Raw genomic sequence first — 288358 nt, 5'->3', positions numbered from 1 at the left:
TTTAAAGGAAAAAATAAGTTAATGTAAAAATCGATTATAAGTGCCTAATTTTGGAACAATTCTTCCTTGTAGAATAATTTAACCTTAAGAGGCTATTATAATTCTTACTAACGTAGAATATACATCAAAAGATGAGTTTTTTTTCAACAAAATTAATTGTTTTTTCGTATATTTATGATTATTGTCATATCCCTCAATACTAAAATAAATAATTTAATAAGAAATAAAATATGTTGATTTCATTTCTTATATTTATGAAAATTACACTCTAATTACTCTCGGTTTGACAGACAGACATAAATCCAGGGATCCAAAGGGATAAGACAATGGCCGATAAATTTATGTACATTCCCAATGATGATACACAAAATTATCCCTCCTGTAATTTACAATTAGTGGTTAAAACGTTTGGACACTCAAATTAATGAACCAACCAATCAAATTTAATAAAAGCCCCCAAAGTTGCTGAGCCAACGAATGAAAAAACTTATTATACAACTTTTGGAACTAGTGTAATAAACAGTCCAATGACCCCTCCCTCCCTGCAAAAATAACAGATAAAAAGAGACAGAATCAATTAACTCTGTGAAAAAAGCGTAAAATTGTTTGTCCCCAAATATGAGGCCTTTTTCCGATGATATGTAGATTATCAAATCTAAAATAATTTTTTTAAAGCTTAGAAAAGTGTTTAAAAAATCCATCCGCTCTTTGTCAGTAAGGTGATAGATTCGAATCTCGGCATCGACGTCCAACCCTAAAATATTTATGGGCGAGTAAAGGTAAATAAAATATTCTGTACACTTTACCAACCATATTGTACCACTCCACCCAACAAAATATATGACGTTTTTGATTAATGGAGGAATGGAGGGGTTTAATTTCTAGAAGTAGACTCAGTATTGGATGTAATGTCGATTTAAAGCTTAGCAGATAAGACCAGCATGTAATAGATACAAAATTAACAATTACATAAGCAAATTTCGGCTAGCGAACCCTGGTAATGATAGAGTAAAAGGTATCCTTAAAGCGCGTGTTAGAAAATTTGTAAGCTTATATAACTCCGATACGCCTAACACTCTCTTTTATAAAATGATATAGTACATTAAGAATTATTTTCTGCCTCCTATTTTGATATGATTCAAAAACTTGAATAATTATAATCTTTTTAGATATTACTTAGTGTATAATGATGTTCAAAAAATAATTCCATAACCTTTTTTGCTTCTTTTTCCATATTTTTCCTGGTTCAACCGATTAAATCATTCAATGATCTATACAAAGCTTCTCTGAAAAGCCCACAGGGAACCACAACCCGGTATAGACGAGAGTCTCTTTCTCATGCAAGGATGATAAACAAAATTACCCGTAATGTAAATTAAAAATTATCGATTAAAAAGTTTGAACACTGTTATTTTTTACCATCAATTCATGATTTAATGAAAGCCCCCAGAGGTGGGTTCTTAAAAAACATTTACCCCACTAAAATCAGTTTGGAACATTATAACCAGTGGGGAAAAGTACAAAATTTGGTTATATTGATTCTTAAAAAACTTTTAACCCACTGGTTATAATGTTCCAAAATGATTTTTTGAGTGAGGATAATTTATCCTCATTGGACCACTTTTTTGGGACAAAAAATTACTTGACAAAAAATCCCACAGCTTCACATTGTAATTTTTTTTTAAATTAAAACTAATAAATCAAAGTAAAAGGAATTATCTGCTTACAATTGACTCCAAAAAAATCGCTCTTAAAAAAGGGAACAAATTGCTGAGAAAAATTGTCTTCTCATTTTATATAAGCCTATACAAAATGGCAACAAAATGGGGTGCCAAGTTTTATTTGAATTAAAATTAAAATTTTTTTTGTCTTTGTTGGTATTTGTTTTTTTAGACATGTTTTTATGCTTAATTTAGATATTTGAAAATTTGAAAAATCTCTGAATTAAAAAAAAATATTCCAAATTTAATTATGGCTACCCAACTTAATCCACTGAACTAGGGAACACACTTTGGAACATATTATTGCCCCACTTTTTTTCTCAATTGATTTTTTTTTAAGAATGAGAATCACATTTCTCGTATTCATTTGAATCTGGTGGATAGGAACCGGTTCTCATCCATACAAAAAAACTATGTCTAGCATCGTATTATATCCAGTTTTCTACGAATATAGAAATGAACAATCATAAGATTAAAACCAGTTTTTTTAGCCGGTGCCTCCGGCACCTCGGGGCTAAAAAAACTAGTTTTAATCTTATAATTGTACATTCTATATCCGCGGAAAGCCGTTTATAATACAATACGAGAAATAACTATTACCGCATTTGATGTTCCAAAAAAATGGGAAAACAAGGGAGCAATTGAGTGTTCCAAAGTTCAGTGGGGTAAGGTTTTTTAAGAACCCACCTCTGATCTATTGAGTCAAAATATGCAAGAGGGCATATTTTATAAAACTTTGAGTTCTAATACACTTTACTATCCAAGGTCCCTTCCCTCCCAAATTTCATGACACCATTCTTTTAATAGGGTAAACAGTTCTTAAAGATTATATAGAAGTTTTACTTTTTAAGTTTTTGGAAATTAGAAATTAGAAAGTGCAGTGAAACGTTTAAACAAAAGTACGCCTTAAAAAGACCAAATTTTAGAGTATATAAACGTGTTTTTCAAAAGCTTTTTTGTCGTATCCTTAAACCAAGATGAAAAATACCCTCAATACATTTCAATTGTTATGTATAATTGAATTAATCATTATGAATTTTAAATGCTTTTTTTCATAATAATCTTTGAAATAGGCTAAAATAACATTATTATGCAATTTTAAACTGGAATTAAGATTTTATCTTAAATCTACTAATTTTGTTTTTACTTTAATTCTTATTCACATTTATTCTATTTTTTGACCGTTATCCAATGGATTTATTATTACTGGATCTTAATGTAGTGTAGATCATATACTCCACTTGCAGCTGGCTAAAATAACGATCCTCCCAATCCATCACCTTTACCCCATCCCCTACCCTCCTAATGGATGAACGAACTAACCTATAAGTGATTTCCGTATTAACATTATAAATTGAAGACATTTTCCTGTATCAAAATATCCATGTATGTCACTCTAGTCTTAAGAATAGAGTCTAAGCGACGATTGATGCCAAAACACAACAATTTACAAACACTAACTATTAAACTGCAAGCATTTTTGCAGCATAGAAACCATTTATATACTGAAATTATAGCCAGGCTAATTAAGATACATAATTTAATCTAATACAAAATGAAACTATATAGAAAATTATTTAAATCTATAAGAGAAATTATTCAAAACAACTAAGCACATATATAACTACAGACTTAGTGAGGGAATCTAAGCTTTGTAAAACATGCTTTGCTTATACATAAAAATGCTTTTTTACGTAAAAATAAGATTATAATGACAGATTACCTATAAACATATCTTATTTAAAATCAGAAAATTGTCATTACTCATGATGCGTGTCCTTTGATAAAGCATGGTAACTCCAAATTTAACTGGTTTTGTCCGTTGGCATGTCTTTGTTTACTTAAGTTCTGACACTAGTACAAAATATCTTATTTTTCCAAAAGTTATGAAAAGTAATGGGAAAAATTTTTTGAGGGGGGGGGGTGGTTACGACGGGGATATATATAGGGTGATAGTTACGAGTTCCAATGGAACCAACCCAAAGTAAGAAATCATTATTTTAACGATTTTAACAAACCAGATGAATTTTAGTCATTTTACATTAAAAATGTGGATTTTTACCTTTAAAAAATCACTAAATTTTCTTTAATTGGCTTTATTGTTCAAACTTTTAAACAAATAATTTTAACTTACATTTAAGGGGCCTGCAATTTTGTTTTTATCATCATTGGGTGTGTATAATAATTTATCGTTCATTGACTTATTCCTAATAATCCATGACAGTTGATATACAGCTGCGCTTTTTACAAGGTTTTTTGTTCTTGTCTACTTTTCCTTCCCCTCGGTAACAGATTAACCAAAAATTGTGACTTATATAAGTTTTAGTTTTATAACATAGATGCCTCAATTTATATAAGTAAACACGCAAATCATTCAACCATGCACATTTCAGGGGTTAATTTTATTTTTAAATGATAAAATTTTTAGAAAATATTATAAAATGTAACAAAAGATGCAGTTTCTTATGTAATAATAAATATTATTTAATATTATTATTATTTATAAAAAATTTAGTAAAGAATATATTTGTATATAAGAAGGAAAGTTTTCAGAAAATTCATCAGTTGATTTTAAACCATCATGAAGGTTGGTTGTTATATACATTTAATTTGGAAACATTTTAATACGTTTTTTATAGTTTTTTACTTTTTATTTAGATTAACATGGGAATTATATGTAGAACTAATCATTTTTACAAATTAAATTATCATTTTTGTCTATTGATTGCAGAGATAATTGATTGATTTTTAAAATATACTGATAATACGTTTTAACAAATTTTAGTAAAAATATCAATTTAATTCATATAATCAATATGTTTTACAAATTTCCTAAATTGTAGGTATTTATTTTGTTATCTGTTGTGGCACTTTCAAGCGCTGCGCCCCAGTTTGAGGGAGTCAAAAATTTCTTCAAGTAAGTTTTACTTTATTTTAATAAACTACTACAATGGATAATTAATTTGATGGATATTATGACAGGAGAAAATTTGTCGTCAATTTAAGTTGCTAATATAGTGTTCATTTATTAGTCAGTAGGTTCCTCCAGCTTGAGAAGAGTTGATTGGGTAAAGGGAATTGATGGGGGTTATCGTTATATTAAGCTTTAAGTACTTTTTATTAGAGTAGACGGAACACAGTAAAAGTGTCTGACTGATTATGACGTAACAAAAAAAATAGCCAATGAGAGGCCACGATAAATTTTACCATTGGTCAATAATGGCCTTTCATTGGCTATTTTTTTTGTTACGTCATAATCAGCCAGACACTTTTACTGTGTTCGAGTATACGAAAATTTGTTGCAATATCCAAGTAATTATAAATCCATTTCTACAACTAGGTGTCACCGGCATGTCCGTCCGGTTTTTCGTCGTTTTAGTATAATTACACAAAGAAAAATAAACGTTACTGAATCCATCTTTATTCGTACTGTATCATAGTTTAATGTTTTTTCTTTCTTATTTCATACACTTTGTTTTAATCAATGATCTTAAGGGACATGACAATGGACGATGAATTATTAATTTTACCAAATTATTTAGGCAATTTTCTGATAGTGAATCTGATACAGAATATGTTAGCGAATATGTTCCTTACAAAACCCTGAACAAAACTATTGATGTAAGTATAATAATAAAACTTTGGGTACCAGTCCAATGTCTCAAACATCCGTGGATTTTATTGTTATAGAGAAACAAAAAGAAATACATTTCGATACCTTATAATCTGGATTTACATGTAATAGTTGTAGTTAAAAAAAAAATTAAATCCTTCTTGTGTATTCTAGGGAGATCTTGCTTTCGAGGTTCGTGAGTACGCCCCCATGAAGTGGGTCTGCACAGATATGACTTACGACATGGTAAGTTATTTTCAATTATTTACTTTAGCTAAATTTTTGGAGCGCTTCGCGTATGCATACCTTATAACTATTGCTTTAGAGAGACTTCCAACCATCTGATTTCTAACAAGCACAATTCCCCTAATGTATAAGCCTTTTTTAAATTTTTTAAAATTAGTTGTAAATTTCTGTCTGTGTTAAGAGATCTCGCTAACTGCTTGAACGATAAGGTTCCTTTTCCTTGGCAGGTTGGTACCTATATTTTGGAAGGATAGTTTCAAGAGAAATGACAACAAGAATTATCGCATCGTATTATCAGCAGTCCGTGAATATTAAATTAAAATAAAAGATTAAACCCAGTATTGTTAGCCCAGAGGCGCCGAAGACCCGTGCTAACAAAACTGTTATTAATTTTAGGATTTTTGTTTTAATATTCGTTAAAATCAATACTGTATGGCTGAGAACCAGTTCTAATCCAGCGGCTATTAAACGGGTTCAAATCCATACTGGAAAAAAAATTGTTTAGGATTTTGCTGCAATTGAGAAGTCAGAGAATGAGGATGAGAGTGAGTTTGGAATCCTGAACAACTTTAGACAGGCATTCAGCGGGGGCAAGAAGAAGCCTTCATCTGTCATGTTCATGAGGCTTTTCAGGTAAGTTACCATTGGTTGTGGGTAATTAGAGAGAAATACATCCCCCTTAAAAAATAGTAAAAGATTTTCCTGTTAAGAGCAAAAAATACACAATTTTTAATTTGAGGGGAAAAATGTTATTTTAGTTTGTTTCTTCTGAAAAATCCCTGATTTATCAAGCATATTCTAATCAATAGTAAAAAGTAGTAAGATTTTTTGTCTGAAGCTAAATAGTTCAAAACAGACAGGTCCTATTTGGTTGTACTTTTCAGGAAAGCTTTTTAAATGTCATGGATTGGTTTAAGGCTATATTCCTGACCTTTCTTACGTTTACCTAGAGTCTAGGGGCAAAGCAACTATTCTTACTAATAAGTAAAACTTTAATTTAGAGTTTTTTATTGTTTAGATATATTTCTGGTGTGAATGCTCAGCGTCAAGAAATTGAAATGACAAGCCCTGTCCTCAGCAAGATGTCTCCTAACAAGGTATACCTATCTTATTGTCAGTAGCGCAGCTACTTAATAACTAGGGCATTTATTAAAGGACGTATGTTAGCCAATAGTAGCAACAGTTTTCTTTTACTTTAAAGTGTACTTTGCAATAACTGTTAGCCGTTTTTTCCAAGCATTTTTTAACATATGTACTAAAGCTTTTTATTTCCCAGATTTTTCATAAGAATGTTGTTTGCTTTTGTTTCATTATTATAATGCTACCTGTTCATTTAGGAAGCTGGTCAGATGAAGAACCGCATGTGCTTCTACCTGGATTCTGCTGCCCAAGAAAATACCCCCGCCCCCGAGGTAAGCCCTCATCTTAAAAAGTCTCTTTTTATTTGATTACCTTATACCCAGGGTATCTCGCAAATCGACCCAGAAAACTAACACTTTGACTGCACGACCTTTATCTTTATATTAAAAGAAGTTGAAAGAATCATTAAAAACCTTTTTAAAAATGACAGGGGAAATAGCAACCTAAATTGACAAAAAAATTCCCCTGTCATAATATCCAAGTATATTCTACATCCATTATTCTAAACACCCTGAAATTGATTAAACGGTGTTCAAAGATGTCATTTTTTTACATTTTCCGTATATTCAGGAAGATACCGTGTACCTGTACACCAGTGAGCCTCTGACTGTGGCTGTTATGGAGTTTGGAGGTTATGCCATGAGGGATTCCGTATGGATGAAGAAATCCGCCCAGTTTGCTGAGGCTTTGGGTAAGTTTTAGAAACTTTTAAAGCGCATCTACTCTATATTTTAGCAATAATTCTGTCTTAATTATTAGAGTAATTATTAATTGTATAAATATGTTTGTTTTGGTGCTCAAACCCACCTAGAACCACCCCTGGCCTCCTCATTTTTTTTTTATATTTAAAGAAAGTATAGTTATAGCCTTGTCTATACTCTATAATCTTTTATATTTTAGGAGACCGCGTGAACTCTGTAGATACTGATAGTTTCTACACTGCTGGATATGACAGCCCCATGAAGTTCTGGAACAGAAGAAATGAAGTCATGTTTCAGCTCAAGAACTAAGCTTCCCTGAAAAACATCACAAACATGATTTTTATATATGTGCAATGCAATATGTAGGTATACTTATATTATCTATATAGGTATACCTACCTACATAAAAGAATGATTCCTAAATAGGTATACCTATCTTCCAAAAAGTTTCTCAACAGATTTATGTACCTAACTTTTATGAGATTTTTTGATAAATTATGTTTGTGTTATAAAAAATACCAAAAAATAAAAATAAAATATGTGTCTTTTTGATATGTATCTTTAGAACTTTTTTTCATGGTAATTTAAATTATCTTTTTTAGCTTTAACAATAATTATGATAGTCTTACCCTATTAAAGTTAAAATTGTTGAAATACATTTGGTTACAAAATTATTGTGCATAGTTTTATGATTGTTAATTTTCAGAAAGCATATACTACGTAATATCTCAAAAACGGCTAACCAAATTGTCTGAACTCTACCGTCTAAAAACACAGCATTCACAGAAACAAGGATGACAACAAAACAAATCTTACGAACTAGAAACTATAAAAAGGAAATATCCATGAAGCCAACGCCGAAAATCCTATGTTGTAAATTGAAGATCTTAAAACATACTTCATTAATTCTTTACTAGAAGTTTCAAATTAACGGGTGAATAGATGTTTTATGTATAATTTATCTACACTTAAATTACACAAGGTTTAAAATCTGTTAAACGGTCCTAACATTTTCAAGAGCTGTCTTCATTTCGTGTGGATAATCGACAAATAAACTTTTTTTTTACAAAATATGCACATATATCGCTTTCTAAATTAATTTAACTTAAATATCATAAAATTATATGAATAATTTAAATGGTTACATGAAATTACTTGAATGTAGTCACTATGGTTAACTTTATAACAAGGACAAGTACTTGCAATTTGTAGCTTATAGGACGGTAGCAAATCTACTCCGCTATGTTCCCTGTCTCTATTGTTTACCCTAACTTATCTAATTACAATATGTCTCTTACGGATACCTGTTCCTTATTTTATTATGCACTCTTAATTGTTTAAAAGCTGTGCTTTTAACACGGTTGGTTTACAATGTATCTTACATATTTCCCATTGTATGAGCTATATAAAAATCTATTAATAATTAAAATGGTTACATTATATGACTAAATTTTATATAGTTACTATGGATATGATGTTTTTACAAGGATGATTGCGTCCAATGGTAATTTATCCTAGAGATGGAGGGAGGGGACATTAGGCTGTTTATTATATAAGTCTCCATAGTTTTAAAATATTTTTTTTTCGTTTGCTTAACAACTTTGAGAACTATTCTTGATTTTTAATTGGTTGGTTCATTAAGTTGGGTGTCAAAACGTTTCAACCATTATGGGTAATCTACATAAGGGGTTATTATATGTATCATCATAGGGGATGTACATCAATTTTTCGACCATTGTCTTATCCCTTTAGATCCCTGAATCTTCCTTAACTAGAGAAAACATTTAAAAAAGGAGTTCACATAAATTTCAGTTTTAAATTTAATAGTAAAAATCAGTAAATTTAAACGATTCGATCATATTAAACTTATACAGTGATACAGAGAACTAATTGTACAAAAACTTTCCTGAATACGAAAAATATGAATAATTAAAAAGATTACATGACATTACATTGACTGTTACTATAGTTTATTCATGCATATAGGGATGGAAAAATCCTTATATTAAAGTAACTTTTTCAGTGAAGCTACCAATAGGTTCTGAGAAGGTTTATAACTATTTTGGAGAGGGAACCATTACCCTCGTAAAAGAAATCACCATCTAGAAAAAATCCCCCCCCCCCCCTATTTTTTACTTTTCTTTGAAAAACTAAAATGCAAGTTGGGGGGTCGACTTCAACCACCCACCTCAAATGTCTCAATATATTTTGGGGCGAAAGTCTTCATTGTAAATTTGAATATATTTTGGGGACGTTATTTAATCTAACTGTCCTTTCCCTTCCTGAGTTTACTATAGAAACAAAAAAATAACATAAAAACACAGAAAATAATTACATATTTAAATTATGGTCAAAATTCACATGACCAGTAAATGGTTAACAATCACACAATCCTTTATGTAAAGTAGTAAGGTTTTATTTAAGTTTTTCCATTTTATTTTAGAAATAGGTTAACGGTTCCAACGATCAAAAATTATACACGCCTTCTCCCAAAAAATACCTCTTCACTTAAAATGATTTTTTTTCAGAATTCAAAAAAATGCATCAAGTTAAATCCACTCTACTCAGGAAAACCTGATTCATAAAATAAAAGAATCATGGTTTTAAAACCAACAAATATAATGTGCATATCAGACTTAATTTTATTTTGTTAAACTTACTAAATTTTCCATATTTCAGCTCCCTGGGACGACACTCCAACAACAGTTGTTTTGCCAACAAACCCGCCTTATGAGGTAAAGCACTTTGTTTTAGAATTTTTTTCTTTTTTTGTAAAAAAAATTGGTTGCTTTTACACAAATAAAAAGACCTGTTTGAAATGAAAATAAAACCATCTGTTATATCCTGTTATCTAAAGTAGTAAGCTTTTTTGTCTGTAGCGAAAGATCTCGCTAACCGCTGAACCGATATGGTCCTTCTTTTTTAGGATCTACTTATAGGTTCCGGGGGATGGTTTTAGGCTACTACATTTTTTATAAAAAAAAAAGAGTCTGGGTATGGTTTTAGGCTATATTGTGCCCTTACTTATGCTTTCGAATATAGATCCCTTAGATGCTAGGGGCGCAGCCCCTAGCAAAAAGATAAGATTGTATATACGTGTGACAAGATAAACATGGAACAGACAGACTCTAGTTATTGAGAAGCTCTGCTAAAAGACCATTCTCCGAAATGATTGAGTATTTATTGCATCAGGTTCGATTCCCGTTGACAACAGATTACTACTGGTCAAGATTGAGCAAGAATGTTACAAAAAAGATTGGTGGAGATCCTGACAAATCAGAGGTTAGAATATAAACAATTCATAATTAAATCATTACCTGGTCAAGGCTTAAAGTTTATCTTTTCTACTAATTATTGCTTTCTCATTATATTTATTGCCCTGCAGATCTCAAAAACACTGTTGCCACAAAGTTTGTCTGTTCTTGAGTTCACACTTCTTAGAAAATGCTATGCCATATCTTGGCGGATTTTAATTTTGTTACGGCAGAAAGCATTAAAAGATCATTTCCAGCCTTTTTATGCAGTTATAAAGGGTTGTACAATAATCTTAATTTCTTTTAATTTAGGCATAAGTTTTCATGAAAACTAATCTTGCTTATATTTTGTGTTTGCATTTAACTCATATGTGTAAACTTTAAAGATATATTAAGTAAATTTTAGGGTCCATTTGGTTTTGGCTTTGCAGACAAGTTAAATGCAGAAAAAAGTCAGGTACATATAACTTACATACTTACAGATTGAGGGGGACTATACTTTATAATCGATATTTTATTACTTGGATCTTACACCAGATTTTCATGTTCTCTAATAATGATTTCAATCAATTTTTGCCCTGTCATAATATCCAGGTATATTTTCATCAATTTACTGTATAGCCTCAAGATTACATAACAAGCAAAATAAAACAATTGTAATCTTTAATGAAACACAAAATATTCAAAATACTATAGAAGTTTTTACTGAATTATTACTCAAATAACTTATGTTTTAATATATTCAAAAAATTCTAAAAGGTAACAATCATCTTATAAAAACTTCGTTAGTCAACAAAATATCAAATTTGTTAAAAAAATTCAATGCTTTAAGAACTAATGTAAATATTAAGTTAAAATATTATAATAAAAAAATTAAATTGAAAGGATCTTTTACTTTTGGCTTAAGGAAAAGTTGGATGTAGTCTTTTAAGTTTGTTAACTTGTGAATTTCAGTGTTTGGTTGACAATAACTTCCAAGACTTGGATGACAACTGTCCCCAGAACCCAGCTGAGTGCAAAGATGGTTTCTCACTATCTTTCTTCTATAAAAATGAATTCATGTAAGTTTTAATGATTTGGAACTATATACAGATTATAGACAGGTTTCCGCGGACAGTGAAATGAAAATAATGAGATTGACTCCTGTTTTGTTAGCCCCCATGGGCCGGATTCTGATCCAAGAAAACAGAAATTTAATTGGTATTTTATTTTATTATTCATTAAAAAATTGCCGATACATGAGTTTTCAATATGGCTCAGAACCAGTTATAATCCAGCGGATTTTAATCTGTTTCAATGTCATGAGATTTTTTTATATTTTTGTTCCTTATTTAATTAAATAATTTTTTTCTAGAGTTGATTTGAATGATCTGACTTCAAATGATGAATCAACCTTTGATAGAAAATATATTCTTAGTACAGGTTTCCATGCAATATTTTAGCTGAATCTTAATTATAATATACAAAATTGTCCCTTCTAAAGATGAACATTATTTGTGGATAAGTTTGAACACTGTTATGTTTTAACTATCCAATCAAGATTTATGAAGGTCCCTTATTAGAACGTCCTAGCTTTTTCATTTAAAAAAGGTTAAAAACTTTGAAATACAAAATTTATAAAACTCTGGGGACCTATATGTGTTCCTCCCTGATAATCATGAAATAGATATTGTTTAGGTGGCGAGGCTGGTCATCCTGGTGCTGCAGTATTTCTGGTTGGTCCATACCTGGGTAACTAAACTTCATATTCAACTATAAGCTTCATATTAGTCACAAAAAGATGGTTTATTATTTTTTTCTAGAAATAAAACTAACCTAAAAACTTGTTTAAAATTGCTTTTTAGTAGCAAGGCTACTTTTTAATTCGAAATGTCCGTATTTCTGTCCATTTGTAAGAAACAGTGTATGGGGAAATATCTCAGCTATTATTACAGGACTGATTTTTGTGAAGATTCCCTGTACCACTGAGATATATAAAGGACATGAAAAGACATATACAAATTTTACCCAATAGGTTTTGTATTTAAAGAAATTATCATCTCTATAACTTACTTTGTCTGTTTGTCTATCCATCATATTATAGTGTTTTCGCCACTTTTAGATGTTGTCATCCTGAATAATTCTAGAATTTATGTTAAAAAAAACATGTTCGTCTATGTTGATAAATATCTTTGTATTTCTATGCTTCTCTACTTATGGATGTTGTCATCCTTGTTTTAAATTTAGGAGCAGAAGTAAGTACAGGGGATGAAACTTGGAGTATAGTTGTGAAAGGAACTCTGCCTAAGAATAACACTTGGAATAATATTGCTATTAGGTAAACTCATAATTTATAGGAGCTCAGCCACTGTATAATATAGTGTTTCTTTATGTCAGACATAGTCATTTATTTTATATTTTTTTCTGCTTTTTAACTGGTCGATCAACAGCAATCCTGATACATTATACAGATAAATTAGAAAAAAAATTATGTGAATGCCATATCCATGTATAATAAACCATATTATTATCAGATGGTACGCCTAACTTCATTATGTTTATACATATTGTTGTATTAGATAACATACAAGGCTGAATTTAAATACAAAATAAACAGATATGTCTCAACGTCCTATCCCAATATAATTAATCTTATTTTTAAAAAAAAACATAGTATACCCAGGTAGGGATGGAAAATAGTACTGTAAATCTCACTTGTCCCATAATTGACATAAACTAGTAAAAACCATTCTTTTGCACCAATAAATTCATCTTACAGAAGGGGTAATTTTGTCTATAATAATTATGGATGTATGCACAATGTACATAAATTTATCGTTCATTGTCTCATCTCTTAAGATTTATGGATATACACATCTTTTATATGATGAAACCTATTGTTTTTTTTTATTAAGATGGAAGCCACCTGTGACAGACCAAGCTGAATATGAAAAAATTATAGAAGATAATCAGTTAGATCTAATTGGAGGTTTAGAGATTTTCTTAAATCTTGAAAGGGTAAGCATATCTTTGTAATTTAATATGTTTTATTCAATCAATAACCAATTCAAAAGCCTTTGGTAGCCGCTAGAAATTTGAAAAGGGGAAGGAGTTATGGTTGTTATAAGAGATTAACCATAACACAAGATCTCTAAAACAGCTTACTATATAATATTGAAAATGATAAAGAATTCAATATACGTGGATATTATGACAAGAGGAAATTTTTTTTTGTCAAATCAAGTTGCTGATATGAACATCACTGATTGGTCAGTTTGTTTATACAGTAGGAGGGGATCGGGGATGAGTTAAAAGGGTGGGGGATGGGAATCGTTATTTTAGCTCGCTGCAACTTTCACTTTATTAGAAAACATGAAAATCTGGTGTAAGATCTAAGTAATAATATATTATTATTCATTCATATTTTTTCAAAATATACCAAAGCCTATTTGATTGTTGATTTGTGTAGATTGGTCATGTGATTAACTCTGAGGAAACTGAAGCAAAGTCTCAGGTAACGTAAAAGAATTATAGGTTAGGTTAAGTAAAGGTTCTGATATGATCCCATAGGACCTATAGATATATTTTTCTTTAAACAAAATAAATCTGTTTAATAAGATTTTGAAGCTGTCACTCTAGAAAAGTCGTCGCTTCCAAGTAGCTGTCGCGTTTGCAGAGATATAGTTTATTTCTGTGCTTTCTTAGTCAAACGCTTTGTTAGGTCCAATTTACATTAATTATGTAATAATTCAATGTACATATGTTTCTTAAATTCGTATATAAACATTATACACAAAAAAAATACAAAACTTTCTATTTAAGGATAAAATGTATATAAACGAATGACAATATATATATGAGTTTTTAACTTCCAAAGCTCATTTTTATTATTTTTTTAGGGATTTGAACGTGGAACTTTAATGGCAGGATGCCATGCAACGTCTGAGGATTTAGTGGATGGGTAAGTTTAAGCACAACAATAACGAAAAAAGGACTATTTTAGTTGCAGAGTAATATGAGCAAAAATTTTGGATCATATGAAGGAAATGAAGTCATTCCTAAAAAGGACAGAAATTCCCTTCCAAAAAGGACAGAAATCATCTTCCTTTTTCTCAGATATCTCAAATATGGACAAAAATCACTCTCCTTTTTCTCACATATCTGAAAAAGAGGATAAAAATCACCTTCCTAAATCTCACTTTATCTTCCTAATTCTAAGAAAATTAACCCAATACCTCTAAGTTCTTCCTTATTCTCAGATAGCCTACCTTATTCTAAGAAATTCTTCCTTATTCTAATAAGATCTACCTTATTCTAAGAAATACTTCCTAATTCTATGACAATCTACCTTATTCTAAGACATTCTTCCTTATTCTAAGAAATTCTTCCTAATTCTATGAAAATCTACCTTATTATAAGACATTCTTCCTTATTCTAAGAAAATCTACCTTATTCTAAGACATTCTTCCTTATTCTAAGAAATTCTTAGTTATTCTAATAAGATCTACCTTATTCTAAGAAATACTTCCTAATTTTATGAAAATCTACCATATTATAAGACATTCTTCCTTTTTCTAAGAAAATCTACCTTATTCTAAGACATTCTTCCTAATTCTATGAAAATCTACCTTATTCTAAGACATTCTTCCTTATTCTAAGAAAATCTACCTTATTCTAAGACATTCTTCCTTATTCTAAGAAAATCTACCTTATTCTAAGACAATCTTCCTTATTCTAAGAAAATCTCTTCCTTATTCTCAGATAGCCTACCTTATTCTAAGAAATTCTTCCTTATTCTAATAAGATCTACCTTATTCTAAGAAATACTTCCTAATTCTATGACAATCTACCTTATTCTAAGACATTTTTCCTTATTCTAAGAAATTCTTCCTAATTCTATGAAAATCTACCTTATTCTAAGACATTCTTCCTTATTCTAAGAAATTCTTAGTTATTCTAATAAGATCTACCTTATTCTAAGAAATACTTCCTAATTCTATGAAAATCTACCATATTATAAGACATTCTTCCTTTTTCTAAGAAAATCTACCTTATTCTAAGACATTCTTCCTAATTCTAAGAAAATCTACCTTATTCTAAGACATTCTTCCTTATTCTAAGAAAATCTACCTTATTCTAAGACATTCTTCCTTATTCTAAGAAAATCTTTTCCTAAATCTCACTTAATCTTCCTAATTATAAGAAAATTAACCCAATACCTCCTAGTTCTTCCTTATTCTCAGATAGCCTACCTTATTCTAAGAAATTCTTCCTTATTCCAATAAGATCTACCTTATTCTAAGAAATACTTCCTAATTCTATGAAAATCTACCTTATTATAAGACATTCTTCCTTATTCTAAGAAAATCTACCTTATTCCCTCAAAGTCTTCCTTCTCATCACATATCCTTCCTTTGTCTCAGATAATTTAGCTAATTCTTGCTAATTAGACCAACCATTCCTGGGATCTTAAGCTTCAGACAGAAAAACCTTACTATTTTCTTCATATTCTACCAGGAGATGAGAACAGTCTGTGTTGCAATAATTTTATGTAGATCAGATTTTTTCATCCAAATAAAAAAGCTAGCTTTTTTTAAGAGTGAAAAATAAGAATGTTTTTAATTTAATGACAAACTAGCCCCTAGAGACCTCTTTAATTTTAGTGGGTTTCTAATTTTTTTTTTTTTTTTGGGGGGGGGGAGATTTTTCCTAGGGGAGATATTTGTTTAGAATGTGTTAGTACTCTCCCCCAAAATAGCTATAAACCTTCCTTTGTCTTATAAGAAGCTAAACAGTAATGAAGAACCATACTGCTTCTATATATAATATTAAAAAAATATTCTTATAAAAAAGATAGCTTTTAGAAATTAGAAAAAAAACGTCCGTCAGCTTGGCTAGCCTGGACAAGAATTTGACACAGCACGGCCGCCTACATGGTAAGGGAGGGTGTGTATTTTTCATGAACGAACACTAACCCACAGACATACATTTAAAATAAGACCATAGACTATGTATATTTAGAATTTTAAGAATTTTAATGGATAATTAATTATATTGTTAGTGTTTTATTTCAAACTAGCGGCTACGCTCCTAGAGACACTTTTAGGGGCACTTTAGGTGGTGGGAATTGAATTTAATATCTCCATTTTCTATAGTAGTTTAAAATGAAAAAGTGAAAAAAATGATGGGAAGGGGGTTAATTTTTTTTGTTTTGGTGGGGGGGGGGGATCATACTCATCCCCACATTTTTCATTCTTTTTTTTTTATTTTAAATTAAAATTTTTTGTAAAGGAGTAATATTTTTCAAGGTGGGTGGTGGTACCCTTCTCAAAATAGCTATAAACCTTCTCAGGATCTATGAGAAGCTACAGTGTAAAAGTGAACCATATCGGTTCAGCGGTATCTAATTATTTTTAAAAAACTTTTATATTACATATTCTATATTTATAAATTGTCTTTTTTGATGTTGTCCTTGTCCCATGCCGAAACAGAGAAATCAACCTATAATCAGGAATTAAGAGGGATAGGACAATGGATGATAAATCAATTTACTTAATTAATTAAATAAAAAGTCTCTAAAGTTGTTGAGCCCATAAATAAGAAATTGTTAAAATAAAACTTAGTGTACTCTGTAATAATCCAGGGAGGGAGTGAATATTGAGCTGTTTATTACACTGCACTGGTCCCCAAAGTTTTATAATAACGTTTTCTTATTCAGTGACTTAAAACTTTTATTGAATTTTATTGGTTTGTACATTAAAATGAGTGTCCTGTCCATTAACGATTCAATTCAACCACTAATTATAACTTACAAAAGGGATAATTTTATGTTTAATCAGTGAGGATTTACATCAACTTATCGGCAATTGTCTTATTCCTTGGATCCCTGTTAATAGTAAACGATTTAACCACCAATTATAACTTACAGAAGGGATAATTTTATGTTTAATCATTGAGGATTTACATCAACTTTTCGGCAATTGTCTTATCCCTTTAGATCCCTGTTAATAGTATATTTGCGGTCCGCGGAATGAATAATAGAACATATGGGTTAGTGAGGGGATGAGTGATGACCAACATCAGAGCTAAAGAATTGTTGATTTTCGGATATTTTTATAATTATAAATATATGTTCAAAAGATATAAAGGATAATGAATTTTTCTTAATATTCATATTACTTAATACCAAAAAATAAAATATTTCTTAATGTCAAAACTTTTTGTATTTAGATTTTAGTATTGGTCTTTAAAAGCAACAAATTGGGTCGAGTTGGGTCAATATTTATAAGGATGGTTCGATTTTTAAAGCTATAAGTACCCTATCTTATTGACATAGAGTTACATAGAAAAGTTGTCGCCAAATTAAGTTGCTAACCTGTTTATTGGTCAGTTTATTCACCATAAAGAAGGAAAAGAGATAGGGTAAAGGGGAGAGGGGATAGATAATGTTTTAACCATCTACAACAATGATATTTTAAGAGGATACAAAATTATGGTTCAACTTCCAATTAATTCTATATTTATTCACGTGGATTAATAGTATTTTAGTTAGTTTAGGTTGCAATTTCCCTTCGATTTTATTTGGTGTACCATTTTTCCATTAGGAGGGGAGGGAATAGGGTAAAGAATTGGGTGGGGAAGATCGTTATTTTAGCCCGCAAGAGAGTTCACTCTATTAAAGAACATGAAATGTTTCGTGTAAGATATAAGTAATAATAAATCCATTGTGGTGAATTCAAAATTAAAATAAAAATTGAAAATTGACCCACTCTAATTGCCCTTGAATTGATTTCATAATTATCAGCTGTTTGATTTTACCGACGAAAAGAATAAGTTGCCAACTTTCTATAGAGTTTGTACCACATAAATAGGAATGTGAAGAAAAAAACATTACATTGGTTGAGACTAGCAGCTACGCCACTAGAGGCTTCTATGGACACTTTGGGTAATTAATCAAATAAAAATGTCTGACTCTAAGCCTGGGATTTTATTTTTGAAAAGGAAAAGATTTTTTTCTGATGGTTAGGGGGGAAATTTTTTTCTTTAGGCAATTTTTCTTGGGAGCTCAGACAAACATCCTGTTACTTTTTATAAAAGGATTGATAATAACATATAGTTATTGAAGAAAATTATCAGTAAAATATACAAAATATTTTAATTTGTTTTGAAATTATAACTTTTTTGGTCTTGGTCTAATATTTTATGTGTTGGCTAGAGAAAGATTGTAAAGACTACTTGTCTTTTTCTGTTATCCTGTTATTATTAGGTTTATTTCTCTGCAAAATTATGTTAATTATTAATAATTTTATGAATAAAAACATAAACACTAAATGTCAAAAGATACAACCAAAAAATATACTGAATTTTCTATTATTTCTTAAGATAATTTCATACTTCTGACTGGGGTTCCTATTAAAATGTACTTTATGAACATTCCACCTACTAAAGTACAAACAAACATTTCAGGTCAAAAGATACAACTCAAACTTATCCTACACATCTTGTTCTGATATCCCAATAAACATAAGGAAATATATGTGAGAAAAACCAAGATTTTGAGAGAATAAGGAAGGGGAAAAGGCAGAATTTATATATTCTCTATACCTCTATTTCAGTTATGATATCCCAATATAAATTAGGAAAATTATCTGAGAAAAAGGAAGAATTAGGGGAATTAAGGAAGAACTTCTTAGAAAAAGCTAGGTTATCTGAAAATAAGAGAGAATTAGTAAGGAAAAGGAAGAAGTTCTTAGAATAAGCTAGATTTTCTTAGAATAAGGAAGAATGTCTTAGAATAAGGTAGATTTTCTTAGAATAAGGAAGAATGTCTTATAATAAGGTAGATTTTCATAGAATTAGGAAGTATTTCTTAGAATAAGGTAGATCTTATTAGAATAAGAAAGAATTTCTTAGAATAAGGAAGAATGTCTTAGAATAAGGTAGAATTTCTTAGAATAAGGAAGAATGTCTTAGAATAAGGTAGATTTTCTTAGAATAAGGAAGAATGTCTTAGAATAAAGTAGATTTTCATAGAATTAGGAAGTATTTCTTAGAATAAGGTAGATCTTATTAGAATAAGGAAGAATTTCTTAGAATAAGGAAGAATGTCTTAGAATAAGGTAGATTTTCTTAGAATAAGGAAGAATGTCTTAGAATAAGGTAGATTCTCATAGAATTAGGAAGTATTTCTTAGAATAAGGAAGAATTTGAAGGAATAAGGTAGATTTTCTTAGAATAAGGAAGAATTTCCTAGAATAAGGAAGAATTTCCTAGAATAAGGTAGGTCTTCTTAGAATAAGGGAGAATTTGTTAGAATAAGGTAGATTATCATAGAATTAGGAAGTATTTCTTAGAATAAGGTAGATCTTATTAGAATAAGGAAGATTTTCTTAGAATAAGGAAGAATGTCTTAGAATAAGGTAGATTTTCATAGAATTAGGAAGTATTTCTTAGAATAAGGAAGAATTTGAGGGAATAAGGTAGATTTTCTTAGAATAAGGAAGAATTTCCTTGAATAAGGTAGGTCTTCTTAGAATAAGGGAGAATTTGTCTAATTAAGGTAGAATTTCTGAGAATAAGTAAGAATTTGGGTAAATAAGGTAGATTTATTAAGCATAGTTGTAATAGTGAGGAAAAGGAAGAATTTCTACGAATTAGGAAGAATTTGTAAGATGGTGGACAGAGGTCACCTTCCTTTAGTGAGAATTTGTAAGATAGTGGACAGAAATCACCTTCCTTACAGAGAATTTGTAAGAAAAAGGAAAGTAAATAGCCTTCCTATACCCAAGGAAGGGAATTTCTGTCCTTTTTAGGAATGACTTCATTTTCTTCATATGATCCAAAATTTTTTTAATTTATTTTAGAAATATTGCTTTTAGTGACCTACACATCCAGGGAAAAGGGAATGTGATTCTGACAAATAATTCTAAGTGAAAATTTCCCCACAACTCCCATCCCTTTTCTCCCCCCACTTCCCTTCAGTTACATCATAAACAAGTTTTACGCCAACTCTACTCCAAAAAAATCTTTGATTTTTGGCAATTTCAACTGGAGTTAATTGGCTGAATAGCATGCCCATGTACACATCTAACTTAAGATGAAGTTTAAATCATTTTTATGTTGGTGTTCTATTTCACCACTGAAATGTCGTCATTTAGAGAAGTGGTGGGAAGAAATTTTTGCGGCGGAGAATGGGATGAGATTGCATTCTGGAGAAAATTTATTATGGACAATGAAACTATGGTTTTCCTTGGAGGATTCAGTAAGTTCTACTTTTAAATGAAAGGAGGTTAGTGGCAAAGCTATCTTGAAATCTTTACAAATCTGCCTTAAAACACACAAATTGATCGTTCCATCCATTCCATCATTTCATTGATTTGTGGATGTAATCTCCCCCTACATATGTTTAATCTTTCATGCGACACCTTTCATTACAAACACACAACGACAAACAGACAAAACAATCTTTTAATTTGTAAACATATGTTCCAGGAACTACAGAGTGATCTCCCAAAGGTTTTACTGTGTGTTTGTCATACCCCCCTTCCGTCCTCCTTTTTAAATTTTAGTTTTAGAAAAAGAAATAAAAACCTTCCAGCATCTATAAGAAGCTACACTGCACTGTAAATAAGAACCATATCGGTTAAGCGGTTAGCGATATCCTTTGATATGGGCAGACAAACAGACACATGTTCCTTTACTTTTATTAGTGAGCAAATTCAGTTTTAAATATGTTTTTTTTAATTTTGGCTGTGGTAAAACAAACAAATCCAGTGGTTCTACGAAGTAGTAAGACGTCTATGATTTCATTGGATTTTTTTTCTCAAAATGCGTAAGTACGAACCTAATCTTGTTTTAGAGGATACATTTACTGGTATGACCGCTGATGATCTAGCTGATATGATGAATGGTGTTGACCTTGAGGATCCTAATCAACTTTCTGTAGCTAAAGGAGCTCTGGATGCTGTTATAGGAACGATGATAATTGAAACAATAATATATATTTTGTTATGTCTGTATCAGTAAACAAACTTCAAGAAATCATTTTGTTGGTCTTGGGCAAATTTTAATCCATTTTGCAGACAAATAAAATAGAATAATTATAACATACAAAAATATGTTTTCAAAAAGTAAAAAATCAGTATGTTTTCAATAGACGTACGGACGTTTTGGCAATGGTTAAAAAGTTGCTATGCTTCCTAAATTGTACCTAATTATTATAGGAATCATCATGCAAAGTTTGAAATAGGACAATTCTAACCTGTTTAAATTAACTAAAAGAGCTAACTGTCCCGGACGGACGGGCAGAAAATAAATAGAAAAGCTTCGCAATTAGAAAATACTTTAGAAAAATTTAATGATTATCTTTATCTGAAGGTGGTGGGGAAACCCTCCCCCCACACAGGAATATTTACCCCACTACAACCACAACAACTGTGAAGACAACATCCAAAGACAACACAGCTACTACTGTTGCTTACACAGGAACTGGGTAAGTTGCAAGATCCAGGGAGGGAGGGAACATTGGACTGTAAATTATTCGGGTACCTAAGGTTGTATTACAATGGATACTTTTATCAAATCTTAAGTGATGTTTAAACAATAATTTTAATCTACAAAAGGTGTAATTTTGTATCATTATTGGGTTTTGACAGTAAATCAAATTTATCGTCCAATTTTCAATTAGTCTAATACCTTACTATCCTTTACATCGTCAGTTAACCTAGTAATTGGAAATGGTTTTATGCTTGTTCTAGGTTAGGTTAAGTAAGATTCAGGAAACCCCAGCAGGGCTAGAGTCCTTATGCATTTCAAAAAGTATTAATATTTAGCAAATAATAATCTTTAACTTACAATGTAAATGTTTGCACTTATATTGTGTTTAGAATGGGTTTTGAATAGTAATAAAGCTAATGCATTTGATACTGTCCTATCCTAGAATTTCAAGAAACCACTCAAGAATTAGAATCTTAGATATATGCATGTTACAAGAAATTGTATTAGTGGAAACCGAATCAAATCAGTAGAAGGCGAATTGGTTTATTTGATTTAGAGAAATCACAACAGCAGAAAAAGTTTCAACATTTTCAATGTAATTCTTTGTTTAGGTTGACCACTACGGCTGCATCTACTTCAGCAGCAACAACAGGGTCAACAACTTCAGCAGGAACTTCAAAATCACCAGGTATACACTACCAGAAAATGGATAATGTATTTCTCTACCTTATCAGCCAGATCCTAACAAATTTCCTAGGCTATCCTATAGGAATTTCTTTAGCTTTATATTAACATAAGGGATCTAAAGGGATAAGAAAATAGACTTAAATATACTCTAAATTATGATAAATAAAATTACCAGCTTCTATATAGTGGAAAAGTTTGGACAATGCTAAATTTAACCAACCACTCGGTATTTAGGAAAAGTATATACAAAACTTTGGTCTTTTGGTACTAGTATAATTTACAGTCTAATTTCCCCGCCCTACCTTTAAATTCTCAAGCTAATTATATTTCAGGTGAAGAGGTGTTGACACTGAAAGATGTCTTACTGAAAATGGTTAATACTAAAAATATTCCACGCAATATGTCACAGGATCAGGCTAAGCAGATGTTGGTATGTTTTATTTGTAGCGAAGCTTCTCTAGAATTAAGGCCTGTCTTTATATCAATAAAGGTTTAATCTATCAGTCATAATATAGATCCATTATAGTGAAATGATTATTGCTGTTGTAGAGATCTTATACTGCACATGATCTTACACATATGCAAATTCATTAATAGATTAATATAAAATTGCTAGGAACTGTCCACGACCATTGGAAAATTTGTTGACCCACGGCTGCGAAACGGATGGGATGAGGTAGAGTAATTTGAATTTTTGACAAGAATGATCTTGTCCATAAGTAACGCAACAAATACAAGCTAACTCATCATGAAGGACATACTTACCTCATTACAAGTGACTTGTGTACGGAGATACTCTGTTAAAAAAAATTTACCTTGAAGTTACAGTTGCTTTTACTCGCTTACTTGGACTGACAGACTGGTAATTTTTAACATAGCTACGTTACAAACATGTAAGAAACTATCGCTCTAATTTAGGTAAATGGAATAAATAGCGAAGGAGGTGCCCACCAATTAAGGTATTTTTAAAAGATTTGTTAAGGATGACAAACAATAAAATAACCTAGATTTATCTTTCTCAAATATTTAGCAGCTTCCAAATTTAATATATGATTCATTTTAAATTTTGTGTTTTTACTAAATAGATATAATTTTTCCTTTGAAATGGAAGTTAACCATTTGAAATAGCCTTAAAACAGAAAGAAGACTTAAGTTTTAACAGTTTTCAAGATCTTAATGAACGTGTAGCTATACTTAGATAAACAAAACATAGTTTTTTTGTTCATAGATCAAAATTAATGGATTTCCAAATGGCCTCACTAAGTCGAACTGTGTTAAATAGAGACACTAAAAAGTAAGAGTTTTTTTATTTTTTTTTATACTATATAAGAAAATTAATTATTTGTTTGTTGATCATTTGAAATAATGTTATAAAATATCGTATAGTGTTTACAAGCCAATACAATCTTAAATTTAATTTTTCACAAAGCCATTAAAAAGTATCATTCCGCAGTTTCAGTGAACAAAGAACTTTGTTTAATACATTATTTTTGGGGTTGTTACAATTTCATTGACTTAAACAACGCGTTTGACTAAAATTCTAGATTTTAGAAGATAATGAGACTAAAACTCTAGAAAAATTATTAAAAGTGGTAAATTTAGTGATAAAGAAATCTTCGGGAATAGTCCCTTTCGTGGAACGCCCCTTAAGGAGCGATTCGTGGTATTTTTTAAATGGCTTTTGATAGGTTATTTTAGGTTAGGTTAGGTTACATTGGGTTAGGTTATGGCCCCACAGGGTTAGGCAATTGGCCCCACAGAGTTAGAGCTCCACACATTAGCTAGAAATAGGAGAAAAGCTACTGTGAAAAATACGAAGAATCGCCCCTTAAGGGGCGTTGCCACGAAAGTGACTATACCCAAATGTTCTATTATTGTTTATTTTTAGGTTTGCTTTGGAATTGCATGGATTAAACAGTTTCCATCAAGCTCTGAAACTCAATCCTAAAGAAATAATGAAGTAAGTATATAAGTTCATATCCTATTATACAAAGTAGTAAGAGTTTTTTGTTTGTCCCGAAGGATCTCGCTAACTGCTGAACCGATATTGTTCTCCTTTACAGTGAAGCTTCTTATAGGTCCTGGGAAGGTTTTAAACTATTTTTGGAGAGGGTGTCTTCAACTCCCTCCCCCCCCCAAAAAATATTTTTTCAACTCTTTTAAAACTCAAATTTAAAATGGGATAAGGTCGACTTTTCCCCCTCTTACCAGTCCCCTAGAGGCTTCTAGGGGCGTAGCCGCTAGTAACTTTATAACTATTTAACTTATGGAAAGTGTCATAATTCAGAGATTAATAGACAATACCATTATCTAACAAATTTATTATAATCTTTAATTTTTATTTAGAATGACAAACAACACAATTGTATTTCCAATGAAAAGTAATAGAAGAAGATTTATTAGAAGCACTACTGCAGGGTAATAATATAGGGGGAAGATTCCCTGAAAATAATAGATTATTCACTTTGATCTTTCCGAGATATTTAGAACAAGAAAAAAATTTCACTTAAATTATATTACTTTTATTTATTTAATATGTTTGATTTTAATTATGTTTTAATGCAAAAATCCTATTATACATTATATTATTTTTTAGTTGAACCTTAAGATAACTACTGAACCATCAAATTACGATTTGTGATGGTTTTAGACCATTTTATTTGTAGATATTTTATGAAATTTAACATTTTCTGAAAATCTAAACTATAAAGCTATGTTACTATTGAATGTTGTCAACCTTGTTTTTTAGAGATTTTATTCTGGAGATGCCATTGGAAACCTGGAATGGAGAGATACCTGAGTCAATTGAAGTTCCCAAACATCTTTTCAGGGGCGCGCACGTATTAGCCTTGCTTTATGGGGGAGAGGTCTTCTGTTCGAATCTCTACCTAAACTTTGTCATTTGAAAAGTTTTATAAAAGTTTGTCCGTCTCAGTTCTGACAATATTTATCAGAATGTTTTGCCTTACCAACAGACATTAGTAAGTAAAAAGATTTAAAGTGACTTTGAGATAAAGATCATGCAATTAAAAGGTTTGATTGTCTTCAATGCTACAGTTAGCTTAATGAAACAATAATCCTCTAATTATTTAAGGCCGAATTAATCTAATTTTATGAACCCGGCTAGTCATAGATATAATTATACAATTTATGTGCATACCATTAAAAATTGATGTAGTGGTGCCTGTGCAGTATTGGACTCAATGTTCATGTTCAATATCCTTGATGAGTTTCCAGATCCTGGCTGGAAGAATCCTGTGGCAATGCAGGTTATTATAAGGGTTTTATATTGCCTATAAAAATGACATCATAAAGGCCGACCATTGGTAAATTAACATGTATACGGACCTGTTATTGGTAATTTAAATTGTATGACGTCATTTTTATAGGCACAATAAATAGCTTTGGTTACTATCCTTGTTCAACAAATCCTATGATGAGGAAGGAGGTAACAACTCGCCCCTATCTTCTCCTCTTTCCTCGATCATTATTTTTTTTTTTTGGAAAAGAAAGAAGCAGCTTATAGTGCCTAATGACGCCATACAATACATACGACCAATGATAGGCCAATACACAGACTAATGACCTACTCTTAGGTTCGACATGTGAAATTAGACAGCCGGATAGTAACCCTGGATGCAGCTGCCAACAGCTGGGATGCTGCTAGTGGCAAGTTTTCAGACAACTGCCAGCCTGATAATAAACTTCTCTACAGCAAGAAAATAATGATTTATCTAAGTACAAAGGTTAGATAAATGTTTTAGCTTTGCCAGAAATACTATAATTCTTATATCTAATTGTCATTTGTTTTATTGAACTTAACCAAAGCCTTTGATAAATGAAAACTTACGTTTTTGAAATTATTTGTGATAATATGAAAAAATTAGACACACATTTTTGTTCATCCTTATAATAAAGTATTGGATCTGTGTGTGAGTGTATGTAACCGATATGGTTCTCTTTCAGAGTGTAACTTCTCATAAGTACTGGGAAGGTTTATAACTATTTTAGGGGGGGGGTGCATGCACAACCACCCTCAAAAGAGAAATCAGCCCAGAAAGAAAGAACTCCTTCCAAATTTTTAATACTTTTTATTTTTGGAAACTTTCGGGTATGACTGCAAAATGTGCCACTAGAGGCCTCTAAGGGAGTAGCCACTAGTTATTAAAAAATAAAATTTTAAAATAATAGAAATTTAATAATCAACATTATTTTGGCACATATGGACAACAATAACAATATACAGATTTTTATATCAATAGACGCAAGAGAAGAGCAAGCGTCAGCTGTTATTCCACGAGGGTGAGGAGGAACCAGAAATACTTCAGCGGCATTGCGCAATCTGGAACCCAACTCTAGGTATGCAAATTACAGAATCCATGGAAATCGTTCCAATAAATTTGCATTCATGGAAATGTACCCGTATAGATTAAATTATAAAAGTGACATATTTGGGGGATTTGCATGGGGTTCGGAAATGGGAAATTGGGTTGGAACACAGGCAACTTGCAAATTCCTGTGCACGCGCCAGTTTTCCAATATAAAAAGGTGCAAAATTAAAATGTGGAATAATCTAAATAAGTAATACAATTTTTAAAATTTTAACATTAATGCAAACTATTTTTTTGTTATTTTTGATGCAGCAAAGAATTCAAAACATTTCCTTTCAAAAATCACTGAATTAAGATATTTTGATTTAATTGCACTCTCTTATATCAGAAAACCATAAGTTATCTAAATCATTTTTATTAAAATGTAGGTGTTTATGGAGCGTGGGACACCAATGATGTTCAGACAATACAAATCAATGAAAAATCAGCTGTTTGCATGAGTGAAAGGTAAACCAACTATACCCTATAGAACATTTCAACATTTTTGCCAAGATTCGAACCCATAACATCTTTGATCATAACCTGTAAAGTTACTATTTCAAGGTTCTAGATTCAAACTGTACATGGTTAAAACTGTTTTCAATCAAACACATGTCTCATTTCATGAATCTTACATAGCAGCAATTAGAACCATTGGTGCTGCCCAGAAGTAATAAACAAACAACTGAAAAACTAATCCACCCCCCTTTTAATTGATTTAAAAAAAGGGGGGGGGGGGTCAGTGCTAAACAGGCATGTTTAGGAAATATACTATTTTTACTTCAAATTCCTTTAAGGAAGCAAAATTTCATGTAAGTTCTAGACACTAAGCTGCTAGTTTGTTATTCAATTTCAGCCTATTCGGACGAAGAAGCAAATAGTGCCTAACAAAAATTGTCGTTATACAATACAAATGAACAACTATAGACCAGAATACATTTATTTTGACCAATGGTAAAATATATGCTGGCCTAACTTTGGTCATTTGTATTGTATGACGTCATTATTTATTAGGCACTATTTGCTGCTTCAAGTCAAAGGTTTTAATATTTGATATTAATATTTAGGTTGGGTACTTATGCTATAATCAGTGAGATGGTTGAGGTACCTTTTGAGAGACCTGAGTTCACCTGGGTATTTGTGGCTAAGATAATAGGATACATTGTTTCTATTATTTGTCTCATCATTTTCATTGCTACTATCCAGATTAATAGGTTAGTAACCAGTTAACTTATGGGCTCTTGTCTTATGCTTTATTATCTACAAGCGGCTACGCTCCTAGAGGCCTCGTAGGGGCACGTAAATTTTGTTTTTGTTTCAATCGTTGTTCAAGATAATTTTGGATTTATTTCTCTTAAGGAGAACCCGATCAGATCAGTGGTTAGCGAGATCTTTCGGTACAAACATAAAGATAAACAAACAGACATCCTGTAACTTTATTATAAGGATTATCTATTTTATATGTATCATTTTTGTGTGTATCTGTATTGCCTTTTTTTCTTCTTGTATGTTTAAAAAAAAACATTTCTGTGAATAGTATCTTCATTATTTCTATACATATTAATTTATCTATAATACAAAGTAGAACGATGTCTGTCTGTCTGTCTGTCTGTCTGTTTGTTTGTCTGTATGTCTGTTTGTCTGTTTGTCTGTTTGTTTGTAGCGAAGGATATCGCTAACCGCTGAACCGATCGGGTTCTTCTTTACAAGGTAGCTTCTCATAGGTCCCGGGAAGGTTTATAACTTGGGACATCCCCAACCCCCAAAAAAATTAAAAATAACCCCCCCAAAAAAAAAAATTTTCTTTTTAAAACTAAAATTAAAATAGTAGGGTCGACTACCCAACCCCCCCCCCCCCCCCAAAAAAAAAAAATCTCCCCCCAAAGAAATTTTTTTAAAATTTTTCTTTCAAATCTAAAATAAAAAAAATTGGTTTAATCAAACCTCTTAGGGGCAAAGCCCCTAGAGGCTAGGCGAAGCCGCTAGTCTCTATATAATGTCCTATTTTAAGTATTATTTTTACAATTTTACTCTACCATTTAATATTAATAAATTTTTTGTAAGCCTATCTTAATATAGTTAAATGTATTGTTGTTGTTTTAGTTATCTGTGGGAACAATTTCACATCCTGCACATGAATTTATCCATCCTAACTATCATTGGCCATGTCAGCATGCTGGCCTCGCTAATACAGGATATCAGGATAGACAGACATCTTTGTACTACTGTAGGTAATCTATAATACAAAGTAGAATGATGTCTGTCCGTCTGTCCGTCCGTCCGTCTAAAGCTTAAGATCTCCATAACCACTGAACCGATCGGATTCTACTCTTTAGGGAATATACCTACTGGTCCTGTGGTGGTTTTAGGCTATTTTCTTGAGGGGTGGGACACCCCCAACCCCCCAAAAAACAAAAAACAAATTTTTGTAGGAGATATCCTTGGTCCTTTTTTTACGAATTTCACCTTAACTTATTTTTTATCATCTCTTGGGGCAAAGCCCCTAGGGGCGAAGCCGCTAGTATTTTATAATAAAGTGAAACTTGTTGCAGGCTAGCAGAAAGCTCAAAGTGTCATGTCTGACGTCATAAAAATACGATGAGAGGAGAAGTAGGAAAGGACACCCCTAAAAAAGAGATGGATTTTTATGACGTCACACATGACACTTTGAGCTTTCTCGCTGGCTAGAATAACGATTTTTTGCCCTGTCATTATATCCACGTATAATCTATATCAATCCATTTTCCACATAAACTGACAACATTTTGTCAATATGCAATTCCTTTAGTTTACGTCGTCGGCTATATGGCTATAATAAAAATGGTCATAGCTGACGGAAAAACGGCATAATAGATATTTTAATAACATTATGGCTACATAGTACATACTTATGAACGTCTGTTGGTTAATAGCTATGATTTATAGGATGTTAAAAGTAAAAAATTAAAAGATTAAATCCAGTTTTGTAAGCCTAATCGAATGATTTTTATTTCAATAATTGTAGAAAATTGTCTTTAACCTGTTTTAATCCAGCGGATATTAATCGGTTTCAAAATCAAAATTGAAAATTATTCAATTTCTCTAAAATGTCGACTTTAACTGTCAAACACGACTCTAATGTCAAGAATACGTTAATCTTAATGAAGAAAACAGTAAAATAAATACTACTGTCATTGGAGATTAGAATATAATAAGTTTAAAACAAATAATTCAAGGCATCATGTCTTAAAAAGACTCCAAAAACTATGCATTTAAAATAATCGTCTTTATTTGTTAAGGTTGCGTGATTCAAATTGGATATTTGGGAACTGCTCTGTTTATAGTTGCTGAATGCCATGCGGTTTTTAAGGTATAATCATATTGATAGATGGATAGAACAATGCGGGAAAATCAATCTTCTAAACCCATTGGAGGAATAATAAGGCTTATAAAACATGACATTTCATGAGCTGGCTTTTATGTAAATGCACTAATTAAATTTTTCTAGAAATTCAATTAGTTACTTATAGAATCAAAAATAAGGTTTTAAAATGTTCAGTTTATTTTTGTTATTTGTGCTTTTCAGGGAGTAACAAACGGATTGGTAGGTGGCAGGGCCAGAGTTTACCTACTTATTGTTTGGGGCATCAATCTTGCCACCCTTGGGTACAACATACTTGTCAATTTAAAGGTGAAATGGCGAAATTTTTAAAATCTTTAATGGGGAGGGAGTGGGTGGTTGTCCAACCCATCAGCAAAGATATCAAAAATTATTCATCAACCAATATGAAGTTTACTTGAAAATTAAAATATATTTATAGTCCAGTTATTTACATTCTACATCTTTGAATAAATATTTTACAAAGTAAACAACCAATTACAGAGAGTAGGAAGCAGCTTATAGTGCCTAATAAAAAAGACGTCATACAATACAAATGACCAATGTTAGGCCAGGTTATAATTGTCCATTGTTCAATTCCCAGCATATACTTTTATTGCATTAGTTTAAGAAACATGTCGCATTAATACGTCCTTAATGACGTAACTTTTTTATTACTATACAAATGACGTTTCATATTTTTTTAAAGGACGTTTTGTGTACCAAAAATACGTCGTTATCTTTAAAAAAACGTCACAAAAAAAATATAAATAATAACAATATTTTGAATTTAATGACATGTTATCTTAAATAACGGCGCATTAAAACGTCAATTTTTCCTTTAAAACGTCCAGAAAAACAAGATGGCCGCCAAACTAACAATATAATTTAAATATTAATTAAAAAATAATAATATTTTATTAAATCCTAAAAATGCGGCCTTAACTCTGAAAAAACGTCACTAAAAATATAAATAACAAAAATATTAAATGACATATTATTTTAAATAAAGACATATCAAAACGTCATTTTTTTACTGTAAAACGTCAAAAAAAACAATATGGCCGCCAAAATTGGTATTTAATGTGTATCAATAAAATATTAGATTTAATATTAAACAATTATTTTATTGAATCAAATAAATATTTTTTGAATTAAATCATTAGAATTAATTAATAATTAGAAATTGATTTGAGTTAAATAAAAATGGATTATTTTAATAACAATTGCAATTAATTGCAACCGACCAACAGACAAAATATCATGGAACAGATTGGTTAGAAGCCTCTAGGGGCACTGGTAGGAGGGGGAAAAGTTGAACTTATCCCATTTTAAATTTGAGTTTCAAAAGAGTTTTAAAAAATATTTTTTTGGTGGGGAGGGGGGTGTAGAATCCTCCCAAAAGATAGTTAAAAACCTTCCCAGGACCTATAAGAAGCTTCACTGTAAAAGAGAACAATATCGGTTCAGCGGTTAGTGAGATCCTTTGGGACAGACAAAAAACGTTTACTAATTAATATAATAGGATTGATATAAAATAGAACTCTTACCTTTAAAGTTATAAAACCAATTGAAATTCATTAAAGTCCCCAAAGTTATTTAAGCTAACTTCTTACCTCAACATTGTAAAACTTAAATTCATGATTTGTCAGCGATTATGATCTCCTTTCGAAATTATGCAACACGAGAAGGAAAAATGTGTTTAAAATTCATTTAACTCATTCTCTCATCACATTTACAAACGAAGTTCTATTATTGAGTAAATCTTATTCTTTACACAGATTAAATTTCTCATATATTGTAATGTTTGTTTGAGGGGTTGACTATTACTAAATACTAAAATAATATTTATATGATTATCAGTGGTCTGACATAGTTCAGAAATTATTTTTGTCTTTTCATAAGACAAATTTTACTTCAAAAATAAAAATAATAGATTTCTTGATATTATTTTTATGTTACAAACTTTTAGTTTTTTTAAGAAGAAAAAAATATTTAAAAATAATTATGTCAGAATTTTTTCTGAACTCTTCCTTTTTTCCTAAAGTTTCTTGAAAATTATTTAACTAATCAAGATGACACATTACACAATAAGGACGTATAAATGCCGCATTATTTATTTCATTTACTGTAACATTAATATGTATATTCTATAACATATATTAATAAATTATTTAATTAATAAAGATGACTTATTACAAATTAAGGACGTTTTGATTCCATATTATTTATCTTATTTACTGTGACATGAATATGTAATTATACAATATATATTAATATGTGGAAAAAATACAAAATGACGTATTGAAACAACCTTAATTTTTATATTCAATCAGGCATTAATTTGTAATTTCTTTTTTTTAGAAAAATAATGGCAAATAAAAAACAGTTAAGGCCATATTAATAAGTCATTTTCTTTAAATACGTCACAAAAAAGACGTATTGAAAATTAACGACATGTCAATGCGACCTTTCTAAAGAAACAAAACCACTTTAGTAGATGCTGGGTTATAATGTATACTGGTCTATCATTCGTCATTTGTATTGAATGACGTAATTTTTTCTTAGGTACTATAAACTGCTTCAGAAGTGAAAATATCATATTTATTAAAACTATTACCTGTACATCTGTTTTGGAGATCTTAAATGAGATATTTATGTCTAGGAAATGGGTAGAGACCCTCAGTGCATGGTTGGATGGGAGAATGAAGTGAAGTGGCACCTCTTTGTTCCTATTTTTTGCTGCTTAGGGGTAACGTCTTTTTATCTATATGTCTTTTCCGTAACTGGACAAAGTGTCTCAAAAATCAGCCTTGTCACGTCATAAAAATTTCTTTATTAGGGGTTTTCTTTCCTTTTTCTCCTCTCATATCCCTCATTTCATGACGTCACATGGCTGATTTTTGAGACACTTTGTCCAGTTACGTCTTTCCCTCTATATCTATCTATCTATTAATCTAGGTATCTATTTATATGTCTTATTTTTTTCCTTTAAATCTACACAAATTACAACAAAAAAAATTGTTTTCATAATTAAAATATTACAATGTTTTCCTAAGAATCAATATGTTTATTTTTAGGTGAGCCTCATATTGATCGTAATAGTTATGTGTAACATAAACTATTCTATGATAAGAAGTTCAAGTCTTGTTCAGGAGCTGACGTAAGTACTTTAAATTAATAAAACCTCTCTATACTATTTTATAAGCATAAACATTAGACCTGTTACTCAAAAAACACTTTTTCGAATTTAATTCTTCTGCTGACCTAAAAAGTTACTTTAGGGGCCTAGAAATACATGTACAAAATTTTATCTCTCTATCTCTACTGGCTACCTAGCGCCAGGCCTCTAAAATATCAACAGATAACGGTAGCACGGCGGTTTTAACAATTTCTCAGCAATGTGCAGGATTTTAGCTCTTCTGCATATTTCAACTTAAACATATAAGGTCAAAGATATGATATAAAAAACAATCTTTTGTCAAAGTCTACTCTACAACTAGAGCCGATCATTTTTCTAAAAAAAATGCCAAAAAATATTTTAAAAAACAGACATCGCTATTGCAGCAAAACAATTAAATTCGGACTTAGTCCGAATAATTAAAAGTAAATGTGTTTATAACTCAACCTATAACAACAAGGTAATAATTTTCACATGGTTTATCTATTCCTCAAATACCTCTGATAGGTGTTCTCAATTAGGTGTATATTTTTTTTCAAAATAGGTGTACTTTTGAAAATTTTTAAATAGGTGTACCTTTCCTTCCAATGGGTGTACTTCTCTTTGAAATAGGTGTACCATTCTTTTATATATTTGCTACTATCCAATAAATACGTTTGCCCATCCTTCAAATAGGTCAACCTGATCCCAAGTAGTTGTACATATCATTCAATTAGGTGTACATAACTCCTAAGTAGATGTACCTTTCTCCAAAATATGATGATATTATTTTGCGGATGTATGAATGTTATCTAATATTTAGGTCCACAACTTATGGGTTGATGGTAGTAATAGTTTTATATTCACTGACATGGATATTTGGTTCCTTGGCCCACATCAGATCTACACAGATTGAGATGCCAGATTTCCAACCTGTTTTCCAGGTAACCACGGGTGCTTTCCCTCAAATGTCTTGTAATGTCTTTTCCTTATTTTGTAAAATTAATTGCAAATAAAAAGGGAAGGGGGGGGGTAAAGGTAGTATTTTTTGTTTAACCTCTGCGGGGGGAGGTGGTCTTATCCAGCTGGGCTACCCAATATAACCTGACCTGTGCTCGCCAAGGCACTTTGTGCAGAGAAACCCCATAAATCAATAAGCAAGTTGCCCTTTCCTTAATAGTTATCTTTATTTCCAAAATTATCAAAAATAAATATCTGTATTAGCTATCAAAAAGAAATATTTTTTCTTGGAAGCTCAAATGCTTTGTTAAAGTCACAACAACGTTTTTTACTTCCTTGATGACCCAGCAAGGTTTAATAAAGTCCTATGAGAGTGGCATTAAAAAACGTTGAGATATGAAAATAAAATTTATTAGGCATTATTATATGTTTCTTTATCTTAAATCCTCTAAAGATATTTATTCTTTTCAGATATTAAATTCTTGGTCTGGAGTGTATATCTACATAATGCTGGGCGTATTTTCCACCAGATACAGAACAGTCATGCAAGGGGCTGTTAAACAACGGGTACAGTATTAATATTTAAAAGCAGCACTTTAAATATATGGTTATAACAATAAACTGTGGATTGACAAACGGATAAAGTCAACAAATGCTCAAAAAGACGGACATTTCGAATTATAGAATAGCTTTGCTATCCAATCAAAACAGATGAATTGTCTCTAAATATTCCGACAAAATGATGAAATTAAGCCATATAGAATTTACTATGAGTGTTAAAAACATGAATGCTTACGTATACTTTTTTTACATAGTATTAGGATATGTGTCTGTCTGTATGTAGCTTTATATCTCGCTAACTGTTGATCTAATGTGATTATCATTCACAGTGACGCTTCCATATTGGTTCACGAAGGGTTTTATACTATTTTGGGAAAGGTACCAAAAAGTCGCCCCCCCCCCCCCCCATAAAAATAATGTTTTTTTCTTTATCGTTCATAGACTGAAATTGAAAGTGGGCAGTCGAAATCCGCCCACTCTTTCCCTCAAGTGCTCCTAGAGGCCGTATCTCTTGAAGAATTTTATATTGCAATTCTTATTTTCAGACCGATGAACTAATAAATGGATCTAACAATGACAACAAATAATGTATTTATTCCTTTATAAATAAAAATATAACAAAATGTTTATAAAATGTAAACATTAAAGATAAAATATATGTGTTGCACGCAAAAATAAATTTTATACTTTTGATATTACAATAGCTACTCTATAATTGAGACCATAAAACGTCTGCTGTTACTTACATTCTCTCAAGGTAAACTATCTTTATATTGTCTAAATAGGAATAGATGCAAGATATATGTGGATATTTTGACAAGGAATAATTTGTCGTCATTTTAATTTGCTCAATTATTAGTCAGTTCGTTCATCCAGTAAGAGGGGAGGAAATGAGGTAAACGAAAAGGATCATATGGATGAGGGGTATCATTCTTTTAGCCAACTGCGATCATCACTTTTTCAGAGTACGTGAAAATCTGGTGCATTATCCAAGTAATCATATATCGATTCTAATAGGATTCAATTTATCATGTAGAAAATACCAAAATAATTATAGAATAAGGATGACAACATCCATAAAAGCGAAGCTCTGAAACGGTTGGACAAACGGACATTAACACTTGTATAGTGTCAGAACTGAATAATCAGAATATAAATGAATAAGAGACAAAGCAAAATTGTGAGTAAATTTGTTGAAAAACTTCTTGATACAGGATAATGCTTATGAACATACTTACATTTTAGGACTTAATTATAGAGTTGCTTTGCTTATAATATTGTACTTTGTTGCCCCAGGAATCAGTATACCAAAAATCAAAACAATCGGATAATTAGATCACATAAAAATTTGTTGTTAAAAAAAGTAAAAAATCAACACGTTTAAAATGGACGTACGGACATTCTGGTAATGATTATAGAGTTGCTACGCTTTATAAATCGTACCTAACTACTGCAGAAATATCCATAAAGTTTGAAATCGATAGGACAATTCTAACATGCCTAAATCAACAAAAAAAAGTTATCTATCTACGGACGGAATCTTCGCTTTTAAAAAGTATGTTCAAAATTAACGGATATAGTGGACATCACAGTCGTCCAAGAGCGGGGGTAAAAGGGTGTTTACTTCACTCAAATTTCAAAACTCCTCAAGTTTTACCTTGGACATGCTCGGTCGACATTACTCATTGAAATTGGCAAGCGGCAGTGCTAATGGTACAAAATACAAATACACATCCTAAATATAGAAAAGTCCCTCTTAAAAATTCTTATAAGTATAGATTGGTGCATCTAATGTTGTTATTCCATGTTTTACTGATTCTAAAATTATTTACTCCAATAGTAACAGATCGATATCAGGTTAGCATGTACTAATGTTGCAATGTTATTCTAGGAAATTATGCTAGAAACAGCCCAAAGAAGACAGAAAGGGTAATTTATTCGAAAATAGTTATGTATCGCATCGTATAATAGACAGCTTTCCGCGGATATTAAAATGAAAAATTATAATATTAGAATCAGTTTTGTTTATCTATCTCATTTTCTGTGCGTGAAAGATAAAGAGCCCAAACTGCGTGACTTTTTAAGTATGGGTATGACACATAACTGAGAGTTGGAATTTTTTTAATATCTCCATCCTGGCGGGCACAGGATGCCAGCAAACCTGGCAGGGTCATCCAGGTAAAGAGCAAAAATATTTTTTGACTAAAACAATCTTACCAAAATACTAAAATATTCTCTAGTATTACATCCGCATATGAAATACAGGTGTTCAAGACAATTTCAGGTTCCAGGTATGATCCTGCAGGTCCTGATCCTCCAGGTCTCCAGAAATCATCAAAATGCTCCTGTGGCCGCAATTTTTGACTTAGAGACTTTAAATTTAAAACTTAAGCTGTTATTACATGTCTACATAACGTATAAAAATTTCATAAAGATCCACCGCCGTTTTCCCGCCGATCGCCGAATGCGGCGGCTTGCAGCTGCCAAGTACAGCTGCGGCCGCTGAAATTAACGTTTTGATATTTCTAATATAAAATGTACATAAAGAAGATAAACATTTTCTGTAAAAAAAATGTTCTTCTTGCTTCAAAAATAAGAAAATTACAGCCGTTTGAAATTTTTAAGTAAAAAAGGACCTAAAAACAAAGGTAGTTAAATAAAAGGGTGAAGGAAGCGAAAATTGACTTTGACTTATAAAAGGTCGGAAATTCATTATCAAACAGGGGACTTGCACAAAAAATTTTGCCCTCTAGCTCTAATAGGAACTGAGATAATAGGGGGGGGGGGCATAGAACGCCCCCCCCCCCCCCCCGCCCGACCGATTAAGGTGTGGCAAGGGGCCCGACTGTTTTAGAATATTTTTCTTCAGATTTATATCCCTTATATCCCAAAATGCAACATTCTTTCAAAGACTTATTTTTACAGGTTGGAATATAAAATGAAGAAGGAAGCCTCTATAAAATCAATGCTAAATTTGCTTTAATTACTCATAAACAAAACAAGTATATTCTGAGAAATCTAAGAGAAAAAAAATAGATTATTGAAATAAATCCTAATATAAAAATAACAGGATGTACGTCTGTGTGTGGGTGATGTTGTATAGCGAAGGTTCACGATAACCGTTAAACCGATATGGTTCTCCTTTACGTTGAAGCATCTCATGGTCCCAGGAAAGGTTTTAAGGAAGAGGTACAACTCTACCAAGAGAAATTTGACCCAAACAAATTTAAAAGAAATAGTTTGAAATCGATACGCTATTCGTTAGGCCTTACAAACGAACATACGGAAACACCATAATAGTACAAAAGCTTTGCTTTTAAAATTATGTAATTAAAGAAACAACAATTGAAAATATATGATAATTTATTTAACCTGTTTATTATCTAACCTTTGTGTAATAAGGTAAATATTTCCCATCATAAAATTGTATCCCCCCCCCCTCTCTCTCTCCTCTGATGGACTATATCGACCTCCTTGTGTCATGACGTCGCTTGTCCGTCCACTCCGAGAGAGGGAGGGAGAGAGAGTGGCCTCCGGGGTCCCGCGGCCTCTGACAGCCGCTGCCATTTCTCTGCGGGTGGGGGTGGGGGGAATATAGACCACTTCTAACCGCCCTTTGGAGGTCGTTTGTAGGGCAGGGGAGATTAGTTTTCAGTTAGTTACAATTCTTCCTCTTATTTTGTTGTTTAAACAGCTGAAAAATTGTATTACGATTAAATATTTAACTTGCGTATAGTAAACTTCTAAAAAATACTAAATATTAAGTAATATACAAGAAAGAATACGAATAATAATATTTTGATAAGAAGAATATTATATGTGAATCAATAATGTTTATTATAATACCATAATATTATATTAAGTTGTAAGGATTTTATTTGTTTGTCTGTTAAGATCTCGCAAACCACCAACCGAATGGATTCTTTATTTTAGAGAAGCTTTACGTAGGTCCCGGGATGGTTTTAGATTATCATATTTTTTATTTAAGTCTTGGGGTAGTTTAAGGTCATTTCACTGTTTTTTATGTTCTCTAGATGCTAAGCGGGCGCAGCCGATAGTAATGTAACTGCTAAGATAAAGTCAAGTTTGTTTTTCTTCTGATTAATAATTAGTTTATGTCTGTCCGTCTGTCTTTCAATATGCTTTTAAGGAATTCAGTATCTATGCAGTTTTTCTGAGTGTACAGACTCTCTGAGATAACACACAGAAGCAAATTAAATTTATGTGTAATTTTTATATTTTTTAGATACTAAAATCTTGTCCCTTAATCATTTTTCACGGATGGCTTCAAATTCAATTTATGTCCACTGGATTAGAACCGGTTTTCAGCCATACTAAAAATCTTGAATAGCATCGTATTACAGACAATTTTCCAAGAATAATAAGATATTAATAATAAAAATAATACATGTTTTGTTTGCATTGGCCTCCGGAAGCTAGGGCTGGATTTAACTTTTTTATTTAAGTATCCGCGGAAAACTGTCTATAATACGATGCAATTAATAACTATTCTGAATTCTTACTATATTACAGTTTACTGTACATCTTACCTATCTTTTTGTAGATAATCTTAATTTATACAATATGGATGATGTGGAGAAATATTGTTTAAAATGGAATGAGTATGAAACAAATTTAAGCTCTTCTTTTAGACAGGAAATTAAAACCTTAATTTACAATTTTTTAGTATCGGGGCTACTCTTTCATAAAGCTTTGTAAGTCCATATGTCCATTTGTAGATATTGAGATTTATAATGGAAGGAATAAAAAGTATTATCATTTAAAAATTACATTACTTACAAATATTTATATCAAGAAAATCATATTTTTACTATTTTTGATTTTTCTGTTCAATGACAGATTGCTAAAGCTGCGCTTCTTATAAATAAAATTGCTCTTATTTTTTTTTGGTCTGTGTTTCTGTAATGCTCCAATAATGTAAAAAATAGACACGCTTTCACCTACCAATCGAGTTGGACCTGTCTTGGGGCCAATACATGTTTGTAACAAACAGGCAGGTTTGTCACCATTTTCTCGTATTCTGGATGGCTAGCGGCTACGCCTCTGTCATCTAGGAGCTCTGTATTTAAAGGGGCTATAAAAATAGCTCAAAACCACCAAAAGATATATTAAATAGTCCAAAACTACGGGTTCTTCTTGTATTTAAGTTATTGAGATCTTAAGCTTCAGACAAAAAAAAACTCTACTACTTTATATAATAAGATATAATTTGTAAATTAAGTTTGATTGATTTTAAACAGTTATTGGAAGAGAAAGAGCTCTTTGATGTTACCATCCTTTGTCAAGACCATCAAATTCAAGCCCATAGGGTAAGATTATTTTTTAGTGTAATTGGATAATTAACACCCTTTAAAATAATCGCGGTTAGAGGAATATTGACAAAGGTAACAACTGCAGTTAAGATAATATTAAATATTAGAGTTTTGTTTTAATGCGCCTAAAAATTGTGGACATGATCGTTAATAATTATAATGCATGTATTTTGGATCTTAACAAAGCGTTTGATTACAACTTTCCAATTGGTGCAACTTTAACTAGGATATTTATGTAAATCATTCTGTAGGTCATGAAACGGTAGTTGAGAAAGTTTGCACGACTTATTTTTATAAAATGGTTAAAATATAAAGCAAAATAATCAATGAAAAAACAATTTGTAAAGTTAAACATCTATGGAAAAATTTAATTGCTTAATGTTAATTTTTATTTTTTAAATAGATATTTTTGTTTAGGTAATTTTAAGTGCCTCCAGTCCGTTTTTTAAAACTGTTTTTGGGCGAAACCCTCACCCCCACCCCCTGATCTACCTGAAAGATGTGAAATTGGAAATTATACAACTTATTCTGAAATTTATTTATGAGGTAAATTAATATTTTTTCTTTTGACTTGTTCATAACTTACACACAAAATATGTAAGCCCAGCAGATACAAAAAAATAAATCTTTGTTATTTATTGAAGTAAAAGTTTTAAGGGGCACGTTCTCTTATTCGTTAACTATAAAACTTTAGGTACTTTTTTCAAACTTTGAAGCCGTTTTCTGTCTTGTTTTTTTTTATGATTTTTACAGTTTTTGTTATTTTAATGTGGTAATGAAATGTTTTTTTTGGCAGGGTCAAGTGAATGTAAATCAAAAAATATTACAATCATTTCTCACCACAGCCGCTGATTTAAAGGTAAATAACATTCATTATTAGAAAAGCGATACTTGATAGGTTTGGTTTATTATATTTATGCCTCTCTTAACATTATAATATGATTATTAGAAGAGCGTTTTATGATGGGAAAGCCGACTTAATATTGATTTTAATGTCAGATATTTTTTATCTACAATAACGATAAACAAAATCACCTTTCCTATAGATTGAAATTAGCTGAAAAGTTTGGGCACTGCTAGTATGAAATTAATCAATTAAGATTTAATAAGAAATTAAACCAACGAATTTGAAAAAGTATCTATAAATCTTTGGTACCTATATCATTTCAAGTCAAATATCGACCTTTTTTGCTGCACTTAGTCGATAAGAAACATTAAAATTTTAAGTCAACACAATAAATCAATAATTAAATTAATTTTTTTATTTTATTTTAGATAAAGGGACTGACACAGGATGCCAAGAAAAATGAGAATAATTATGAAAATTTGACTAAATCTGTAAAAAGAAAAATATCTCCAACAATTTCAACAACACAAAGTATTAGCAAGGTAGGGATGGCCAAATTAAATACATTTTATGTATAATGCAATAATGTCAGTAGGTCATCCACCAGGGTCCAGTATAGATATAAAAAAATAACTTAAAATTAATTATTTAATTAGCTGAAGCGTGTAATCAAAAGAAGTAAGGAATTCAGAAATTTCTTTTTGCAGCCTTTTAGTGTATTCAAATAGTTCAATGATTTTTAGTTTGTCTTTTAGAATCTCTATAAACACTGGATCGATTGAGTTCTCCATTTTAGGAAAGCTTCACACAGGTCCTTGGAGGGTTTATTTATATTTTAATGTCTTTCCTCCCCTATATGTTATAGGCGCACCCACTAAAGTGCAATGTAAAAGATGTTATAATTTGTATCGTATGTTCTCTATAACTACTTCAAATTCAGGCCATTAAACATGAAACTATAGAGGACCCTGTAGAAAATGGAGACCAGCAACTTCATTCACAGGTTATAAACAATTTTACAAATTTTCTTTTCCCTCCAATTATCAATAAATTAAGTAAAACGATGTCCGTCCGTCTTTAGCGTTTTTTAAGATCTCGCTAACCTCTGAATCGATTAGATTTTGCTTTTTACAGGCATTATACTATCTGGTACTGTGATAGTTTTAGCTAAAAAGATGAAATTGTTTCCTTTTTCAGTAATTTTATTCTTTTTTTCATTGATTGAAAAGATTTCCAATTTTATTTCCTACTGGATTAACGCCATTTGTTTGAAAATAAGACATTAAATTTTTAGGTTGATCTTGACTATGAGGATGTTGAAGATGGATATGATGACGAGGAAAAGACTGAATTTCATGGGAATCATCACCAGGAATTTCAACAATATGATGTAGGTAAGTAGGTAGATACAAGTTTGAATTTCAGGGTAATCATCACTAGGAGTTTAAACATTATTTTGTAGCTAAGTAAGTACATACAAGTCTGAATTATAGGGGAATCATCACCAGGAATTTTAACATTATGATGTAGGTAAGAAGGTACATACAAGTCTAAATTTCAGGGGAATCATCACTAGGAGTTTCAATATATGATGTAGGTAAGTAGGTACATACAAGTCTGAAATTCAGAGGAATCATCACTAGGAGTTTCAACATTATGATTCAGGTAAGTAGGTACATACAAGTCTATTTTTCAGAGGAATCATCACTAGGAGTTTCAACATTATGAATACGATGTAGGTAAGTAGGTACATACAAGTCTAAATTTCAATATCTACAATAGATATGTCCTATGTAAACTAGATTTGGGTTTGGGGGTAACAATCCTTAGCACACTCACCACCCCCCCCCCCCCCCAAGTTAATCCAATTGCGCAGCCCCCCTTGCAAATTCCTGTACACGCGTTTTCCATTTGTAAAGCCAATACAAATTAGATAAAGCAATAATCACGAAACTTTTATTATATGTAGTTTAGAATTTTAACGCAAGGTGTCTTAATTAAGTTTAATTTTTTTCAAAGAACAAGGTGCAAACTTCCAAGATTGACAAGTAAAGTAAAAACAAATTTTACGTCTGCACATAAAATGTTAAAAAATGTTTTTTAATGAGTATTTTGTTGTAAAATCTTTAGACCTTGAAACTTTCTAACAGTTATCCAATTGTAGCAATAAAAGCCTGTTCTTGATTACACAGACATACGGATATACCTTAGTTATAGAGTAGCTTTGCACTTAATTTTAACGCGACAGCGTTCATAATTAGCGTAGCAAAAGCTTAAGCTTTTTATTGAGGGCTTCAAACAAGCCTAATAACGTATTAAGAAGATCTTTTATAATACTTGGAGCTATTGTAAAAAATTTAGAGAGTGCAAATCTTATAAGAGTAATGATTAAGTACAGTTTATCCAGTATAGCTTCGATTCTGATTAATATCCGCTGGATGAGAACTGGTTCTTAGACTTACTTAAAAATCGTATTAGATAATTTTCCGTTAATCATAAAATTAACACAGGCCCTTCGGGGATAACAAAACTGGAAAATTAATCAAAGTTAATTTTCAGTCGTCATTTAGGTCGCAGGGGGATGTATATTTTCAAATTATTCTTAAAGATGTGGGAAGGTGAGGGAGAATGTACTTCCAAAATCTCTCGTCAGGGGGGTGTTGGTTGACCCCCTGGTGCGTGCACCTACTATTAATCAGTATTACAATTCTCTGAAAATAAGCTATTATTACAGAAGATATAAGCGAAGTCTCTGATGAACTAACCAACCTTGCAACTGATTCAAACATTCCTGGCGCAGACATACAGGTGAACAATAATTTTATAGTTGCTATGCTCCTCTACAATCTAATGTGTTGGTTTGTCTTTCGACAATTTGAACGTCAGTTTTCTAATAATATAAAATTATATTAGGTTCAACTGAAAGACTGAAAGACTTCAATGTTTCTTCCTTTTTAAATATGTTATTTTGATTTCAGAACATCAACCTGGCTGAATATTATTCTCCTGTTCAATTAGGACAACAGGTAAATATCTACCTTATAATAAAGTAACAGGATCTGTGTGTGTGTGTGTGTCTATCTGTCCTGAAGGATCTTGCCAATATAGCTTAACCGATATGGTTCATCCTCCCAAGATAATCATCCCTAGAAAAAATGCCCAACCCAATTTTATTTTTAAATTTTTCTTTAAACTAAAATGAAAGTAGGGCTTGGTTCCTCCCAATATTAATAGGTTATTCTTTTCTTTTTTAGTGTAGATTGTGTGGACATCTAAGTCAAACCAAACGACTCATCAAAGTTCATTTAGAGGTAATTGACCGATTTTTAAACCGGCGGCGGCGGCTCTCAATTCGAAGGGGATAGAAAACAGCCTAAAATCCATAAAAGGCCAAAATCAAAATAAAAGACTAAATCTTTCTCAAGACTCATATAAAGTCTCCCTAAAATGGAGACCTAAATTGTTTCAGTGGTTAGAGTGATCTTAACGGGAAGCATAAAAACCTGACCAATTAGTAATTTATAATATTAAGGTAGTTGCGCCGTAGTAATAATATTAAATATATAAAATGTGAACATTTCATTGGAAATACAAGTGTTTTGCAACAATAAAAAAAAATATTGTCATCACATGTCATAGTTTAGCAACCGCGAATTTTAAAACATGCCCAACCGCAGACAATGTCCTTAATTTGGGTAATTTGCATTCGATATTCCAGCTTCAAAAATAATTGACAAAATCTAATTGCTGCCAACTCTTTTTCTACATCTTCGATTACTATCCTGAATGCTTAAGTAACAGGACGTCTATCTGCCTGTTTGATTGTCCACCAAGATTATCAAAATTGGTGGATCTAACCTTTTTCAGGGGAGTTTAGTATGAGTCCATAGGAATGTTAATTTTTGGCGGTTACCCCACCTCCCTTCAAAAAGAAAGATAAAAATTCTCTATACATTTCCACACCAACATCAAAAAAAAATTATATCTTTAGATATTTTCTAAATAAGCAATAATAGCGAAAAACCTTAAAAATACACTTGTGTATTAATACCAAGAAATTTTTTTCATTGTTTTAATTTTTTTTATTATTTTAGGGTAAACATGGATTATCTCTTGGTTATACATGTGATATATGCAACAAATTTCTCAAGACAAATGAAGCTCTAAGGAATGGGAATATTTTATTCAATCATTTTGGTTATTTTCCTTTGATACATTTGAAACTAGTTTTCTTCCTCCATATTTTTGACCAGCATAAGATAAAGAAATGCAACAATTGTTGAATAGTTTTTAAAAATAAAAGGCACAATAGTTTTTCTTCAGATGAAACATTTAACAATATCCTAAAGCTAAGCTATTCTATTTTAATGTTTGTTAGTTTATAAGTCTGATCTACCATCAATTGCTTAAAGAAACTTAGGAAAAATTTATGTCTTTGTGTCAATTAGAATAAGATCTCTATGTCATTTGGTCCAAGACAGGTTACATCCAAGGGGGAGGGGGTAAAGGGGTGATTACCCACCAAAAAATTGTAAATTTTTTTTATTTTTATCAAGGTTTCAAGTCCTAAGTTTTTATAAAAACTTATTTTGTTTTAATTTTTTCTGTAAAAATTGACCTTAACAACACACTAGAAAGCATAAGCAACGCAGCCATATGAAGCCAAAATAACCTGTTATACCTGCGCTACAGGATTCACAAGAGACGGCGTCACCGTGTTACAAGCATACAACAACAACCTACAGCAGATCAACAGCTCCCGTTGGGTTCAGAAATTATGAATTAATTGTCGCTTGTAATTTTACCAAATAAGAAATTGTAAGCATTTAATTGGTTTTTCCATGACTTTATTTTGTTTCAACATTAGATCTTTTCATGAAAATACCCTTTTTCAAATTTCAATCTTCTGCTAACCTAAAAAGTTACTTTAGGGGCCTAGAAATATATGTACAAAATTTCAGCTCTCTATCTCTACTGGCGACCTAGCGCCAGGCATGTAAAATATCAACAGATAACGGTAGCACGGCGGTTTTAACAATATCTCAGTAATGTGCAGGTTTTCAGCTCTTCTGCATATTTCAATTTAAACACATAAGGCCAAAGATATTTTATCCAAAAAATCTTTTGTCAAAGTCTACTCTAGACCTAGCGCCAGTCAGTTTTCTAAAATCCTGCATTTTATACCTGTGAAAAATGAAATCGCCAGCGCTAGGTGTAGAGTAGACTTTGACAAAAGATTTTTGGGATATCATATCTTAGGCCTTATGTGTTTAAGTTGAAATATGCAGAACACCTAAATTCACCTTCCAAGCCATTCTCTAAGCATTTAAATTTTTTTTTTGAAATAACGGGATTTCAAAACTGCCTTTTGAAAAGGCCTAAAAAATATCTTTTTTTGTCCCTTTTTTTACTGTATATAGTTACAACTTATTAAGATATTATTCTCAGTTAAAAATAAATTGGCGCTTCCAGCACCAAAACCGGCAAAAAGAGGCAGTTAAACTTCTGAACCCCTACTTAACCCCCTGACAGACCCCCCCTCTATCTCGGCTCCTGTTACAGATAGAGACGTAAAACTTTTTTCTGGTTGTTCATGTGTATTTTTAGAGAATTACTTTTTCTAGTCATAGCGGTCAGACTGCTCCTTATCCGCTTTTTAGCGTCCAGCCGCTAAATATTAAAACAGCTGTAGAGTGGCCAATTTTAAAGCTCAGAAAACCAAATTTTATGACAAACTATTATTTTTTATTATAAAAAAATACCTTTTCTGACCATCGCCGAAAAACGACAAATAACGGAAACCGCCAATTTTGGCGGTAAAACGGCCAATTTTAAAGCTAAGAAAACCAAATTTTATGACAAACTATTATTTTTTTATGGCCAATTTTAAAGCTAAGAAACCCAAATTTTATGACAAACTATTATTTTTTATAATAAAAAAATACCTTTTTTGACCATTGCCGAAAAACGACAAATAACGGAAATCGCCAATTTTGGCGGTTTCCCCCCTCTATCTCGGCTCCTGTTACAGATAGAGACGTAAAACTTTTTTCTGTTGGTTCATGTGTATTTTTAGAGAAAATTACTTTTTCTAGTCATAGCGGTCAGACTGCTCCTTATCCGCTTTTTAGCAGCAAGCCGCTAAATATTTAAAAAGCTGTAGATCGGCCAATTTTAAAGCTAGGAAAACCAAATTTTATGACGAGCAATTATTTTTCATAACAAAAAAAATGCTTTTTCTGACCATCGCCAAAAAACGACAAATAACGGAAACCGCCAATTTCGGAGGTAAAATGGCGGTTGGCAGCCAATTAATATTTTTATCTGTTTATGATCACAATAAAAGACTACATACAAAAATTGGCTGATTAAGGTCTGGAAAGGGTCAAAACAGTTAATTGTTTAAACTAATGTAATAGATTTTTATTTTAGTCATATGCCAGACGCAAACAATTAAAAAAATAACATTTAGAAATATTATCAATTTGTCTACAAAGGGTTAACAACAAAATCAAAATATACAAATCTTATTATCAAAAACATCAAGATGATCTTCTCTATAAATTTCATTTGTAAAGCATTGATATTTTTATCAAATAATATGACAATGATGACAACATTAATAAGTGATTAAATACAGACAAAAAATAGGATGACAACATCCATAAAGACAAAGCTCTAAGATCAGAAGTAAGGACAACTCTCTTGTAATTACTTTTGTAATATTTAACCCTTAACGGTCGGGAGGGGGGGGGGCGTTGAACGCCCCCCCATCCGGTTTTTTCTATCCCATTTTCTGTGTGTGAAAGATAAAGAGCCCAAACTGCGTGACTTTTTAAGTTTGGGTATGACACATAACTGAGAGTTGGAATTTTTTGAATATCTCCATCCTGGCGGGCACAGGATGCCAGCAAACCTGGCAGGGTCATCCAGGTAAAGAGCAAAAATATTTTTTTGACTTAAACAAAGTATTTTATCTTGCCAAAATACTAAAATATCCTCTAGTAGTACATCCTTATATGAAATACAGGTGTTCAAGTCAATTTCAGGTTCCAGGTATGATTCTAAAGGTCCTGATCCTCCAGGTCTCCAGAAATCTTTAAAAGGCTCCTGTGGCCTAAATTTTTGACTTAGAGACTTCAAATTTTAAACTTAAGCTTTTTTTACATGTCTACATAACGTATTAAAATTTCATAAAGAACCACCGCCGTTTTCCCGCCGACCGCCGACTGCGGCGGCTGGCAGCTGCCAAGTACAGCTGCGGCCGCTGAAATTTATATTTTGACATTTCAAATATAAAATTTACATAAAGATAAACATTTTCTGCAAAAAAATTGTTCTTCTAGCTTCAAAAATAAGAAAATTACAGCCGTTTGAAATTTTTAAGTAAAAAAGGACCTAAAAACAAAGGTTGTTAAATAAAAGGGTGAAGGAAGCGAAAATTGACTTTGACTTACTTAAGGTCGGAAATTCATCATAACACAGGGGACTTGTACAAAAAAATTTAGCCCTCTAGCTCTAATAGGAACTGAGATAATAGGGGGGGGGGCGTTGAACGCCCCCCCCTCCCGACTGATTAAGGTGCGGCAAGGGGCCCTGACTGTTAAGGGTTAATCAACCTTAGTAAAATAAGATGAAAATTAGGTGTTCAGGTATGATCCAGCAGGATATAATCCTCCTAGTCTTCAAATAACTTTGAATGGCTCCAGTGTATTTATTTTTTTACTCATAGACTTAAAATTGTAAAATTAAGCTTAACTTACATGCCTACATGACATATTAAATTTTTTTTTTTAAATCAGCTGTTGTTTCCAGCTGACCACAGCCAGTGGCGGCAGTCCATGTAAGCTTCAAGTCAATTAAATTTTTTGATAAATATATATTAATTCTTGAGTAATAATAAACTTCCATGAATAGTAAGGCCATAACCGTTTGGCCACTCCTTGATAGATTTTTAACTGATTTTTTATTTCCTACCTGTAGTTTTGCCGTTTTTAAGCTGCCATTAGCGGAATTCTAAAACAGCTCTAGACCAGCCAATTTTTGTATGTAGTCTTTATTGTGATCATAAACAGATAAAACTAGCACCGCCAACCGCCGTTTTACCGCCGAAATTGGCGGTTTCTGTTATTTGTCGTTTTTTGGCAATGGTCAGAAAAAGCATTTTTTTTGTTATGAAAAATAATTGCTCGTCATAAAATTTGGTTCTCCTAGCTTTAAAATTGGCCGCTCTACAGCTTTTTTAATATTTAGCAGCTGGCTGCTAAAAAGCGGATACAGAGCAGTCTGACCGCTATGACTAGAAAAAGTAATTTTCTCTAAAAATACACATGAACCAACAGAAAAAAGTTTTACGTCTCTATCTGTAACAGGAGCCGAGATAGAGGGGGGTCTGTTATGGGGTTATGTAGGGATACAGAAGTTTAACTGCCTGTTTTTGCCGGTTTGGGTGCTGGAAGCGCCAATTTTTTTTTTAACTGAGAATAATTTCTTAATAAGTTGTAACTATAAACAGATAAAAATATTATTTAGCGCCGCCAACCGCCGTTTTACGGCCAAAAATGGCGGTTTCCGTAATTTGTCGTTTTTCGGCGATGGTCAGAAAAGGTATTTTTTTATTATAAAAAATAATAGTTTGTCATAAAATTTGGTTTTCTTAGCTTTAAAATTGGCCGCTCTACAGCTGTTTTAATATTTAGCGACTGGCCGCTAAAAAGCAGATAAGGAGCGGTCTGACCGCTATGACCAGAAAAAGCAATTCTCTAAAAATACACATGAACATCCAGAAAAAAGTTTTACGTCTCTATCTGTAACAGAAGCCGAGATAGAGGGGGGGTCTGTCAGGGGGTTAAGTAGGGGTTCAGAAGTTTAACTGCCTGTTTTTGCCAGTTTTGGTGCTGGAAGCGCCAATTTTTTTTTTTCTGAGAATAATATCTTAATAAGTTGTAACTATATACAGTGAAAAAAGGGACAAAAAAAGATATTTTTTAGGCCTTTTCAAAAGGCAGTTTTGAAATCCCGTTATTTCAACAAAAAAAATTAAAATGCTTAGAGAATGGCTTGAAAGGTGAATTTAGGTGTTCTGCATATTTCAAATTAAACACATAAGGCCTAAGATATGATATCCCAAAAATCTTTTGTCAAAGTCTACTCTACACCTAGCGCTGGCGATTTCATTTTTCACAGGTATAAAATGCATGATTTTAGAAAACTGACTGGCGCTAGGTCTAGAGTAGACTTTGACAAAAGATTTTTTGGATATAATATCTTTGGCCTTATGTGTTTAAATTGAAATATGCAGAAGAGTTGAAAACCTGCACATTACTGAGATATTGTTAAAACCGCCGTGCTACCGTTATCTGTTGATATTTTACATGCCTGGCGCTAGGTCGCCAGTAGAGATAGAGAGCTGAAATTTTGTACATATATTTCTAGGCCCCTAAAGTAACTTTTTAGGTTAGCAGAAGATTGAAATTTGAAAAAGGGTATTTTCATGAAAAGATCTAGTCAACATATTCCCAAGAGCATTTGCATTTAAGATATGAAAACTTTATCTAAAAGTAAAACAATTGATTTTGATAGTTAAAGTGTTCCTGAGTTTGTAATTTTTAAACATCAATTCGTACTATTATAGTTCAATTTCTTACTAGTTTTTAAAACAAAATATTGTGTAAAATTGGGACATTTAACGTCTCTAAATCCCTCCTATATATAGTCTAGCCTAAAATATCTCAAAAATTTCATAAATTATTTCAGGATTTTTCTGTTGCTTTTGTTGTTTATTTGTTGAAATAATAATATTTAAATATGTTTTGTTGTTAAATGAGAAATAAAAAGTTAACAATAAGCAATAGAGCATTTTTCGTGGCGAAATTACCTTTAACTATGAAGTATGATCGCCTGTCAGTCATAAAAGTGTAACAATTTTTACATAGTAGCGGTACGTCCCTAGAGGCTAATATCTGGGTCTTAAATTTGACCTCCACCCTAAAATCAATTGAGGTGCTTTCTCTTTCAAGGATCGTGGTTCCCTCCCCCGAAATAGTTAAATATTCCCGTGCTTTAGAAAAAGGTATATAAAGGAGAACCTTATCAGTTCGGCAGTTAGCAAGATCCTTCTTTACAGACACAGTTCCATTTCTTTAGGGATAGGTCTCGGCAGCAACCTCCGAATTATGCGACTAACCAATCCACAGCCCAGCTCGGCCGGCCATATGCCACACTAAAATTCCGGCGTTTTCCTCTTTTGAAAATTTGAGTAAAAAAAGGGAAGGGGGGAAGAAAAAAGAGATGGGAGAAAAGGGGGTTTTCCCCATCTCTTTTGAAGAGATTTTCTTCCCCCCTTCCCTTTTTCGGGAAAGAAAAATATGACGTCACTGGAGTCTTGTTCCTCAAAATTAATACAAATTCGGGACAGTTTTCTGTGTGTCCTAGGGAGCCGAGCGCTGCGGCCAGAGTTGTTCGTTGTCGGAGGGGAGGGGGGGGGGGGGGGTACTCATATTTTCAAAATTGAAAGAAAAAATTCCATCAGATGATTATTTGTGGGTCAGTTCATTCATCCAGTAGAAGGGGAGAAAATAGGTTATAGATCGTGGTTGAGGGTAATTATTTATGGCAGGTATAACTTTATTAGAGCAACTATATATATGGTGCAAGATGCAAGAAATAATGTCGGTAGCTGCGCTTCTAAGATTCTTTGTCCAAAGCAAATTTTATTTAAAACAGACCGACATATCTTGCAGAGAAGCTTTCCTAACAATCTAAACATAAAAAAAAACAATTAAAAAACGCTGAATTTATTTGCCTAAAAAGCGACAAGGTATTACATTATCAACATAGCATACGATCTTAACAATAGTATGACAAAATTTCAGCTTTTTAGATATCCAAAACACAAGCGAAAAGCAAATATGTTTACAATTGCTATAATAGGAATATCTAATAATAATAATGATAATAAATTGAATCATACAAAACGGCTTTAATATACCAGCCGGATCAAAAAAGTTACAATAATTTTAATTTTAAGTTTTAAACAGTTTTTTCGATTTTTATGGTATTTTTTACATTTTTCTTAATAAAAATTTCCTGTAACAGGAGGTTGGATTAAAACATTAACAGTTTTGTTCTTTTTTTGTCTGTTAAGAATGATGATTTTATTTTTGTTTTACATTTTTTTTAGTCCACATTGATGATAGGGAGGATTTTTTTCAACAAAAAAAACCTACAACCATACATCAACGTGTATTTTAAGTTTACAAATGCTCTTCTTTTTATTCTTATTTTTATGTTTTCTTTTTCTGTACTCCAGAAGTTATAAGATTTTAATAATATAAACATGAATAATAATAAATATAATAATAAAATCCACATTTTCTATGGGGTGGGGCGAAAAGTCGTGCTGGTACGAAAACCGTACAGACGTACTTTTACTTGTATGAAGAAATAAAAATGAACTCCACCCCCATAATTGAGAAAATTTCACCAAATGACATGACCACTATTTGGAACAAAAATAGTGGACACCTCATTGTAATCCAACAGAAAACTGGCAACACACAAATTTGCCAGGAAAATAATAATATGTAATGGATAAATAGTATAATACAAACAAGCAAGCAAGGACTTGAAATTTACAGGGTGTGTGTGTGTGTGTGTGGGTGTGGTCAACTCTCCACAGAAATGTTTACTCTTGGCTGCTATCAACTGTTTACTTCTTCTCCTGGTTGAGCTTATGGTTGTGAAGCACAGCAACGGCCTCGTCAACCTAAATAATAAAAATGGAATTTGAAGACTTATTGTAAAGTTTAAGGAGAGAATGTATGCAACCATCTCATAATCAAAACAACTAATTTTAATCTATTTTGATTAGTCAATAGACAAATACAGCTTAATATCAGGATTTTCTTTAATTACCAAAGCTACTCTATATAATCCACTTTATCCGTCCGTCTTTCATGTTTTTAAAATACAAAGATTTTTTTCTAAATAGATTGCGTGATATCTTTCCAATAACAAAAATGATCTGATCCTTACCTTGCCCTTGAGGGATGCTTGATCCTCCAACATGTGAACCAAATCAGAGTTATCAATCTCGAGCAACATGCCAGTAATTTTACCCGCCAGATCTGGGTGCATGCTGTGGATCAGAGGGTACAACCTCTCTCCCAACATCTGCTTCTGTTCCTGCAGCGGGGCAGCGGCCAACATGGTAGCAGTCAACGGCTCCTGGCCCTGGATCATCACAGCCTGCTGTGGCGGCGGGGCTCCGGGGTTGGCGACCATCTGTCCCACAACTTGCTGAGGTGGGTTTCTTGCGGTTGGCGTGTACTTGAAGCTCTGTGCCTGTCTCGGGCCAGCCATCTGGTGGACGGCTGCCTGGACACCAGGACGCATCATCATCTGCTGCGGCATAGGCTGGACAGGGCGGGCCTGTGCAGCCAACGGGCGCGGTCCTGGACGAGGTCCGCGTTGCATGGCGGGCGCCATAGCCAGTTGGGGTCCTCCGGGACGAGGCATGCTCTGCTGGGCAGTCCATCTGGGCTGAGTACGCATCTGGGCGGGTGTGAAGTATCTCTGGGTCTGAGGCATAGTGGGCATGTAGTAGCCCTGCTGGAACTGCATGTTGCCCATGGTTGGCATACGCATACCAGCCATGCGCTGGATGTACTGAGAGGTTAAGTGAGCCTTGCGATCCTCCTTGCGCTGGGCAAGGGCCACATACAGAGGCTTGGAGACAATGTATCTGCCGTTCATCTCTGTGACGGCCTTGGTAGCCTCCTCGGGGGAAGAGAAGCAGACGAAGCCGAAGCCCTTGCTTCTGCCCTCCTCGCAGCACATGACCTTGGCGCTGGTGATGGTGCCGAAAGGTGCAAATTCCTTACGCAGCATCTCGTCGTCAATGGAATCGTCAAGATTCTTAACGTACAGGTTAACTCCTTGGTACCTAAAGAAAATATCAGAAATTAAGATTTATAGGCAATGCTAAATATGAAAACAAAGTAGCGCAAACAATATGTTTAGATACATTTTTTTTAAATGAGGTATTTAAGAACTAATCAGCAAAAAATGTTGTAAAGATAAATGCAGAGGCTGTGTATGAATTCTATTGACAACTCGTCTAACAAAAATACCAATGAGCAAGAAAAATACTACCATACCTGTTAAGACGTTCAAGCTTCATCATTTCAAACTTCTTCTTGAGCTCCTGTTGTCTCTCGGCCTTCTTCTGGGCACGACCAACATACAGGTTCTTGCCTCCAAGGTCCATACCTGTACAAAAAATATATGAAATGAAATGAAATGAAATGAAATGAAATGAAATGAAATGAAATGAAAAATGAAATGAAATATTTATTTTATGACACATAGTAAAATAGGCATACATATATACATGACATAAATAATCACAAACAAGCAGTAAAATTGATCATGATTAATTAATTACAGTATAATAACAAGGTTAATAATATCCACATAAGACAAAAAAGTTAATATACGTGTCAAAGGACTAAATAATCTCTCTCGAGGTGATATTAGATAGCCTTTGCAAATATCATAGAAAAATAAGTAAGCTAAAAGGTAGTGTGAATCTTTTTATTAAAACGAGAAAGTAAACATTTTATAAGGGTATATTACAGGGATATGAATAGAGAAAGGATTTGCAGACGGAAATGGTAGGATGATTGTGTGAGTGTGTGTGAGTTCATATTAATGATTAAAATACCTATAATTAAGTAAAGAATGGAGAATTGATTAATCTAAGGCTTGTAAAACAGACAACATAGAGGTTTTACATTCTTAGGTGGCAAGAACGACAAAGTAGTCTATTACATGTTATATCTATTCTTGAGAGAATACATTTTTTAAGCTGCTTCTTAAATTGATTTAGGTTTAAGGCATTTTTTATATTGTCACGGTCATTAAAACTATTCCATGTATTAGGTAGAGAACAAAGAGGAAGCCTCTCTACTAAGTTTATTCTGGAAAAAGGAACAGTGAGATTATTATTGTTCCTCAAATTATAGTTACCATTTAATTCCCCCCTTCTTGGCCACATATTATTAAAAGACCTGGGCAACAAGTTATTTATGTACTCATAAATAAATTTTAATTTAAAATAAAGTGATAAAGATTCAAAGGGTAAAATATTGAGCTCTTTAAATAAAGGTCGAGAATGACTATAATAAGTTGCTTGCTTAATACATCTTACAGCCATTTTTTGTTTTGTTATGATACCAGTAAGATTTGAATGTGATGCACACGAATAAATAAGGATTCCATAAACCAAATGACAATGAAAAATAGAGAAATACAGAGCCTTGAGGGCTTTTTCAGTAAGTAGACTTTGGCATTTTCGTAGACAAAATAATGATTTAGAGAGTTTTTTGTTCAACTCATTTATATGAACTTTGAAATTCAAGGCTGGGTCCAGAAAAATACCTAAAAATTTTATAGCTGGAATATCACTTTCATGGTTGACAAAGTCAATTCTATGTTTAAGTAAAGGGTTAGGGTAAAGGGTATTTGGTTCATTATCATCAAAATAGAGATTGATTTCATTCCAAGGAATAAGAGAGGGGGTAGGATAAAATATAGTGAATTTTGTTTTGTTGGGATGTAATGACATTTGATTAGCCCTAAACCACTGGGAAATATTTTTGAGTTCTGCATTAACAAATTCAACAAGCTCATTCAGGTTGTATGAAGCTTAAAAAAGGACAAACCCAGTTTTTTCTAGAAAACTTTTCTCATATATTCAAAACTTGTTTAGTTGGTTCAAACTAGCAGTGCAAAACTTATTGACCCATAATTCTGTCAAAGTTAAAGATTGATCATAGGGAATGTTTATCAATCTATCTCCTCTCCCTTCAGATACCTGAGTATTAAAGTCAAACTCCTTCACTTTGTGAATGGTAGATTTATTGGTGCGAATTATTTTAAGATCTCGAAAACTAGTAATTTAAATTTTTTAGAAGAGCTAAGTTTTATTTCTAGGTAGGTTTTAGGCTATTTGAAGGGGTTGTGAAACGTTTAGAGTGGTGGCCCTCTGTTGTGAAAAATAATTCCTTTGGCCGTAGGGAAACATTTTCTTGCATTATAGCTTCACTACTTGAAAGATTTATAGCTACACCCTGCCATATATTATGTAATAAAATATATCTGAACAAGTGAAACTTAGATTGCCCTAACAATAAGATTTATTGATTTTCCTTAGTTAAATTATAAAAAGTAACAGGGATAGGATAAGGCACCTGCACATATTATTACCTAATAAAAGTTTCATAATTTCAATATATAATTCACAAGAAAAAACGTACATTGCATTTAAAGGGCAGAAAAATTTATAGAATTTCTATTTATAGCAGTCTTCAAATATTTATTGGGGGTGGGGGAGGGCTTAAACACTTTGGGAACAAATGAGTTTTGCTTGGTTGGTTCACTAAGTCGAGTTATAAAGTTTTAGCCGTTTTTGGTATTCTACATACGGGGTTATTTCTATACATCATTGAAAATGTATTTAAATTTAAGTCATTGCCTTATCCCTTCATTAAATATGAGTTTTATGCAGACACCAAAGATAGAAATAACACTTACCATCCAGCTCCTTGACAGCCTTCTCGGCAGATTCAGCATCTTCGTAGCTCACGAAGCAGAATCCCTTCAGTTTACCAGTATCCTCAGCCATAATCTAAATTAAAATCACTTATTTTCTTGTTTAAAAGAATGAATAGGATAATGGTAAAATACAAAAATTTGTGGCCAAAAACTAAAAAAATCTGGCAGGTTTTCGATGGAATTACAGACTTAATCTTTTTAAAATCGTAAAAAGAATCATTATCAAAAGTTTGAGATCGACAAGACCGTTTTAAATTAAAGAACAGAGCTAAATGTCCCGGACGTACGTACCGACCATAATCATAAAAAAATCTTAACTTTAAAAAAGGCATTTCTTTCATATATATTTGTCATACATGAATACTTCTTAATTGAAATATTTACGTATCAGTTATATTACACATTTTTCTACATAATTGTTTAACACACACACTCCCACTCAACCACACACACGCGCGTATTTAATATCTTTCCGGGATAATGACTGGTTCTAGAAAATGATGGTGTAACACTAGAATTTCAAACTTTTTATGCCTATAGCCATGTTGTAATAAGGAAAATATTTTTGTGGAAACCATAAAACAAAGCATAACAACTGTGCCTTGACATTTACTTAGCAGGGATAAAGGGATGGACATATAGAATACAAATATTTAAATAAAAACCCTCGCTTTTCAGAATGTTAAAAATACAATCATATTTGAGGAAACAAAAAGCTAGATTCCTCATCCCTAAATCCCTGACATTTCTTGACCTTGAGACATTTAAACTGGTTATTAACCAAGGTTCCTACATTTTATAATACATTGGTGTAACAGTAGCTACTCAGCTAAGACCCAGACATAATACAATTGTTATTAGTATTTGAGGAACTAACTTTAAGGATAACAGAAAATTGAACGAACGGAATTAACCAAATGTACTTAATTTGAAAGGTAAATGTACATGATGCATTTAGGCCAACCAAAATTTTCCAAATATTTATTATTTTAAAACACATAAGTCTCAAACTTTTCCACCAATCAAAATCCTACTTAACTCGGATCCTAAATAGAGAATAATCAAAACATACCTTGAAAGAGGTAATCTTTCCGTACTTTCCAAACATTTCATGCAGCTTATCCTCGCTCATTTCTTCTCCAAAATTCTTGACATACACATTTGTAAACTTCTTGGCCTTCTCTCCCAGCTCCTTTTCTCTCTCCTTTCTGGGGACGAAGCGGCCGACAAAGACCTTCTTGTCGAAGAGCAACATGCCGTTGGTCTCCTGGATGGCGTACTGGGCAGCCTCCTCGGTCTCAAAGTGAACAAATCCATAGCCCTAGACATAAATAATAACCATCATTCAGAGAATTGGATAAATATTAAAATAAGTAAATTGAAAAATAACTAAATCTTTTTATGAAAACTAAAACCGGATCAAATATATGTAAATCAAGATAAAGTTGCAACTATCAATAAGAGAGGTAGTATGGTTTTAATTAAAATCTCGTAATAAATGTGGTTAGAGGACATAATCTAGCAACCAATGGTTACAAATTCATTCAGAGCTACCTTTATGAGGACATCTAACCAACCCTTCCCCCTGAATATAAGAATTTTTTTGAAGATATTTAGACTTACCTTGCTGTTGCCTTCAGCATCCTGGGCGACCTTACAGGACAGAATATTTCCAAAAGAGGAGAAAGTATCGTACATCTGTTTGTTGTCAATACTCTTATCCAGATTCTTGATGAAAACATTGCCCACACCGCTCCTACGGAGGGAGGGGTCACGCTGGCTCCACATGATACGCATGGGACGGTCCTTCAGCACCTCGAAGTTCATCAGATCAAGGGCACGTTCAGCTGAAAATAAATTAAAATTTATGTCATGTAAAAAGTAGTGCAGCAACAACTACAGAATTAAACAATATTTAATTTGAAGTAGCATAGGTATTAATAAGTTTTTATTCTGATTAATGCTTTATCAATAAAAGAAAATATATAGGTAATTGCTGTTTTCTAACTTACCATCAGCGGGCTGTTGAAAGTTGACATAGGCGTATCCAAGAGACCTACGGGTAACCATGTCCCTAAACAAATATTTAAAGGTTAAAAAATTTATAAGTATATAAATTGTTGGGAGCACATAAATGATGACTATCCATCTTAAGTTGAACAATTACATCTTTGTTGGCGATGACTCACTGTAAAACAGTGCCAAGTAGAGGAACCGAGATTACATAAATATGTAACTTAGTTTTTGTAAATTAAAGTTTTCTTCTTACTTCTTAGATAATTGAATTCATAAGTAGAAAAAAAATAAAATTTTGTCATGATAAGCATTGAATCATGGATGACTGAAGCAATGTTATATTTTATGTAGTAGCGCGTTATATGTCCACAAATCGCACCCCCCCCCCCCCCCCCACACACACACCTCAAATTAAAAATAAATTTAATTAAAGTTAATTATTTATCTGAAATCTTGGAGGCCTAAAGTAAAGTCGTAAAGCTATTAGGTTCTAGGACTATTTTAGGCTAGAATAGAACAACATTATTATCAAATGGAAAAGAATTTGAATATTCAAGCTCCCACTAACATTAAATTCAGAGCAGCCCTCCATTGCAAATGACACAGCAATAAGAAGCTTAAAGCCAGCTCACCTGCACACACGAATGGAGAGGACAGGTCCAACGACGCTGAATTTCTCGAACAGCATAGCCTCGGTGACATCAGGAGCAAGATCACCAACATACCTGGAACAAAGTTTAGTTTAAATATCAGAAAGAAGTTAATAGCACAACAATAAATTTTTGTTTTTGGAAAATTTGCACTGGTGCATGAATTTGAAGGTGCATATGCTCTAACTGTTGATCGTAAGGTAACTTTGCTACGTTTATTATATTACAAAATATTGATTTTAAATACATTTTCAAATTTGAAAAACGTGGTCCAAGTTAAAATTTGCTTAATTTAGAAATTTAACTGAAATATTTGATACTCACAAGCTAGCCATGGGGTAGTTAGGTCCTGGCTGTTGACCAGGAGCCCCGGGGGGAGCGGTTCCAGCAGCTAAAGCCATCTTGATGAGTTTTTTTTATTTAAATCCAATTACACAAAATAAAACACAAACAAAATTAAATTATTTTTTCAAAATAACTTAACACTAGAGTAACAGTTGATTTTTTCACTTTTTTGTGTTTATTAGTTTTAGTTTTTATATTTTTTTTGGTTTTTTTTATATTTTTTTTGTTATAAAAGGACACAAAGTGATTTGTGATGTTAAATCACAAACCCCTGAGCACCCCAAATACGTCGAGGTTCCCTAGAAGAGAAGAGCAGTGTGAAGGGAACTAGTTTCAGGGCAGATATATATAACTCCATCGAGCAATCTAGCGGAGTAGCCCTACATAAAAACTAGTTTTTATGATAATTCAACTTTTTTTAACAAATTTACCATATACTTTTTTTTTGAATCTAAAATAAATAATTAAAAACTTAAAATATGTCTTTTGAAATACAAAAAGTCAAAAATTAAAGGAAATTTTAATAATGAAACACGTGGAAGGGCCAAGTCATTCCAAGGCAAACAAGGCATAGACTAAAATATATAGATCTTATAATAATTTGATATATTTTGCATATAAAAAATGCAAAAATTGGTTTAAAACACGTCCAAAAACTTTTTTGAATGTGATCTAAGTTTTTGTATAAATTATAAAAAAAAAACGTTAACTTTTTATTTTGTTTTTCTATTTTTCGTCGTTTTCTTATGTAATAGTGCGCCTGCGACTTCCGTATTAGCGGACTTTTTTCTCACATATTTAATATTTTAAGCTAGCTTTTAGATTTTAAAAAATAATAAAAATGTATTTTCTCAAAATTCTAATCTTTACAAAACTGTGATATTTAAATCATTTTTCTAGACTAAAGCTAGCTTTTTCTCTTTATAGAAAAAAATTCCGTACCTGGGATACTTGATGGGGGATGGAATTGTGTAATGAAAGGGAGGAAAAGAATTTGTGAAGGGGAATTTGTATAGTTCCTAAGATGTGCTAATCTCACATTTACATCAAATTTAAAACTAAATCCTGTTGTGATACTGTAAAAATAAATTTTTAGGAATTTTGTTTTGTCCCTTTCACTTTTGGTATGAGACGGAGTAATATTTTTTAAAAGGAATGGCTTTATTATTCAAATATGTATTTTTTTATCATTGTTTTATAAATGCAAATGCTGCATTTAGCTGGTCATTATAACAATAATAATTTGTTTATTTTCATCAAAAATACGCATTTTTATGTCAAATGCTTTGCCAAAAAATAAAAATATATTATGAAAAATCAGAAAATGTATTTTAATAGTCAATATCATAAAAGTGTATAAAAATCTTTAATGGATGTTTGTAAAGTAAAGAATTCTGTTGATAAATCATAAGGTTTGAAAAATAAAATCTAAGAAACAATTTTTCGCCATTTTTTATATTTTGCAGATTCTAAAAAAATGGTGTCTACAAAACAGTTTATTATTTCCTCCCCTATTTCCATTGGCCTCCATTTTATCAAAGACTAAGTATTATATACACCTTGACTAATTATTGAAGCTGTTGCCATGTTGAAATGTTTGTCATGGAATTTTTTAGGGTTATTTGGACTTTGAAACCTATCACACTCGATATTGGAAAACACTTAGAAAATCACACCGATTCTAAAGGAAACAAAATCGAATTTCTGAAATACTAAAAGTTCATAGGGATCTTTTCTTACAATTATTTTAATATTTTTATCAATAGAATCTTCAGATTTTGGGTTGTAATGCTTCTTAAGTAAAGAGAATTTCTTCTGATTTTATAGATCAAGTATATTGAAATCGAAAATATTTTGTGATATATCAATTTTATCAAGATATAATTTTGGCTGTAAAGGGTTAGATTTGTAAAGTAAAAACATTTCTTTTATGCATTATAACAAAATATAAACATCACATGTAATAAGAAATTCGGCCGTTTCTCTCAGAGTGCCTATTTGATGAGCACTCTTTAAATAATTCAATACTTATCACGATTTAAGTATTTGTTCTTATTTCTGATACAAGTTTATTTTCTTTGTCTATGACGCTTTCCACAACAGCTGATCAAAGCATAGCGCAACTTTTAGCCATAAAAAGTAAATATTTTTTCATAAAAAATTTATGCTTTAAATTTATAAGCTTTTAAAAACCTTCTTTGTAAAAAAGCAGAAAGTTTGAATTTTTGATCACCTGATAGGAACTATTTAAACATAACAATTTTTACATTTATTGTGATTTAGCAGCTATTTTTCCACGTAATTGATTTGAGTGATCTAGAAATAGTTAAATCACTAAGACTAATTTTATGCTTCGTTTACCTAAATCGTCTAAATTATTGTGTTTTGTCATCTAGTGTAATAATTCTATTGATGTAAAATTATCCATTCAAAAAGCAAAAGTTGCACCATCCCAAGACGGGAAAAAATCAGCTGATTCCTCCCTTGCCTAGCTCCGTAATCGGCCATTTTGGTGTGTGTCGTTGTTGAAGCATTGCTAAACCGCAGTCCGAGCTGATAGCATCTTTATCTACCTGATAAATAAAAACCTAAATTACACAAGGTAATGGAATAGTTTTTAATATTTTATATATGTTGTGTGATTATTTATGTCATGATTGCATGTTTGTGATTGTTGTCATCTAATTTTCTGTTTTTTTAGCTTGTTTTTATCAGATTACATCTTTTACAAGTTTTTTCCACCACTTTTGATATAGTATCATTTCTAAATTGTCTATTATGTTCTTGTATCATATATTTTGTTCCCCCCTTTGTGGTGTGCCCCAAGATTCAATCTTGGGATCAAATCTTATTTTTGACGATTATATTACATTGTACGCGCGATGCCTGTCATCGAATTTAAGTTTTCCCTTGGAGTTAGATTGACATGTTATTAAATCATTCAGTAATTATTGGTTATTGACAGTTGTTCATCAAATGATTATTCAATAAGATTCATAGTAGTTACAAACAGTCCTGTTTTCAGTACGTAACAATCATCATAGTTTTGAGAACCAATTCCAGTAAATTTGCTTTATACCGTAATTCCTAAATTTATTTTACATTATTCATCTCCTTTTGCACATTTTTTTGAAGCTTATATGTTATTTATTGAAATTCAGTTGTTAAGTGGTGGTATTTAACAGTTTTCTTTTTTCAGAATGTCTGCCATCGCTCGCCTGACCATCTGCCCCCGTCTGGCCCTGACTGCCGCCAGATCTGTCCGCCCCGCCGTCAACCAGGCCGCCCTCATCTCCACATCTGCTGCCAGGACAGACATTGACTCCGCCGCCAAGTTCATCGGAGCTGGAGCCGCCACCGTCGGTGTCGCTGGATCCGGAGCTGGTATTGGATCCGTGTTCGGCTCCCTGATCATCGGTTATGCCAGAAACCCCTCCCTCAAGCAGCAGCTTTTCTCCTATGCCATTCTGGGTAAGATTTTCATATCTATTTATTTGGGGGGGGGGGGGGGGGGTCAATAGTTCGTAATATTTTTAAATTATTACTTGCGCCTTGAGAAGATAAATAGAAGATGACTATTTTAATTTACTATTGAAAGAACAGGATTCGTAAAAATTGTGGACGATTTTTAAAATCAATACCTACTATTACCCTTGTGATTAAAAATCATAGGAATTTTAGATTAGATTTGTACTTTAAATAAATGTCTGGGTCAATTACGTAATTGTTCCTCCATTTAAATATTTTATTTTGCACACAACATGAAACCAAGTCTGCAGCCTGTCTACTAAAATTTCTGCAAATTTTTTAATGGTCGGTCCATCCGTTTGTGAGATCTTAGCGAACACATTTTCTCGTTTCTTTATTTATCGATAATTCCTGCAAATATTTTAATTAGTTTCTTTTTTTTCAGGATTCGCCCTGTCCGAGGCTATGGGTCTTTTCTGTCTTATGATGGCCTTCCTCCTTCTCTTTGCATTCTAAACTATTAATCTATGTAATTTGTACAAGTTATTATTCTGAGTAGCTACTGTACACAATTTTGTCCCGTACCTGTAGTTTCCCCCCCATATGAGTTTATAGTGATACAGAAATAAAGTCACTCTTATTTATGTATTGTTTTCTTTATTATAGTTGTTAGGCAAAGGCTACTCTATAACTATTTGTTTGTTTTACAATTATTAACTAAAGAAAAAAGTAACAGTTTACATTGAAAAAGGATATTAATAGCCAGATGCTGCTTTTCTTTGGTACTATTTTTAATTTGATATACTCTTGAGCAGCTTTTTAAAATTTACTTGCCTACGCGTAATAAAATAACATGGACGTCAACATCCATAAGTAGCCTATAAAAAGTCAATTCAATCTAATGTTGGGAATAAGAGAAATGACATAAAAATTAAAGGTATTAGGAATGCCCAAAATCTTGAAAAAATCTATCTAGTGTTTCAACACTGTCATACAGTTTAATCGGCATGGTTGTTACAAATAAATATTTTTGTAAATTCTCAAATAGGTTTCATAGTCTTCTCGATATAGAAGGTAGTCCCGCTTGCTACGTTTTTAATTAAGTATTAATGCAAAAGTTCCAACAAAATTTCAAGGCTGAGCTTTTAGACAGTTTTCATTAATTTAGGCATTTTATATTTGTCCTATTGATTTCTATCTTAGGTTTCCTTTAACAGTTAAGTACGATTTAGGAAGCGTATTAGTCCTATAATCGTTACCATTATGTCTGAACGTCCATATAAAACAGGTGGACTTTGCTTTTATGGATGTCGTCCTTATTTTATATTGCCTAATTAGAGCAGCTGTTGCATTTAGCGTTTATTGTAATAAACTGCTCCACTGATAACACTCTGTGTTTAAAAATTCAGGCATACTTTCATACCGTAAAGTTATAATCCACATATATACAAATTAATACGATTTTTTGTCTGAAGCTTAAGATTCCGTAACTACTTAACCGATTGGTCTTTCTTGGGCAAGCTTTACATAGGTCCTGTTATGATTTCAGACCAAGACTATTTTTCTCGCCCCTTCGAATACATTGTCTCTTCCCTAGAGACTAGGGTCATAACCGATTGCTACTGTAACAAAGTAGTTCTTTACTGTAAGTTGGGTTAGTTTTAAGAGGGACAAATATTACGGACTTTATCTTAAATAACAACTGAGAAAATATCCTTATAAAGTAGCAGGATGTTTATTTTTACTGCTGAACCGATCGGGTTCTCCTAAACAGGCTAGCCTCTCATAGACCCCGGGAAGCTTACTAACTATTTTGGGGAAGTGTACCACCATCCTCCCAAGAGAAATCGACCATAGAACAAAATTAGTCCCCCCTCCAAAAAAAATAACAAATGGGGATGTCGCCCCCCCCCCCCCCTCCCACTTCTTTTTAAAAATTGGTTTTGGGATTCAACTCCCTCCTCAAGTTTCCTTAGAGGCCTCTAGGGGCGAAGCCGTTAGTTTACCAAAAAGTATATGCCCATTATTCAGAAGAATCATATTATTTTACGGCATTTTAAATGTCGGCAGAAAAGAATTTTCCGATGAAAATTTGATGTTCTCGCGGGCGCATTACAGACAAACCCCCGAACCAAATGTGATGTAGAGTATATGCACATTTGTTAACAGAATATTCACGCACCAAAATCGTTTATCTATCTATAATAGAAGCCGATAAATAAAAGCTTTTACCAAACCGTTTATTGTGAACAAATTGATGCTTTATTTATAATTATAGAGTAGCTTTGCTACTAATAAAAATCAAGAACTGAGTTATTAGGAATTGAATTTTATTAATTGAAAATATTCCACCGAGTATAGAATCGGTTTCTAAAGCAGTTTTATCAGTGTAGTATCACATCACAGTTAAGTGCTTTAAAAAGCAGAATTTTCTTGTGATACCATGATAATTAACTGTTTTGGGAACCACCATTTATAATATTTTTATGTTGAGAAAAAATGGTTATGATTAATTGTACTTGCAAAAGTGATAGGAAGGCAAATTTGAAGCTTTTCTGAAATTAACAACTTAATCAGAAAAAGAAATTGATATACAATTTAAGAAAGGGTTATGTATGGACCTCCATAGAAAATTTATAAAAACGCTTCAGGTTTCTTTACCATATGTTGATAAATTTGTGTAGAGTACAAACACATAATCATTTTAAGACAACATATATTGAAACTAAAGAACCATTCATTATTTTCATTTTACGATTTTCAATTTATACCAACAAAAGTATGGTAAGTTGATAGGCCGAGATAAGCCAGAGCCTAAAATGTAAACACACATTTCTAGCTCCTGAAGCAACTATTTGCTCTAATTTCATATAAAATAAAAATAATAAACGTCCATTTATAAAAAAAAATAACACAATAAATTATGGGTAAAAATACTAAATCTTGATAAATCTAGGATTATTTTTTATTTTCTGGGTAAAATAAATATCTTTTTTATATTGCACTAGAACTAGTTAGACCAAGTATTAGGATTACTCCAATCATGAAATATCTAAAGGGATCAAGCATCAAAAAGTGCTATTTCCCTTTTTAATGCCCATTCCCATAAAGAGTCCTACTACATGATCAATTTATAACTAGAGGAACACATAAAACTTTATATTTTATTAACGATATAAATTTTTAATTGGAAACAAGAATTTGTGTTCTAAAATTATTGTTCTACTTGTTTCATAGTAATCTGGCAGCAAACAGACCATCAAAATCTAAAAGCAGCTGACAAATTACTGTAAAACAAGTAAACATCTATTTTGGAGTAAAGATACTCCACATTTTGTATGTTTTTAGAGCACAAATTCATGTTTACATTTTTAACTATAGAAGATTATTGCTATGAGCAGAGAAACAATTTTAACATTTCTATTAACTATATTTGAAATTATTTTTGGCAATTTCATTTTATTTTTTTATGCTAAAAGTTATTTAGATAACACATACTTTAGTACACAAACTAACTTTTATATACCTTGTATATGATATCTCAATTTGTTACTTTAATATCTGAAATACAGAATTTATATTTACATCAATTTTTATGTTGATTTTTTTACTTTTTAGAGTTCCTAATAGGCCATAATAATTTTTCTCGTATTCATTCGAATCCGGTGGATAGGAACCGGTTCTCATCCATACGAAAAAACTATGTCTAACATCGTATTATATCCAGCTTTCTACGAATATAAAAATGTACAATCATAAGATTAAAACCAGTTTTTTTAGCCGGTGCCTTTGGCACCTCGGGGCTAAAAAAACTAGTTTTAATCTTATAATTGTACTTTCTATATCCGCGGAAAGCCGTTTATAATACGATGCGAGAAATAACTATTATAAAAATCTACAATAATTATTTAAAACAAAAACAGTGTAATTGTTATGTTTCTATTAATACTGAAAATTGACATTGAGACTTTTTACTTTGAAATTTAATTTTTAACCCTTTAGGAATGAAAAAAAAGTTTTTTACTATACATTTTAATACAATTTTTTTCTTTTTGCATTGAAAAGTGTTTACCTACCATATATGATTGTACAAACAGTACATTAGTAAAAATAAAAATAATCGATTCTAAAATCATAACAAAACAATAGAGTAACAGCTCAACAACAGTTAATACAGCAATTTAACTGTAAAACTAAAATTTTACACTTATGCATTATTACCTTTGACTTGGGTGTTAATAGATTTTTAACCGACTTAAAGGAAGCCTGCAAGAAATACCACGTTTTAACTGCTGAAAGACTGCCACAATTAGACCCAATACCCAAAATTTGAAGCCTTCAGCTTCTATGACAAAAAAGTTCTAGGCATTATAAAACTAGCCTACAGCTCACGTTGTTCGCTGGTCTGTAATGCTCTTGAGAATATTAAATATCCGTACTGGAAAGGTAGAAGGCTAATCAGGCCGCCTTAGGGTCCGAGTTATTAGGAAAAATTATTATATTATAAATTATAGAGTAGCTTCTCTACTAAAAAATATTTTAGCAAAAATCTTACTTGAACTTTGTATGTCTGTCTGGTACAAAATCAGAATTATGATTTACTTAAAATTAAAAATGAAAAGCAAATTTGTCTGTGTGGATTTCGCTGACTAAAAAGCATCATATATATTTAATTAACTTTGTCAGTCAGTCCGTCCATTATGCTAAAGTTTTAGTAATTAGATTTTAAGGTATTTTATGTTTTAAGTTTACTGTATATATATGTTTTAACTTTTAACCATATTGTCCGTCTATTTTATTAGATTTTTATGAACTTCACAAAGTTTATGGATGTTATCATATGTTTCTTTGTACTCTAATTGAAATGTCTGTCTGTCTGAAAGAAACCGTAAAGAAGTAAACGTGAATTTCTCTTCAGTTATAAAAGATCAATGGCTGGAATTAAAAACATCCCCATACTGATGAACTTACTTTGTCCGTCCGTCTGTTGGTATGCTTTGATATGCATCTACTATCATAGATATTATATAAATTCTATTGTAAAGATTTCCATGTTTATTAGCTTTACTAAGGACTTATAAATTATGTCATCCTTGTTTAGCTTTAAAATTTCTAAGAAATTCTATATGTTCTATAATTAATATCTTATCAAGTGTAAGGGCACATCAAGGGTAAACCTTGGTGGGTTAGGGCCCCCTGCAGGAGTTAGGCTTATGCAAAAAAAATCTATCCCTTCTAATTTACAATTTATTTCTAAAATATGGAAGTGTATTTTCAATGCTCGATATGCACTCGATATGGGAAAGCACCCTAATCCTCTTTTTGGCTGACCTTGCTTTTTTATTAAATATAATATTTTTTACGCGAAGCCCCTCTTTAATTATAAATGTCCGTCTGAGGGTAAAACATAATTCACCATCTGCTATTAAAGATAGACGGTTTTAATTTTTGAGAATAAACCCTATACCTTTAAGCATCCAATATGTGATTAACTTATTCCATCAGCCTGTCGGCATTTAATTTAAAATGTAAAAATTTTATTTATCAAATTCTAAATTAAATAGACGATCAGGACTGATTTTTTCTAGAGAAGATTTTCCTGATAGATGAATATCTACTCTCTACCTTATTTAGTCGGTTAGTCTGTCTGTAACCCTCCAGATGACATCAATTTCTGTAGGGAAATGTGCCTTTTCTTCTATTGAAAATAGAAGTCTAGCCTATAGTCCTTAAAATAAAGTAAAAGGATCTCGGTGTGTGTGTGTGTGTCTGTCTGTACTAAAAGATCTCTATAAACGCAGAATCGATATGGTTCTCCTTTACAAATAAGCATCCATTATATAATTTACCTGGTCTGTCAGTCTATCGGTAATGCTCTGATTGTCATTTGATTGATAGAAAGATGAATTTTTCCTGGTAAAATTTTACAGGGTGATGAGCATCTACTCTGCATCTCAATTGGCCTGTCAGTCTGTCTGCAAAAATATGTTTTTCCACTTTTTTTTATGAAGGTTAAGATCTCAATAACTACTGAAGCAATTGGGTTCTCTATTTTAGGTAAGCTTTAAATAGGTCCCATGATGGTATTAGGCTATTTCATTTTCAGATGGTTTTGAGCTATTTTTTCTAGCCTGTTTCTGCCCCTTTTAATTGAGAGCCCCTGTATGCTAGATACACATCCGCTAGTTTAAAATATTCTTATGTATTTAGAATAGAAAGAGATAAATATATTAACTTACACATAAAGATTACTTCAAGTTCAACTACTTATGTTAGAATTTCTGTCCGGCTGATTTTAGTTATTTATTTTATAATAAAAGCCTTTGATACTATGAACGTATTAAACTGTTTTTAACCTATTTTTAAAACATATATCAAAAATATACTATGACACCAGTAGAATTAAACTGCAGAGCCTAAATTTGAATTAAGTCCCCAATAAACTTTTTTGAGGGGATTTAAAAATTAATTTTACTGTTGCTGTGGTCTTTTTTGATCAGAGCAAAAGGTCTTTTTTTAATTGGGTAAAATTTGTAGCTTTTAGAGTGTTTTGCTTCATATATATAGTATTCTGGTATAGAGTAAAATTAGGCCTTTTGATTTCATCTAAATTAATTCATTAAAAACTTAATTCTTTACAATATATCAATGAATTAACTTTATCGTGCTTGTTTTCCATCACTTATTTAAAACACAAAAAAATTGGCTGTAAAGGGTTAAATAGTGAAAGATGACAACAAACGTTTACGCAATACAACAAAAATTTTTTTGTCACATATACAAATATAATAAATAAAATATTATTCAAACTTATTTTTTTAAATATTTTTAAAAAGCATGTATCTTTTATGTGTATAGTTTTCATTCTTTTCATTTTAATTAAATAAAAATTATTTAACTACATTGGAAATAAGTCACTTTGTGAAAACACTCTTTTTTGAATTGTAAAAAACTGAAATGAAACGAGACTTCTAATTGGTTCAGACTTCAGAATAATATGTTTTATTTTAATGTTAAATTTCTTCTATATAAATTATTGTTTTAGAAAAAAATTATTTGCATCGAACAGAGTAGAGTTTTTATTATTGTATTGATATAATCTGAATCACATCAAATTGTTCTGTAAGAAACAATTTAACCCCAAACTAAAAAATGCTTTTGCTTCCATCAAAATGATCACAGCAACATATAAAATTGATTTTTAAATCCCCCAAAAAAAGTTTATTGGGGACTTAATTCAAATTTGGGCTCTGCCGTCTGATTCTACTGGTGTCATAGTATATTTTTGATATATGATAAAAAAAATAGGTTAAAAACAGTTTAACATTCTGCCTTAGCGTTTTCTTGTTTTTAAAAAAAACCTCTCTCTAACTTGCTTTTTCTTCCATTTTCTTTTGATTTCTTAATTTAATCTTCAAATACGTATTTATAATAAAGCCATTTTCATTCTTTCAAAAATGCAATTTAAATTACGGAATTTATTTTCCAATATATATTTTTTTTATGACCGTCAGGAAAGGGTTAAAATGTTTTTAATTTTTGTTTCAAAATTTGGACACATTTGGGAGGGGCGCTAGAATCAACTCATTTTAAAACTAAGTTTTCTTAAATTTACTATATTATGAATTTAAATTTTCTTTTTTAAGAATAGTAATGAAATACTTCAAAATTATGTAAATAGCAAGATGAAATGAAAAAAGTTAATTTATTCTTAATAAAGTAAGATATTGGGTTTTATTGTTCTGGGCAATGAGAGTTTATTATGGATTATTGGAGCACTATGAGTTTCAAACATTTATTCCTTGGAAAATTTGAGCTTCTTTATAGACATTTATTTCCTATACAGATCTGACATGGATCTTGAAGCAATAAAGCAGGCCCTTTTGTAAATGTTAAAAATTGGAAAAATCTATTAAATAAAAGTAATTGCAAATATACTTAGTAAATGACATTTTATGTACAATGAAAATTTTGAAAGAATTTGAATGCTAATGTTAGAAATTTTGAAATTAAACTACGTGGCCTAGAAACAAAGTTATAAGCTTATTTTTGTCATAAATTTAGATTGTCAGTAACTAATTATATATTTACAATAAAAATACCCATTTTTATAGTCAAAATCATTAAAAAAAAATTAAGTTTAACTTGCGTTGTACTGAGTGTACTGTAGCCAATCAGAAGGCTGAATCAGCTAAGTAACCAATCACAGCTGAGCTTGCAGAAGTTTCCCCCTTTGTTTCCGCTATGATTTTTGTTTAAAAATGCAATTTAAATTGAATTTTTTTCATCGATTTTGACTATGAAATGTGGTGTTTTTATTGTAAAAATGTAATCAGTTACCGGCAATCTAAATTTCTGACAAAGATAAGGTTATAATTTTGTGTCTAGGCGACGTAATTTAATATTGTTTTTTCTTTTATGGGCATCGGAAATCTTTCAAAATTTCCATTGTATATAAAATGCTTTCTTGAAATGCCTAGAACTTTTTTGTTATTGAAGCTGAAGGCTTTAAATTTGGGGTATTGGGTCTACTTGTGGCAATCTTTCAGCAGTTTAAGCGTGGTATTTCTTGCAGGCGTCCTTTAATCTGCATATAAGGGGGGGGGGGGGTTTAATGAAACCATCTCGTAATCAATGTATAAATGGCACATGGAATTCGAATTTTGATATAAAAATTTTCATGAGTAATCCTTGGTAGGTCTATTTTCCCTAAATCGAACAAAAAGTTGGAAAAGTAGCGGCTAACGGCTGGCGGCTCAGCCGTGTAGACATTTGTTGGGTATTTACAAGAGAAATAAATCACGAAACCTCTCTTCACATAATGCTTTTTTCCGCTTCAAAACGTTTTCAAACGGTTTTAGCCGGTAGTTGCTGGTACTAGAAATCTAAAAAATGGTTTTTTTGTACCATTTCACATGATTTAAAGCAAAAAAAAATGTTTCAAAAAGTTGATTTCTACGTAATTAATGACATATTTGCCCTAAAAATAGCCAAAAAACGGCTAAACGGCTGAGCCGTTAGCCGTTACTTTTTCAACTTTTTGTTCGATTTAGGGAAAATAGGGTCTACAAAGGATTACTCATGCAAAATTTCAGATCAAAATTCGAATTTTAAGTGCTATTTATACATTGATTACGAGATGGTTGCATTAAAACCCCCCCCCCTTATAAACCCTTTTAAAACTAAAAAATTTTATTAAAACATTTTTTGCAAAAATAAAAAAAAATTCAAATCATATTAAAAGATTATTTATCCTTTTTAGGCCCTGTGTATAATTGCTTGTTATTTGATTGTTTTATGGCTTTAATTATCAAAATAATTGGATTATCGTACAGGAAAAATGAAAGACATTTCATGTAAATGTAAAATAACAACATTGTATGACATGAAGATCCACATTTAGACAATGGGAACACTTGTTAAATGTACTTTGAGAGTAGAACACTGGGGAATACTTGCAACTACACTTTGAGATTGGAAAAACACTTCTTATTGGAACCTGAGTTTGAACTCAGAGAAACAACCTGAGTTAGGTTATGGTAATTGTTATATTTTCAACTCAGATTTTCCCCACAATTTTAAACTCAGGTTACAGGCAGGGGTTAACACTAAACCTTATACACTGTAAAAATACTTTCCATAAATAAAACTTTTATCACAAACTTAAAGTTCATCAAACCTAAATATATTCTAAGAAAAGAACTTTATGGAAAATTATATTCAATTCATAATAAAAGTTTCATAAACAGAAAATAATTTTTAACAGTAATCTTGAAAGTGAAAATTGCTTAAAATAGACATTATACAAGAAGAATTTGTCTTAGGCTAATATTATCCTATATTTAAAGATAAAAGAAGTTAAGTTAAAGTCTAAAGGTATGAATTTTCTTTAGTTTGTGCTTTTAAATTTATTTTTGCGGCTGGATAATTATTATATTTTTTTGTGAGATCAAAAATTTAATTTGATTTATACAGCACAGTGAACTTTATGTGGAAGTTTAGATTAAAAATACATTAGCTATTGGCTCAATATAATTTTATAAAAATCGGTTTTAGAAAATCAATTTTGAAGTTTAATTTCTTATTTTTGTATAGGCAGGAAAAATAAATAGGCATAAATACTTTTTTAGAACTTTTGGATTTGGACCAATTAGCTAGAATTTTTTTACTTTCCTTCTTCCATTTCAAACTTATTGTGAATTGAATTCTTTAAATGTTAACTGCAAGATATTTAAATCTATTTTCACTAATTTGTTTATTTTTGCATATTGCACTAAATTTGACCAGCTAGTAATCCAGAGAGAAAAATCTCATTAAAAAAGCACCACTTTGCCTCCAACTTTCCTGGTTTAAACTAATAGTTTTGCTTTGGAAGCAGTTGTAGGCAAAATCATTTTCTTTTAATGAAAAACTCCTCCCTGCTTAAAACCAGATTAAACAGCCCATTGTCAGCATTTAGCTTCTTTTTTCTCTCTCTATTTTACATAGCTCTAAAGACTGCTTTTGGCAGCTGGCAGCTTATAGTTCCTGTGGTTCCATTATAAATCCTGCATTTTTAAGCTTAGCTATTGTATGAGCGGCCTGGTCTTCTGTATCAAAAACTAGTTGAATTGGGTATCTGAAAAAATGAAAATTTAATGGGTAATAGTATAGGCTAACATGGTATCTGTACCTACTGCTTCACTCTGTTTGTTCATTTTAAGTCTGTCTGAATAACTAACCTAATACCTATTGTATATTTACAATGATAATCCCCCAATGTCTTATCCGTTCAGATCCCAGATTGTTCTACATTCCTTTCTTCCTCATAACTATAAAAAAAACTTTTACATGATTGATTTACCTATTAGTAGTAGGATGATCGGGTGGTAGTGTGTTGATATCCACCCATTGGCTAGATTGATTCATAAATTGAATATGGCCACCACCACTAGAGAGAAAGTGGTCCAACATGCTCATCAGCTGACTTCTATATAATATAGTAGTGTCAACACCAAAAAAATCTAAATACTTAAAATGCTGTTGATTTTCTGAGGCATTTTTATTTTTAAAATTGTTGTGGAATTGTAAAGAGAATATGAGATTGTGTTATATTTAAATAATGATATTTTCATTGAAACCTTACTTATTATTCCAGCTACTTAACTATACAGTCACATGTATTAGTTGGTCTGTCTGCCTGTCTGTATTGCTTATAAAAAATACCTGGAAAGAATTGCTGGACAGTGCTGAAGATAGATAACCACAGAGTGGGTTGGAGATCTGTTACCAATAAAAAATAATATGATATAATTATCTATTTTAAATTCTTGATTAATGTTGCTTTTGTAGATTGTGTTGTAGTCTTTTGCAGATAAATTCCTCCTATATCAGGTGGCAAAAAATTTAAGAGAATTAAGAAGAATTTGTGAGATTCAGGAAGAATTTGCGGGAATTAGGAAGAATTTGTGAGATTTAGGGAGAATTTGTGAGATTTAGGAAGAATTTGTGAGAATTAGGAAGAATTTGTGAGAATTAGGAGGAATTTGTAAGATTGAGGATAGAAATAGCCCGAATCCAGTGAGAATTAATTTGAAAAAGGAAATACAATAGCCTTTCTAGAGGCCCAAGAAAGTTGACCTCTGAAAATTCTGTATCAACACAATTATGATTTTCCTGTGCAGTGAGAATAAGAAAGGCTTATGAACTGGTGCTCCTAGTAGGCGTCCTCCATTATATTGTACTTCTGTTGTTGAGGGGGTGGCTACTACACTACTAGAACTCACGCTACTAATAGTATAGGGACATACAGATATTTGTAGCATAAATATAAAGTTGCGTAATTTATTAAATTCAAAGTGGTTGTTGGGGTTTGGGTAAAAGAAACCTCAAAAATAAAAAATCTTTCTGAAAAAAAACACCAAAGCTACTTATGTTTAAACTGTATGTCCCTATCCCTGGTATTATTATTGTTGGCACTTGATATTCCGTTGTTTATTACTCCCCCGCCTCCGTGGTGATTCACTAAATAAAGATAGTTTATAATAGTCCCGCCTCCAGGCAGGTTACTTTAAATTAAGAATGAGTTTTATCCAGGAATACCTGTAACTAGACCAGTATTGACTGCAGGTTGTCCTGTTGGCATGATGGAGGTCTGCTGGACGCCTCCAGGTCCCATTATTCCTGGTTGCTGAGTTCCAACTCCCTAAGAAAAATATATTTTATTTTTGAAAATAAGGATAACAACATCCATAAGTTAACGAACCTTTACAAATTAGAGATTAGTAAAAACGAACAATAACTTTAAGGAGTAAAAATTTAAGAAGTGCCTTTCAAAATCTTTGATTTTCTGTAAACAATTGCATTATAAAGTGTGTTTGACATCTAGGTTTTATATTACATTGTTATAAGAGTGCAAGGTTTAAAATCAATGTGACAATCTAAATATAGAAAAGTTTTGAATACAAATATAAAACTTTTAAAAGTTGGCATGTCTGACGTTTTTTTTTCAACACGTTTTGTAGCATAATAGAAATAGAATGCGTGGATATTTGTGAGAGATTCTCGCATACACTAATAAAATGTTTAAACCAGCTGGCTAATATAACGGTACCACATCCCCTCCCTTACTACTTGAGGAACGAACTGACCTTTAAATGAGGACCATTGTAGCAACCTAAATGCACGACAAACCTACCCTTGTTATAATATCCATGTATTCTATATCCATTTGTAGCATGAACCACATTTCTAACATTTGATTTAGGGTTATTTTGTAGATTAATTACAAGCATTATTAAAGTTTAAGATGAAAACACACATGTATCCATACCTGTTGTTGCACAACATGATTGGGGTGTTGATGAATAACAGTTTGTGGCGGGGCATACACTTGTGGCGGAGGGGCCGTGGGTCCCTGCAAATAAAATAGAATTGGATATGGTACTCTCATTCTAAGTGCCCGATGAGTACTGACAACACCCCCATCACTCACATCCTATTATTTTTGACACAATTCAAAATAAAGGTAGGGGGGGGGGGGGAGGATAGTTAATTTTTTGTTATCCAAAAAAAATCAAAATATCCATTAAATATCCATTAAATATCCATTTAAAAAAACCTGAATTATATATATGGACAATGGACATGTATGTATGTAATGTATGTATACAGAGGAGGAGAGATTTGTAGAACATTGCATGACCAAAGTAATATTAATACCTGGCTAGTAATATGAGCAGCTGACTGAAGAGTTGCTGCGGCTGCAACCATTTGATGCTGTTGGGCCGTTTGCATGGCAGCAGCTGTTTGGTGCTAAAATAATTAACGAGAATGTAAATTTTTTGTTTAAAGTAAACCTTCATTACATGGACTTTTTTGTCCACTTTGAAATTAAAGAGAAATTTAATGAATTTTTGGGGTCAGATAAAAATTAGTCATATAACAACTAATCGTTACCCCCCAAATCACAAAACCTTTTTTAATATTATTTCAGTTGCAATTTAAAGCTAGGTTTGTTTAAAATTAAGATTTATCATTAAACCTGTATCGAAGGCGGTAAAGGCTGTCCAGTGGCTTGCATTACAGACTTCTGTCCCTCCTGTCCACCTGACAAATACAAGATATTAGTGTCTAGTGTCTTGTATTACAGACTTCTGTCCCTCCTGTCCACCTGACAAATACAAGATATTAGTGTCTAGTGTCTTGTATTACAGACTTCTGTCCCTCCTGTCCACCTGACAAATACAAGATATTAGTGTCTTGTATTACAGACTTCTATCCTTCCTGTCCACCTGACAAATACAAGATATTAGTGTCTAGTGTCTTGTATTACTGACTTAAGTCCCCTCCCTCCTGTCCACCTGACAAATACAAGATATTAGTGTCTTGTATTACAGACTTCTATCCTTCCTGTCCACCTTACAAATACAAGATATTAGTGTCTAGTGTCTTGTATTACTGACTTCTGTCCCTCCTGTCCACCTGACAAATACAAGATATTAGTGTCTTGTATTACAGACTTCTGTCACTCCTGTCCACCTGATAAATACAAGATATTAGTGTTTAGTGTCTTTTATTACAGACTTCTGTCCCTCCTGAACCTGTCCACCTGACAAATACAAGATATTAGTGTTTAGTGTCTTGTATTACAGACTTCTGTCCCTCCTGAACCTGTCCACCTGACAAATACTAGATATTAGTGCTTAGTGTCTTGAATTACAGAATTCTGTCTCTTAGGACCAACTAACAAATGTAGAGTTCTTTAGAATTAAAAATACAACAATATCATGAATCATCAAGTTACGCAGCGTTACTGTTATGAATTGATTTTGATAGATAACTCGTAGCTCGCATACTCTGCAAGCTCGAAAAATCTGTAACCATTACCTTGAGTATCATAAGGTGCTAGGCAAGGTAGATACTGATGGGGTGGTAGGCCAGGAGATACAGGATTCACCAGGATATATGGAGCAGGTCGGGCAGATGCCTTATCAAAGAAAAATTATTTTTTTGAGCACGCAGAATTAAGGCCCACTCAAAGATTGGGCATAGTATAAAAAAAACTACCCCAATCCCTGATTTTTTATTTCAAAATGAGAAAGGGGGTTGCAGTTGAAAGTACCAAAAAGAAAGGTCACTCCGGAATGTCTGAAATACAAATCTACAATTCAAGTGAATTCCGACAGATGACTAAACACAAACACTTAAAGAGTATCTTTGATACTAAAAAAAATATGCAAAGTTCTTTTACCTAGACTGCTAGACTTTTGTCATCAATAATGATACAATACTTAAAACCCTCTATGCATTACGTTCTAAACCATGCGGGGCTTATCTAAACCTTATTTAACCTAACCTGAGCTGAAAGCATTCAGCCACCTGGATAGGTCACCAATCCGGTTTTGTCTCCTTCCAGAGATAGCTTACTCAACTTAACCTTACCTAAGTTTATATTTACCTGAGCTGGAAGCATCCAGCCACCAGGATAGGCCACCAGACCTGTTTTGTCTCCTTCCAGGGATAGCTTACTCAACTCCTGGTTTATCAAACAGACAAATTATACATCAAATAATGGCACCATTGATTTTAAATCTTTAAAATCAATTTTTAGCAGAATAAATGTTAGTATTGCAGTGCATTTAGGGATCTTAAGAGATATGGTAATGGAGGATGAATTTAAATACACACCCAACCGAGATAAACCACAATTATTTGTGGAAGGGTTTGGACTGCAAGTTTATTACCAACCATTCAAGAATTAATATTTAGTATAAATACCCAAATATCTAAGTCGTCGCGAATGTGGAAAATTGTGCACAAAATCTATATAATTTATAGTGCCATGTCCTCTCCCTTCCTAAGTGCAATGTACAATCAAATTATTGGTAAAATTACAATATCAACATAGACTATTCTATATATTTTTTGCAGGTAAAAACGTTCTTTTATAAAACCTAAGGATATACCCATATAGTAGTGTAGCTGCTCTACCAAACTTAATGTTCGTATGTCTCTGACTTGCCTGGTGTAGTAGCAGGGGCGAGGGTGTGGAGGGGTGTGGGGAAGAGGAGGTGGTGCAAGCATCTTCCTCCATAAAACGGGGAGGGTTCGAGGGGTCAAACACATAAACAGATCCATCACTGAAAATAGTTAAAGTTATATATTGAAATTTATGTCAGAAGATTGGTATGACAATGTTGTAAACGGGCCGGTATGTCGGTAATTGATTGCAATTGGCCGGTTGACCAATGATAAACCCATTATTATAGCATTATTAGAAAATTACCCTATTGAGATAAGGAGTTCCTGTGTCTAGATTTATTAGAATTGTACTTTTGTACTCGGACAAATGGACGTACGGACAGACAGACAAAGTGAGTTATAAAGTAGCATTATTAAAAAAAAACTAACCTATTGATATAAGGAGTTCCTGTGTCTGGATTTATTAGAATTGTACCTTTGTACTCGGACAAATGGACGTACGGACAGACAGACAGAAAGAGTGAGTTATAAAGTAACATTATTTAAAACCAACCTATTGAGATAAAGAGTATCTGTGTCTGGATTTATTAAAATTGAATCTTAGGACCTGGACAAATGGACGTACGGAAGGACAGACAAAGTGAGTTATAAAGTAGCATTATAAAAAAACAAACCTATTAAGATAAGGAGTTCCTGTGTCTGGATTTATTAGAATTATACCTTTGTACTGGGACAAATAGACGTACGGACAGACAGACAAAGTGAGTTGTAGGGTAGCATCAATAAAAAAACTAACCTTTTGAGATAAGGAGTTCCTGTGTCTAGATTATTAAAGTGAATCTTTGGACTCGGACAAATGGACGTAAGGAAGGACAAACAAATGGACGGACAGACAGACAGACAAAGTTAGTTATAAAGTAGCATTATCAAAAAAACTAACCTATTAAGATAAGGAGTTCCTGTGTCTGGATTTATTAAAATTGTACCTTTGTACTCGGACAAATGGACGTACAGACAGACAAGACAAAGTGAGTTATAAAGTAGCATTATTAAAAAACTAACCTATTAAGATAAGGAGTTCCTATGTCTGCATTTATTAAAATTGAATCTTAGGACCTGGATAAATGGACGTACGGACAGACAGACAAAGTGAGTTATAAGGTAGCATCAATAAAAAAACTAACCTATTGAGATAAGGAGTTCCTGTGTCTGGATTTATTAAAATTGTACCTTTTTACTGGGACAAATGGACATACGGACAGACAGACAAAGTGAGTTGTAAGGTAGCATCAATAAAAAAACTAACCTATTGAAATAAGAAGTTCCTGTGTCTAGTTTATCAAAGTGAATCTTTGGACTCGGACAAATAGACGTAAGAAAGGACAAACAAATGAACGGACAGACATACAGACAAAGTGAGTTACAAAGTAGCATTATTATATAAAAAACTAACCTATTAAGATAAGGAGTTCCTGTGTCTGGATTTATCAAAATAGAACCTTTGGGCACATATCCCATATCACTGTGTAACAAAAATTAAATTATCTTATGACTTAATTAGGGTTTTAATTCATTTTATCATATTGAACCACAAAAAAGTAACCCGTAATTAAAACCCCCTGAAGGTTTTGCACACACTGGTAAATCACAGTGCACGCAACTGCTTTAAGATAAATAGAAACGCGCGGCTGACGAGCCATGAGCCATGCTTGCTTATTCATTTTAGATAATTTTAATGATAATTGGGAGATACCTCTAAGGCTAAGGTTCTCGATAACTAAGAACAGTGCGTTTTAAAGGAGGAGGTGGGAAGGTTACTGTGATCCATTCGTGGCTAATTGAAAGTTAATACAAAAAGATAAGAGATTTCTTCATGCCTCACTTTTAATTTTATTATACACATGAGAAATTAATTTAATTTTCCTGACAGCCCAAACAACTTGTCCACGGCTTAACTTTGGAGGATTGCTCTGAAAAAAAAAACTATATTATAAACATTATTCATTTGAAGTAATATTACAAAGCCTTTACAAGCTTTTTTTACAAAAAATCTTAAAGGGGTAGTTTCACGAAATGCATTTGAACTTAATTTAATGAACTGCATATTTTTGCTAGTTAATGGGTTAAACTATATTTATATGGCATATATTTGAAAGAATTTCAATTTTCTACCACGTAGTTTTGAAAATATCAAGACTTTAAAATCGTCTTTTTGTAATATATGCAATTTAAAAAGACGATTTTAAAGTCTTCATATTTTAAAAACTACCTGGTAGAAAATTGAAATTCTTTCAAATATATGCCATATAAATGTAGTTTAACCAATTAACCAGGAAAAAATAGGCGGTTCACTGAATTAAGTTTAAATGCATTTCGTGAAACTACCCAATTAGGTTGTTAAAATCGCCATGTTCTTTTCAAACCCAAAATGAGAACTATTGTAACAAGGAGGTATAGTCACTATAATTACTTTTGCTTTTCCATTTTTTTACTTTGTACATATTTCCTATGAGCTAAAAATTGTTGTTGTTGTAGCCATGATTCTCTGAAGTTAGGACTCAGATGCACGCGGAGACTGGCTAAAAATTCAAAATGGTAATTACTAAATATATTTTTTGTTTTTGTTCAGGGTAACTACTAAAACTAGTATTGTCATAATTACCTTATGTCTGTGGGGTTCTAATGGTTGGGCTGCAGGGTAACCACCAAAACTGAAGGACTTTGACACCTAGAAAATAAAAATAATTGTATTTAATTACGTTACCCTCAAATCCCCTGTTGATAAAAAATTTTCTCATCATAATCTTATCAGCGTTGCCTCTTTATACCTTAAGAATTCTTTTTCACCAGAATTGTTTATTTGTTACTGCTGTGCTAGTAATGTAAATAAGTTACCCTTAATTTGTCTGTACCTGTGGTCGATCTAATGAGTCACGCAGAGTTTCTCTGATATCAAAAGATCTGGAAGGGTTCGATCCTTTGATACTACCTAAATTAAAATATTATTTTAATTAAACATTTATTAATGACCGAGTGATAGATAATTTAATAGAATGGGATGTAATTATCTATTATGATAAATCAAATGGTAGTAAAAATTAGGGTTGGGCCGGATATCCGGTGTGGCCGGATATCCGGCCGGATATCCGGCCATTTTCAATATCCGGCCGGATACCGGATATTGAAACTATCCGGCCGGATATCCGGCTCTATAATTTTTTATACTTTACACCAAAAATCTCTGCTTTTTAAAATTTTAAATGGCTATAATTTTCTTATTATTGAAGCTAGAAGAACATTTTTTCTGAACAAGTTTAACTTTATGTAAATTTATATAAGATTTCTGAAGAAATTTTTTTTTGCTACTTTAGTATCTGGTAATTTGGCCGGATATCCGGTAATTTGGCCGGATAACCGGATATTTGCCGGATATCCGGCGTTAGCCGGATATCCGGTCGGTTACCGGATATCCGGCGTTTGAAATCAGCCGGATATCCGGTATCCGGTATCCGGCCAAAAAAGTATCCGGCCCAACCCTAGTAAAAATTCCGTGTTCTTAAGAGATAGGACAATGAATGATAAATTAATATACAATACATCCACAATGATGATGAACAAAATTATCCCTTATGTAAAGTATATACATGTCAGTAAATGGTTTACATTACAAGATTATACCAACTCATCATGATTTAAGCAAGCGAATGAGATTTTAAAACGTTGGGTATCTTAAAGTCCACTGTGCTCTCCCTTCCTGTAAATAACTCATTTATATCATACTAGCGGCTACGCCCCTAGAAGCCTCTAGGGGCACTGGTAGGAGGGGGAAAAGTCGACCTCATCCAATTGTAAATTTGAGTTTCAAAAGAGTTTTAAAAATATTTTTTTATTTGTGAAAACACCCTCTCCAAAAATAGTTTAAAACCTTTTTAGGACCTTTAAGTAGCTTCACTGTAAAGGGGAACAAAATCGGTTCAGCGGTTAGCGAGATCCTTCGGGACAGACAAAAACGCTTACTACTTTATATAATAGGATGTAACAATCAATTATTTTTAATATTTATGTGTTTTTTTAGACAAAATAGTTCGGATAGAATATCTCTCCTTATTGTAAACAAAATGATCTTAATGATTACTAATTACCTTTTTATGCTCTTAAATGTTTGATATAACAATTTTTCTTTTCTTACAGTATATACAGGACAAACAAATTTGTTTTCCAGGATAATGTCCCTTTCTGATTAAATGGTGTTGCAAAAGTAATTTACTTAAATGTATAGCAAACTGTAATCTTACATGGATAGTGACATGTATTCTAGGATAAAAATTATAGTAAACAATAACACCCAAAGTTTATATGAGAAGGTGGCAACTCTCTAATAAATTTAACCTAGTCTAACCTAAGGTAAACCAATAATTAGTTACCCGCTCCCTAATCTTAATTTTATTTGATAAACAACGGGGATAAAGAATGAAATTTCTTTACAACAGTTAGACCTAAATATTTTAAAACTGAATGGGACTAATTTTGATTATTTCTTGTTAATTTAAAAAAAGGTATTTGAATAAAAAATAGTGACTTCTAGAAATGTACACATATTATTTTTGTATGTGAAAAAAAATTGTCAAATGCTTTCCTTAAGTTAAGAATACATTATTTAAAAAATGAACCTTTATTCAAATTGTTAGAGAACAGAGATTTTTCCAATTGTTTATAGCAAAAAGTAATATTATGTAAATTTTATAAAAAATCAGATGTGCTGAAATAGACGTACAAACGAACATATCCTGGGTATAGAGTAGAACAACCATGACAAAACTGACCTAAATTGACAGGATATTTGTGGTGATGATGATGATCTCTGCCACCTCACTGAATATAATACAGACGAACATATCCTAAATATAGAGTAGCACAGCTATGAGAAAACTGACCTAAATTGACTGGATGATGATGATCTCTGCCACCTTCACTGAATATAATATAGACGAACATATCCTAGATATAGAGTAGCACAGCTATGAGAAAACTGACCTAAATTGACTGGATATTTGTGGTGATGATGATGATCTCTGCCACCCTCACTGAATATTCTCCTCTTAACTCTCTCATATTCTTCTTCTCTCTCCTCTATAAAATACAGGGTGTTTTTTTAAATAGTCGTACTACTTTTTTACAAAAAAATTTTTTTCAAAACGATACAAGTTCATCCAGTTCATTCTGATTTAATGGAAAAACTTTATAACATTATACAATCACAAAAGCTATAGGAAAAAAAGTGTATTTACTTTTCAATGTTTTTATTTTTTTTTGCCATTACATAAATATAAACTGGATTTTGGTAAACAGTTTATTTAAAAATTTGTACAATTGTTTGATATAATTTTGTCACTATTTGGATTAATTTCTGCTAGATAAAAACAATTTTACAAAAAATAATCGAATAATTATTTTAATACGCTTTTTTGATCTGTACACTTCTACACCAACATTTTTAAAAAAGCTATTACAAAAGTAAACAACTTACCAATGCTTTTACTCCTCCTACTGCTTGAATCACTGTATCTGTCCCCACTCTCACAACTACAACTTTCTCTCTTCATTAGTAACCTAAATAATAACATATATATCCTCTACTATACTAGAATCACTGTAACTGTCCCCACTCTCACAACTACAACTTTCTCTCTTCATTAGTAACCTAAATAATAACATATATATCCTCTACTATACTAGAATCACTGTATCTGTCCCAACTCTCACAACTACAACTCTCTCTCTTCATTAGTAACCTAAATAATAACATATATATCCTCTACTATACTAGAATCACTGTATCTGTCCCCACTCTCACAACTACAACTTTCTCTCTTCATTAGTAACCTAAATAATAACATATATATCCTCTACTATACTAGAATCACTGTATCTGTCCCCACTCTCACAACTACAACTTTCTCTCTTCATTAGTAACCTAGATAATAACATATATATCCTCTACTATACTAGAATCACTGTAACTGTCCCCACTCTCACAACTACAACTCTCTCTCTTCATTAGTAACCTAAATAATAACATATATATCCTCTACTATACTAGAATCACTGTATCTGTCCCCACTCTCACAACTACAACTTTCTCTCTTCATTAGTAACCTAGATAATAACATATATATCCTCTACTATACTAGAATCACTGTAACTGTCCCCACTCTCACAACTACAACTCTCTCTCTTCATTAGTAACCTAAATAATAACATATATATTCTCTACTATACTAGAATCACTGTATCTGTCCCCACTCTCACAACTACAACTCTCTCTCTTCATTAGTAACCTAAATAATAACATATAAATCCTCTACTATACTAGAATCACTGTATCTGTCCCCACTCTCACAACTACAACTTTCTCTCTTCATTAGTAACCTAGATAATAACATATATATCCTCTACTATACTAGAATCACTGTATCTGTCCCAACTCTCACAACTACAACTCTCTCTCTTCATTAGTAACCTAAATAATAACATATCTATCCTCTACTATACTAGAATCACTGTATCTGTCCCCACTCTCACAACTACAACTCTCTCTCTTCATTAGTAACCTAAATAATATCATGTATATTACTTGAACAAAATTATATAGGATCCAAATCTTAAGAAAGTGATCTTTTGTGAATTAAAAAGTTACAAGCAATATAAAACTTAAGTGTAGATTTTTTGAGTTTTAACAGAGAAATATTTGATGTACTGTTTAAATTAATGTTTATTAATGTATGTTTGACTTTAACAAAGTGTTTGGCGGATGTAAAAAAAACTTCATTCACTTCTTATGATTTAAAAAAAAGATTTGTATATTTTGCGATATCATTGATAAAACTACACACTAAGTAAAAGAAATCTTACCGTTTTGGTTCAGAAGCAGTTAAAATGACGTCATCAGGAATATGGTCTTTAAACTTCATATCTGGCAACCTAGTTGTAAAGAAAACAAAAGATTTTGTAGAAATTTCATGGTGCAGGGTAAATTGGGCTTTTATTCATACTAGTACCCGTCGTTTCTTAGGTTTGCTTTGGGTACTTTTATTAAGTCTAAATTGTTGATTCCAACTAACAATGTTCAATATTTTTTTCGATAATTGTACAGAAGGGTTCATTTAAGTTTATCGTCATTCAATTTATTGTCTTTTAGGCTTCTATTCCTTAAGATCACTAAAAATTGTAAAGAAATGAGTTATAATCTAGTTTTTGTATAAGTATATTTTATGCAATTTGGTTTTAACAAAGTAGGTATTTGATAACAAATAAAAATTGGATGATGAATTTTTGTAGAATTATTTTTCTTCATAAGTAATATTATTTTGTTTTTAACAGGGGTAAAATAGAAGGCTATAGCATGAAACATTAAAAACACTTTGTATAGAGAAGTTTTATTTAATCTGTCCGTCCGTAATGATGACTCTTATCGTTAATTTAGGTATGTCAAGAAGTCCTATTTTTGTACCTTGTCGTCTTGGTTTTGTTGACTATGACACAGTTGCCAGATTGATCCACATTATGGTCCAGTCCAAAATACGCGGCAACCCTATATCAAAATATTTTATTAACCATGACACAGTTGGCAGATTGATCCAAATTAGAGTACTCCAGTTCAAAATATGCGTTAACCCTTAAAATAGAATACTCTATTGGGTATGACACAGTTGCCAGATTGATCCCCAGAATAGAATGTTGTATTGACTATGTCAAAGTTACAAGATTAATCCACATTATGGTCCAGGACAAAATCTGCGGCAACCCTGAAATATAATGTTTTATTGACTATGCATCAGTAGCCAGATTGATCCACATTATGGCCCAGTCCAAAATATACGGTAACCCTAAAATAGAATGTTTAATTGGCTATGGCACAGTTCCAGATTGATCTACATTATGGTCTAGTTCAAATATGCGGCAACCCTGATATATTTTTTGAATGGTTTAACCAATATTTGTCACTTATAGGCAAAAATAGATAAATAAGTGAAGTAATGGATAGATAGAATTATTGATAGCCAGATAAAAATGTTTTAAATGAATAGGTAGATAGCTAGATAGTACCGACCTGTGAACTAACATCCTATGATAGGACGACATTTGTGGAAATTTGTGATGATTTTTCTTTGGATCTTTCACTAATGACGACATCTCCTAAAATAGATAGATAAATACAATAAGATGATCTTAATTGGACCAATAATAATATAGTGTTGGAAAAATCCAATAACATTATTGGTTTGAAAGTGTACACTATTTGGAAAGAAAAAGCATAGAATATTTTATTTTCATTTTCTCAATATATTTGTATTTTATATACGTACTGGCGGCTTTGCACCTATCCTCTAGGGTCTACGCCTCAAGATTTAAAGATTGACACCCTCCCCACCCAAAATTATGGTATTTGGATAACCATGGCTAAATAATCATTATAATTTATAGCATACAAAACGCTATTCAACTGATGACCTTTCCTGTCAAAACTTGATACAGCCATTTATAATTTCTAATATTTTATTATGTCAAATTATGTCAGTCATGACTTCTTTAATTCATTAACATATAGTCGATTTCAATGGTGAAATATCGATATTATTTCAGACATTTGAAATGTAGTCCACAGAATTCTACTATTTATGACTTTAACCAAGTGGCGTGTGGTAAAGGGGTATATACAATTTTTAATTTGTATGGGTTGCCTCCCCCCTTTTTCACCTCCTAATAATTTCCAACTCCCCTGGTGAATCGCTGTGCACGCCACTGCTTTAAGCAATGTCGATTTACTATCAACATTAAAGTTAAACAGGATATGTACACCTCGTTTCTATGAGAGGACATATATATTATATATGTCCCTAGCATATCTGAATTGTAATCCAATAATATATGTAGTAGAATGTATGATTTTTACTTAAATCCAATAAAACGATAAGCAGAAAAAACAGGAAAATATAGAGAAAAAATAACTTTTACAGCAAAAAAATAGAAAATATTGAGTATATATTTTTATCATACTTTTAAATATCGGACATCGAGGGTTAATTTTTAAAACTAATTTTAGTTTAAAAAACTAGCCGCTAGGTAATTTAAATACTGCAATGTCAATTATCATCATTCAATGACTAAATTTTTATTGTGCAGTATATGTTATGCTAAAAAAAATTTTTATCAATTTGAATTAATCTAATTTTTAAAAATAAATTATAAAAAAAATACAAGAAGAGCAGCTGTTAAAGTGTTTCCTGATAGTTATTATATTATTTTATTTGCTGCAGAGATTAATTATTAGTTTGAATTTCTTGCTTTCAGTTTAGTAAGTCTTATTGACTAGTATTCGTAACTTACATTATTCAGACTTAAAATTATGCTAAACCAATTCTGAATTTTTTCATTGCAAAATTGTAAACTGATTATTATCCTCACGCGTCTGACAAAGTATCCGTACTTACCGCCTCTAGTTTCAGCATAATCATTCTGTCCTTTGTGTTCTTATTCAGCGTAGAGATTATGAACCTATTATTGTAGTCACTAGCCTGACAAAGTATCCGTACTTACCGCCTCTAGTTTCAGCATAATCATTCTGTCCTTTGTGTTCTTATTCAGCGTAGAGATTATGAACCTATTATTGTAGTCACTAGCCTGACAAAGTATCCGTACTTACCGCCTCTAGTTTCAGCATAATCATTCTGTCCTTTGTGTTCTTATTCAGCGTAGAGATTATGAACCTATTATTGTAGTCACGAGCCTGACAAAGTATCCGTACTTACCGCCTCTAGTTTCAGCATAATCATTCTGTCCTTTGTGTTCTTATTCATTGTTGAGATTATGAACCTATTATTGTAGTCACTAGCCTGACAAAGTATCCGTACTTACCGCCTCTAGTTTCAGCATAATCATTCTGTCCTTTGTGTTCTTATTCAGCGTAGAGATTATGAACCTATTATTGTAGTCACGAGCCTGACAAAGTATCCGTACTTACCGCCTCTAGTTTCAGCATAATCATTCTGTCCTTTGTGTTCTTATTCAGCGTAGAGATTATGAACCTATTATTGTAGTCACGAGCCTGACAAAGTATCCGTACTTACCGCCTCTAGTTTCAGCATAATCATTCTGTCCTTTGTGTTCTTATTCAGCGTAGAGATTATGAACCTATTATTGTAGTCACGAGCCTGACAAAGTATCCGTACTTACCGCCTCTAGTTTCAGCATAATCATTCTGTCCTTTGTGTTCTTATTCAGTGTTGAGATTATAAACCTATTATTGTAGTCACGAGCCTGACAAAGTATCCGTACTTACCGCCTCTAGTTTCAGCATAATCATTCTGTCCTTTGTGTTCTTATTCAGCGTAGAGATTATGAACCTATTATTGTAGTCACGAGCCTGACAAAGTATCCGTACTTACCGCCTCTAGTTTCAGCATAATCATTCTGTCCTTTGTGTTCTTATTCATTGTTGAGATTATGAACCTATTATTGTAGTCACTAGCCTGACAAAGTATCCGTACTTACCGCCTCTAGTTTCAGCATAATCATTCTGTCCTTTGTGTTCTTATTCAGCGTAGAGATTATGAACCTATTATTGTAGTCACGAGCCTGACAAAGTATCCGTACTTACCGCCTCTAGTTTCAGCATAATCATTCTGTCCATTGTGTTCTTATTCAGCGTAGAGATTATGAACCTATTATTGTAGTCACGAGCCTGACAAAGTATCCGTACTTACCGCCTCTAGTTTCAGCATAATCATTCTGTCCTTTGTGTTCTTATTCAGCGTAGAGATTTTGAACCTATTATTGTAGTCACGAGCCTGACAAAGTATCCGTACTTACCGCCTCTAGTTTCAGCATAATCATTCTGTCCTTTGTGTTCTTATTCAGTGTTGAGATTATAAACCTATTATTGTAGTCACGAGCCTGACAAAGTATCCGTACTTACCGCCTCTAGTTTCAGCATAATCATTCTGTCCTTTGTGTTCTTATTCAGCGTAGAGATTATGAACCTATTATTGTAGTCACGAGCCTGACAAAGTATCCGTACTTACCGCCTCTAGTTTCAGCATAATCATTCTGTCCTTTGTGTTCTTATTCAGTGTTGAGATTATAAATTGAGTCAGATCTATGCCTAAATAACAAAGATAATTGTGTATTGTCAATAGGTAACGCGGCAAATGCAAAGGTGCTTTCGCTCAAAGTGCGTAACGATTACGTACAGAACCCCCCTCCTCGCCTATTTATTTTAGCATTAATTATATTAAAAAGGTAGGGGGGAATATTTTTTTCTTCATGCTCAACTGGGAGCTTATACCTGCGATGTCCTATCCCTGTGTAGGACTAGGTCCTGTACACAATGTAACCTAACCTGACTTAAAGAAGAAATAAATTTTATTCCATCCCAAAATTCACTAATTTTATGTTATTGACATCTTCGATCACATTTTCTTTTAGTCACAAAATGGACATCATACCTTATTTATAGAGTAGCTTCTTATACAAACAAGAACAATTAAGCCCAAAATAGTAGCAAAATTGATAGAGCAAGTTACAGAAATTAATGAACTTTGCGCCTTTAACGGCCATGGCATTCATCCTTTCTAAGAGTTTCAAGAGCCGATAATTTTTAATATCTTTACTATGACACTGTCTATGATCTCAATATTTTTTATACTAATATTCGTTGGTTTTAAAATCTTGATTGGGTTAAAACTTTTCTACCAATAATTTTAATCTACCTGAGGGGTTATTTTGTTTTATCATGATTTATCGTCCATTGTCTTATCCCTTCAGGTCCCTGTTCTGTACTATAATCTTACCTGTACTGTCAGTATAAGCACTTTCATCAGGAGTGTCAGTGTCTCCCCGTCCACTATCTGACACTAAAAATATAAATCAATAGTTAGTAGTGTCAGTGTTTGTCAGTGTCCTCCCGTCCACTATCTGACACTGAGAAAATATCAATGGTTAGGAGTGTCAGTGTTTGTCAGTGTCCCCCCTCCACTCTCTGACACTGAGAAAATATCAATGGTTAGTAGTGTTAGTGTCAGTGTCAATGTATCCCCTTTTTCTATTTGACACTGAAAATATATCAATAGTTAGGAGTGTCAGTGTCAGTGTTTCACCGTCCACTATCTGACACTGAGAAAATATCAATTTTTAGTAGTGTGAGTGTCACTGACAATGTATCCCCTGTTTCTATCTAAATTGAAAATATATCAATATTTAGGAGTGTCAGTGTTAGTGCTAATGTCAGTGTTAATGTCAGTCTTTATGTCAGTGTAGGTGTTAGTATTAGTGTATCCCTTCCACTATCTGACACTGAATATATATTAAAGATTAGGAGTGTCAGTGTTAGTGTCAGTGCTAATGTCAGTGTTAATGCCAGTCTTACTGTTAGTGTTAGTGTCTCCCCGTCCACTATCAGACAATGAAAATATATCTGATAAATAAGTAGGGGGAGGGGGGGATAGTTTTTCAGATGTATGTTTATTACTTTAGACCAGGTTATATTGGGTTATAGGCAGCCACGGAGGGTTTTGGCACTGAAGTATAGACCTCGCAGTGTTAGGTATAGGGAAAAACTACCCCTCCCTCCATTAATTTCAATAGTTTCCTACATACATTATTTAAAGTAAAGCATTTTTACTTCTCTTGTCCGTTTTAGAGATTAAATCTAGGCATGTTAGAATTTTCTCCCTCTATTGCAAATTTGAATGAATTCAGCTTGAGATTATATATATTTCGCTGAGATTAAAAACACAAATTGATTATTTTAGATTTAAATGTTAAGGTTTTTCTTACAGGTGTTTAAGCACTTCAGCGAAATTTGCAAGCCTGTAATGAATTTGTATGAATTATCACAATTAAAATTAGCAGTGAGTGGATGGAAGTTAGGGAACAATTAACAGTTCTATTCTTATTAGGGTGAGGCGGGGCATTACCGGTAATTTTATCGGTTTTTTGAAAAAAAAATGGGGTAAATATTAATATTTTTAAATGGGACCAAGACCATTAGAAAGCTTACAGAAAGTACTATCAGGTCCTAATAGGACGTTATCCTAGGACTTTTAGAAGTTTGTCATAATTGGACTCAAAGAAATTACCGATAAATGCCCCATGGTGGGGCATTGTTGGTAACGTCTTTTCAACCTAAAAAAAATCGATGAAAAACGGCCAAACGGCCAGTCAAACATAAATAATCATAATTAGTATAAGTTATAGGGATTATCCACAAAAAATTTCATAAAGATCGGACTATTCCTTCTATGTCAAAAATTATTTTTTTTTAAAGACGAGAAATTTCGATTTTTTTTCACAAAAATTTTCTTAAAAAATAAAATTTAAATTTTTTTATATAAAAAAAACACCTGTTCTATTCACTTTTTGGCCTAATTCTTAAAAAGCCCATATTGAATTTTAGATTTTACCAAAGAAAACCTGAAAATTGATCTTAAAAATCGAATTTGAATTTTTTTTCGACGTTACCGAAAAATACCCCGCGCGAACTTTCGTCATTTTTAAAAAAAATATCAACTCTACATTTAAGCTCTCAACGGATTTGGAAAGAGCGGGCAATTCTTAGTTCAAAAGGTTTTTACGGATCAGTTCTAGGTCTTACCAATTTTTATGTAGGTCGATCTTTATACACCTAGGTGAAAAAATTTTTGGAAAAAAAAAATTTCGTCCAACTTTGAGACCCAAAAAGTACCCTTAAAATTTATCTCACAAAAATTTCATTTTATACTTTTTTGTAGGCAATTTAATAAGGAACAAATTTGTTTTTATGTTTTTTTTCTGTCAGTCGATTAGAACATGGAGATAAATATCATTTTCTGAAGGTGGGTAAAAAAATACCGGTAATGCCCCTTACCGGTTAATGCCCCGCTTGACCCTATTTGATTATTTATAATATATTTGATTTTAGAATTTAAGTTATTTTGAGGACTTCTCTTTTAAATGGGATTTCAAAAGATATTTTAGCCTAAATGGTCAAACAGACACAAATATCCGTCCCTCCTAAAAAAGGAATTTTAAGCTGACAAAGACTCATCTATATTTTTTTATAATTTTCTCCAACTGTTACAAATTAAAATATGTATTGTTGACAAAAATCTGCCATTAATACAAAAATGTGTACACTTTCTAACTTATAATGTGGTCGAATTGATACTACACAGTGTTCCCATTGGTTTAATTTAGGGAGTGTTCATCTAGACTTTCTGTATGTATTGGGATTTTAAACATGTGATTTCTAAAGTTGTTCCAATGCACAAAAACACTGTAGCTTTAATCCTGGGATTTCTTCTCATTTTACTGTTATTAGAATTTCAAGAGAGTGACAAAAAAGGACACTTTTAGTGCTCATGGGTTACGGAGATAGTTAAACTAGAGATTAGTTTTCACTCTTTAGATATCAATTACACGTTCTCTCATTTGTTGACTTAATTATTGATAGGTTGGTTTAAACTAGCAGTGTCCAAACTTTGAAACTAATCTACAGATTGTTTATCATCATTGGGGATGAAATTGAAATTGGGGATGAATAATCGTTCTGTTTTATCCCATGTTTTGAATAACCGTATATTACGTTAGGTTAGGTTAGGTGGGGTAAAGGTTATAAGATCTCCCCAGGGGTTAGAAACTCCCTATTATAAAAAAATTATATAGGGGGCTTATGGAGTGGGCCAACTTCGGTTCGAGGGATTTTACCTAAAAGAAAAGGCTACGACACACTATCTATTTCATCCCAAAGGTAAAAAAGATAAGCCAGGGGAAAGGACATTCATAACAAAATTTAAATTAATATAGATTTAAAAGATTTGGAGAATAAATATATAAGTAGTATTTGATAACAAGAAATATATTGTTTTATTTTGGATGACAACAATCATAAAAGCGAAGCTCAAAAGATAAAAGGAACAGACCAAAAACTTACAAACGGACAAAAAATGGTTCAAAATATATTGTATGATTCTTAGTAAAGTATTTTTCATCTCTACTTTCTTGGTGCATCTAAGTTTTGTTATTATTAAAGCTGCTCTAAAAATGGTTGTATCTGTTTGTTCTTATTTTCTGTAATGCTGCTCTATATTCGGTTCTCTCTTTTCTCTCTCTTCCTGTTACTCTCTCTCTCTCTCTCTCTCTCTCTCTCTCTCTCTCTCTCTCTCTCTCTCTCTCTCTCTCTCTCTCTCTCTCTCTCTCTCTCTCCATCTATCCATCTATCCATCTATCCATCCATCCATCCATCCATCCATCCATCCATCCATCCATCCATCCATCCATCCATCCATCCATCCATCCATCCATCCATCCATCCATCCATCCATCCATCCATCCATCCATCCATCCATCCATCCATCCATCCATCCATCCATCCATCCATCCATCCATCCATCCATCCATCCATCCATCCATCCATCCATCCATCCATCCATCCATCCATCCATCCATCCATCCATCCATCCATCCATCCATCCATCCATCCATCCATCCATCCATCCATCCATCCATCCATCTATCCATCTATCTATGTATTTATCTATTTATTTCTCCTTCTTTCTCTTTCTTTTTCTCTTCTATCTCTAATTCTCTCTAACTCTCTATCTCAATGTATGCCTTTGGCTTTATGTTAAGCTTATTATTTGAAACAGCTTGGCTATCAGTGGACGTAATTGTCCTTGTTGTATCTACCCCTGTCAAATATTGGGAAAAGTTGAACGAAGACAAATTGTTTTGATTTACTAACACACAGGAAACTGCAAGCTGCAGCTCTGTTTTCTTCACAGAAACAGAGTTTTCCCTCAATGCGCCTTATTGAGCACAGAACACCTCCCCCCGGCCCCTTGTTATCAAATAATTTAAAATTTAGAGGATGGAGGTAGCTTTTCGTTTGTTTGTTTTTCATTTTAAGTCAGGTTAGGTTAGTTTATATTGGATACTAGATAGCCCCTCAGAGCTGGGATATCTTCCACAATAGTTAGGTATTTTGGGAAAAAACTACCCCCACCCCTTTATTATAATTTGTTTCAAGTGGGATTGGAGATTTCTATGCTCGCCAGATACTTTTAGGAAAAGCACCGAGAAACTGCTATATATAACTGGGGTGCTACTATTTATACAACTAGCAAAAGTATAGTAATTTGTTTTTGACAAAAAGTGAGTGTGTTTTTGGCAATTTAAGCACCTATCCTTTTTTTGTATGGCTTTTGTAGAATTGGGGTACTCGGTTCGGCAGCTATATAAGAAAGACGTCTGAACTTTCTAGGGGATATTATACTGGTCAGTGAGCATCGACTCTATAATTAACTTTGTCTGTACGTAAATCCAAACGCTAGGGAAAAGATTAAAAATCGACTTCAATAATTTTTGATAGGGTGTCCCAAAAAATCTTACCCGAAGCAGAATCCATAAGCTCTTGTAGAACACCCTCCTCACTCCCAGAAACAATACTTCGTTGGTCACCCTCTCGTAACATTACACTACTCCCTAAATATAGTTAAAACTTGATTGTTAATAGTTAATGGCTCTACATTCAGTCATGAATAAAACATTTTTAATTATAGGTACTGTCAACAAATCACTCTATATCACAATTCCTTTTAATAACTCATTTATTCTCAACAATGTTTTAGATAACGAAGCTACTCTGTAATTCACTTTTCTGTCCACCCGTTAGTCCGTCTCTAACGCTAAAGGGGGGAAATATGCTTTTCTCGGATGCTATTTAAGTTAAATTGATGATTTTTTTTAGTAAATTACACGTTACCAAAGAGCATCCATTATTGTTTATCACATATTCTCTCTTTTTCTTTTGAATGACCATTGACCATTGATTATTGTTAGATTTTAAATCCTCCAAAACCCGAAATTCCACTTGCCTGGAGATTGTGGGGAGCTCTGTCTGTGTGGCAGGGGTGGTGAACCAGAGTCTCTGATTGCATGACTTCGCACAAGCTTGGTCTTGTTTCCTCTAAGTGAATAGGGTGCCATACAGACCAGGGTCAAACTTGTTTCTTAGTTGTATACGGGTGCTTTCACACAAAGTATCTGTGAAACACTGGTAACCCCCTCCCTCAATTTTAAGAAATAAAGGGGGTAGTTTTTTTCGTTTACCTATTCCTGCAATTGCCGCTAACCCAGTGGGGCCTATATCTGCGGTTCTATAACCTTCTGTTGATACCCAGTTCCCAGTGTGACCCAGTAAAAAACAATTAAACGGAAAAACTAAGGGTCTTTAATCCCCTCCATTATTTTTAAAAAATAAAGGGTGGTAGTTTTTTTCCTCTACCTAACCCCTGTAGAGTGCGCTAAGCCTGTTGGTTCACAATACACGTCAAAAAATGAATTATAATTAAAAACCCAAGGATCATAAGATATTCATACAGAAAATTTGTCTTAAAAAATTAATTAGTTCAATTTAATGTTTAAATAAAATGAAACCAGTTTGTATGGGGCACCCCCCTGCCACCCCCATCATCCTCTGCCTCCCCCCAGTCTGCTTCTGAGTCCTCCTCCCCCCCTGAGGAGGGGGGCAACAGAATTTCTGGCACTTGTTTTCCTGTAATAAATGTATTTTAAATTATAATTGAAATAAAAAGTCATAAAAAATTCAAATATTTTACAAATTAGAAGTGTATTCGATGGCTATAAAAAAGGTTTAATAGTAATCCAATAAATATACAGACACACATCAAACTACATTTTTATACTAGTGACTTCGCCATTAGCCATTAGAAACTTCGCTAATACAAGTATAGAAGGAATTCCCCCTTTTTATTCAAAAAAACATTTTCCAACAAAAAATGGTTTTAGGCAATGGGCTGTTCTACGTCCCCCATATAAATAGTCTCAAACCACACAGGACCAGTAGGTACAATCCCTGATATGCACAACTTAGCGGTTACTGAGATCTTCAGCTTCAGACAAACAAAACAGAAAGACAGACACACATCCTTTTACTTTACATTATATATATTAATTGAATGATAATACCTGTATTTTGGTTCGTGGGAGGATTATCTTCTGGGAGGGAACTAGGTGCGTCCATTCTAGAGATATAAAGGATCATTTGATAAAATATTTATCTGAAGGTCCTATATATCTGTATGTTCATTAGGGTGGGTCGATTTTGGACATTTTTTTTCTGAGGCCAAAGCGGGGATCTGCACTCAATTTATATAGATATAATACACCTCTGGGTGATTTAAAAACTTTTGTCCGTTTAAAAAAATCTCGTTCCTAGCCTGAGAAAATCTAAAAAACCTCTACAAATTGGACAATTCTCAATAAACCTTAAATTTTTTTGTTTTTTTAGTGATTTCTAAGGCTAGGAACGAGATATTTTGAAACGGACAAAAGTTCCTGGTTCAGCTCCTCAAGGCCTTTCCAGGGAGCACCATGAAGCCATAGTTCTGATTCAAATTTTTTTTTTGAGTGTCGTCTTTGCATACTAATAAGTAATGAATTATATTTTTAAGTGGTCGTGTTCTAAAACTCGATTTTTTTTAATTCTTTTTCGGTCAGAAATGTTTTTAAGGTTAATTTTATCTGTTGCATATCCCCGCTTTGTCTAATTCCGATATGAACCCACCCTAATGTTCATGGTATTGAACTGTGCCTGGTTATCGTTCAAACCACTTTAAAAATTACATTTATACTAAAACATTTGTTTTATATGTTAGTTGAGTCCTAACTATAGCATTCAATAACTTTGCTAGAGTAACAAAAAGTAAGTATTTTTCTCGTATTCATTCGAATCCGGTGGATAGAAACCGGTTCTCATCCATACGAAAAAACTATGTCTAGCATCGATATATATCCAGCTTTCTACGAATATTAAAATGTACAATCATATGATTAAAAACCAGTTTTTTCGCCCGTGCTTACGGCACCTCGGGGCTAAAAAAATGGTTTTAACTTTATAATTGTACATTCTACATCCGTGGAAAGCTGTTTATAATACGATGCGAGAAATAACTATTCTGATCATAATTAAGTAGGTATATAGTTTTGAATTAATATAATCAAATACTTTTATGAAGTCTAAAGGACACAAATAGAGTAATTAAAGAAAGACTTGTGGATTTATTATTATTTTGATCTTACACCAGATTATCATGTACTCTTACAATGTGAAACTTGTAGCTGGCTAGAATAACGATAACCTTCATCCACCCCCGTTCACCTATCCCCTACCCTCCTATTGGTTGAACAAACTAACCAGTAAGTGATGACCGTGTTAGCAACCTAAATTGACGACAATTTTTCCCCTGTCGCATTAACCAAATATATTTTATATCCATTGAAAGATCACAGTTTTATGCAAACCAACAAAATTAGAGAGATTCAAGTTGACTCATAATTATTTTCATAATAAACAATAATTTGAAACAATAAATATGAAGTACGGAATTTCAAGTATGGCTTCGAAACCAATTATTATCCGCAGGATTAGAACCGATTCCCAGCTATACTGATAAATCATGTATTACAGACAATTTTTATACCAGTTTGGTTAGCCCCAAATGGCCGAAAACAAAAAATTGCTTTAATCTGAAGTTCTTTATAGTGACTACAAAAAGAGGATAAATTTAAAAACTTTAGGACAAAAAATCCTGAATGACGTCATATTAGAATATTAGACTATTCTAATATGAGGTTATTCGGGATAATTCGGCCAAAAGTTTTTTAATTTATCCCCTTTTTTTATAGGCAGCTTTGAATGGCTGTTTCATGAGACTTTTCTTGTTAGATTCTCCTGACTAATGATTACTTTGTTCATGTATGTTTCAAACTAATACTCTAAATCTAACTTTGTCCGTCCTTCTGTTTGGCTATTCTTATAATGAACAGAATCTATTTCGTACAAGTATCGAAACTCTTTTTTTAAAAACTACAATTCAAAGTGTGGGGTTCAACTACCCCTCACCTCTCCCAGCCTCCAACTTCGGGGTCCCTAGGGCTTCACTTTTATGGTGGGTATCATCCTTGTTTTTATTTTTTACCTTTACTATTATAATTATTTGAACTAGAATCACAGAGTTGTCTCACAAAGCAGAGAGTTATACAAGATTTTTATTACCAGATTCAGATTTTATTTACAGTTCATACATTTTACCTGAAATTTTCACAAAAAATATTTTTTTTTTTAAATAACTTTCCATGGTAGGGTATTTGGTTTCAAGAAAAACTGTTTGTCAGTCAAAATCTGGAAAATAGATATTCCGCTTAGGGTACATCTCAATTTGAGGATATACCTACTATAAAGCACAAATATTTAGAGGGTTTAGAAAGCAAACTTTTTTTCATATTTTAAGCTGTAAATCTCTTTAACAAAGAAAATAATTAAAAGAAAAATATTTTTTTAGACTAATGAAATCAATAAAAGGAAATGCTATCTTAAACTTGAGGAAAAGTTGGAAAAAAAACATTTTCTTGAGATGAAATATCCCTGTCTGAATCAGTTGTTTGACCAATTTATACTGATTTTATGGACTCTATGAGAGATCACCATAAGGAAACTAAATATGCAAACCATAAAAACATTTTATTTATACATAAATCACTATAATATAATTCTATTATTACTGATATTTTTTTCTCACAAAATTCTTTGTTTATTTTAACTAGAAATGTTTTAGATGTGTTTTCATATGAAATATGCTTTTAGTTTTCAAATGTGGAGAGGTGTGTACATACACAACTAAATCGAGGAGGTATATCTGTGTGTGTGTGTGTGTGTGTGTGTGTGTGAGTGGGTGCACCACCAACACTATATCTACACAGAATACACACACACACACTTACACCAGAGAAATGTGTGTGTGTGTATATTTTGAGAAGAGTAGAATAAGGGAGGAGATTTAGATTTTCAGAGGCCTGTGTGTGTGTGTGTGTATTCTCTGTATTTTAGAAGCCTACATCAAAAGAGAAGAGATGAAGGGTGGCTATTCAACCCCTCCCTCCCCCCTCACTACAAACACCTACCTCTCTGATATTTTAATCAAGGGGTGTTAGGGGGGGTGGGTTGGGAGGTATATTTGTACGGAGGAAATATAAACTTTACACGCCCCACGGAGTAACAATAAAAAAAAATAATCAAAAACTTTTGAAAAATTCTTTATTTTTGTGTTTTTGTAAATTTCTCAAAAATCTAACACAACTAATTATTATTTACCCTAAGAATACCCTTTACTGAGAGATGAGTGAATAGTCCCTTTCGTGACAACAGTTACTTTGAAAATACGACGAAACGCCCCTTAAGGGACTATACCTAAAGATGGATTTGCGGACATATATTACCTAGGAATTTAACAATGGACGTATAATTAATCTTCCCCAAAAGCTTTTACCAACATTTTGCTATGGATGATTGAATAAGAGTTTTCTGTTTATACATACATAACAACTTTAGCCCCAACAACAAAGGGTATCTAAGGGGAGAAACGTCTCTCTCGTATGACTAGTGTATTAGGCACAGTATTACCCTTTGATTGCAAAATCTTTGTCTATCATGAGTTACGCCCGTTTATGGACCAGAGAATTTGTGAAATGCCTTGCCTACTATTACTTGGCATAGCAGCAGTAGGTGTCAATATCTTTAATATAATTGGTAAATAAATATAAGCAATATATTATTATCAGATTTTATTTTGTGTTTTGGGATTTGCCTATATGATATTCTGATATAAAACTATTTTGCCTTTAACTAAATTACAAGATGATAATGTAATCTTCTCCTAACTCTAATGTGAATGATATGCCGTGGATAACTTGAAACATCTTGCCCAAATTGTCCTATCTTTCCTTGTATTCTTTTTTGGAATAGCTATCCGTGCCACTTGACGGATGGATATAGGGGTGCAGGAATAAGGAGTAGAGGGCGTGGGTACGGTACCCCCACCCCCTTTCCATCCCCCACACACATAATGGTGTTTATTCACTTCCACACACGCATTACCTAGTCAAACTATTAGAATCGCAAAATATTTTAAAAATCACAAATATCTTTTCTCGTATTCATTTGAATCCGGTGGATAGGAACCGGTTCTCATGAATACGAAAAAACTATGTCTAGCATCGTATTATATCCAGTTTTCTACGAATATAGAAATGTACAATCATAAGATTAAAACTAGTTTTTTTAGCCGGTGCCTTCGGCACCACGGGGCTAAAAAACCTAGTTTTAATCTTATAATTGTACATTCTATATCCGCGGAAAGCCGTTTATAATACGATACGAGAAATAACTATTCTCGTATTCATTCGAATCCGGTGGATAGGAACCGGTTCTCATCCATATGAACAAAACTATGTCTAGCATCGTATTATATCCAGCTTTCTACGAATATAAAAAATTTACAATTATAAGATTAAAACCAGTTTTTTTAGCCCCGAGGTGCCAATAGCCGTTTATAATACGATGAAGAATTAACTATTCTTTCCTTTACTATCTTTATTAAAACATTTAAATGAAGACTTTTTGTAGAATCTCCGTGTCTGTGTATATGATAAAACGCGGAATTGAAATCACAACACTCTAAAAACTGTACATGGTGTGAAGATTTTTGCCTTAAATGGTTTCAATATTATATTGGTACATTAAAAGCAAGTGTTAATAAATCTACACCTCGTTATTCTCCCCTTTTATGTCTTGTAAATTAAAGGCATCTCTATACACTTGGACATTAACTATTTACTCCAGCACATACTATGATATAAACTAAGGGAGGGCTGGGACATAGGACTGGAAATTACACTTGTAACCAAAGTTTTCTAGCCACGTCATCTTATTTTTTGGCCTAAAAATGTAGGGTAATATAAATGAATAAAGTTCTATTTAAACAATATTGTAATTTTCAGAAGGGATAATTTTTGGGGTCGTATAATCAATTCATCGTCCATTTTATTATCCATTTAGATCCCGAGATGGGTTTTTAAAAGATGCCGCGTTTTTTCTCGACATTTTTTACGCTATGAATAACAAGCGCGGCATTCGCGAAATCTAAACAGAGTGTACAACTTAAGAATTCAAAATTATTATTTTAGCCATTTGTATAATGTCTAATATAGCTCTAAAAAGATATATTAATAAATATGCAGCAAAAATGGATTTAAGATAATTTGTTTTTCTTTTAAAAAGGCTGTACCAACAAAAGCGAAATTAGATTTCGCGAATGCCGCGCTTGTTATTCATAGCGTAAAAAATGTCGAGAAAAACGCGGCATCTTTTAAAACCCCATCTCCGGTATACCGAGAAAAAAACGCGAAATCTTTTAAAAACCCATCTCCGTGCAGTGGCTAATATCTTAACGTGGTTATAACGTCCGCTTATCGTTGGGGAAATCTTTGGTTCGAGTCCCCAGACCGCATCAACACTAAAGATATAAAAATTAGCATTTACTTGTGCTCTTTCAGGCGTTAGAAATTTGGATTAAGAGTAGGGGGAAGCCTTAGCCCCATATCAGGTATTCATGGGTGGTCCTTGGCATGGTGCACTAGTAATCGAAGAACTTTACTAGGCCATGGGTTGACTGAAAAGAAGGACTAAGAGTCTAGCCTCGAGTTGACTGTTCAGACCAGGTGCAACTCACCCATACGACATCATCCTATAACATACTATCTAATAAAGACTAAATAATAGTCCTCAAGTTTTTAATGTCAAAACGTGTTGCTCCTACCTGTTTAAAGTATGTTAATGGTGTGATTTATAATATCATCTTATTCTTATTCTACCTCTACAAAATTTACTGTCAATTTTCTGCAACGCTCATATGATTTTGTAAGCTTTATATAACACGTTTTGCGCGCTATTATATAAAAAAAAAAAAAAACAATTTAATAATAATAATAGTTTTTATTTTAATTTTTAAACAATAAAAAAATTCATATTTTAATATCACAATTAGATTGGTCAACTTAAAAAAAATTGATTAAACCAAAAATAAAATCATTATAAATAAGAATATTTTATTATAGCGTAGCTACTATAGATACAATTTGATTAGTTCGTCTGATACGGCACTCGGTGTTAGGATTCCAAGATCTAAATTTTCACAATCAGCATATTTATATTATTAGAAACAATTAGGTTCTATTGGGCACTTGGTAGGTCCCTCCTCTGGGGGGTTAATCATAGGGAGAAAACAAACTATCCCCCTTTATTTTCAATTAATTTTTATAAGAAAAGGGGGTCAATACTCGAGAGCAGAAAATGTGCTTATTAAATGTCCAATGTGCCCCTCCTCCTAGCTCAACTTTTTTGAAGAAGATTCGTGCTAATTTTACATAAATAAATATCCAACTTTTAATTACTAATTAGTTAAAAACTTTTGATAAATCATTATTAAGATTTTTTAAGCCAAGATTAAAGAGTTTAAGTTGAAATGTTAAATAAATGAATGGAAGGATGGCAAATATCTGGGAAAAATAGATGAGATAGACAGAAAAAAATAAGTTTATTGTCCTAGATGGTCAATCATATAAATGATCCGTTCAAATAATAAAAAAGATTTTTATTTATATTTATAACTAGCCTACAGCTCACGTTGTTCGCTGGTCTGTAATGCTCTTAAGAATATTAAATATCCTTACTGGAAAGGTAGAAGGCTGATGCAATTATTAAGGTATAAAATCCGATCAGTTAAGAGTTTGTAGAGGGCCCGATCTTTCAGGGTTAAGACAGAAGACTTATTTTATGTTTACTGACCAATGCACGTCTACTCTAAGAATAATATTGTCTGTCGGTCTATTGGTAATGCTCTTAAATAATTTCCCAGCTTTTATCGAAGATATTTTTTGTGTACTTACTATGTCTGTCTGTTGTGCACCCTTTTTGCTTTCATTTGCTTTGCCTTTTATTTTTTTAAATTCAAGAGCTTCTATGGTTATGGATGTTGTCATCCTTATCTACCTGTTAAATTTTAATAGCAAAGTCAATTAATATAAAGTTAAATAATTTTATTCCTCACTTAGTCTGTTATTCTGTCTATAGTGCTCAGAAATAAATAAAATTACTGTAAGGGAAATGTTTATTTTCCCTTCTGCTATTTAATATAGAAGGTTGAATTTTTTTTAGACCAATGTACTTCTGTCCGCCTATCCTTCGATCAATCAGTACTGCACATAAACATAATTTTATTTTCTGATATCAAAGACTAATATGTGTGAAGATTTGTATGACCACTGCACTGATCATCGTTCGTCTGTCTGTCGCTCATACCGCGTTTTCTTCTTTTAACTTTTGTGTTTTTACTTTTACTATTAGGAACTTTGCTACTTATGGATATTATCATCATTGTTGATGATTTTTAAACTTAGGGATCTTAGGAGATAATGTTCTATATTTGTTTTACATCCCCAATGATGATAAACAAAGGTAAGCCTTCTGTTGATTTAAGTTTGGACACTTCTAGTATGTATAGAACTGACGAAACACTGATTAAGTTTTTTCAGTCAACGTGGTTACTAAACTTTGGTTAACAGTGTAATTTACAGTCAAATGTTCCCTCCTTCCCTGAGGAAAAGAAATTTTGGAATTGAAACTATCTTTCTTCCTCTAAATTCATATGGTTCATTAGTCTTTTGGAGACATCATATTTTAATAGCTAAAATATTTGTTTTCTCAGCTGCTATCAAAATTAAATGGCTTAAATTTTTAATCAAGATTATAATGGAACATTTGCAAATTCCGCTATTATTTAGTAGCGAAGCTTATTTATAATTCAAAATGTCCGTCCGTCTGATGGCTAGGATTAGGGGGAAATGTGATTTTCTCTCTTCAATATTTCAATTCAATGCCTGAAAAATTGTGTAAATATTCCCTACATAGCTTGTCCGTGTGGACCTCATTTATTGGTCAGTTCGTTCATCCAGTGAGAGGGAAGGAAATGGGGTAGAAGGGTTGTATTGTATAATGTTAATGATCTATTTCTACAGTTGTTCTGTCCATCCGTACGTCCCTAAAAGAAAGTTCTGATTGTTAATTTAGGCATATTAGAATTGTTCTGTTGTATTCAAACTCGACAATAAAATTCATGAAACTGTCCTGCAATGAAGTCAAAGTAAATTTTTACCATTGCTTTACATAGTTTCCCCATCACCATGACGTTAGTATGTCCAAATAAAATAACTTGTATTTAAGGTATTAAATGACATATTTACTCAAATTTTTGCTGCAATATAAATATTTTCTCTTTTAAGTGCAGTTACTCTATATTTCTTAATGTTCTTTAGTATAATTGATTGAGTTTCTCTTTTACGGATTTTGTCACCCTTGTTAATCTTTCTCTCTCTCTCTCTCTTCCCCCCCCCCCTCGTTATATTTCTCTCTCTACCCCTCTCTCTCCTTATATCTCTCTCTCCCCCGTTCTCTTTCTCTCTCTCCCCCCTCTCTCTGTCTCGTTACACATAATGATTACTACTACGACTTTTTAATGTCTTACGTTAGAATATTTGTTTAACTGAGTATTCAGTAATTAGTTTATATTTTCGCCCAATTTAAAAATACACGATTTAACGTTTTGCTTCCTTTTTTAAAATCATTTATTAAAGATTAAAATCCTAATATTTTTCATTTCAAATTTTCGTCCTGAAAGGGTTAAAACATTTAGTTCAATATCTGAACACATTTACGGGAGTGTCGCACGAATCAATTCATTTTAAAACTAAGTTTTCTAAGATATACTATTTTTAAAATTTAAGTTTTCTGCTTTAAGAATAGAAATCAAATACTTTAATGTTATTCGAATAGCAACATGAATTAAAAAAACTGAATTTATGATGCAAAAAGTAGAATAATGGGTATTAACGTTCTGGTCAGTGAGAGTTTAATAGGGATTATTGAAGCACTATGAGTTTTTAACACTATATGCTTGGAAGACTCGAGCTTGATTATAGACGTTTATTTCCTATATAGATCTGTCATGGATCTTGATGCAATAAAGCAGGCCGTTTTATACATGTTAAAAATTGGAAGATTTCATTAAATAAAAGTTGTCTCTAATATAGGTATTAAATAAGAGGACGAAATCATAGAACAATAAGCAAAGTTTTAGATTATGAAATTCGACTTAAATTCTAACCAATAATGTGGTCAATTTGAACCTATGCTGTTTATCTACATTCTACACTGTATATTTAATAGCGGCTTCGCCCCTAGCCTCTAGTGGCTTTGCCATAAGAGGTAATTTAAAAAAAAAATGTAGTACATGTGGTGCATCTTCATCATCTGCATTAAAAAAAATGAGGGTTAATTTTTGTTTTTGGGGGGGTTGCCCGGTTGGGGGTGTCCCGCACCCCAAGAAAAAAGCTTTAAACCACCAGAGGACTAGAAGGTTTATTCACTAAAAAGTAGAATCCGATCGGTTCAGTGGTTACCGAGATCTTAAGGGACAGACAGACGGACGGACAGACAGACATCAAGCTACTTTGTATTATAGATTTTAAAAAATAATAAGTTGGTAAATTTAAACGAAAAATCATTAAACGAATAAGCTCTATTTGAAATTGTGCTTTAAAACACTTTTTCTAAATTCCTTTCTGTGACCTTTAAATGACGAAGCCAAGATGAATTCTAAAATCAATAGTAAACCAATATTCATCTAAAACTTGGAATCATTCTATGGGTTTAATGATAATTGAATAACTAAAAAAAATTATTCATTCAATATCTGAACTACTTCTAGTGTTATTTTACAATGTGAAGCTGTTGATGTGTGAAAGTTTCAGAAGATTGGACAGGACAACGTGTTAGAATATGGATCCTACTTTTAACATGGAAATTGTCTTGACAAATACCAAGCTTCTCTAAAAAATGTATAATATGCTTGGAAAATCATTCAGCCAATTCATCTATCATTAAATCCACAGAAATTATTGGATTTTGAAAGACGAAAAACTTACTACTTTACCACTATTCCACAAAAATTATCCAGTCGAAAATAACTATAAGGGAAAGAATTTAGTTTCGAAACTTATAACAAAATAAGTAAGGGATAAAACACTTGAGCTGGATCTTTGAATTATTTTAGTGGTGAGCCAGATCGGGGTGAGCCAACTTTCCACCAATGAGAGCACAGCATTTTATGAAATGCCGCGCTGTGATTGGCTAAAATTCGGCGCACCCCGATCTGGCTCACCACTAAAATGATTTAAAGATCCAAATTAACAAATCCAAAAGTTTAATAAACATAGCTCATAAGTTGGTTAACAAATATTGGGTACTTGGTTGGATCTTGATTGGTTGGTTCAAACTTTTCATCTAACAATTTTAATTTACAAAACGAATAATTTTGTTTTCTTCATTGGGACTCAACCTAAAATTATTATTTATTGTCTTATCCATTTTAATCCTTTAAAAAGTACCATCCTCCTTTAACATTTTTTCAATACATCAAACATTATCCTTAAATTAAAGTAATAGGATGTGTGTCTGTTGGTAGCTTAAGATATTAAGATCAAAACAGGTGGTAGAAGGTTGAGTTTCTGTTCTAGGCAATTTGAGGGGAACCGCTGAAATATGTATTATATGCTGATTATTCCTGTGAAAAGAAGGGTGATATGTTGGGGTGGAGTGTAGTCAACTCTGGAGTAAAGATCTGTCTTGTCCGCAGTACTGTCCAGTCCTGAGGGACGTGAGCTATACTGAAATATAAACAAAAATAAAGTTAACATCTAGACTACATTAGACTAAAGATGCATGGATACCGAAATATATTTCTAAATGAATTATGAAGAAAAGGACTCTTGTTTCACTCCAGTGAATTTATCAAGAAATAAAGAATTACAGAAAATTAAAATTAGGGTTATTTTATGTAAAGAGAAACTAAGTTAAATTAGTCATTATTAGGACAAAAAATATTGTTTTTTGCAAGCTTTAATTTTAAGAAGTTATATCCAGAACTGAGGGACGTTCACTATACTGTAATATAAACATTAAATAAAGTTTATTAGGGTTATTTCATCTAAAGAGAAAGTAAGTTAAATTAGACATTATTAGGACAAAAAATATTATGCAAGCTTTAATTTTAAGAAAATTTCCATAAAATAAAAAAAAAGAAGTTGAAATTCAGCTTTTATCAAACATTTTGATTAAGTCAAACTGTATACAATAATGCAAACTAACAACTATTGATGTCACGCTTCTTTTAAAGTACGTGCTTATATTATTTGTAAGGTTACTATTATTACGTGATATGGTTACTAGAGAGACAGCTAGCGGAAGGGTTAAAGTTGCGGGATAGTCAATTTTTAGTCAAAGATGTTGTTATCTCGTATAATGATGTGTAGCTCAAACAAAAACGTTTATTTATACCCTATGTTAATTGTTTTGTAGCGAGACAGACCGACTTATAGAGTAGCTAAACTACACCCATTAAATATTTTGTAAAAAAAATCACTTTTGTTAATCTATGTTGTATATAATGTAATGTTGTATGTTATGCTATTTTTAGATCTATTTTTTAATATATCTTTGCCCTTTATTCGGAATACACAAAAACCATTACACAGTGTTTGTGACTTGGACTCTGTAGCGAAGCTTCTCTATACAATTGACAAGAGCGTCTGACTGTTTACCATAACCGCCAGAACGCGGCTGGCTGCTGGTTCAAATTTATATTCCTATACATGATCACTACGGGCATTCAACACAAGAAGAACAACTCCCTGCATTCAGTTAATTATTTTATACCTGTTTTGGTAGATCTTCCTGTCCCAGCGGATAAAACCTGACAAACTTGAAACTTTCCACCAGGGTGTACACGGGCTTGTTAAACTAAAACAAAATTAGTTTTTATGAAATCTTACAAATACACATTTTGAATAAAAAGCTAGTAGTCTCTTTTATGCAATTTTGAATATTATAGAAGTTTCCACAACAAAATATCTTATAAAAAAATGAAAAACGGCAAAGCTGAACCTAATTTTAAAGAGAGATATTATACTTCTTTATGCTATTTTTTTTAGTAACAAAACTAAAAAACAAAACACTAAAACTACCTAGGATATACCTACCTATATTTTTTTATTTTTCGAAAATCCGATGAAAAAAGAGAAAAACTATTTTGAGACCATGATTTTAAAGGTCTGTAGCCCATGCTGGTCAACTATTGCAAGGGTGTTCCTAACTGGTTGATCATACCTTCTCTCACTCCCTCACTCCCTCACTCACTCACTCACTCACTCACTCACTCACTCACTCACTCACTCACTCACTCAACCACTCACACAACAATATTACCTGCTGAGCAACAATGGCAAGGGTTAAAGTTCCAAGCTGGTTGATAATTCCACCACTCTCACAGACACCACACACACACACACACACACACACACACACACACACACACACACACACACAACAATATTACCTGCTGAGCAACAATTGCAAGGGTCAAAGTTCCTAACTGGTTGATAATTCCACCACTCTCACAGACACCACACACACACACACACACACACACACACACACACACACACACACAGACAAAAACACACACACACAACAATTTTACCTGCTGAGCAACAATGGCAAGGGTCAAAGTTCCAAGCTGGTTGGTAATTCCTCCACTCACACACACACACACATACACACACACATATACACATACACACACATACACACACAACAATATTACCTGCTGAGCAACAATGGCAAGAGTAAGAGTTCCAAGCTGGTTAATAATTCCTCCACTCTCACAGACGCCCTCAGCTCCCAAAACTACACAATCCATCTTAAATGTTAAGATAAATATGAATTCATTTTTAAAAATATTTCATGATTTCAGCTGTTTTAGGGGAGCTAAACTAGTATTTACTAAGACAGTTCCCAAAAATCAGCTGAAATTACGAAATATTCTTTTCGACTTGATTCGGTTGTTGGTTAAAGCTGCTTAATCACAAGGACTCTTTTTACTTATAAAAGCGGGAAGTTTGTAAACATTTTACTCACCGCACTAAATCGTTACAATTTTCATGAGAAATACGCATTTTATATAGCATACAAAACGCTCTAATTTTCGTTCTATTTAACGTAATTTTGTAATTTCTTTTGCTGGTTATTTCATTTTACATATACTTTTATCATTTTATCAAAAAAAATTATCTTTTTTCATCATTTTTTGGAGAAATTAATGCTTAAACTAAGGGTATCTTTAAACGCAAAATTGACGCACTTAGACTTAAAAATGCGTATTGAGTACAAAGGGGGGATAATTTCAAGACATGAATGTTCCAAAGATATCTTTTTTTCCATAAAATTTTAATGTTTAGTCCACTGGAGATTACCCTGAAAATCATATATCAATTTAGGAAGATAATTTTTGTAGAATAGTTACTGAATTTACAACTATATGTACTCTGAAAGTATAGTTAAGATCAAAGGCGTGCAAAAGGTTGGTATAGGGGTTGTTTACACCCCCCTTGTAAAATTAAGGGGATGGATACACCTCCCTAGGTGTCCACCCATGTCCACCCTCTTGACAAGAGCCTACACCCTCAGATACACCCCTCTATAAATTCCAAGGGGGTGTAAAGGAAATAAATTTACACCCCTTAAAATAAAGTGGGGTTGGGGGTGTTTAAGGAGGGTGTATTTAAGCAAGTCACTGATTCAGATAATTCTATGCTATCTATTTTTAGGTAAATTAATTACCAGACTTTACTAAAAAAATCTTGCAATATTCTGTACAACTGTACTGTACAACTTTTAATTAGTAAATTGAGACATGAGGAAACTCTCATACATATGTAGGGGGGGGGGGGGAGTTAATGCAACCATCCCATAATCAATTAATCCAAATTTTGTTATGAAAATTGGCATGTGTAATCCTTAGTAGGTCTGTTTTTCAAAATTTAACAAAAAGTTAAGCTTAAGGGGGGGGGGGGGGGTTAAGGCAACCATCACGTAATCAATGCACAAATGGCACCTAGAATTCGAATTTCATTACAAAACTTGGCATGAGTAATCCTTGGTAGAGCTTTTTTCCCAAAATGGAACAAAAAGTTGGAAAATTAATGGCTAATGGCTGTTTGCTCAGCTGTTTAGCCATATTTGGGCTATTTTCAGGGCAAATCCAGCAATAATTACGTAGGAACCATCCATTAGGAATAGGTTTTAATGGGTGCTGAGCTGAAAAATACTACCAAAAATAGTGGCAGCTGGGTAATGGCTTATAAGGATATAAAAAATTGAATATTTCCATGGAATTAAACTTTTCTTAATTAACATTATAACTTTATGTCATGGACATATTACTAAAAACACTTTTTTAATTTCTAGATTTCGCTGTCATAACAGCTGAAAACTGCCAAAAATGGCTGAGAACAGCTGTCAACAGCCAAAAGTATATATTGATTAAATTATCCCGCCCTGGAAAAATTTTGAAAAAAATTTTGCCCCCAGTAAAAATGTGGTTGATTTAAGCAAAAAATGACCCATGCTAAATATTTTTTTCTGTGATGCAATAATTGTGACCTCACGAGCACTTCAAAGTTTTTGAAATCTGCAAAAGAATGTTTTTTAGTTCTTTTGTGTGATCTCAATTTTAAAGATTTTTACAAAATTTCAATTCTAGTATGTCAATATAAACCTGAAATTTACCAAAAAAATGGAGCAGTCTCAATTATAACATATGAAGGTGTAGCAAGAAATCTGCAAAGTCAAATTCCATTTTTGCAGTTTTTCTTACCTAACTTAAAAAAAAATTTAATTTTGTTTTTCATTTAAAAGCAGTAACTACTGGACCAGGCAGTTTCAAAATTTTAGCTCAATATATATCAATTTTGCTCACCTTACAGCACCAAACCCCCCTTTATTGATAAGAAGACCATTAATTTTATTTGGGGTTTCCCTCAAAGTTTTTACACAGATAGTGTTAATATTTATAGTAAATTATGGCCTCAAATATTGTATTATATATGTATGCAATTTTGACTTTGGAAGATGTGACATGTCTAGGGTAGGTTTTTTCAAAAACATACTTTTGCTTTAATGTATGTTAAATTATACCAATAACCATATTTTAATTTTCAGTACCATCCACTTCCCAGCTAGAACTGGCTGAAAACAGCTGGGAGTGGCCAAGAGTATGATAAGTAGATAGGGCTTTTGATGTATCTAAGGGTAGGTATTTATGGGTGCTGAGCTCAAAAATACCACAAAAAATTCATTTGGCAGCTTGCTAATGGCCGCAGCTCAGCTGGGAGCGGCCAAGAGTAGAATGAGTAGATACGGCTTGTGACGTGTCTCTAGGTAGGTTTTTAACAGTCTGTGTAACAGCCCCAGCTGCCAAATGGATGGACCCCCACTATTTATAGTAGTATTTTTGAGCTCAGTACCAATAAAAACCTACCCCTAGACATGTCACAAGCCCTATATACTCTTCATACTCTTAGCCGCTCCCAGCCATTTTCAGCCAGTTCTAGCAGCTGGTACAAGAAAGTTTAAAAATGGATATTTAAAGCAAAAATATGTTTCAAAAAGTTGATTCTTATGCAATTAATGATAGTTTCGCCCTGAATATAGCCCAAAAACGGCTAAATGACTGAGCCAACAGCTGTTAGCCGTCACTTTTCCAACTTTTTGTTCCATTTTGGGAAAATAGATGTACCAAGGATTACTCATGCCAAGTTTTGTAACGAAATTCGAATTCTAAGTGCAATTTGTGCATTGATTACGAGATGGTTGCATTAAGCCCCCCCCCCCCTTAAACTTGAGTTAATTCCTTTAATGATCTTGATAGATATCTGTTTATAACTTTTAATATATTTTACAATAGTTTTTAAAGTTAATGTTGGGAGGGAGATATATCCCAATCCTCTTTTTATAAAAAAATTTTTAAATGTAATAAATTTCTGATGTAAAGTAGTTTTGGTAAAATCTTAATAAAATCACCCTTGATTATAGTTAAAGGGGGCTGTTAAAAGTCATAAGTGGGGTGTCAAAAAATTTAGTTGTTAATAAATTAATGGAATATAACCTGATATTATAAATTTGAAACATATTTTTGATGTACAAAGAGATTAAAGGAACATGTATTACACTTTTCTTCATAGAAGAAATTGAATCATTTTTTTTTGTTTTTTAATTTTAATTTAAGTTAAAAAATGAAAAAAAAATTTTGTTGGAGGGGGGGGATTTTTCATTTTTTGGGGGGTTGGGGGTGTCCCACCCCCTAAGAAAATAGTTATAAACCTTCCCGGGACCTATGAGAAGCTACCCTGTTAAGGAGAACCTGATCTGTTCAGCGGTTAGCGAGATCCTTCGGTACAGACACACAGACAAACATACTATTACTTTAGTATAAGGATATCTATCTGGCTATCTTTCTATTTAACTTTTCATCTAATTGTCTATCTTAATACCTATTATTCTGTATATTATATATCTTCCAATGTCTTTCATATTGCAAAAATCATCAATGATAGGTAGCGATTTTAGAGATTAAATGAATATCTTATTGTCATAAAAACAAACTTGGTATCTTTGATATCTGACTATCTATTTATCTCAAAATATCTAATTATCTACCTTATTCATAACATATCCAATGGCCATATCATCAATGTTTGTAACTTTAATATTGGATGCTTCTAGTTGTTTCTTTAGTGTCCATCCACTTCTGGTCAGGAACACCTAGCAGAATAATCAAATTGTTAAAAGATTTTACTTTTTTGTAAAATTAGCCTTTTGAAGTTTAACCCTCTCCTAAACATACCAAAGATATTAAAAGTACTAACTGCAGAACTGCTGCATGCTAAATCAGCTGTGTAAAGTAAAAGAAGAGAATAATTGCAATACTTAAGTGTCTTACAGTCAATGGGTTGTTTTTCTGAGGTCAATATTATTAGTTTAAATTAACTAGCATTAGATTACATCTTCCTTAAATGACATATCATTTCAGGAATCTGAATCAGACAACTGAAGAGTATCAGAATTCCTATGTCCCATCCGAATCTGATTGTGGTGTTCTTCTGCAGAATGTCCCCGGGGTGTCCTAATTATAATTCATGAGTGATTCCATAATTGTGCATTAGTGTTTATTAGGGTTGGGCCGGATACTTTTTTTGCCGGATACCGGATATCCGGCTGATTTCAAACGCCGGATATCCGGTAACCGGCCGGATATCCGGCAAATATCCGGTTATCCGGCCAAATTACCGGATATCCGGCCGGATAACCGGCCAAATTACCGGATATCCGGCCGGATAACCGGCCAAATTACCAGTTTAGTTTTGTATCTTGTCCTGTTCACATGTTTTCAAGTGATTAGATTTGGACAAGGGTGATTCAAAAAAATATATAAATCTCTAACAAATTAAAGTTATAGCTGTATAATGGGACCAAAAAAGATCCCTAACAAACCACCTCAAGTGACTCAAGTAAAATTGGACCCAGTCACTAGTGCATTTTTAAGTGAGTTAAAAGTTGATGTAAATAAATTGACATTAAATGAAAATTCTGTTAAAAGTGTTTTAAACACCCTAATTAAAACTATCGGTCAACTTAAAAATGAAATTACCCAGCTTAAAGAGTCAGGAAGTGAGAGTTCAAGCGACGAGGAAGAGTGGGAAGTAAAGGGTGGAAAGGGGAAGAATGGTACAAACTTGCCCAGAGGAGGGGGAGGAGATAACAACAGATGGAAAGGAAATGGTGTTCCCACCAACATACAGGCACAGGTCAGATATAACAGCGATCACATTGACCAGAACCAACAAAGAGCAATGAAAGGTACTTTATTATTTGCCTCACCAGAAAATGCAGCCAAGAACCTTAAGTCTATTCTAAAAGAGCCAGAAGAAATTGGAGAAGAACTATACACCCAGCAAATATGCGACACTATAGAGAAGTATTATGGTGTTCATATTGACCCAGCTCTGGATATTGAAGCATGCCACCCTACATCCAAAGGTTGTGGTATTATAAGGTTTAATAATCGAAGGATGGGCTCAGCATATGCTAAACTATGTTCGGCGATTTTGAAAGGGCCCAAGCCATCACAGCCCAGGAAAGAGGAGGAGATTGTAAGTCAACCTGGGGCGATGGAGGGGAACGAGATGGAGGGAGGAGCGATGGAGGGGAAGGCATCAGTGCAAGGAGCCCAGAAAGAGGAGGTGAGAAAGGTAAAACGACCTAACTTTTGGTTAACTTTCCAACTCACAAAAAGGCGTTCAGATTTAATCAGAAAACTAAAGGAGCTTAAAAGGGATGGAAAGATAAACCATTTTACTTCTAATGAAAATGGTGTTATCAGTGTCACTTTGAGCAAAGGAGCGGCTCCTAAACGGCTTACTTTGGATTACAAAAATGACAACTCTAAAACTTACTATGTGGGTGAGTTACTCCAACTTGTCTCCTGTAAAATATGATAAACAATCCGAAAGTGAATCAAACTAGAATATAATGGTGTAAAAATGGGATGAATATTTTATTTTTGAAAAACCCGAATTTAAAACTAATCTCTATCTGTTATCACTTAATATTTATTTTACTATGTATATGTTCTGTGTAAATTATCATAGCATTAAAAATGGGTTGTTTAATGCTTTTTTTTCTTTGGTACATTTAAACAAAAATAATATAGGCATTCAAATTAAAAATGGATGATGAGTTAGTTAATAATCTTGGACATAATTCTTTGCAATTAGATTCAAATTTAAATCATTCGTGTTCTTACTTTGAAAACCATGAATTTGTAAACTTCATTGGAAAGAGGGAGGAAAAGTTTTCAGTCTATAGTCAGAATATTAGAAGTATAAATAATAAAATCGACGATATACAAGAATTATTATCGGAGATAGAAACTGAAAAATTTTCTTTTAGTATTCTATTATTTCAAGAAATTTGGGCAGCAAATAACGCACAGACCACTAGATTAGAAAATTATCAAGATATTATCTTACAAACAAGGGAAGGAAAAAGGGGTGGGGGTTTAGGAATATATCTTAAGCAAAACTTAAGTTATGAAATTATTGATGAATTATCATATATTTTAGAGGGCGAATTTGAGACTCAATTCATAAAAGTATTTTTTGGTAAGAACAAATTTAAGATTATAGGCAATATTTACAGAATTCCTGGTGGTAACTTAAATAACTTTATAGAATGGTTTGGAGAAAAATTAACATTTCTTAAAACTGACCCAGTTTTAAAAAAATCTGATGAAATTATATTTGGGGGTGATTTCAATGCAAATTTTCTAAACTTTGATTCCCACAACCAAACAAATGATCTTTTGAACCTATTAATATCCACTTCTTTTCTACCAATGATTACTCTACCTACTAGAATTTGTCAAAATTCAGCAACTCTCATTGATAACATATTTAGCAATAAAAAGCAAGAATTTTATGAAAGCGGCCTAATTATATCTTCTATTTCTGATCATCTCCCAATTTTTTACTTAAATGTAACTTGTGAAAAAAATACTTCAAACCAAAAACAATATTATTATGATATGAGTCCAAATAACATAGAAAACTTTAAAGAGAAACTCTCTTCACAAAATTGGGAAGGTGTTAATAATGATAATATTCCGAAAACTGCCTTTGAAAGTTTTGGTAACATATTAGAAAAGTACTTTAAAGAGAGTTTCCCTTTAAAAGAAAAATGTGTAAACAAAGGAAAAGTTCCTATTAACCCGTGGATGTCACAGGAGTTATTAAAAATCAGAAAAGCCAAAAATAGGGCCTTTAAAAACAAACTTAAACATAGGACTGAATCTGCTGTAAATAAATTTAAATGCCTAAATAATAAATTCAAAAAACTTGCTAGAAAAGAGAAGAAAAAATATTACCATGAAAGATTTGAAGATTGTGTTACTGATATCAGAAAGACTTGGTCGCTAATTAACTTAATAGTCAAGAAAAAAAAAGTGTAAAAATGACGTGCCTTGTGTTTTTACAGATGCACAAAAATCCTATAATACTTTCTCTGAGATAGCCAATGGCTTTAATGACTTTTTTGTTGATGTTGGGCCAAGACTTTCTGAATCAATACCTCAATCTTCTAAATCTTTCAGGGATTTCTTGGGGGATCAATATGATGAAGAATTTAACTTTCAGGAAGTAAACTCTTTTATTATCAATATAACTTTGTCCAAATTAAAATCAAAATCAAGTGTAGGTAATGATAATATCTCTATGAAACTTTTAAAAGAAATAATGCCAATAATTGTAAAGCCTATCATTCACCTGTTTAACCTCTCTTTAAACACTGGCTACATTCCTGATAACTATAAATGTGCAAAAATTATACCTATTTACAAAGCTGGTGAAAGAGATAGATTTGACAATTATCGTCCTATTTCCATACTTCCAGCCCTCTCTAAATTACTTGAGAAAATTGTTGCTTTTCAAATGATTAGATATCTTGAGGGAAACAAAATGTTATATCAACATCAATATGGCTTCAGAAGGTCAAGAGACACACAACAACCACTGATACATTTAATCAACAAAGTTTATGACGGACTGAATAAGCCCCAATCAGAATACAGTGCCTGTGTGTTTCTTGACCTTAAAAAGGCATTTGACACGTGTGATATACCAATTTTACTATCCAAACTAAAACACTATGGTTTTAAAGGTGTATCTGCAAAATGGTTTGAAAATTATCTAACTAATAGAAAACAGTATGTTGAAATAAATGGTGTAAAGTCCAAAGAAAAAGTATTAACCCATGGAGTACCACAGGGCTCTGTCATTGGACCAATTTTGTTCTTGTTGTATATAAACGACCTTCCAAATTCAACAACCTTATTTTGTAGCCTTTTTGCAGATGACACAATATTTTGTAAAACCTCAAGTAATTTAGAAACCATAAAAACATCATTAAATGAAGAATTAGATAAGGCATCAGTATGGTTTAGGGCAAATAAACTTTCTTTAAATGTATCTAAAACAAAATACATGGTCTTCAGACTTAGCAGTATGCAACCTGTCAATAATAACTTTAGAATCTTCATTAATGGGGAGGAAGTTGAGAGAATCAGCAATGAAAATGAAACAAAGTCTTTTAAAGGGGGGGGGCGAAACTGACACTTTTTGAAACCAAAACTAAAAGTCAAAGGAACTCAACTAAAAAAAGAGTTACAGGTCTGACATTTTGCATGGCAGTTGCTTTACAGGGGTACAATATGGAACTGTGAAGAAACGGCGGCGCAACCGCCGAAAACCGCCGAGAAAAGGCAACAAAAATTACGGCGGGAAACGGCGGTTTTCGGCGGTTGCGCCGCCGTTTCTTCACAGTTCCATATTGTACCCCTATAAAGCAACTGCCATGCAAAATCTCAGACCTGTAACCCTTTTTTTAGTTGAGTTCCTTTGTTGACTCTTAGTTTTGGTTTCAAAAAGTGTCACTTTCGCCCCCCCCCTTTGTTGGGGTACATCTTGATGAATTTCTCAATTGGAATGAGCATACAAAAATGGTAAAAAACAAAGTTTCTAGTTCTCTATATGCATTAAATCAAATAAAAAATGTTCTCCCATCAAAAACTTTGAAAACGATTTATTCCTCAATGATTTTGCCTCACTTAAATTATTCTAATATCACATGGGGTCTCTCTAAAAGTAAAGATATTGATCAAATAAGAAAACACCAAAAAAGGGCAATAAGGATTATTGTAGGTGCTAATTATAATGCACACACTGAAATTTTGTTTGGACAATCTAAAATCTTAAAATTTGATGATTTGGTAAATTTAAACATTTTAAATTTTATAAGTAAATTTTTTCATAAGAAACTCCCAGAAAGCTTTGATAACATGTTTAAAGTTCTTTCTTCTCAGAGATCAAAAAAGTTACTGATAAGTATACCTAAAACAAAACATCTTGAATATTTTCCAGCAGTGTCATTTCCAAAACTTTGGAATAACTTGAGAAATGAAATAAGGCTTTCAGACTCTGTAAAGAAATCATTGTCCATGATTAAAAAAGATTATCTTTTAAATTATAAATCATTTCATTGCAACAAAAGAAAATGCTTTTCCTGTAAGAAATAAAATCTGTACCAACTTCTGTAACTGTAAATAGTTATTTAGTCAACCCACTTAATTATTGATCTATTAAATTCGTGTAAATATCTTTATATAATAAATAATTTTTGTAATTTCTGGCTATAAATAAAATGATAAATGAAATCAATTAAAGGGGTAAATTTACGGCCTACTCCAAGGCTTAATTACTCCTTGCTATGCAATTTTTAAAATATGATTTTATATGTATATTTAATAATTTAAATGTATTGCATTAGTTAATAAATTCTATTCTATTCTATTCTATTCAGATACTAAAGTAGCAAAAAAAAATTTCTTCAGAAATCTTATATAAATTTACATAAAGTTAAACTTGTTCAGAAAAAATGTTCTTCTAGCTTCAATAATAAGAAAATTATAGCCATTTAAAATTTTAAAAAGCAGAGATTTTTGGTGTAAAGTATAAAAAATTATAGAGCCGGATATCCGGCCGGATAGTTTCAATATCCGGTATCCGGCCGGATATTGAAAATGGCCGGATATCCGTCCACACCGGATATCCGGCCCAACCCTAGTGTTTATATTATTGTGATAATTATTAGTAAAATATAAATCTCTCATGAACCTATGGATTATGACACTTCCCGGAAGACAACCTAAGCAAGAGGAATATCGCTTTCAGATACCATGACGTAAGCGGGTTATGACGTTGTCTTCATCCTTACTACTTCTTATGCGAAATATTATCCCGGAGCAGCTCGGTAACAAAGAAAAGTTAATTAAGTCTTGTCAGTAGAGATCTTACGAGATCTGACTGACAAGTGCTAAGAATATCTGTGTTGGTCCTGACTAGTTGAGATCTTGCGAGATCTGACTATTAAGAGTCAAGAACAGATAGCCCTTGGCAATCTACTACATAGAGTTCTCATCTGATATATCTTGGTGAGTAACATCTACTGTATAACGTAGTGTTGCGCCTTACTGTTTTATATAACAGGGTAGGTCTCTAATATGAACTCAAAATGTCACTGAAACCTTAAAAAATCTAAATTACAGGGCGACCACCGCCTTTTTGATATTAATATTGAAAATAACGTACTACAAAAAAATTACAATGAACACAATAACGTACATTTTTTGAAAAAATAACATACAATAACGTACAATACAATATACATATATCTATAATACAAAGTAGAACGATGTCTTTTGGTCTGTCTGAAGCTTAAGATCTCGGTAAACGATGAACTGATTGGGATCTACTCTTCAGGGAATTGATATCCTATTATATAAAGTAGTAAAAATTTTTTTTGTAGGAAAGGATCTCGCTAACCGCTGAACCGATGTGGTCCTCCTTTATATGGAAGCTTCTTATAGGTCCCTAGATGGCTTTAGGCTATTACATTTTTAAAGAGTCCGGGTTTTAGGATATTTTTATGTCCTCCAAATTCCTTCCAATATAGAGCCTCTAGATGCTAGGGGAGGAGTCGCTAGTCTATAATACAAAGTAAAACAATATCTGTCTTTCTGTTTGTTTGTAACGAAGGATATTGCTAACCGCTGAACCGATCGGGTTCTCTTTAACAGGGTAGCTTCTCATAGGTCATGGGAAGGTTTAAAACTACCTCCATATTTACCCCAATTTAATCATATAAATAGTACCACCTAATAATGAGGTTTTTATTCATTTATCTAAGTACGATTAAATATTCCAGCAGCTTCGCCTCTAGCCTCTAGGGGCGTCACCCAAAGAGGTATTGTAAAGTCCCCCTCTTATAGGTATATTGATCGTTCGTAATTTGTAAAAAAAAAAAAAAAAAAAATGAGTGAGTTTTTTTTAAAGGGAGTTTATTTGTTATATTTTACAAAAATAAATAAAAAAAATTTTGAGGGGGAATTTTTTTAGGGGGGTTGGGGTTGTCCCAACCCCCCCAAAAATAGCCTAAAACCACAACAGGACCAGTAGGTATATAACCTGAAAAGCAGAACCCAATCAGTTCATCGGTTGCCGAGATCTTAAGATTAAGACAGACAGATAGACAGGCAGACATTGTTTACTTAGTATTATAGAAAGTAGTATCTCATTCCTATAAGTACATGAAAACATAAAAATCAACTAAAAATGATCTCGCTAACTGATGAACAAATGTGATACTTTTTGAAAGAGTAAATTCTCATATGTCCTGGTAAGGTTTGTAATTACAATTAGTTTAGAGGAAATTTTTTTGATATTTAGTGAAATACTTGATTGAGTTTTTTTATTTTACGGAAGCTTCACAATGACGTCATAGATCCCGGGATAAATTGGTAAAATGGCGCACAAAGCGCGCAGAAATTTTAAGAAAATAGTTTTTAAGAAATACAATAACATTAATGATTACTAATACTAACCATACATTACAGAAAAACGTACAATAACGTATACTGAAATGTTCATATTGTACACAAAAATCAATAACGAACAAAAACGTACCAAAAAACCTAAAAATGGTGTTCAATATGAACATATTGAACATAACGTACATAGTGGTCACCCTGAAATTAGCTAACCTCAAAATCCTTGCCCGACTTAGCAGCATGGCAGAGGGCCTCTTGAACCACCCGGGACTCCCCGTGGACCAGAATCTTTCCACCTTCCATAACATGGTCCACAAAATGTTCAGCTACTTTACCTCGCATATTACCTAAAATAAAAATATTTTTCTCCTTAAAAATAATCAAGTATTTTAGGCCAACATTGATATTTGCTAATGTTAGGGTTTAGGCTATTTTTACTTGTGTACAAATCATACAAATACAAAAAAATAACCACTTTTGAAGAAATCTGTTTCCTATCTTACACAAGTTATCGGACCGTTTTAGAAATTTTAAAATACTTAAGGAATGACACAAAAACACACTCCAATAAGATTATACCTACCTAATTTTTGTAAAAAGCTGGTTCCTCTGTCCAACATAAGTTGTAAACAAGTTTGAAAATCCTGAGTTTCTAGTTGTGTGTGGGCCAACGTTATAAACCTAAAATATAATAATATAAGATGTTACGCTAAAATTAGCGTCTTGAAATTTTTGGTCCAAATACATTTTAACAGAACCATTTTGTTTAAGAATTTGGCAACCCTGTTCAAAACAAGTTGGGATCCTGTTTGAACTAGTGCGCGATCAGCTGATTTCAAAATTTACCGGCATTTGTATCAATATCTTCAAGGCGTACACATTATAAATTATTTGTGATCTTGTTATATTAAACTTAACTTGTTAAAATTCTTTTTTACTTTCAAATGCAAACTTATATTTTTTAATTTCAGATTAAATAATTAATTTTTATCACAATCTTTTGTGAAACAAAGGCAAATGTTATAAGTGATATCTCATAGGATAGTTCTTTGGATTTATTTTAATTTATAAACTTTGCTTAATAATTGTGTCCAAATAAACGTAGTTAAAAATTATCATCGTTATAATCTCTTTTAAAATCCGGATCGTATCTAGGAAGTGAATAATATAGAACGCCCGGAACAGTGATAAAAATTACTTTTAAACTAAGTGTATGAAATTGAGTTAATTAGACTTAATAATTAAAGCCGTCTGCTACTTTAATAAAAACTTTAACGCAGATTTTTTTTCGTGCTTATTATTTGAGTGAATAATTCTTTTCTAAAACACAAATTAATTGATAATTTTTATTGTTTTGAACTTTTGAGTGATTGTGTTTCAAGAAGCCACTTTATTTCGGATCGCGCATTTTATCAAAATTACGTGTATTTAGAAACATTTAAAGTGTGAATCAAATAGTACATCACTCCCCATTAAACTTCATTTGTTACCAACCATTCCCGCGGCCCTCCCCTTTTTACTGCCGCCGAATGTGTATGTGAAGTATTTTAATGAGCAGAGACACTTAGTAACCCATTTCACCCTTTTACCATTACTACTCCTCCCCGTTGAGGATTTATTGTGAGTTAAAGAGAGTGTTTATTATGTCATATTAAACTGTACAAACATTGCATATTCTAAATAATATTAATCATATTATTAAATATTGGAGGATTTCTACTTGAAGCTCTAAGTGGATTATATTACGCGGATATTAATTGTCCGCGATCCGCGTATGCTTCGTGGTACGTGCATATTTTTGAGACTAATATTCCACACAGCGCGGCATATTACGAGATTTTTGGTTTTATGATTCTGAAAGTTTGATCGCTTGTTAATTGTGATTAAATCTGCTGGATTGATAGAAGGTCAGTAAAATAAGATCTTATATATAATTCAAGCCTGCTAAAGGCTAATTACTTATTGATCTTATTTATAGTTTTTCTTTCAAGATTTTAAATAATTAAAGCCTGTTAAGGGCTAATTATTTCTCTGGATAGAAGTAAAAATTTATACATTGCTCCTTATATACACATCTGAAATTCTGGCTTATATTTAAGATTGATTTCATAAATTGTCCATATGGTATATATGATTAAAGCCTCTTAGTAGGGCTAATCATTATATTATATTTAATTGTACTGGTTTATTACAAACTTATTTGTGGTCAAAGGATTGATTAATCCCTATTAAAGATTTAATAGTTTGAGCTTTTTTTTTTGAGCTAACTGTTTAAATCTTAGGTAGCTATTTATTCTGTTCTAAACATTGATTATAAATATATAGTTGATTAATCCCTATTATAGATTTAATAGTTTGAGCTTTTTTTTTTGAGCTAACTGTTTAAATCTTAGGTAGCTATTTATTCTGTTCTAAACATTGATTATAAATATATCGTTGTTAGATTAATGTTAATCTGGGCTTACTTTGGGCCGATTATCTTAACAAATTGTTACACATACTTTAATGGATTAAGAAAGTGTTTCTAAGTTAAGTAATCTGACTTCATAACCAATTAAATTTGTATCTACAAACTATTCATGTAATCATTATGTCAACTGGAACTAGAAACAAAGTAGATTCCAAACAGGATAATCCTTCATATCTGGTACCACCAACTGTTAGAAAAAGAACAACCAGTGCTCAGAGAATTGGACTACGATCTCAAACAGATGCCAGATTGTTAAGTAATAATCACTATGATGATGTGTTTTCCAGTGGAACTTATCCAACTCCGACAAGAAGAGCTGAATTTTCAAGTACTCCTGCCACCTCACCAACCAGCAACACCCTCATGAATGATATTTCCCCACTCCCTAATGCGTATAATGCTACCACAGTTGACGATAATATGGCAGATTACTACTCAACTCCTATAACTCAAAGTATTGGGGCTAGATTACTTCCTCCAAATCTGCCAACTTTGACTGACTTTAGCACAATCATGGAACTTAATGATTACATTGATGTTATTAATGAACGTCTAAATGCTTATGCCATTAAGCTCCCTGAAAATAATCCTAACTGGAAAAGTGAAATACTACCAGTCTATAAGGATATTTCTGCCAAGATTAATAAGGTAAGAACTATTGCTGCTGACAAAAGCAATGATGCTCTTTTGGCCAGATGCAGAGAGCTTATGTGCAAACTTGATGAAGCAAAATTGAAATGGAACTCTCAAGTACATAGTGAAAGTTCACTACAATCATTCCATGGATTTAATATGGATGGTACAGAACCTAGCAATCCTACCAGTTGCTCTGTCAAGCCATTAGGCAGCACAGCTACTAGACTTGGGGATTTAGTCACAAGGTTAGGTAGATTAGAGAATGATATGAAGGATCTAAGTGTAATTAGATCAAATTTAAAAAAGCTGTCAACCAATGACAATGCTACTACAATATCTGCTATGCTACCTAGAATATCTAAACTAGAAACCCAGTATAATGAGATGAGTTTATTATTTGATCTTCAAAATCAATTCAACACTCTGGAAGCAAGGCTTAATGAAATGAATACTGCTAATGATTCTCAGAAATTAGTTTGTGATCAAGCTTCTACTGCCCAACGTTCTCTTGTTAAAGAACTGATTTTATTTAAGGATGCAACCAATAACTCAATTGAAAATCTTCAACACACTGTGGATCAGCTTATCTCCAATTCTAACACTCAATGTTTGCAAGACAATAATGTACATGTGTCCAAACCTTCTGCTATTACAGCTACTACAGAACAATCAAGAGTAATCAATGGAATGGCTAATGCTACTGCTTCCTTACAAACTGGTTCTGGAGTTGTAAATGATTGGTTAAAATCTCAGCAGGCCTCTACTCACCAAGAGTATGCACCTCCCCCTGGTTTTATCCCACCAGCACTTCCTACAACAACCGCTACAGCCCCAGCAATGTCTGGTACAAATTGTGCTCGTGTCTCGAATGGTATCACCAGATTAAGGAGCGAATCAAGTAGTGTTGAAAGTATAGCATCTAGTGCACTGGATATACAAGGTAGATTGCTGAAAACCCAAATGAGTAGTTTAAAAGCACTATTAAGCCCTAATGTAGACAAACCAATCCCAAAGGCTGAATTGGAAGATTTGTATCGCAACAGATTAATTGCCATTGAATCAAAGGAAAAGGAATTATCCAGATCTCTGCAGTATTATCTTCGATCTCCAAACTTTAATGTAGCTCTCTCTGAGAAAGTAGCTGATATCATTGATGATTCAAGCAGGTATGTAGCATCTGTAAGATCTCTATATCTCAAAGAAGGACATCATATGAAATCTCAAAGTGCAAAACTTTATGAAGCTCTCCCTCAATTTTCTTGCAACTCTGATATTGATATATTTGAATTCCTTAAACACTATGATGCCATAGCCAAGGATTTTGATATTCCTTCTGAAAAAGCTGAACTTCTATACTCCAAATTTTTGAGTTCTGCAATTCAAGAAGAAGTTGTTCGCTACAAGGGTGACTATGCCACAATGAGATCTGTATTGCTGCAACGATATGGCAACCTCAGAACTATTACAACGGGTATCTTACATACAATTTCAAAGGAATGTATCCCAAGCCAAGGACAAGATGTATCAAGTCATGTGGAGTATTATAGAAAACTTCAATTTGTGTTCCAGAAGGTGAATAAACTTCTTACTTCCCCTGATGTTCCAGCCAATGAAGTCGAAGATTATTTGTTCTCCAATGAATTCATCACTAAATTGATGTCCTATCTTCCACAAGAGATTCGAATTGATTATATTAAACAACTGCAGCGTTTGGATGAAGATACAAATTGTATCAGAGGTAAAATAGCATTTAAAGTTTTAGTTTCCTCTGTCAATCAGTTATATGAATTGTATGATACTTCAGCTAGAAACATGGTTGATATGGTAGCATCCCCAACAAGAGTTGTCAGGAAAGAGAAAAGTAAGGTGACTAAACATGTTAATCATTTGGAAGCAGCACAATCAAGATGATGATAACGATGATGATAACGAAGTTAATCCCAATACTATCCATCTCCAGCAAAATCAACAAAAGGGTGATAAACCTCAAAAACCTGTGTGTAAGTTGAACTTCCCATGCATTGTAGAGGGCCATAATCATTCTTTAGGAGAATGTTAGGAATTCTTTTTAATAAGTCCTAAAGAACGTGTAGAACATAAGAAAAGGTTCAAATACAAATATTGCACTTTATGTCTGCAATCTTCCAATGATTGTCAGTTAAAGAAATGTGCTAATGTGAAGAATGTCCCTAGAGATTTGAAATGCATTGAGTGTAAGGACAATGCTAAATTGAAGAAACGCAGTTGGTACTCCGTCTTGTTCTGCTTTTCAGAGAAGCACACCAAACCTTCTAATGATGATATAATTAAGGCTCTTGAAGAGTATGTTCCTAAATTCAAATCAATTCAAGTTAAAGTACCAGTGAACATAGCCTGTCATTTCCAGGTATTGCAGACATCTAAATCCAACAACAAACCTAAGCCTGTTACTAAATCTAGACCTGTTGATTCTGAAGAATCTGTTCCTTCTTTTAATACAAGAAGTGGTATTCTAGAGAATCCAAAAAAGTCAGATGTTATCAAGGAGGTTGATGAGGATTCTATTAGTATTATGCAATTGCTGAATATACAAGGGAAATCTGTTCTTGTGTTATTTGATTCTGGTGCAAATCAGAATTTAATTGATGGACCTCTTGCTGAAGAGTTGAAAATCAAAGTTATCTCTGAAGAACCCTCTGCCATAGGAGTTGTTTCTGGTGGCCAAATCTGGACCGAATATGGACAATATCAACTTGCTATTGGACCTACATCTGCTGGAAAATTCTTTGAAATTAAAGCACAAGGTATATCTGCTGTAACAGGAATTTTTCCGAAGTACAATCTGTCTGAAGTTAATAAAGATGTTAGAGAATCTGCTGACTTTGACAAGGACCAAATTCTTCCTTCATACATAGGTGGTGATAAGATCAAGATTCTTATTGGATTAAAGAATGCTCAGATAGAACCCACCTTCTTGTTTTCTTTGGAATGTGGACTTGGTGTTTACAGATCACCATTCACTGATATGTTTGGTAGCAACATCTGCTTTGGAGGACCTCATAGATCCTTCTCCTCTGTCAATAAGACATTTAGTAGTAATATCAATCATTTTAATGCTTTTCTTTTGCAAACACATTATCAGTACAGCAATTCTTTCTACCCATCCCTAATACGGACTCTTTCTCCTGAGCCTATTGAAGATGATGGATATTTAATGCACTACAAAGAACCTGTTTTACCTTATAGTTATCAATCAGCATCAGGTCATGATATTTATCCTACTCCTCTCACAAGCCAGGATTTTATTGGACTTGGCAAGAATGTTGTGGATGAAATGGAAGCTGATAGTAAAATATGCCCTGAACCTCATTGTGAGTGTACAAGTCTGAGCTATGCATTGAAGGCTAAGGTACCATTGAGGAAGAAGAGGGAATATATTAATGAAAATGATATTGATAGCAGTGAAGGTTATAGATGTCAAACATGTGCCAGATGTAGATGCAGTACTAATAACAGAATTAAAATGATGAGTTTGTTAGAACGAGTTGAACAAGAAGCAATTCAGAAATCTGTTACTATTAGTCTAGATGAGAAGAAAGTGTATGTGGACCTTCCTTTCACTAAGCCCCCTGGAGAATTCTTAACTGCCCGACATGGAGGAGACAACAACTACAATCAAGCTCTGAGAGTATACAAAAGCCAATGTAGACCTGCCGAATCCAGGAAAGAACATATTAGAGTTGTACATGCAGATCTTGTTAGCAAAGGATTTCTTAAGAATTATGAGGATCTCCCAGAGGAACACAAAACTCTCATTGTAAATAGTGAGTTTAAACATTATATGCCATGGCGTTGTGTGTTGAAGGATTCATCCTCAACACCCCTCAGGCTTGTTGTTGACCCATCTCAAAGTGGGTTGAATTTGATCTTGGCTAAGGGAGAAAACAGGTTGTCTAAAATCAATGATATCTTAACAAGAGCCAGGACTAAAAGGTACATATGGTCAAGTGATATCAGTAAATTGTATAATAGGCTTCACTTAAAACCTACCTCTTATGCTTACCAGCTATTTTTATATCATGATGAATTGAACCCTGATACACCACCACAAACATTTGTAATGGTTGTTGCATGGTATGGAGTAACTCCATCTTCCAATCAAAGTGGTTACGCCCTTGAAGAACTTGCCAGATTATTCAAGGACAAGTGTCCCAGAGCATATATTATTATAACAGATGATCGATATGTGGATGATATTTTTTCTGGTGATAATTCAAAGAATGAAGTTCTCAAGCAAATAGATGAAGTCAAATTTGTGCTTGACAGTGGTGGATTTTCTGTCAAATTTGCTATCTTGTCTGGAGAACCTGGTGATGAAGAGGTTTTGAAAGTCTTAGGTTATAAATGGTATGTTCTTGAAGATAAATTGAGCCCAGGATTTAGTGAACTGAACTTCAATGCCAAGAAGCGGGGAATGAAAAGCCCCAACCCCTTTCCTGTTTGCAGTCCTGATGATGTTACTAAGTTGTTATCAACAGTAGATTTGACACGGAGGATTGTTATCAGCAGAATAGCAGAACTTTGGGAGCCATCAGGACAAATCGAGCCTTACAAATTACAATTGAAATTAGCTGCACATAATTTGAATAAGCTTGACTGGGATTCACCTTTGGCACTGGATTTGCAAGAGCATTGGACTGTTCGTTTTCAAGAATTCTTGACAATACCATACCTCAAAGTAAATAGGTATATTTTCCCTACCAATGTAGATGTTAGTGGAAAAATTAGATTGTTGTGTTTCAGTGATGCAGCAGCTGCTGCTGGAGGAGCTGTTGTCTATGCAGGGATTAAGCTTCCAGACGGAACATATAGCTGCCAGTTGCTTCAGTCCAAAAGTAAACTGATGCAAGAGAGTGTGCCTCGCAATGAATTGAATGCTATCAGAATTGGTGCTAATCTTGTTTTTGATATCAAAAATGCTCTTGGAGATCAAGTTGGTGATGTATACTTCTTCACTGATTCATGTATAGCTATGTCTTGGGTGCATAACACTAAGAAAAAGCTTCGTCTATACTGTTTAAACAGAGTTACTGAAATAAGAAATTTAATTCAATCTGTCATTGAATCTTCTGATGATATCCCACTCTATCATGTGGAGGGAAAGTCTAATTTAGCTGATTTGCTAACAAAAGTTAACAATCTCAAGCCAGATGACATTGGAGAAGATTCTGCATGGATTCAAGGCTATGACTGGATGAAATTGGATGTTAATTCTATGCCTGTAACTTCGTTCCCACAATTGCAACTTTCAGCCTCCCAAAGACAAGTCCTTGATCAAGAATGTTTCCCAGAAATCTATCTCCCAGGCAATAATGTTAATCACACCAATAGTTCTGATAACTGCAGTGTACAACATTGTTCTGGATGCAATAAAGTTAAGGGAACATCAATTATGATTTGCTATGGAGTTACTGAAGAAAATCCTCATTGTGTTGAATGTGATTGTAAGGTTAATTTCTTTTCTTTTGCTTGTAAGCCTGGCAATGGGTTGCTTACGCTTGTTGACATTGTGAAGCATGGTTATCAAAAGTCCATTGAAATAATGTCTCATGTATTAGACTTCATTTGGAGTGTACAGCACAAGAAGCATATTAGTTATGGAGATTCTAATTTACAATCATGTAAGAAGTGTTGTGCAATATCTGAAACAGGAGGAATTGCATTTGAATACAACAAAATCTTGAGAAGAGAAGCATTAAACTACTACCTGAAAGAGGAATCCAAGAGTCTTGAAAAAATGGTAACCAAGGACAAATTAAATAAGTTTACATTGAAAGATGGTGTATACTATGCTATGGGTAGGCTACCTGAGGATGCAAAAGTAACCACTGAGGATTTAGATCCTACTGTATTTTTTGATAATACTGAGATAACTGGAGTGCTACCTGTTTTGTCAGCTGATTCACCATTATTCTTTTCTTATCTCATTCATGTTCATCATAAGATTAGAAAGCATTCTGGTATGGAAATTACACTCCGAGAGATAATGAAGAAATTCTTTGTTATTAATAACCCAAGAAGAATTATTCAAGCAGTACGTAAAAACTGCCCTAGATGCAGAATTCTCATTAAGAAAACTTATGAGTTAGAAATGGCATATCATCCACAATCTAGACTGCAAATTGCTCCCCCTTTCTACCATTGCATGGTTGACATTGTCTATGGATTCAAGGGCAAGGTCTTTAAAAGATCTAGAACAGAAATCAAGATTTATGGTCTCGTGATAGTTTGCCTCATGTCTTCAGCAACAAATATTTTAGCTCTTGAAGGTATTGAATCCCAAGATATTATTCAAGCAATTGAACGGCATTCTGCTAGATATGGTGTTCCAGCAGCATTATTTGTTGATCAAGGAACACAATTGGCTTGTTTGGAAGGAGTCAAAGTTAAGTTGCGAGATGTTCATGCTCAACTAAGAGAATCTATTGGTATAGATGTTATTCCATCTGCACCAAAGAATCATGAATCTAGAGGCCGAGTTGAAAGAAAAATTTTAACTTTAAGGGACATGCTCAAGAAAACAGCTGTGAATGTCAATGTTGGTATGACTGCCATTCAGTGGGAAAGTATATTTGCTAAAATGGCTAATGAAATAGATGAAATACCTATGGCTAGAGCAGACAAATCTTCAAGTACTGATACAGCTTGGGATCTTCTAACCCCTAATCGATTTAAGCTTGGAAGGTCCAATCAGAGATCACTTCAAGGGCCTATATATCTAAGTGAAAAATCTTCTCCTGTTGACATACTCAAGAAAGCTGAAGACATTCAAAAGTATTGGTATCAATTACTTCTTGATAGATTACATCATCTTATCCCAAGACCTTCTAAGTGGACCAGTACAGATGAAATCAATGTTGATGACATTGTTCTTTTCAAATTTCTTGATAATCCTAATTCTAAACTGGAATCATGGAGGTTAGGAAGAATTATTGATATTCACAACAATGGGCGCAGAGTCAGTATTTCTTATGTAGTTTTGAACTCTAAAGGAAAGGATCAGCAAGCCACAAAGCATACAATTGTACGATGCCCCAGAGACGTTTGTGTAATTTCTTCGGTGTCAGATTTGAATCTGAATTCTACAGAATTCTTCAACAGAATCAAGAAGATTAACTGAAATTTAGTTTAAGATTGTAAATTCAGTTTGTGTATCATGTAAATATAATTAATTGTATTTGTTTTATTCAAAGAAATATCCAATTAAATAAAAATCTAATTGAAAATATAACATATCATTTATGTGCAAAGCGGCTTCCAAGAAACACTATCACTCAAAAGCTCCCTTTAAAATTCATTCTCAAGTTTTAAGATTTTAAAATGTTTTAATAAAATACATAATTTTATGCCAATTATTTTATACTTTATGGTTTTAATTATACTGTATTATTTACTATATCTTAAATCTACCATATGTGAAATCCAAAGAACTATTTATTATAGATTGTACCTGTAAAATGAATTGTAATTCTGCTTTTGATTCTTATCTCAAAGCTAGAGCAACTCCAAGAGATGTTGACAATCCTAGAGAAGAAGACCTTTTTCAAACAGAACACTGGAGAATCAATAACTACAAGACATTGTCTGAAGAGTATAATGGTAATATTGACCATATTGTTAGAAGGGATAGGAGAAGAAGTGGATCCAATACAGTAGATGATCCTGTAAGTGATCTTGAGAAATATGAGACTTATATGAATTTTGCTGGAGAAGAGGAATGTCTTCTACAGTTTTGCCCAAGAAATACACCGCTCAAGACCTCATTGTCTATTGACATGCTAAACACCAAATCTTGGAAGCAACCCATTGTATCAACTGATTCAAGAGTATTCACTCTGAAACATGTACCTGTAGCTAATCCGGATCTGTATTTGATTAAGCAACACATTACAGAGTTCAAGGAAAGCATATCCACTGCTCAATCAAATAGTTTAAATTCTCCATTACTGGGATTTTCTATTGAATACATCAATATTCCACTCACTATGTATGGATATATCACGCATGAAGCTAAGCTAAATGAGATGTATTGGTTTGAGCACCAACCAAATGATGAAATAGTTACTGTCCCAGCTTCATTTGTTATTAGTAATGGATCAAACACTATTATTGAGTTCAATCTCCCATGGAGCATTAGAAAGTTGTCTGAGGATAAGCCATTCCATGAGTCCCCCAAGGAGATATCTTTCACAAAATGTGAAATCCCTGATGAGATTGTTAATTTCTGGAAATCTCTACCTATTCTTTATGCAGTTGATGCTCAGAGTCAGGCTAATAGTTTTTCTGCTGTGCTGAGAGACTTATTTGGAATTGATTTAAATCTGAATGTAATAGATCTGAAAGCTTTAGCTGTAAGTGCTGGTTGCAGAATGGATCAGATGGATATAACTACTCTGAGTATAATAGTACTTGGGAAAGCCTTTCCAGCAGACGTTGGTAAGTTTGATTCAAGATGGGCTTTGGGATACAGGTCAAGACCTTCAGTTATGAAACTGTATATCAAGAAGAAATTTTTATTTCTTGGATGTATTTACAAAGTTTTGATGGGACTATTGATAAGGAATATGTTTCCAGATCCTGACATAGTACTGAATGCCACTGAGATGACCCAAGGTACATTTACCTCCTGGTTCTGTGATTTTGTTGGTGAATCACTAGTTGGAGCAGATCTCTCTGAAACTGCTTTTGCTACAGAAACTAGAAGTGAGATGATTTTTAGATTGAATCCTGATTCCATTCTTACTCAGTATTTTGCTCAACTCATCATAAATGTTCCTGTGTGTCAAGCTGGAGGTGCTAGATATATACATCATGTCAGAAATTGTTTCATTCAACAATATGAGGTATTAAAGAAAATCAGACTTCCTTTCTCCAAGGAAGAAAAGCCAAATCAGTCAAAGGATCTCCTTTCCAACAGATACTCCCTATTGTATGACAGACATCTGGATTTTATTGATGACAAACATGGAGATCCTGTTGTTAAACCTGGATTACAGCCAAGTCCTCAATTTCAGAATTCTATTTTTGCTCTGAATGTTCAAACAGATGAGATATTGCAGTTTTTTAAACAAGGAGACAGAAATCTTGTACCTGCATTGGAAGAATGGGCTCGTATTAATCCTGACAGCATTCCTGACCTATTCAATAGACTGAGACACTATAGCACCAATGATTTGACTACATTTTGGATCCCAAGAGTGAGGCTATATGATAAACTCAGACTTATTCTATTAAGAGTTGCAGATAGTAGAGAGACTGTGGAATCTTTGGATAGTGTTATTACCATGAGACGGAATTCAGTAGTTGAGCATCACCATAGTATAGAAAAAAAGAGAGTATCTGTTTACCAGAATCAGGTTCATCCATCCTATCATGCTGCTAAAGAGTTAAATGATTCCAAATATCGAGTAGATATGCTTAGTAATGCTGTAAATTATTCTGGATCTGCTGAGAGAGTTGGAATACAAAATAATATTCTTGAATTGATTCCAGGGAACAATACTGAAAGAAACAGGAAGATAAAGGCTAAGCGGCTTCGTAGACAGCAACGAAAACTTGCCTCTTATGAACATGTTCTACCTCAGCAGGAGTTTAAAGATCAAAAACGTTTGAGGACTTTATATCAACAAGGTCTTGATGTTGAATTACCACCTGACTATCAGCCAGATTTCTCAAGGTTTGTTGATCAAGAAGTTAGAGGAATTGATGCTTCATTTCCTGGACCTTCAACATCTTCTGGAATTGTATCATCATTTAGAGATAGACATTCCTCTGGATATTCTACTGGAAGTTCTTCTTCCCATGACTTTAGACCTGACAGTGCTCTTTCAACTGATGATTTACGCTATTCCATCAATGGCCAAAGAGATTTGAGAAATAAACTCGTCAGAAATGAAGATTTGAGAGATACTATTGAAAGGCAAAGGGATTTAAGAGAGTCTGTTGATACTTTGAAAGATTATGCTGAAGCTAGAAGAAATTATCCTGGTCAATATTACTAAGAAGGTATTCTTTTGTTCAAGATTTATGTAAGCTTAAGAATGTTATCTGTTCTAGCTTATTTAATACTGTTTCTGTTAAAAATATCTATTTGATTTCTTCTGTTTGGGGGAATGTTACGCTAAAATTAGCGTCTTGAAATTTTTGGTCCAAATACATTTTAACAGAACCATTTTGTTTAAGAATTTGGCAACCCTGTTCAAAACAAGTTGGGATCCTGTTTGAACTAGTGCGCGATCAGCTGATTTCAAAATTTACCGGCATTTGTATCAATATCTTCAAGGCGTACACATTATAAATTATTTGTGATCTTGTTATATTAAACTTAACTTGTTAAAATTCTTTTTTACTTTCAAATGCAAACTTATATTTTTTAATTTCAGATTAAATAATTAATTTTTATCACAATCTTTTGTGAAACAAAGGCAAATGTTATAAGTGATATCTCATAGGATAGTTCTTTGGATTTATTTTAATTTATAAACTTTGCTTAATAATTGTGTCCAAATAAACGTAGTTAAAAATTATCATCGTTATAATCTCTTTTAAAATCCGGATCGTATCTAGGAAGTGAATAATATAGAACGCCCGGAACATAAGATGTAAACATGCTTGAAAATCCTGGGTTTCTAGTTGTGTGTGGGCCAACGTTATAATAACAATTTTAAGGCACCAAGAGAGTTAAAACGTAAAAAATAGGCAAAGTTAAAATTGGGTTTCTTAATTTTTTTTGTAATAATTTATTGCCAGATCAACTCTTTTTAAATCATGGGATATGATGGATTTGTTATTATCTGGATGTTTCCCCAGAATATCATGTACTCTAATAATAGAAGTACTCTAATAACTTGTGATGCTCGCAGCTGGATAAAATTACTAAAGCCACCATCCACTCAATCCCCTCCTCCAACTGGATGAACGAACTGACTAATAAATGTGGTCTATATCGTACCTGAGAAAAAGTTCACTGGCAGAGGTAACTGCTATAACTGAACATTGTATTTTCTTGAATTTTTCAGATTCAGTTTTGAGCAGGGCAACAAGTTCTTGTAAGGTTTTGGCATTGGCCTGTCTTAGTACCTGTAAAATAGAAAAATCAAGAAAAAAAAATATATATTTGTGGAGATGGATGTTTTTGAATCAAAATAATCCACTTGTCTCTAACTTTTCTGCCATTAGAAATATCAGTTTCTTCAAAATAGTAATCACGATAATAGCTTAATTTTGTCCATTAGCATTTAGCAAAGGGGAGGGGTTGTTAAATAGCACAAAACCATCTCAAGACTAAAAATAAAATAGACTAAAATAAATCAGGAACCTATGTGAAGTTAATTTTCCCGAAACTGGAGAACTCAATTAGTGTGGTAGTTTACGAAATCTTAAGCTGCACACATCCTATTACTTTTATACAAGTATGGATTATTGATTATTTTTACTGTCAGAATAAGGATTTTTAAAATGAATTTTTTTCTCACCTGCATTAATCCTTGTATGGCAGCTATACCAGTAGAAACATTGGCATCAAGACAGCTTTTAAATATGTGCAGCGGTTCAGCAGTCGCGGATTCTGATATATCCATAACTTCTGCGGTTGGCATTTTGATAGATTTTTTGAAATTCTGAAGAATAAAAAAATAACAAATGCTTCGCTGAATGAATTTTTTAGTAGAATTTAAAAGATTTAATACAAATTGTTCTAGTAAATTAGAATAATGGATATTAAAAAAGAATTTAGCTAGAATTTAAAAATATGCATCACTGGTTTCAAAAAGTTACAGGAATAATTGTATTGTATGATTTATATGTTAGATAAGCAAAATAGTTTTTTTTCATGTACATAATTCCTGGTTTAATTATAAGGAAACGAGATAAAATCTTAAAATTGATTTTGTATGAAACGACCATTTTGATAATAGGTTTAAAAATCTTATGATTTCATTTAACTTTAAACAATATTTTTTTAGTAGCGCAACTACTATATAACAAGTTAATACGTAGATTAATCACTGTCTGAGTCAGAATCTTCGGTCTTCTTAGCAGTTTTCTCAACTTTATAATGTCTGAACTCTGGCTTCAACTCCCACATGTTTCTATAACAAGAACAATTGGGTCCATAAGAAGCGCAACAATAACAAAAGATAAAAAATCAGTGATAAATTGATGAAAATTCCAAATGATGAAAAACCAAATTAATCCTTTTGTTTATCAATAATTTTGGTTGTAAAGGACAGAACTTGTTCTGTTTGGAACCAAGATTCAGTAAAAGTACCTATCCAAAGTATTGAGTCGACTATGAGATATTAAGTTTATAAAACTTTGGGAACCAGTATAATTTGCATTTTTCATTACAGGGACAACAACGTGACTAAATTGTACCTGTTTGGAGGCTTTACATTATAGGTACAAACTTCATTTAGAATCTCTTTCAGATAGTTAATTGGCTGGCTTGTCTCTTGTACCAAATCCTAAATAATTTAAAGTAGAACAACGGTGATAACGATTAAGTTAGTTCAAGTGGTTATCTTGTCTCTTAAACAAAGTCCAAATCCTAAATATTTATAGTAGAACAAGCAATCAAAGATTAAATTAATTTACTGGCTAGTTAACTGAACAAAATCCTAAAAATGTATGGTAAAAATAGAAGACAAAATGTCTTATCTTAAAAGAAATACCAATGATTGATATTTTCACAAGGTTGTCAATGATATAATTCTTTAGTTAGAATTTTCGCAATTTGGTAGGTACCTAAGCAAAATGTTTTTTTTTAATTCCTTTAAGGAAGTTAATGCCCAAGTGGGCACCTATTCTGAAGGCTTTAGTGATCGTTACCAAGTGTTAGTAAAACAAAATTATAGAAAAATGGAAAAGAACCAACCCGCCCAATATAGTAAATTTAACTGTCATTACCTTGATATTATAAAACTGATGTTTTTCAAACAATGAAAATAGAATCTCCATAACTTTCTCCTTGTCATCACGCATCTTCTTTCCTTGTTTCTAAATATTAATAAAATCATAAAAACTGTGAAAATCAGCATTTTTTTTATGCAGTTCCTAAACCGTGAACACATATCAAGTAAAGCATCGCGGAAAGTTAAATAAATAATAATAAAATGTGGGTGTAAAATTTGGCGACAGAGCAATTTTTGAATAATTGGAACATCTTATATTGTTTTAAAAATCTTTATGGTGCACAAAATTAACCCTTCTTTGGATCAGAATGGTATAAGAATTGGGTCACTTTTATTTTGCACTAACCAATCAATATTATATTCAATAAAGACCTAAATTTTTTTAAGCCTGTAAATAATAAAAAGTGTTTGTTTATTTCATATAAATTCGGGAGTATAATAAACAATACAATATCCCCTCCCTCCCTGAAAACAAGAGTTATATCAAAAGGAAATTTGCGCTTTATTAAATTGCCATCAATAGATTTATTTCAGCAAATATGATTTACCTTTTTATCTTTCTCATATTGAATGTCCGCTGCGTGCCTGGCGACTGGTTTAAATGCTTGCACGTGCTCTTTGATCTGCATAACCTTTCTCACCTAATACAAGTTTTTTTTGTATTAGAAGATGTCTAAAGAATTTTTAGTAGATCTAAAAAGGTGGCTGCAGCATGTAAAAAAAGCATCAAAGTTCGATTATTATTGCTCGGTTTCTTGATACATAACCTCCTAACGAAAAATAATAAAGATATCCTATACCTAACAAAAAAAAAGCCCTATGAAAGTTTATATATTTTAATAAACTTTAATTTGGATATTTTTGGACAATGATGCTTTGATAAGTATCTTTAAAATTGAAAAAAAATTTGCTTAGAAAAGCTGTCATTTAGTTATACCCTTGTCTTTTTACAGGTAAAATAAAAAGACAGGTAGTAAAGATTACATGTATTGGTTTCGCTTATAAAAAACTTACAGGTTCACCAGCTTTGGCAATAGCCTCTTTCTTGATATTCATATAGGAGGTGGATTGAATAGGCATACACTCAGCTCTCTGCACCACACGTCCCTCCATTTGAACTCTAGGATAAGAAAATCAAGTTAAAACTTTATAATTTTAAGTGAAAGTAACAGGAAGTAAATCTATGCCTGTGGCTATTCGCTGGACCAATATGGGTATCTTTAAAGTGAAGATTATTATAGGTCCCAAGAATTTTATTTGTTTAGAGTGAGGGTACCTCAACCCTCCGCCTTCACTATTTACCACTAACCTTCCCTCTATAGCCCTTTGTCAAGGTTAAAGAAGGCAAAGAAAGTTTATACATAGGAAAAAATAGATTTTTGCTGAAGTCAAATTATAATAATTATAATTATACAAATTAAATGATATAGGGAGTACCTACGGTCTTATGTTTGTCAGCTAAGATCTCGCTAACCACTTAACTGATTCCATAGGTAATATATTTAGACAATTCAACAAAGTAGTATAAAAAATGTGTAAAACGTACTTGTCAGGAATGGGAGGAACATGTTCCCTATCACCAGGAATTAAGCTGAACACTCCAAGCGTCTGTGCTGCTATTCCAGAGATCTTAAGAAACAAAATAAAAGAAATAAAAAAAGGTTGATTATTTACAAAAAATTGTAAAATAGGTAGGTATTCAAATAATCATATGCAAAGGTTGTCATACATTACAATGTCGCAACGCAATTGCTCTAAATTGATTGTAACTAGTTTATTAATTGGCGGATTTTAAAAACATAGTTACATATTCGGAAAACTTACATTCTATCAACACCAAAATAAACTAATACAATGTAACGTTATGGTGGTTATATTTTGTTTTTTTCCAAGGAAGAGGTCTGTTTCGAAAAATTAATCTACAACCCCTTTCTTCTCCCAATTATAATCAACTTCAAAATATGAAAGCTTTACCTTGAATTTGTGTTCTTTTGGTATTTCTTGACTAGTGCTAGAATTTCTCACCAAGTTTAAAGATTCCTTAAATAAAATAATGTATCGCCTGTTTGTTCTTTTACTAATCACTTAAAAATAGTGTATTAATGTAATATTGTTTACACCTGAATATCAAGCAAAAAGTCTTTTAATATTTTGATTTTATGTAGGTAGGTATATGTATATTCAATAAAATAAATAGTTTACCTAAAAAAGAAAATTAAGTCAAGATTGATGAAAAACTACATATTGATTAATGATTTAGAATCAGTTCAAAGCTTAAATATAATTTGTAATATAATAATCAAATATCTAAATTCCAAAATGTAAATTTTTTCAAGTGTTTAGGTATATTTTCTTAAATTTTTTTAAAACATAGTGAAAATGTCCCCACCCCCAATTTTTAATTTTAAAACAAACTTACTAATTCTGTAATGCCTTTGATGGGGGCGCAGATATTTTCAGCTAGTGTGAGGGAGACTTGGGGCACTGTACCCACTCCGCGGCGGATTCGCAGCTTTCCCACGTCCGCATTGGGGCCAGCTTTATTCCACCTAGAATAATTTAGATGAAAGTACCTAATAGTTGTGGTTAACACCCCTAACTTTCAATTTATGTAATACTTTATTAAAATAGCATACTGGTTGTTTTATGACTCAGTTTTACAGAGAATCGAACCCAATCACCTCTCTGAATTTAACAAGCCATACATTCAACATTTAACAAGCCATACATCTATATCAGTAAGATGCGCTACTTATAGACATAATTATCCTTGTTATATTTACCTATCACTAATATATTTAGGAACTTTAACCAACCAAACATCTCTGTTAGTGTTGGTTAGATCTAGCTCTAGCTGCGCTAAGTATATACATAATCATACTTGTTATATTTACCTATCACTAATATATTTAGGAACTTTAACCAACCAAACATCTCTGTTAGTGTTGGTTAGATCTAACTTTAGCTGTTCTACTTAAAGACATAATCATACTTGTTATATTTACCTATCACTAATATATTTAGGAACTTTAACCAGCCAAACATCTCTGTTAGTATTGGTTAGATCTAACTCTAATGCCTTTTTCTGTTTCTCTTTCTTATCGCCGCCATTTTCTCCCATTTTTATAAATCTGAAAAAATGAAATTTTTCTGACAGTTTTTTTACCAATAAAACATCTTGATTTTAAAAGAAATAACATTGGTTTGACAAACTAAATAGTGAAAAAATATGTTTAGCACATTACAAAATTCTAAGACACAATTTTATGAAAATAACAATACAAATATCTATTTTCTGCCAGTAAGTTTAAGTTTACTTTTTCTTATTCTAGCAAAATTTTCTAGTCGCTGAACTTCTAACCAATATTCTTTTGTTTCGGGGTCCTAAATAAATTTCAAAATGAATGACTAAGTTCCATACAAATTTTTATGTGAAAGAAATGGAATAAGTTTGTAGTTGTCAATTATTAAAGCGGCTAGGACTATTAAAAGTAAGTTTGTTTGACTTTTTAGTACTCAAGAACGCTCTAATAAAAATTCCTATTTCATGGATTTTTAGAAGCGAAGCTACTTTATACTTCTCTTGGTTGTCCATCCTTCGTAAGGCAAAGGAGAAGATGTATTTTTCTCGTCTGCTATTTAAGATAGACAGTTTATTTTGTTGTGAAGATTCCACTTACCAAAGAGTATCCAGTGTAAAACTTACTTGGTCCGTAAGTCTGTCGGCTATGTTTCAAATTCTAAATATTTAAAATGATTTGCAAAGGTTTCGTGATTACCATCCTAATCTTTAATCCTCACTCTCCTCTCTCTTTATATACACTGAATATCTGGTCTTTTAATTACTTCGTCCCACGTTCCATCTCTGATTTTTTGTGCTTCGCTACTTATGAATGTTGTCATTCTTGTTTTATTGTTACTCTGGATAATTTAAGGAAATAATCTTACCATTTCTTCCAGTGAAGGTTTAGGACGTTTAACATTCATAGTAAATAACCAATCTGGATATTCTGAATCTAATTTTAATTAATTATGTGATAAGCTAAAAATGTTTATAAATCAGGGCTTAGATAAATGGAAGTAAAATATAATACGTGGATATTATTACAGGGGGAAAATAGTCGTCAATTTAGAATGCTAACATGGGCATCATTTATTGGTCAGTTCGTTTATTTAGTGTATAAAGGGAGGGGATGGGGTACAGGGGATTAATACGAGGGATCGTTATTTTAGCCAAATACAAGAATCAATTCACTAGAGTTCATGATAATCTGGTGTTAGTTCCAAGTAGTAATAAATCCATTCTTAGGTAGGTACCTAGGTAGCTGGTTTTCAAAATTTCTAGAATCAAAACTATATCCCATTATTCATGGTTTGATAAAATCAAACTCAAGTGATTTTAAGAGACAAGACATTGACGGTATATTGATGTACACCTTGTAGCCATGTTTAACAAAATTACCCCTTCTATCGATTGAAATTATTAGTGAACATGTTTGGACCATATAATATTGTATATTTGTACATATATCAGAAGTCTGTAAAGTTTAGAACTAGTTTATAAAACTTTGGCGACCATTATAATTTACAATCCAATATTCCCTTCCTCTCTGCCAAGCTCATTGGAGCCCGACGGACAATAACATTAAACAGATGCTGCGATTTAATGATGCTATCTCATTATTCCTGGTTTAATTGGGACAGGTTCAGATAAGGGCCCCTCAGTGGCATAATTTAATCCGCAAACCTCTTTCTGTAACTGAAAAAAGGGAAAAATCTAAAAAGTTACCTACCATTTTGACGGGTGTTAAATATATAAACTTTAAATGTCAAGTGTCTTTTTCTACTATAATTTTTTTTCCTCGCTCTTTTATCCTGGCATTAAAAATGTAGGTGTACTACTAGTACTAAATAAAGCTCTTAACTATTGCACCCCTGGCATCAAGAGGCTCTGTAATCAAAGGAGTAGGGGAAGAACCTACAACTATCCATGGACCCATGAGAAGTTTCCCTAAAATGATTAGCGAGATCTTAACGGACAATCAAATAAATTTACTACTTTATGAAATAACTAGCGGCTACGCCCCTAGAGGCCTCTAGGGGCACTTGAGGAGGGAGGAGTCGAATTTGATAACCCAATATCTTATTTTAGATTTTAAAAGAAAAAGTAAAAAAATGTTTTGGGGGTGGAATTTTTATTTTGAGGGGGGTGCCCCCCCCCCCATCATTTTAATTTTTTTTTTTGGGGGGGGGGGTGTCCCACTCCCCAAGAAAATAGTTATAAACCTTCCCAGGACCTATGAGAAGCTACCCTGTTAAGGAGAGCCAGATCGGTTCAGCGGTTAGCGAGATCCTTCGGTACAGACACACAGATAGATACACAAACATCCTGTTACTTTAGTATAAGGATATAATTTACGCACCTTAAAAGTATCTGTTTCCACGGTTAATTCAGGTTTTCCTGCGCTTTTTCCCTTGCCACCTTTACCACCAGCACCACCAGCCTTAGCTTTAGCTCCTCGTAATATTATCTAGATAAATGTTTGAAATAGATAGGATATTTTTTTCCTTATTAAAGGGGGGGGGGGGGGAGAGGGGGCGTAATGACATTTAAACTTAAACAATGAGCAAAATGGTCTAAATATTGTGCTAGATTCTTGAAACTTGGTACATAATATAAGCCTAGTCCAATAGGCACTACATGATATCTAAATCATACATTTTGCTCACTGTTTAAGTTTAGATGTCATTACGTCCCCCCCCCCCCCTTATTTCATTTCTTAAGGAAATTTACACATTGGGTATTTAAACTTATAAATTCTCATTTTTATCTACATAGTACCAAAAAGTTAAACATCATTAGCACCTTGTTTGTCAAAGTATTAAAAAGTCTAGTCCTACAGTAAATAAAGAAAATCTGGTGCATGTGATAATAGTTATTTCTCGCATCGTATTATAAACGGCTTTCCGCGGATATAGAATGTACAATTATAAGATTAAAACTAGTTTTTTAGCCCCGAGGTGCCGAAGGCACCGGCTAAAAAAACTGGTTTTAATCTTATGATTGTATATTTTTATATTCGTAGAAAGCTGGATATAATACGATGCTAGACATAGTTTTTTCGTATGGATGAGAACCGGTTCCTATCCACCGGATTCGAATGAATACGAGAAATTTAGTTTAAAAAAATTTTAGGTAGGTAAAATATATCTCGCGTCGCTTAGATTGAGTTTCCACTACTCCATGTATAATATAGCTGCATAGATTCAAAGGTGTAAAGTATTTATAAATACGGAAACCAGTACTCTAGTTATCTAATCATAGAGTAGCTGCGCTGTTAACATTATAAACTTTTAACATGTGCATAAATATTTTCAGATAGAATTGGGGAAAAGATAAAAATTTTGATCATAATCCTTAATTGTTAAATTCTGGTTTTAGTGGTCTTTTTATTTTCCTAAATATAAACTTACCGTTTGACTAATAGCTGGTCTTAAAATTAAGCTTTGGTTTAAAATTCTTATCAACATTTTTATTCTGAAAAAAAAAACAATAGAAATAAAGCCATTCAATTAGCAAGCTATAGCTATTTATTTTTATTTTTTAGAAGTTTCACAGCTTTTTATTTGCCTTTAGGAACAAGAGGAAAAACATTTAAAGATGTTATGAGTGCTTGGGATTTAAGGGAGAGGAATATGGACGATAAAACACTGTACATTCCCAATGATTACCCCTTTTAAAGTTGTCAGTTGAAAAGTTTTGACACTGCTTATCTAAATTACCTACCCAATAAAGTTTTTAAGCTATCAAACAAGTGCATAAAACTATTGAATCAGTATAATTATAGTCCAATGTCTCCTTCCTCACTGAATTTCAATATTTTCCCCGTTTTTTCTCATTAATAGTGCATGAAGGGATATTTTATCTGAAGAAAATTATTTCGTTAAATATTCCACTTGTCAAAATAAGCATTTTTTTATTTTTTTTTTGTCAATGACAATTACAGCTATGATGCATAAAATAGATCTTCTGTCTGGCAGATGTATTTTACGTGTTTTTCTTGTTAGAAAATATCCATCATTGTTTTGAAATGAAAAAAGCCAAAGTCATGTGTTTCTTTTTCAAAATCAAAGGCAGAATCAATGAATCTCTAGTAAGAACAATAAAGGTTATTGTAGAAACTTATTCTTCAAAAATACGGTTCAATTTGTATTTAATTTTTTTGAATCATTATATTTTTCTAACATTTACTTGATTCTTACTAACATTGAACAACAACAAAAGTTTTCTTTTATGTTAGTTAGTTAACATCCTCAAATAATTTCAACTACGTCCCAATGTTAAGTTCCATTCAATAGGATGGATAAACGAGGGACACCTGACATACTCACTACTATTGTTAGGTAACAATGAGTAAACTCCAATTTCAGAGGTGGATTCTTAGAAAAAATTGCCCCGCTAATCGCTTAGTGGGGCAAAACTGTTTTCGTGAAAAATCCACCAAAATCACATTAAAAATCTACAAAATTAAACAAAATCATAGAAGGGTTATTTATATAAGATTTTATTTAATTTTTTAGATTTTTTATGCGATTTTGGAGAATTTTTCACGAAAACAATTTTGCCCCACTAAGCGATTAGTGGGGCAGATTTTTTTAAAGAATCCACCTCAGGTGTTTTCTCATTCCTATACATGAGTACAACACTATGAATTCAACACAACAAAAATCTACTAATTCAGTAAATAAACAATCATGATTTGTATAAACAATTTAAAATATCACATCAATAAAGCACAAATAGATTTGCCTTGCTTACTTTATTAAAAAAATTAGGAACTTAAAATATTTTTTGTTTATTAATTTACAGGTGATTTAAAAACCTGTACTTTTTAAAATTACAATAAATAACAATTTGTAATATAAATAAAATATAAAAAATTGTAAAAAAATTGAATAAAACTGTAAAACATTGATATTAAGTTTTATGGTTTCTAAATTACTGAACAGAACAGACAAAATTTTAAATATTGACCAAGAGAATTATTTTTGAATTTTGAATACCAAGAGAGCTCCTCTTATTTGACACAAATAATATTATTTCTCCTTTGTTTCTTATAAACTTTGTCCGTCATACTCTAAAATCAGCTTCAAAATTAATAACTAGTTAACCAAAAAAAGTTACTTGGTTATTTTGCAGGTAACCCATCAATCCAACCTTCATCCCTTTTTATTTTAAATACAATATTGTGCTACTCCTTAGGTTAGGCAAGAGTTCATAGTGAGCAAAGCTTAATTACTTCAAAAGGAGGTTCCTATGTAGACAGGAAGAAAATTTTGAAAGGGGGGAGGGGTAAGGCTGGTCTACTAGCATTATAATTCGTTAAACTATCAATTAAATTTTTTGCACTTCAAGACCATTCAGAGTCGGCATAAATTTTCCAGAATACACTTCTGCTTCTTCAGATTCAATGCCGCGTTGTGTTACTTCAGTGCGCATAATGCCGCGTATCTTTGCCACTTGTATGGCAGTTGGATCAACAGTCTGAAGGCTGGAGGGCATTTTTCGAAGCTCTGTTATATCACAATACCTAGTAACAAAACAGTTATTTTTCATATTTAAAATTCCAGGTTATGAAACTATTATATTACATTTAAATTTTTTTTGTAGACATATCAATTTGCAATATGAGGATATTAAATGTTTGAATAGATGGACAATTCATTAATTGGACCAATAGTAACATGCTGTAATAACAATGAATTTTTTTTAGCTTGGACGGATTATTGACTCAGATTGATCATCTATAATAGTAAATATATTGCTATATTCAAAACAGTAATAAAATTACCTTATTATGGCAAAATCAATCAAGTAAACATTAGCAATGTTATTTGTCACATTCAGAATGATACATCTATACAACTTCTTATTAGTCTTAGAATCTTCTACGTATACAGCTAAACATTCTGGTGCAATAGCATCAAATGCTTCAAGGGTATCTAATTTAGTTTCTGCTAATATTTGTTCAATATTCTTTTCTGTATTAGTATTTACAATTGAGATAACACAGTTATTTTCTGATATATCAAGGATTCTAAATTTCACATCTTGAGAGAGTTTTAATTTAGGAAGATCTTTATGGATAGTAATACAATCATTTTCATTGTCTGCTATTGTTTGGAATGTATTCAAGCTAGTAATTATTCTAGGGTTTCTATGTTCAATGCTTTCTTTCATAACAGTTTCATCTTTTGGATTTTCTTCTAGTTCATTTAATTCTAATTGAGAATCATTTATAAAATGATCAATAATATTATTTCTAATGGAGCAAAGGTCTTGGGCTGAAAATTTATGTAGAATTGACAGCTTGACAATATTCAATATAACATTAGGTAAAGATCCTTCTACAGTTTGTTTCTTTCCATTCTCTTGAACACCAACGTTAACATGATAATTCTTGATCAACAATCTGTTGTTGGAGAACGCCTGACAAAGCAGCTGACCGGCTAGCTTAAATTCTTGTTGAAATTCAGTTGATGAAATTCGGATGGCTGCTTGGCCGATTTGTCTGATACTGGGCGGACAGTTGAAAAGCTTATTTTCAAGGCTGCTTAAACTAAACTCTTTTATCTTTTGGCTGTCAGCAAAAAGTAGTTGCAGAGTTTTGTCAGCAAGGCTGTTATCTGCATCATGTAGCGCCGGGTGCTTCTGATTAATGACATGTACACGGTGTCTGAGACCTTTATTAAAAGAGTGACATAAATATATGGAATTAGAGTTGCTTTCCTTTAAAGTGCCTAACGAGCTCAAAAACCCTCCCCCTTTTAAAAAACAAAAACAAAATGAAAGTGTTTTTTTATTTTCTTATCCGTGCCTCCTAATTAAAATTATTAGTAATTTTGTTACGAAAAAAATTAGATGCCAATTTATTTATATCTTAAAACTCTTCCTTTATCATCTTGATAGATATAAACATTATTGTGCTGAATGTTGCCAGGTAAGGTTAGATCACAGACAGGTTCCAGAGTCCATCGGTCCAGCCTAGCGGTCACCTTGCCCAGGCAAGAGACATTCTGAACAAACAAACGTTGTTGTCAATAAGCAGTGCCGCAATAACAAATAAACAACACTGTTTGATTAACAGCATGATTATTCACAGAAATTATAAAGATATATTCAGTAAATGTATTGTTCCTGTGTTTATCATCTTTGCTGCAACCGTGTTTTAATGTAATTAATCTTTAGATTTAGTGACGTACAATCGGTTGGACACAGAGTAACTGCACTTCAATAACGGACGAATAGCTAAATTGGTAAAAAGTATCTTCTCTTGAATATTGTATAAATACCTGTAAAATAAATGAGTTATTTTTTCCTTCGCCCAAGTACGCGCAAAGCTCCTCCTGAGCTGTGTGAATCCTTGCCGGAGGAAACACACTCATTTCATTGTCTTCATTCTTTATCTTCTGATTGGATGAGAGATATCCAACTCTTTCTCCGTTCAAATAAAGACGGACTATGTTAAGTCTGGCAACATAGAATAATGTGATATAGTACATATAATTATACAGGTAAAAAAGAAAAGAAAAAAGAACCACTATAATCCTTATTAGCGGCTACGTCCAGTTCCACAGAGGCCTCGAGGGGGGGGGGGGGAGGGGAGTGGAAGTCAAAACCCCACCTTCCATTTTAGATTTTAAAAAATATTTTTTAAAAAATCAGGTTGGGGTTATTCTTTTCAAGATATCTCTTGAGGGAGCGGAGGTAGCCTCCCCCAAAGTAGTTAAAAATCAAATGAAATATCAAATAATGATATTTATTTCTATTAATCTATTCCTTGGTTGAACTAGTTCAGCAACAAGTTTGACACCATCACTGATTAGTGTAGCCATCTCTTCGGTGGTTAATAGCCGCACATTTTCTTTGTTGTCTACCGCAACCTAGGAAAAATTTTAGTTTTTGCCTCAAAAATAAAAAAATGTAAGACACGACACACAAACCTTTAAGGCAATTATTGTGTCTTTAGATAATTCAGGAATCTAAAGGGATAAGACAATGGTAGATAAATTGATGTACATCCTATTCCTCAATTATGATACACAAAATTACTCATTCTGTAGATTATTATTAGTGGTTAAAACGTTTCGACACTCAACTTAATGAATTAAATAATAAAAAATAATTAAAATTTTGACAAAAGACCTATAATTTTGAATGATGGTCAATAATTGAAGAATTTTTGACGCAAAATTCAAAATCCTACCTTCATCGAGAACCCAGGATGCAGAATAAGCTCCTTGGGAAGTTCAAACAGCTCTGTAACCGGCAGAGACTCACTGTTACCAAAATCCAGGTAGTAAACATCTGCTTTCTGCCCTTTCAGTCCAGTTATCTTGGCCCTAAAATATAAAATACATAGGTAATAACATAAGACAGTAAACTTTAATACAGTAATAAAATAGAAAACATAACAGCATTATCAGTTTAAACACAGGGATCTTAAGGTATAATACCATGAATAATGAATTATCCCTTTCCCTTCTGTAGATTATTGGTTGCAATGTTTAAACAGTTCTGATTTGTAAAGTTGAACAGTACATTAACCCAATAAAGATTTAATAAAAGTTTCTAAAGTTTTTGAGTCAACAAACTAGATAACTTGTTTGCCTTCCATTGTATAGTTTGTTAAGTTACTTTTTATGTTAGAATATTGGAAAAAGATAAAAAAAAAGCTTCGCTACAAATAAGTTATCTTACCTATAAAATTTTCCATCTTTAGAGTATCTAGCGCAAACCATCCTTCTTTATATATACACATAATAACATATACCCAGATAATAGAGAAGCTAAGCTGCTTACAAGTTATCTTACCTGTAAAATTCTCCATCTTTTGAGTATCTAGCACAAACCATCCTTCCTTTCTCCAGCTTTTTAGGTTTGTGTGACCTGTCAACCTTGTGCTGCAAATCACTCATCATTCTTTCAAGGTCCTGCAAAACAAAAGTTTCATTTTAAGCGTGGGATTTTATATCTCCAGAAAAACTAGTTTGCATACAACTTTTCCTGCTGTCCTCAAAATATAGGGGCGTCTTAATTTTCCAGCAGCAGTCATCTTTAAGACGAAATGATTTAATTTTTTGAGCATTTTATTTAAAAAAATACTACACTAAAATTATTTCGACAAAGATGAGAAAAATTATCACTATCAATTTATCACAGCAGTCAAAGATATGGAATAGTTATAATAAGATACGGTGATAAATTCAAAAGCGTACTTAAACAGACGTATTACAAATTATGATTAACAAATCCAATCATGATTAAATGGAGGTTTCAAAGGTTTGAAGTCAACGAATTTGATAACGTAATTATAAAACGTATGAGAACAAGCATAAAATAGCAGTCCAATATCCTCTACCCTCCCTGAAAAATATGAATACTTGCCTGTAACATATATTTCTCCAGAATCCAGACATTAGATCTTGTCTCGGATGCATTACTGATAAAACAATCAATCCTGACGGCACCACAGTGGCGGAACAAGTTAAAATTCGGATCTTTGTAGCGCAGCCATTGGTTTACATTCAATGGTTTTCCATCCACTATTAAGATTCCTTCATTGCTCATTTCATCTAAAGGGATTGTTTCATAAAGGAGGTTTGGAATAAAAGCTGAATTAAATAAAGAAAGTCTAGATGATCAAGCAATTATTTGTACCAATAGGAATACAGTGTAGGAACAATCCTAACATAAAATGTTTTAAAGCGTACAGATTTTAATACAAAAAATTATTTTTTCATTTCATTCTTAAAATTTCCTTTAAGTTAGATGAATTTTTGTGTCTGATGACATTTTAGGGTAATAAGTCTATTCTAAATTTGCTCGAGTCTGTATGTCATTGAGTAAAACACAAAGATCTATTGAAAGATAATTATGTGCCTTACCGAATGGATGAATATGCCTTATTTATTTAGTAGCTGTGATATTAATAACAAAAAAGAGGATATATTTTTCGTGTATTTTCCGTAAAGTCGGGTGTAACCGTTTAGTCAAATGCTCTTGTCAAGTCAAACTGTTCTTAATAAGAGCATTTGACTAAAAGGTTACATCCAACTTTACGGAAAATACGCGAAAAAATGACCCCCTTTATCATATTCTGTTTAATGAAACATACCCTTAGTTGTGCTGGAGTTACTTGAAGACATTTTAACTATCACATGAGAGTTTAGGAGTAAATCTTCTAATTTTTCTTTGATATCAGTAGAATCTAATGCGTAATCAGCCCCCTACAGAATTAACATCATAGGATCAGTACTAGGCTTATTAATTTCGCAAAAAGAAAATGAAGTCTTGAATAACTTACTATCATAAAAGACTATTTTAACAATACTAAAGTGTTAAAGTTTATTTCCTTTGTGTTTGAAAGGCAGTTAAATAATTCTAAAAGTTTGCTAGCATTTGGTTCTATAGCCACATTATAAAATACATATATTATATATTTAATCTTTCGTATTATTAGTCAAATTTCCACTGAAAGGAAAATGAAATTTATAGTCCAAAAACCATAATAATAGATTTGACTTTATTTTTGTTAAAAATTGTCTATATTACAATGCTATAAAAAATTTTTCCTTTCTTCCGAATGGCTCAGAACCGGTTTTAATCAAACTGAAAAACGTAATATTGAGGTGCAGCCAAAAAGATATTTTTTTTTGCCTGTTGACTTATCCTTGCCTTGAGTCGAATCATTGATGCAAACTGAGAATCTTCATGGAATTTTTCGGGCAGCATCAAAACCTCGTTTTCTGGAACAACTTCGTGGTTGCCGTAGTCAATAAAATGAACTTGAACTTTGTTTTCGTTGTCATCCCTGTCCACCACTTTGGCGCGGTAAATTTCACCATCCTCGTGATATTTTACTGCATACATCTTTATAAAACAGATAAACTATAAGCTAAACACCTTAAGGTCATAAAAAAGCATGGGTAAACGCAAAAATAGATCATGAAATAAATAGGTATTAAGTTATCATTCACATAAACAGAAAAATATTAGTTTCTACTTCAAATATTAAAGTTCTAAGGCATAGAAGTAATAGTTGTTTTAAGCATATTTCAAGTGATTTATATTCAATTTGAACGTATAACAAATAAATAAAAAGTTATTAACCCTTAACATTAAGAACTTTTTAGAAGTTAGTCATGCGAGGAAGTACGGTGTTTCAAGCAATAAACCTTAAATAAATATTCATATCCAAGTTGCGCTATTAAAAGACAAATACCTTATCTACAACAATATCTTGTGACGTCTCTAGGTCATCTTTGCAGGCCGACAGTTCTTCCATTAATGTATTTAACATTTCAAGTTTCTCACCAGGTACAAACCAGATCTAATATTATAGATATTCCTACATAAGCGGTTTGGGGAAATAATCCTTTTAATAGTAACAGGATGTCTGTCTGTCTTTCTGTCTTTGAGTGTTGTACAGCAAAGGATTCCGCTAACTACTAAACCGACTTGTTTCTATTGTACAGTTAAGATAATTAAATTATAGGTCACGGACATGTTTATTACTATTTTGAGAAGGGGCGTATCCGCTTGTCAGGAGGAAGGTGTAACCAACGAACAAAATAAATCAAAAATAAGATTTGGCAACCCATTGAATTGAATTAAGCCTTTAATTTTTCTGCCAATAAAACCTCAAAATACCCTACCCATCCAACCATGGCTTAAAAGACTGAAATATGTTAAAACAGTAAATATTGACATGTGTAAATATGTGTTAATCAAGAAGTAAGGGCTTTAAATTCAAGGTACATACATATAGATGAAAGAATTCATTTGGCGATTTGTAGGAATACCTTATTCACAGCTTCCAGATAGGTGACCGATACCCCCACATCTTTTCTATCTCCCCCTGCGGGGACAGAACCTTCTTTCTTTTCAGTTTTCTCCTTTTCAAGTCGCACCATGAATGTGTTTTTGTGATAGTTCTTGAAACGCAACCTCAATAGGTTAGCAGATTTTTCTAGTATTTTCTCAAAATAAGGAAGTTTAGTATCTAGCTTACATCTGACGGCTAGTGGTGGGTAGCTTTCATATATTTCATTTGAACCATTTCTTATGTTGGCCGCTTCGTTGTTTGACAGGGTTAAACCTAAATGATTTAAACATAATTTGATACTAGAATTAAATAAGCATAAATTACGAATTTTAATAATTTGAATTAAGAGTAATGACATTAAAAACTTATCTTAAGAAATGAATATTAATTAAACTTGAGCAAAAAGTCAAGAATAACAAGAAAAGTTTGTGTCATTAAAAACTTTTCCTTTTTTACCAGCGAAAGAGGGGACAATGGGCTGTTTATTGATTTAAAAACGTTTTTTCTTGTAAGATTATCAACTTAGGGGACTTCAGTGAATTTTGATTGGTTGGTTTATTAAGTTGAGTGTTTAAACGATTCAACCACTAATCTTACCCTACAGAAGGGATAATTTTGTGTATCGTCATTGGGTATGTAAATTAATTTATAGGCCATTCATTTAGATATCTGCTTTTTACAAAGTCGTAATTTTTGTATTTAGACTAAAGAAAGGCATTTGACGATTAAAACTTTTACAAAAAATCTACATATGAGTCCAACCTGTGTCAACACAGAATATTGTTGAGTTTCCGTCCATTTCTCTGGTCACCTGACCTCTCAACCATTGTTCACCAGTATTGACCAGACATCTTTCACCAGGATTCAAGTTATCAACATTATCACCTAGTAGGATAAACCCTTATTTTGCAAGTGGACTACTTTAAAACTGGTTTATGTAAGTGTGAAAAAAATAGCTTTTAACACGTTTAATAGTAAGGGTTAGTTACATGTAAAAATTGGAAATGTACTTATGTTTGGCCTTCAGAAACATTCATTAGGTTCTATTGAAAATAGATGCTTTTTTTGAACATTTCCCATACCAATGGGAAAACAGCATGTAATTCACCAAGTCCTTAGGTAACCTCTTGAAGGCCTGGTCATAAATTTTTTTTATGAATAAAACTGACTAATTCACATCTACTATGTAACTCAATTTATCTGTAATATCAAGCTGAACAGAATAAATTCTATGCTTCCCTACTTATGGAAATAATCATTCTTCTAGTATTAATATTGCCTAATGTGTAATGTCTTCCTTTTTGTAACAATATGAGGTCCATTTCAAAAGTAAGGGATTTCCTACCTAACAATTCCTCATTTCGCAGCATATTTTCCAGATCATCTAATTTAGACTGATCTAGCTGTATCCAAAATTCTTTCCAGCCATTATGATTTGATACAAGCACACTTTTGGTTGTTCCAAGAAGCTCTTTTGGATTAAATTCTGGATACAGATTTGCTTGTATTTTATTGGAAGATCGGTTGTTAGTTTTTTCTTTTTCTTGGCTGTTCCGTTCACTTAGTAATTCAGAATCTTTTTTCCTGTTCTTTTTAAGTCTTTCTTCACCAATATTTCTGTGGTTAGCATTGTTGACTGTATTGTTTAAATCCTTTCATCATAGAATAATAAGCAATAGAATACAATCTGTGGAATTCCGATAAGTTTCAGTGTGAAGATTAGTCATAAAATAAAAAATTTTGCAATATTTTTTTTTAGAAATATTGACTATTTCAATAACATATAGTGTGTTTATAAGGCTTTTAGTAAATAATATAGAAATACATGAGCAAGCATAATATTAAAGTATTAACAAAAATTAATACGATTTAACTAAAAGCTAATAGAACAAATAAATTTTCCAGTATGGCTTCGAAACCGATTAATATCCTCTGGATTAGAACCGGTTCTCAGCTACACTGGAATCATGTATCATATCGTATTATAGACAACTTTCTACGAATTTTAAAATGCAAATTAAATAAATATTAAAATGCAATTAAAACCAGTTTTGTTAGCCCGGACCTTCGGCCCCGAGGGGCTTACAAAACCAGAATTATTCCTAAAATTTATCATTTTGCTATTCCGCGGATAGCTGTCTATGATACGATGCGATAAATAACTATACTTTTTAAAATCTTATTTGTGTGCTTTATTATTGTATGCCTTGACTAGACTAGCAGCTACAGATCCATTATTCAGATTCACCTGAAATTTGTTTATTTAGGCTTAAATATTTTCTTTCAATCTTTTTGAATTCAGACATGCTTTAGCGAATTATGTAGAACTATCGGGTAAGCCCATAGAGGCTCCAAAAAGCACTTTAAAGGGAGGGATTGGGGAAAGTTGACCATAAATTTTTAAACGAGAAATTCTTTTTGGGGGCTGAAGGTAATTTCAAAACACAAGACAGCTCAACGTCCTGTTACTTTTATATAAGGATCAAAACAAAGATTAGCTTGTTCTTAACTTAAGCTTCGCCCGCCCTATACTTTTTGGAAAATCTATACTCCATACCAAAGAAAATTACTTTCTTTTTTAAAAATTAAATAGTTCCATGAAAAAAATATATCTCTCAAACTTACGGCTTCAAAATTCCACCCACCCTTATCCGAAACCTGTAAAACAAATTACCCCCAAGATCAAAAGTATATAAAGGGGAAAAAAATCTACCTATTCACAAACAAAATCTTCTTTTTTGTTTAAAATTCTTCATTAGAAAAAAGATTCACCTGACACACTTTTCCAGCCTTAACAATATGCACGGAGTATTGTGAATCAGAAAAGTATTTAGCATAACTTGACTTCATTTTCTCCCAGTTCTCTGCCAGATCATCAACTCCAACCAAGGAACAGTTTATAGCCTGAATTATGGCAAATATATTAAGTAATCAAGTTTAAACTACCTTTTTTACAAGATATTTAGACATTCTTGGTGGTTTCTCTCTAAGGGATTTATCAAGCAAAGAAACCTTCCTCCTTTATTAGAAAAAATTGTAAAAAGGAGAGGAAAAAGGGGTTCTGTGCTCTCTAGGCATTTTGAGGGAAAGCAACAAATACTCTTATTTCTTAACGTATCCGCGGAAAACTTCTAACAAATGGATGTAATATGTATCAAATTACAAATAAAATAAATAACTACTAACATGTCATATACAATTTATTATATGTTAACCTTTTAGACCATCAGAAGCTTTATCCTATAAAAGAAACGCCTGTTCGGAAAAAATATTTGAATACCTGTATTGGAAGCTTTCCAAATTCTTGGGGAAGAGCCAAAACATTTATATCATCAACTTTGTCAGTATTTCCAAAATCTAAACATTATAAGTTGTCATGAATACTGGTGCCTGTTTGAGATGAAAAAAGATTACTGCCCTTTCGTTTAAAGGCTTACAAACTTTAACATCTAGAAATCATTTTTGAAACTTACAAGTTAAATAAGATTGATATCATTAAATATTTCAAAAAGTTTTCTTGGTGGAAGAAGTGAAACCTATACGTCTTTTGTTCAATTATCTTCTCCATATAACGAATCCGTTATATAATAAGACTATGACCTACGACCTATGTCAATCCGACCTAGTAGGGTTGTAAAAATGGGAAATTCTATCCAATATACGCGGCATTGTGTATATTTCGCATTCTGTTTATCTTTAAATTTTAGGCTTATAATATTCTCACAATAAAAACTGATTTATAAAGGAAACAAAACTTTACCTACGAAATAAACGTCAACAAACTTATCTCTTTGGCCAACAACCTTTCCACGATACCAACAATCATCCATCTTAAAAAAATATGAATTAAAAATCTATCAACAAATATTAAAATGGCCTTTAATGCTGTTATGTCAGACGCACGTGTGCAAAGTATAGCGTGAGTAGAAGGAATGCTTCAGCCTATAAACAAGTGAAACTTATTACAATGCATAATTAGGGTTTTATAAAAACTTTAATGTTTAAATACACTAACATAATATGTCAGTTATGAACAATACCCACATTTGTATGAATTTTACACAAGTAATTTTGATAAACCATGAGCGAAATGCCGCGCCTCTCTTAAAACTTCTTACCGAATATTTCGCCGCCACTGGAGTGCCTTTCTTCCACTGTTTCGGATCAAATGGTCCACTTCTAAACTCTGACTGCATGTCCTCCATCAAATTATCAAAATCTGTGGCGTGCCTCTCCAGTTGGATGTAGAAATTTCCTGCATTTCAGGGATAAAGGATTAATAAGGAAAATAAAAGAATGCTACTTGGTTAAGGTAGTATAATAAGATAAATATCAACGGATAAGACAATGGACGATGAAGTTTTAAGCCAATAGATAAGATATAGTGGTTAAAAAACTTATGGTAGCTGTATAATTTACAGTCCGCTAATATCCTCCAATTCACTGCATTATGCAGATGCACTTATTTTTTTTCCAAGTTTTTGTTCTCAATTATTTAATATGAAAATCCTTTTAGCCTGCCTGGGTCAAACATCCAACTGATTTTTCCCTGCAACTTCATACCAGCATGCAACCTTAAAAAAGGATGGATATATCCAAAGAAGACAATTGTAAAGTGTTTTCCTAAACATTTTTGTAATATATACCTTTTGTAAAAAAAGATTCAGAAAGAAACTAGTTGAGTAAAAGCTGAGCATAAAAGAGAAAACTGTAAAATTGCAACAAAAAAACCATTTGTTTAAATTCGACTACATAGTGACTATTTATATTAACGGAGTGTGGGGACAAATGACACAAATAAATAAAATGAACATAAATAATCTAAATTAAACGCATAAATAGTAGCTACGCTAGAAAAAAATAAACTTACTTAGGAAAAGTAAATGATTGGGTGACTGGTTTAGACAGAATAACCTCTCTAGCAGCTCTTCTCTCGCGCAGGCTATTCCTCAAATCTCCACGCTCAAACCTTTTCTGTTCACGTTTGTTGGCATTTCTAAAATCCATTCCACGGTAGCCCTCACTTCTAAAGAGGTAGCACCATGATAAGATAAGGGCAATTCAATGGGTATTTTAAGCTACGTACACAATATTTATCGCATTGAATTATAGACAGCTTTCCGTTGATTTTAAAATGAAAAATTATAAGATTAAGACCAGTTTTAATTTAACATTCGCGAACAATTGACTATAATACGATGCTATACATGACATATGAATATGGCTTAGATCCGTTGAGTTCAATAGTTTAAATTTATATTTATAGTTCTGTACCTATCATTTCGTTCTCCAGCACGACCAGGGGGAGGGCCACCATCACCAAACTCTCTTGGGATATCTCCTCCTCTTCTGTTAGCCTGGTATCTTGAGTTTCCACCCTGATATGTTGCTTATTTTGAGACCTTTTTAACATTACATATGACGAAAATAACCATTATTTTTAGGTTAAAAATGAGGAAAAGGTAAGAGGAAAAGATGTTTTTTCAACATTCATTTTAATGTATCTACACAGTTTAAGAGGATTATTTCAGAGTACCTCAAGTATGGAATATTTTATATTTGTGGCAGTCTACACTAATTAGGCAGTTTATGTAATATTCAAAGCACACAAACACAATAAACTCAATTAAATCCGATTATTTTTATTTTATTTCTAAAAGTATTGAACTATCAAGTTAAGATGTTTTTGGATCGAAAAAACAAATACAATAATGACTGTCTCTTGTAAATAATGGTATCTAAAAAAGTGAAAAATTGAAACTCAAAAATGTGCATTCCTGATATGCAGCATCATCATTTCTTGTATAGACCCCGCTGGGTTCAACTGTTCCACGGCGACCACCAGGGGGTCCTGACCAATTAGATAAACAGATAAAATTAAATAATTAAAAGAACAAGGTTCAACTAAAAACTTTAAGAAGTGTTATCTTTTTCGACATTAAAGAATGTGAATTATTTTTAACATGGAATCTTCTGGCAACTTTAAGGGATCGAATTCAAAATTTTCCACTTAAAAGACTTTGGAAACACAAATGACTAAGTTTTTCGGAGTAGCCCAATTTAAGGCCTAATCTCAATATCATTTCAAATACGTTTATCTAAATTTCCTGATGCAATATTGCGTCCAGTAAATTCTGAAGGATTATTAATAGTTTCATTTGGTGGAGGTTGCTGCAGGCTGTGGTTTACTCCTCTTACATATTTATTCTTTGGCGGCTGTAAGTGTACAGCATTGTTGACAACTCTTGGTGGGGGATGTGTGGGTCGCGTCATTTTGTGTATTGAATATGGCTCAAACATGACAGGTTTTTGTGGGGGCGACGCTTCTTTTATGGCGCGCATGATATGAGTATTTTTTAGGCTGGCACTCGGGTTGGGGGTTATTTTTACTATCACAATTTCACCAGATTCACGAACTTTTTGCACCTCTACAAAACAATCTTGAAAATTTGCCCTAAATTAAACAATTTACAAATAAAAGCAACAAAACGCCAAGTAAATAGAAAATTTCAAAAAATATACAATTAAGACCAATATAAAACAACATCAATAAAAATATGTAGGTATTGTTTTTTGCTTTAGGTTTTTAGTATAGAAGTTCTTAATGCCATTTTCACGTTTTAGCATCTTAAAATATTTATACCTGATATTATTATCCGCTAGTGGAGAAGGAAAACCAAGGCTACATTGAAAACCAAATTCAGGAGGGCTCTAAATTATTTCATTTGTAGTACGTACAACTAATCTATGATAACCAGTGCAGTGATATAAGGGATGATAGACATAATTATCATTTCTGCTAAATTAAAATTATTAGTTTATGAGTTTAGACACTGCTGATTTAAACAAACCAATCAAAAGTTTAAAAATACCCATATTTTTTAAAACTTTTAATTGATAGAGCATGTTGATTAAACAATAGAAATAGGAGAGAAGAACTATAGTGTGAACCCCTTTTTCGTAAATCTGACAAAGGAACTCCTCCAGCTGACAAAAAAACTTTAAAATTTTTCGAGTATATAATTTCTAGAAAGCTAACTTTATATTAAGGAATTCAACAATTCATAGCTAACTTATTAAAGAATTTGTAATATGCTTTACACTATACTAGAAAATAAATTTTAACACGATATAATTTACGTGAGAAAAGCTTTATCTTAAGAAATGCGACTATTTACAGCTGACTCTTTATATGAACAAAATGAAAAAAATATGCCCTTTCCATTTCCCATATGTGTACAGTGTATACACAGTACAACGCTAGGTCCTGTTGAAAACGTAACGAACGTACTGTTGTATTGCTATTTGTTGTTATTTTATTTTAATATAATTTATTTCGAGGTAAACATGAAACAAACTATGAATTTATGTATTTTAAATGTTTATAATAGATACGAATTACGAATTAAAGATTATAAATCATGTACATTTGAAGTCCAAGATATTATTTTTTTGTTTTAATAGAAACTCAAGAAAAAAATATGATTTTATTAACTTAAATTCATAAAGGGATTTTTATTATTTTACAATGATTGCAATAGATCAAGCATATTTATTATTAATGCACAGATAAAACATAGATGTGAAACAACAATATGAAGGCAGTACTTCATGTGATGGACTTGATTCGAGTAAAAGTTGAAAGAATAGCTCTAATTATCTCTAATACAAAATCTAGAAAACTTCAGTTTAATTCAACCAATGAGATTTCATGTATGCTCCGATGCGATTCATTTATTGGCTCAATCAGACATTCCCTCTCTTTCTTAGTACCTTTATTGATTAAACATTAGAGTAAAACACTAGAGGGAGAAAGGGTTAAATAACTATATCTCCCAATCGCAACCGTCTTGAGCAACCTTTCTATTGGGTCATTGAAAATCAACCAATGGTATCGCTTATATTACACAGCCAAGTAGCAGAAAATAATTTAGAAGCAGACGAAAGAGGTCTTTAAAAATGAAGGGAGGCAATTGTCTGTATATACATCTATACTATAGATCTGTTGATTAAACTTTGGCCACAAGTATAATTTATGTCCTATGGTCCACCTTAATAAAAACACTCTAAATTAACCTAATCCGTAATACTTCAGATTATGTTCTTTCAATATTCAACTATATTAGCTCAAACAAATCCACCACTCAAAGTTTATATTTTAAACTTTTAATTTTAAAATTCGTGCGTACATGGAAAAAGCAATATGTTATGCTTATTAATAATTATAATTTTGACGAACGAAAAAGTAGTTCTTTAGATAAACATGCTTCCCTATTTTTTTACCTGAAATTGTTGGGGAAGTGTCATGAGGCATGATTTGTCCACCCTTTTCATACCCCCAACATCTAGAATTCTTATATCAGCTGTTGACTTCTGTTCTGACAATACTTTGCACCGGTAATACCTAAAGGAGGATAATTATGTCCTCCAGTAGCGCAGCAACAATTTCAATCTTTTTCATTGTTTTTTTTACTTTGTAGGTATTTTGAAAAATCCGCAATATCTACCATTTTTTTGACAGAAAATTAAAATGAAAACCTACCTATTTCACTCGATGGATTATAAAATGGTGCTTTCCCAGTGCCTGGCGAGCACAGAACCGCTCCAATGCCTAGGTGCGAGGCTACCCTATACCCTTTTTGACCTAACCTAACCTACCCTAAAGTAAAATCACCCCACCCCCCTCCCCCTTTTTTCAATTTGTTTCAAATAGTGGGTTTTACTTTGCTCAACAAGGCACTTTGAAGGAAACTATAAAACTAACTTACTTGAAATTAGAATTGGAGGTATCAACAATGCCACAAACTTCTCCAACATGTGATTCAGTAAAGTTCTCATACAAACATATTCCACATCTAGAAAAATTTCTTTTATTAAAAGGAAAATCAGCAAAAAAAATCAAATTTAAAAAGAAAAGTTTTCATGGCAACTGATGCCTTTTTTAAATAAAAAAAAAAGTTAAACATACAGTAAGATTTATAGATTTATGATATTTTTTTTCAAAAATATAAAATCACGAGTCCTTGGTAATCATAAAAATCCATTAAAATAATGAAACCTCTGTTAAGCGTAACGAACAAACAAACAAACAAACGGACAGACAAACTTTTAGGGGACCATCGATTTAGAAATTCTAAAGGCCATACAAATGACGAGAAAGCATTGATTTTTTTTGAATTGGTGGAAGAAGTGAAAACTATACCTATGCCTTTTTGAAGTGTACTAGCTTGGTACACTATAAAAAAATCTACCTGCTATAATATTCTGCCAAATTGGCAAGAAAAATGGCAAACTCCGCTCCATTAGAGCCTCTCTGTCCATAAAAACAATTTGTGCTCTCAAAATGTGTGACAAGGAGGACTGTGGGGGAGTCGCTCATGGTCTGGGACAGGGCTAGTTGCGACACCATCCGACCTTTTAGTAACATATAGTTTTACATCTTTTAGGAAGTTTAAGGTTTAAACAGATTTAAATGTCTTCTAATCAGAGAAGCTTTATAGTCTTTTATTTGCGGTTATTTTTGTCCTGTGAAGAAATATCATATTATTTAAACCAACAATAAACTGTAGTGATCATTATGAGAGATAAATAGTTCACCCCTAATTATGATAGACAAAATAACCCCGTTTGTAGATTAAAGTTATTCGTTAAAGATCAGAAACTGCTGGTTTGTACAACCCAATCAGGATGATATGAAGTCCTGACTTTTCAGCTAACGACTGAAAGAACGTATTTAGTTTATGAAATTTTGGGAACCAGTATCAATCTCCTACTTCCAGGGTAGATGTAAAGTATACATTCCTAGTTCACTGTTAATATTCAGTATTGGATGGACAGTTGTGCTTGCTTGAACCACACACAGGTTACTCAGCACTTTCTCAACCTAAACATAATCCTTGAATAACAGGATATCAGACTGTCTGTTTGTACCAAGGGATTTCGCTAACCGCTGGACCTATATGGTTTTCATTGACATTGAAGCTTCACAAAGACCTGGGGAAGGTTTTGAAATAAATGGGGGTGGGGGTGGGGGGAGAAAAACTACTGAATAATAACTGACAGACAAATTAATACAAAACTTAACAAACAAATACCTTGATTCTAAACAGGTTATCCTGAACAAGGTCCAAGAAAGGTTTGACCAGAGATTCAGTTTGAATGTTGGCAAAGTTTCCGTCAAGCCTGCAGGGGACAGCCTGAGCAGGCAGACAGGTCACCAGGCTAGCAGGGATGCTGTACACCTAGAAAATTAGATTTTATTTGTTTGCAATTTTTTTATTTCATAATTTTAATAGTTTAAAGAGCTAAAACATAACTTAATAGGCTATAGATTAAGTAACAACCAAAAGATAACTAACTCTATGATTGCACGATCTTTGTCTGTAAAATCTAACTGTAGTGTGCATAGTAATGAAATTAGATGGACCGGTTTTTTGTCAAGGCATTTCTTCAACTTTAAAAAAAGATAATAAAGAACCTGATTCATCCAAACAGCGTCGGAATTGCCAAAGTCAACAAAATCCACAATCATTTGTCCTGGTTTTAGATTGTGCCCACCTGTGCCTAAAAAATAAAACATTTAGTTTGCAGCTACATGCGTCCTATTTTAACTCTTAAAGAACAAATTATCGATTTACTTAAAAAGAAAATGACATAAATGTAAATGACAACAATATTGAAACTCCTGACAAACTTACATCTAAATATTATTTATTCTCAATAATACAAGACTAACAAAAATAGACCTGCCTATTCCTAATCTAAACACATGTCAAAGAATGGATAGACATACCACTGCTTAAAATAAATCCTACCTGGCGCTTCAACTCTGGCCCTGTACCAAACTCCATCAGTATACTGGGCCAAGCAAGGGGTTCCAGGTCTAGAAAAGATAATAACACTGATAACAAAAGCAAATAAATTTTATTTTATTGGGAATTAAGACTAATAATCTCATTAAAATATTGATAACAATGGCTTGGATGAAAAAAGAAATACAAAAAGAAATCACAAAAACCTTCCAAGCTGAAGTACTTTTATGTTGTGATGTGACATACGTACGGGGAAATGAAATTGTCTTAATTAAAGAGTAGATGCACTACTATAACTACCTTGGCGGTTCTGTGAGAGGCATGGGGTTAGACTTGACCAAGTTGGTGATCTCCCGCATTATCTGTTGGATTTGGTTGGTGGTGTCGGCCCTCTGAACATAGAACAGACCCGGGCCCTTGCCGTGGTAACTTAGGTATACATCAACAGTTCCTAACAAACATTGGATTTATTTTTCTAGTTGTTCAATCACAAAATAATCCGTCCAACTTTAAAAGGACTTTCTAGCCTAGTATAATGATTCATTCCCATAATAACGACGAATAAGTCTGGGGGGATGGAACATTGGGCTGTTTATAACACTAGTTCCAAAGTTTAAAATTAATGTTTTTTTATTTGTTAGATTATCAAATTTGGGGACTTTTATTGTAATTGGTTGGCTTGTTCATTAAGTTGAGTGTCCAACCACTAATTGTAATCTAAAGAAGGGGCAATTTTGTATATCATCATTGGGGATGTACGTACATCAATTTATCGTCCATAGTCTTATCCCCTTAGGTCCTGCATAAATAGTAAGAAATTATACCTAAAAGCTCAACTTGAGTGTAGGAAATAGAACTTCTAGCTGTACTGGGTATCACAGGAGTCATTCTAAATAAAACAAAAATTAAGAAGGGTGATTTTTTTCTTATAAATCCGAGATTTTTGTCACCACAACAATATTCATATTTGAATTTTAAGAGCAAAGAAAGTTGAGAAAACCCCAAAATTATTTAGGTTTTACGAAAAAATCACCTATTTTCGCAAGTGAATCATTCATATTACAAATTAAATGACAAAAGGAAAACTGCATTAATGGATATTGGACACCTACCTATTCCACTGAGTTTTGTTGGCCATCCTGTTTGCTGGATTGCTGATACCATTTTGTGAAGCATTTGTGCTGCCAGTACTTCCCAACCAGAGACGTAGTTCCTGTACGTACACATAAAAGTATTGGCTATAAATGAAAGTTTAGTTAACCAGGAGTTTGCATTGTGTTAGAGGTTGTGTAAAACTGTGTTGAGGAGGGAAAAAGGATTTCATTTTTCATGCAGGGGTGTATATTCTGCACAAGATTTATTTTTTTCCCCCGTCTTAAATGTTTTTTTATTTCCCCCCCCCCCCCCTAGTTTTTTCTCACCAAGTAGGGGGGGGGGGGGGAATGGAAAAAAATGGTTTCAGTTTTCTTAATTTTTATATTTTTTTCCCCCTCCAACCACTTCAACCACTTATTTTTTTATTACCCCCCCCCCCCCTGAGCCGGGGAAACCATGTAGAATATACACCCCTGTTTTCATGTTGAAAAGGCTCTTAGGCACTCAGGCATATATAACAAATCACAAATGTAGGAAATAATGCATTTGCCTATAATGGGTAATTGTATCTCATTCTCTATAAGGAATGTCAAGACAATCAAAGGGCTTGTTGTCTGTAGGATGTTGCACTAAAATTACCTGTCCTAGATCCACAGAATCTTCATAGAGTTGAACAATATTCAAGTTACCAAAGTATCCGCCCCCAGGCTCTAGGGACATAACCCTACACAAAAAATTAAGGGTTAGTATAACGGAATTGCATATCTTCCTGGGCCTGGCGGTACCAATTCCCAAAATATTTATTATAATCCCTGGGCCAATAAAAAGCTTTATTGAAGATGAGATCCATATGATATATGAGCATAGGGGTCTAAGATCTTAAGATACAGAAGCAAACTGACAGACATTCTGATATTTTTTTTATTAGAAAAACAAATAATAAAAAAAAACTTTTAACCTGCAATTCAATGATTTGCTTGATAGTGAATCAAGTTTATTTCTCGCCATGTCAGCTTGGGTCCCTAAAAATTTTTTTTTTTTTTGTTAGGTAAGTATATTTCTTATCACATAAAAATATAGGTAACCATTTTTTTTAACAAAGCAATTCCAAATACTATTTATTAGTGCATATACTTAATCAATGACCTTTGGCTTAAAAAACTTAGGGGAATTTGATTAAATTTTGATAGGTAGGTTCAAAACAAAAACTTTTAAACCAATAATTTTAAGTCTGGGGAAAGGTTAATATTGTTTATCATCATTGGGAATGGACATTTATCTATTCAGGGTCGGTTGTCTTATCATTATAGATGCCTGATATAATACATACCTGTAACATTTTCTGGCCACTGGTAGAGCCTGCAGGGTACTGCCAGCATTTCAGCAGACAGGTAGGGCTCTGGAAGTTCGTAAACCTGGTCAGGGGACAAACTTTCTGTGTTGCCATAATCCATATATTGAACCTTAATTAAAAAGAATATTTAATCAAGAATATTTCATCTTAAAATGTTTTTTTTTCATGTTTATTTCAAAATCATACTGGAATAGTTATCAGAAAAGAAAATGTTACTATATCCAAGTTGAAATGTATTTTTGTATGAAATATTAATTACCTCAACTGAATCACCTCTTGAAAGAATGACAGCTCTGTAGATACTGTTGTCCATAGAATATCTAGCTAAACATGGAGTACCACATTCTATCTGGCCTCTTGGTAACTGATTCAACTTCATACTGTTGATTCTTCTCATTAAATCTTCCAATTTCTTTTTAAAAATATTAAAATTCGATTAGTTAGGTAAAAATAGGGATATGATCTTGCTTTTAAAAAACTTTTGCAAATATTCTAGCAAGAAGTAAAAAACGTATAAACGGCATTTTATAAAATTATGTATAAATGAAAATTTTACTTAAAGTGCCTGGACGGGCATAGAACCCCCCAACCCCCCCTCTATCCTTCATTTTAAATTAACTGAAAATAAGGTTGAGGGGATAGTTTCTATTTTGTTTGGTAATTACTTCAGTTCAGGTTTGGAGGCACTCTCATTGATACCATTAATAAAAAAAAACACACCTCGTTAAAATTTTGCAGCTGTATGAAGAAGAATGTTGGTCCTTGTTCTACACTAGAAATGGTAACTGGATACCAGGTACCAGGATCAAGGGACAATGCCCGCACCTCTGGAAAAAGATGTTCCATAAAATAGATAACATTTCAGAAGATCAAAAAAAGTGGAGGGCTAAACCACCCCTCCCAGTCCCCATAAACCTCAAATGATCCCAAAGGTGTGTACGGACGTGGCCCCTAGTATTGAATTGTTCTCAAAATTCTATTTAGAAATGGTTTTCACCTGTGCCGTAGTCTGGACTGTTTTTTATGGATTTGTTGTATCCTTGTTTGTTTCTCTCTGACCATCTGCAAGCACAAAATATTAAATAATACTAATAGATTGATTACCTAAGATGGGCTATCAAAAAACAAAAATTTATCCAACTTAAAAAGGAAATTCTAACCAAGAATATAGTGCTTTTATTTGTCCAATTTACTGATTAGGGAATGGGATCTAGATCTACTATTGGTATTTATTTCAACACATTTCTTTTTTCAAAATCTTTTAATTTACTTTTAACTATCATTTTTCATTAAATTTGTGCCTGTAGTTTTGTTGATTGTGACCAGTTCTGATTGAAACCTGACCACCATTTCTTCCTCCAGATCTGGAATCCTGGCGGGCACCATTCACCCCATCGCTCCAGCTTGTCTGCTATATAAATAAATTAGTTACTTCGACCTAGGCCTATATGGCAAGGGCTGGGAACCTCACCAATATAACCTAATCCCACACAAAGACATTTGGACCAGTAATTATTTTTTTTGAGATCTTTAAGTTCAGATAAAAAAACCGTATTGTTAACTTTTTACTTTTCCTGATATTTATGTGATACACTGCTTAAGGCTGTTGTCATTTCATTTAACTTTTAACTCAAATGTTTATTTTTTCTCAATTTTGTACCTGATAATCATATTGTTGCGGGGACATTCTTGTTCCACATTGGGATGGATAGCCAGGGGAGGTGGGACCTCCTCCAGGCCCCATGGGCATCACAGATATCTGGGGAGGGGTGTAGTTTTCAGCAGGGGGCACATTGTCCATATTAGGATAGCCGGCTATGGCAAAACCACACTGAATCATGTCATGCACGAAGGGCTCGCGAGAGTCAGATTTAAAAACTCTAAAAAAAAGGGTTAGATGATAGATAAGTTTATAATAACAGATTATTTGCTTGTTCTCTAAGATCACAAAGACGTCTCTAGAGAGTAAATGAAAATTACCAACCTTTTCTATAAAAATATTAGGAATGTTAAACTTATTGACCGTCCATATTAAGCTTTATATTTGATTTATGTTTGAAAAAAAAAGTGTTTACCTAATAAAATCATATCCATGTGATTTATGTATTATTTGAGCTGTACACACATCACCTTAAAAAAATAGTGTTAAGTTTAATAAATTTCAGAATTAATGGCTTTACTAACAAGAAATTGAGAGACTTTAAAAATTAAATACCATATTTGATTTAGAGGTAATAGATAATTCTATTAAGAAAACTTAATGGTAGAATATAGATATAACACTTATATCTGGGTATTTTTCTTACCTTTAAGAGCATCCTTGACAAACTCTATGGAGGGTTTGGACCACTCTCCCGCAGGGGGCACAACCTCTGCTAAAACATATTCTACTGCCAGCGGAGGAATGCTCTGTAGTTGACTATGGATTTCCGTTCTAATATGGGACAGGTGAAATTCCTGAAAAAATAATCTTATTAGGAACAAAAATATTAATGATATAAAATACATAAAGGTTGACAACAGAAGTCGCGGAATTATCCATACTTTACTTTTATTTTTACTCATATGCAATTTTAAATCATTAAATAAAAAGCAACAGGATGTCTCTTTGTGAAACCTGTATCTATACCTTAAGGTCTCGCTAACCACTTGACCGATATGGTTCTCTTTTCAAGTGAATACTTAAATGAAATCCTTTTTAAAATCTTTTTCTTTGGGCTAAAATGAAAAGTGGGGGGTTGACTTGCCATACCCTGGGGGCCTCCTCTTTTTCCTACAAGTAATTCTAGGGGCGGACACTCTGATTATCATTAAAGTGCTGCGGCGTACGTACCTGTGTCTCACCAGTATCCACTAGATTAACCAGAACTTTGATTCCAGAAAGTGTATTCACCAGACCACGCTGCCAACTCCCTTCATGTCTAAAAATATCAGCGCTTTCACACAAAGTACCATGTTGAGCACGAATAACCCACCTTTCATCTTTTTTTTAATTTTTGAAATAAATTGAAAATAAAAGGGAGGGGAGGAAGTTGTTTTTCGTCTGGGTGTTTAGTTCAATTGGTCAGGTTGGGTTACTTTTCAATTTATTTTAAAAATAAGTGGGGGAAAAAGGGTGTCTCTGTTTACTCCCCCCCCCCCTTATAAAAAGAAAAATTCAGCAAAAATAGGTAGGTATGTAATAAAAATCATTTTATTTAGTTCTTAATACTTTTCTTTGTTGATAACAATGACAGAACTAAAGTATTACCTGACAATTATAGACTGGCCTGGAGTAATTTGTGTGGGCTGTTGGCCTCCCTCGAGTTCACTTCTATGCCGACTCAAATATTTTCTTACTATTTCACCTAGAAAGAATTCTATAAGTTAGACTCTTAAAAAGTTGGAGGGCGAGTGTGACACTTTTTGAAACTAAAACTAAAAGTCAAAGGAACTCAACTAACAAAAGCTACCGCCATGCCAAATTTCAGTGCTGTAACTATCTTTAGTTGAGTGCCTTTAAACTTTTGTTTTAGTTTAAAAAAGAACGCAATTTATTTTATTTTGTTTTATACTTAAATGTATGTATACTTTATTATCCAAAAATTTTTATTTATTAGCAGGAGTAATCATGAAAGGTATTAAGTATATTTTACTTTGATTTTTGTATTAACTAAACCCTTTTTTTGTCTATAAGTGACAGATGAACAGACAAAACTAGATTAACTACCTAAGCAATTTAAATTAACCTGTTTTTAAATCATTTTGTCCAAATATTTTGATGATTCCATGAAATTTGGCAACGTGAGTCACTAAAATCTGAAATACTCCTGCACAATATCATACATACGTTTGTTAGTTTTAGTGTTATTAGCAAGGATATTTGGGGATAAGACAATTGGTGATAAATCAATGATGAACAAAATCAAGATAGAATAAAAGTAGCCAATTTTATTTTCTAACAAACGAATGTTTTATAAAACTTTGGGTACCAGTATCTCCCTTTATGCTAGCACTTTAACTTCTCACCCCCTATCCCTTTTATTTCCCCATCCCATTCCTTGAAAAGCCTCCCTCATCCTAGTAATAAAGTAACAGGATGTTTGTCTGTCTGTACCAATGGATCTTGCTAACCGCTGAACCGATATGGTTCTCCTTTACAGGGTAGCTTCTCATAGGTCCCGGGAAGGTTTATAACTATTTTGGGGGATGTTACTACCAACCTCTCAAGAGAAATTGCCCCTAGAAAAAAATTACCCCCTGCCCCCAAGAAAATAAATTAAATTAAATTTTTTTAAAACTAAATAAAAAATGGGGCTAGAAGGGTCGCCCTCCCCCCCCCCCCCCAATTTTTTTTTTTTTTTTTAAATTTGAATTAAAAAGTAGGTTTTGAGATTCACCCTCCCCCCCTCAAGTGCCCCTAGAGGCCTCTAGGGGCGTAGCCGCAAGTACTTGTAATAAAAAAGTACTGATGCCCATAGGCATTAAGGAGAATTAATACATGCTATAAGTAGTGAAGTTCTTTGCCTGTAAGATAAGAACTAGCTAACAAATAAACCGAATGATTTATCTTTTATAAGGAAAGTGGCTTCTCAAGTTCACTTAGGTCAATGGCTATTCTTTTAGGATATTTTATTTCCAAATATAAGTCTGGATTGCTTTAGGCTATTTTCTACACAGTTCCACCCCCTACAGATAAAGACTCTAGTTGTTAAGGCTTAAGCCAGTAGTGTATGGTTAAGAACCTAACACGCAATTACATCCACCTATCGCTGAAGTGCCACAACTTATCATTTCTTTTAGGAAGGGGCGTAATTTTTTACACGGGTGATTTCTAATAGGAATATGAGGGTGGTGGTATCCTCCACAAAAGTCATAAACTTCTCTGGATATATAAGAAGCTTCACTGTATAGGAAAACCATATCGGAGCCTTTGCTACACACACACAGACTTTTATACAAGGAAAAAATGCTGTTATTTACATTCCTCTGCAATATCTTATTTGGTTAAAAAACTAAAAATTTAATCAGCGCACTCATTTTTTGTCTACACGAAACGAATGCATGTTTGCCTGTAGATGCCGGGGGTCCCGGAGGGGTAACTCCACGCCTGCTGCCTGACAGGGACATTATACATCTGCAAATAATAAACATCAAGTAATAGCATGTGTATCTGTCTGTCTATCTTTATAAATATTATAGCCTTGCGGTATTTTACAGTCTAGAAAGGGTATTAAGTATATAAAATTAAAAATTAAGTAAAAAAAACCCAACAAGAACATCGATCGTCATTCAAAAATTAAAATAACAGGAAAATTATCTTTAAATTCAATTCAAGACTGTAATAAAAGTACTGTACAGGATCGAATTGGTCACTGTCGAAAAAAAAACACGTCTTTTTATATTAATATGGTTGTTTTTTTGGTAATATTTTTCGTAAAGCCAAATCGATTTCGTCCTGAGAACGAAAATAGTGATTGCTAAGCATATTTCTATTGATTTACAGTATGACCCTTTAAAAACCTTTTAAAGCTAAAATCTTTCTTTTTACCTTAAAAGAGTGGGTAGAAAAATCTGATTTGTTTCCAGGTTTATAATGGCTTATTGTACTTAAAAAATAATTCATAAATGAAATCTTAAAATAATCCTACTTTACTTCTTAATTTAGAAAATTACAAAGGGTCATACTGTATGTGGTTAGTAAAGGTATGAAAAAGCATAGAGTCTATTTTCAGAAGCAATTTTTGTTATGTCTTTTGTGAAACAAAATTAAGTAAATAAAGCAGTTATTTTATTTTATTTGACATACAAAAAAGGCATAAAAAAGATATTGCACTAATCCAGAGTTATTTTCAAAACATGTTCTATGAAAAATGTTAGATAAGTATAACTTATGAGAGTATTTTATTATATAGTATGTGGGCTGTTTAACAATAAAAAATACGAGCTTCGTTTGATAAAATACTAAAACCTAACACAGAGAGATACAATCAAACTCAAAACTTTATTCGTTCAGTACATTAAAAATTACTGGAATATGTCATTTTCATTTTATATACTTTTATAGAATATGTACAGGATAAAATTCATTACAATATGAGAAAATGAATTATTTATATTTTTATTCAGGGATTATTTATAATAATAATAATATAATATTGTTATATCAACGTAAAAACAATTATAAAAAATCTACCTAACTAATCATGTTCTAGGCTGCTTAACAAATCTATCAGAGTTTTAAAGACAGTGAACAGAATTCTGAATAATTAATTGTTGAACAGAATAACAAAAAAATAAAATTCAGGAGTGAATATTTTCCAATCTAGTTGAATGTGTCTTTCCTCCCACCTCTCTATTTCTTTTAATCACAATCTAATATATATGTAAAGCAATTTTTTTGTAATTTATGCTTGTACACAGATCGATCTGATATAGGGGACTTTTTAGGTAGTGTCCTAGGACCTATTGAGAAATAAATTGTCGATTTTTTCACATTTTTTTGTTTTATCTGTGGATTTAATCATTGTATATTCTGTTCTATAATTAATTTTTCAAGAAATCTTTCACCAATACTTTTTTTTACAAATAGAAAAGTTTCATTAAGAATAATATTTCCATTGAAGAAAGTAGTCAAATATTCGGATAAAAATATTTTTTGTTACAATTTACTTTTTGATTTTTGTTTCTTTTTATTAAAAAGCTAAATAAAGATTATTTTCTTAAATTTATAGCCTTACTATCTTAAATAAATTATCGGTTTCTGAAATACCGGTTTATAAATAAACCTGGAAAAAATCCAGTTTAATGGAAGATCAAAATATCTGAATAAGGTTTATGCAAGGTCAAGTATTTAAAAAAAATAGGTCATTTGAATTTTAAATTCTTTTTAATGCATTGTTACTAAAATTAAAAGTTGAAATAAAAGCTGAAATACTTGGCCCTAAATGGTTTATGTATTATTCACAGTAAAAGAACAAAACCAATTCAAACATAACAATTAACATAAAGAAATTATATTTCTTCTTTCAAGTCCTATGAGATTTTATGCAACACTGAATTAATATTTGGAAAAAAAACTATTTTTTTTCTTAATATTTTCCCCAAAAGCCTTCAAGGCAAGTTTTTTTGTTGTAAAAAAAGTAAACCTTTCCCCTATCCTTTAAAGTCAACAAAGTTCAATATAAAATAATGCATTGAAAATGTCAAGAAACGTCATATTTTAATGTCTTTGTGTTAAAAAATAGCAACTACAGTTGTTTTGAGTTTAAAATTGGAAGATTTTTTTTACTAACAATCAGAAAATTTTTGGACCTTCGTCAATGTATTGTATACTCTTTAAAACTAAAATTCAGGAAAGATAAAAATTTTAGGTTTTAATTTAAGTTACTAAGATAGAAAAACACAATATTACAAAAGTAAAAAAATCATACTATTTCTACTATTCTATTTTTCGTTGTTACGTTTCCTTTAAAATTTAAAGGTCTGTTAAGTTTTTTTTTCACAACAAATTAAATAAATAAATGAGTATGAATTGTTGTGCGGTGTTTTCAATAAATTAATTCTTCAAAAGATTTTTATGAATTCAAGTTTAATAATAGAAATAAAATACTTTTACTCTTAAGTTTGTCTTTAAAAACAAAAACATTTAGAATTATAAAATGTATGATGTTTAACAATATTAAGGACAAATTATAATAATATTTGTTAACTTTATAGATATACAAAATCAAAAAAGAAGACTTTATAAAAATGTAACATTTGAAAAAATCACTTTTTATTATGATTTGTACATTAAAAGTCATGACAATTGTTTAATTTCTTTTAAAAAATTGAGTTGTAATGTTGTAAAGTATATTAGGTATGATTTATGTATATTTTGAAGCTGATAACGTTCAGAGAGCAATAATGGTGGTTTCTAGAGTAGCTTTGCTCCCCTGGTTCACATTGTATCCCAGCTCTGGACTGTGCTGTAACAACTCTGTAAACACGGGACCAATGGAACCACCTCAAGACGTGTGGTACGGCGTGACATAGGTGGCGGGGAAAAGTCCCCGCCGATTTCCAAGCTCTCCCGTCCACCAGTGCTGGTCGGATTTATCGGTAACGGTAATAACGTCTCCCCGTCGGAATTCCAGTTCGCCATGCTCTTGAGGAATAAAATCATACAGGGCCTAGGGTTTTGGAAATGTTTATTAAAAAATTAAGTTTACTAAAAATATGAGCAAAAAATCTAAATTGCCTTATAACTTTCTGCAATTCAAATTACTTCTCAATAGTTCTAGTATGGCTTCGAGACTGATTTATATGCGCTGGTTTAGAATCAGATTTCAGCCATACTGAAAAATCATAAATAGCATCGTATTACAGAGATCTTCTTACGGATATTATTAATCTTAAAATTTTTCATTTAATATCCGCGGAAAGCTGTCTATAAAACGATGCGATAAATAAACATTCTCTCTCATTGAATAAAGTTCTTTGTCTACCATGATATTATAAGGTGCAATAAAAAAAGAATGTTCTAGTTCTAAATGTTCTAATTTGGCAAAGTTGCAAAATTGTTATGTTTGACTGTCTGTATGTAAATATTATGTATTGATTTAATGCATCAAGTAAATGCAGCAATTGTAATTAATTTGCATAAGGATAAGGGAAATTTCTAATACTATATGCCAAAATTCATATTGTGTCTAAGTGACAACGACAAACTATTACATATATCTTTTAAAGAAAGCTTAAATGATAATTTTTATTTTACAAGAAAGCAATCATTCGATGGTCCTAGGTTGGTTTTGGGCTATTTTAAAGGAGTTAGACAGGGGTAAGAATACTTAGAGCCTAAGATCAATGCCGCTAATATGAGAATAAGTAAGAGGCAATATCTAAATATGTTTAGAAAAATAATTTACTTATTTAATGTTAATAATTAGCAAATAAAATTCAGTACAAATTGTGAATAAATGCTAGCACCCCCCCCCCCCCCCCTCCCCTTCAAGTCAAGTCACACATCTATCTTAATTGCAAACAATTATTCAACTTATCGTGGCATCTCAATTTCAAACTATATGCATTCATTCTCTCAATAATAATATTCGAGGATTTATGCACAAAAATAACAAGAATGAAAAAATCCGCGAAAGGTTATTTAGATAAACATTTTCCTGGACGAGAAATTCTTCTGGTACCATCTCTTTCAATTTAATATCTTGGGATCTGAAACAAAATGATAAAGAAATATTACATTTTTAACATTTAAAAACAGAAACTACATTTCAGGGGCGTCCAAGCTTTTTTTTGGGGGGGGGGTAAAAAATTTTAGGGGAGGGGGGGGTAATTCGTGTTTTGGGGGGGTAAAATGGCGCGCGAAGCGCGCCGAAATTTTATTTACCCCCCCCAAAATTTTTACCCCGGGGGTAAAATTTGATTGGGGGGGGGTAATTACCCCCCCAAAAGTCTGTTGGGGGAGGTAAATACTCCCCCCAAATCTGTTGGGGGGGGGGGGTAATTACCCCCCCCAAACTAATTTACCCCGGGGGTAAAATTTTTGGGGGGGGTAATTTAATTATGTAAAAAAAGCACCTACCTAATCTATTAAGTTAATAAGTACTATCCTATAACATAAAGTAGTAAGTAAGGTTTATTTGACTATAGCTTCAGATTTCATTACTTTTAATACTGAGTTCTCCTTTTTAGGAAAGCTTCACATAGATCCCATGATGGTTCCACACTATTATAGGTCAATCCTTTGAGTGGTTTTAGGCTATTTTTCTCCTCCCTTTTTACCCTTTAGAAAACACGAGTTCTTAGATGCTAAGGGCGCCACTACTATTCAAATATATAGTAGTATCTCATTCTTTAGAACATAAAAATACAATAATTAACTCACTAACCAATGAACTAATATGATTATACTTTAAAGTGAAGCGTCTTTTAGGTCCTGGTAAGTTTTATAACTAGTTTTGAGACACCCTGACATCCTCCCAAAAGAAATCGCCTATAGAAATTCTTTTTCATTATTTAATGAAATATTTAATTTAGTTAGGTATCTATTTTATGGAATCTTCAGTGATTTACAATTACATCATAGATCCCCGGGATGGTTTTAGCCCTTATAAAGGCCCAAGCAAATAAAACATGATCAAACTATTAAATTTTTTGTTATCATGGTTAAGAACTGTTTTAACTGGTTGGACTATATTGGGGTATAGTCCCTTTTGTGGCAACGCTCTTTAAGGGGCGTTTCTTCGTTTTTTTCACACAAGCTTCTATCCTATTTCTAGCCCCTGCGGGGGGCCAATTGCTCAACCATGTGGGGCAATCACCTAAACCAATATAACCTATCCTAAAATAAACTATCAAAAGCCATTTAGGATATACTTTTCATTAACTATTAGGAGACCAAACGAGGAACATAAAATATATTACACCTCAAGGCTCGAGTCACACTATGACTTTTTTTTTAAAGAACATTTATTTTGGGGGGGGAGTAATTACCCCCCCCCCCCCCCAAATGGTTTGGGGGGGTAAATACCCCCCCCCCAAAATCGTTGGGGGTGCCTACGGCACCCCCAAGGTAGGGGTAATTTTTTTTGGGGGGGGGTATTGTTCACAAAATTTTGGGGGTGCCAAATGGCCCATTACCCCCCCCCTTGGACGCCTATGCTACATTTCGAGTCGGGTTGCCCGTAATAAATAGTTTAAATAGTTAATTTTGAAGTTTTGTAATTGTCAAGTCGATTCCAACTTGACATAATGATTCCTGTAATAGTTAGATACAATCTAATTATTAACTAACGGAACGTCCGTTTATCCTTTCTACACAAAAAGAGTTTTTAGATTTTTTACGACCATTTTAGTAAGAATAATGATTCCTAGGAAGATAAGGCACAATATTTCATCTTTGTAATCAAGTCATGATAAAATGTAAGCAAATCCATTATGTTTTGAGATATTAAAGACGTAATTATTTGTTGGTTAATGCTTGATTGTTTTTCATACTTGTTTTTTTATTCCAAAGTAGTAGTTCAATGCAGAAGATTATTTTAAATATTTTTGATCACTATTTCTTTCCTGATAAATCAATTGAACTAAGCCTTACCTGGACACACTGGCAGAATGGTGGTACTCAACGAGTTCGTTTAGGCTGTTGAATTTTACAACCCACAGGAAAAATTTCCCTACATTTTAGTTCAGAATGAAATATTGTATAGAATACCAAAGGTTTAGTAAACAAAAAATAACAAGGAATAATAAGCAACGCAGCAGCAAGAGTAAAGAATATAACAGGACTACTGTAGAGTTTAAACTGTGTAAATTTAGTCAAAATGGATGTATGGATTTGCAAAAACTTTTAGTAAGAATGCTACTGGATAGAAAATGATGTAACAATATTGCTTTTTCTTAAAATATTTCATGATGAACTTTCCTTGAGCATCTCGTAGTACTTTAAAATGTTGAACTCCATCGCCGCATTTCACACTAAATAAATTAATATTCATAATTAAAGGCCAATGTCATTACAACTACAACAATTTAATGCTTTTTAACAAATAGAAATATTTGTTGGATATTTTTCAAATGCGTTTATACTACTATTAATTTACAGGAATGATTTTTATTACATCCTTTGAAAAACCAGCTGCTAAAATATTAACCAGTTGGTCGGTCTGTCTGTTAACAATGCTTTGGCAGCAATTAAATTTGTGGGAATATTTTTTTCTCAGCTCCTAGATAGACAGCAGAAATTTTGTGTGGATGGTCAATACATATATACTCCGTTGGTTAATAATATATTTATTATAAGCTTCAATATGTTGTCATCCTTATTAAAAGCACAGCTTTTCTTTATTAAGGGTCGAGAAGTTCGTAAAGAATAACTATTATCGTTAATTTTTGCATGTTAGAACTGTTCTAACGATTTCAAAATGTGCATGAACCCGTAACCATTAAGTCATGCCCTTTGATGTTAGAGCTTCGCGTACATGATTGTTGTCATTCTTGTTCATATGTTATCATCCGTGTTCTTTATATTTACCTGAGAGAAAAATCTCCAGGGGAGGATTCACTGACACGGACCACAAAGGCGCCCTCGTGTTTGTTAATTAAAAGCTTCTCAGCCCCGGCACGAGTTATTCGACCATAATACCAACTGTGTGGTTTCATCTCTAAAAAAATATTGAAGGTTAGGTTAGGTTAAATAAGGGTTAAAAAATGGCTCTGTAGGGGCTTGATTTTTTTTATATATAAAAACAAGACCTATAAAATATTGCTAGAAATTGCAATCCACAATTCAAAAATCCCCAACCCGCAAAAAAAAAAAGAATCCAAAATCCACGGAGTAATCCGCTTTTTTATTTGGCAGATTTTTGTAAGAATCGGAATCGGCGGATTGCAAGCCTTATTAAAAATATAGGATTTTTTGTCTCTGAAAAAATAATAAAAAAGGAATTGGTACATGAAAGGTATTTCTTTAAAATATATTATTGTTTTTTTTTTTTTGAAAATGTTAAAAGGGATGTTATATGTAAGGCTGTTCATCAAAATATATGACTGTTTCACTTCTGAAAAAGTTGTAGAAAAAGCAATCATCAAAATATTTCATTTTGTCAGTTTCTAAATTATATCTAACAATCATTAAGTATTTATAATCAGTTCTGTTAGCTTTCTTTTTAACGGATTTGTTGTAAGAGCCCTGAGAAGATTTACCGATGAAAATGATCTATTATTCAATCAATACATCAACCTTTTGTCCTATTGTTAGATGGATAAATTACTGTTTAAAATTACATACCTATATAATTACTGGGTATAAGACCTTCTCTGCCATCCAATTCAGCTCGAAACCAATTCATGTCATCTTCTTTATTCAACACTTTCAAGATTTGGTGTTTTCTAAAAGAAAAAAGAAAGTTAAGATATTTTTTAAAGTAAAAGAAATTCAAGAAATGCTAAAAAATCCGTGTGAAATTGTCGAGAAAATGTACCTTCCGCGTCAGAACCAAAGACGTTAAAAAATTTTAAACCCACCTGAAAGATAATTCATCGTCTGCTGTGGCGTTGAAATCGTGCTTTGCAATAGCTTCCATGTCGGAGCAATTAATTCACTAGCCAGGCCTGAAAATAAGAGAATTATTACCATAGATAACTAGTCAATCAGACAAAGTATCGACCAACTTGAAAAAAGGAATTTCCTGCAGACGAACAATTTAATTTAGTCCAATGTAATTTACAATTATACGATTTTTTAATGAATATATTCTAACCATACAATCGCATTATAGAACAAATAGTAACATAAACAAGGTGTAGTAGGTAATAATTCAACCACATTATTGTTCGAAAGTTTACTCATTTTGGTACAAAAGGTTAGATTGTCGAACAAATCCATATAAACAATAAATTGATTTTCATCAAATGTTTCACTACTCACATTTGGGTTAATTAAAGTAATTTTGTTTAAAACAAATTATAAATGTCAATTCATATCTTTAAAATTTAAATAAACGAATTAATTAAAATATTTTACCTTATCACAAATCAGTTCAAATGTTAATTTCTTCTATTTGTAGTTTTGATTTCTAAAATAAATAATAACAATAATAAGATAAAAAAAGTTATCTTTGGAAAATAAAAAAAGGAAAGGAAATATTTCTTTAAACAGACATAAAGAGGACTATACAAGAACGAGAGCAAATACTTATACACAGGTATTAAAATGTACATGATCAGTATAGGAATTATATGGAGACTTAACATCCAACTAAACTCAAGACTGAAGAGGGTGCAATGTCCACCGAAATATATTTCAATAAATAGCTGGGAAGTATCAAAAACTTTTTCACTCAGTGAATTTATCACTTTTTATGGCATTTTATGACATCTTACCGAGATTTTCCATTTTACATCATGAACTCAACAATACATTTGGTGTTTTTTAAAAACTTTGTTTGCAATTGATACCTACAGAACTGTTTTGTTTCTCGATTTAAGTTTACATTTAATAAATTAAAACAGTTAAAAAATATAACAAAACCAATAACATCACTGATACAAGGTTCCAAAATGAAAATACTATATATACATGAATAGTTTAATCTATTAAGTGGAGAGGTTATTTTGACAGTTCAAATTTAAAATTTTAGTGAAGAGTAAAATGGTTCTTAAGTGGTCCAAACAAACCATGTTTACATTATTCTTAAAACACTAAAATAAAAAGTTGTGAATAATTACCTTAAAATAGTATGAATAATATGTGTATGTGACACTGTACAGTCACACGTACAAAGTGAGTTACGGAGAACAACGTCAAGGTTAATTAAATGTTAAAACTTCACAGCAAATGACTCATAGGCTTGATTACAAACATTTTACATTATCAATCTAAATAAAAACAAATATATTCAATGTTATCCAATTCAATAACAAGAAAATGATGTCTAATAGTAGCGCAGCAATGAAAAACTAGAAAAAGTAAAAAAAAAATATTTTTGCAAAATTTACATAGGAAATAATTATGTTACAAAGTTCTATATAAAACATATTATGTCGTTTTTCAAAGCCATCTTCGAGGAATAATCTACATAACGTACAGACAAACTTAAAACATAGAGTAGCTTCGCCACTGAAGAAAAACAATTTTAACTTGTTGAACAACCTGTTAAAATAATTAACAAACTTTATTGCCAGGTTTTTGTAATGAAATATATAAGCATTAAAACTAAAAAAATTACTAATAAGGCAACAATTTTAAACAAAAAAACATAAAAATACATGTATAACAGTAATAATATTGTTAAAAACGAGCAAAATTAAGAATTATATCCTTAAATATTTATAAAATTGTATCTTGTATATGTAGGGTTGGGTGGTTTGGTGCGGAATTTCATGTATCGTATTGCACTTCAGTGTATACTTTTAAATCTACCTGCAACATTTTTTTCACTTTTACGCCGCTAAGCTAGCTTTAAAAATATTTTATTTTACAAGAAATACATTATTCTCATAAAAAAACATTCAGTTTCTTAAAAAATAATTAAAATATATATTATTTGTTAAATTGTTATTTAAAAGCTAGCTAGATTTGTTGACAAAAATTCTGAATAAACCAAATTTTCTCTGTCATATTTTTTCTTTTTTAGGTGAATGAAATTTAAAATAAATAGAAGTAAAAAGTTATGACCGTTTTCAAATTTTAAAAATGTTTCATTTTTTAGTGTAAAAAGGAATATTTTGTGCTTTAATATTAAACTAACAAAAATATTCAAATATGGGGATTATTATACTAAAAGTTTTAATCGTTTTCTTACTTTTCTATACCGGTTAATTTATGAAATTCGGCCTTTTAATAATTATATTTTATGCATTTTTTGTAATATTAGAATTGGCATTTGTTTTTCAAACAAAACGGCAAATTTCACAAAAAAGGAAGCAAAATAAAAACCAAAATAAATAAAATGCTCACGCAACCTATTTTTGAAAGTAACGGTATAGTCGTCTTCGATTATTTGCCACACCAAACCAAAAATACATAAACACGGATTTTTTCTCTGTTTAATACTATAGTCAGCTTTCTTATCAAGAAAATATATTTTCAATTTTGAAATTCAACGTATGCTTTGCTCTGAAATCTTAATTTTTCTATAAAAAAATAATTAGCTAGCTTTACTTTATTAAGCTAAACAAATACAACATCTCTTATTTCAAGCTGCATCTCCCATAATTCCCCCTAAAACTGTATTTACTCTTCTCTTTTTCCTTACTTTACCACCAGCTTCATATTTACCCCAACATTTGGAGTTCTATCTCCATTCCCCTCTCTTCCTGCCCCTCCCATCACATTAGGCTAAGTTGCCAACTTTAGTAATCAAACTAATAATTTTAATAACCATTTTTTTATGGTTTAAAACGTCATAGATCATGTTTGTTAAAATTTTTCTTGAAAAAAAATTAAATTTAATATAATTATTATTTTCTTGCTTTGGTAGCATTGTTACGATGCCAAAAGCCTGCAATAATTAGGTAGATTTTTGAGGACTTACAATTATACCAGAAAATGAGCCAAAATAATATTTTTTATCAAATGTGACAGTCTTAATTTTTATATTTTGGGAACTGCGGTTAGAGTCCTTCAAACAAAACACCTTCTGTTACTCCGTTCTCAAGCAAATTAAAATCAGAATTGTGTGTGTGTTTCCTAAAGCAAAGTTTATTTTTTTAGGTCAATCTAATTCTAGGCATTTTTTTAGGCCATATGGCCTAGGTCATTTTTGTGCCATTTATGATTAGTATTTTATTCCATGTAAATAAGCTAAAACATGCTTAATTTATTGAAATAGTGATCGGTGTTTGTTACAAATAATTGAAAGTGAAATTAAAATTAATAAAAGTGTTACAAATCAATTATTTTGTTGTTTATCAGGGAGGCAGGAGAAATTGGACTTTAAATTACATTGGTATTCAAAGTTTTTATAACTACATTATCTTATTCGTTGGCTCTAAAACTTGGAGTACTTTTAATTATTACAAAATATGCTTGATTTTATTTGTTCCAAACTTTTCAAATAATATTAATCTTAATCTACATAAGGGGTAATTGTGTTTACCATCATTGTGATTGTACCTCAATATATCGTCCAAATGTCTTATCCCTTTGAATCCCTGTAGAAATCAATTATTTTGTTGTTTTAGTTTGATTAAATATAATATTTGTATTTGTTATCTTTCATAATACAGTTTTACATTTGTTTATGATTTTTGTAACAAGTTGATTCAGTAAAACATTACTATTTAATGTTCAATTACCTAGTTAATTTTAAATAAAAACTTCATTAGGTATGATTTGATAGGAAAATTTAATTACTTCCTAAAAAAATATACATCATTGATAAAAATTAGGTATTGAGATGTTTTTTTCATTTTGGTTTTGAATTGGTTAAAATTGTTTAATACACGCTTCGCATTATAAGGAAAACAGTATACCTAGTTTTAAACTTTTATGTAATAACACTTTCAAATTTCATGTTTTAATAATAAGAGAATAATAGGTAAGATTTTCAATTTTTAAAAAAAATAACAAAAAAATTTCTTGTTGGAATGTTTGAAATCTGTTTACTATTAGGTACCTACTGAACTTACACCAAAGGAAAAATATAGAAATTGATTTAATTTTTATTTTATATTTTAGATAAAATATGTAAGTTATTCACAAAAAACACATAATATTGAGGTGAATCAGAATTTAGAAAAAAAACATATTAATGTGATTTTATAGAAAATAACAAAAAAAGAGAAAAAGTTAAGTTTTTTTAACAAACCCTAAATTTCTCATACAAAGAGGAAAAATGGGAAATTGTTTGACGACAGAAAGTCATTCGGGGCACAATCCCCACGCACAGGGTGTGCAGGGTGGCCCCTCTCCGGGGATATCCCGACTGCCCCCCGAAGTTTCTGTGCCCCAGCTGCCCGGCACAGAGCTAGTCCCTATGGATATGGGGCTGCCTAGACCCCTTCCGGATCCTACAGAAGCCACACCTAGCAGCTTAAAGGTAAGTTAATAATGTCATTTCGCCTTGATAATAAGGGTTTGCAATGCTTTTAACTACTTTACAAATATATTATAGGCTACAACCCTAGCCTATAGGGTCTCTGTATTTGATTTGCAGAGAGGGGCTAGAAAAATAGTTTAAAACCACATAAGACTTAAATCAGACAATAGAATACTGAATATATGAAAACCACCAAAGGACCTATTTGAAGCTTATCTAAAAAAAAGACAACCAGACGGTTCTGTAGTTTTTGAGATCTTAATCAACAAATTAACGTTTCTACTTTACAAATACACAAAAATATTAAACTATTTTTGACGCTAGAATTTTCACAAAAAATAGTTAATATACATATTTTACATTATCAAAAAATTAAAATTGTCGAGTTCTAAATATACATAAATAATTTACCCGCATAATATTTTGAATTATTATTTTACCCTTATAAAATTTGTTCAATTCATGAATTATAAGTCAAAATATACAATACATTGCAAAGTAAACGCAATTTGAGACCAATTCTTAAAATAGAGATTACGAAAATCGGTATGAGACCAGAAAAACGGTAAAATAATTTTTGAGAGTGAAAAATATTTAAAGAATTAATGAAACTTTAAAGATTTTTAAGATTACCTATATTTAGTAATTTTCTGATTTTTCTAATTCTTTTTTTCAAGAATTGTCCTTAGAATTTACTATTTATCTAATGTTTTGAAATTATTTAAATAAAGACATTTTCTAATCAGTAAAGGTAAACAGACGTAATCAGAAATTGTCATTTAAAAGAAAACATGTCATGTCAAGGATTATTCCATCTTTGTTTATCAGGGGTATATAATACAAAGTAGAAATTCAAAGGATGTAAACATTCATATGGTGTCATGCTTAATTGTTTAAGGAAATACAGGGGAATTGTTGCAATATATTTCTTAAATCTATACCTATCTTATAACGAATAGGTAGACCGACGAAGTTTTTTTTTATGGAGTGAATGTTTACACACCATAGGAAACTAAAACCGTAAAAATGTGCAAGAAAATCACGTCTTTTACCATTTCTTATGGACATTAAAAAGGGAGGAGTAGGTTGCGCTAAATATCCGTAAAGGTGTAAAGGCATTTTTACCTATAGAAATTCATTGTCCTATCCCTGTATCCCTGCATAAAGCATTGAAAAAGACAAAATGTTTACAATTTAATTAATGAATAAAGCAGAGCGTATGACGTATTTTAGGAATTGTGACGCTCATAGGGTCACAGTGAAAATTTCTAAGAATATTATTAGATCCGGCCTTTGTAGACAACATTTATGTTACAAAGATAATCATTTCAATAAGTAGCGCAGAAAAACAAAGTACCTACATTTTTAAAAAAGAGGGGGGGGGGGGCGTAATGACATTTATTCGTAATCCGTGAGCAAAATGGTCTAAATATTTAGCTAGACCCTTCAAACTTGGTATATAAGCCTAGTCCTATAGGTAATACATCTAAATGGCAAAAAAATCCAAAATTTTTTATTTTAAGGTTAGGTTAGGTAAGAAAAACCCTGCGGAAATGGGGTTTTCAGGCTTTTTTTGGTCTATTTTGATGTGGAAACTTACCTTAAATTGTTTTTTCTTAGGTTTTTAACTTAAATACACTGTATCTATTCATATAAACATTATTTAAGATGATTCAGCAAGTCGGGGACCGACCCCAGGGGGCTAGGTGGGTGGCCCGTAGGGGTTAAGTGCATTTTTCCCAATACATATGTTGTGATACATCTAATTATAGGTTTTTTAGGTCAAGGAACTCAAATTCAGAGCTAATATAAGCATTAGACTAATCTGAAGCTAGCCCCAGCGGGCTAGGTTGGTGGCCCGCAGGGGTTAACTTCATTTTTTCCAATATATATCATATATCTTGTTATATATCAAAATATAGGTTTTCTAGGTCAAGAAACTCAAATTCTGAGCGAAAATTAACATAAGACTAACCTGAAGCTAACCCCCCCGGGCTAGGTTGGTTTTCTGCAGGGCTTAAGAGCATTTACCTAACCTAACCTAGAAACTTACTTATATTTTTACATGTTTTTTATTTAATAAACTTTGTCTATTAATGAGGACTTTATTTAAAATCATCCAGCAAGTTGGGGACCGACTTATCTGAAGCTAGCCCCAGTGGGCTTGGTTGTTGGCCTGCAGGGGTTAAGTGCATTTTGCCCAATACATATGTTATCATACATTTAATTATAGGTTTTTTAGGTCAGTTAACTCAAATTCAGAGCTAAAATTAGCATAAGACTAATTTGAAGCTAGCCCCAGCGGGCTAGGTTGGTGGCCCGCAGGGGTTAAGTGTATTTTTTCCAATATATCTTGTTATATATCAAAATATAGGTTTTTTAGGTCAAGAAACTCAAATTCTGAGCAAAAATTAGCATTAGACTAACCTGTAACTAACCCCCCCGGGCTAGGTTGGTTTTCTGTAGGGCTTAAGAGCATTTACCTAACCTAACCTAGAAACTTACTTAAATTTTTACAGGTTTTTTTCTTGGATAAACTGTGTCTATTAATGAGGACTTTATTTAATATCATCAAGCAAGTCGGGGACCGACAAATCTAAAGCTAGCCCCAGCGGGCTTGGTTTTTGGCCTACAGGGCTTAAGTGCATTTTACCTAACCTAACCTAGAAACTTACATTAAATATTTTTTTTTTAGGTTTTTTTTCTCGAATAAACTGTCCATTAATGAGAACCTTATTTCAGATGATCCAGCAAGTCGAAGACCAACCCCAGCGGGCTAGGTCGGTGGCCTGCAGGGGTTAAGTGCATTTTCCCAATATATATGTTGTGATACATCCAATTATAGGTTTTTAGGTCAAAGAACTAAAATTCAGAGCTGAAATAAGCATTAGACTAATCTGAAGCTAACCCCAGCGGGCTAGGTGGGTTGCCAACAGGGCTTAAGTGCATTTTACCTAACCTAACCTAGAAACTTACATTTAATATTATTATTTTAGGTTTTGTTTCTTAAATAAACTGTCCATTCATGAGGATCTTATTTCAGATGATCCTGCAAGTAGAAGACTGACCCCAGCGGGCTAGGTGGGTGGCCCGCAGGGGTTATATGCATTTTTTAGAAAAAGTATGTGTTATCATACATCAAATTATAGGTTTTTTAGGTCAAGAAACTCAAATTTACAGCTAATAAAAGTATTAGACTAATCTGAAGCTAGCCCCAGCGGGCTAGGTGGGTTGCCTGCAAATCTTAAGTGCATTTTACCTAAGCTAACCTGGAACCTTACTTGTTTTTTTTAGGGTTTTTTTCTGGAATAAACTGTGTCTATTTATGAGAATATTATTTAAGATGATCAAGCAAGTCGGGGACCGACCCCAGCAGGCTAGGTGGGTGGCCCGCAGGTGTTAAGTGCATTTTTAAAAAGTATGTGCTGTCATACTTAAACTTATAGGTTTTTAGGTCCGAAAAATTCAAATTTAGAGCTAATAATAAAATCAGACTAATCTGAGGCTAGACCCTGCAGGCTAGGTGGGTTGCCTGCAAGGCTTAAATGCATTTTACCAAACCTAACCTAGAATCTTACTTTTTTGAAGGTTTTTAATTAAATAAACTGTTCATGAGAACATTATTTAAGATGATCCAGCAAGTCTGGGACTGACCCAGACGGGCTAGGTTTTACTTAGATACACAGTGTTCAGTCCTAAAGCCATCATTTAAAAGATTCTTCATACAGGAGGCTGACCCAAGGAGATCCCCAACTTGCTGGATCATCTAAAATAATGTCCTCATTCATAGACACAGTTCATTCAAGGAAAAAAACAAAAATTAAGTAAGTTTCTAGGTTAGGTTAGGTAAGATGCACTTAAGCCCTGCAGAAGATCTACCTAGCCCGCGGGGGTTAGCTTCAGGTTTAACCTCAAATCATACCGTATAGGTTCCGTAGGAACCGACACACATACCCAAGTATAGAGTAGCTTGGCATAACTTGCTTTTTATCCATTTTATCGGTTATCCATTTTATCGGTCATCTATCGGTTTTTTATCGGATTTTTTTTATCGGTTTTTATCGATTTTTTACCTATTTTCATAACCATATTTTTTTAAAAAAACATATTTTATTTCTTTTATATTTATTTATCCAGCAGCTAACGAATCACGCAACCTCTATCTAACAAAAAATAACAAATTTTATTGAATTTTGAGCCGAAAATTTATTAGTTATTCAAATTTTGATATCGAAATTTATTAAAATGACTATCGCAGACTGGTTAAGCTCTTGTACATGAGGGCATAGCCTCCGCGCAGTTATGAGTCATATTCCTCGCTGGAGCCGCCGTAGGCGCCGTGGACGGGTTCTTGGTTGAGCAGCTCCTCAAGGATGTCCTGCTGGGCTGTGACCAGGCGGTCCATTGCGGCGATGGCGTCCATGTTGGCGTGGAAGGACCGGGCGTACGTGGGCAATGCTTGAATTAACCGCACGACTAACCCGTAGTTTCCATATATGCACCGGAGGATTTCTTCGTCGATGACGCCGTAGCGGGACCTCCTCCACAACAACATGTCCCCCTCGAACACGATGCCATCCAACCTCCTCTTGACCGTAAACCAGAGGTCGAAACAGCGCCTGTCTACCCCCGGATATGGGAGTAGATCAGGCGCTGCCGCGAGGTTCAACAGCTGCTGGACAGCGGGTAGAGGATCATCTGCTTCCTCGCTGGTATCAAGCATAGCGACGAGTTCCTGTACTTGAGCATGGAGGGGAGCATCTTCCTCAACTCCAGCTCCTACCGGAATTTCCGGCGCTCCTCCTGGTATAGCTCCTTGGCCTTGTCCAACTTCCTCTTCTTGATTTGACATCTTGGAAACAATTAAATTTTGACCTAATCTCCCCCATATTTATACCCCCTTTGTGTTTTAATACCATATATTATGCAATCTTTAATTAAATTTATTAATAAGTAATACACTTTCCCCACTTCCGTTTCCCGCTTATTTTCCCCTATGCTTAATAAACAATTATTTCCCTCCCGCTTTTTTACCAAGCTATACCAGGAAACCACCCCTTCCTCCCCTTTGTTCCTCACCCCCTCCCCCCCATCTACCTATACCAAACAAAACGCGCCGCTCAGTCTGACAAGTAGCCACGGTGCACGGTCGCGAATAACCACTCACCACGTCCCTTTTCTCCTTTTGTCTTACCCCCCCCCCCTTCCCTCTACCTTTTCAATCCTTTAACTTTTCCCCCATAATTAACCATGTCTTCACTCACCTACTTATTTTATATTTTACTTTACCACTTTCTTTTTCATTACTTATCCATTTCCTATTTTGATGCCAATACTATATTGATAAGTTTGACCCATAGCAACATATTAACAGACATCCTATTACTTTACAAATTTTCTGTAATAACATCAATTAAAGTTCACAGCAAGATATCTAGGATTTATTAACAAAAAATAAAAATTGATGAATATTATGGTATGTTTTCTTTTAAAAAAATTAGTACATTGAACTTTTTAATTGTGCTGTTTTTCACAAACAATTCTTTCTAAGAACCATAGTCAATCAAAACTAGCAGCGTTACTCTTCATAATATTCAATTTTTCACGTGTACATTTTTCACGCGTGCATTTTTCAATTTTTCACGTGTGCATTTTTTGTGGATTTTTGTGGATATCTTGTATATGAAGTTGTATATGAAGCTGTAGAGAATTTGACCATTATTAGTCTTGAATCAATAATGGCCATTTTCTGTATCTAAAGCTGGAGACACGCCCCTTCTTGTGCAGTAATCTGCTGAGCAATTGCGCCCAATTTACTTTCATGATACTCCATGTCTTTGTTTGGATTGTACAAAGTAAGTGCCAACTCGGTTTCAAGATAACCCTGCTGGTATAGTAGACGGGCTACCTCACGACGAACTTCCTCACTGACATCGTCGCCATTAACTATATTAAGAAGTCGTTGATATGTTACTGTCAATCGATCGCGCAGCGGCTGCCACATTTGCTGATATTCTTCCTCTCCGAACATTTTTTTCGTGCCTAAACAGTAGTAAGATTAAAATTCCACTAAAAGCTAAGCTACAACCAAAATTAAACGCGCGACAGCGCGCCACAGTTTATTTTTTTACCCTGACCTACTTTCACCCTTCTCTTTTATAAAAAAGGTGAGATTAATATAACGTTTTTGGGCACCACCCCGCTCCCCTTTCCCCCGATCCCCCCCCCTCCCCCCCCCCCCCGTCCCACTTCATTATGCTTGTACCCCATTCACAGCTATGCTGTGACCAGTTCTCAAAACACAAAAATCAGATTCCGGAGGAATCGAACTTTACACACTTAGGGACACACTCCCTACATCTCAAAATACTAAAATCAGATTCCGTAGGAATCGCACACGACCTATATTTTATTTTTATTTTGTACACAAGAGGATTTTATATCCCTTCCCAAGAAATGAAACTCAGATTCCGTAGGAATCGAAACCATTCTTTACTCCTTGTTCACCTAGGTACCTAAATACGCTACAGGTACTGTTTTCATCTATAGACACATTATCTAAGTATATTATCTAAGTATATTTTCTGTCACCATCACCGTTTTACTTTTAATATTATTTCAATACTCTTATTATGGATTATTGGTTTGGACCAGCAATGTCGCGATATTTACCGTTGCCCTGTAATTATTAGGGTGGAGGTGTCCTTAGACACGGGCAAAACTCCACTCTATAATGAAAATAATTTGTTATAAAGGAACCAGTCTGGACAGAGTTGATAAGGGATCACAACGGGAATAGCAACTTCTCACGAAGGTTTTGGTTCCCTAATTGTTCCGAATTTATGCTTGGAGGAGTTGCAATTGATAGTAGGAGGATGTCTGAAATACACAGCAAGATACTGTACCAACCATTATTATTATTATTGTTAAGATTATTTGCACATATAACATTGTATCGGCTTGGCAAGCGTCAAAGTACACCAGTGGCTCCACAACCCTTAAAGGGTTATGCCAACTATCTGGTACAATGTTGCATGGAATTTTTTCTTGTAAAATATTATCCTTATCCTATTTGAACTGGCTTGGCAACTAGGTGGAGACGAAGTTCGGCCAATTCCATGCTAGGTACTTAATAATAGTTATTATGTAATTTGTTTCCAAAATTATACCAAACATAACAAACCAGAAGAAACAAACCAATCAAAGCATAGTAACTTTAACATATGATATATATTTAATAAAACATGTTGTACCTTTGAGGAAAATAAATCTTATCTTATCTTATCTTATCTTAGGTAAGTCTTATGCTAATATTAGCTCTGAATTTGAGTTTCTTGACCTTAAAAACCTATATTTTGATATATAACAAGATGTATATTGGAAAATAATGCATTTAACACCTGCGGGCCACTGACCTAGCCCGCTGGGGCTAGCTTCAGATTAGTCTTATGCTAATTCTAGCTCTGAATTTGAGTTAACTGACCTAAAAAACTTATAATTAGATGTATCACAACATAAATATTGGGAAAAATGCACTTAACCCCTGCGGGCCACCAACCTAGCCCGCTGTGGTCGGTTCCTGACTTGCTGGATTATCTTAAATAAAGTCCTCAGTAATGGACAAAGTTTAAAAAAAAACATGTAAAAATATAAGTAAGTTTCTAGGTTAGGTTAGGTAAATGCTATTAAGCCCTGCAGAAAACCAACCTAGCCCGGGGGGGGGGGGGTTAGCTTCAGGTTAGTCTAATGTTAATTTTCGCTCAGAATTTGAGTTTCTTGACATAAAAAACCTATATTTTGATATATAACAAGATATATATTGGAAAAAATGAACTTAACCCCTGCGGGCCACCAACCTTGCCCGCTGGGGCTAGCTTCAGATTAGTCTAATGCTTATATTAGCTCTGAATTTGAGTTCCTTGACCTAAAAAACCTATAATTAGATGTATCACAACATATGTATTGGGAAAAATGCACTTAACCCCTACGGGCCACCCACCTAGCCCCCTGGGGTCGGTCCCCGACTTGCTGAATCATCTTAAATAATGTCCATATGAATAGATACAGTGTATTTAAGTTAAAAACCTAAGAACAAACAAGTTAGGGTAAGTTTCCACATCAAAATAGACCAAAAAAAGCCTGAAAACCCCATTTCCGCAGGGTTTTTCTTACCTAACCTAACCTTAAAATAAAAAATTTTGGATTTTTTTGCCATTTAGATGTAATACCTATAGGACTAGGCTTATATACCAAGTTTGAAGGGTCTAGCTAAATATTTAGACCATTTTGCTCACGGATTACGAATAAATGTCATTACGCCCCCCCCCCTTAGGATTCAATTATTATGCTAAATAAAATATAACTAGTGTTTGCGCTCCTTGAATCTAAGGTCTCAGTAATCAAAGGGAATATATGGACAAAAAGATAGCGTTTAACCATTCCGAGACTCAAATTAAAAAAAAATAAAATAATATATTATACATTAAAACCACTCTAGGGTCTATGTAAATCTTCCCTGAAATCAATAATTCATACGGGTCAGTAGTTCTTGAAATATTAAGCTACAGACAAAAAAAAATTACTAAGATTTACATGAAGTGTAGCTCATTTGTAGGTATTGTCAATAAATTACTGAAAATGACATTTTCGCTAGATAGATAATCATGATATCATTAAAGGCACTTAATATTTTATGTTCTGTCAACTTAATGAAAACTTAATCTGTCTGTTCTAATTTTATTTTATTTGTAACATTACCTACCTATCTTTTTCCCTAAGTGCTCATCGAAAGAGAAAGCTAATTAATAAGAAAAGCGTCTCAAAATATGCTTTATTTAATTAGGTAACTAATATTCACCTACTTAGTCTGTCTTGTCGCCTTTCCTATATTGGCGTCATTTACCCTGTACGCGCATTTAGTATTTACAACCTTCATCCGCGGACAATTTTGATCATAAGTTGTATATCCTATTATATAAAGTAGTAAGGGTTTTGTCTGAAGCTTAAGATCTCAATAACTACTGAACCGAGTGCTCTATGTTGGGTAAACATCGTATTTTCATATTTATGTCTTGGGATGGTTCTAAGCTACATTTCTAGTCCCTCCCTGCCCCTTTGAATACAGAGCCCCTAAATGCTATGGGCGAACCCGCTATTACAGTACAATATTACACATTTTAAATGAAAATAACAAGTAGCAGACAACAAGTACCTAGCATAGAAAATATTATGACTATTGGAAGTTTCATAGTTCAGTTGACCTGCAATGAAAACTGTCAGGCGAATTTACTCTACTCATAAATAAACTGAAATGCTAAAAAAATTAGGAAGTCATGAAAAGTTTTGTACATTTTTATGACATTCAATTTATTTTAGGTGTTTGTAGCTCTGTATGATTACGATGCAAGGACAGATGAAGATTTATCTTTCAAGAAAGGAGAACATTTAGAAATTATTAATGATACACAAGGTAAGAAAAAATGATAATATTTAAGGGGGGGGGGGGGGTCACAAAAAGTGAAGTAATTTTAATGGCGTAAAACAGAGGTAACAGAGTAGCGACAACATAACATTTATATATTTATAAAAAAAAATATACCTACATTAAAATGACAAACATTGAAATAAAAGTATAGCTCATTGGACATATTATAGCACCATTTATAGATAATCTCTACTGAAAGCGTGTTTTCGTTGACTGTACTAAATTATCTGAAGGCCATATTAATCTTTTTAAGGTGATTGGTGGTTTGCAAGATCTAAAGCAACCAAACAAGAAGGATATATCCCCTCAAACTACGTGGCCAAACTCAAGTCTATAGAAGCTGAACCGTAAGTAGTTTTAGATTACACCACATCTACCTAATAATTAAGGTTTTTGTCAGTCTGTCTTTATTGTTATATTATGCCCTTTAATGAATATTGCCAATTATAGCAAAAAGAACATCTAAAATTAAAAAATAACAACAATCTATGATACAAGTTATATATGTTTGGATAAAGACAATTTTATGACACATTCAGCATTTTTTAGTCCTTTGGTATTAAATTACAGAATAATTTGCATGTATGTGATAATGTGTACAGTTGTACATTAAATGAAATCGTAGGTACTATAGACTGTCCAAAAACGAACTTAATATTATAAAGTACGTTCCTTGCTTTTTACCGTTATTTACTTAAATAAACGGGAATCCTACTTTTGCATCAAAGTAAATATTGCAAAATTATATCTTTTTTTCACATAAATTGACAAATATAAGGTTATCATCAAGAGTAGTTGTATAATTTATATTTGATCAGTTGCTAAACTACTTATTATATGTTAAAAAAAATATGGGGGGGGGGGGTATTATTTCCAATATTTTATGTATTATGATCCCGTATATTTTATCACTTCAGTAATTTTGGCAAACTTGATGCGATAGTCCCTCTCTTTTTATATTGTTCTTCCAATAAACTACACAATTCCCATAAATTGTCTTAGATGATAATAAGATGTATTTTCATATTTTGTCTGAGAATTATTTAAAATAAAGTTATCACTTGAGGCTATATAAAATACTAGCGGCTACGCCCCCTAGAAGCCTCTAGGGGCACTGCACTGGTAGGAGAAGGAAAAGTCGACCTCATCCTAGTTTAAATTTGAGTTTCCAAAGAGTTATAAAAAAATTTTTTGGGGGGAGAGGGGGTTAAGACACCCTCTCGAAAAATAGTTTAAAACCTTCCCAGGACCTTTAAGAAGCTTCACTGTAAAGGAGAACAATATCGGTTCAGCGGTTAGCGAAATCCTTTGGGACAGAAAAAAAACGCTTACTACTTTATATAATAGGATAGAAATAAAGGGATAGGTAGTAAGTTAAAATATGTTCTAATTAAAATATAAAAAAAAAATCACAAAAAAAAAAAAAAACAAATTACGATTTGGTATTATTTATAAACTGCTTCGCCTTTAGACTTTCGGCTACAAGACGTAAGTTTCAGAAAATTGCTTAAAACCAACCCTAGGCATTCATTAAGGATTCCAGAAAAGCAAAACCTAATAAGACATATTCGACAGACAGTAAACCTTACTGGATTATATCATAGGTCTACCAAGAATATTCATAAATTATATTATTAGAAATTTTGTCTCCACTTTGGAACATTAAGTGATTCCCACAGCATACCCCATTTCCAAGTAAGATAAAAAAAATATTTATTCTCACGGCAGGAAAACAAATTCTGTTACTTTTGCCCTTTTCCATGATTTGAATAGTTGTGTAATATTGATTATGTTTTATCAGCAATCATTTAACTTTAATATCATAACTTTTTTGTTTGTTTAGCGTTTTTCCCCACTTTATTTTTTTGCAATTGATTGTGCGAGTATGAAACACTGCGAATATGAAAATACGCAAAAGTAAAAGCACACCCTTTATTTTATGAAGCAAATTAAAATGTTTTTTTTTTTACTTTAAACTTTTAACAAATAATTTGGAATTGAAGATAAAAAAATATGTGTCAATCCTTAAGAAATAATTTTTCGATCGCACCTGGAATCATTATGTCATTCTCAAATATTTATATAGGCTGCAAAACTACTAGTTTTCAGTATGGAAGCTACCTGCTACTCTATAATTTATTTTGTCTTAAAAGTGTATTAAAAAAAGGATTTTTTCGGCTGCTAATAAAGAAAAACTGTTGATTTTTCGTGAAGATACAACTGACCAAAAAGCATCTAGTAATCAATTTACTTGTTCCGTGAGTCCGTCATGCTACAAAAATAAAGCTATTGTGATTTTGTACTATTCTTTGTACTACCTATTCAATAATATATTATTTCTATTTTATATATTTCACTGTATTTCAATTTCCACCTATTGTAATTTTGTGCTTCGCTACATATGGCTGCTGTCATCCTTGTTCTATGATATTTATTTATCTTTTATAATTTTTAGGTGGTATTTCGGCAAGATCAAACGTATCGAGGCTGAGAAGAAATTACTGTTGCCCCAGAACGAGCATGGTGCCTATCTAATCAGAGACTCAGAGTCCCGCCGTAACGATTACTCGTTATCCGTCAGGGACGGCGATACCGTGAAGCATTACAGAATTAGACAGCTGGACGAAGGAGGATTCTTCATCGCCAGACGAACTACTTTCAGGTGGGTTTTCCTTAAAATCAGTGGCCTGCGGTGAGGGGTTGTAATAGATGGGTATCTCGTCCCCCCCCCCCTCCTCCAACTCTAATTGTTCTATGTGCACGCCACTGCTTAGAATTCAGCAGGGATATTAAGGGATAAGACGATGGAAGATAAATTAATGTATATCCTTAAAGTAATACATAATATTACCCCTTAGCATAATAGAAGTGTTGGTTAAAATGGCTAACGAGAAAAAATAGATAAAATAAAATAAACCATGATTTAAATAGAAATGGATTATGACTGTATAGGGACGTTCTAAAAAAACTTTTGATACCTACCTAGTAATAAATTAAATTAAGATGTAATGCAATTTAATAGACATTTTACTTGATTGTTTTGTACAGTGTGTTTTTTTATGAGAACTTTTTTGAAAGCAATTTTATTTTCTTCGTTTTTTAATGCAATTAATAAAACAATAAAAAAAATATTTCAGTTTTTATTAAAAAAGTAGAGTAAAATAAAAAATTCGAAACCTAGGTGTCAACATCTAAAAATGGTTTTAGCGCATTTTTCTTATGCTCAAATATTCAATCTTTTGCAAGAATGGCTGTCAAACACTTCAACTATTGAGATACAGAGTTAAAAATGTATTCAGACACTATCAAGGACATGTACTAGAACATATCAAAGTTTGAAGATCATATCTCAACCAGGGAGGGAGTACTGGCCCCCCAAAGTCGACTACAGAAAATTCAATTTTTTTCTTGGCATAAGAAAAATGCGCTAAAACCATTTTTAGATGTTGACACCTAAGTTTTGAATTTTAGATTTTACTGTACTTTTTTAAAAAAAACTGAAATATATTTTTTTGGTGTTCTATTAATTGCATTAAAAAACGAAGAAAATAAGCCATTAATCATTAAATTCTGATAACTATAAGTTGGGTAAAATTGCTTTCAAAAAAGTTCTCATAAAAAAAACACACTGTATAAATAAAACATACATAGAAACATCTTCATAATAAAAAAAAATGTAAAATATTTTCTCCAATGTTCGCGCCTTTTTATTCATTTGATTCCAATACAATTTTTCTAGGAATTCAGATACGCAAAAAAAACTTTCTAATATAATAATTTTGTCATTACTTTAGTTTAGCGATAAGAACTATTTATTTATAAGCCTAATTTACGACTTTATTTACTTCATATTTTATTCGTTTGTTTATATTATGTTTTTTTGTATCAAAAATCTGAAAATAATGACTAAGTATTACGGAAAAATTAGCGTCAAACAATACATTTTTAAAAGAACAGACTGTATTATATAGGCACGTTTCGATTATTCCCTTAAATTAATAGCATATTAGAGATCTTAAGCATTAAAAGAACAGACACACAAACATTATATTACTTTTCTTATGGCCGTGATTCGAACCTATCACCTGTCCTTTTCAACGACGAGTGTAAAAACTGAAAGTTCAATTTTCAATTTATTTCAGAACCCTACAAGAATTGGTGGAACATTACAGTCGCGACGCAGACGGACTTTGCGTCAATTTACGCAAAGCTTGCATACAGGTATTCAAAACAAATACTTTTCTTTATTTTCACTGTCTGCAATGAGAAATCAAACGTTTTAGAAGAATATAGCATATCAATAACATTGTTTCACGATTTTAGATCCTAGGAAAAACATTTTTTTTTATAAATCACAAAACAGAAATAATTATGATCGATTAGGTAAATGTTTTTAAAACGGAGATTATTATAGTAAATGCAAAATTAAATATACACAGAATCGCTGGAAGCTCATTTGATTTTTAATGTACTTTCTTGCGGTGACGACGAAACGAAGACTAAATAACCGTCTGACAGACAACATTCTTTATATATGATGGCTTCGTTTTCTTAAGAAAAGAGGCTAATCTCTAATTTTCCACTTTCATGGACATTTCTTATTACTATGAATATATGCAATATACCTAGTGAATTAACATTTCCTATAATTCAACATCATTGAAGTGCTTTTTACCCATTTCTTTGGACCTAAGGACCTCTAAAACAGTAGAGATAACTTAGATCTCATAAAATAAATGTGACATATTTTTTTAGACTCGTAAAACTTATTAAAAACCACTTCTTTTATTAGATTGAGAAGCCGACAACCGCCGACCTATCGCACAACACCCGCGACCAGTGGGAGATTGAGCGGACCAGTCTCAAGTTTGTGAGGAAGCTGGGCCATGGTCAGTTTGGCGAGGTGTGGGAGGGACTCTGGAATAATACGACACCGGTGGCTATCAAAACGCTAAAGACAGGTGAGAAAAGTTTATTTTTGTTGCAAAATGTAACACCTATGTTAATAGCAAGGTTCTTTGCTAGGTACCTTCAGATAAAGATACAACATAAATGTTAGGATAAATAAGACATACACCTTCTGACCAACATGAGCTAATATAAAAACAGAAAAGAATCAAGGATTATAATATTCACACGTAAGACAAGCCAAACTGGTTATTTAAGACGGCAGGAAGAAAGCTCCACAGTTTTGAAACAATAATGGACGAACGTACTGGCAGACTCTAAGTAAAGAGAAGCTTTGTAATAGAAACTAAAATATTTTAATTTTCAGGAACTATGGATCCCAAAGACTTTTTGTCCGAGGCTCACATCATGAAAAAACTCCGCCATCAAAAACTTATTCAACTTTACGCTGTCTGTACACTAGAGGTACATTTTTACAGATTTTTTAGCCACATTACATGAATAATAACAAATTAAAGATAAAAAATTATATGGCGGTTTCCCTCAAAGTCGATCACAGAAATCCCCCCCCCCCCCCTTTTTTGAATTTAATATAAGTGGGAGGCAGTTTTTAGTTTGCTTGTTTATTACTTTAGTTAGGTTTTATTGAGTACATTGCAGGGTTTGGGCAACCCAATACAACCCTCCCCTGCCTTACCTTATTTTATTTAAAAATTGGGTTCAGTGCTCAAAAGACATTTAGAGGGAAAACACCAAGGAAATGTAATATAATCTAGAAATGCAAAATAAGTTTGTTTAATTTCACTATAAACAAGAAGCAATTAGTTTTATGATTGTTATTATGTAATCTGAGAGAAAGAATGCTATTAATTTTCTTCCTTCTATTAGTTGACTTACTAAAATTCCTTCCCACCCCCCCCCCCCCTTATTCCCCCTGGTCGTACATGATTGGGTACTAACTTTACGAGTTTTTCCTCAACCGTTCTTAACCTAACCTTTGGGTATACATTTTTAAAATGAAAAGAAAAGAAGGGGGAGGGGGTTAAAAATCATGAGAGATGTAGTCCCCCACCTTTGGGGGAGAGTCGTATCAATCACCCCTCCCCCCCCCCTCCTTTCGACGTCCTAGGGGGGGGGGGGGGGGGGGAGAGGTGATGTGTTATGGGTGGTCCAATTACAATTTAAGTGAGATGGAAAATGATTTATGAGTAATAATAAATTGTTTTATTTTCTAGGAACCTATTTATATTATTACGGAATTAATGAAATATGGAAGCTTGCTCGAATATTTACAAGGTAACATTTGATTTTCAGTAGCGCAGCTACTTTATGATTATGACACGTTGTCTTTAACTTTTTATTTATTTAGTTATTCATTTACATAACATTTAAAAATACAGAGTTCGGTAACGTTAAATTGCTTTACTGTTCTTTCTGTCATTAAAAACGTTGTAGGTTTTTTTTTAACTTTTGGATTTATAGGTCCTTGCTTATTTAGTACCTACATCATTCATAAGAATTTTATCTAGCCTGAAATGTATTAATAGTATTAACCAATGTATGTTATCAGGTAAAGGAAAGCTGTTAAAGCTGCCACAGCTAGTGGATATGTCAGCTCAAGTGGCAGCTGGTATGGCCTATCTAGAGTCTCAAAATTATATTCACAGGTAAAAATTGAGGGCAGGTAGCTAAATCTACTTTATTAGCCTATTTTATTGATGTCACATTCTTTAATTTTGACTTCATAGAATTAGATTAGGGTTGATCCATGCTGTATATAAACTGGATAAAAAATCAAAGACTGTAATGCGCGAAGAATTTTGACATCTAAAAATGGACTAAAAAAAGATGTTTGGTAACTTTGAGGTCTTTTTGAAAGGCTCTTTAAAAGTGTGGTATCTAAAATGGCAGTTTCAATTGTTACTTAAATAATCATCGTTTTACTTGCTTTAAAGATAAAATAAAGATAATTAGTTTTGTTCTGACTGAGCCAAATATGCGTAAAGATGGTGTCCCTTTACCAATCGAATTTGTTATATTACGACCATTTTTCCCTCAGGCTAAGTCATGCTTTAACCCTTGATATAACACCTCATTTAATCAAAATTGTCTATTTTTTTATCGGGTCAAAGCATACACAGTACACACCATAGTATACTTAACTATCATATTATTCATTTTATATATATTAAACTGTAGATTATACTAATGACTATCTTTCAGGGATCTTGCCGCTCGTAACGTGCTTGTGGGTGAAAATCACATTGTCAAGATTGCCGACTTCGGTCTGGCCCGTCTCATTAAGGAAGACGAATACGAGGCCAGGGTGGGAGCCAGGTTCCCCATCAAGTGGACCGCCCCTGAAGCTGCGAACTACTCAAGGTGAGGAAATATTGACTCAGTTTCTTTTATTAATTTTTTTAAGCCTCGGGGGATAGTAAATTAGTAAACGGTTAGAATTTTATAGATGTCTTGCTTTGCTGTTAGGATTTTATAAAATAACTTATTCTTAATTTTGAGCTAAAAAAATAAGATACCTAACCTACCTAAATGATAACCTAAAATAATTTTGAATTCTAATTACGTTGTTAATGTTAGAATATTTCAGGTTTTCAATTAAATCCGATGTATGGAGTTTTGGTATTCTACTAACAGAGTTGGTTACCTATGGACGTATCCCCTATCCAGGTACAGCAATACGGACGGATCCTCGATATAGAAAAGCTATTTATTGATTTTTCCATTTTCCCCCTCCTTGGGGAAAAAAATAGATATTTTTTTGCAGCGGTGAGAAGAATGAATTTTGTGCAGAATGTACACCTCTGGTATATACTTTATAAAGTAAATTTGTTTTAACTGGCAGAATATTACTTTATAGTTAAAATATTTATGAATTTGGTAAATCAATAGGTATAAATTCTTTCCTCTGCAATTGTACATTTTTTTTATTTGTAGGCATGACAAACGCAGAAGTGTTGCACCAGGTTGAGCACGGCTACAGAATGCAAATACCCCAGGGATGTCCACCTCTCCTATATGATATCATGCTGGAATGCTGGCATAAGGTAGGTTTATTTACTAACTTCTTCAATTCTTGACTTCTTCATCCATTTTAATTAAATGAAAGTGGCCGAAACTTTTCTTTTTTTTCATATTTTGTTCTGCATAAATATGAAACTGTTATGGTTCCTTATAAATTGAGAGTTAAAAGACATTTGAATGTCATTTGCCAATTTAACGTTTTGCCCTATATAAAAAAAATAAGCATGACACCTGCCATACTCTGACATGGATTGGGTAAACTCCTGCGAGAGTCAAAAATTGATTAGATCAGAATTATTGTTTATGGTGCTCTTAGGAAAGGCCTTGAGGAATAAAATCAGGAACTTATGTCCGTTTCAAAATATCTCGTTCCTAGCCTTAGAAATGACTAAAAAAACTGCCATTTTTTAGGGTTTATTGAAAATTGTCGATTTGTAGAGTTTTTTTAGATTTTCTAGATTTTCTCAGGCTAGGGACGAGATATATTAAAACAAACCAAAGTTCTTGATTCTACTCGTCAATGACTTTCTTGGGAGCACTATGAAGCCATAGTTCTAATTCAATGAATTTTTGCCTCCCCTTTACAAATAGCTATACAATTGTTTGTCTGGTCGTCAGCGGTTTTATGACTTGAGATAAATTTTAAATTATCCAGAGGTGTATTGTACTCATAAAAAATATTTGCAGATCCCCGCTTTGGTCTCAGATAAAAATGTTAAAAATCGACCCACCCTACTATACATACTCACTATAGTCAACACACAATTATATTATTTTTCAGGACCCCATGAAGCGGCCAACCTTTGAAACTCTGCAGTGGAAGCTCGAAGATTTCTTTACCATGTCAGACAGTGAATACAAGGATGCTTCAGCTTATTAAAGCTTCCCGGAAAAGGAGAAATCTATTCGCCCAGCTGTTCTCAGGATAATAATGAACATTCATTTTTCCGCTATAAAATGTGAAGCAATAGCATATCAAGAATTTACAATATTTTATAAGGTTTTCTTTCAAAGCAGCAGCTGGAAACATTATATACAACAAGCCTTGCTGAATAAAAGGCGAAATTGAATCTTTAATTTATTTTGTTTGTTTGTTTGTATTTTAGACTTGAATAAACTCACTTTTAAACGACATGATTTTGGAGTCTAAACTAAATTATTTCTCATAAAGTTCCTTTAGTTACATTTTTAATGACCTATCACCAATTTTGAATCTTTTTTAGTGGCCTTAGTAAAATAACCCATCAGTTAAAATTATTTGAAATCAAAAGTTACATTTTAATATAAATTGCATGAATACATTTTTATTTTTACACCATCTATTATATTATTGTATTTGATTGAAACAATCCTCTATAGTCCCTATTTCTACTATAAAATAAAAGGGGGAAAAGGGTAATATTTCATCTAAACAGATTTAATTTTGACACATTTTTGATGTATGGACCCTACCCCCTTCTTTCTGAAGTAAACTGCCCTAAACTGTAAACAATAAACATAATTTATTATTGAACAGAAAAATTTGATAACCGTTTTATATTGCTGCTAAGATTATTGTTCTTGTTAAATTGACTTTTATTATGAAAAATGTATTAATTAATATCTATTGCTTTGTCACTTTTTCAATATTGATCTTTTTATAGTTTTATAATTTACACTATAATATAAATATATAACACAAAAGAAAACTATTTTGATTCAAGTCTTATCTCAATTATGATTATTTTTAGTTTGTGGAAACTTGGAGACAAATAGTTATTCTTTGGGTTAAATATCACCCTCTTCACTTGCCTTTTCAAATATTTTTTGTCTCTCTGAACTAAAGTAGTTTGTAGATAAATGGATATTTTTTCTATAAAGTTTGATACAACAGACAACAGTATTTTGTAAGTCGATTTATTTAAATAATGTCATTAATTAAAAGTTTATAAAGGGATAGAAAATAATTCTTAAATATAAATTATAGAGGTTTGAAAATATTAGAATGGCTTAAAAGTTTTTTACCCCTTTCTCCCCATCCATATTTTAATAGAATTATTTTCTGCTATTTGTATTTTAGAATAATTTTCTCTATCCCTATTTGATAATAAGCTTTCAATAGAGCATATTTAATGATTTATAATCACTTGATAAACATTCAATGCCTTTAAAGGTAGTTCGGGGTAGCGAACATTTATAAAAATAAAGTATTTTTAAATTCTTTGTTTGCTCTGTTCTACATAATAATACTTAGTCAAATATCTTCCCCACTTTTTGGAATTTATTAATGAAAATTAATTTATTAAAAAATTTACATGATAATTTAAACAACACAAGCATTGTCAATTTTATATAAAAAAATAGTCCCCAGGACACCCATAATAGATTTTTACACCCCCATTTTAAACTATCAAACATATTTTGATCTAATTATTGTATTTTCTATGAATTGACTTATCAAGATGTATTTTTTAATCATATCAAATGATATTTTTCCAAATGTTACCCCTCTTAATTAACAATTGAAAAACTTTTCTGAAATTAATAATGATTTCATTGGTTTGAAATGTCTATGTAATATTTGTTTTTCTTACAAAACCTAGGCATTTTTAGACACGCATTAGTAGGTAGATTTTTAAAATTAGGTAAATAAAATGACGTTTTTTTGGCATTAAGCTGGATGTTAAAAATGCTTAAAATATTATTTTTCAAATAAAGGTGCGAAAACCATTCTTAAATTTCTTATAAACATTTGTAAGGATATCAGTAACAAGTAAGTTATATTCAGAAGATAATATTGCAATAGGACAGACAAGAATTAACAAAAATGTTCAATGAAAAAAATGCAGTAATTATATGTAATTGTTATTTATCGCATCGTATTATAAACAGTTAGTTAATAAAAAATTAAAACCAGTTTTTGTTAGCCTTAATGGGTAGAAGGCCTGGGCTGACAGAACAGGTAATGATTTTATGCATGATTTTTCAGCATGGCTGAGAACTGGTTCTAATCCAGTGGAAATTAATCAGTTTTAAAATCATACTGTAAATATGTTTACTTCCTTTTTTTCCTAGCTTTTTTGCATGTTACTTTATTAAAAAATAGTTCGATTTTTGCCTGTCCTATTATATTTAATTCAGTATAATTTCTTGTTTAAAAATCAAATGTAAATAATAACCTAACATGACAAAAAATGTATATTTGGTGATTTTTAAGTTTTCTTTTTTTTGTGATTTTCAAAGTTCTTAAAAATTTGCTTTTGTATTGAAAAACTTTCATTCTCATTATTATAAAATGCCAAGTTAAAATTAAAATTTTATCAAATGAACATTTTCTAAGCTTTGCATGTAAAAAATAGTCTCTTTTTTTTGTAAAAATATATGAAATCTAGTAATAAAAAAGACGAATACGTCCGACATTGAAAAATAGGTAAAAAAAATTAGATGAATTTACACACAGTATGGTATTATACAATTACATTTTTTACTACGTGTTCAATTAAGACATTTTCTATATATAATTTAATATTAATAATATAATATATATAATAATATGTACTCTTATTTTGTTTTGTATTATGTGATATCGTTAATAAATATTAAGACTATTCAATTTGATGTTTTATTTCAAGAATGTAACTTTCTTTAATTAGGAATCTGAGATATCGTTTGTGATATGTTCTACAACAAATACATAATAGCCGCCAAGGCCTCACTCACCAATTAAATTAAAAGAATAGAGGGGACATTATATGCTATAGGTAACTATAGGTAATATAATTTTTCGCTTGTTTATAACCTTGAGTCAATTAAGTCAGGATTAGGGCGCCTTTCATTCAGAGGTTAGGAATAGAAAAAACTTACCCTACCTCATATTTTCAATTTATTATAAATATGAGGGGGGGGGGGGGATACACAATGCTCATAGGCACTTGGAGTGAAAGTACCCAGTTTTCACCTCCTTATTTCTAATTATATAAAACACCAAATAGTATATATAACGGTGGGTTTCATGATTTATATGCTTTAGATTCAAATTCAAGATATTAAAACAAGTAATTCTACTTTCCCCTTTTTTAAACCCAAGGATTTGTATATAAGCATTCTAATAAACCAAAAGACAAACAAACTAAAGGGGGGTGGGGTAAAACAACCATCTCGTAATCAATGATTAAATGGCACTTAGAATTCGAATTTCGATCTGAAATTTTTCATGAGTAATTCTTGGTAGGTCTATTTTTCCTATATCGAACAAAAAGTTGGAAAAGTAACGGCTGGCGGCTCAGTCGTTTAGCCGTTTTTTGCCTATTTTCAGGGCAATTTCATCCTTAATTACGTAGGAATCAATCTTTTAAAACATATTTTTGGTTTAATTCATGTTAAATGATAGCAATAACCATTTTTTAAATTTCAAGTACCAATAGCTACCGGCTAGAACCGTTTGATAAGGTTTTTGAGCGACATAAAGTATTATGTGGAGATAGGTTTCGAGACTAATTTGCTCTTAAGATATAAAAAATGTTAAAACGACTGAGCCGTTACTTTTCCAACTTTTTGTTCGATTTAGGGAAAATAGACCTACCAAGGATTATTCATGCAAAATTTCAGATCGAAATTCGAATTCCAAGTGCCATTTAATCATTGATTACGAGATGGTTGCATTAACCCCCCCTTGTATTGTTATAGAGATAATCTATAGAAATGCTCTCTAAATCAGCCAATAGGAAAATAGTTAAGGAACAACCCAGCCATGGTATTGGTTGGAATTGTGTACAGATTTTAATAGAAAAGGGCATATTTTGTTATTTTCGTTTTCATAATCAGTCGGTCATATATGTTAGCATTTCTCAAGATTAAGATTTTCTTGGTTAAACTATATCGTGTAAAAATATATCATTCATATATAAAAATTTCGAAGTCATGCTGCAAAATCTATTCTATTAAACTTTTTTTCATTAGAATTTGTCCCTATTCTTTTTTTCTCCTTTAGGGTCCTTCGTTAAAGGTTAATGATTTCTTAACTTGACGAGAATAAAAATATCCGAAGGAGCAGCTAATATAATTATCCTTTATGTTTAATATTTCAAAAAGACGAACTTTAATTTCTTCAACGCGAAATTGCACCCATTTCCCACAAAGTCAAAGCTGGCATAGAAGAATCATATTGGTCCAAAGGTTAACGAGATCCTGTTAATTTTATATATGTGTAATTATGACTACTGATTTTTATATTGTTAGGTTGTTATATGATTCTGATTTTATATATGTGTAATTATGACTACTGATTTTTATATTGTTAGGTTGTTATATGATTCTGATTTTATATATGTGTAATTATGACTACTGTTTTTTATATTGTTAGGTTGTTATATGATTCTGATTTTATATATGTGTAATTATGACTACTGATTTTTATATTGTTAGGTTGTTATATGATTCTGATTTTATATATGTGTAATTATGACTACTGATTTTTATATTGTTAGGTTGTTATATGATTCTGATTTTATATATGTGTAATTATGACTACTGTTTTTTATATTGTTAGGTTGTTATATGATTCTGATTTTATATATGTGTAATTATGACTACTGATTTTTATATTGTTAGGTTGTTATATGATTCTGTTTTTATATATGTGTAATTATTATGACTACTGTTTTTTTTATATTGTTAGGTTGTTATATGATTCTGATTTTATAAATGTGTAATTATGACTATTGTTTTTTATATTGCTAGGTTGTTATATGATTCTGATTTTATAAATGTGTAATTATGACTATTGTTTTTTATATTGTTAGGTTGTTATATGATTCTGATTTTATGTATGTGTAATTATGACTACTGTTTTTTATATTGTTAGGTTGTTATATGATTCTGATTTTATAAATGTGTAATTATGACTATTGTTTTTTATATTGTTAGGTTGTTATATGATTCTGATTTTATGTATGTGTAATTATGACTACTGTTTTTTATATTGTTAGGTTGTTATATGATTCTGATTTTATAAATGTGTAATTATGACTACTGTTTTTTATATTGTTGGGTTGTTATATGATTCCCATTTGCTGGACAAATTGTAGAGAAGCTACGCCACAACAAAATATAAGAATGTGAAAATTTAAGGTTTCTTTTGCTTTGGGTTATTTGCTATTTCTGTGAAGGACGTAGTTTTTTTTGTGCAAAAATTATGATTATTAGGTGAAAATAGGCAGTAGGCCTTTTTAGCCCTTTAATGAGGCACTAATTGTTTTAAATTATTTGTAGAGTAACTTGTCTTCGGGGCTCTTATTAACCTCAACCTTTTACCAACAGCGAAATTATTTTGAAAAAAAAATCACGAAACCTATATTGAGTTCAGTTATTGTTGGGAGCCAATACATCGAAGAATTGACGACCTTTGCTCTGCCTCCTAAATATTATTTCAGATTTTCTGAATTCAATAAAAAACTCTAAAATTTTTACAAGATTCTTCGTCTCATCTGTGACTGGGACAATTATTGAAATAAATCCAATTTGTATAAGTTAACTATAAATATCAGAAAAAATAAGAAAAAATTAAAATAAGCGGGGTAAAAATGGAAAGGTAATATATAGTTTCTAATATTTGGTTTAGAGGGGTGTATTAGACACCCCCCCACCACACGCAAATGATTGGAATGGAGTGGTATATTATTTTGGTCACTTTAACCAAATAAGGAAAGTATGACATAAAAGATGTATTTTAAGCGCAAAATCTGATTTAAAGGGAAATTTCTCTTAATACATGCATAATACATACTAAAACAATCATAGATAAAGGGATATGTTTATCATAATAATTGACTTTAATTTTTACCACAAGCTGCGAATAATGAATATTTAGACAAAATATTTTTTCACTGTCTCCGATTGATATCCGCTGAAATAAAACCAGTTCTTATTCATACTGAAAAATCAAATATATCATCGTATTACAGACAACTTTCCACGCATATTAAATTAAAAATAATAAAATCATAAAACTAAAACCAGATTTGTTACCCCGGTCTTTCGGGGGTAAAAAAATTGTTTAAATACAATAATACAATCCGCGGATATCAAGCAAAATGATTTGGAGATCTCCCAACTACTTTAGCCCGAGTTGACCTTTGAAATACCTCTCCTTGCATCCCTGAAAAACCAGAAATGGAAAATTATTTCAGTTCCTTGTGACCGTTTTTTTAGTGTTCTCAAAAGAATGCCAAAAGAAAGCCTGGGTCAAAGCACCTAGATTTTACTAATCAGGGGAATTTTTTATATTTCATAGGAAAAAACCTTTGTTTTACCCCCCCCCCCCCCCAAAAAAAAAAAAAGATTTCCTCTTCTCCTCCAGAATAAAAAGCTTGGACGTCCTTGATTATAATTGACAAGAGAAAGTGATTCTGAAAAACAATTCTAAGTAAAAATTTCCCCACAACCCTCTTCCCTTATTTCTCCCTTTCTTATCCACTTCCCTTTGGTTAAATCAAAAAACAAGTTTATATGCCAACAAAATATTTAATTTTCGGTAATTTCAAATGGAATTTATTGGCCGAATCACAGCCCTTGATAATTAAAATTAAACATTTTTTTAAAACATTTTCTACAAAAAAGTTTCCTACAAAAAATTTTGGGTTTTGCATATTAAGCAAGATGTATAACTTTAATCAGAATATTTCCAATAATTTTATTTTTCTCCTAAATTCCATAAACACCCAGTTTAATAAGGTGTGTGTAGTTGTGTGAAAGTGTGCGTGTGTATGTGGGTGTGTTTTTGAATGTGTGGGGGTGTGTTTGTGTGTGTAAATGCCCTGAAAAAAGTTCAAAACGGGTCTAAATATTTGTGAAACTTAAGTAGTCGGTGAAATTGGTTGAAACCGATAGGACCAGGTCAATTTTTAATACTTAGTCTTTTAATTTCTTTTTACTTGTCAACGTTTATTATTAGAATGCTTATAGGAAGTTTTTTTAAAGAAATTATTAGCGGTTTCACTCAAAGTTAAAAGACGAACACAGAAAGATATAACAATGGAAGAGGGGTTATTTCTTATAGGTTTGAGTACCCCGCCATGGTTTGATACAAGAAAAAAATAATGGAGGAGTTTTAGTGCTTATAGGAACTTTGTGAGAATGTATCTTTTCCTAAGTCCATATAAGTTATATAATAGGGTGTTTTTTTGGGATAGACTTCTAGAAGTTTCCTTACTAATGTTCATCTAAATTTACTTTTTACGTCAGTCAGTTTTTAATTATTGATATAAATGGGACACTTAATTCTAAACTTTGGTGCTTCCCCTCAAAGTGCAAGACGAGCACTGAACACCGCCCTCCTTTACCTTATTTTTTGGAAAAATTTTAATAAATTGGCGTGGAGACTTTTTTCTTCCCCAACTGCTAAACTTGACATCGAAAATTTTTTTTCAAATACAAAACAAAAGCTGAAAATAATTTTTTTTATAGGTTTTTCTTGGATCCAAAGGAGCAGAGTTTAAAGATGGGAAGATTTACCCTCTTATTTGTTTTTCTCTTCCCAGTGGCTTTTGCCAATCAGGTAACAACAGTTTCTGAGATCTTAATCAACAAAAAGAGCAAGAGAGAGAGAGAGAGAAGAATAGACAAAAAGAAAGGGGTCAATTGACTGTAAATCAAACTGTCTACCATTTGTCAGCCAATGTTTTATTTTCAAGTTAAGAGTGTCTTCACTTTTGTACAGATTATTTTTTATCTACAAGAGGGTTATCTTGTTAATCATAAGGGGGGTGGAGATTTATTATTCTCAATTGTCCTACCCGTTTCTCTGGAAACCTAGGATTTCAAAATAAATACAGAGTATAGTTACTTTTTTTGTTGTTAAAACGATAAGTTAATTAAAGGACATTTAATTTAATATCACATATGGTAATGGTCTGGAAATTATGCACAATTTCAAATTAATTATTAATGTATTTAACTGTTTTATGGTTGTCACATAAAAAGGTTTGTTTCTATTTACAGAAAAAAACGTTTGAGCATCAAAAGCATTCAAATACAGATTTTATCTCATATTAAAAATTGGTTTACATCAATTTAAAAATTTTCTTTTAGTTTTTCTATTACCCTGCTCCATTGACCTACTATGTGCCGTCAAGCCTTCCCTTGGTCCCTGTTCCTTCAGTATATAATACCATCCCTCATGGTAACAGGTACAATTTAATTAACATTCCATATATCTATCTGTCGGTCTATCTGTCTGTCTATCTGTCTGTCTATCTGTCTGTCTATCTGTCTGTCTATCTATCTGTCTGTCTATCTGTCTGTCTATCTGTCTGTCTATCTATCTGTCTGTCTATCTGTCTGTCTATCTGTCTGTCTATCTGTCTGTCTATCTGTCTGTCTGTCTATCTGTCTGTCTATCTGTCTGTCTATCTGTCTGTCTATCTGTCTGTCTATCTATCTGTCTGTCTATCTGTCTGTCTATCTGTCTGTCTATCTATCTGTCTGTCTATCTGTCTGTCTATCTGTCTGTCTATCTGTCTGTCTATCTGTCTGTCTATCTGTCTGTCTATCTGTCAGTCTATCTGTCTGTCTATCTGTCTGTCTATCTGTCTGTCTATCTGTCTGTCTGTCTATCTGTCTGTCTATCTGTCTGTCTATCTGTCTGTCTATCTGTCTGTCTATCTGTCTGTCTATCTGTCTGTCTATCTGTCTGTCTATCTGTCTGTCTATCTGTCTGTCTGTCTATCTGTCTGTCTATCTGTCTGTCTATCTGTCTGTCTATCTGTCTGTCTATCTGTCTGTCTATCTGTCTGTCTATCTGTCTGTCTATCTGTCTGTCTATCTGTATGTCTATCTATCTGTCTGTCTTTCTGTCTGTCTATATGTCTGTCTATATGTCTGTCTATCTGTCTGTCTATCTGTAAGTCTATCTGTCTGTCAATCTATCTGTTTATCTGCCTGTCTGTCTATCTGTCTGTATAACTGTCTATTTATCTATCTGTTTCTCTATCTGTCTATCTGCTTGTCTATCAGTCTGTCTATATGTCTATCTATTTGTCTGCGTATCTGTCAATCTATCTGTCAATCTATCTGTCGTGTCTATCTGTCTGTATATATGTCTATCTATCTGTCTGTCTATCTATCTGTCTGTCTATCTGTCTTTCTATCTGTTTATCTATTTGTCTGTCTGTTTATATATCTGTCTTAATCTATCTGTCTATATGTCTTTCTATCTGTCTGTATATAAAATATGTCTGTCTATCTGTCTGTATTTCTGTCTGTCTATCCTTCTGTATTTCTGTCTGTCTATCTGTCTGTATTTCTGTCTATTTATCTGTTTGTAGATCTGTCTGTCTATATATCTTTTTATCTGTCTGTCAATCTATCTGTCTATCTAATCTATCTATCTATCTATCTATCTATCTATCTATCTATCTATCTATCTATCTATCTATCTATCTATCTATCTATCTATCTATCTATCTATCTATCTATCTATCTATCTATCTATCTAACTATCTATCTAACTATCTATCTATCTATCTATCTATCTATCTATCTACCTAGGAGACATGAACTAGTGACCCCCACCGTGTACCATGAGTGTGACAAGACTGTTGACTGGCAGGATACTGAGACTGGAGCTGTTGGCAACATGAGGGTCAAGCGTCCTGCTCCCAGGTATAGTATATAATACAGAGTACCATGTAGTCGCCGGAAGGAAAAAGCAGTTTTTTGAAACAGGCTCTCTGAGATTATTACAGATTCTGATATATACATATATAGACTAATGAAAAATGCAAAAAACGAAATCAAAAGCGTTCCTTCTTGGGAGAAAATCTGGGAAAAAGATTTTAGCTATTTTTAACCTAAAATTCACATTGGCAAGCCTGCAAAGAAATATACAGACATTTCAAGCATGTCATTGCTCAGCACCTAGAAGTGGTATAAAAATGCTACGCATACCATTGGAAAGCTCATAACCTCTAGTTTTCCTATTGGTATATAACGTTTTTGTACTATTATTAGTTTTTGAGCTATCCTCTGCAGTATACTCAATTAAAAAAGTGATTTTTTTTCTTGAATTTTAAAATTTGATACAATTGTTACACAAACCTTTTTAAGATTATATTGCTTAGCACCTAGTATTTATATAATTATTTTATATAGGTATATTTGTATATTTTGGGTACATTTAATTTTAGCTTTATTAAAAATAGTCTTTAAAATGTGTATTGTTTGACTTTGTAGTAAGAACCAAGGAGGTAGGGGGGGGGGGGGCCCGGGGGGGTGTAGTTTATACACTTATAGGCAATGAAATTCAGTATAACAGTTTGCTCTGGATGTTTTTGGGCTTGTTGTTTTTGGCACTATCCTTCTAGGGGCTAGTGGGGTAAAACAGCTCCAAAACACTGAAATCTAAGGTCTGAGCTTATTTTTAGAGATATCAAGCTAATTTTTTTTAATGTAAACTTTTTTTGCATAATTGAGCTAAGTAGCCAGTAAAGATTTCATTTTGCCATTTTCCTTCTTGGGGCTAGCGGGGTATAACAGCCCCCAAAACACTAAAATTATAAGTTATGAGCCTATTTTTAAAGATATCAAGTTTTTTTTTTATTTTAAAATTTATTCACATAATTTAAATACATAGCCACACTTTCTTCCTAGGGTCTAGTGGGGTGAAACACCTTCAATTGTAAAATTATAAGATCCAGGGGGGGGGGTAGTTTATATACTTATAGGCAATGAAATTTAGTATTAAATATTGCCAACCTGATTATTTTTGTAAAATCACTTATATGATTAAATCTACCAGTAAACCCCAAGTTTTGCACTTGCCTTCTAGGGGCTAGTGTGGTAAAACTGCCCCCAAAACTACTAAAACTTTAAGTTCTGGGCTTAAAAAAAAAATGGGCTGAATTTGTTAATGAAAACTTTTTTTCAAATCACTGAACTTAATAATCATTCATTAGAGTTCAACATGATAACTTTGAAAATAAGCTCAGAACTCATAAAATTTGTATTTTGGGTATGTTTTACCCCACTAGACTCTAGAAGGAAAGTGCCAAAATGCAATCTGTAATAGCTACTTAGTTCAATTATGTGAAAAATGTTTACATTAGAAAAATAAGCTTGTTATCTTTAAAAAAATAATCTCATAGCTTATAATTTTAGTGTTTTAGAGGCTTTTTACCCCACATGCCCCTAGAAGGAAAGTGCCAAAAAACAGGTATATCCAATCATATAAAAAAAATTTGAAAAAGAACCATTTGATAACTATAACAACAAGTCCAAACAGCCAGGGCAAAATATTTAGTGGCTATGTATCTCAATTATGTGAATAAATTTTAAATTGAAAAATTATCTTGATGTCTTTAAAAATAGGCACATAACTTAAAATATTTGTGTTTTGGTTGGTGTTAAAACCTACTAGTACCAAGAAGGAAAGTGGCATAATGAAATCTTTAGTGACTACTTAGCTTAACCCTTACAGCTCGGGCCCCAATTCCCACCTTAATAGATCGGGGGGGGGGGGGGGGGCCCTCTATCTCGGCTCCTGTTACAGATAAAGACGTAAAATTTTTTTCTGGTGGTTCATGTGTATTTTTAGAGAAAATTACTTTTTCTAGTCATAGCAGCCAGGTCGCTCCTTAGCCGCTTTTTAGCGGCCAGCCGCTAAATTTTAAAACAGCTGTAGAGCAGCCAATTTTGCAGCTAGGATGACCAAATTTTAGGACGAACTTTTATTTTTCATAACAAAAAAATTACTTTTTCTGATCATCGCCAAAAAACGGCAAATAACCATTTTCGGCGGTTACGGCGGTAAAACGGCGGTTGGCGCGCCGATTAATATTTTTATCTGTTTGATGTTGCTCAAGGATTTACCAAAAAAATTTATAGGACTCTAGCTGTAATAGAAGCCACGATATTCATGATATATGTCTGTAGTAAAAGCCGGACAAAAATCGGTCATAAAGTCAGTCAGGGAGCGGTCAAACGGTCATAACACATTTTTTCTCAGAAGGTCATTGATATCTAAGTATTCACCAAAAAAATTTTAGGTTTCTCCTTATACACAAAAGTCATAATGTAGAAATTAAGATTTTTTTAGAATTTTTTTCTAATTTTGGTGCTACCCAACCGACTTTGACCGGACACCACGACCGACACAGACCAGATATCCTAATAAAATCAACTCTTGCCGACGTATAATTACTAAACTTAAAAAGTCATGAAGTCACAGCACTCCATCTTACCTACAAAAAAATAAGATTGAAAAAACTAGAGGGGGGGGGGCTCTTGGAGCCCCCCCCCCCCGATCTGTAAGGGTTAATTATGCAAAACAAAGTTTACAAAAAATTAGCTTAATATCTCAAAAAATAAGCTCAGACCTTAGATTTTAGTGTTTTGGAGCTGTTTACCCTACTAGTACCTAGAAGGTTAGTGCCAAAATTTAATTTTCAATATTTTCACTTGTAGATTTAATCATATAAGAGATCTAACAAAGATAATCAGGTTAATAACTATAACAACAAGCCCAAAAACAATCAGAGCAAAATTTTATACTGAATTTCATTGCCTATAAGTTTATAAACTACACCCCCCCCCTCCCCCCCCCCCCACCTTCCCTCCTTGGTTCTTACTACAGTGTCAAACTATACACATTTCAAAGACTATTTTTAATTAAGCTAAAATTAAATGTACCCAAAATATACAAATATACCTATATAAAATAATTATATAACTCCTAAGTGCTAAGCAATACAATTTTAAAAAGGTATCAAACTAAAATTTAAGAAAAAACTGCAGTTTTAAAACTTGAGTATATTTCAGAGGATAGCTCAAAAACTAATAATAGTACAAAAATGTTATATACCATTATGAAAACTAGAGGTTATGAGCTTTCCAATGGTATGCATAGCATTTTTATACCACTTCTAGGTGCTGAGCAACGACATGTTTATAATGTCTGTATTTTTCTTAGCAGGCTTGCCAATGTGAATTTTAGGTTAAAAATAGCTAAAAAAAAAAATTTCCCGGATTTTCTCCCAAGAAGGAACGCTTTTGATTTCGTTTTTTGCATTTTTTATCAGTCTATATATGTATGTATATATCAGAATCTGTAATAATCTCAGAGAGCCTGTTTCAAAAAACTGCTTTTTCCTTCCGGCGACTAGTGACCAGGATATTTGGTCTGTTTGTGCTTCCTGATTCTCGGTTATTATTTATTTTCTTCTAGCTTTTAGACGTTTTAACGCAAGTGCATTGTTGGGCATAGATATCCCACCTCCTATTTTGTATAAATTGAAAATAAGGGTGGGCTTATTATTTCTTTTGTTTTTGCTTTAGTTAAGGTTGGGATATATTGGGTACTGAGTAGTCTAACAGGGCTAGGTCAACCAAAGTCATGGCCCAACAGGGTAGGCCATTCCCACAGGTATTTTGTATAGAAAAAAAATATTTTCCCCCACTATTTAAAGTTTTTTTTCAATAATAAAGGGTTCAGTGCTCGATTCAGGCACTTTTATGAGAAGGATCAGCTCTTAATTTCGATGCATTTTGTTGAGTATTTTCAAAAGTATTGATATTTTTAGCATGTAGATATGGAAAATGACTTTAATAATCTTTCTTTTCAGCACATATGCTGCTAGCAACGAGGTTGAGTTGATTTTTGACCGACCTCTCGCCAACCTTGTTGCCTTCAATGGTGTTGTCTCTGCTCAATCTAAAACTAACTTCAAGTAAGTTGTTGGTAGTGATGATCATCTCTAGATGACTGGATACACCAATAGGTCTTTATTTGCTGTATGTTTGAACCAAAACTAGCTAGGGTCAAACGTCCTACAGACAACCAACCCTTTGGTAGGACTTCCAATTGATGGTCGTACAATCAAAGGGTTGGTTGTCTTTATTAGTTGGAATTTTATACCTATGGGACCTACTATAAAGTTCTGGCCCTACGTTATTATCAAATGTCTCTCTGCATACATACAGATGTACACACAGGTGCTAAATGTAGAGAAGCTTTGCCTAGTCTTTTTAGTCAGTGTAGAAGCAAGTAAAAAATATATATTCATAAAAGAAATGATAAAGAATATTTTTCCTTATTTATTTGTTCTAATTATACATATAGGCTGTCAAATACAGTTATTTATATAAGTAAAGATTTATAGTCAGTATAATTGTTAATAAGAAATCTAATAAATTGAGTAAAGAAATGATGATTATAAATATAATGTTTAGTTCTATTAAAAAATAAAAAAAAGTAGTTATACCTGTATGTGGCATTTGTTAGTTAAGCATGACTACATTTCAAATTATTAAATCTTGATACAATCAACGTCACCTGTTTTTAATTAGAAAATCAATTGATGTTTTTTTTAGGATCACGACTTTCCCATTCATGGCCTATTCTCTGCTGTCAGTAAGTATTTTCAATTTTCATTTATGTCATTACCATTCAATAGTTTTAGGAAGGAGGGGGTATTGGGCTGTTTATTGCTCTAGTCTCCAAAGTTTTTCTTATTCTTTAAGGACTTTTAATGAGTTTTAATTGGTTGATTTAAAAAGTTGATTGTCCTAACGATTTAACCACTAATTTTAATCTAAAGAAGGGGTAGTTTTGTATATCATCATTGGGGATATCCATAAATTTGTCGGCCTTTAGATCACTGCATTCATGAACATTAGCTATATTATTGCTGAAAAAAATCATTTAAACTTAGAATGAGATTACCTTGAACTTGAAAGCTGACTTTGACCCCAGCCAGCCCAGACCCAAGCTGACCGGATATGTTGCAGCTGGAGTTTATCACGGCTGCAAACCTGAGAAACCTACCAAGGTAATTTATAAACCACAATTGTTGCTGCGTATGAAACACTATTAATTGCAGTTTTTCCTAAAGATTTACAAACATGCTCCCATAATCGTTGGATCATAAACCAAAGATTTTAACCAATAGATTTAATCTTCAGAAGAAGATTTTTGTCTATCTTGATTGGGGATGAATATAATTTTATTGTCTTATCCTTTAAGATCCCTAAAAACCAATAAAACGACAACATGTAGAATTTATCTATATTAAAATTATAGTTGAAATAAGACTAGAACCCTATGATTTTAGATTGTATCAATTGTTTAGGTTTCAACCAAGAGTGTAAGACTAGCACCCCACGCTCAATGGCCCGCCAAGGTCATGGGTCTGTATGTTCTCCTGGCTGATGACAGTGAGGAAGGCTTTGAGAGCAATGCTGACTGGGAGCCCGAACTGTTTGAATGGCAACAAGTTGGATCCAATGTTCTTTTCTTTACCTTCATCCATCCTGATACCATGGATGTGCCTCCATCCTTCCAGAAGCTGGCCGCCTCCAGAGGAACTGACCAACCTGGAGCCGTTCCCAAGGATACTGTCATCATGTTTGCTATTGGAGGTAATATTTAAAATACACTTTACGTCTACTAGTGGCAACGAAAAAATAAGTGCGGGGGGGGGGGGGGTAAACCGACATACCGCTTTTAGTTTTAGTTCTAGAAAGAAAGGAATAGTGGTTATTTTTTCCAGGGAAGATTCTATGGGAGGGGGGAGAGGTACACTCACCTAAAATAGCTATAAACCTTCCACTGTTACTAAGGTCCTTTTCTACAGACAAACAGCTTTCCAGTTTCTTTTATATAATTATTAATTTTAGATGAATTAACATAAATTACTAACTTTAGGTTATGCATATTCCCTGAAGCCCAACCCCTGGCACTGGCTGACCTCCAAGGAGGCTGCTGAGAAGATGGCTGAGAAGGTTGCCAAATGGCCTGAGCAGTATGGTTGTGATGGTATTGACCTGGATCTGGAGGAAGGCGCTGGTGCCAGGTAAACTTACATTAGAACTAACTGTGTTTATAATAAAAATTTATCAGGTATCAGGTATCAGAATGTAGCAGGCCTCAGGAACTTGGGCGACTTCGCCATCTTGTCCAAGGCAGGGACCAAACTTGTGCTACGCACTTGTCCACAGACCCATCTGCTTTGTTACCACTAATAAAAATTTAAGTAGCTTTTTATGTTTTTTTTCTTCAAAAATTTATAATTATCTTATTTTTATAATTTTGTTATTATTTTAGAAGAGAAGCTGGTCCTAACATGATTCACTTTATCAGAAGAGTTAAGGTAATTAAACCTTTTAAAAACATAAGATATTTAGTTTTTAAACTTTTTTATTCAAATTTTTACTAAATATAAATTGTTTTATTTAGGAACTTGCCCCCAATATGATTGTGAGTCAGCCTGTTTATGGATATCCTCAGGTATAAAATATACAAAGTGCCTGTTGAGCCTTGAAACCCACATTTCTAAAAAGATTTAGAATATAAAGGATGGAGGGGGGGGGGTAGGTTTCTTTTCCTATGACTAACCTTTACGGTAACCACTTATCCTGTAAGGCCAATACTTGCGGAGCCCTAAAATAACCTAAGGAAATAAACAAACAAGAAAGAAATTTAAATCTAAGGTTCAAGCTGAGAGTGATGTCATCAATGCCTCTTGGGACACTGAGGGTAACCACCAGGGTCTGGCAGATTCCATTGGTCTCATGGTCTATGAAGGAACACAGGTATAGAATTATTAAACCAACGGTTTCTGGTGGACTTTATTGGTATGTTAGTTCAGAAACCGCCAAATTCTGACGGACTTTATTGGTATTATAATCCAGAAACAACCGTTTTCTGGCTGAATTCATTTGTATGATAATCCAGAAACCATGCCCCTCTTTAAGGAAAGACACCTGTAAATGAAAACAAAAATATGATTTATTAAAGTACTGCTTTTGAAAATGAGTTTATTATTTCTAAATTTTAGGCTTTGAACTATGTAAAGAATTATGCTAATGGAGCCGGACAATGGCAAGGCTTCCCCATCAAGGTAATTATTTTTTTCGTATAAAAGCGGCATTAATTTCGAATATAAATTTCCTAAGTTTTTTAAGGTGGTAGTGCAGTTTTTGGAATCGTTTCTTTTTTAAAGTTGATGTTTTAATATAAAGAGTTACAGAACTTAACATTCTTTAAAAAAACAGCAATAAAAAAAAATACTTTTGTTATTATCGAACCTTAATTATTAAGGTGAGCGCTCCTACGAACACAATCCTTCTTGGTGCTAAGGGATCATCAAGCTCTAACACTATCACTCAACTAGCCAAGTAAGTTTATTATTTCAAAATTGTAAGGACTCATCAATTCAGAAGTATTGTATGAAAAGTAACAGGATGCGGTGATAAACTCCTTTGCAGTAGAGCTTCTTATAGGTCTAAGGAAGGTTGAAAACTATTTCTGGCGAAGACACCTGCAACCAACAAAATTTTTAACAAAAATGAAGAGTGTAGTGTGTCCACTACCCCCCTCCCAATTCACTTAAGTTCCCCCTATACTATGTATCTAGGGGCGTAACCGCTAGTTCAAAAAAATGACGTCATACAATATAAATGACCAATGATAGGCCAATATACATCTATATTGACCATATGTAAAATATATGCTGGCCTGTCATTGGTCTTTTTTGTTGTATGACGTCAATTATTATTAGGCACTATTTGCTGCTTCCAATATGAATATTCTAATTTATAAACTTTTGTTGAAGAATTTAATTTTATGTTTTTTTTGCAGGGCTGCTGTTGACCAGGATCTCCTTGGAATCATGGTCTGGTATGCTTCAGGTAATAAATCGTTGTACATAAGAGTTCCAAGAGAAATGTTAGAGAGGCAAAAAAAGAAACTTTAAAGCAGTATAACAGACTAAAGGACAGACAGATACATTCACGATTATTATAGAGTTGCCAGGCCACTCAAAAGATTATATTATTCATACCTCTTAAAGCTTTTGTGAGCATTTACTTCAACATCTGATCACAATTGCATAGTGTTTCATATACGCAAAAAAACACAATAGAAAATAAGTCATAGAGAAGGAAAATTGCCGAGATAGTTTTCGCTGTTGTAATAATCTAATCCACTGATAATTAATATTTAGTGAAGAATGGTTTTGACTACGCCCCCTTCTGGGATGCTTCCACCCGGGAGGACAGCATTGATGGTTACAAACAAGCCATGAGAATTTTTAACCAGGAGCGTTATCCATTACAGTTAAATTTTCTATTTTGTTTACTTTGTTCACAAACACACATGTTATATATTAATTTTTAAAAATATTTTGTGTTAGCATAAAAAGGTTTAGGCCGACTTTTTGGCATTATATGCAAGTAGTTATGGCTGAGATATTATTGATAAGATATATTAGCTGATATTTTAATTAACAATATTTCCAATATGCATTATACTCTCAAATTTACAAGAATAGGACAAAGAAAGATAATTTAATCTGTCTCTCGACTCATATAGTTCAAAAAGTCTGTTTTTAATCTTAAAATTGGGGACATGACTGTTATTTATCTACTCCATTGTGCTTTTCCTTTCTCGATTATTGCTACCAGAAAAAAAATAAGGGAGGGATATTAGTGCTCGATAGGCACTTGAAGGAAAGCACCGAACTTTAGACATTTAAATAAAAAAAAATGGAAACACCATGGTACAGGCCATGTCATTCACCAAGGACATCGTGCAGGAGGTCGACAATGAGGTCAAGGCAGCTTAAATCAACAGTTTAACAGGGAAGATGGAAAATCCTTTAACCATAATAATCACCAACAACTAAAAAAATCTATGAAATACCTTTCAAAAAGGTTATCTAAAATGCTTGTGATTTACGAAAAATCTCATTTATTGTTATTGTTTTTGTTATCAAATAAAACAGATTATTATTTGTGTTTTTTTTCTTCAAAGTGGAGCTTTTCTATAATTAGGGTCGGTCCGTCCGTATGTAACGCTTAGCTCTTTTAAAGTGATATAGTTATCCTATTCATCTGGTTATATTATAACAAGGCACAAGCCCCCAAGTTATTTTCAATTCATTTAATAAATAATTGAAGGGGGGTGTTCTCAGTGTTCAAAAGGTCAAACACCTAAAATTCAAAAAGACAAAAATATTACTGAATTAATCAAATGGATGCACCACAGACAATTTATATAAGAAAGTACAGAAAATATTACAAAACATAATAAGATTATTTTGCTTTATAATAAACATTATAAAACCATTCATCTTATTTTATACAAGGCATGAAACAGTTTTATCCTAAAGTAGAAAGGTTTTTTAGATTTTAAGATTTTGAACATTACTGAATCGATTCAGTTCTCCAGATTTCTGAAAGCTTCACATAGGACCAAATAAGTTTTAAGGCATATTCAATTCTTTATAATTAGATCTTTGAATGGGTTTAGGCTATGTTCCTGCCCTTTCCTACCTTTCCTAGATGCTAGGGGCACAGGCACTAGTAAATATTTAAAACAAAATTGAAAATAGTTTATAAGTAAAAGTTTTAGAAATAATACATATACGAAAGAACAATTTTTTAAACGAAAACGTCACTTTATTAACTCTTTTTTTATTGCATTGTAGTGTATTTGATCATTTGATCAATTCTATTTTCTCTCCAATATAATAAAGCTTGAATTTATTCTTTACCGCGACATACCAACCGACTAATAGGTTAAATGAAATCTAAATAATACATAGTAAATTATTTTTATTTATTTATAAAGCAATCTTTGTACAATTTTGTGCATATAAATGATAGTAATAATAGAAGTGGAATTAGATTCGAGATATGTATACTTATCTGTGAGCAGATTGGTATACATATCCACATAATTTTTTGTTGATGATGTCACACAGATTGTCGGTTGAGTACTGATAATCCCCCTCCCATTGATTTTTAAAATAAATTGTAGGGGGTTAGATAGTTTTTATCCTATGCCTAACCCCTACAGGGCATACAACCTAAACTGACCTCACCCAAAGTAAAAGATAAACAGTCTAAAAACTAAATCCCCCTCCCCCCTCTAGTTAATTATTTTCAAAATATAAGGGGGTTATAAGTGCTTACCAGGGCCTTTTGTGTGAAAGCGACTTTGTGTGTTTACCAGCAAACGATATCAAAATAAAATTGGAAGTGAGAGTTAATTAGTAATTGCATTTAGAAAAAAATCATTTCTAGTATTTCAAAGCAAGACAAAAGATTTTAAGTCTGATTTGTAAAAAATAATGCAGGTGAAAATTAATAACTAAAAAGCTCTTTTAGCTCAAATTAAAAAATAACACACAGTTTAATTAAATGGAAAAAAATCTGTGTAGTAATTTTATCCATAAAAAAGAATAAAAAAGCATAGATAAGCAAGTTTTTCTTTTTTCGTGGAGAAAAAAATTCTGCATATTTTAATCATCATATTTAGTTATACAATAAGATAAATTACAATCAATGGTTTTTATTGATTTTACGGAGACAGATACCTAGAAGTCCAATAATGTACAAGAACAAAGGAAAAAAAACCATTATAATACCGCTCTAAAAGTTGAATTAGTATTTGGTTTTAAAAAGGACTAAATTATATTTTATTTTATTTAAACCTTTTTTATTTTATTTTTGGAGTAACTTGAGGAAACGGTATTTATAATGCCTAAAAGACAAAGGAATTTTTTTGGTTAAAAACCCTCCCCTAGCCGTGGTTTTCTGTTAAATCTGTAAAATTTTAATTTTGTGGAGAAAATCTCCTGATCTAAATTTGGAAAAATTAGTGGTGTACACAAAATACACATCTCTAAGATAAACAAAAATCAAATTTACTAAAATATGTTGAACCAGTGGCTAAACCCCTAGAGGCCTCTATAGTCCCTTGATGTGATGGGGGGTGGGGGGTGGTGGGGAGTTGAACATTTACTTTAAATTTTAGTTTTAAAAAAAAGAAGGAAGTTTTTTTGTTTGGTGTAATTATTTTTCTAGGGGCGATTTCTCTTGGGGCCGGTAGGGGGGGGGGGGTGGTACCTTCACTCAAAATAGGTTAATAACCTAACTTGAAACTATATGAAGCTTCAATTCAATGTAGAAGAGAAACATATTGGATGAGCGGTTAGCGAGATCCTTTGGTACACACAGACTGATACAGGTCCTACTTCTTTTGTAGTATGACTATAAATTATACATAAATATTTATATCAAATCAATATTTCATCTGTCGGTAAATCTTGTTTCAAAAAGATAGCAACAACAAATTTATTAGTAATTTGCTGTCAATATAACCATGGATCTTGCTTTACAGAATGTAGAAATCTCTGAATTGTTTTGTGTTTTCTCCAAGAATCTAATTGTATAGAGTGTACAAATCTGTGAATTGTTGTGTGTATCCACCAAGAATTTTCAAGCAGAGAGAAATTTTCTTCTTGCCTTTTCAATTTCTTCCTTGTCCTCTGCTACTTTCCTTAAATTAAAAATCAGGATCAATTTCTTGCTGATTTGATAATGGTCCACTTTTAATCACCCTCCCCCCTTCATATACAAGTATTTGGTTGGTTGTCTTATGTGGACCAAATAATGCCATTTCTCGCGATCGTAGCGGTCATGCGTCATGTTGAAAGGGTGACGCAAGTTTCAGATCCCTGATTTCGCGATTTGAGAAAACCCTATCTTAATATTATAGCGAATTCAATAATCTTGCAAGCATCGCTTTTATCTTATAGAGAAAAATAGTAAATCAAATAGCGAAAACTGAGATATAAAATTTGCGTCACCCTTATAACAGGACGCATGACGGCGTATGACCAGTAGAAATGGCATTATTTTGTCCACTATCTGGTTGTCTATATGATTGTCCACCGTCCAGTAAGTAATATGTGTAAGGTCATTTTATACAAGTATTCAAAAAGGGGAAAAAATCATTAAATGTAGATAAAACGAAAACACCAAATTTGTATGAAACAATAATCTAAAAATTCGGAACCGTTTTTACTTTTAAATTATTTAACAAACCCTGTTGCCACTTTAATTTAGAAAGGATGGTTCATTTAAAAAAAAACATGATTTTGTCAAAAAATGTTATCAACAGTTTTCAGTATCAATATAATAGAGCTAAAAGTAAGCACAGTGTTCTTTTATTGCATTTAGTTTTTCCAGATCAACTTTGGCAGAATTAACTATATGAACTCGCCTTTATAGTTATAGGAATTATGTCTAAGGCTGAGTAGGTAAAAAAAATCCTACAAGATCTGAAAGACAATCAATTTATCCATTATCGCACTTTTTCTATATTTATGCGTTTCGCCTGATTATAAGCAGCAATTAACAACAACGAAATTAATTCGATATAAAAACACAAAACACATACGTGTTTTCAGATGTCGTTGGGGGGCAACACATCGTAGAATTTATTTGCCCCCCAAATATTATTTGATTTTTTATTCGCTTGTAGGTTTACCTTATTCCTGGTTAATAGGTCCTTCTCTTTTCTTTACGCGTTTAACATCGCAGAAGTACGGAAATATTTTTCGAATATCTTTCAAAATCGTGGGTATTCTGGTGTTTTAAAGAAACCTAAAGATGTTTGTATACATTATACATTGGATGCAAAAGATCTGAATTTTCCTTGTACTATCTAGTTTGCAAACAAAACAGTCAAAATTACTACTTCATGTTTTTTTGCTTAAAATGTTGACATGATAAACCTCTCATGAAAACAGGGATTGGACACTGAAAGATAAGTTTAAATCCCCTCTAATTTTACAAAATTATGACTTTGGTTGTTTTAAAGTCTTATAGATAATTCATTTTGACCCTTAATTATTTTTTAAACTTGCTGCTTTATTGTGTTAGTGTTGTCACTTATATTTTTTTCTACATTCCTGAGCTGCTATGTCCGACGCATAACAATAACAGTATAGAAAGCCTTAGACGAAAGAATACAAACCTTCAACCTATGTTCGTTTTATATTCGGCTGGTTACAACAATTAGTTATGAATGTCCAAGATTAATGACGCCCAACTAGTTATAGTCATAGTTCTTAAAGTAATTCCAAGACTACAGAAACATCTTTGCTTACTAAACAAGTTTGCTGTGTTATCCTTAAGATTAAAATCAGGAATAAAGTTGTTGTTAACATGGCAAAAAATGTATAATTTATTTTGCCTTTGATAGCAAACCTACTTTAAAAGGCATCTTTCCGTCTGATTTTTACTATCGCGTACTTTCTTTAATTTATATTCTCCTTTTCATATTTTTCACATTAACCTCTTATTTTCTTGATGCAATCCTTCCTTTGAAATAAACACACATATACTCAAAAATACATCTTAAATACTTATAAACGTATTTAGAATATAATTCTACTTTTACATTTTTGTTGATCTATTGTTGGTCTATTGCAACCGTCGGAATTAAAAGGTTTTGCTTCCCATAATATTATAAATGTTTCATAGAAATAGATAAAATCTATAAAAAAATGTTTTGTGTTTCTTTCTATCCTTATTTTATACACAAAACGTAAGCAGTATATTTTACAGTTCTAAATATTTAATGTTACATATTGTCGAAATGTTATACATTTCAAAACTTTTATACAAATATATATTTTTTTAAAGCGAAGCTTTTCTATAATTAGGGTCGGTCCGTACGTCCATCCATCCGTATGTTCGTTCGTTATCGATTTGCATGATGATACATTTAGGTACATCTTAGTTCAGCAACTCTACAACATATTTCACGGGGGGTAATTACCCCCCCAAGCAAATTTACCCCCGGGGTAAAAATTTTGGGGGGGGTAAAAAAAATTTGCGTCGCGCTTCGCGCGCCATTTTACCCCCCCCCCAAAAAAAAAACCGAATTACCCCCCCCCCTTCAAATTTTTTTACCCCCCCCCAAAAAAAAAAGCTTGGACGTCTATGAAAGAAACCTTGATAATTTACCTTTAAAATGAAGTGAGAGTATTTCATGACTTTACTGTTTAATGTTTATAACTTTAATTTCCCATTTTAGGTTACTAATGCATATAAAAGTAACACATATGATGATTCCTCTAGACAATTAGACATGATAGTCAGAACGAAGAAAAGTTTGATTGAGGAACAATTACTATTGTAATATTGAAACATGTATTAACTCTAGAAATTACACACTGTGGACTAATTGAAAAGAAAAGTTAAGGTACCCCTCAATAACAACAGGGATAAGTTTGTCCGTAAATGGTGCAACATCAAAAGTTAACAAAAGCTTAGTTAAAAAAGAACAGTAAACTATTATTTAAAAAAAACATAGAAAATTATTCCCGAGAGGCCGAAGGCTCAATCTAACAAAATATTAGAATTTTTATTTTAATATTCGTAGAAAACTGGCTATAATACGATATAATACATGATTCTTCAGTATGCCTGAGTACCGTATATAGAACAGCAGATATTAATCTTTTGGAAGCTATACTATAAAAAGAATTTCTTATTGTTTTGATATCTCCTTCAACTTTGTAAACCCCAAAGTTCACAGTGGACTGTTAATAGTTCATGCAATAGGCCCATTAGTAAGAGCATTCAATAATAAGCCATTATAAATTTCCCACAATATTTGGTACAATAACACAAGTCGTAGGAGTCCCACCAATACCACCCCATCCTAATCTTTTTAACTTACCCCTAACTAAAAGTAACAAAGCGTTTTTTGTGTGTGGTCCATTGGTTATGGAAAAATAATTTTCCCTTGGGGAGAATATTTATTATAAAATCTTTATGTAAAATCATATATTTGGTCTTAGGACTCTAGGGGTGTAGACGATGGTGGTATCTTTATCAATGAATGGACAGTTAGTTTATAAAAAAATAAGGGTCTGAATCTAAAAAAAATTACAGTATCATAGAAAAGATAAAACCCTAGGCGTCAAACACAACTAAAATTAACCAAAGGATGATTCAATTCTTCCTATTGATATTCATACTTACTTTAGAATGGTTTCTCTGGATGTATGGTGTGTCGGTCTGGTTTGACCGCTCCTAAAGCTACTACGCGTAGAATCAGCTGATCCAAACTTGGGCGACAGTGCGCAGTACAGTGTCACATATCCTGACATCTGGCGGACCCTAAACAAATGTAAGCCTTGAATCAGCTGATTCAAAATGGCGGACAGTGCACAATTCAAAGATACTTTAGCTTATTAAAAAAACTATACATTTAAACTTGCATATAAATCCACAAATTCGATGTGATTTTCCTGGTATTATGATCTTGTTTAATTACTCAATACTCATATATGATATATTGAGCAAATACAATTTCAAGTACAAATTGTAATAGATACTCATTTGCATATTTCTATTTATTTTCAAGTATTAATTGGCTCAAGCTTCAAAGTATTGGAATGAATTTGGCGCTTCCACAACATTACCTTGTGGTGCTCTGATAGACCCCCCCTCCTTTATTTTTATATCATTGTAAATAGGGGGGAAGGGTAGTTTTTCATTTGTCAGGTCAGGCCACTTTAGGTTAGGTTATATTATGTATTTCGTAGCTCTGTAGTAGTTAGGCTTTGGAAAAAAAACTACCCCTCCCCTTAATTTCAATTTATTTTCAAAATAAAAGAGTAGGGGTGGGGGGAGTTGTTAGTGTTCAACAGGCAATCTGTGTGAAATCACCATGAATTCTAAAGTTTGAATATAGAATATCTCCAGCTGAAGCTTACACATTCTATTCTCTCTCTCTCTTTTTTATCCCTCAAATTTTCTCTTTTTATCTATCAATCTCTTTGTCTCAATCTTTATCTCTTCCTCTCCTTTCTCTCTGTTTATATCTTTCTCCGTCTCTGTCGCTCACTCTGCTAATTTGTCATTCTATTTATCTTTTTAATCTGATTTAAACCTTTTTAGTATTGAAAGAACTACTTTAACTGTGCCCTTTAAACAATTGTTGCTAACTTGTTATTGCTGTGCTAATTGTGGACTTTAAAATTTTTTTTTTCATAGTCTTACTGCGTTATCTATGAATATTTTGCTGAAGACATGATAAAAAAAATTTCCCCTGGTAAAATTCCCTCCCTTACTATATCAAACATTTTACTAAAGTCAGAATTGTCAATTTTGACAGATTGAAAATCAACAAAGTTGAAATTGAAACAGTCCAGACGGAATTTAAATAAACAAATCAAAATATTTCAAATTCATATTTCTAAAACTAATATGAGTCAAGCATTTTAAACTGTATTTTGTTAAAAATAATTATTGGTCAAAAAAAGATTTAAAATTCTGCAAAAACTTTTTTCAATAAATAGAAAAATTACGCATTATACTGCATAAAAGATATAAAAATTAAAGCAGTATTTTAAATAAAAAAGAAGAGGGGGGAAAATCAAAACAAAGATAACATCACCCATATGTAGCGAAGCACAAAAAATGTTGACTGAGAAAGTAAATATATGTATTCATAGAACATTTTTAAAAAAAAGAGCGAGAATCATTAAATTTGTAAAAAGTAAGTTTTTATGTCTTCAAAAGCGTCACCGTCAGACCGAAGGAATCTTCTCCAAAAATTTTGGCTGGGTAATAGTATATAAATATGAACCAAAAAATCAAGTTTCCTAATAGCGCTACGGACAGATAAAGTAAATTATGGACTAACTGTTATCATTGATTTAGGAGCCTAAGACTTACCTAAATCTGGCAACAGCGTCCAACACAGTCATCCTCCCCAATTCACAGGTTGTCTGAATTTTAAACATAATAAAATATTCACATTTTGCTCCTAAATTTAATTGGTAACAATAAGTATTATGACAAAATGTATTGTTTTTTTTTGGTTCACGATAGTATGCAAATTGCTTTTCTTTTAATTAAATAGTTTAATTTGGCTACATATATAGGCTAGGAGTTTAGAATTTGAAAATTTTGAAAGGCTTGGCTATTAAAATCGCAAAATGACCAGAGTTGGATCTTTAAATCATTTTAGTGGTGAGCCAGATCGGGGTGAGCCAACTTTCCACCAATGAGAGCACAGCATTTTATGAAATGCCGCGCTGTGATTGGCTGAAATTTGGCGCAACCCGATCTGGCTCACCACTAAAATGAATTAAAGATCCAGCTCAGGCCCACTTTTCAAGGTTGGAGGGTACTTTGGACTGCAAATTCAACCTAAATTATTATTTGCTTGCTTAAAATTTTAAAGACTTTTATTAAATTGGTTGGTTGAAACTAGCAGTGTCGAAACTTTTTCACCAACAATTTTAATGTAAGGAAGGGGTAATTCAATTTTTTACAATTAATCTTGTCTCTTAAGATACCTAGACCTTCTAAACAAATGTCATGTAATCAAAGTGTCACCTGTAGATATAAAAGGACCAGGTAATGAAAGACAGCTGAATGGTCGGGCACGTGACTTTCTAAGAATTCTACACGAGTAACCTAAATGGGAAATGGGGGAAGGATTAATTGATTGTTCATTTTCATATTCTTGCAAATTTTCTGATATTTAATCTTAAATATAATATTACTGCAATGTCTTCATTATCTGTATAGTAATGTACAAGCAGTTGCCCTATAGCATATACATAGGGGAGGGAGGGCAGTAAAACATGTTAATGTCATCAAAAGACTTTAATTGAATAACAAATAGTCTAAAACAATCCATGTGAAGCTTTCCAAAAACAGACAAAAATCCTTACTACTTAAATTAAAATAATGTAGAAGATCGCTCCTCCTTTATTTAATATTTTGATTCTAATGGAGTAAATCCTTGATGGAGGTATACCTGAACTCTATTGAGCATGGTGAGACCAGAATACAAGCTTCCAATTCCTGTCCACTCCCTCCAGCTCCGAGCTTCGGTGCTCCTCTCCTCATCTGCCTCAAGAGTATCAACACAGTTATCATCTGTAGTTCTAAATACAAGGAGATTTATTTTCATGAGTAGCACAGCTCAAAGACTGGATACTCCTATTCTCATCTACCTCATGAATATCAACACAGTTATCATCTGTAGTTTTAAATACAAGGAAAATATATCCATGGGTATTACAACAAATCATAGGTATTATTTGAGATAAAAATATCAATAAACAGTAATGTAGTTTTAATAAAGAATAAACCTTGCCAGCATATTTGCCATTCAGAGTAGTTCAAAAGTAGCGCAGAAATAACTGGTATTTTCATCTTTTGCAACGGCCAACCCATGTTATGAAAGCACCATATTATATTATATTAGCGTTATTATTTTTGTGTGTGCTTATGTTGAAATACATTTATCTAAATAACAAAAATAACAGCAAATTTACCTGTAACCCAGCAGAACAACGAGCTGATCTCCATCTGTTTGTATTTCTTGGCTAGGAACTAAGGTCTCTACTATACAATATGTTCCCTGTACCAGTCTCTTCCCTGTGTCCATCTGTATAATACAATAATTATACAATATACATAGGAATTAAGGTCTCTATAATACAATAATTATACAATATGGAATTGTATAGAAACTAATGTCTCAACTATACAATATGTTCCCTGTATCAGTCTCTTCCCTGTGTCCATCTATATAATACAATAATATACAATATTTAATTGTACAGAAACTATGAATTCGAGTATACAATTTTTTTACAATATGTAATTGTATTGAAACTAAGGTCTCTTTAATACAATAATCATACAATACATTATTGAATTGTATAGGAACTAACATATCTACAATACAACAATTATATGGCGAACATTTGATTTAATAAAAGGAATTGGTTTTTTGGTTTTATAAAAGCTTCAAGATTCAATTGGCATATGAGCATCTTCCAAAAAATATACAAAATTTTATTTATGATCAACTCTATAACTCACTTTGTCCTTTGGTTTGTTTGTTATGCTCTTATAGCAAATCAAAGTTCCTGATATGATGTCTTTTAAGCGGATATACAAACTAAATACGACCAAAAAGAAATGAGCTCTTTAAATAACTTTGTCCGTCAAAAATGTTATCAAGACGAATAAAGTCACTCAATGTGACGTCATTCAAATGAGGGATTATCCATATCTTATTTAGGGGTTTTCTTTCCTACTCCTCCTCTCCTCATCCCTCATTTTTATGACGTCAGAATTTTTATTAAGGGACTTTCTTCGTCTTTATTTGTTTTCAATAATTTCTATTGAATTTTATTGCATTTATGTTTTTGAAAATATAATATGCTATAAACTGAATTATTGATTAATATTTATTTACTTTTAATAGAATTTATTACAAGTATGTAATTTTCTGTTTACATTTAATATTCATTACTGAAATTACATAGTATTAAACTGTAAATCAATTATGTTCTCAATTTTATATTTGGAATTTATACTCAAAATTAGATAGCTATTAATTTTACTACAAAATTTATAAAGTTTTTAATCCTTTTTTTTTTAATTAATTTCTTTTTTGACAGTCAAAGTCATATTTCCCTTTAAGAAGTTTAAAATTTAATCATACCATATATATATATACTAGCGTATTCGCCCCTAGCCTCTAAAGGTTTTGCCCCAAGAGGTAATTAAAAAAAAAGATTAAGTACTACTGGAGCTGCCACCACTAATTCCAAATAATAAGAAAAAAAATGGGGGGGATTTTTATTTGGGGGGGGGGGTGTTGGGGGTGTCCCACTCCCCTAGAAAATAGCCTAAAACCACCACAGGACCAGTAGGTATATTCCTGAAGAGTAGAATCCTATCGGTTTAGTGGTTACCGAGATCTTATGGGACGGACAGACAGACGGACTTTGAATTATAGATTAATGACACTATGTTATAAAGCTATTTGAATCGATATTAGATACAAGAAAAAGGCTAAAAGCATTACTACAAAAAATATTCTTTAAATATATGGTTTTGTTACCCAAAATTTTATACGCATTTTTCTCAATCTTTGTCTTTAGTCTTGATTGGTTGGTACAAACTGATATCGTCAAAGCTTTAAAATCTACAGAAAGGGCAATTTTGTTTAACGTCAATTGAGTATATACATCAATTCATCGTTCACTGTCTTATACCTTAAGATCCCTGATATTTACCTGACCAATAGGACCGAGGCGGGATAGTAACTGGTATTTACCTGACCAATAGGACCGAAGCGGGATAGTGACTGATATTTACCTGACCAATAGGACCGAGGCGGGATAGTAACTGGTAATTACCTGACCAATAGGACCGAGGCGGGATAGTAACTGGTAATTACCTGACAAATAGGACCGAGGCGGGATAGTAACTGGTAATTACCTGACTAATAGGACCGAGGCGGGATAGTAATTGGTAATTACCTGACCAATAGGACCGAGGCGGGATAGTAACTGTATTTACCTGACCAATAAGACCGAGGCGGGATAGTGACTGATATTTACCTGACCAATAGGACCGAGGCGGGATAGTGACTGGCTGAACTCATTTGATAATTGTCGGCTAAGCAAAGGACTTCGGTAACCAACGGATTCAGACTGATTTCTATTTTCTCTAAAATAAAAAAGGATGACAATATCCATTAGAAGCGAAAAAATAAATTGAAGTAAAATATTATAAATTGAATAGTTTAGATGCTTAGAGAATCGAGATCATACGAATCTCCACAAAAATTTTAGAATTCTATCTTTGATAAAAAAACAAACAAATATTTCTTATAAGAGAAAATCATGATTTCCTTTCCCCTAAACGTGGATGACTGACGGACATTTCGAATTTTAGAATAGCTTCACTACTAAGAATAATATCAGATCTTTAAAGTCAAAACAGTAATTCTAGGATATTTTTACTTGATGAATATTTGTTCATTTGTATCTCAGAAAAGGCTTTCGTCCATTATAATAGATTTAGAATATTTTATAAGCCTACTCAACTAATGTACACTGTATACAGAATACATAATATTATTAAGTTAATTAATAGATATATAAATTATACAAAATGTAGAATATATTTAGGTAATAAATCATATTTATATGTTCTTTACATTAGCAGAAGCGATGCTACTCTATTACTAGTGTCTTTCCGTTTCAACCATTAATATTATAAAAATAATAGTTATTTATTGCATCATATTATAGACAGCTTTCCGCGGATTAAGATTAATTCCAGTTTGTTGGCTTCGAATAGCCGAAAGCCAGGGCTAACAAAACTGATATTAATTTCATGATTTTTATTTCATTATTCGTGAAAATTATCTAGCATACAATAAGATACATGATTTTTCAGTACAGCTCAGAACATACTAAACGGTTTCGAAGCCAAAATAGAAAAACTATTATTGCTTGTTTTTGTAGTTACTTATGGATGTTATTGTCCTTGTTTATATAATGTAGAAACAATGTAACTAGTGTTGTCTTTTCTTTTGACGAAACAGGAATGACAAAATCCATAAAATCACAGCATGTCAATAAGACAAACTAACTTTTAAGTTGCTTCTCTCTACGTAAAGCCAGACCGTCATAGTAGAACTAAAAAAACCCTCTGAAATAGCAACTATTGATGACAACCAACCTTTTGATCGCACGACCTTTGTCTAACTTTGCATGGTAATGAGTTACGCCTGTTTTTGACCAAGGCCTTTCTTCTATTCTTACTATAGGGTTGGTTTGATACGTACTAACTTTCTTACAAAATCTTATCACAATAGAGTTGCTACGCTTTATACCTTATCATTACATACGTTAATGTAAGAAAGGTCCAAGGACAAATGCAGGAGTCCCAAACGTCGGGGTGGAAACTTAACCCAACCTAACCTATTTAAAACTATCTTACAGGTTTTTTAATGCCTAACCCCATGAGCGGGGCATATGTGTATCTTCATATTTTAACCTAACCTAACCTGTACAGAAACATAGAAAATAAATTAATATTTTAACACTCCTGCGTTTGTACACTCCGACGTTTGGGACTCCTGCGTTTATCCTGTAACCGTAAAAAAGCTTCACTTTAAATTTAGTTTCAGTTATTAAATCATCGTGTTGCTTATTATTGAATCTTGATTGAAAGTGAATAAAAACAAGGATGACAACATTCGTTAGTAGCGAAGTCCAAAAATAGGAATACGAACACAAGAAGATTCAAATAGCATTTGATGATTTGTTAAAATCAAAGTGGAAGACGAAGAAAGTCCCTCAATGACGTCATAAAAATGAGGGTTAAGGAGAGGAGGAGTGGGAAAGAAACCATTAAAAAAGAGATGGATAATCCCTCGTTTTTATGACGTAACATGCTGATTTTTTGAGGGACTTTATTCTTTTTCTCATAGTGAAAAATATATGTAATGAAGAAAATTTCTCACGTGTTTTATATTTCTTAACAATTATATTTTGTAGCATGACTGACAAACCGACGGACAAAGTAAATTACATCCTGGATGCTCATTGGTATAGGGAATCTTCACTACATTAAATAGCAGCTGAGAAAATTACAATTTCACAATAGGGTTACGGACGACGGGGGACGGACAGACAAAGAGAACCACAGAGTAGTTTCGCTACTTAATGAAATTCAATAAAAATGTAAATGTAAATAGTTTTATATTTTTATATTTCGCCTATGAAAATAAATAGAATAAAAATATGTCCAATATTATCAGGAATCTCAAGGGATAGGACAATGGACGATTAATTTATGTAAATCCAATGAAATAAATATAATTAAGATCATTGGTCAAAAAGTTTCAAACTCTGCTAGGTTACACTAACAAATAAAGATTTGATAAAAGTTTTAAGACAATGAATGAAAGATTATGTCTACAAAACTTTGGATACCATAGCAATTTATAGTCTAATGTAATCTTCATTCCTGAATATTATATTTATTTATTTATTCTCAACAAATCTTAAAGGGACTGTGAACGTAAATTTTTCTCATCTTAATATCAAATCTTAACATTATCTCATTCATAATATCTCACAGATAGAGCAAAACGCGCTTTTGTTTGCTTAAAAAACGGCTTTTTCCGACGATTTTTATAAGGTAAAGGGAAAGGAAGAAATTTTCCGTATTATATAAAATGTGCATTAAATTGCTTTTTTCTCCCATTATAGCTAAAATTAAACTTTTTCACATACATAGTTCTTGACTTTTCCTAACGGTTAAGCTGGCTTTTAACATAATCCTTGCTTTAAACCAATGTATAGTTACTTAGAAATTGATAAAATAAGCAATATTTTTTATTGAAAACCAAATACAATAACAAAGCTAGAACAGGTTATTTTATTAGTATCCAATTAACTTTAGATGGCCCATCTCTCGCCCACCTTTAATTACAAATTTGTAAATAATAAAGACGCAATATTTCTTTATAAACAGTCTGATAAAAGTGTAAACTAATTATTGAAAGTGGGTTATTTATTGTCCAACACAATAAAAAAGGATATTATTATTTTAAATAACCTATGAGGTTCAACCCTTTGTAGACAGTGAGGTATTTTTTTGTCAATAATACGAATTTAAAATAGGTCTTTATTACCTAATTACTACATTATAAAAAATCTAATTGGCAATTTTATATCACAAAATAAATCTTTAACAGTAAGTAAATTGTTTCAACTATATATGACAAGTTAAATATCCCTACAAACATTATAAGAAACAAAAACATTCAGATTTTCCCTGTTTTTTCCCTTTTCCCTCCCAAAATACCATAAAATCAAGGCATTATTCCTGGATATTTTTGTTAATAGGACGTTTTTGGTTGATCAGTGTAGTGAAATGTGATTAGAAAATGTTAAGATTTGATAATCAGATGAGAAATATTTACGTTCACACTCCCTTTAACATAAATTTATTATTTATGAATAAAAATTTTTGTAGAAAAATTTACAAGAAAGTGTACATCGTGATTCGCGGATAGAAAATGGCAGTGCTATAAACTTAAAGTAGATGAAAGTTTTTCTGTCTGTTTTAAATTTATGGTTAATCCGCTAGATCAACAAATTTCAGGGAAGCTTTGATTAATTTGTATGTCCTTTGTCGACTATTTATCCTATTTTGTAATATACTTGAAGGTATTTTTGTCTGAATCTTAAGAGTTCAATAATTACTGAACTGATTGAGTTCTCCTTATAAGGGAAGCTTCAAATGGGTTCTGGGATGGTTTTGGGCTATTTTATTTTTATATACAAGAATTGGGAGGTCTTACGCTAATTATCTGCTCCTAGATGCTAGGGGCGCATTCGCTAATAATATATATAGCATTTAAAAAAAAGGGGTCATGGCTGACATATCATATGACATTATTACTATAGGATGTATGCAAGTTTAGTTGCAAATAATAAGATTATCATATTTTTATAAAGTTACTGAACGATTGTAGCTGCTCTACTTATGTACACAAATGTTCCTGTTTGTTTATAAAATTACAATGTATTGAACACAAATAATGCATGTCTAGCCAATTTGTTTGTTTATGGCATATTTTTCTGTTTTTTTTTCTTGAGTAAAATTCCTTTAATAGTTATATAAGGTCCACCCTTTATCCCACACCCCCTGCAAAAAAGTTAAATTTCATAAGGTTCTTAAGAGTAGCAATTGCAGTGCAGGGTTTGGACTTTGAAATATGAAAATTTTCTACTTTGGCTGAAATAGTATAATTATTAGAAAAAATAAAGATTTGGGGTAGGTTATGGGGAATCTAATGGATGTTTTGTGCGATTCTCCTTCTTTTCTTATTTGATTATTCAAGTGTTTTACAATAGAACAACATAATATTTATTCTAAAAAGCAAAAGTCTCATATATGGATGCAAAATAGAGCAAATCAATTAATGAAAAGAAGAAACATTCAATACTTTTATGCTTATTGATTTACGCACATTTGACTTAAAAATAGCGTTTAATTATTTGCAAATGACATCTTATAATTAAAAAGATTTTATTTAGTACATTTATTTATTTATGCATGTATAACTCTCAAAAATACATCTCCCTATAATAGATAATATATTGAAAAAATTGCAGGTGTATAATTTCAACTGCTCTATTATTTATGCGATTACGAACTAAAACCTCTCTTATAATATATAAGCATTCCAAAGAAATTATATAAAAAAAGGAGACTTTTTTTTGTAAGAATTATAAATAGCAATAATGGAAAATGTCAAAGAAAATGTCTGTATAAGTTTAGGTTGTATTAAAGTGACTTTACTAATCTGTTTCATCTAATTATAATATTTATTGTTATTAAAGCTTATTTATTTATCACAATTTTAAATATGGTTTTGAAATCAATTAATATCCGCAGGATTAGAACCGGTTCTCAGCCATGCTAAAAAGCATGTATAGCATCTTATTTTAGTAGTAATACAGTTTACTGTTTTATAACGTATTGCAGATATTGCGCTACTTTAGGACATAATACTCCTTGTTTGTATAAATAATATGTTTGATTGATAATACACACATATATTGGACAAGCAAATAATTTATGTTCTTTATTCTTAGTAGCAATGCTACTCTATAATAAGTGTGTGTACGCAAAACCTTAAAAGTTAATTAGTAGATTTATAAAGTTCATTATTCTTATTTAAAATAAATAGGCCATCAAAACTGCTGCACCACGAGCGTTGAGTCTCATCATTTTTCTTGTAAAAAAGAACATTAGAACAAAATTAAACTTAGAAAAATTATTTTTACAGAACAGAACTTACAGAGTAGTAAAAGGACAAAGTGTCTCAAAAACAGCCATGTGACGTCATAAAAATGATGGATTATCCAATCCATCTCTTTTTTAGGGGTTTTCTTTCCTACTTTTCTTCTCATCTCCCTCATTTTTATGACGTCAAATGGCTGATTTTTTAGACACTTTGTCGGGTTACTACAGAATACAATGGTAAACTAGAAGGCTGTACGTACATACAAGGCATAATAAATAATCAATAGGCAATAAAGTCTGACTATACCTAAGGTTATTATAACTAATTGAATTTTATTTAATATAAACATAAATAGACTAAGTGAAGCAGCTTATAGTGCCTATAAAAATGACGTCAATCAATGCAACTAACCAATGATATGTAAGTATACATTTTAATTGACCAATGGTATAATGTATACTGCCCTATCATTGATCATTTGTATTTTTATATTACCTATATTAAAATATTACCTAATAAAACTATTATTATTAGATTAACAACTGATCTCCTGCACACTACTTTGATGTATGAAAGTTTTAAAAGTTGAAATTCAACTAACTATATATCTCCATACCTGAGAGCACCTTCCTGCGCAGCTCTGCTTTTCTGCGCAGCTCAACTTTCTGCGCATGGAACGCCCCACGCCTGATAATCAGTGCAGCTACCTCTCTACACGTCATTTTGGCGCAGTAGTGTAGTACGAATCTATGGCTCAGATTTTCTTTTAATTGTATTATTTCTTTGCTTTTGGTTTTTGTTCAGGATATTTGCAGTGACCAAGATGGACATTGCTGAGTGGAGAAAGATGTCTCAGGAGGAGAGGGATGTGCACATGTTAAGTTTTTGGGGTACGGTCAAGAATGAGATCCATGCCCTTGGAACTAGAATTGATAATGTGGCGGCGGAGCTGGGTGGGCGTATGGCGCCGCTGGAGACGAAAATTCAGGAGTTGACGGATAATGTTGATACTAATAGTGCTGCGGTTACTGGACTGGCTACTCGGTTGGACGATTTGGAAGATCGTCTTTATAAGGTGGTGGTGCCTAGTGTTGATAATGATATCAAAACCGAGAATGTGACAGTTGTGGATGAGTTTATGACTGGCCAGCAGCGAATTCTAGAAAAGATTGCCCAGCAGAATAGTATGAATGACCAGCAGAATGGTTCGAATAACCGGCAGAATGGTTCGAATAACCAGAATAGTATGAATGACCAGCAGAATGGTTCGAATAACCGGCAGAATGGTTCGAATAACCAGCAGAATGGTTTGAATAACTCTATGCCGTGGCAGCGGACGGCTGGAGGATCTGGAGGTTCAGAGGAGAAGCCTAACTTGTTTGCTAGTGGTTCTCGAACTATTTTTGGTGGTATGCAAGATCATGAGGATAAGATCATAAAACTTTGGGAGTTGTCTAAGGTTGATGCTGTGGATAATATTTACAATGGAGTTCTCATGTGGTGGCCAGCCCTTTCTGAGGTTAAAGCGGAGGATTTTAATACGCTCAATTTTTTTGAAGCTGGACTGAGTGAATCGCAGGTTAGTTGGTGTAAATCTCTTGTTTATGTACCAGATAGATCTCTGTATGTTTCGCAGGGGGAGGAGAATGTTCATAGGTACAATGAAACGTGTGCTAAACTTGATGATCAGTTCAGAAAAAATGCGCCTGAATTTGCGGTTGACGATGATGTGATTTTCTTTGATGATTATTTGGAGAGATTTTGGATGACTACTAGACGTTATCATATGACTAATCATCAAGTGTGTAAGGAAATTTTGTTTGATAAGTGTGTGGGTGTAAGAACCGCTTGTGGTTATACACTAAAACCTGCTGATATGGAGAATAGACGATTAACATTAAAGGGGTACTTGTGTAAGATGCGAGAGACATTTTTGCCACCCGACATGAAAAATGTGTGTAAAGATGCGTATTTGAGTGTTAAGCAACATGAGAATGATAAGATTGATGCATTTTTTGATAAGATACTATCTTTCTGGAAACGTGCGTATCCGAAACCAACTGATGATATGTTTATGGATTTCTATTCTCAAGTGTGTAATGTGATCTTATCTCCACTTTTGGCTAATCAGATGCGTCAATTTGCGTTGGATTTGGAGCGTGACGGACAAGTGCGAATGATAACGAAGTTTCGGACAGAGTTAATAGTTAAAGCACAACTGATTGTTAAAGGGCTACAATTTAACCAAATTTCAGGGTCAATGGCTAGAGGATGTACAACAAACCAGATGGCTTTGGCTAAAACGATGGTTGGTGGCGTTGGTTCCAAGTCAAATCCTGTAACTATTGATCAGGTTAGTGATGAAGATAATTTGTCATATGAAATAAATCAATGTGAAATTGATTTAGCTGATGAATTTGGTGGACCAGCTGAACTTATTCCTTTAATTGGCGCAATTCAAGGTGGTTTTATTTGTTATTATTGTAACAGAAAAGGTCACATGATGAGGGATTGTTTGATATTAGAGATAAAAAGTTGCCTAATCCTAAAGGAAAATACTTTTTGCGGTGGGGAAACAAGCCTTTTGTTCCTTATAAGACGGGGCAAAAGAGTTTTAAAAAGAATGAAAATAGTATTGATAAAAAGAAATTGGTTGGTGAAATTGAAGGAGAGGTGAATGAAGGGGAGGATACGAAGGAAGTGGCGTATGTCGATGGTTTAGGGGCACGTGATTATGAAGATGATCTTGTAGCGGAAGTCGAGGCATGGAATAATGCTATTATAGATGACATTTTATGGTATTAATGTTTTGTATGTATTATGATCATTAAAACCTTATTCCATTTTCTACTTGTTACGCGGCATTGTTTTGATTTATGCGCATTGTAAATAAACAACAACAAAACGAAATTAATGATAAAGAGTGAACGAAGCAACTCTAATTTTGTGATAATTTATTTTGATGGTTTATTTTGAATTATGAAAAGATAACATATTGTTTATAAACGTATATGAAATTATGAGATTATGTTATAATGGAAATCAAAATAATTAATTTAGTTTTTGATTATGTTTTGTTGAAATTAGAAAAATTCATTTTTGTTTCAGACTGTTGTGGAGTCTAACAGAGATACGAATAATAAAAAGTGAAAATAAAAAACGAATTAGGTATACAATTTTGTAAAATTGCTATTGAAAGAAAATTAAATTGAATTTAAAATTGAATTAAATTTGATAAAAATGTGAAATTAGATATTTAAAGTATTAAATTTTGATGAATTGTGGAAAATTGTTTTAAAAGTTGAGTCAGTTATTGTGGTTTTAAGTATTTAATTTTAAAACAATTATATTGCGATTTAGTAATGTTGATTCAGCAAAATTTTTTATGAAGTTTAGAATTTCATGAAGCAAAATTGTTATAATGCATTAGATATAATTGTGGAGTAGTCTCTCTCTATGAAGGAAGGGAGGGGTTGTCTCTCGGAGTTGGTATGCGCAAATATGGTGGAGCTGTCTCTTTGTTTGAGGAGAAAAGGGGAGTGAACATATTTGCAAAGAAGTTTGCACTATCTCTCAGAGCTGGTATGCGCACATATGAATTATATATGGTGGAGCTGTCTCTTTTGTTTGAGGAGAAAAGGGGAGTGAATATATTTGCAAAGAGGTTTGCACTATCTCAGAGCTGGTATGCGCAAAATGGGGTGGTGTAGAGAGGTAGCTGCACTGATTATCAGGCGTGGGGCGTTCCATGCGCAGAAAGTTGAGCTGCGCAGAAAAGCAGAGCTGCGCAGGAAGGTGCTCTCAGGTATGGAGATATATAGTTAGTTGAATTTCAACTTTTAAAACTTTCATACATCAAAGTAGTGTGCAGGAGATCAGTTGTTAATCTAATAATAATAGTTTTATTAGGTAATATTTTATTGAATTACAAAAGAATTGAATTTATGGTATTTAGAAAGATTAATTTGGTGATTGATTTTTGATTCATGTTATATTTCTTAATACAATTTCTTTTATTGAATGTGTTGCAAGTTTATTTTGTTCAGTGAAAACATTTAAATATGGCATCTAAAATAATTGTATTTTATTTTAGATTGGCCGAGAAGAGTATTTGTGGTGGTTGAGAGATACTGTCATCATTATTTATTTGATGGTGAGTTGTTAAGAATTTATTTTATGCTGTTATTATTTGATTAATATTATATATATTTGCTGCTCGGAAATTAGTTTTGTAAACAATTTGTTATATATATATATTAATACCGATATTAATTCTTAGTTAAAATGATTTATCTATTAATTGGCATCTAAAATGTTTGTAATATTTTAGATTGGTCGGAGAGAAGTTTTGCTGATTGTGGATTAAGAGATATTTTGGACGTTTTCTGTTGGTGGATGAAATTTTGTCGGTGAGTGATTTGTTTTATTCCGTTATTCTGTTATTTGTTGTAAAACAGCTGGATAGTTATTTGATAGAAAATTTGATAGAAAATTGGATAGTTACAACCTCATAACTGCTGGTGTTGGTTAGATAGCTGTTTTATAAGTTTCATGAAGATTCTGAAATGGCGGCTGGAGCGGCTGAAGTCTACGTTCCAACGAAGATTGGTGGCATGGAAATCTTGACTTTAATTGACAGCGGCAATGCACGAGGCTGCCTGATATCTCAAGTGTTGGCTAGAAAGCTTGATTGTATAATTGAAGAGACGGATTCGAAAGCAACAGGCGTGCAGGGTTCCAGCATCAAGATTGATGGTGTTGTTCGAAATGTTGAATTTCAGATTGGAGGTCACAGTTTTCAAGAAGATTGCTTTGTTATTTCTGGCATGACTGTACCTATGAATCTAGGCAGTCATTGGCTGAACAAAAATCACGTGAAGACGATATTTGCCAAAGATGGCAACAGGATTGAGATGCATGGAATCAGTGTGAATTTGGTAGCTAAACGAAAAATTGTAGTGAAGAATTTGGTTCATACGGTTCTGGAGAAACTGGAGAAGGCAAGAACTAAGAAACCTGAGATTAATGTAGCTGAGTTGCAAGACCAAAAATGGATTTGTTCATTGAAAAATCGAATAGAAATTCCAGCATTAAGTACAGTGGTGGTAGAAGTTTCAACTAAGGGAAATATGCCTGAAGGACAGTTGTGTTATATAGCTCCTAGACAAGGTTACTGTAGCCGAAATAACTTGTTGATAAATGAAGGAATTACGGAGGTGGGAAAAAAGGTAAAATTATGACTAAAATTACGAATTTTGAAACTGTTAAGAAATCTGTTCCTGCTGGTACTTTGGTTGGAAATCTGTTTTTAGCGGAGAAGATAGCGATGTTGCAAGAGAACAGAGTTAAAGAAGATGTGTCAACAACATTAAAGAAGATTCGTTTTATTAAAGATAAATTGAAGTTGGATAAAGTTCCGTTTTTAAAAGATAATGTCTCTTTAAAAGGAAGAATAGTTGGTTTGTTTTTAAAGAATTTTAAGGCGTTATCGATTGAACCTACGGATATTGGATCTTGTACTTTGGAGGAGTATGACATTCAGTTAGTTCCTGGAGCTCAACCTTTCAAAAATAGAATGATTAGACTTAATCCTCATCATGCAGAGAAACTAAAAGAACAGATTGATTTATGGTTGGAAACAGATGTGATAGAAGAATGTAATTCACCGTTTAATTCTGGAATCTTTGCTGTTAAGAAGAAAGTGGGAAACACTAATGAGGTGAAAGTCAGGTTTGTCCTGGACTATCGCTCGTTAAATGAGATAACTGAGAAGATATGTTACCCTTTGCCTAACATTGGTGAGCTATTTGACAAACTTGGAGGAAAGAAGATTTTTACGTCTATTGACCTTACTTCGGCGTATAATTCAATGCACTTGAAGGAATCTGCCAGGAAATATACAGCATTTTGTTCTAATGGACGGCAGTATTGCTTCAAGAGGCTACCGTTCGGATTGACCAATGCCCCCAGTGCATTTGTAAAATTGATGGATAGAGTAATGGATTTGAGTCCTGAATTAAGGGCATTTTGCCTAGTTTATTTGGACGATGTTCTTGTATATAGTATGAATGTGGAGGAACATCTGGAGCATCTGAATACACTACTACGAACATTTTGTGAAGCAGGCCTCAAGATTAATCTTGGAAAATGTACATTGTTTGCAGAGGAAGTGAAATTTCTGGGTCATATTATAAATGAAGAAGGCATATTCATGGACAAAGCATATATTGAAAAGATTAAGAATTGGCCAGTACCTGAAACAGGTAAAGATATTCAAAGATTTACTGGTTTCATAAATTATTATGGTTCATATTTCAAGAATTTTTCTGATATTACGGCACCATTGAACAAATTCAGAAACAGTAGTAAAATAGAATGGGATGAAAAAAGTATGGAAGCTTTTACAAAGACTAGAGAATTGTTCTGTGAAGAAATAAGTAAATCATTTCCGGATTGGAGGATGGAGGCTGAACCATTTGTGTTGGATACAGATTGGTCTTCTACAGCTATGTCTGCAGTGTTAAGTCAAAAACAAAATGGTCAAGAGAAAATGATATCGTGTTGGTCACGTGTTTGTTCAACTCATGAAGCCAATTATGCAGCGCATAAAGGAGAATTATGTGCATTAGTGAATGCTGTTGAAAGATTTGAATGTTATTTGAGACACAAGAAGTTTATCGTGAGAACTGATTCAGCTGCACTGAAACATCTATCTACTTGGAGGCAGAACGGATATTTTGTTGGTCTCACCATAAGGTGGATAAACTTTTTATCCACCTTCAGTTATGAGGTTGTACATAGGCAGGGCAAGATGCATACTAATGTTGATATATTGTCACGTACTGCATTAGAGGATAGTAAAGATAGGATATCTAAATTATCGACGGACGAACAAGGAGAGTTAATATTAGATACTGTATATCAATTAGAAGATCCTAAATTGTGTCTTATTGCAGGAATTGGAGCAGAGACGGCCAGTCAAATAGCGTCCAGATTGAAGGCGAGAGAATTCAGTCGTAGTCTGGAGAAGGATCCTGTTCTAGTTGAGAGTTATTGGAGTGCCTTGACAGAAATTGGAGAACTGGACAAGAGAGGACTGAGAAGTATTTACAGGCGTTTCTGAAGAGGAGAATAGTTGTGGCGCTAGTCCAGAGGTGGTTGGAAGGCGGAAGGATGGACAGGAGAAGGGATTACCATGATAGCCGTCGGGAGCGTGATGACAAGCGAGGAGAGGGCGGTGGTGACAAACATGACCGGAATAGACGAGATGGAGATCGTGGTATGCGAAAGAGGTCACCTGACGCTTGTAGTTCAAAAAGTTCTGGACGTTCTGGACCAATACCTGTGAAGAAATCCAAGGATGATAGAGGAGTCAGGTATTTGGATATTTTGTTATTTGTTGTTGTGATGCAAACCTATTGTTGTATTATTGTTGGTGGTATGTATACGTCACAGGATCCACGGTTAGCGGCTTATGATTGTTCTCAAATAAGTGATGTTGAACTTAGATCAGCTGCCTGTTTGCATGATAGGATGGAACCGGTCAGATCTGTGGAATTACTGGGGTTAGCAGAAACCGATTTTATACTGTCGGAGGCTATTAGTTGTGAGGTTAGGCTAAAATTGGAGCGCTGGTTTTGCGGCACTGCGAGTCATGTGCACGTATTAGACGTGCCACATGAAAAACAGGTAGAGTTGAGTATGGATGAATGTAGAAGGGTTTTCCATTCTGGCAAGTATCAGCATGATGGTATTAGTTTCAAAGTGAACATAGATTTGCCAACTGTTCACAGTTTTACGGTTAATGGAACATTGTCACCTTTTTGGGATGTTGGTGGTGAAAATATCCAATGCAAGACACTGGGAGTATACGCGCATAACATGTGGTTCAACTTAGGTTTTGCTATTGGGACTTTGCATATATTAGTAAAAAATACTCCAGTTTTGATCAAGGGAAATGTTGTTATGGATTATGATAAAAAGACGATTGTGGCGAACTTTGAAGAAAATCATTTGTGGGCAACATCAACTTCACCTTACTTTCCGTATGTAGTACGAAAACCGGCCAGTAATTTTAAGGTAGTTTTTCAAGATACATTCAATTTAACTACGTGGAATGATCAACTTTTTGTTTCTAACTTGGAAAGGAATATTTTAGTTAAAGTTATGGGAACAGAGAAACTTACTTTGCAGCATCTGGATTTTAATATTTTTGTAACAGAATTGGAGGGTATCAAGTTTTTGGAGGAACCGAAGGCAGCTGTTAGAAGTTATTTTGGGGATTTGTTAAAACAGGAGGCCAGGTTTGATTTAAATGCTATGTTTTTAGCTAGTAGAGAAAGGAATGAGAGAATGTTGGAATTTTTTAGTATTTCTAGATGTGCTCAAACAGAAGTTAGATCAAATGTACAGTTGCATCATGGGTTCAGAATTATATACCTAGGAGAGATTGCTAAGTATGAGAAATGTACAGCGGTTGAAATTCCAGTAAAGTTAGGTGTGGATTATGGATGTGCAGTAGGACATTTGTTGGTGGAATATAAAGGTGAGACAGTTGGGATACAAGAATATAGTAGAATGATTGTTACAGAAGAGGACATAAAATTGTTGAATTGTTCGCAAAGTCCGGTATTTTTGAAGTTGACAGCTAATTTGTTCATTGGGAATCAGGGGCAGGGACTCGAAATTCTTCACATTGCCAATGAGAAATCTGAACACGTGGGACAAAAGATTTTTCTGAGTGATGAAAAGGTGTTTATTGCTGATTTTAATAAGACTATTAGATATCAGGGCTTAGAGGATTTTGAGGATTTTAATGGACAAGCTTCTAATTTGGATTTTGTTGATCATAAGTTGTCATTTTTCGAACAGGTTACAGGTTCTTGGTTTGGTTTAGAACATTTGTTTACAGATATACTACCATTGTTTGCTAAGTTTGTATTGATTGTTTTAATGTTGTTGTTGGGTATAATTCCCATGTTGGTAGTTTTGTATTGTTGTTGCTCATGGTGTTATAAAAAAAGATTTACTGAGGAAGAATTTAATGCTAGATTTTAAATTCTTATGCTGAAATTTAATTATATTGTATTTTTGCAGGTTGGTTACGGCGGCAACAATGAATCAAAAGTTATTGAGCAACGAAGAAAATGGTCGCCACAAACAATCTGCGAACGAAGGAAATCAAGTCAAACCTGGTCTACCGGTATCTGCGTTGGTCAGCAACTCTGCATCCCGGTTGGTGTTGGTAATGTCGCGCGTCGAGCTGCCGACGTTGAGTGTGGGCAGATCGACGAGGAATGTGTTTTTGAGCAGTGAGGACATGCCACTTGCAGATTTAGCTCGTCTCATTGATAATGAACCAAGGTTTAAATTGAACTTAATAAACATGCTTTCATTGCAGTTAGAGATGGGGAGATGCATCAACTCAATAGACTGGGCTGTGGACAGGATCCCTATCTTCACCAGCCAGAACTCAAGACACTTAAATTTGATGGCGGCTGGTGAGCATTCTAAAGCTATAAACAGAAAGTTGTCCTGGAATGAGACAACTAGTTTGAATAAATTGAGTGCAACTATATTTCTCTCTAAGCTTGTTTGCGAGATGTTACCAAGTTTGGTGTTGCTTGCCAAGATTGAATACCTGGATGGAGATGAGAGAAAAAGCTGTCAAACGTTGGGAGAATTGTTACCCACAATCAAACATATGGGGGAACTAGATGATTGGCATCAACTTTCAAAAATTGACGTCATACCTGCAGATGGTCGAATGAGTCTTCAGACGGTGCTGAGAACGGTGGGTAACAGCATTGATGTGCGGTTGAAAACGCAGGTTGTGTCAGCTATCCGGCTTCTGGCACATTGGAAAGACGTTGTGAATAAAGTCAGCTTTATTCTAAAGCAGATGCCATCTACAACTTTGTTCGAGTTACAAAAAGAGTGGCTTGAAGGAAAGTCTGAACAGGATTTGAGTTCTAAAGTGTTTATTGACTCTATTCAGGTGAATGAATACATGAACTTATCGGTATTCATTCCCCGCATCCTTAACGTGAATTCGGTGAGTTTAATCACCAGTGGAGAGATGCCAGCTGAGATACGTTATGTTAGATTGGATGGACAAAGAGACATAATTGAAAATCTTGTGAGTGCTACATATACAGGTAGTTTGGTGAACGATAAAGTAGACGCCAGAGTTTTGACCTGGGAAATGCAGATGCGCTGCAAACGTCTCCATCCGACTCTAGCCAAGCAGATATTGTTATGTGATCCAGATACTACTTTAGAGAATGTAGTAAAGGAACTTAGATTGGAGTTGGATGGAAAAGTTCATACAAGTTTGTTGACAACCAATCTTGAGTGGAAGTTTAATCCTGAACACAAAGTAAATGAGTGGTTTGAGGGGGATTTCAAGTTGGTTACTCGGTTTGGGGGTCCTGTTTGTGTTCAGCAGGATCAGCCTTTGGATCCGAACATTCCTGTTTGTCTGGACCTTGAATTGTCAGGTCAGCAATGGCGTGTTGAGGAACAAGCGATGGAGGAAATGAGGATGGAGCACACGCCTGGAATATTGATGATGCTTGATAAATTTGGAGAGGAGGTTAGTCGTAAGCATCAAAAGATTTTGGATAATCAGGAGGAGGCTGATAACGTTGCAACCTCGATTTCAGTTGCGGTTAATAGCGGATTTGCAAGATGTTTACATATGCTTGGTGATACTGAGGCAAGGATGCCTCAAGACGGCTTGTGTGATGAGACCGCAAAACTTGGAGTGAATGATGATGAAGCTACCATGCCTATGGACATTGAAGAATCTGGCAAGAAAAGCAGAGCGTCTGGAAAAAGAAAGTAATAATTATAGTTTACTGTGTATTAATTCATATTTATTTTATTTTATGTATTAAATATTTGTTGAGGCAGTAGTAGTCTCGAAAAGGTTTAAAATTAATGCTTTATGATGCCATGTTTAAATCTGATGGTTATATGTTAATCAGTGTTTTTATATCATGCATTTATAATATGTTAATCAATGCATTCTAATGTTTGTATGTTAATCAATGCATTATATGTTAATCAATGCATTTTTAATGATTATATGTTAATCAATGTTTTTTTTATAAAAAATATTTAAAAGAAAAAAAAACACATAAAGAAAAAAAAAGGAATATAAAAAAAACACAAAAGAGTTCTAAGGAACCAAAATAATAAAAAAAAAATGATTATGAAGTGCTTAATGATCTGGAAATAAAATAAAAAAAAAAAAAATAAAAAAATATGGCAGGTGTCATACCAGATCAATTATTATCTATTTTAATAAGCATTCAATGCTACTTATAATATATATAATAATTAACATGTAACAAACATATTGTTATATTCAATCTGAAATATTACAGTTTCGAAATCCATGTGCATGTTAAAGCCAGGGAGAAATGTGATGTATAGTCCCTTTCTTCCTGATTTGAGAGCAATGTATGTATTTTGTAATTCAGCTTTTAGTTCTTGTGTCAACCGTTTCGGAGCAAGTCATTGCTCTGCAACTCGGCACGAACATAAAAGTGAATAGTTGCCATTATATTTAATATTATTATTGTATGTTTAACTTGTCTTGAATTAATACACTTTATTAGAATATTTAGCTGTTTGTTCTTGCTATTACTACACGTCAATAAGCTGCATCAGATATAGTATCTATGCTAGAGAGCTTCGTTGCACTGTAAATATAGATTCTTGGTCAGTTGAGCGGCCTGACCCTGGTTAAAAAGCAGCTTTGGTACTTTAAAAAACTTACCTATCAAGCCACAAATTAATTTCTAGAACATCACTAGATATATGAACCCATGGGTAGATTAAAGATATATCATTCCCTCCTGACATCTAAAATATACAGAGTTAGGGGTATAACATGAATTGCGGCATTTTTAGAAAACGTGGCGCACCAGTCACTTTTCTATTTAACACATTTTGCACAAATAGTAAAACATCACTTTATAAATGAACCAATATGGTAAGATTAGAGTGGTATAGTCCTTCCGTGATATCGGCTCTTACCCAGCTAAACTTTTTGCTAGGATGGTAGCATGTTAGGTTCTTGCAATATCTCTAAGAGTGGCTTTTTGTGAACTTTTGTGAGCTCGTTTGATGGTTGCTACCTAGTATTTGCGAGCTCCTTAGTAGCTTGATAGGGAATAGTCCCTTTCGTAACATCGCCACATAAGGGGCGATTCGTCGTATTTTTAAAATGTATTTTTATAGGTTAGGTTACATTGGGTTAGGTGATTGCCCCAAAGGGTTAGGTAATTGACCCCGCAGGGTTAGAGCCATCCGCAGGGGCTAGAAATAGGAGAAAAGCTACCTTGAAAAATAAAAAAAATCGCCCCATAAGGTGCGATGTTACGAAAGGGACTATACCCGCTTGATATGTCATAAATTAATAGATTTTTATAGATGGGTTATCTATGCACAACCAGCTATTATCAAATTAATTGTACCTAAAATATAAATAATGTTATAAACATAATTGTATAAGAATACTTAAGTATGAATAAAGTGTATATAAATTATAAATAAACATTACTTAATTAAATTTATAAATTATGTATACCTACATTTGTAATCTTGGCGTATCCCACTAATTGTTAGTAAAGCCTAAGAAACCCTACTATTATTAAAAATACATTTTTGTGGTACTTATTTTGTGTCAGGTTAGGTTAGCTACGGGTTTAGAAGAGCCCAGCAATCCTCAGTTACTGCGTTTTTGCATAAAAAGGAAGTAAGGGAGGTAATATGTGGTCCAGTAGCTATTAAAACGAGGTTTACCATGAATGCTAGTAATAATATCATACTTACTAATTAACCTTTTAAAAATACATTTTTGTGGTACTTATTTTGTGTCAGGTTAGGTTAGCTATGGTTTAGAAGAGCCCCGCAATCCTCAGTTACTGGAAACGTTTTTGCAATAAAAGGAAGTAAGGGAGGTAATAAGTGGTCCAGTAGCTATTAAGAGGAGGTTTACTATGAATGCTTGTAATGATATCAAACTTACTAATTAAGCTTTAATAAATACATATAAATAATGAGAACTTTCTTAAATGTTTCTAGCCCCTGCAGGTCCCTTGCCGGAAAGAGACTACTCTTTACTGAATCTAAACCAAAATCAAGAATAAGACAAATTTTTACTAAAAAGTTTGTATTTTAGGACTAAAATCACCAACAATTTAATCATTTTTTAAATGAAATCTTTTTTTTCTTCTATTAATGGACTATTCTTTAGAATCGAATTTTTAGCATCAGATAACCAATTTGTTAGAAAATAATATCATGGAAGGGAGTTTGAGTGAAAATAGTCCGCACTGGAAAAATAAAGGTTTGTGACGTATAATCTATTTCTTGTATTAATAAAATCTGATATTATAAAACCTTTCAATTTTATTTGTCATCTAAAAATCTTCAATATCGGCAGTGTGAATGGAAAAAATATGTTTTCTTAAGAAATATTAATGCAAAAATTCAAATCACGTCGCTAGCTCAAGAAATAAAAAATATGTATTTCTTGAAAAAATTTGGATTTAAGAATTGTTTAAAGGTATTGTAAATAAATCAAACATTATAACATTTTCGTTGAGTTAAATCAATCTTTGTTAAACTTTTTATGTCTGTCCAAAAATAAGAAATTTTGTGAGACATCCTGCCAGAGGAAAAAAAAAGACTGATTAGTTCTGGCAATGAAAGTGAAGGTTATTGAGTTGTGAGAATATTCTCAAGATTTATACATTATACAATCAAAACTGACATCAACGTTTATATAAATGTTCTACCAACGTAGCTACTCGTTATTAATTTAATTTAATTTCAGACAACAAATGTTTAATAACGTTATTAGCAGCTGCGCGCTTAGCTTTTAGGAGCTCTGTTTTTTTATTGGGGAGGGAAAAAATCCTAAAAATATGCACTGGATGCACAGCACAATTCTTTTAAAAAATGACAGGATGCTTATTTGTGTGTAATGAGGATAACCGCAGTAACGATACAGTTCTCCTTTGAAGCTTATCATCGGACCAGGGAAGATAAAACTGTTTTTGAGGAGGATACCACCAACCCCACAAGTGAAATATCCAATAGAAAAATTGAACGCTTCCCAAGAGATATTTTTTATTTTTAAAAACAGTGGAGGGTCGATTCCCTTCTTCTATTCCTTCAAATGCCCCTAGAGCTCTCTAGGGGCTTAGCCGCTAATGACAAATAAATTGATATCCAACGTATAAATTAAGAAATATATAATATAATCAAAGATAAACCTAATTTATCTTAATATGTAACAATCCTGAAATTTCTGGCAAATCTTCAAAATGGGAATTAATTTGTGGAGCTATTAGAATATTTAAGTTGTTGACACTTTAACTTTAACAAAATGTTTGATATATTCTTATATAAAAGAGGGAGAATAGATGTCTCCTTTCTTTCTTCCTTTATCTCTATCTATCTTATTATCCCTCTTTTTCTATTTCTCTATCTCTCTCTCTCTCTCCTTCCTTTTCCCCCTCCTCTCTATTTCTCTCTCTTGCTATTTCGCTTTCTCTGTTTATCTTTCTTAATGTATGCCTAATTATTAAACTTAATATTCCTTGTATGCATTTAAAATCTAATCTAATCTAATCTGTCTGTCTCTTTTAAGTAGCGAATGATCTCACTAATAACTAAACCTAAATAGCTCTCCTTTATAGACATGCTTAGTATAGGTCATTAAAAAGATTTATAACCATTTATGGTTAGGGTACCAACCCAAAAGAGATATTGCTCCCAGAAAAAAAAATTTTTTCTTTTTTAGAAATACTTAATTTCTTTTTAAAACCATCCCCACTCAACCTTCCACCCCCTTCACTCAAATGCATCTTATGCAAAAAAAAATCATACCTCGCAGTTGCATAGGGTGAGTCCAGGTACACGGATTCCAGTTTGATCCAGTTCCAGCCGGAACAGCTCCAGGTCAGACCGGGTCTTAGATCTGGACAATGACCTGAAAGGCCAAATATTAGAATTTTGTATTTCACCTTGATAAACTCCTGCAAGTTTATTGGCGCTCTGACACAAATTACCATGGCGAGCACTGATAACTCCCACTAATAATTTTGGAATAAATCAAAAATTGGTAGTTCTCCTTTTGTATGTTTATTACTCCATGTCAGGTTAGGTAAAATGTTTTATGTACTGGGTATCCACACAGGGTTAGGAAATAGCAGGTATAGGCATTCTGCAGGTTTTGGGCAAGGAGAAAAAACTACCCCCTTCTTATTTCAATTTATTTTACCCCAATACCAGTGCTTTTTGGCGAAAGGGCCAATCTAATTAATAGATTAATATTTTTAGGCTAATACTGCATCTAAGCAGTGTTCCCTATATAAACCAGTCCAGTAAATGTACTCAAATTCACAGTATTTATATACATTCAATATTTCATAAATATTTGAACAAATTGCCATTAAAAAATTTAAGTTACTAGATATCACATTTGAATAGCTGTATAACAAACTACCGTTCTATTTATCAAAAAATTCATTCTTTCCAACAAACTTTTAAACAACCTGTCATTTTAATAGGAACATGTTTAGAAGTAAATATATATTAATAAAATATGATTAAGTTTTACATAATTGACATTATGAACCACTTATCTATGAATATTACCAGGGACAAGGGAATGTCTTTCTGACCAACAATTCTATTAAAATCATACAATCTAATCACGAAACCTTTAAAAGTTTTGAATGTTATGGATGATTCAACTATTATCAAAAAGGGTTTATAGTAAAGTACATAAGGGTTTAAATTCGCTAAATCTCATCACTAAACCTCAATATTAAATAAGAAATTAGCAGACAATTATTCAAAACAAACAACAGAATTCTTACTAAACAATTCAAAAGTAGGGAAATTAAAAAACATTTTTACTTACTTCCTAAAATTAAAATCTTTAATTTTTTTTCTTTTCCATAATATTTGTAACTGATTAAAGACAAAAAACAAAATATTTTATTAAATATTTACTTTGATGCATTTTCAAACACTTTTATTAACCCTTTAAGGCAAGTTAAGACAAAAGTTTCATATTGATTCAATAATTAAAATACATCTTAAAAATAAAATTTATTGTTCATTACTTATTAAAACAAGGATGACAACATCCATAAGCGAAGCTCTGAAATTAAAGGACAAACAAACACTAACTCTAGTAGAGAATCAGAACTGAATAAACTGAATATTAATGCATATGTCTACAAAATTGTAAGTAAATTTGTTGCAAAACCGATTAAATACATGTTACTGTTTAAGGACATAATGACGTTCTTAGGACTTGATTATAGAGATGCTTCGCTTATTTCACTATACCTTGTTGTAATAGGAATCAGTATTAAAAAAATCTGATGACTAGGATAATTTTAACATACAAAAATTTGTTGTAAAAAAAGTAAAAAATAAGCCTGTTTTAAATGGACGTATAAACTTTCTGGTAACGATTATAGAGTTGCTGCGCTTTCTAAGTGGTACCTAAAGGAATTAGCATGTAAAGTTTAAAATTGATAGGACAATTCTAACCTTTTTAAATTAACCGAAACAGCTAACTGTAATGGAAAGACGTACGGACTTACGGACCGACCCTAATTATAGAAAAGCTTCGCTTTTAAAAAATAAATAAACATAAAATACTAAATTCTATTTGATGAACAACTTAATAACAAATAAGCATGAAAAAAGATATATTGGTGCCTTACCACAAAGTTGCCATTAAGCACTGATCCCTCTCCTTATTTAGATTATATCTTTTGGTTTCCTTAATGCTATACCAAAAGGAATCCCGCCCCTTTGATCGTTTACAATTTGTTTTAAATTAATGGTAGGGAAAGTTGGGATTCTGTGCTCTACAAGGCACTTTGGGGAAAATTACCCATTTTTAAATTCTGTAAAAAGTTTGTAAATTGTTAATATTCGAGAATATTTGTTGTTTTTATGTTCAAGTATTGCAGGACATGATAAATCATTTTATGATTTCAGGGAAGCTCCTTATTTACATTCCTTATTTTGACACTTCCCTCCAACTTGTTTTGCAATTAGAGGCAAGGTGTTGTCAAGAAATACCAAATTAAACCACAACAAATATTATTAAATGTATGATTTGGAAAAGCATAGTTATGTAGTTCAGAATTTCATTGCTAGATGTCATAAAAACTTTTTTTATTTTTAATTTTTAGATGATATGAATATTTAAACAATCTTAAATATTTTTCAAAGTATTACAACTATCCACTTTTTGGGATTTTCAATCAATTTTATTCACTATTTAACATATAATTTACGAGCAGTCTATGATTTAGATAAAATATTTAAGGTATGTAAAATCTTTAATTTTGCCTGTCCAATTAAAAACTGAACATGGAACTAATCTCTGACAATCATTTTTGCATGGCTCTTAGTAAAGTAAACAAAAACTGATAAAGTAATACTTGAGTTTCTTATCAAATTCTGCCAAAAGTTGCTTAATCTCATCATCTAGTTTTAACTGGAAATCTATGAAATCAGCTCTTTAGCATTGTTTGCCAGAATAGCATTCCCTTGTCCCTGGAATATTACACATATTCAAGCACACATTATTAACAAATTATAGAAAATTGTAAAATTCTAGTACTTTGCTTATTTTCAGCTACTCTTGTCATCTGTTTTAAAACTAATATAATGGATATTAAGTAAGAATACACATTTATAAAATCAATTCCTGTTTTTCTGGCCCGGGTCCACAAAATATGAATTAATTTCCTAATTAATAAATTACCTTTACCAAGTTCTTTTCTGCAACATTGTCTGTTTCTTATCACCTGACTCTGCAGCTACCAATATAATCTTACCTTTGCCAAGCCCTACGCAGCCACGGACTGCCAACATTGTCTGCTTCTTATCACCTGACTCTGCAGCTACCAATATAATCTTACCTTTGCCAAGCTCTACGCAACCAACCACGGACTGCCAACTTTAGCTGCATCTTATCACCTGACTCTGCAGCTACCAATATAATCTTACCTTTGCCAAGCCCTACGCAGCCATGGACTGCCAACATTGTCTGCTTCTTGCCAGAAACAAAATAATCGCAGCTTTTTGGCCTAAAAATTTATCAAGAAGGATATTAGGTAAGATTAGTATTTTAAAAGAAACATAGTGTTACACAAAAGCCTAATATTTTGAATTAATAAAGAAGAGTAACCTCTAATACAATAAAAATATTTCGAATCTTTATGGAGAAAATATGGAAGGACAGACATACTGACAAATGTATCAAAGCTACGATGTAGCTGCACCACTAAATCCAAATTTAGTCGGAAGATTAGATAAAGTAACAAGAGAGTTGTATATGCATAGTCAACAAGTGCCAACATTAACACACACGATTAAATACATTTCTTAAATACATTTACATTTTCAAATAATCTGTATCACTCTCTCTCACAGCAGAAACCCATACACACTAAATTAACGTAAAAAAATAGAGGGGGCATTAGCTATTTGTAACTCTACCCACGGGTTGGGACCCTGTGCCGACTTTCAATTGGTTCTTTGAATATCAACCAATAGCGTCGGAAATATAAACAAAACACAGTCATGTCGCTACAAATGAGCATAAAACAATTTCTAGCAGACGAAAAAGGTCCCCACCACTTGGGCCAGGTAGTTGTCTTTGTTCTACATCTATACTTATACATTTATTCTCACAAATATACAAGAAAAATATCAAAGTTGGTTAGGAATATTATCAATTATTGATTAAACCAAGAAAGCCTCTATACTATTTCTTAGGTAATGAGTCAGGTATTCAGTCAGTCAGTCAAGAACGGAATAAGACACTAATAGAGTTGCTACGCATCAAAAAAATGTCTAAATTAGTAATTCTAGTAGACAATAGTAATTCTATCCAAGAAAAAGAGACACATATATCTTATTGTGAAGTTTCTAGTCTCACTAATTCTGCTGCGAGGGGTGTACACACTAAAATTATCATCAACTTAAAAAATAATGTGTTGTCATAAGTTTTATACCTATATAGTTTACAAGAATCGATATATTTTTACTTGGATATTGCACAAGATTTCCATGTACTCTATGCAGCTGGATAAAAAAAACGATAACCCCCCAACCACCTCTTTATCTAATCCTCTTCCCCCCTACTAGATGAACGAACGGACCTATAAATAAGGCTCATAATAGCAAGCTAAATTGTCGACAAATTTTCCCCAGTCATAATATCCATGTATATCCTATATCCATTTTTACATTACAACTAGGCTTTTCTAGTTAACATTATAGGATAAATTTTGTTTTGTTGGCCCTGAGGGCCGAAAAGGCTAACTATAACTAATAAGAGATTAATTTCATCATTGGAAAAAATTTCTATAATATGATTATAAACATATCTTTTTTTCAGTAAGCCCCGGAACCAGATTTAAACTAGTAAGAAATGGTCGGATTTGCAGCCATACTGGAAGTAATATTCTCGTATTCATTCGAATTCGGTGGATAGGAACCGGTTCTCATCCATACGAAAAAATGTCTAACATCGTATTATAAACCGCTTTCTACGAATATAAAAAATTACAATCATAAGACTAAAACTAGTTTTGGCTAAAAAACTGGTTTTAATCTTATAATTGTACATTCAATGTCCGCGGAAAACCGTTTATAATACGATGCGAGAAATAACTATTATTATATGGAAATAGTTTGTTTTTAGATGAAATATCTCTCCCTGCTCTGTGTCTTGAAGTTTCTTTTGTATAATTTGATTACATTTATAAAGTTTTATTTCTTATTGTTGGAAAATTTCTGGTTCCTGAGACTTAATATCATCAATTATTTAAATTGAAGCATGAACAATTTTGTCCTGAAATAGCGAAGCAATGACATATAAAAGAAGTATAATTAAATAAAGTAATAAAAATTATATTATTAAGAAATTTTAAGAAATAAAATTAACCAAAAATCATTAAAAATGTGATTTAAGATGTCTTTGACAAGTTAAAATTGTAACAGGACGTTTTTACATATTTGTAATTCTTTGAATAAAGTAGCTGTTGTAGAAAATGTTCTAGGCGTACTTTTAAGTTTTAGAAAAAAAAACACAGAATTGGAAGACATTTATAATTACGACGCATCGCAAAAGTAATTATTTATTTTATCCATACTAGACTTCTTAGAAAAGACTATTTTTGTGTATTATTATTTACAGGGTATTTCAAGAGAAACGTCTTTTTAAAAATCTTAATTATGCATAGAAAATAAAACAATTATATGAAATGCTTTATATATTTATTTGGAAAAAAACCCATCAGGGACATTTATGTTTTACATATTTAAAAATGATTTTTTCAACAAATTATACCTTAAAAAAAAAACAGTTTTTCTAAAGGTCCTAATTTTGAAGATATACGGATTTAAAGATTGTGGAAAAATGCGCATATTTAAAATTCAAATTGTGCGGCTTGTGTTAATAGTAGAAAAAACGTTATGCATACTGTTAGAATCGTCTAGTTTTTGGATATATAAGAACCATTTCTGTGCTACGTATAGTATAGGATCTACGTGGTAAAATGTTCCAACTTACTTGAAACTTTTCACAACCTTTCTCACATTTTTCAATTAAAACAAATAAAAACCTGTTTAGATTTAGGAATTGTTGCCATTTTGACTATGTATAATTTCTACATTATTTCATTCTATTCACTTTAAACAATCTGAAATAAATTGTAGCTATAAACAAAAAGTTCATGCAAAATATCAATACTATTTTGGTATTAAAAAAGTTTCGGATTATGGAAAGAAAACGAAGTTGCGGGATTCGACGTAATTTCACAGAAGCTTTACTCTGCGGGGAGCTCTAACCTAGCAGGGCTAATTTCCTAATCCCTGCGGGGCAATCATTAGCATTTACCTAACCTAAACTATCAAAATACGACGAAACCCACTACTTCGTTTTCTTTTCATGATCCAAATTTTCTATATGAATTCAACCAACAAAAGAATTTCCAAGGTTTAAGAACACTTTATTTGCAGACAGATGGACAAATAAACGGCCAGGGCAACTCGCTGTAAAAATGAGTGATTTCAGCAAATCGATCCAGATCCCCGCCCCTTAAAAAAAATAATATGGTGGATAGTTTTTTTCCTTAGTTTAACATTGTTGAGTGTCCTAACCCATCGGGGACTGTACCTGCTGTGACCCACCCTTAGGGGGCTATCTAGTGCCCAATAGTTAAAAAGACCCAAGATAATAAACAAATAAAAGAAAAAAAAACTATTTATTTAAAGTAATTTAATGTTTCTGTGCTTAACAAGGCAATTTGAGGGAAACGGCAAAATATGTTATTTATGTAGATGCTGAGTATTTGCCAAATGCGGAATAGATTGTGTGCAATTAAATGTTTTCATGGATAAGTGGATATGTCCTTTTTATTTTATGAGCATAGCTTTTATACAATTAGATCCTAATTAAACTTTGCTATATATACTATAATAGAGTGTTAAAATATTAATTTAAGTAAGTATTTCTATACAGGTTAGCTTAGGTTAAGATATGAATATACAAATAAGCCCCCCGCAGGGGTTAGACATTTAAAAAACCTAAAACATGGTTTAAAATAGGTTAGGTTAGGTTAAGGGTCCACTTCTGCGTTTGTCCACTTCGACGTTTGGGACTCCTGCGTTTGTCGTGGAACCATAATAAGTTCAAAATACTAGAAATCATGAGTTGTCTAAAATATACAATGTTATCATATTCGTAGGTTTGGCCGTCAAAAATGAAGGTCATATTTAGTTTTAGAAAGTTGTTTCAAAGATTTCTTTTCATCATTGGTACTTTGGGAAAGGAAGGCAGAGAAAACAGGGTTTATTTTTTAAAATGATTTTTAACAGCTTCTGGGGCGACATATATGTAAAAAGTAAAAACAAACGGTTACAACGACAATAATCTTCCTCATTTAACATCTCATACCTAGTCATTTTCCCTTAAACAATTGTTCTTTTTTCCTGAGAGTTATATGTTTGAAGTAATTTAGTGATGGTTGGTACTTTCCCCTTAATTAGGTCAAACACAGGGATATGTTGTTAAAGGTAGAGAGACACATATTCTCCAGTAATTTTCAAAAAGAGAGTGAGGATCTGTCTTTAACATTCTATCAACTAAGATTAACTAAGGGGAGCCAGTTTATCCAGTTCGTAGTAGGTTAAGTAACACCCAACAAATAACCAACTCTTTGATTGTGCGAGTCTTTACTGGAAGTTCTAAATGTGCACGGTCATAAGTTGTTCATGTTTCGGGTCATAACTATTAATTTCGCAGCACTAGGAGCCATTTAAATGTCTTCAGTTATGGCTTTGAATTAAGCTGAGAATCGAACCAATGAACTTGCCAACTTGTTATAGCTCAAAACCATTCTAATAAGCTTAATTATTTTGGTCAAATTGTTTTTGAGATACACAAACACTTGAATAGGGATGTTTCACTCCTAAAAAACACACTGACACACTTAAAACTTTTCTCAAATCTTTCTAAAATCTGATCTCATATATCCATTAAGAACAAGAATACTAATTTCCATACTTTTAATCTATTTCTATTAAGTTTGAGGTTTTTGAGTTGTCTTTTCAGATCTTGCTAACCACGGAACTGATTCAAATGGAAACTTTTCATCGGATCTGGTATAGTTTAAGGCTATTTTGCTGCCCCTTCAATCATAGAGCCAATGAAGGATGTCTGTCTGTAGGTTACTTTAAAAATATCTACAATAGACCTCCCATATTTTCTTCTAATTTAAAATTCAGGATTAGGCTGGATGAAAGTGTCATTTTTAAATTGGAGTAAAACGACCAAGGCATATTGTAGAAAAGTTTCATCGCTCAAAATCGGATTTGGCTTAAAGTTGTATTTAGGTTAATCTTTTTTTTGGCCGTCTCTCTAATATGAGATAAAAATAAAGAATCCATCATTTATAAAAACAAAGATACGTTGTACTGTCTAATGCATTAATTTTCTATCAGTATTAGTTAACAATTTACAGCCCTTTCAGAATGTTGGGTGCTTTACTTCCAAGTGCAAAGCCCAGAAACTCTTTCTCTTACCTAAAAATGATTTGTAAATGTTAATTAACCCTGTGGGGCCACCTGTACCCTATATAACCAAACATAACCTAACCTAAAGTAAAACACGGACACGGATCCTTTTTAAAAAAAAATCCATATCTATTTATTTCAAAGTAAGGTAGGGGAATTCTGTGCGCATTTTGAGGGAAACCGCCAAATACCGTATTTCCCTGTATTTCATACGTATATTTGAATTATATTTATGTAAAGAATGTAGATAGTGAAAATTGACACCGACCAACAAGTAAAAGTTATGAAACAGCTTTGATGATAAACATTAAGCTAATGCATTATGTATGTACATAATTATATTATTTAATATCCCTTAAATTATTAATGTAATTAGCACTTAATATAAAGGAAAATACATTACTGGGGGCATAACTATTTATTAGAGCTATGTACTAAACATTCTCAACAACCTAAATAGAATGGAAGATAAGAATATGGAGCAAACTAAATCTACAAGTTTCATGGAAGCTTTTGTTGTCATTTAGAATTCTTTTTTTGGCCAATACTTTAAAAAATAGTTTCATAGAGAAAACAAGGATGACAGCAACTATGAGTAGCGATGCATAAAAATAGTAAATTATATCAAGAAAACAAAGTAAAACATAAAGCAGATGCTATTAAATCAGAGGAATCATCTTCAATAATTTAAGAAGTAAATTACATTTTGAAATCCGACAAATTTTTTTAAAAAGCTGCATGACTTTTTATTTATGGTCGCTAGATGTTATTAATATAAAATATGCTCCCTTGTGTTGGGATTGTTGACAAGAAGTTTCAGCCGTTTACCTTGAATAGGAGCTGAGAAATAACGATTTCCCCATTCCGTATCTTACGGAAATAAAAAGAATAAAAATACTAGAAGCTGATTGAAATACATCATCTAGGCTAATTTAGCAGTAAATTATTTCGTACTGAAATTGGAAAATATTGTGTAACTTTATTTTGCAATTTAAATGTCAAATTTAAATATCATTGGTGTAATTTTCATTCAATAAAATATCTTTTTTTTACAGAAGTATATAACTACATTTGATTTGAGGTATAGTAGCAAAAAAAACAGTTTTTCCTTTCTTTCTTAAACAAAATATCTGAAAAACCTTTACTAAGATGCAATGTAATAGTAAAGAACCATAAAAAAACGTATTAAACTCTAACTCTGCAACTCTGTGAAAGTTAATGCTGTAAGTTTAATCCAATCTCACAAAGTATCAGGATTTCTGCCTGTCTATCCAGAAAAACTCGTCAACAGCTGAACAAGTTTTTCAACAATCTTCTGAGAATTTTAGCATTGGTTCAGTAAGGTTTTCGCAATTTAGTGGGGACTACATCACCACTTCCAGAGAAGATTCTTAATAAAAATATATTTCTACACAAAATGTTTTTTTACAAAGGGCCTAAAGGTAAGGGGCGAAGCCACTTGCAAGCGTAGGATTCTGTTTCCAATGCAAATCCACACATGAGAGGTTTTATATTTCTAATGTAATGTATATAAAGTTTTCAAAAACATATCTGAAGAAAATAATTCTATTTATTTGCATGCAAATTCTATTTGGATAGTTTTTATTTTTCTTCCTGGATAAACGAGTAAACAATTGTTTTCTGTTTTATTTAAAAGGCATACACATATATTGAGATTGAGGAGTCGATCCCAACTTTTTAAATTTTAGTGCTGAAAAATAATAATATTTTTTTTGTCTATAGGGGCGATTTCTCTTGGGAGTCTGCTAAAATCCTCCCCACAAATAGTTTGAAAACTCTCAGGATCTATAAGGATCTACATTGTAAAGGAGAACCATATAGGTTCAGCGATAAGCAGACACTTCAGTAAAGGCAGACAGGCATCCAATTACTTTTATGCAAGGATATAATAATTTTTTAAGAATATAAATATATCATTATCAATGTCTCAAAAAATAATGAAAATAAATTTATATATAATTGTACAGTTTACATTTACTAGAAGGTTTTGGTAGCGTAGATGCATTAAAGTATGCATTGAAAAAACATGATTGCATGATTAATTTCAGTAATTTTATTTTCTTTCTTCTTGTTTTTTGGTTTTGGTCTACTTAATATAAGAGTAGCCTAAAACCTGTAAAAGCTTTTTAAACAGCATTGACTTCAGTGTACAGATACAAAAGTACTTAAGTACATACATATATGGAATAGTAATATTTCCTACAATGCAAAAAACTTTGTACTTTTTTTATGAGGAATAAAAATTTTATGGAACATTTTATTTTATTAGAATTGAAATTTCATTATTTGCATATGTGACTTTTGTGAACTATAGAAATTTTTATCAATTGCTATGTTTATGTTATTCAAATAATGACGTTTAGAAATCATAGATTAAGTTCTTTAGGATAAATATCTTGATAAATACAAATTTATTTTAACAATATCATTTGCAAATATTAAAGTAGACCTTATTGAGTATAAACGTAGCAAAAAATCTAAAAGTGATAAAAACCTGAAGTTCCCAAAGATTTTTTTTATAATAAGAGGTAGTTTGGGATATTCACAAGCTATAATTTAAACTGTTTAAAAGTTATTTATCCCATCGTTTTATAGACAGCATTCCGCTGTTATTAAAATGAAAAATCATGAGATTAAAAGTATGTAGTTTATTAAACCCGAAGGGCCGACCCCTTAGGTTTACAAAATTGGTATCAATTTTTTGATTTTAATTTTATTATTCGTAGAAAATTGTCTGCAATATGTTGCTATACATGATTTTTCCGTATTGCTTAGAGCTGGTTATAATCTAGCGGATAATATTCGATTTTGAAGCCATACTGGGAAACTACTTTCCTTTTGGGTGGTTCAATTAAATAAGAAAGATTTTTTCCAAATTAAAATATGCAAAATATAACATTGTAACACATGCTGGCATATTTATCAAGGATAATACTATAGTGGGTTGGGAAAAAAAGTTCATTTATTTTATGTCAGAAAAGTTTTATCCTATTTTCTATCTATCATTTTCTGCCTTGGTATTGGCATCTAGGAAGTTTCAAATGCTCTCTTTAAGTCGAAATCCAAGTCGAAATCCAAATGACTAACATTCAATTACAACTGCACCTAAATAATAAAAAAAAACCCGGTCAACTCTGGTTCAATACCCTGTTCAACACCACGCTCCCCTGTGCTCCCATGTTCGCTACACCCCTAAATTTCTAATCGAAAACGAGTTAGTAGTAAAACCTCTACAAGTACTGCCTTGTACTAAAAGAGGTGTACTAAGCTCTACTATCCTTGTACATAAACTCAGACCATACCTTATCCTATATTACTATTATAAATTGTATTATCGATAGTTAAATACTGAAATACATACATACATACATACAATATTATAAAAAACTGTATTATTATTGTTTTCTGGAAAACTAGATTTAGTTTCTTAAGTTATATAAAGTAATAGAAAAAGATGATTAAGCTTTTTATTCCACTATGAACTATTTATTCAAGAAATTGCATCTTTCGCAACCCCTAAACAAACACTCCTTGAAATATATATTCTCAACATCAACTGGTGTGCATGCATATATTCAAAATAGCAAATAATAGACATTTAAAAAAAAATTCAATATTAACTTAATAGTAATTTAAATTCTTTTCAATTTTTAAAATGATTTTATAGCTTACAAAAGTGCTTTTGACGAAAATGAAATAATGCGCGAAAATGATGACACATTCATTCTTTGCTGATTCTTGCTTTCATCATCATTCTGGTATACATTCACTTCCGCATATTCTGTATCATCGAAACTTCAAATTATCTACAAAAACTGTCACTTCCTATTTGATTTTCTCTTATCATTTAAAAGCTCTTAAATCCTCAATGATAAAAAATATTGTGCTTTATGTAAATTATTAGTTGGAATGTTTTGAAACTGCCAGTTTGAAACAACCAATCATGATTTAATAAAAATACCCAATGTTTTTAGTAAAAACAATGAGAAAATGACTTGCCTTTAATTTGCAAGTATTTTTTTTGCCACTGTGAATTTCTATTCACATATGATATTATTTGCGGAGGTGAATGTCCACCAATCATTCATTTTGCACTTTTTACATATCTCTAGGGACTGCGTCACTAGTCTCGCGAGGCATTAATTTTATGTAATATGATTAATTACAGAATGAAAATTCATAAAAAATATGTACTTGAGGGTGAGGGCATTTGTGTAGTTTTGACTTTATAAAAGCATTTAATTGATTTACTATCAAAGGTACTCCAACCCCTTAAAACCTTTCCAAGATCTATAAGCTTCACTATACAGGAAAACAATTATCTTTAAGCAAAGTCTATAGGACATGTTTTTGTATTGACCTCACATTTAAAGGGAAAACTGCATTAGAAAATTACAGGCAAACAGACAGACATAAGTTAATAAAGGCATGTTAGAATTGAATTATCGGTTGCAAACTTTGTTTTTATGGATATTGTCATCCTTGTGTTTTCACTGAAAAAGTTGGTGTAAATTTGTTCACTGTTTCAGAAAGATAAAAATTATATTAGTTACAAACATCTAACTTTAGAAAAATAAACTTTGCTAAAAATAAAATTTTTCTCTTTTCCTCACTTTTTTTCACAAAATTACTTTAATTGTGCTTTTTTATGCTTTTAAAAAAGATGAATACTTACGCTTGGTTACTTAGGAGCTTAAAAACAGTTATGATTTCTTTTACAGGGGGTTGTACTCAAAGTGCCTATAGAGTACAAAACCCACTACAAGGGCGTCCAAGTTTTTTTATTTGGGGAGATAAAATTATGGTTTTTTTACGCCCCACAAATCTGTTGGGAGGGGTAATTACCTCTCAATGATATAAAATCTTGGAAATAAAGAATAAGAAATATAGGAATATTTTACTGATAAAAGTTCAATAGATTTTGATCAAAAGAAACCTAATATATATTGAAAAATCTGGAAAGAATCATTTGTTAAATTCAAATTCCTCTGAAGATTTTTCCTCTCGAAATAAAGTAAAGGTCTGTGTATGTTTCAAAATATCTCCAAAATGGTTAAACCAAGGTCTTATTTTTATTTTTTATTTTTTTATGCTTGGAATGATTCGAGTAAAGTAATGACAATGAAGGGATAAGACAATGGAAGATGAATTGATATACATTCCCAATAATTTGGTTTGTATTTATAGAAACTACTATGGAACCTATCACTAAAGTAACCAAAGTTTTTGAGCAAATATATTCGAATAACGTTATTATAAAATTTTGGGTACCGTTGTAATTTGTAGTCCAATGTCCCCTTACAACTTGTAAAAATGGTATTTTTTTCCATAAAGATTTTTTTCCAAGTGATTTCTTTTAAAGAATTATATTCTACTACAATATAGGTAATGAAATACTTACTGGTATTATATAAAATGGGTAATATTATTTTTAGTAGGATTACAGCACATTTCAGTTCAGACAAACTCTACTGGTTAACAAGGAAAAGATTTTTGGGTATAGTCTCTTTCGTGGCAACGCCTCTTAAGGGCCGTTTGTCGTATTTTCACAGTAGCTTTTCTCCTATTTATAGCCCCTGCGGGGAGCTCTAACCCTGAATCACCTAACCTAACATAACCTATTAAAAGGTAATGTGAAAATACGACGAAAAGCCCCTTTAGGTGCGTTGCCATGAAAGGGACTATTTTTCATCTATTATGTTTTATTTTCATCTTTTGATTATCTAAAATCACGTGAATTTGCAAGTGCACAATTTATCGCTTTAACTGCTATCAGAAAAGAAAATTGTATAATATATCAAAGAATCTGTATTATTGCATGGAGTAAAAATAGCTTTTCTTTAGTAGAAATATCTTCCTTTTATCCTGTTACTCTTCTGTAATCTTGTTAGTTTCAAAATGATATTTTCAAAGAATTATTGTGTTACCAAATCGGAAAATAAATCAGGGAGAAATATTTTATATCTAGGAAAGCTTTTGCACTTAACTCAGAGAGGAAGGGGATGTTGTAATGTAAATTACACTGTTTAAAAACACGTTCCCTCATTAGTTTAAACTAAATTAAATTCAACCCAAGAAAAAATTCTTCCCCCAATTTAGTTATGTTTTTTTTCTTCAAAAATTTAAATTGTAAAATCGACTCCCCAATCCCTTTCCTCAAGTACCCATAGAGATCTCTAGTGAACAAAGATAATAATACAACACTTAAAAGAAACTGCTGTATTTGACAGCGGAAAAATTATATGTAGTAGAATGATTTCAGGATATATATATTTTGAAATGAGATTTTCCAAGAATTATTTTGTCACCTATTGAGAAAACTTCAGAGAAGAAGGAAAACCAAAGAAATGTTGGGACTTTTTTTTAAAGGGAAATAAGGCATCTCTCCACAAAAGTACATCACTCCATGACTGATTTAAAGCATCACTAATAAGTAAGCTTATGATACCAAATCATAAGAGGCAGAAAATAGCCTAAAACCATCCCAATACCTATGTAAAGCTTCCTTAAAAATGAGAACTCAATCAGTTTGGTAGTTATTGAAATCTTAAGTTTTAGAACTTACTATTCCTCAAAATAAAACAGATAATACAATATTTTAAGCTGATTTTTTCCATATTTATTACACTGACTTACCCATCCTTTATCTTAATATGGTTAGACTAAAATATGATTCAATATGGTTGGTCCAAAAGACCCTTGTCATAGTCAAATTACAGTTGAGAAACAGCCATGTATGATGTATGTTGATACAATTTTAATTATTAAAAGATTATTTGAAACAGCCGACCTGAATAATATTTTATGATTATTAAAATTCAGTTCAGGTCTGCTCATTCAAATTTTCATCCACCTTTGCAGATTTTTTTCTTCTGATTTTGGATATTTAAGTTTCGACAGGGTTATACTGCATTTAACTTAACTCAAGACTTAAGAATAGTTAATACTACCTACAACAAATTCTATATAGAATAATATTATAGGTAATGCCTTGACCAAAAACAGGTGCAACTCATTGCCATGAACAGAAGTCGTGTATATAGGCCGCGTATCTAGGACATCAGAGTTGCTTCAGATATATTTTACTAAGGAGGAACTGCTTTATTAACATACAGGAAAGTTGGAAAAATCGTTTTTTCTTCAGATGAAATATCCCTCATAACTGGAAACCAAGCAAAGTTTTATATTCATTGTTGGTGCAGTTATATTTTTAAATTTCATTAATCCCTTAAGAATAAAACTTTACTAGATAAAAAGTATATTTTCTAATGTACAGAGGTTGATTCCTAAAAATGGAATCGGAGATAGGCTTTAGGGTAACCGTACACCACCAAGTTATAAAATTCTAGAACAACATAATGCAATTTTGAAGATTTAAAAATTTTTTTTGAAGATTTTTTTCGTTTTTATTTTTAAGAATCCACTTCAGGGTTTTAAAAAGTAAAATCTCCATTCATAATCCTATCATAAAAAGTTATAAGGTTTATGAAATGGTTTTTATATCATTTCAATTTCTTTTTATTTGTTTGCTATTTTTTGTTCCCTCCCCCCTACTTCTAACAAAAAGGCTCTACTAAGGGGTGAAATCGTTAGTACATAATTATAACTCTTGAAAATTTTACTTTTTAAATATGTTTATCATGTTTGAATTTATAGAAATTTCGAATGATGGAATTCTGGAGGAAAAAAGTTTTATATCCTGAATTAATTCCTTACTTCAAGTAGATTGCTTAAAATTCTTGCAGCTAAGGAGATATTGTTGATTGCCTTTGATCTGTGAAAGCCAACTAACAGAGACATGTACTTGGATGCATTTCTATGAATTGGTAGAGATTTTGTACTATTTCACCTTTTAAAATCTTAGCTGTATATATAGTAATTATATAAATAACGCCTAACTTACAAGATAAAATACTTTAAAAATACAACCCTATTACCCTTTTAAACTATTGAAAAATCATGCATTGCTTGTTTAAATATCTTAATTTTATGTAAAAAATATAGTAACTTTCTATTTTGTCCAGTAGAAAGTATAAATATTATGATAATCAAATAAACCATGCTGTAGGTGGAAATCATTGGATGAAAAGTTTGCGTTCTGCAAGTTTAGACCAAAAAGAGAGCATGATAATAAAACTTTGGGTCCAACCCAGTATAAATTAATATCTCTTTTCCTCCATTAAATATATGTATCTAACTGTTAAAGGTAGCTAAAGACTTGTTCTAGAAGAAAATTTTATGATGTTGTTACAGTGATTTTTTAGCATTAAACAACTTATTGCTTTGATGTTATATTACTGTACCATATGACGAAAAGAACCATTTTAATTACCAGAATCCACTCAAAGTAAAATGTATCTTTTGATTCCTAATGCGCAGATAACTAGATGAGTAATGTTGATGATGTGTATTATAAACTTGCTACCTAATACATCTCTGCTGCAGGTATTTTTAAAGTAAATTCAGCCGAAGTCATCAGCCAGCCGCCTTATTTTGAGACAATTTACAGCTATAATCAACAGACTTATTATACATGTCTTTAAAATATAAACAAATTGACATTACTTTTGGACAGCTGCTAACATAGCGGGTGTTCACAACTTAAAAAGCTTTATATATTAGTGGACAGTCGCCATTTTAACCAGAAAGAGAAGCCTAAGCTGCGTCGATTGCCTTGAAAAAGTCATTCCATTGCAAAAAACGCGATATTGGGTTTGTTAAAATATCCATTTATTTGGCATTTTTCAAGAATGTCAAGCGTGGGAAAATCGCTCGATCATTTAATACCTTGGGATTTAAATATCCATTTATGTTAAATTATGTTTGCTTAAATAACTCATTCTGGTTATACTTATCTGACCTTAAACTCAGGTGTAAAGAAAAGCTTGTTTTCTTTCGATATTGATTCTGAGGGTTAACATTAAGACTTTTTATATATTTTCTTTTCGAAAAGCTACTCTACAATTCACTGTGCGTCATTCTGTAAAGCAAGGGGTAAAACATAATTTAATAGGCTATAAGGCTGAAATGATCACCTGTATGCAGTATATTTAATTGGTTAATCTGCCTGTTGCCATGCAAAAAAAAGACAAAATAAACTTATTCTATACGGATGTTGTGTTTTGAAAAAAAAGGTTGGTCGCATATATCTCTATTATTGAACGTCTGCTCTATAACTCACTTTTTCGGTTCGCTACCTATGAATAGCATTAAAATAGCATTAATGGCTACAATTTTATGACTCTATTTGAACAAACAACACATTTAAAGAAAATATTTACATCATTCTGAACAGCATTTAAATTAAATTGCATGTTTGTTTTTTTCCAACAAAACAAAGTAATATACTTTTATTACAATTTAATTCATATATTCATAGCTACACAAGAACAATATTGTTCAAAAGTAGCATAAAAGTATTAAAAAAGGTTAATATAATAGTTACATTTTATTTTCATTGTAATAATGTTTTATATTTTTATTAATGGCTTGCAGGGGATTGTAGATTTTTCACGTTTTAAAGGGTTGTCTTACCCTTCTCTGAATATTGGTAATAGCTTGATCTGGATACAAATAAGACAGACAGACAAACAGATACACATTACACACATCATACTTTATTATATTTTGATTATAAAATATTTCTTTCCCTTAATACACAAAATGCATGTAGAGAACTAGACTCCCCCCACCCCCCCAAAAAAAACCCACTAAGATGGGGGGTTTAGTTTTAGTTTTCTTGCCTTCGGTGCCCTACCCATGTGGGGCTTTCCAGTACCGAATATAACATTTAACGTTACCTAACCTGACCTAGAGTAATAAGAAACAAATGAAAAACTAAACCAACCCCACTTATTTTCAATTTATTTGAAAAAGATGGTGGTTTCTTTCACTCAACATGTAATATGAGGGAAACTCCGCTTTGTTCGCTCTCATGTAATATTCTTTACAGGAAAACAGGGAAATAAACAGGGCTCAGCAGCCGCGCGTCAGCCTCAACTAAGCCTCAAATGTAAACTCGTTTGAGTGCTTTGAAAACTTTTTTTGAAAAGGGTATTACGTAAAGATTGATTTTCCCGATGCTTATAGATTGTTAACATGAGGCTGCCGAGCCCTTGGCATAAGTTTCAATAATTCACGTGCACAAAATGATATTAGGATGTGAAAATTTTATCAAACCCCGACAATTTTAAATTAAGCGGGGTATTGTCAGGGATGGAGGGGACATTGGACAGTAAATTGCACTGGTCCCAAAAGTTATTTTACCACGTCTTCTTACACGTTGGCTTAAAACTTTGATGGGTGGTACAAAACAGCAGTGTTAAAACTTTTCCAGCAATAATTTTATTTTACATGGGGGGTACTTTGTTTACAATGAGTGGGGATTTTATTCTAATATTTCTTTTGTCTTGTACATTATACTTTAAAAATTATTAAAATATCTGTATTTAAAGAAAACTTTACCTGGATAAAGACAGGCATACAGTGAGGTCTTTTTGGGAGCAACTGTTAACCAAATTTAAGTAAACCTCCAATCACGATAAACAAAATTAACCCTTCTGTCAATTAAGAATATTGGTAGGAAAGATTTAACACTAAAGTTATGTATAACCTTAAGATTTAATGAAAGTTGCCGAAATGTTCAAAGCTAACAAGTAAGAGATCGTATCCATTAAAGTTGTAAACCAGCATAATTAATAGTCCAATGTCCATTCCCTCTCTCCCTGGTAGGATAATTTATTTTGCGATTGGTCCATCCTTACCTCACCCTCTCAACTTATTTTGAAACCTCCTTTCCTGACCCTTACTCAACCTTGCCTAACCTACGAAAAAAATATGACAAAAAGTGGGAGTTGTAGGCTATTCACTTTTGAATTGATGGACTTTTCCAAATGTTGCTCTCTGATTGTTTGAAACAATTTTGAAACTTGGAATTGAACAAATTTGCATAAATCACACGAATATATATAGAAAAATTTCAACCATTAGAAAACTTTTAGAATTGTTGAAAAAATCAAAATTTTGGTAATGAAACAAATTACCCATAAGGTCACTTCGACTTCAAATTAAAAAAAAAACTTGTTTAAACACTTTCTTTCGACAGCATTGCTATTAATAAATCTATGTCCTTAAGACCGCAAGTTTATTGACTGAATTTACTTTTAAGATAAAAATTAAACAGTATCAAGATCAACATTTTAGAATAATGAATTTTTGCTTTACAATTTTTTTTTGGTTGCGCTACTTTTCTACATAATTGTAATTTTTTTTGTTGTTGTTGATATTATTAATAATTTTTTCTCTTAAAAATATGAAAAAATATATAAATCATTATAATTGTATATTACACATTATTACATTAGTATAGTTTGTTTTATATGTCAGAATCATAATAACTTATATTAACACCCAAAATGTATTCATTATATTATGTGAAAAAGAAATTTATTTTCAAAACATCTAATTCATTTCTGTAAACATTTACAAAATAAATTAAAAATTCAATTAAATTTTTCTCTTTGTTTTAATTTAATACCAAAAATGGTACTAAAACAATTCTCATTTTTATTAAGTATGATTTTACGATGTCACAAGAGCGTTTGATACTATACTTTATAACACTCCGACGCGTAACATTACGGTGTAGAAATGGGTGTACGAAGTAACTGTTGAACAAGAGTTTGTGAGAGGTGGTATCTCAACTAACTGAGGCCGATATATGAATATATGTTTAGATATATAGTATAAATGAAGATAGATAGATAGAGATATATTTGCCACACATAAACGTTACAACTGTGAAGAGTAAGAGTAACCTCTGGGGGGGTTTCAAAGACACAATATAATAAGTGTAACCCCCCAATAACAAGAAACTTAAGAACAAAATATGAAATTAACAAGAATATAAAAATCCATAGAAAGCAACTCTCCACTCAAGCTTATCATCATATACTATGTACGTATGTATATATATATCTACATTTGTTAGGTCGGCTCAATTTTTATTCAGTATATCTTTTGTTATCTAAATTTGTAAAACATTGGCGGCCAAAGGAGGCAAACAAATCTTGATTCACCAGTGATCCGCGACCGTTGCTCAACACGTAGCACATCAGCTCGGCGTCGGAAAGATGATAGGTTCAAATCTCGGCTTAACATACATCAAAATGATTTCTGCTGCTGCTATGTCAGGTGCGCGACATTAATAGTATGAGAAGATGTAATGTCTTGGCCCAAAACAGGCACAACTCATCACCATGCAAGTTGGGACTTCCTCACAAGAGTCGTGCAATCAGAGATTTGGTAGTCTGTCGGGTGTTACTTAATAGAGGAGATATGATTACCCTTACTTATCCTTTTAGAAAATTTTAGTATTTGACTGCCACCCTACCCTCCCCTTTTTCAAAGTCTGGATAACGCCTTGATATTTTAATATAGGACCATGCTATTGCACAGTAATGTACATAATGCATTAATGTGAGCAAAAACGTAATAACGTATGCTTAACAATTTGTATTGGTATTTATGAAAGCAATTTGATAGATAACAATAGACTTGTTGTCCAGTACTAGCTGAAAGGAGTAGTTTATGGCCTCGTTTGTTGAATAAAACATACCACAGTTTACAATTTCATTAATTTATAAATAATATATATTAAACTTTAGCACTTGAATGAACGTAGTTCTAGGAAAATTTTCGGATTGCGTATTGTTTTACGGCCTTGGCTGAGCAAGAACTTGAAAAAATGGGTGAAATACAGTGTGCGGCTCATAAATCGGGACATTTTTAAAACGGCCATGGCGCGAACACTACTTGACCAATCAGGATGTTTGACCCCACTATAGAAAGCTTAGGTAATGACCATAAAGATAAACGAACTGACCATTAAATGAGGTCCATATTAGCAACCTAAATTGACGACAAATTTTCCCCTGTCAATGTATCCACGTATTCTATATCCATTCTTAAATACCTCTTTAGATTATTACCAAAAATAATTCTAAAACCAATTACAAAACATATTTATATTTGTATATCCATGAGAAAACATAAATTATCATAATAATAATAATAATATCAATAATAATAAATCCCAGAATAATCACAAAAATATCTACAAAATTTTCAAACGTATCATGAGTACTGTTCTCTATGATAAAGCTCTTCTTAATCATATAAAATAAGTTAATTTTAGGGACAGATACATTTTTTTAAATAAAGATTTTAAACATTAGATATTATTACCATAGCTGCTCTTTAACTAGTGTTCGTCACTCCGGTCAGTGAAGCCCAAGCTTTTTATCGGAAGGGGGGAAAATGAGGGATTTCAAAGGTTTGAGGAGGTTTTTTTTTGAGGGGGGTAATGTGGGGATCAAAGTTTGAGGGGGGTAGACACCTCTTTACCTCTACCTTTAAACGTCTATGGCTCTTGTCTACTAAAAACATGTTAAAAAGCATTGCTTGAAATTAAATAAGCCATCTTCCAAAATAGAATTATTTGTATTTTTTTTCTTATTTTAATTGTAATTTTGCTATTTTCTCACTACTACATAATTATCTTTTCTCTTCATTCACATAAAAAATATGTATCTGTACCTATTAATAAATACAACGATAAATTTCTTTCACTATCAACTTTCAATCACCTTCACACATTAAGATATTTACATTATAAAACAATTTTTAATATGTTTAAATTTTTTTGTCACAAAAAAAACAGAAAACCAAAAAATTAGAAACTAATTTAATAAAAAGTTTTTAAAAAAGAAATATAATAAGGAACAAATTAAATTTTAAAATTTTGATAAAAAAAAACAAAGCATATAGAAAAAAGACATTTTCTAGTATGATTTTATAGGAAAAGACCAGCCAAAAATCTAATTATGTTTTAGTTTATCTATTTACGTAAAACCACACAAAATATAATTTTTATCATTGATTAGAATCTGTGATAACAGAGCTGATCCGTAGTGGAAATGAAATTGTTTGTAGTATTGTATTACCAATTATACTTGGATCTTCTCATTTACACATTTCTTCTCTAAAAGTAAATAAAATTAGAAACTTATCTACAATCAACAGCTACTCTTTAGGGAAGTCAACCCTCTCATATTCAATTAAAGTTTTACAAATTAGAAAGTAAAAAAAGTTCATATGGGGATGGTTCTTTTTTCTAGGGGAGATTTCTCTGGATAGGATGGTGGACGTGGTATATAACCTCCACTTAAATAAAGTTTCACAGGATCTAGGAGAAGCTACATTGTAAAGGAGAGCCATATAAGTTTAGCAGTTAGACATCTAATGATTTTAGTAAGAGCAGGGAGAATGAATTAGTCCACAAATCATATAAATTAGAACTGCACAAAAAGGTTATGCAATCAAAAGGACTGTCTGTGTTACTACAAAATTGTATTATTACCTCAGATTTAAATCAAATCGCAAGGAATAGACGGCATACGATACTTTAGAATTATGAAAAACCACAAAAATTTTATTTAATGATTAATAACAATTATTAAAAGCATAAAAAACATGTTTGCTGAATCGCAAGGTCACACCCATGCTAAGAAAAATATTAATATTTTCATGGATGGTTGCATTCGAAAGCAACATTTTGTTACAGGGTGATTAAAAGTATTTCTTAATCTAATTGTAATTACTGGCTCTTATTTTAGGAATTTTGAAATTTCACCAAAAAATACAAAAAGTTCTTTAGAATTAACATTCACAGAAACACTTCCCCAAAGTTAGGGTGGATAAATTTGGAGGATTTTAAAAATCTTTTTGGAGCATTTTGATTTAAATTTGTATCCAATAAAATCAACGATAAATTATCTAAAGAAAAAGTGTATAATAGTTATTTATGTCATCGTATTATGGACAGCTTTACGCGGATATTGAAATAAAAAATTATACAATTGCAACTAGTTTTATAATTTCTTTTTCAATTTGCGTACAAAGTTGTCTGGGATACGATGCTATACATGATTTTTCAGTATGGCTGAGAACCCGATCCAATACTTGAAAATTTTTTATCAGCCTGTATTATTAATATTTATAATGTATGCTGTAGCTCATAACAAAAGAAGCCTAATGTAAACAAAAGATAATGCCCACATTACATAATACGTCCTTGTTATTTATATTCTAGGAAGGGAGAGGGAAAATGGGCGGCCTATTACACTAGTCTTCAAAGTTTTTATTAATGTTCATGGAGGAATAAATATAGTCTAGATGATGAATCATTTATTTGACAAAAAGGAAATAGTGTAGCAACAATTCGACCATATTAGTGGCTAGGGAATGTACACTTTTTGGTAATTATTTGACAAATACAAACATTAAAAAAAAAAACGAAAGTTTGAAGGTGCCAAAGCATTCGTCAGAACAAGTTATCAAAAGCTTTGTTAAAGTTAAAATACTAGAAATAATAACATTTATTTTTAAAACAGTGAATCATATAGAATAATTTCAAATGTCGATCAGAATGAATGAATTTCAATGAGTGGGCCGTAAAAATCTCACCAAAAAGAACCATTTACCCCAGTGCAGTGGTTAAATTAATTTTAAAACATGGATGACAACATATATAAACCTAGGTTCTACAAGTTCTAGCATTGTAGAGTATCAACACTTTTAATAGCGAAGAAACAAAATATAGAATAAAGAAAATCTTGTTCACTGTAAGGCGTCGAAACCGATTAATATCCACTGGACTAGAACCGGTTCTCAGCCATACTAAATTATCATTTATAGCAACGTATTACAAACAATTTTCCACGAATATAAAGAAAAACATAAAAATAATACCAGTTTTGTTATACTGGACCCCTTCGGCCCCTCGGGGCGAACAAAACTGGTTTTAATCATACAATTTTTCATTTTACCATCCGCGGAAATCTGTCTATTATACAATGCAATAACTAACTATTCTTAATAATGGTAAAAACATATTCTTTCTCCCATGAATGTCTCAAGGGAGCTCTAGTAATAATGCATAGTGTTTGCCTTTCTTGTAAAGACTTCTACTAAGCAAATTAGTTTTTCTCAGGTTTTTACATATTTTTAAAAAAAATCATTCTTCAAATTTTAAATGTAGAATAATTATAAGAAATTTTATAATACAAATCATCCAAGTTCTCTCATTCTTTGGATTAAAAAATGTAGGAACTTCTATTAAAACTTAATTAATTTGTTCTTTGGATTTTAAGGGACAAGACAATGGATACTGTTTGGACACGACTAGTTTGACCCATTCAATAATGATTTAATAAAATTACCTAAAGATTTTAATCCATGAAATGAGAGAACATGTTTATGAAACTTTGTGGACAGCTTTATTTTAGGGTCCAATGTTTCCTTCCTTCCTGGATTGTACAAACTATGTAGCAATGCCCAAACTTTCTACTAACAATTTTAATTTAAAAAAGTGGTAATTTTATCTATCATAATTCATATCAATCTTTTTATATTCAGTTTTTAGTCACTGAAAATTGGGTTTAGCCGAGTAAAATCGAGTAAGATCGAAATTTATCCTCGAAGCCAACAGATTCAAACATTATTTAGGATTTTTGTAAAGTTGTTTTTACTGTCAAGATAAAAAATCATTGAAACAGAAATATTAGAAATAATTAAAAATGATTTAACGAAAATGCCTGACCCTGAGAGTTTCCATCCTGAGAGCATCCTGAGGTTCTCCAGTTTCAACGTCAGTTTCTTCCTCATCATCCTAGGCAAATGGAGATATGGAAAGTGTAATGTGTGACGTCATAAAAATACGTCTAAAATGAAGGAAGAGAGAAGAAGTGGGGATGGAAACCCCATAAGAAAGAGATGGATTTAGACGTATTTTTATGACGTCACACATGACACTTTCCGTATCTCCTAAGTAGATCTTATATCAAGGTTTAACGATAATTTAAACTATTATACCAGGATAACAGGATCTGAGTCTGTCTTTATGTTCAGAAGAATCTCACTAACTGCTGAAACGATATGGTTCTTCTTTAAAGTGTTGCTCTCATAGGTCAGGTTTATTACTATTTTGTGGGAGGGTACCATCAACCATTCACCTTTACAAATAAAATCCCCCTCCCCCCCTTAAAAAATAATTATACTTTTTTCAAAACCTAAAATTAACTCCTCCCCCCCCCCCTCCCCCCTGTCTAGGTGCAAAGCTGATAGTAAACTTGAAAAAGGGAAAGACCGCACAGTCACCTTAAATTGTAGTTTCTAAAAGAAAACCCCCCAAAAATAGAGGTACTATTTCAAGGAGCCATTTCTTTGGGGTGAGTGCAAATTCCCTCCCTAAAAATAAATGAAAATCTTGCCAGGTCTGTTAGAAGCCTAATTGTAATTTTAGCTATATTGGTCAAGCCATTAGCGAGATCTTTACAAACATACAGGAAGTTAGACAAGACATTCTGTAAAATGACTAAATGTCTATGATCAAACCAGGACCTAAATATGTACATTTTCTCTAAATTTGTAGACTCCTTCTGTTCAGTGGACAACGAGATCTCAACGAACAAACCAAAAAGCTTACTACTTTATATTATTAGACAAGTAAAACCAAAATACAACATTATTCTACCTTATCATTGTATTGAATTGTATCTGCTTTCATCATTTTTCTCATATCAGGCCTACAACAAATTATAATATCAATATCTATTATACAGGGTGTTTTTTTTAATGGAACAAAAGTATTGCTTAATATAACCCACTTGCCATTGACAGAAATTAATAATCTATATCTTAATTTCTTCATTGGGTTGGGGCATTTTGTATAAGAAAAAAATATTTAGCTATTTTCAACAAATTATGCCTTAAAAACCGGTTTTTTCAAAGTACCTAATTTTGGAAGATTTTTGGATCATGACCAATTTAAAGAGTGTGCAAAAATGTGTACATTTTAAAAATTCAAATTGCGCGGCTTGTGTTAATAGTAGAAAAATGTTATGCATACCGTTAGAATTGTCATAAACTTTAGTTTTTGGAATATATATATTTTATTCATGCAATTTGTAGTATACGTAGCTACGTTGGAAAATGTGAGAAAGGTTGAAAAATGTTATGCATATCGTTAGAATCGTCATAAACTCTATTTTTTGGGTGTTTAAGAACTATTCCTGTGCTACGTATAGTTTAGGAGCTACGTGGTAAAATGTCCCAACTTACTTAAAACTTTTCAACCTTTCTCACATTTTCCAACGTAGCTACGTATACTACAAATTGCATGAATAAGATACATACATTCCAAAAACTAGAGTTTATGACAATTCTAACGGTATGCATAACATTTTTCTACTATTAACACAAGCCACACAATTTGATTTTTAAAAATGTACGCATTTTTGCACACTCTTTAAATTGGTCATGATCCAAAAATCTTCCAAAAATAGGTACTTTGAAAAAACCGGTTTTTAAGGCATAATTTGTTGAAAATCGCTAAATATTTTTTTCTTATACAAAATGCCCCAACCAAATGAAGAAATTAAGATATAGATTATTAAAGGAAGCCTGCAAGAAATACCACGCTTTAACTGCTGAAAGACTGCCACAAGTAGACCAAATACCCCAAATTTGAAGCCTTCAGCTTCTATAACAAAACAGTTCTAGGCATTTTAAAATGACATTTTATGTACAATGAAAATTTTGAAAGAATTCAATGCTCATGTTGAAAACTTTCAAATTAAACTACGTAGCCTAGAAACAAAATTATAAGCTTATTTTTGTCATAAATTTAGGTTTCCAGTAACTAATTATATTTTTACAATAAAAATACACATTTTTATAGTCAAAATCATTAAAAAAAAATAAGTTTAACTTGTGTTGTACCGAGTGTACTGTAGCCAATCAGAAGGCTGAATCAGCTTAACAACCAATCACAGCTGAGATTGTATTAGTTTCCCCCTTTGTTTCCGCTATGATTTTCGTTTAAAAATGCAATTTAAATCGAATTTTTTTCATACATTTTTACTATTGAATGTGGTGTTTTTATTGTAGAAATGTAATCAGTTACCGGCAATCTAATTTTCTGACAAAGATAAGGTTATAATTTTGTGTCTAGGCGACGTAATTTAATATTGTTTTTTTCTTTTATGAGCATTGGAAGTCTTTCAAAAATTTCATTGTACATAAAATGCTATTTTGAAATGCCTAGAACTTTTTTGTTATTGAAGCTGAAGGCCTAAAATTTGGGGTATTGGGTCTACTTGTGGCAGTCTTTCAGCAGTTAAAGCGTGGTATTTCTTGCAGGCGTCCTTTAATTTCTGTCAATGGCAAGTGGTTATATTAAGCAATACTTTTGTTCCATTAAAAAAAAACCCTGTACAACTTTTATAAAATATTTTGTTATTTTCTGCTATAACTCTCAGGATAAAATTAGTTATTTAAAAAAATATGATTCTTGAATATTATGGCACAAAATTTTTTTTAGAAAATATACATCTAAAAGATTTGTTACTTTAATTAGTTTGTATTATGCCTTTAATTTTATTTGTTCAAGTTATTTTCTACTAATGTTCCTTTAAGATTGTTTAATTTTGCTCTTATTTTGATAACAATTATTACATAATATTATTTACACACTGAAAATAGTAAACTTTGCTAAATGATGCTTATTATTGTTTACCAGAAAAGTTTTTCTATAGTTGAATTATCCCCCCTAAAACTTACTTTGGATGCATGAGAACAAATGGAAGCTCTGCAGTAAGCTCTCCTCCAATGGCTCCAAGCATCAATTTTACCTTAAAATCAATAAATTATTAAAACACTATAAAAATACCTTAATAATAATTCAGGAGATTGAGTCAAATGTGGATTCAGATTTTTTAGTAGACCCAAGGGGACATACAGTCTTCCAATAACGGATATAATATTACTTGGATGTTACACCAGATTATCGATTATCATGTTTTCTAATAAAGGAACTTGCGGCGGGCTAAAATAACAATATCTCCAATTCACCCCCCTTTACCCAATCCTCTCCCCTACTACTGGGTGAATAATAAATGAGTTCCATGTTAGCAACCTAATTTGGCGACAATTATTCCCCTATCATGATATCCACGTTTATTCAAATCCATTATTACAATCCAAATTTTGCTGACCCTTTGCTTACACAACTTTCTTTACAGTAACATTTTAAAACTTTTTAGTTATGACTTGGTTTTAGCCAAGATTAAAATTATCACCTTTACAACCAATTATACTATCTTCAAACTTATTTTGAATTTTCTAACTTAATATAAAGATTCTTTTTTTAGAAAAGCTTAATTCTATGAACAGATTTTAAAGTTCTTATTTTGAAATACTGAAGTATTATTTAAAACTTTATCAAATTCCTCAAATGTAATCTTATTTTTGGAATTATTCTGATATTTTCTCACAACTTTTCTTAGTTAAACATACTTTGAAAAGAAGATTACCAGGTTATTTGGAATTTAGATTCTTTATTTACAGAATGGTGAAGGATAATATATACAGCACTAGAACAATATGATAAAAAAGGGATCTCTGTCTGTCTGTTCCTAGAAAATCGCCCCTAGAAAAAATTAACTTCCCCCCAATTTTTAAAATTTTCTTTTTAATTTTAAACCACAAACAAAAGTGAGTAGGGGCCGACTTCGGGGGGGGGGGGAAGTCCACCCCCTCAAGACCACCAGGGGCGCAACCGCCATTTAAAGATAATTTAAAATATTTTACCTTGACAGAGTAAGAGACAACTAGTCCAAAGATATCCCTATTATTTTCATCAGCAAGAAGAGTGGAGCTAGCTAGATGAGCATCATCCCCCTTCAGGCGTCCATCTATGGCAACCTAAACATAAATAATGTTTCATTGTGATATATATAATTTAAAAATTTTAAATCTCTAATGTTTTTTTAATGGAATACATTGCATTTATGAAAAAGATTTTATGGATCTAAAAACTAAATATTTAATAATTCCTAATGAGGAGTAGTTTGATTAAAGGGAATTTGAAATTGAGTTTACAGGGATAGGTAGTTTTTAAGCCTTTATGAGAATTCCCTTTATCAAAAACTTGTTGATTTTATTATTGTTTTTATTCTAGTATCTTACTTACCCCATATCTGCCAGTGGCTTTGATGGATGGAACAAGGTTAATTTGTTTCTGTAGAGAAGATCCAGGGACCACAGGGCATCCCTAGTAAATAAAAAGAATATTTGTTTCTGTAGTGAAGATCCAGGGACCAAAGGGCATCCCTAGTGATAATATAGATTATTTGTTTCTATAGTGAAGTTCCAGGGACCACACGGCATCCCTAGAGAAAATAAAAATTATTTGTTTCTATAGTGAAGATCCAGGGACCAAAGGGCATCCCTAGTGAATATAAAGATTATTTGTTTCTATAGTGAAGATCCAGGGACCAAAGGGCATCCCTAGTGAATATAAAGAATGTTTGTTTCTGTAGTGAAGATCCAGGGACCACACGGCAATCCTAGTGAGTGAATATTTGTTTCTGTAGTGAAGATCCAGGGACCAAAGAACATCCCTAGTGAATGTAAAGATTATTTGTTTCTATAGTGAAGATCCAGGGACCACAGGGCATCCCTAGTGAATATAAAGAATGTTTGTTTCTGTAGTGAAGATCCAGGGACCACACGGCATCCCTAGTGAATGAATATTTGTTTCTGTAGTGAAGATCCAGGGACCAAAGGGCATCCCTAGTGAATATAAAGATTATTTGTTTCTATAGTGAAGATCCAGGGACCACAGGGCATCCCTGGTGAAAATAAAGAATATTTATTTTTATAAAGAAGATCCAGGGACCAAAGGGCATCCCTAGTGAATATATAGATTATTTGTTTCTATAGTGAAGATCCAGGGACTACAGGGCATCCCTGGTGAAAATAAAGAATATTTGTTTCTATAGTAAAGATCCAGGGACCAAAGGGTATCCCTAGTGAAAATTAAGATTATTTGTTTCTGTAGTGAAGATCCAGGGACCACATGAATGTGATGAAAAGTAATGAAGCGCTGGAAAGTGTCATATGTGACGTAATAAAAAAAACTTATAAATCCTTAAATCTCTTTTTAGGGGTTACCTTTCTCCCTCTCCTCTCGTCCCTCCTTTTAGACGTATTTCTATGATGTCACACATGACACTTTCCAGCACTTCGAATTAGATACCTCTGTGGTCTCAACTGAAGCAATCTTGGCAACATGGTGGCCACCAGAGAACATGGCAACATCTGGCATCAAATCATACAATTTTATAAAATGTTCGTTTGTCTTACTTTCTAGTTTGTTCTGCTTCCATTTTATGGATGTTGTTATTTTTCTAGTATAATACGGTAATAGTTATTTCTCGTATCGTATTATAAACGGCTTTCCGCGGATATAGAATGTACAATTATAAGATTAAAACTAGTTTTTTAGCCCCGTGGTGCCGAAGGCACCGGCTAAAAAAACTAGTATTAATCTTATGATTGTACATTTCTATATTCGTAGAAAACTGGATATAATACGATGCTAGACATAGTTTTTTCGTATTCATGAGAACCGGTTCCTATCCACCGGATTCAAATGAATACGAGAAAATGAAAAAACTAGTTTTAATCTTATAATTGTACATTCTATATCCGCGGAAAGCCGTTTATAATACGATACGAAAAATAACTATAATAAGAAATGAATATCTATTAATTTATCTAAAAATAATAATCCTCATTTTGTCAACTTCTCAATTTCCTGATCATCTACTATTTTAAACACAAAAAAACGTGTTTTATAAAACTTTCTTCTTCTGACTATTTCTGCAATTTGAAGCAGCTTGTGGTGCCATAAAAATGACGTCAAAGTTAAAGATTCTGAACCTTATCTCACAAAAATTCTTATATTAAAAAGAAAAATCTACAAGTAATCCAATACTTCTGAAAGCCTTTAGCAACCAACTTGATTCATAGAATTATTTTTCTTTCATTATTGCTATTTGAGATGATAAATCCATGTTTCTGGGTGTATTAATTAACAACAATAATGGAAACTTGTGTTTGCTAATTTCTTTCTTATTCACAAAAGTTTCTATTAATTAAAGATTAAGGGATAAGTCTTATGTGAAAAGTTCCCTGTGTATTTTGGGTGAAAAAAGGGTTGTATATTAATTAAACCGGCATTGTAACATGGAGCACTAGAAAATTAGCTTTAACATTAAATTGGTTATTTACTTTGGAGGATTTTTTCTCTGAATGTTTTGAAATCGAAGATTTTTTCTCATTGTTTTTGCTTCAATTTTTTAACCTTAGGTTAAACACTATCAATGTTCCCTCTCACCCTGCTGTTAATTAATGCACTACATATAAACATGCACAAATAATTTAACAAAGCTTGACAAAATTGCTTTGACATCCATTGGATCAATGTTGACCCTCAGCCAGTTCTAAAGTTTTAATAAGACATAATAAAACTGTTTACGGTTAAAACTCAGAAAGTGAAATAATGAATTTTTATGAAAAATGAAAATAATCAATAGTTATTTGATAACAAAAGATCAAGAAAAATTTAAAAAATATATCATTAAACAATGTACATACAAAAACACATACAAACAAACTTATTTCAAATATTGTTCGATGAAAAATAATATTTAAAAATAATGGGACTAAACAAAAATCTACCTATGGGTATGGGTGTTCCACTACCAGTATTAAAGGATTCCACTTTAAAGTTTTAAACAAAAGTTTACTTTTAGGAGCTGCTACTTTACAAGTAACTTATTTTACACTTTTATCTTTTTTTATTTTTCTGTTAGGACTATAGAAATAGATAGCCGAATTTTAAATTCAGCACCTGTAAACCCGCATATTTCCAGTTAAACTAGGAAGTACCGCATTGGCATCCAATTTTACCTTACCATGTAAGGGGGGGATTCAACTTCAATCTTTAGGTGATCAGCTAGAGAATCCAGAGCATCTTTCGCTCGTAATGGGATGCGATACTTAAACACACAAGGATATAAGGTTAAGAAACATCCAACAGACATCAAACCCTTTCATTGTTCAAACAAATTCTGAGAAGTCCTGGCTGTGCATGGTAATGACTTGCACCTCTTTTTGGGTCAAGGTATTCTCCCTACTCTAACTTATGTCGTGCACCTGACATAACAGCAGTAGGAAACGTTTTAGTTGATATTAGTTGAATTTAGTAGTACATGATTTTTTTAGTATGGCTAAGAACCGGTTCTAAGCCAATGGATATTAATCGGCTTAGAAGCCATACTGGAAAAACTTTTCCTCTTATGATAATGATATAGTCAAATATTATCATTAGATTATATAACTGTTTGGGATCAAATAAGCTTTACTTTACATCCCATAAATGGATCTAACTTGAATGAAGCACAATATTCAAATTACCTGTAATTTAAACTAGTGCATTATTTCTTTAATAAGATAAACTGTATATTTTTAAAAGATACTTTTTTAAAATGTAAATAATATTTTGTTGTTGTATTTTAATATAATAACAGCAGACAAGTTTAACATGAAACTGCGGCAAAACTTTGATCTGTCTTCTATTTGGAATTAAGAAAAGATTCTAAACATTTTCAAATTTTGAAATCATCTGTTTTCTTTGTGGATTTAAGGATTTATTTTGCAAATACTAAAGATTATACAGGCGGAATATATAGAGGAAACATATATGTTGTTCCAATTTTTTCAATTAATTAAAATTAATTATTGCTATGACAAAAATAATGGTATAATTCGAAAAAGATATGGAGCTAAAAAGATAAAATACAGTGCAGGTGTCTTAAAGGACAATGCAAAATTATTATTTTTCGTGAAACTTTGCATGGTGATTCCTGAAGTAGTTAGGTACGATATAGAAAGCGTAGCAACTTTATAATCATTACCAGAATGTCCGTACGTCCATTTTAAACATGTTGATTTTTTACTTTTTTAACAACAAATTTTTATGGGATCTAATTATCCGATTGTTCAGATTTTTGGTATAATGATTCCTGGGACAACAAAGTACAATATTATAAGCAAATCAACTCCATAATCAAGTCCTAACAAAGCATTTGAAAATAATTTACTCTAAATTTTAATATGTTAATCTAATTTATGTTGTATTTAACGCTGTCCTTACTTAGCTTCTTGTTTTTTCTTGCTTACCACCTGTAAAATTTGTAATTCAGCTACAGCTAAACCGTCTTATATCAGTCAAAATGGTTTGTTCAATTGCTTTAACGTAAAATTGTATGATTTTTCCTGCCTACGCATTGGACCACAGATACAATAATCTTCTTCACTGTCTTACTACTGTTGTTCTTGATACACATTGATACATTCATAGTATCTCCATGATGATACAGTTGTCTAGATACATAGATACAAATATAGATACATTCATAGTATCTCAATTATGATATAGTTATCTAGATGCACAGATACATATATAGATACATTCATAGTATCTCCAAGACGATATAGTTGTCTAGATACATAGATACATATATAGATACATTCATAGTATCTCCATGATGATACAGTTGGATAGATACATGCAGGGTGCGGCACATAAATCTGGACGTTTTTTAAACGGCCATAGCATCAAAATTGCTTGACCAATCAGAACGTTTGACCCAACTATAAAAAGCTTAGGTAATGACCTTTTAGCACAAAAAAAATCTTTGGACGAAGATGGACGTTTACAACAAGCTGGCCGCGCATATGTACATCAAGGCAGATTCCAAATGCGCCGGTGTGGTTTAATCTGGATTCGCGACTAGGGCCTACTGAATCTGACTAAATCTGTAGGTGAGGTAGAGTTATGAAACTTGCTGGGGATACTATTAGATACATAGGTAAGGCACTAGAAAAGACTAGAGCTCTCTATCTGAAATGGCTTGGCCGTAGTACTCCAGCAAAGTTAAACGTGGCAGATTTTGAGATGTAAAAAACGTCAAAAATCGTGAAAATTTCTCTGTTCTTTACCCATATTCTCTGTTCTTTCAGGGACCCATATTGAACTTTAAAACTCATTATAGACTATGGGTTGCGCTGACAACCAGGGGCGTCCAAGCTTTTTATTTTGGGTTGGGGGGGGGGGGGGGGAATTTTCAGCGCGCTTCAAGCGCCATTTAACCCACCCCCCTAAACATTTTTACCCCGGGGGTAAAATTTGCTTGGGGCGGCCATTTTTTGGAATAATCTAATAGTCATATTAGTCTCAGTTTTTAAAATTCAATAAAATCTTTAAAATTGACGATTTTATGTTTATTTGTTTAAAAATTAGAATTTGTCCGGATTTTTGTGCCACACCCTGTATATAGATACATTCATAGTATCTCCATGATGATACAGTTGTCTAGATATATAGATATATTCTTATTCATAGTATCTCCATTACAATATAGTTGTCTAGATATATAGTTACATTCATAGTATCTCCATGATGATACAGTTGTCTAGATATATAGATATATTCTTATTCATAGTATCTCCATTACAATATAGTTGTCTAGATATATAGATACATTCATAGTATCTCCATGATGATACAGTTGTCTAGATATATAGATATATTCTTATTCATAGTATCTCCATTACAATATAGTTGTCTAGATATATAGATACATTCATAGTATCTCCATGATGATACAGTTGTCTAGATATATAGATATATTCTTATTCATAGTATCTCCATTACAATATAGTTGTCTAGATATATAGATACATTCATAGTATCTCCATGATGATACAGTTGTCTAGATATATAGATATATTCTTATTCATAGTATCTCCATTACAATATAGTTGTCTAGATATATAGATACATTCATAGTATCTCCATGATGATACAGTTGTCTAGATATATATACATTCATAGTATCTCCATTACGATATAGTTGTCTAGATACATAGTTTCATATATAGATACATTCAAAGTATCTCCAAGACAATATAGTTGTCTAGATACATATATAGATACATTCATAGAATCTCCATTACAATATAGTTGTCTAGATACATAGATACATATAAATACATACCATACAGAATAGAAATACAAAAAGGAATAATAACAAAGAGATAGTTGTAAGAGTGTAACTAAAATAAAGACGGAAGTACATACAAACAAACCTAACTATAGAGTAGCTGCATTATAAAGTAAAGATTCATACCAAAAAATATTGTAAAACGGGAAAAGTTATAAATTTTCATATTTCTATGGCTTGAAAGATATGGATTTATTGAATTATTGGTAAATAGAGACAGTGCAGATATAATAGGAAAATTAGATTTTGAAAAAAGGAAGAAATATTATCAAATCTATGTAAAACAGACAAAAAAAGAACTGAGGTGATTTCTGGAAAAAAAACAAGTATCGCTGAATAAATCACTAAAATTATTTTAGTAAAAATCTTTCAAAATCGTGTCAAAAAACCTCTCATAATTGGAGGAAAAATATTAATAACCCTTTAATTATTTTAGAACCCTTTGACATCTTTAACTCAACAAAAATTAATGGCTTTACAACATAATCACAAACAAAAAATATAAATTGATAAGATTTTCAAACTTACTTGTTCAAAGTAGCTTCAAGCTCCAATTCTCCTGGTGATAAAGCAAAATCCTTCCTGAAACAAAATATAAGTAAAAAATTAAAAATAATAACTTGATAAGTTGAAACTACACTGACTCTAAGATTTGAAGAAAACTATTTTAGTTAAAACATTAATAGGAGCATTAATCTCTTGTTAATAACTATAAAAAATATTTTAAAATCTGTTAAATGGTGTTTGGAAAAGAGAGATATATGTAAATTCTCTTATTCGTTATTCTTAAAACGTTATGGTCTTCTAATAAACAAAATTTTATTTTGTTTAATCTAATTAGGTTTGTACAATAATTTATTTTCATTTCCTTATCCCTGAAGATCCCTGGGTATAAAGCCTACAAAGAGAAAAATACAGCGAAAATCCTCTATAGTTTGATATGTTATAGATATACCTGACAACAGTGCAGGGCTGACGGCCAGGCTTGGTTGGAGCAAACTGTATTTTCCTAAATAAGAAAACTTTTAATTGGGACCACAGAGTAGATGAGCTTCAAAAAATTTTTCATAAAATATTTTAGATTTTGTGGTGATTACTAAACCTACTAGACATAATACAAAAGTACCATCTGACCCTATGAATAGGTCTTAAAGGTAATTTGGTCTTAATCTTTTTTTTATATATAGATTGTTAATGCTCGATTTTTTCAAATGTAATTAAATTTACCTAATAGCCATATT

The 288358-nt window shown here is 32.3% G+C and overlaps 16 protein-coding genes and 1 long non-coding RNA gene across 28 annotated transcripts in view; 7 read left to right on the top strand and 10 right to left on the bottom strand.

Moving 5' to 3' along the window:
* Positions 1-4099: 4099 nt before the first annotated feature.
* Positions 4100-8095, top strand: LOC145322339 (heme-binding protein 1-like). Its single transcript, XM_080164305.1, has 9 exons — positions 4100-4308; positions 4565-4638; positions 5264-5342; positions 5509-5580; positions 6086-6213; positions 6599-6677; positions 6918-6992; positions 7291-7411; positions 7621-8095. Exons 1-9 carry the CDS (start codon positions 4303-4305, stop codon positions 7728-7730), a joined length of 744 nt encoding a protein of 247 aa, XP_080020431.1. The 5' UTR covers positions 4100-4302; the 3' UTR covers positions 7731-8095.
* Positions 8096-10017: 1922 nt separating this feature from the next.
* On the top strand, positions 10018-25743 carry LOC145323055 (uncharacterized). Its single transcript, XM_080165439.1, has 21 exons — positions 10018-10156; positions 10614-10703; positions 11082-11132; positions 11630-11736; positions 12030-12097; positions 12353-12406; positions 12902-12992; positions 13570-13672; positions 14124-14168; positions 14554-14615; positions 20812-20915; positions 21513-21627; positions 22032-22145; positions 22762-22838; positions 23170-23267; positions 23454-23513; positions 23756-23796; positions 24066-24131; positions 24726-24797; positions 25184-25255; positions 25587-25743. Exons 10-21 carry the CDS (start codon positions 14575-14577, stop codon positions 25741-25743), a joined length of 1017 nt encoding a protein of 338 aa, XP_080021565.1. The 5' UTR covers positions 10018-10156; positions 10614-10703; positions 11082-11132; positions 11630-11736; positions 12030-12097; positions 12353-12406; positions 12902-12992; positions 13570-13672; positions 14124-14168; positions 14554-14574.
* Positions 25744-26000: 257 nt separating this feature from the next.
* Positions 26001-35925, top strand: LOC145322338 (adhesion G-protein coupled receptor D1-like). Its single transcript, XM_080164304.1, has 13 exons — positions 26001-26106; positions 26434-26583; positions 27100-27196; positions 27597-27675; positions 28275-28421; positions 29311-29438; positions 30486-30556; positions 30773-30877; positions 33231-33317; positions 33646-33728; positions 34549-34669; positions 35157-35252; positions 35792-35925. Exons 1-13 carry the CDS (start codon positions 26041-26043, stop codon positions 35831-35833), a joined length of 1272 nt encoding a protein of 423 aa, XP_080020430.1. The 5' UTR covers positions 26001-26040; the 3' UTR covers positions 35834-35925.
* A 3900-nt stretch (positions 35926-39825) lies between these two features.
* LOC145322337 (uncharacterized) lies at positions 39826-45728 on the top strand. Its single transcript, XM_080164303.1, has 11 exons — positions 39826-39902; positions 40508-40576; positions 40997-41125; positions 41376-41438; positions 41855-41968; positions 42367-42429; positions 42721-42820; positions 44161-44234; positions 44405-44452; positions 44681-44737; positions 45521-45728. The coding sequence occupies exons 1-11, from the start codon at positions 39831-39833 to the stop codon at positions 45707-45709; spliced, it is 978 nt and encodes a 325-aa protein (XP_080020429.1). The 5' UTR covers positions 39826-39830; the 3' UTR covers positions 45710-45728.
* A 6478-nt stretch (positions 45729-52206) lies between these two features.
* On the bottom strand, positions 52207-60632 carry pAbp (poly(A) binding protein). The gene is made up of 9 exons (XM_080164300.1): positions 60035-60632; positions 59693-59785; positions 59057-59118; positions 58668-58891; positions 58117-58365; positions 57024-57117; positions 54587-54698; positions 53463-54372; positions 52207-53193 (listed from the first exon to the last, which is right to left on the bottom strand). Exons 1-9 carry the CDS (start codon positions 60109-60111, stop codon positions 53137-53139), a joined length of 1878 nt encoding a protein of 625 aa, XP_080020426.1. The 5' UTR covers positions 60112-60632; the 3' UTR covers positions 52207-53136.
* A 609-nt stretch (positions 60633-61241) lies between these two features.
* LOC145322336 (uncharacterized) lies at positions 61242-64167 on the top strand. The gene is made up of 3 exons (XM_080164301.1): positions 61242-62657; positions 63255-63526; positions 63969-64167. The coding sequence occupies exons 2-3, from the start codon at positions 63256-63258 to the stop codon at positions 64037-64039; spliced, it is 342 nt and encodes a 113-aa protein (XP_080020427.1). The 5' UTR covers positions 61242-62657; position 63255; the 3' UTR covers positions 64040-64167.
* An 8526-nt stretch (positions 64168-72693) lies between these two features.
* enc (R3H domain containing protein encore) lies at positions 72694-95508 on the bottom strand. 5 transcript variants are annotated; one of them, XM_080164296.1, is made up of 25 exons: positions 95411-95508; positions 90835-90897; positions 90067-90146; positions 87096-87181; positions 86496-86576; positions 85898-85966; positions 84513-84595; positions 84065-84115; positions 83809-83853; positions 81898-81974; positions 81648-81713; positions 80912-80955; positions 80439-80510; positions 79026-79143; positions 78462-78539; positions 77891-77990; positions 77046-77110; positions 76724-76816; positions 76335-76418; positions 75605-75707; positions 75462-75526; positions 75183-75294; positions 74729-74789; positions 74367-74492; positions 72694-74141 (listed from the first exon to the last, which is right to left on the bottom strand). In XM_080164296.1, the coding sequence occupies exons 1-25, from the start codon at positions 95490-95492 to the stop codon at positions 74042-74044; spliced, it is 2004 nt and encodes a 667-aa protein (XP_080020422.1). In that variant the 5' UTR covers positions 95493-95508; the 3' UTR covers positions 72694-74041. The 5 variants fall into 5 exon arrangements, with proteins under 5 accessions (XP_080020422.1, XP_080020421.1, XP_080020423.1 ...); XM_080164295.1 differs by lacking the exon at positions 83809-83853 and having other exon boundaries at positions 84020-84115; XM_080164297.1 differs by lacking the exon at positions 83809-83853 and having other exon boundaries at positions 75183-75291; positions 84020-84115.
* A 355-nt stretch (positions 95509-95863) lies between these two features.
* On the bottom strand, positions 95864-99136 carry LOC145323054 (uncharacterized). Its single transcript, XR_013880859.1, has 4 exons — positions 99022-99136; positions 97010-97065; positions 96481-96575; positions 95864-95989 (listed from the first exon to the last, which is right to left on the bottom strand). It is a non-coding gene; the product is annotated as an uncharacterized LOC145323054 (long non-coding RNA).
* Positions 99137-102852: 3716 nt separating this feature from the next.
* Positions 102853-136079, bottom strand: LOC145322329 (translation initiation factor eIF2B subunit alpha-like). 3 transcript variants are annotated; one of them, XM_080164291.1, is made up of 10 exons: positions 135946-136079; positions 135423-135550; positions 121910-122007; positions 121540-121673; positions 113547-113651; positions 109697-109749; positions 109531-109573; positions 108708-108791; positions 107559-107659; positions 102853-103063 (listed from the first exon to the last, which is right to left on the bottom strand). In XM_080164291.1, the coding sequence occupies exons 1-10, from the start codon at positions 136066-136068 to the stop codon at positions 103003-103005; spliced, it is 930 nt and encodes a 309-aa protein (XP_080020417.1). In that variant the 5' UTR covers positions 136069-136079; the 3' UTR covers positions 102853-103002. The 3 variants fall into 3 exon arrangements, with proteins under 3 accessions (XP_080020417.1, XP_080020416.1, XP_080020415.1); XM_080164290.1 differs by lacking the exon at positions 109531-109573 and adding an exon at positions 109257-109307 and having other exon boundaries at positions 109705-109749; XM_080164289.1 differs by lacking the exon at positions 109531-109573 and having other exon boundaries at positions 109654-109749.
* An 8-nt stretch (positions 136080-136087) lies between these two features.
* Positions 136088-140516, bottom strand: TfIIFbeta (transcription factor TFIIFbeta). 2 transcript variants are annotated; one of them, XM_080164293.1, is made up of 10 exons: positions 140388-140516; positions 139802-139931; positions 139357-139422; positions 138929-139011; positions 138397-138502; positions 137931-138023; positions 137378-137467; positions 136847-136935; positions 136455-136560; positions 136088-136397 (listed from the first exon to the last, which is right to left on the bottom strand). In XM_080164293.1, the coding sequence occupies exons 1-9, from the start codon at positions 140501-140503 to the stop codon at positions 136470-136472; spliced, it is 864 nt and encodes a 287-aa protein (XP_080020419.1). In that variant the 5' UTR covers positions 140504-140516; the 3' UTR covers positions 136088-136397; positions 136455-136469. The 2 variants fall into 2 exon arrangements, with proteins under 2 accessions (XP_080020419.1, XP_080020418.1); XM_080164292.1 differs by having other exon boundaries at positions 136088-136560.
* Positions 140513-144684, bottom strand: mRpL54 (mitochondrial ribosomal protein L54). The gene is made up of 5 exons (XM_080164294.1): positions 143857-144684; positions 142806-142913; positions 142071-142141; positions 141331-141400; positions 140513-140766 (listed from the first exon to the last, which is right to left on the bottom strand). The coding sequence occupies exons 1-5, from the start codon at positions 143911-143913 to the stop codon at positions 140671-140673; spliced, it is 402 nt and encodes a 133-aa protein (XP_080020420.1). The 5' UTR covers positions 143914-144684; the 3' UTR covers positions 140513-140670.
* Positions 144685-145140: 456 nt separating this feature from the next.
* Positions 145141-171693, bottom strand: LOC145322327 (uncharacterized). Of its 4 annotated transcripts, none has more exons than XM_080164285.1 (50): positions 171569-171693; positions 170582-170730; positions 169259-169339; positions 168781-168877; positions 168364-168451; positions 167837-167987; positions 167606-167660; positions 167191-167410; positions 166832-166941; positions 166528-166592; positions 166251-166357; positions 165790-165942; positions 165507-165639; positions 165135-165198; positions 164816-164900; positions 164194-164294; positions 163906-163970; positions 163382-163532; positions 163085-163152; positions 162748-162833; positions 162365-162511; positions 162074-162153; positions 161522-161686; positions 161039-161125; positions 160554-160674; positions 158914-158981; positions 158382-158724; positions 158056-158125; positions 157545-157656; positions 157141-157296; positions 156792-156844; positions 156389-156525; positions 156031-156100; positions 155551-155627; positions 155043-155174; positions 154477-154518; positions 153616-153922; positions 153033-153155; positions 152248-152543; positions 151668-151775; positions 151121-151315; positions 150561-150672; positions 149831-150018; positions 149258-149376; positions 148650-148785; positions 148225-148326; positions 147736-147915; positions 147342-147459; positions 146235-147132; positions 145141-145973 (listed from the first exon to the last, which is right to left on the bottom strand). In XM_080164285.1, the coding sequence occupies exons 2-50, from the start codon at positions 170661-170663 to the stop codon at positions 145778-145780; spliced, it is 6900 nt and encodes a 2299-aa protein (XP_080020411.1). In that variant the 5' UTR covers positions 170664-170730; positions 171569-171693; the 3' UTR covers positions 145141-145777. The 4 variants fall into 4 exon arrangements, with proteins under 4 accessions (XP_080020411.1, XP_080020412.1, XP_080020410.1 ...); XM_080164286.1 differs by lacking the exon at positions 171569-171693 and adding an exon at positions 171198-171506 and having other exon boundaries at positions 147736-147912; positions 148222-148326; positions 170582-171001; XM_080164284.1 differs by lacking the exon at positions 171569-171693 and adding an exon at positions 171198-171506 and having other exon boundaries at positions 170582-171001.
* Positions 171500-179893, bottom strand: drk (growth factor receptor-bound protein 2 drk). The gene is made up of 9 exons (XM_080164288.1): positions 179742-179893; positions 179038-179089; positions 178539-178625; positions 178303-178403; positions 177547-177676; positions 176940-176990; positions 176611-176691; positions 174676-174725; positions 171500-173685 (listed from the first exon to the last, which is right to left on the bottom strand). Exons 3-9 carry the CDS (start codon positions 178595-178597, stop codon positions 173519-173521), a joined length of 639 nt encoding a protein of 212 aa, XP_080020414.1. The 5' UTR covers positions 178598-178625; positions 179038-179089; positions 179742-179893; the 3' UTR covers positions 171500-173518.
* Positions 179894-182410: 2517 nt separating this feature from the next.
* On the top strand, positions 182411-204081 carry LOC145322326 (tyrosine-protein kinase Src42A-like). Its single transcript, XM_080164283.1, has 13 exons — positions 182411-183055; positions 192431-192524; positions 192793-192886; positions 194995-195201; positions 196682-196760; positions 197332-197500; positions 197815-197912; positions 198683-198743; positions 199018-199114; positions 199671-199829; positions 200056-200135; positions 200403-200512; positions 201271-204081. The coding sequence occupies exons 1-13, from the start codon at positions 182852-182854 to the stop codon at positions 201367-201369; spliced, it is 1551 nt and encodes a 516-aa protein (XP_080020409.1). The 5' UTR covers positions 182411-182851; the 3' UTR covers positions 201370-204081.
* A 4175-nt stretch (positions 204082-208256) lies between these two features.
* Positions 208257-220250, top strand: LOC145322322 (uncharacterized). The gene is made up of 17 exons (XM_080164278.1): positions 208257-208361; positions 208932-209022; positions 209556-209653; positions 211014-211127; positions 215084-215188; positions 215832-215871; positions 216173-216289; positions 216590-216878; positions 217165-217312; positions 217564-217609; positions 217696-217746; positions 217950-218051; positions 218297-218359; positions 218560-218636; positions 219100-219149; positions 219464-219559; positions 220026-220250. Exons 2-17 carry the CDS (start codon positions 208966-208968, stop codon positions 220082-220084), a joined length of 1512 nt encoding a protein of 503 aa, XP_080020404.1. The 5' UTR covers positions 208257-208361; positions 208932-208965; the 3' UTR covers positions 220085-220250.
* Positions 220251-221060: 810 nt separating this feature from the next.
* LOC145322320 (uncharacterized) lies at positions 221061-257689 on the bottom strand. Of its 2 annotated transcripts, none has more exons than XM_080164276.1 (11): positions 257610-257689; positions 254986-255065; positions 251830-251932; positions 248708-248793; positions 231707-231815; positions 229622-229734; positions 229099-229228; positions 228672-228752; positions 228006-228058; positions 226305-226442; positions 221061-222804 (listed from the first exon to the last, which is right to left on the bottom strand). In XM_080164276.1, exons 1-11 carry the CDS (start codon positions 257634-257636, stop codon positions 222744-222746), a joined length of 981 nt encoding a protein of 326 aa, XP_080020402.1. In that variant the 5' UTR covers positions 257637-257689; the 3' UTR covers positions 221061-222743. The 2 variants fall into 2 exon arrangements, with proteins under 2 accessions (XP_080020402.1, XP_080020403.1); XM_080164277.1 differs by having other exon boundaries at positions 251830-251920.
* Positions 257690-273617: 15928 nt separating this feature from the next.
* LOC145323052 (phosrestin-2-like) overlaps positions 273618-288358 on the bottom strand; it is a 20563-nt gene continuing 5822 nt past the window's right edge. Inside the window, exons 7-18 of the mRNA XM_080165438.1 lie at positions 288345-288358; positions 288073-288126; positions 287646-287699; positions 285332-285435; positions 282242-282303; positions 281174-281254; positions 280792-280905; positions 279763-279833; positions 277676-277727; positions 276743-276811; positions 276363-276486; positions 273618-274123 (exon numbers count right to left, since the gene is read on the bottom strand). The exon at positions 288345-288358 is cut by the window's right edge and continues 117 nt beyond it. Of these exons, the coding sequence (XP_080021564.1) occupies positions 274089-274123; positions 276363-276486; positions 276743-276811; positions 277676-277727; positions 279763-279833; positions 280792-280905; positions 281174-281254; positions 282242-282303; positions 285332-285435; positions 287646-287699; positions 288073-288126; positions 288345-288358 (834 nt within the window). The 3' untranslated portion in view covers positions 273618-274088. The remainder of the gene's footprint in view (positions 274124-276362; positions 276487-276742; positions 276812-277675; positions 277728-279762; positions 279834-280791; positions 280906-281173; positions 281255-282241; positions 282304-285331; positions 285436-287645; positions 287700-288072; positions 288127-288344) is intronic.

Source organism: Acartia tonsa, chromosome 6 (assembly GCF_053477335.1).
Source record: "Acartia tonsa isolate MP-2025a chromosome 6, ASM5347733v1, whole genome shotgun sequence".
Classification (NCBI taxonomy): Eukaryota; Metazoa; Arthropoda; class Copepoda; order Calanoida; family Acartiidae; genus Acartia; species Acartia tonsa.
Note: the sequence above shows the minus strand (reverse complement) of the source record. Positions and strands in the feature narration are given on the sequence as shown.

Coding starts and splice junctions, on each gene's coding strand:
- LOC145322336 (XM_080164301.1), top strand. CDS start 63,256: ATGTCTGCCATCGCTCGCCTGACCATCTGCCCCCGTCTGGCCCTGACT. Junction 63,527..63,968: donor TTTCTCCTATGCCATTCTGG/GTAAGATTTTCA, acceptor CTTTTTTTTCAG/GATTCGCCCTGTCCGAGGCT.
- mRpL54 (XM_080164294.1), bottom strand. CDS start 143,913: ATGTTGATAAGAATTTTAAACCAAAGCTTAATTTTAAGACCAGCTATT. Junction 142,914..143,856: donor GACCAGCTATTAGTCAAACG/GTAAGTTTATAT, acceptor ACATTTATCTAG/ATAATATTACGAGGAGCTAA. Junction 140,767..141,330: donor AACCTTCACTGGAAGAAATG/GTAAGATTATTT, acceptor AAATTTATTTAG/GACCCCGAAACAAAAGAATA.
- LOC145322337 (XM_080164303.1), top strand. CDS start 39,831: ATGGATGATGTGGAGAAATATTGTTTAAAATGGAATGAGTATGAAACA. Junction 42,430..42,720: donor ACCAGCAACTTCATTCACAG/GTTATAAACAAT, acceptor TTAAATTTTTAG/GTTGATCTTGACTATGAGGA. Junction 44,453..44,680: donor CTGTTCAATTAGGACAACAG/GTAAATATCTAC, acceptor TTTCTTTTTTAG/TGTAGATTGTGTGGACATCT.
- TfIIFbeta (XM_080164292.1), bottom strand. CDS start 140,503: ATGGGAGAAAATGGCGGCGATAAGAAAGAGAAACAGAAAAAGGCATTA. Junction 139,423..139,801: donor TCAAAGGCATTACAGAATTA/GTAAGTTTGTTT, acceptor ATTTTATTTAAG/GAATCTTTAAACTTGGTGAG. Junction 136,936..137,377: donor ATCAGTTTTATAATATCAAG/GTAATGACAGTT, acceptor TAAATTATTTAG/GATTTGGTACAAGAGACAAG.
- drk (XM_080164288.1), bottom strand. CDS start 178,597: ATGGAAGCTATTGCAAAGCACGATTTCAACGCCACAGCAGACGATGAA. Junction 178,404..178,538: donor GACGATGAATTATCTTTCAG/GTGGGTTTAAAA, acceptor TTTTTCTTTTAG/AAAACACCAAATCTTGAAAG. Junction 176,991..177,546: donor CCTGGAGATTTTTCTCTCAG/GTAAATATAAAG, acceptor TAATTTATTTAG/TGTGAAATGCGGCGATGGAG.
- LOC145322329 (XM_080164289.1), bottom strand. CDS start 136,068: ATGCCAACCGCAGAAGTTATGGATATATCAGAATCCGCGACTGCTGAA. Junction 122,008..135,422: donor GCCAGTGAACTTTTTCTCAG/GTACGATATAGA, acceptor ATTATATTTTAG/GTTTATAACGTTGGCCCACA. Junction 113,652..121,539: donor AGTCGGGCAAGGATTTTGAG/GTTAGCTAATTT, acceptor TTATTCTGCTAG/GTGTTCCTGACCAGAAGTGG.
- LOC145322326 (XM_080164283.1), top strand. CDS start 182,852: ATGGGAAATTGTTTGACGACAGAAAGTCATTCGGGGCACAATCCCCAC. Junction 195,202..196,681: donor GCCAGACGAACTACTTTCAG/GTGGGTTTTCCT, acceptor AATTTATTTCAG/AACCCTACAAGAATTGGTGG. Junction 197,913..198,682: donor ACGCTGTCTGTACACTAGAG/GTACATTTTTAC, acceptor TTTATTTTCTAG/GAACCTATTTATATTATTAC.
- enc (XM_080164295.1), bottom strand. CDS start 95,492: ATGTTACGAGAGGGTGACCAACGAAGTATTGTTTCTGGGAGTGAGGAG. Junction 77,991..78,461: donor GCTGGATGCTTCCAGCTCAG/GTAAATATAAAC, acceptor TTCTTTGATAAG/GCATCTGCCCGACCTGCTCC. Junction 74,142..74,366: donor GATCATCCTACTACTAATAG/GTAAATCAATCA, acceptor TCATTTTTTCAG/ATACCCAATTCAACTAGTTT.
- LOC145322327 (XM_080164285.1), bottom strand. CDS start 170,663: ATGTTTATTATTTGCAGATGTATAATGTCCCTGTCAGGCAGCAGGCGT. Junction 151,316..151,667: donor AAGATATTGTTGTAGATAAG/GTATTTGTCTTT, acceptor TGTTTTATAAAG/ATGTATGCAGTAAAATATCA. Junction 150,019..150,560: donor TAACTCCAGCACAACTAAGG/GTATGTTTCATT, acceptor CAATCCCTTTAG/ATGAAATGAGCAATGAAGGA.
- LOC145323055 (XM_080165439.1), top strand. CDS start 14,575: ATGGCAGGATGCCATGCAACGTCTGAGGATTTAGTGGATGG. Junction 22,146..22,761: donor GTTGCTTACACAGGAACTGG/GTAAGTTGCAAG, acceptor TTCTTTGTTTAG/GTTGACCACTACGGCTGCAT. Junction 25,256..25,586: donor ATTAGAAGCACTACTGCAGG/GTAATAATATAG, acceptor CTTGTTTTTTAG/AGATTTTATTCTGGAGATGC.
- LOC145322338 (XM_080164304.1), top strand. CDS start 26,041: ATGTTCATGTTCAATATCCTTGATGAGTTTCCAGATCCTGGCTGGAAG. Junction 28,422..29,310: donor GCTACTATCCAGATTAATAG/GTTAGTAACCAG, acceptor TTGTTGTTTTAG/TTATCTGTGGGAACAATTTC. Junction 33,318..33,645: donor CTATTTTTTGCTGCTTAGGG/GTAACGTCTTTT, acceptor GTTTATTTTTAG/GTGAGCCTCATATTGATCGT.
- LOC145322320 (XM_080164276.1), bottom strand. CDS start 257,636: ATGGCAACAATTCCTAAATCTAAACAG. Junction 229,229..229,621: donor GTTGTTCTGCTGGGTTACAG/GTAAATTTGCTG, acceptor CCTTGTATTTAG/AACTACAGATGATAACTGTG. Junction 222,805..226,304: donor TCCAGAGAAACCATTCTAAA/GTAAGTATGAAT, acceptor TTTTAATTTAAG/GAAAGTAGCAGAGGACAAGG.
- pAbp (XM_080164300.1), bottom strand. CDS start 60,111: ATGGCTTTAGCTGCTGGAACCGCTCCCCCCGGGGCTCCTGGTCAACAG. Junction 58,892..59,056: donor CTTTCAACAGCCCGCTGATG/GTAAGTTAGAAA, acceptor ATTTATTTTCAG/CTGAACGTGCCCTTGATCTG. Junction 57,118..58,116: donor GAAAGATTACCTCTTTCAAG/GTATGTTTTGAT, acceptor ATTTTAATTTAG/ATTATGGCTGAGGATACTGG.
- LOC145322339 (XM_080164305.1), top strand. Junction 4,639..5,263: donor GGAGTCAAAAATTTCTTCAA/GTAAGTTTTACT, acceptor CAAATTATTTAG/GCAATTTTCTGATAGTGAAT. Junction 6,993..7,290: donor AAAATACCCCCGCCCCCGAG/GTAAGCCCTCAT, acceptor CCGTATATTCAG/GAAGATACCGTGTACCTGTA.
- LOC145322322 (XM_080164278.1), top strand. CDS start 208,966: ATGGGAAGATTTACCCTCTTATTTGTTTTTCTCTTCCCAGTGGCTTTT. Junction 215,189..215,831: donor CAATCTAAAACTAACTTCAA/GTAAGTTGTTGG, acceptor TGTTTTTTTTAG/GATCACGACTTTCCCATTCA. Junction 216,879..217,164: donor CATCATGTTTGCTATTGGAG/GTAATATTTAAA, acceptor TACTAACTTTAG/GTTATGCATATTCCCTGAAG.